This window comes from Oncorhynchus masou, chromosome 13 (genome assembly GCF_036934945.1).
Source record: "Oncorhynchus masou masou isolate Uvic2021 chromosome 13, UVic_Omas_1.1, whole genome shotgun sequence".
In the NCBI taxonomy this organism is placed as follows: Eukaryota; Metazoa; Chordata; class Actinopteri; order Salmoniformes; family Salmonidae; genus Oncorhynchus; species Oncorhynchus masou.
The window spans coordinates 67,236,751-67,465,420 of record NC_088224.1 but is presented as its reverse complement, the minus strand read 5'-3'; the positions used below and the strand labels follow the sequence as shown (position 1 = coordinate 67,465,420).

The window sequence follows — 228,670 nt, the reverse complement described above, 5'->3', positions numbered from 1 at the left end:
CTAAAGTGCAATGCAGTCAGGTGGGTCATCAGCTGTTGCAGCAACAGCTGTAGGTTCTACGCACAAAACCAAGTGAATTGATGATAATGGTGTGATGTAAGATACCGCTCTTAAAAAATGTGTCAATTGTCAACATCACGGCTCCTTTGATCTGTTGAGACGCTGTTGATGGTTTGCTCTTTCTTTTTGACAAATGTTTTGACATTTGACTTTTTTTTTTTTTTACAAATACTTTGTTCATTTCTGAGTCAAATTATTGTGAAGGAAAACATTCAGTGAATACAGAACACTGATAGCTCCCAAAGCGTGTTTCTGGGTTTCATAATTTTATTTTTAATTTCACCTTTATTTAACCAGGTAGGCAAGTTGAGAACAAGTTCTCATTTACAATTGCGACCTGGCCGAGATAAAGCAGTTCGACAAAAAACAACAACAACAGAGTTACACATGGAGTAAAACAAACATACAGTCAATAATACAGTAGAATCAAGTCTATATACGATGTCAGCAAGTGAGGTGAGATGAGGGAGGTAAACGCAAAAAAAGGCCATGGAGACAAAGTAAATACAATATAGCAAGTAAAACACTGGAATGGTAGATTTGCAGTGGAAGAATGTGCAAAGTAGAAATAAAAATAATGGGGTGCAAAGGAGCAAAATAAATAAATAAAAAATAAATACAGTAGGGAAAGAGGTAGTTGTTTGGGCTAAATTATAGATGGGCTATGTACAGGTGCAGTAATCTGTGAGCTGCTCTGACAGCTGGTGCTTAAAGCTAAGTGAGGGAGATAAGTGTTTCCAGTTTCATAGATTTTTGTAGTTCGTTCCAGTCATTGGCAGCAGAGAACTGGAAGGAGAGGCGGCCAAAGAAATAATTGGTTTTGGGGGTGACCAGAGAGATATACCTGCTGGAGCACATGCTACAGGTGGGTGATGCTATGGTGACCAGCGAGCTGAGATAAGGGGGGACTTTACCTAGCAGGGTCTTGTAGATAACATGGAGCCAGTGGGTTTGGCGACGAGTATGAAGCGAGGGCCAGCCAACGAGAGTGTACAGGTCGCAATGGTGGGTAGTATATGGGGCTTTGTTGACAAAACGGATGGCACTGTGATAGACTGCATCCAATTTGTTGAGTAGGGTATTGGAGGCTATTTTGTAAATGACATCGCCAAAGTCGAGGATTGGTAGGATGGTCAGTTTTACAAGGGTATGTTTGGCAGCATGAGTGAAGGATGCTTTGTTGCGAAATAGGAAGCCAATTCTAGATTTAACTTTGGATTGGAGATGTTTGATGTGGGTCTGGAAGGAGAGTTTACAGTCTAACAAGACACCTAGGTATTTGTAGTTGAGGTGTTGAAAGGGGTTGCATTGTATGCCACATTGCCTTCTCCCAAACCCTGATCTCAGAAGAATCTCTAGCTGTGCAAAAGCCATGGCCACTAGGCTGTGTCATAATAAGTACTTTCCCATATCAAGTAGGTCCCAATTGTCTGTCCCATGGTGGTGAAAATAGGGCAACTTTTACATGTTCCACTCAGTTACCTCCCTCTGCCCAGCTAATGGAAATCATTTTTATAGTTTGTCACTGCGCTGCGACCAGCTCCTCTAAGAACTAGGATATACACTGAAATTGACACAATCCTCAGAAATGCAGGCATTTCTAGACACTTCAGTAACTTTAGGTATGGTGGATAGTTGGATATAACTGTAACCATGAGTGTAAAAATGTAAAATAATCCACTTATGTGCTCTCCATTTTAGCTATTAGGAAACTATCCGAACCATCAGCCCTATCTAGCCATGGTTATATTAACCATGAGCAGCGCCTAATATTTTAATGCTGTACTCTCAATATAGTGATTCTGCAAATATAAACAGTGCATCACAGTGCAGCACACACAAGCTCCAAATAATGCCTGCATTAACCTGGCATAAACTCAAAATATATTAATAATTCCTGAATATTTTCTTCCAAAGAGCGAAAATTGAGGTTGGCTATTATATCAGCGCATGCAGCATGGCATAAATGTTGATGAATGTGTCTGTGTTGGAAATCCCTGGAGTTTGTCCTCTCTAAATGCCCAGACACAGGTTGATTAGAGTGGGAGTGGTAATGCACTATAAACTCGGGTTTATAGTCAACCTTGACATCTGCACAACAATAATGTAATTCCTAAAGGGGACTATTTTCTTAACTCCTAAACTGTATGGAGGATTCCTCAGTTCCAAATCCATAAATTTACTCTGTCCCTTGACACAATAGCTTCCGCCTTAGATCCATACATTTACTCTGTGGCTTGATGCTATGACTAAACACAATTGAAATATCTTTGCAGGTAACCTTGGCTCTCACTGATTGGCCGAACGATCCATTTCAACAGTGTTGCCATCAGACCTGATGATGCAGCCTGCCTGGCACCGTGTCCGATGGCCAATATCTCATTGTGCCGTTGGATTGGCAAGAAGATCTTGTGTCGGCATCTCTAAATAATCTCTGGAATAACATATCTCCTCAGCTGTTGTCAGGTGTTTTGGGAGGGATCCACAGCTCCTGCCTCCTTGACATGATAATGGCTGACCCTGGCTGTGACCTCACTTTCGGGGGGTGTCTCAGGGGGAATGGGATATTTAAAAAAACAAACATTGTATTTCCAATTCACACATGCGTATAATACACACTTGTACGTGTGAAACAGGACAAATATAAATACACAACAAATGATTGTATTATTATGCACACAAACACACTCAGCACACATGAGATGAGCCTTCTGAGTCAGCTGGTGGAGAGATTGAGCTGAGAGCTAACAGAAGGTGTGAGAAGTATGGTGGATTTTCATTAACACATGTGTGTGTGTGTGTGTGGATGAGGAGAGCAGGTGATCACAGCTTCCCCATAGCAGGAGGTGAAGAAGCGAAGTTCAAGGAGAGAAGCAGATGTTGAACTGACTGAGCTGTAATAATTGCTGAGAGAGTGAATGATGGGAGGAGCACCGGAGTCAGTGTGTGTCTGTAAATCCTAAACCCAGGACACAGCGTTGGATCAAAGTGTGTGACAAACAGTTACAAATGTAACTTATCAGGCCGAAGCATGCTCCCGGTTTTGAAATGAGAGGGGTGTGGGGTTTTTTGAGAGGGGAAGGAGGGCCCCTCCCATTCTGACAGCCTTGTTTAGAGTTTACAGGAGATATAGTGGCCTATCTTGCATAACTTCCTCTTCACATCGTCCTCCTCTCCTCCAGGGGAGGTGAGTCTAAAGGAGAAGATGCGATAAAGAGCAGGAGAAAGGAGCCATCGTATTGTACCTTTAGCATCAGACAAATACTGTACTGCCAAAGGAAGAGATTAGGTAATAGAATATAATAGACTAGAAATTATGCTTCAATGTTGGTGGTATAAATGTCTTATAGCACATTGATGAGAAAATTACCTGTGTGCTTTTCTTTGCTTTGAGGATGTTTCATTTTGGAGTTTAAAGCCTAACAGCACAGCTGTGAGAAGTAAATATGAGGAGATTTTACAGGTTCAACAGTTTACCCCCAAGTTCCTGAGTCTATTGAACTAAACTGCATCATGCCTCACGGATATTGCAGTGAATTGCAGTTGTATGATGTTGTTAAGCATCCCATTCAAGGGATGAATGGAAACACCCAGAAAATATCAATGGGAAAATATCAATGATCGCATCTAGAAGACCAACTGAAAAAGGCATACAGAGGGCCTCCCGAGTGGCGCAGCGGTCTAAGGCACTGCATCGCGTTCGATGGGTAAGGGGAGGGTTTGGCCGGCTTGGATGTCTTTGTCTCATCGGGCTCTAACGACTCCATGTGCCGGCCGGGCACATGCACATTGACTTTGGTCGCCAGCTGTACAGTGTTTCTTCCGACACATTGGTGTGGCTGGCTTCTGGGTTAAGTGGGCAGTGTGTCAAGAAGCAGTGCGGCTTGGTGGTTGTGTTTCAGAGCATGCATGGCTCTCTTCGCCTCTGAGACCCTCCGGGAGTTGCAGCGATGGGACAAGACTAACTACCAATTGGATATCACGAAATTGGGGAGAAAGGGGTAAAAAGAAATACCCTAAAAAAATCTAAAAATGCATGAAGAAGACAAACCAACTATCCAAACCACATGCTGGCCAGACAAGGCTGCTCAAAAAAAAACAATTCAATGTAACCTTTATTTAAACTAGGCAAGTCAGTTAAGAACAAATTCTTATTTACAATTACAGCTTACAGGTGAACAGTGGGTTAACTGCCTTGTTCAGGGGCAGAACGACAGATTAACACCTTGTCAGCTCGGGGATTTGATCCAGCAACCTTTCGGTTACGGCACAACGCTCTGACCACTAGGCAACCTGTGGCCTCAAGAGTCCGGGTTCTTACATGGGTTCATTTTTAGTTCACTTCAAATCAAGGCGACCTTTGTCTAGCTTTCAGTCTTTTCCTTCAAGTCTCTACGCTTAGGTCACTGAGACAATGGCAATCTCCACAGCACTACAAAGAACAAAGCTTAAGCTTGCAATATGTAACTTTTTGGGGGACATGACAAAATGTACATAGAAATGCGAGTTATAGATCTGTGATTGTCATTGAAAGCAAGTCTAAGAAGTGTTAGATCTGTTCAATGTGCGCTATTTCTATGCTTCCCATTCTTAAGTTTTGTATCTTTTGAGGTTTTGTAGACCAGCTTCAAACAGCTGAAAATACTATATTTTTGTTTACTGAAAGGATATTTCACAGCGGTTTATATTCTGCAATGATTCTCTACACTATACATTGCCTAATTTCTTGTTTGTGACAAACAAGCAAACTATTAGAATTTTAGCAACCAGGAAATGGCGTAGCGATCTCCTTTAAGAGTATTGAATTAAATAACAGCAGGGGCCCCAGACCAGCGTGTGTCACTATGACAACTGCAGATGGATCAAATGATGATGGTGGTGCAACAAGGGAACGGCTCAGCCTTCCTCCTCCCATCACATTAATACTTTATCAGCCTAATTACTACGCCAGGGTCAATGTACTGTACTGTAGTGAGTCTTCAGATGAATTACACACACACTGTATGTGTCCCAATTGGAACCCTATTCCCTATATAGTGAACTAAGGCACCTGAACCAAAACATTAGGCCCTACAATATAAAGGGAATAGGGTGCCACTTGGGATACATGTGGTGGGAGATCACTCAACAATGACTAATGGTACAGCGTTTGGCGTGCGGCGAGATTAATCTGGGATGTCATGAAAAAGCCATCAGATCGGACTCAGTTGTTCAGATAATTCCCTTTTTATATTATACATCAGCCATTTTCTCTTAGCACTTCAGTTCTTATGAAGGACATATCTAAACAGGGCCAGCTGCCCGTTATCAGAGGAGGATAAACCCCGTCACTAAATTGAGTCGGAAGAAGACGTGCAGCAAAAAAATGCAGATAATTAGGTATGACATGCTCAGACTTCATTAAACCTGTATTCATTGGGAGTTTCGCCATTACATTGTCATTAAATATTCTTTATTGTCATACTGCAGGGAATATAAGGGGGAGCTGTATTGTATTTCTGAGGTATTTAACCATATGTTGTGTGTTTTCTATGCCCCCTATATGAGTTAATTTGCAGTAGAGTCAGTCAGTGATTGGTTTGCTTTCACACAAACATCGTAATGAGGAGAGCAAATGTAAGTCTGGTCATTAAGTGGTTCTACGCCCTATATACATAACATAGCACTGTCAGAGAGAGGAAGAGGGGGAAAGAGAAAGACAAACAAGGCAAATGAGGCGAGGATAGAGCCAAAGAGGGTTTTCCAATAAATGACTTGACTGCACTCCACAAGGAGCTCTGAATTCTAGATATTGTTGTTTTTATAGCTCCTGCCATGGAACAAGAATGAGGATGGAGGAATGGAGGGGGCAGAGATGGATTGGATGGAAGAGTCACCACCTACCTCGACCTCAATGAAGTCAAGTTGTCCCAGCGAGCTCTGAGTAGGCCTTCAGTTTGTCTACAGTCCACGTCTTCACCAGAGTCAGTTTGTACACTATCCTCTGTCGAGAGACTTCCTAACCTCCTGCCAAATATATGAACATAGAGACACATATTTCCCTCAGATTACACAGACCCACAAAGAATTTGAAAATAAACCCAATTTTGATAAACTCCCATATATATTGGGTGAAATACCAGTGTGCCATCACAGCAGCAAGATGTGTGACCTATTGCCACAAGAAAAGGGCAACCAGCGTAAAACAAACACATTTGTAAATACAACCCATATTTATTTGACTTCCCTTTTGTACTTTAACTATTTGCACATAATATGACATTTGAAATGTCTTTATTATTTTGGAACTTGTGAGTGTACATTGTTTATTTCACTTTTGTTTATTATCTACTTCACTTGCTTTGGCAATGTTAACATATGTTTTCCATGCCAATAAAGCCCTTAAATTGAATTGAAACAATTGAGAGAGAGAGAGAGAGAGAGAGAGAGAGAGAGAGAGAGAGAGAGAGAAAGAGGGTGGGGGGAGGAGAGGGAGAGAGGGAGTTGCACAACTGAATGCATTCAACTAAAATGTGTCTTCTGCATTTTACCCTACCCCTCTGACTCAGTGGGGGGCTGCCTTAATCAACATCCACGTCATCATCACCCGGGGAGTAGTTGTTGTTGGAGGTTAACTGCCTTGCTCAGAGGCAGAACAACAGATTTTTACCTTGTTGGCTCATGGATTCGATCCAACACCCTTTCAGTTACTGGTCCAACACTCCTACCCACCAGGCTACCTGCCGCCCCATAGCCGATTGACCTTTAGAATGTAATCACCGTTAATTATAAACACAGCACAGTAAAATACATGCTCAATTGAGAGTGCCAGAATTGGGACGTATAAAATAATTAATAAATGTATTAATGTCACTCGTCTCTATCCAGATTGTGATGATGCTTCATGCCTCACCCCCATCTGTCTGTCGTGATCGAGGGAGAGTGAGACATGATGCATCCACAAGCTGCACATTTAGAATGTCATTTTGTCGTAAATGCTGTGCAGAGTTTTTTTGAATTGTTACGTTTTTCGAAAGATCTCCACGATTTTGTACACTGCTAAGGTGTTTCCCGAGCTGTTATCCCATATCTGTAGGGTATAATGACATGAAAAACCACCCATGGAACTGTCTGTAAGAGGCCCCTCTATCATTCTCATTCCTGTCGTTTTACGGCTGTCAAACAGGTCAACCCACAGGTGAACCTTCATCACGGTCATCGCCCATAACACCTGTCATCCAGGGGCGAGATACCACCTGCTGAGGTCCCCTGGCAATCTGTTAACCTGTGACGGTCAGGAACACACCAACAGGAAATGGAATAGGGGTCAAAATAAATAGGCTAACCCCCATTCCCTGACAAAGGAATGGTTCTCCCCGGATTAACTGCCTCATATTTCACATCTATACTAAGCACACTATACTTCACACTGCCTTTTTTCTCAAAGTAAATAGGTGAGGGGAGAAAAGGTTGGAGCTAGCAGAAAGACTAAGTAAATGGCGATGGGAGAGAAGAAAAGAATGGGAACTGGGTACACACTCCTCCCCTGTTACTATACTTCTCTCTCTCTCTCTCTCACTCCATTTCTCTCTCGCTACCCTTATCCTCTTCTCAGAGAGAGGGAGAAGTGGTGGCTCTGGCCCTTTTCAGCTCAGTGGGGTATGGATAATTGGGCCATGGTGCCAGGGAGGAAGGCAGGGAGGTGAGATATTTGCAGCCACTTCCCCTCCAAAGCCAACAGAGCAGCCACAGCACAGCTCCATCAGTCCCTCAGCACAGGGATCAGGCCAGGTTGGAAAGCAGAGCAGAGAGAAAGAGGGAACAGTCAGAATGAGAGAAGAGAATATCAGGGGAGAGGAGAGCTTAGCAACCAGGGATGGGGGTGGAGCCCACCATGAGAGGAAGCTATGAGCCACACAGAGATGGGATCACTATGGCCTAACTCACTACCTCTGTTAGTGTCTCTGCCTGTTCCCTAGAGAGGCTGTTCAAGACTGACAGGCAGGCACACCTGTTTTTTGGTAATATTTTGAGTCTGGTCGGCAGACAGGTGCTTTGTCTATTACTGATAGTTTGTATATATATATATATATATATATATATATATATCGTATATTATGTAGATATACTGTATATAGAATCGTAGGAATGCAGACAAAAAATATGTCTGCAACTACCTTGTTCTTCAGAAGCAACCTTCTTGTAAGCATCCCATACCTATACACCATGTAAAAGGATACATTGACAACCCCTTCTTCAGCCATCCTTTACTGTATATACCATGTATATCCACCAATATTGCACCATCCATCACCAGAATGTACAGATCTACATCACAAGTCACTGGGCCAGGGAAGGTGAGAAGGAGAGCTAGAGAAAGAAAGAGAGACAGAGACAGATTGAGACCTCACTACTCCTAGACAAGAAACTTGGCTGGTCTATCCTACTAGCTGTAGAAAACGAACCAGGCAGAACCGAATAAAAACCACTGTGTACAGGTACTAACGCTAAGTGATAATAAGTAAACAACAGCTTATACAGTCTACCAGTAATTTGTTCACTTGACAATAAAAAAAAACGCTAACCACGACTATTCCTGGTGCATAGTGAATGTTTTTCTGCCATGAAATTTGTTTTATTAAGTGTTAAAAACATTCATAGGTAGTGGATAACGATGAGTTACTCGAATGCAGAGTAAATCACTTCGATAACTGGTGAAACGCCTGACACAGACGGCAATTACAGCAATCCATTTGGCTGCATTTACCACCAGATTTACAGTGAAAAGGGGTTCACACATGAAGCTGTAATAACCTGTCCATTGTCTAGAGTAGACTGTGCCTCAGAGGGGGGGAAGCTGGCAGGTTGATTGTAGCCAGGAAGTGAAGACATTTTACAGCCCACATCTATGTTCAAGGTTGTTATGCTACGAGGCCACTGAGTGCAGTTCTTCTTCCACTGCTTTCTAGAAAAGGGCTAATGAAGGAGATTGAAATTAGATACGCTGTTAGAGGGAGTGTGTGTGTGTGTGTGCATTCACACTGTTAGAAGCTTTGAAAGATACACAGATGCATTGGGTATTCTTATAATACTGGGTAAATCAGGCTACCCTGAAAGGATAGGAGGGGAGAGTTGGGGAGGAGACTCATTTTCTAGTTACCACCTTCACCGTAGCAACTTCATGTTGTCATATAAATTCTCCAAAGAAAGAACACATCCACAGTGTCTGAAAAGACTTATAGGAGTGGTACTCTACATTTCCTATTATTCCTCACGTCACTTCTTGGAATTCATTCATTGGGTGACTCAGTCAGAGAAACACAAAAATATGGGGGGAATGAGTGTCTATGTGTACGTGTGTGCGTGTGTATGTGTGTGGAGAAGGAGAGAATGTTGTGTTGAATGGCTGTGTCTGTCAGACAGTGAGCAAGTCTGTAATAAAAGGCATGATTAAATATAAATAGTTCTTCTACGGAACGTCACCATTGATGAAAGCATTGGAGTTCCAACTATTCTATTCAGATGGAAAACATGTGCTGCAAGCAGACTCAAGGTCCTCTTCTTAGAAGTTAGAACAAAAATTCCCCCTCTTCTACTTCTCCAGTGCATCGCAGGGCAGAGTGAACTTCGTGAACTGTTTTCAATCAGGATGGCAGACAATGTTTCTCTTCCACTCTGATATGGCAGCAAATGATAGCGGACAGAACTTTCTCAAAATATTAAGTCTCTCTCTTTGAAACATTTCACAGGGAATATAAGTCTTGGGAGAATAAGAGAGGGTTACTGTAAAACTCAACTCATAAAACAGCCTACATCTGTAGTTCCTTGCATTTTCCAGAGGGTACAATGAAATGAAGACGGTTTCAATTCCAGACTTTGCCAGTGACTTGCATTTGCAGAGATTCGTTTGGGGGTCACTGTTCATTAAATCAGTCCCAGAGTTGAGTTGAGGTTCCTCAAGAAGCTGAGAAGCTATCTGGCAACAACAAACCATAAAAACCGTCTTGGAATGGATTACAAAGAAACACAGAGATTCCCATTCCACTGATGTGTCGTTGACCATCTAAAAAAGCTGGAGTAGAAAGCTGCAGAGACAACTGTCATTATTTGTCACTCAAAGTTCCCCAATGAGGTAAACAGACCTTTCCTACTTTCGTATTGATATTTCTCTAATTTCAAGCACAGGGAAATATATGACAATGAATGGAACCACATTACACTTCAGTGCTCCTGGTACTGTATACCATTATATTCAGGAGGAAATAGACATTTCCACTAACCTCAGCCACAATAAAGGATCAGCATACTGATGTATGAACGTATATTATCATCACACTGTACCATACCTCTCCAACCATCCAGCAAAGTGACATTGCGATGTCTGTGAATGTGAATTTCAGAATTGACATATACACTGACAAAAATATAAACGCAATATGTAAAGTGTTGGTCCTATGTTTCATGACCTGAAATAAAACATCCCAGAAATGTTCCATGTGCACAAAAAGTTTATTTATCTCAAATTTTGGGTACAAATATGTATATACAAATATATATATCTGTTAGTGAGCATTTCTACTTAGCCAAGATAATCCATCCATCTGACAGGTCTGGCATTTCAAGAAGCTGATTAAACAGAATGATAATTACACAGGTTCAATAAAAGGCCACTCTAAAATGTGCAGTTTTGTCACACAACACAATGCCGGGCAATTTTCATGCAGACTGCATGTCCACCAGAGCTGTTGCCAGACAATTGAATGTTCATTTCTCTACCACAAGCTGCCTTCAACATAGTTTTTAGAGAATTTGGCATTATGTCCAACCGACCTCACAACAGCAAACCTAGTGTAACCATGCCAGCCCAGGACCTCCACATCTGGCTTCTTCACCTGCGGGATCGTCTGAAGGGCATGGAGAGTTTCTGAGAAGTATTTCTGTCTGTAATCAAGCCCTTGTGGGGAAAACCCCATTCTGATTTGCTGGGTCTGGCTCCCCAGTGGTTGGGCATGGCTGCCAAGTGACGGGGCCCACCCACCCACCCCTGCCCAGTCATGTGGAATCCATAGATTAGGACCAAATGTAATTATTTCAATTGACTGATTTCCTTATATAAACTGTAACTCAGTAAAATCTTTGAAATTGTTGCATGTTGCGTTTATATTTTTGTTGAATAGAAATCACAGTATAGCATATTCATGTTATGCCAGCCAGTATGTAAAGCTAGTGATACTTCTCATAGAGGGGACAGGGAGAGTGCTACTGTATTCCCTCTCTGCTTTGATTGGTAAAAGAAAACTCCCAGGATGCACTGCTCTCCTTGAGAGTGAAAATATAAGGCATCAGAAGGTGTCCATCATCGCCAACCACTCTTATCTGTTTGGAGTTTATTTTTTAACTCTCCTGGCTTTTAATTTTGAATTGTGGAGATGAGAATTCTCTATTTGCCTCAACAAATTAGGATACTTTCCATGGATAATGAGAATGATCATGCTATTGGACAGATTTTAATTTTCAACCAAACTCCTATAGTCATTGGCATGCATTGGCAAGACAGCAAACAGATCTGGAACCAGGCTAGTCACAGTATAAAACAGCAACATGACTCACATGCAAGGGAAAAAACGGCAACTTACCTACGCATCAAATTAGTCTTTGTTCCCCAATGAACATCGGTTGTATTACAATGTTATAAAGGTGGAAAATTGCCATTCATTGATATCTGCTAGTGGTGTGAAGCCAATTACCGTATAATTGAAGCGCAACAGGCAGATAATGAACGAGGCTCAATGCTACAATTCATTTGGATAATAAACAGGCTATAATATTGAATCCCTGATGTGAGGACACAATAGCAGTCACTCAGCTAATAGAAACAGTACTTATCAGGGCTTTTCTATAACAATGATGTTGATGTTTGGATGAACATTCAGTAAAAATTAAGGGGAGGGTGTGGTTGACTTAACACCAACTTAGTCAATTAGTTTTGAGGGGCTGGGGTTGGAGCACTGAGCCTGTCCAAACTGGCTACTAGTATTTATAAAATGAACAAGTTGCTTTCCATTCCCATTCCCAGCATGGTTCCAACAACTGTTGTGGTGTTGTATCCAGGCCAGCACAGTGTAGTACAGCTTACCTTGGCTCGGTTTATCTTAGTAGTGTTAGAACGAAGGGTACTAGAGGTACTCACCTTTTCACCCAGAGCCTTGAGGCTGTCTAGAAACCTCGGCCAGAAGTCGTTGAAGAGCAGCCGGTCGATCTTTTTCAGACTGCCCTTGGTGCCGGCACCCACACTCACATACAGCTTGGTCACCGGTACCAGACTCTTGGAGGGGAAGAGGTCAGAGAGGAATAGGATACGGTGATGAGAGCGAGAGAGGGGGAGGGAATGGGGAGACAGGGAGAGAAAGAGAACAAGGGGATAGTGAGAGAGATCACAGTGAGAGAGAGCGAGAGAGAAACCAGTGTGGGACACAGCAGGCGAGAAACATTTTGGTTTGCACCGCCTCGCTCTTCCTCTCTTCCTTGAGTTTGGCAGAATGCCAAGACGATTTTGCACCGCAACATGTTAACCGGTGAATGTTACTGGAGACTCCAATAATGCCACAGGATTGGGTTCTCTCTCCAGAGAGATCAATTAAATGTATTTATAATGCCCTTTTTACACCAGTAGTTATCACGAAATGCTTATACAGAAACCGAACCTAAAAACCCCAGAGAGCAAGCAATGCAGATGTATAAACACGGTGGCTAAGGAAATCTCTCGAAAGGCAGGAACCTAGGAAGAAACTTCGAGTGGAACCAGGCTGAGGGGTGACCAGTCTGCTTCTGGCTCTGCCAGTTGGAGATTATAAGAGTACATGGCCATTAAGGCCAGATCATTCTTCAAGATGTTCAAACATTCATAGATGACCAGCAGGGTCAAATAATAATCACAGTGGTTATATAAGGTGCAGCAGGTTAACACCTCAGGAGGAAATGTCAGTTGGCTTTACATAGCCAAACATTCCAAGGTAAAAACAGCAGGTCCAGGACAAGGCAGAACAGCAGAAACTGGAACAGCAGCACAACAAGGTAGCAAGTCTGGTGAGCAGGTCAGTAGCCCCATCCAAAGTTACTCCCGGACAGGGCTGAGTATAGCCCACAAAGATATATAGCCCACCACCGTACGAGCCCGAGGACAGAAAGGATGGGAGAGCGGGAGCAAGCCAATGACTCAGTCCCCGTAATAGGGTCAGAGGTAGAGTATTGCAGTGGAGAGAGGTGAGCCGGCCAGGCAGAGACAGCAAGGGTGGTTCCGTCACTCCAGTGCCTTGCCGTTCACCTTCGCACCCCTGGTCAAGACTACACTCAATCATAGGGCCTACTGAAGAGATGAGTCTTCAGTAAAGACTTAAAGGTTTAGACCGAGTCTACATCTCACATAGATTGGCAGACCATTCCATACATATTTTACTCTACAGGAGAAAGCCCTGCCTCCAGCTGTTTGCTTAGAAATTCTAGGAACAATAAGGAGGCCTGCGTCTTGTGACTGTAGTGTGCGTGTAGGTATGTATGGAAGGACCAAAAGCATGGATTAGCTTTACTGCATAAATCTTGGACAAAAAGTTTCAGATTTTTGCAATGTTACGAAGATGGAAAAAGGCTACTCTTTAAATATTTTTGATATGTTCCTCAAAAGAGAGATCAGGGTCCAGAGTAACAACAAGGTCCTTCACAGTTTTATTTGAAACTACTGTACATCCATCGAGATTCCGAATGACATCACCAAGAGGTAGTATATATAGTGAAAACAATGGAACCTTGAGGATCACCAAAACTTACCATTGATTTGTCAGAGGACAAACCATCCACAGAGACGAACTGATATATTTCCGACAGATAAGACCTAAACCAGGCAAGAACTTGACCGCGTAGACCAGGCTTGGACAATTATTTTCCATGAGGGCCACATTAGAATATATTTTTCCATCGCGGGCCAGAATTATATATCATGTGTATGACTGTGTTGACAGATATATCTACTGTAAATCACGTCCAAATACGCTAATTATTTTACTTTTTTAACATGCACAGAAATAATGTTCCCTCCATGTGTCACACCCTGACCGTAGTTCCTTTTTTATGTCTCTATTTTGGTTTGGTCGGGGCGTGAGTTGGGGTGGGCATTCTGTTGTTTTTCTGTTTTCTTTTCTATGCGTTTGGCCTGGTATGGTTCCCAATCAGAGGCAGCTGTCTAGCGTTGTCTCTGATTGAGAACCATACTTAGGTAGCCTTTTCCCACCTGGTGTTTGTGGGTAGTTGTTTCCTGTTTTCACCTTTCAGGACTGTTTCGGTTTTAATTTCTTACATTCACTTGGTTATTTTGTATGTTCGTGTTCTGTTCTAATAAATAATCATGGACACTTACCACGCTGCATTTTGGTCCGATCCTTCCTACTCCTCATCCGATGAAGACAAAGATTGTTACACCATGTTCTCCTTTTGATAGGTATTTTCATTATTAAACATGCAATGACCTCAGAGGGAAAAGTACACTTTGCATTCAGCACCACGGACAGAACTCTTGTTAACGGGTATGCACAAAAACACAAAGAGAGAGCTCAACATTACATTTAAACTACTCAATCAGTGTGAGGAGTGAAGTCTCTAATGGGCATTGACTAGAGCAGTGAAGTCAGGTAATTGTTTCTGACATCGCTATGCACAGGATTGCTGAAAGGTGAGTCAGTAAGAGATGATCTGTTCCTTGACTTGTTTTATTTCTCTATCACTGAAAATGTCTTCACATACATTGGTTGACCCAAACAGTACAAACATCTTCTGAGCATGACTCCTAATCTTTGGAAAGTTTTGTTCATCGAGAGATGCATAGAACATCGTCAGTGACATTGGAGAACTATTCAAAACAACCACTGCATCAGACTGAAGACCGATAAGCTCAAGTTGCAGGTCAGTGGGAGCGTTATCCACATTGAAGGTGAAAGGAGAGGAAACCAACAGCATGTCATTTTGCAAAACAATGGAAACAACTCACCGTTCAAAGCACGCAGCAGCGTATACTTCTCCTGCTGGTCATCTGCTAGGGAACAGACTAGTAGTATCGGAAGGTGGGTGAGATTGTTGACTTCTACTTGGCGGGTCAGGAGGAGTAATATTTCCTTCAAGGCTTTGACAAGGCTGTACATCTGATGTGCAAAAAGGCTTTTGCCTTGTAGGTTGGAATTCAGTTCATTCATGAGGGCCATGATGCCATGACCTGTCCTGATTTGTCATAGAGGCGAGCTAAAAAACTTTAATGAGCAAGCCGTCCTTCATAAATTTGCCTCTGTAAAATGGTATAGAATCAACTTGATTCCCTCTGTCGAAGACACTTGGACCTATTTTTATTTATATTTTCAGGGATATTGTTAACACACCCCCATGAAGGAAATTAGAATTAAAAACAGGTTCAGCCCCCGTGACCTTACAGAGTTACTCCACCTCAAGAAATCGCATTTGGCGAAAGGCTCGGCACACGCATATTCAGGCTGACTGGCTCTCGGTCAGGCAAATGAGAAATAAGTGCACTCAGGCTATCCAGAAGGCCAAAGTTAGTTACTTAAAGGAGCAGTTCTCTCTCTGTGGGTCTAACACCAAGAAATTCTGGAAAACAGTTAAAGACCTGGAGAATAAACCCTCCTCCTCACAGCTGCCCATGTCCCTTAAAGTTGATGATGTGGTTGTTACTGACAATAAGCACATGGCTGAGCTCTTTAAATTCCTATTTGACTCAGCCTTGCCTCCTTGCCCGTCCAACATTTCCTCATCTCCCACCCCTTTTAATGTGACTATCCCCGATGCTTCTCCCTCTTTTTCCCCTGCTCTGCTATAAAGTTTCTCCCTGCAGGCAGTCACTGAGTCTGAGGTGCTGGAGGAGCTCCTGAAACTTGACCCCAAAAAAACATCTGTGTTAGATGTTTTAGACCTTTTCTTCTTTTAAGGTTGCTGCCCCTATCACCGCCAAGCCTCTCTCTCCTTTCTGGGGAGGTTCCCATTGCTTGGAAGGCAGCCACGGTTCATCCTTTATTTAAAGGGGGAGATCAAGCTGATCCTAACTGTTATAGGCCTATTTCTATGTTGCCCTGTTTATCAAAAGTGTTGGAAAAACTTGTCAATAATCAACTGACTGGCTTTCTTGATGTCTATAGTATTCTCTCTGGTATAGATGCAGAGCCTTGGTCTGACGCCATTTAAAGATAATTTACCACCTTCGCCGAGTGCGGTATCAGTTCTATGATGGGGTCTAAAACCAGACGGGAGGGTTTTGTATACATTATTCGTCTTCAGGAAGGCAGTGAGTTGCTGAGCAACAGCTTTTTCATTTTTTTTTAAAGGAATGAGAGATTCAATATAGGCCGATAGTTTTTTTATTTTCCGGGACAAGGTTTGGCTTTTTCAAGAGGCTTTATTACTGCCCCTTTTTAGTGAGTTTGGTACACGTCCGGAGGATAAGGAGACGTTTATTATGTTCAACATAAGAGAGCCAAGCAAAGGAAGTAGTTCTTTCAGCAGTGATTGAAAACACTTTGCTGGACACTGATATCTCTGCCATTTCAGGAGTGAGTGAGTGAGTGAGTGAGTGAGTGAGTGAGTGAGTGAGTGAGTGAGTGAGTGAGTGAGTGAGTGAGTGAGTGAGTGAGTGAGTGAGTGAGTGAGTGAGTGAGTGAGTGAGAATAAGAAGGATATAAAAAAGGAGAGAGCGCACCGTCGTTACTAGTATTCAGGTCTTTTTTGAGAGGGGAGGCTTGATTGCAATTGGCTGTAAACTGCCAGTAGAGCAGCAGGAGGAGGATGTAGCTACATGAGAAACAAAGGAAACAGACAATGTCAAAGAGGTTTAGTAGAGGTTGTAACCACTCAAACAACACTTTTCACTCCAAAAAATATCCCACAGTACAACCATAGTAATTACCCAGAGTGGCAAGGACACAGGCAATGGCAGAGTTCAATTAGCCAAATAAGCAACTGTTGGAAGATTTCACACACACTCACACACAACCTCCCCTTCCCTAAGTGAACACTTGCGTTTTCCAAACAAAGTCATGTCTGGGCATCTGGCTCGATAAATTCAGACAGCTTGTCTGTGGCTGTGGGTATTGTCGTGTGGTGCCATCACCCACTCTGACAGACCAGGGAGCAGGGACTATACTGTAAGTCAGGTCTCTGACAGACAAGGCAGGGCCACAACTATTGACACGATAGGATGACCTGGAAGGAACAAGCTGTCTGGTTGGGCATCTGCCTGGGAGGAATAATCTGTTTGGATGTGGTTCAAAGGTCAGAGGTTGCTTTGAAATCAAGGACCACAAAGGTAAATATGTGGGCATGAGTGTCAATGTTTACCTCTAAAACTGATACGTGACTTGAGGTCAACGCTTTGGCAATAACTTGGCAACTGAGGGACCTTAGTATTGTATTGGTAAGAAGTTACAAAAATCCCAATGCCATCAAAATAAAATGTCCTTAGTCTTGAGCCTCTGTGCCTGGGTGTCAATGTCACTTTAGATGACAACATTAACATAACACAAACGTGAGCAGAGTGTTACAGCACTGTAGGTAGCCGTAGCAAATAAAAATGCACTTACAATGCTGTGAAGTCTGCTTTTAACATGTTCAATCAAATGCCATTTCAGCTTTCTCATAAGAACGGAAGAGAAATGTTGTACAAACATTGGGGGGGGGGGGGGGGGGGGACGTTGTAGAAAAGTTATGGGGACGTTGTAGGAACATTGGGAGGTTGTTGAGTCAGAGACACAGGCAAGCAGAGCAGTCAGCGCCTCTCCAAGACTTCTCTAATCTGTTCAGCAGTCAGTTCCAAAGAGGTTTTAATTGTGTGTTGCCAAAGTGTTCTGTTCTGTCCTCAGAATGCTTAGCAGAGAAAAACAGTGTCTTCTACAGGGGAGAGAGACATTCTGGCACATGACAGCCCGCTTGGAGTTTGCCAAAAAGCACCTAAAGGACTCTTAGACCATGAGAAACAAGATTCTCTGGTATGATGAAACCAAGATTGAACTCTTTGGCCTGAATGCCAAACGTCAAGTCTGCAGAAAACCTGGCACCATCCCTATGGTAAAGCATGGTGATGGCGGCATCAAGCTGTGGGGAAGCTTTTCAACGACAGGGACTGAGAGACTGGTCAGGATCAAGGGAAAGATGAACGGAGCAAAGTACAGAAAGATCCTTGATGAAAACTTGCTCCAGAGTGCTCAGGACCTCAGACTGGGAAGACAGTTCACCTTCCAGTGGGACAACGACCCTAAGCACACAGCCAAGACAACACAGGAGTGGCTTTGGGACAAGTCTCTGAATGTCCTTGAGTGGCCTAGCCAGAGCCCGGACTTGAACCCGATCGAACATCTCTGGATAGACCAGAAAATATCTGTGCAGTGACACTCCCCATCCAACATGACAGAGCTTGAGAGGATCTACAGAGAAGAATGGGAGAGACTCCCCAAATACAGGTGTGCCAAGCTTGTAGTGTCATACCAAAGAAGACTCGAGGCTGTAATCTCTGCCAAAGGTGCTTCAACAAAGTACTGAGTAAAAGGTCTGAATACTTATGTAAATGTGATATTTATTTTATTCCATTTTTATACATTTGCAAACATTTCTTAAAACCCTGCTTTTGCTTTGTCATTATGGGGTATTTTGTGTAGATTGATGAGATTTGTTATTTATTTTTTATCCATTTAAGAACAATGTAACATAACCAAATGTGAAAAGGTCAAGGGGTCTGAATACTTTCCGAATTCACTGCACACTGCAGAACAGCACCAACTTGTCTGGGCAAGGAATCTGCAAGGTGACGAAAGCATTCCTCAGGGATGCCGGCCCATGTTGACTCCAAAGCGTTCCACAGTTGTGTCAAGTTGGCTGGATGTCCTTTGGGTGGTGGACAATTGTTGATACACAAGGGAAACTGTTGAGTGTGAAAACCCCAGCATCGTTGCATTTCTTGACACAAACTGGTGCGCCTGGCACCTACTACCATACCCTGTTCAAAGTTACTTACATATTTTGTCTTTCCCATTCACCCTCTCAATGGCTCACATACACAATCCAAGTCTCAATTGACTCCAGGCTTAAAAATCCTTCTTTAACCTGTTCCTCCCCTTCATCTTCACTTTGAAGTGGATTTAACATGTGACATCAATAAGGGATCATAGCTTTCACCTGGTCAGTCTAGGTCATGGAAAGAGCTGGTGTTCTTAATGTTTTGTACACTCAGTGTATAATGACTGTGTGTACTCAAGGACATGCAAGGTGAAGATGTATTGTTTTTACCTAAGGCACCATGCTGGTAAAAAGAGCGAGACGGAGATGATGCTAGGCTGACAGACAGTTGAAACTGTGATTTGCAATTCTGTTCAAGATTAAGGCTTTTCTATGACCTGGCTCGGCCCTGCCTTAGTCAGAAGCCTCAATGTGCTTCTGTGTTTGTATAGACTTCAAAAGAGAGAAGAGGTGACGATCAGAGCGAAAGAGCGCCGCCCAAACACACCCTAGAGAAAGGAACGGTTACAGTAAGAAAAGAAAGAAACGGATTATGTTTTTGTCAGGCCAAATTGCATTAGGACTGAAAGGGAGACATAAAGAAAGAAAGAGACAAAGCTGGAGAAGCCATCTCTCCTCTCCCTTAGGGTTGGGCCAACACAACTTCTCTTCACCTCCAACACCTTCAGTGGCACCCCCACCTGATCTCCTGGGGGAACTGTGCCTTGGTGGGGACCATGAAGCTAGAGAAGCCATCTCTCCTCTCCCTTAGGGTTGGGCCAACACAACTTCTCTTCACCTCCAACACCTTCAGTGGCACCCCCACCTGATCTCCTGGGGGAACTGTGCCTTGGGGACCATGAAGCTGGAGAAGCCATCTCTCCTCTCCCTTAGGGTTGGGCCAACACAACTTCTCTTCACCTCCAACACCTTCAGTGGCACCCCCACCTGATCTCCTGGGGGAACTGTGCCTTGGGGACCATGAAGCTAGAGAAGCCATCTCTCCTCTCCCTTAAGGTTGGGCCAACACAACTTCTCTTCACCTCCAACACCTTCAGTGGCACCCCCACCTGATCTCCTGGGGGAACTGTGCCTTGGTGGGGACCATGAAGCTAGAGAAGCCATCTCTCCTCTCCCTTAGGGTTGGGCCAACACAACTTCTCTTCACCTCCAACACCTTCAGTGGCACCCCCACCTGATCTCCTGGGGGAACTGTGCCTTGGGGACCATGAAGCTGGAGAAGCCATCTCTCCTCTCCCTTAGGGTTGGGCCAACACAACTTCTCTTCACCTCCAACACCTTCAGTGGCACCCCCACCTGATCTCCTGGGGGAACTGTGCCTTGGGGACCATGAAGCTGGAGAAGCCATCTCTCCTCTCCCTTAGGGTTGGGCCAACACAACTTCTCTTCACCTCCAACACCTTCAGTGGCACCCCCACCTGATCTCCTGGGGGAACTGTGCCTTGGTGGGGACCATGAAGCTAGAGAAGCCATCTCTCCTCTCCCTTAGGGTTGGGCCAACACAACTTCTCTTCACCTCCAACACCTTCAGTGGCACCCCCACCTGATCTCCTGGGGGAACTGTGCCTTGGGGACCATGAAGCTAGAGAAGCCATCTCTCCTCTCCCTTAAGGTTGGGCCAACACAACTTCTCTTCACCTCCAACACCTTCAGTGGCACCCCCACCTGATCTCCTGGGGGAACTGTGCCTTGGGGACCATGAAGCTAGAGAAGCCATCTCTCCTCTCCCTTAGGGTTGGGCCAACACAACTTCTCTTCACCTCCAACACCTTCAGTGGCACCCCCACCTGATCTCCTGGGGGAACTGTGCCTTGGGGACCATGAAGCTGGAGAAGCCATCTCTCCTCTCCCTTAGGGTTGGGCCAACACAACTTCTCTTCACCTCCAACACCTTCAGTGGCACCCCCACCTGATCTCCTGGGGGAACTGTGCCTTGGGGACCATGAAGCTAGAGAAGCCATCTCTCCTCTCCCTTAGGGTTGGGCCAACACAACTTCTCTTCACCTCCAACACCTTCAGTGGCACCCCCACCTGATCTCCTGGGGGAACTGTGCCTTGGGGACCATGAAGCTAGAGAAGCCATCTCTCCTCTCCCTTAGGGTTGGGCCAACACAACTTCTCTTCACCTCCAACACCTTCAGTGGCACCCCCACCTGATCTCCTGGGGGAACTGTGCCTTGGTGGGGACCATGAAGCTAGAGAAGCCATCTCTCCTCTCCCTTAAGGTTGGGCCAACACAACTTCTCTTCACCTCCAACACCTTCAGTGGCACCCCCACCTGATCTCCTGGGGGAACTGTGCCTTGGGGACCATGAAGCTAGAGAAGCCATCTCTCCTCTCCCTTAGGGTTGGGCCAACACAACTTCTCTTCACCTCCAACACCTTCAGTGGCACCCCCACCTGATCTCCTGGGGGAACTGTGCCTTGGGGACCATGAAGCTGGAGAAGCCATCTCTCCTCTCCCTTAGGGTTGGGCCAACACAACTTCTCTTCACCTCCAACACCTTCAGTGGCACCCCCACCTGATCTCCTGGGGGAACGGTGCCTTGGTGACCATGAAGCTGGAGAGCCTAATGACTACGGAAACCTTCCTCTGCCTGTGATGTACACTTGTTCACTCCCCCTCAACGATTTAAAGGGGAACATTATGTCTTATTATGAATAATAAAAGCAAGAAAGGGGTTATTTAGGGTTGTGTTCCCATTCCCCTTTAAAAGGAATGGACTGGTAGGAAGAAAATGGTGTGGGAAAATCAGAGAACAGTCAGGGAGAGAGATATACAAGAGAGAGAGAGAGGGGGGGGGAGAGATATACAAGAGAGAGAGAGAGAGAGAGAGAGGGAGAGAGATATACAAGTGAGAGAGAGAGAGAGAGAGGGGGGGGAGAGAGATATACGAGAGAGAGAGAGAGAGAGAGAGAGAGAGAGAGAGGGGAGAGAGATATACAAGAGAGAGAGAGAGTACATTGGAGCCATGCCAAGTCCCTCTCCTCTTCCAACTGGGAGGTCTCAGTCTCTTCAGCTACCACTGATCACTATGGATCTCCTGGCAGTGCCTAGACGTTGCTCACCTTGCCTAGAATCAACACACGCCACACTCAGTCAGTATATTTCTCCTTGCATGCACACACAAACACACCGATGCGCACACATACAGATGCACATGCCAAGCACTCTCACACAAGCCCGAAAAACTAACCAAAATTGATTTGAAAAGTAAACAGTAAAGTTTTCAAAATATTGATTTCATGCACTAATTGCATGACCCCCCAAAAAGTTATATGCTGTGGATCAATGCAGTACGAAACAACATCAACCTGAATAATGGCAGCAAGCGACAACAAATCCATATAATTATTTCCATTGATGAAGCCAGGTAAACGGATGCTGCCTCTGATACATTTGAAGGGTAAATCACATCACAGAACAGCTTCACACAGAGACATCAAACTGAAAAAGATAATTGTACATTCCCCCGGCCCTCATACAGGGCCCTTGGAGAAATCACACTTCAATTCAGTCATATCACCAGCCCAGGCTGACACACACACATTCCCCCCACAGGTCCCTCAGGCCTCATTATGTGTCTATTTTATTTATATTATGTGATGTGGAATCACATTACACTCCCACATGGGTCGCTGGCTGTCCTCTGGAAGGGCACTCATTCACTCTAAAGTGGATTGTTCATACAGTACTGTATCAATGCTGACATGGTGCTCCATTAAAAGTATCTATTCTAACGAGAACGATGGATAGCGGGACGGAGGAAGGGAAATGGTTATGAATCTGAGTATTAGTGTCTTGCAGGAATACATCCACATCATTGTCCTCTAAAGCTCTCTACAATAGAAATGTTTATACTCCAAGACCATTATCCCAAGGGGTTTAGTGATCAGATCCGACTATCCGGATTACATTTCCATCAGGAGTCCTCAGAGAGCCCCTAAGATTGACTTGACCTAATGTCAATCATTAACCCTGAACGTCTAATTGAAAAAAAACATCAAAAACCAAAACGGACTCCAAATGGCTTTATTCTGTGCCGACATCAAATTAAAACAGATCACCACCACTGATGAACGTGACAAGCAGCACTGAGCAAATCAGGAACTTTAGAGAGGAGTCACACACACACACACCTGCCAACAGCAACCCCCTGGTTCAACCACAAGCTCACTAATCAGCAATGCAACTCGGTTGGGTTCATTACAGTCCCAGTAGACATGTCGCTAACTACTCCAATCCAGATGTCCATCAAAGGGCTGAGTATGGGAAACAAATTGGAATGACATGTTCCTTTGACTGGATGGAATTGGCACTTCACGAAGAGAGAAACAGGGACACTTGAGTCATTCCTGGCTAAACTGACTGAATCAGTGCAGTCGACAGAGGGCAGGGAGAGAGAGCTCCGTTGATCCCAATGGGGAGGCATTTATATTGTTTTGTGATGGTCATGTGTGACACGTTTGGGTTATCCTAGAATAAATCATCAACTGCTATAGTCAAAGGCCATCTAATAAACCACTGAATAATGTAGTGAGAGGATGCTTTTTCAAATCAAATGATTTGTCACATGCGCAAAGTACAACAGTGAAATGCCTACTTACAAGCCCTTAACCAACAATGCAGTTTCAAGAAAATACCTATAGTACACTTGTTTTTTTTAAGAGATAAGCAGTAAATAACAATAGACGGGCTATATACAGGGGGTACCAGTACAGAGTCAATGTGCGGAGGCACCGGTGTATTGGTAATTGAGGTATAATATGTACATATAGGTAGAGTTATTAAAGTGACTATGCATAGATAATAACAGAGTAGCAGCAGAGTAAAAGAGGAAGGGAGGGGGCATGCAAATAGTCCGGGTTGCCATTGATCAGCTGTTCAGGAGTCGTATAACTTGGGGGTAGAAGCTGCTGTTGCAGTCAAGCCGAGTGTGCACATCATCCATTGATTACCTGTTCAGGAGTCTTATAACTTGGGGGTAGAAGCTGCTGTTGCAGTCAAGCCGAGTGTGCACATCATCCATTGATTACCTGTTCAGGAGTCTTATAACTTGGGGGTAGAAGCTGCTGTTGCAGTCAAGCCGAGTGTGCACATCATCCATTGATTACCTGTTCAGGAGTCTTATAACTTGGGGGTAGAAGCTGCTGTTGCAGTCAAGCCAAGTGTGCACATCATCCATTGATTACCTGTTCAGGAGTCTTATAACTTGGGGGTAGAAGCTGCTGTTGCAGTTAAGCCGAGTGTGCACATCATCCATTGATTACAAACTAAGATAGATGCCATGTTTTTCTCTTTACTAACTGCTGGAACTGTCATGGCCAACTGAGCTGTTGCTTTACAAAGCATAGACAGGTCAGAGACAGGCCCAGTGACAAGTGCGTCACACTCTGGGCCCGGTGAGGAGAGGTGTGACAGCGGCTGGACAGACAGGGTGCTGATGACTGAATCAGCCCAGAGCCTCACTGCACTTTTTGTGTCCGAAATTGTACCCTATTTCTTTATAGTGCACTACTTTTGACCAGGGCACTGTGTAGGAAATAGGGTACCATTTGGGACTCAACAACTATGATGACACTGCACTGTGGGGACCGAAGTGTCAGCCAAATATCCCCCAGGCCCAGCGTCTGTCTGTTAGCCTGACCAGGTCTGTGACACAGTTCTAGCGCTCATACAGCTCTGCTTCATTGAAGCATGTGTCGTGACTCTCAACTTGATGGTGAAGTATAGTCTCTTGAATCTAGATTAGGTATTGTGATGAGCTGTTAGGCCAACCTATTCCAGAATTGGTTGCAATTTTGTTTTCTGTTATAAGTGTAAACAAAGCCAAAGTGTTATTAAGGTTACCTGTCTACTGTCGGATCATCTTTTTTAGTGTGTGTGTGTGTGTTACTCAGCTCAACTGTCGGAACATGTTCTGGTGGTTCTCCACAGCCTCCAGTAGTATCTTCTCAGCATGTCCATCTTCCAGCGCCACTCTGTGCCCACCGGGTTAGTGTGGTGTCTGTCGGGACAGATAGACAAGATCAGAAAGGACAGCTCTGTCTGTTCACACACACACACTGCCCCAGACCTGGGCTCTCTGTCCCCAGTGGGCCAGGCTAAGTAACCAGACTGGTCTGGTGACCTCTTACATCGGCCTGCCATGACCATTTTAGTCCCTCTCAGATCACCTAAAGGGCACAAGCTAACAGAAGTTTACACAAATTCTTTTTAGACACTAGAGTTAAATAAAAGTACAGTAGGCACAAATGCAACAGGTGACAGTAAATATGGAAAACTATAATGTGAGGAAATCCACACACATCAGGAGCTCTGTATTCCACCTCACAGTTCACTAGACTAGAGAACATTCAGTCTACCCATCAGTTCTGGTGCCCCCTGCTGCTGAAGGACAGTAAGACAATACCTATGTGTCTGACAAGGTTCTGCTGTTGCCAATTGTCCCAGATAGGGACCTCAACTCAGACGGGACTATCACTACTGACAGCACCCCATTCGCCAGAGGCTTGAACTGGCAGAAACATTTTCACAAAGGAGTTTTATTATCTTCATATTTTCAAAGGTTAGCCTGGTTCCAGATCTATTTGTGTAGTCTTACATTAGGAGTTGTCTTCCGACAGCACACACAGATCAAGGACCAGGCTATTTTGAAGGTAACTTGAGGAGAAATATCTGCCCCCTCCAGCCACATCCAATGTCACGTCACGTAATTCAGCTTCTAACCTCTGTCCCTTTAATTAGCATGATCATTAATCACCCGCACGTTAATCATTAGCTGCCTCGTTAGCTTTTGGTTAGCTAAGCGATAGCATGGCCATCAGTCAATGACGGGGTGAAGAGGGATACGAATATCTGGGGTTCTTTACTAAGTTCTGTATTCAGTCTGCCTATGACAATATTGTAAAATGGTTCATTTTAAAATGATAGGAGGGTAAGGTCATGGGTCATATGCTCTTCCAGACTGTCAGCAATGAACAAAAAGGGTCTAGGTGTGCTTAGCCATATTGTGAAATGCAGCACTGGTTATTGGGTTAAGATGAGAATACAACTGCACTGGGCATATGAGAATAATGTAATTATTGCAATAAACTGGTGCATGAATTATTCCAAAACCTCTAAATCAATCACATTGACAATGATAGCTCAGCTGCACCCACCTCCAGCAGAAGTCACATTTGTTGGCACAGACGAGGCTAAGGGTGGACTCCATACATCTGTGGGACTCAACACCATAAAAGGAGTGCTTGTAACAACCTCCTCTTCCTCTTAGCATGGACTGGTGGAAAGAATAATACCTGTTAGTTATTCGAAGGTACATGCTTATGAATGTTAGATTACTCATATAAGAAAGAAATAATTTTATCCACTTTACCTTGTTCCAACGACAACGCTTGTCTCCTGAGTGACTTCCTATGACTTTGTATCCTGTAGAAGAGAAAATATAGAAAATGGTCATGTCACACCCTGATCTGTTTCACCTGTTGTTGTTATTGTCTCCACCCCCCTCCAGGTGTCGCCCATCTACTCCATTATCCACTGTATATTTATACCTGTGTTCTGTTTGTCTGTTACTAGTTTTTCAAGTGAACAAGTGTTTTTTGTGTCAGCTCCTGCTTTTCCCGTCTCTCTTTTTTTCGCCCTCCTGATTTTGACCCTTGCCTGTCTTGTCTCTGAGCTTGCCTGCCCCTGACCCTGAGCCTGCCTGCCATCCTGTACCTTTGCCCCACCTCTGGATTCCCGAGCTCTGCCTGACCTGACCCTGAGCCTCCCTGGTGTCCTGTACCTTTCCCCCACTACTCTGGTTATTGACCCCTGCCTGCTTGATCTGTCATTTGCCTGCCCTGTTGCTGCAATAAACATTGTTACTCCGACACAGTCTGCATCTGGGTCTTACCTTCAAACCTGATTGTACGAACTGGCCATGACTGACCCAGCAGACCCGGGCCAGATGCGCAATGCCATCTCCTCCCAAGGAGCCACCATCGTTAGGCACGAGGAACTGCTTCGTGGCCTTATGGAGGGGATCCAAACGTTGGCTGGGAGGCAGGCTACCACGGTGCTAACCCCACAGCCCCTCAGTAACCCAGCTGAGGGGCGGTGGCCTCTATCTTCTCGGGTGGAGAGGCCACATCGTATGGCCTCTCCACATCGTATGGACCAACCACAAAAATATGGAGTATCTCCACACCGCCAAACGCCTCAACTCCAGGCAAGCTAGATGGGCCCTGCTGTTCACACGGTTCAACTTCTCCCTCTCATATCGTCCGGGATCCAAGAATGTCAAGCCGGATTCACTGCCTCGCCGTTATAGCCCCACGGCTATTACCCCGGAGTCCAAGACCATCCTTCCCACCTCGTGCCTGGCCACGGCACTCAGCTGGGGTATAGGGAAACAGGTCCGGGAGGCATAGCGTTCCCAGACGAACCCCGGGGGGGTACAGATAACTGGATGTTTGTGCCTGACGCGGTCCTCTCCATGGTCCTGGAGTAGGCCCACTCCTTCAGACTGGCTTGTCAACTGGGCTCCCGCCGGACCCTGGCTTTTGTGCGACAACGCTTTTGGTGGCCCACCATGGTCCCTGACATCTCAGCATTCATCGCCGCTTGCACGGTGTGTGCACAAAACAAGACTCCTTGACAAGCTCCGGCTGGTCTCCTCCAACCTCTGCCTGTCCCTCACCGTCCCTGGTCCCACTTCCAACATCTCATGGAAACATGGTGCAGCACGTCTTCCGGGTCCATGGACTCCCAGTGGACATGGTCTCTGACCAGGGCCCTCAGTTCTCGTCTCCGTTCTGGAAGGCATTCCATCATAACCTGTTTACACGAGCATAATTCATTATGAATGAATAAATCTCTGTCGGAGAAAAACAAATCACAAAGGAAGCTTATTACATATGCTGTGATCCTGTGAGAAACTGACACCATTTTGGGAAAATGTACAGTACCTGTCAAAAGTTTGAACACACCTACTCATTCAAGGGTTTTTCTTTATTTTGACTATTTTCTACATTGTAGAATAATAAAGACATCAAAACTATGAAATAACACATATGGAATCATGTAGAAACCAAGTGTTTCTTCAAAGTAGCCCCCCTTTGCGTTGATGACAGCTTTGTACACTCTTGGCATTCTCTCAACCAGCTTCATGAGTGATGTTTTTCCGACAGTCTTGAAGGAGTTCCCACATTTGCTGAGCACTTGTTGGTTGCTTTTCCTTCACTCTGCAGTCCAACTCATCCCAAACCATCTCAATTGGGTTGAGGTCGGGTGATTGTGGAGGCCAGGTCATCTGATGCAGCACTCCATCACTCACTTTTTTGGTCAAATAGCCCTTAGACAGGCTGGAGAGGTGTTTTGGGTCATTGTCCAGTTGAAAAACAAATGATAGTCCCACTAAGCGCAAACCAGATGGGATGGCGTATCACTGCAGAATGTTGTGGTAGCCATGCTGGTTAAGTGTGCCTTGAATTTCAAATAAATCACAGACAGCATCACCAGCAAAGCACACATTTACATTTAAGTCATTTAGCAGACGCTCTTATCCAGAGCGACTTACAAATTGGTGAATTCACCTTCTGACATCCAGTGGAACAGCCACTTTACAATAGTGCATCTAAATCATTAAGGGGGGGGTGGTGAGAAGGATTACTTATCCTATCCTAGGTATTCCTTGAAGAGGTGGGGTTTCAGGTGTCTCCGGAAGGTGGTGATTGACTCCGCTGTCCTGGCGTCGTGAGGGAGTTTGTTCCACCATTGGGGGGCCAGAGCAGCGAACAGTTTTGACTGGGCTGAGCGGGAACTGTACTTCCTCAATGGTAGGGAGGCGAGCAGGCCAGAGGTGGATGAACGCAGTGTCCTTGTTTGGGTGTAGGGCCTGATCAGAGCCTGGAGGTACTGCGGTGCCGTTCCCCTCACAGCTCCGTAGGCAAGCACCATGGTCTTGTAGCGGATGCGAGCTTCAACTGGAAGCCAGTGGAGAGAGCGGAGGAGCGGGGTGACGTGAGAGAACTTGGGAAGGTTGAACACCAGACGGGCTGCGGCGTTCTGGATGAGTTGTAGGGGTTTAATGGCACAGGCAGGGAGCCCAGCCAACAGCGAGTTGCAGTAATCCAGACGGGAGATGACAAGTGCCTGGATTAGGACCTGCGCCGCTTCCTGTGTGAGGCAGGGTCGTACTCTGCGGATGTTGTAGAGCATGAACCTACAGGAACGGGCCACCGCCATGATGTTGGTTGAGAACGACAGGGTGTTGTCCAGGATCACGCCAAGGTTCTTAGCGCTCTGGGAGGAGGACACAATGGAGTTGTCAACCGTGATGGCGAGATCATGGAACGGGCAGTCCTTCCCCGGGAGGAAGAGCAGCTCCGTCTTGCCGAGGTTCAGCTTGAGGTGGTGATCCGTCATCCACACTGATATATCTGCCAGACATGCAGAGATGCGATTCGCCACCTGGTCATCAGAAGGGGGAAAGGAGAAGATTAATTGTGTGTCGTCTGCATAGCAATGATAGGAGAGACCATGTGAGGTTATGACAGAGCCAAGTGACTTGGTGTATAGCGAGAATAGGAGAGGGCCTAGAACAGAGCCCTGGGGGACACCAGTGGTGAGAGCGCGTGGCGAGGAGACAGATTCTCGCCACGCCACCTGGTAGGAGCGACCTGTCAGGTAGGACGCAATCCAAGCGTGGGCCGCGCCGGAGATGCCCAACTCGGAGAGGGTGGAGAGGAGGATCTGATGGTTCACAGTATCGAAGGCAGCCGATAGGTCTAGAAGGATGAGAGCAGAGGAGAGAGAGTTAGCTTTAGCAGTGCGGAGCGCCTCCGTGATGCAGAGAAGAGCAGTCTCAGTTGAATGACTAGTCTTGAAACCTGACTGATTTGGATCAAGAAGGTCATTCTGAGAGAGATAGCGGGAGAGCTGGCCAAGGACGGCACGTTCAAGAGTTTTGGAGAGAAAAGAAAGAAGGGATACTGGTCTGTAGTTGTTGACATCGGAGGGATCGAGTGTAGGTTTTTTCAGAAGGGGTGCAACTCTCGCTCTCTTGAAGACGGAAGGGACGTAGCCAGCGGTCAGGGATGAGTTGATGAGCGAGGTGAGGTAAGGGAGAAGGTCCCCGGAAATGGTCTGGAGGAGAGAGGAGGGGATAGGGTCGAGCGGGCAGGTTGTTGGGCGGCCGGCCGTCACAAGAAGCGAGATTTCATCTGGAGAGAGAGGGGAGAAAGAGGTCAGAGCACAGGGTAGGGCAGTGTGAGCAGAACCAGCGGTGTCGTTTGACTTAGCAAACGAGGATCGGATGTCGTCGACTTTCTTTTCAAAATGGTTGACGAAGTCATCTGCAGAGAGGGAGGAGGGGGGGGAGGGGGAGGAGGATTCAGGAGGGAGGAGAAGGTGGCAAAGAGCTTCCTAGGGTTAGAGGCAGATGCTTGGAATTTAGAGTGGTAGAAAGTGGCTTTAGCAGCAGAGACAGAGGAGGAAAATGTAGAGAGGAGGGAGTGAAAGGATGCCAGGTCCGCAGGGAGGCGAGTTTTCCTCCATTTCCGCTCGGCTGCCCGGAGCTCTGTTCTGTGAGCTCGCAATGAGTCATCGAGCCACGGAGCGGGAGGAGGACCGAGCCGGCCTGGAGGATAGGGGACATAGAGAGTCAAAGGATGCAGAAAGGGAAGAGAGGAGGGTTGAGGAGGCAGAGTCAGGAGAAAGGTTGGAGAAGGTATGAGCAGAGGGAAGAGATGATAGGATGGAAGAGGAAAGAGTAGCGGGGGAGAGAGAGCGAAGGTTGGGACGGCGCGATACCATCCGAGTAGGGGCAGTGTGGGAAGTGTTGGATGAGAGCGAGAGGGAAAAGGATACAAGGTAGTGGTCGGAGACTTGGAGGGGAGTTGCAGTGAGGTTAGTGGAAGAACAGCATCTAGTAAAGATGAGGTCGAGCGTATTGCCTGCCTTGTGAGTAGGGGGGGAAGGTGAGAGGGTGAGGTCAAAAGAGGAGAGGAGTGGAAAGAAGGAGGCAGAGAGGAATGAGTCAAAGGTAGACGTGGGGAGGTTAAAGTCGCCCAGGACTGTGAGAGGTGAGCCGTCCTCAGGAAAGGAGCTTATCAAGGCCCACCGTGAAGCTCCTCCAAGCTTCACGGTGGGAACTACACATACAGTGATCATCTGTTCACCTACTCTGCGTCTCTCAAATCACGGCGGTTGTTACCAAAAATCTCAAATTTGAACTCATCAGACCAAAAGGACAGATTTCCACCGATCTAATGTCAATTGCGCGTGTTTCTTGGCCCAAGCAAGTGTCTTCTTATTGGTGTCCTTTAGTAAATGGTTTCTTTGCAGCAATTCGACCATGAAGGCCTGATTCACACAGTCTCCTCTGAACAGTTGATGTTGAGATGAGTCTGTTACTTGAACTCTGTGAACCATTTATTTGGGCTGCAATTTCTTAGGCTTGTAACTCTAATGAACGTATCCTCTGCAGCAGAGGTAACTCTGGGTCTTCCTTTCCTGTTGCGATCCTCATGAGAGCCAGTTTCATCATAAAGCTTGATGGTTTTTGCGACTGCACTTGAAGAAACTTTCAAAAATCTTCAAATGTTCCATATTGACTGACCTTCATGTCTTAAAATAATGACGGACTGTTGTTTCTCTTTGCTTATTTGAGCTTTTCTTGCCACAATATTTGTTTTTTACCAAATAGGGCTATCTTCTGTATACCCACCCTGCCTTGTCACAACTGATCAAACACATTAAGAAGGAAAGGAATTCCACAAATTAACTTCTAACAAGGCAGACCTGTTAATTGAAATGCATTCCAGGTGACTACCTCATGAAGCTGGTTAAGAGAATGTCAAGAGTGTGCAAAGCTGCCATCAAGTAAAAGGGTGGCTACTTCGAAGCATCTCAAATGTAAAACATATTTTGATTTGTTTAACACATTTTTGGTTACTACATGATTCCAAATGTGTTATTTCATAGTTTGGATGTCTTCACTATTATTCTACACTATTATTCTACAAAGTAGAAAATAGTTTTTTTTAAATAAGAAAAACCCTTGAATGAGTAGGTGTATCCAACCTTTTGACTGGTACTGTACATCATCCTCAGAGTATGCAGTCATTTTGCGAAACGTTGTACACTCAGAAAAAAAGGTTCCAAAAGGGTTCTTCGACTGTTCCCATAAGAGAACCCTTTTTGGTTCCAGGCAGAACCCTTTTTTGGTTCCAGGTAAAACTCTTTTGAGTTCCATGTAGGTGACAACCTTATGAAGCTGGATGAGAGAATGCCATGAGTGTGCAAAGTTGTCATTAAGGCAAAGGGTGGCCAATCTCAAATATAAAATATATTTTTATATGTTTAACACTTTTTTGGTTACTATATGATTCCATATGTGTTATTTTATAGTTTTGATGTCTTCACTATTATTCTACAATGTAGAAAATAGTAAAAATAAAGAAAAACCCTTGAATGAGTAGGTGTGTCCAAACCTTTGACTGGTACTGCATGTGCTTTCATTTCATTGTGTCTCGGAATTTATAGCCATCCATCTCCACGATCATGTCTGTTGAGAAATGTAAATATTAGTGATCAATATCAGAGAACGTTTTGTAATCTAGGTCTAATTGCTAAAGAAAATGTATAGCATTCAATTGGAAAGCCTCATATCCACCCGCAATAACTAACTGGAGGACTAAACTACAGTACACATCCCATTAGACTGTATATTATAACATCAAACATAAACTAGACATATTTGATCAAATGTGGAATCTTAGGGTGTTTTCACATATAGTCCTCTTTAATATAACCAATCTCAGTCCTCTGGGCTAAAAAAGAAGAAGAAAAATACTCTGTTCTTTTTGTATTCACACTGCCCTTGCCTTTGAATGAGGACTCAACTCATTTGCCAGTTCACTTCACCTTTGAGGTCCAAGTCCTCTTTGCATTCACATTGCTATGTTAAGAAAGTTACCAAGATATTTTCACAACATTCACTCAATGCACTCTGGGTAAAAATACAGGACAAGCCATTCCATCAGAATGTGCTATCAGACAGCTACTGTAGATATACCGACTTGTACTTTGGAAGCTATTAGATTGCATTTTCTTTAAAGATGAGACTTAATCATTGTAATGTGAAGATAATATTAACATGTAAATATTATTATTTATTAAATACCAGTAGAATAACTGCAGAATAAATCGTGTAGGCCTAATTGAAAATGGTATAGGCTACTGCCCCTTTAAGAGCTAGATCAGATTTTGTACATATGTTGTGATTCTCACCAAATATGTTGTCTTCTCACACTATTTAAACCCCACAATCGAATAAACAGTTTATGAAGCTCTCTTAGCCTATTGATCAACATAATGCAAACAAATAATCTGGACCTCATGTCAGTACAAAACTCCACACATATTTTGGCATTTCTGTGCATCCTTGACAATCGCTAATCAATATCCAAAAACAGCACACGGTTTTTTCGGCGAACAGGCACATCATCAACTTCTCTCTCCAATGTGAAGGGGTTAAGGCAGTGGAAACGGTGTTGCAGTAGTCTAGTGTGTGGTGTGGGAATAATGACAGGCCAACTGTGGAGCTTTGTGTCACAAAAATTGTCTGAAAGGGACCAAGTCTGAAAACACCCTTAGAGAACATGCTGTATAGTGGGTGTCTTGTTTTGGAGTTGTTTCTATTCGTGAATGTCAGTTGGTTTTGGATTGATTTTTTTGCCTTCGTGTTTTTCTTTGCGTATCCCTCTGTGAGAACGAATGTATGTGGATTTGTGTGTGAGGGGAGAAGGGAGGGAGATGTATATTGACACTGTGTGAGATTCCATTTGACTGAGTTCTGTAGAAAAACAATTAAAAACAAATTGTCCTAACAACAAAATGTGTAGATAGATTGCAACTTTTGTAATGTTACATGGTAACAACATAGTAATACTGATTGCATAACACGTGAGAAGGCACTAGACCATTTGCCAATAGCATTAAAAAAAGTATGATGTGTGATTTCCCAAGAGCAAAGCCCACACATTAAAATTTGCAAAATAACTTCAAAAGGTGTTGAGGCTGAGTGTGATATAAGTATACATGATGATGAAGGGTTGTCTATACCAGCTGTGGATTGGACTACTCATTTACAGCGTTTCAAGCTCTGACAGCCATTCTCTGAAGTCAGCCCCATCAAACATAATACTTTTATTTGTCTCTTTTAAATCATCGTGATACATGCCAGTGCTTTTATATCAAGGGTTCTTCATAGGAATTCAAGGGGGGCCTTCCCATGTATGCATTTCAAAAGACACAGTATTTATGAGAAGTTCTATTTCAGTCCTGTGTGTGAGGTAAAACAGCATGATATAGACGCCATGAGAGAGAAAAGAACGCATGACATTTCAGGTGTTGAAATGTTGAGTGCTCATAATGGCTGCATTGACAGGTCATCTTTCATCCTAGTAGGACACCCGATGTGCTTTGGTTACTGTGCAGCTAACTATAGCCTTGCCCACCTTGGAAACAAAAGTCAGCCATCTTGTGTCAGATTTATGTTCTTCAAAAGTGAGTAATTATTGATCTCACTGTTCTCAGGACTGGTGTCCTCCTGTTATTGGATAGGTTAAAGCCTGGTGTAATTGAGCTCTGCTGTAAAATAAAGGAAATCTAATGTAACTCAGTCTATTGCAATTCTAGCAAAGGCCCAACGATATGATGCACGGTGGGGGATTAAGATGCATTTACCATTTACCCAAACACGGGGGGGCTGGCTATCGATCCAGGACACTTCCTTTACACCCACAGGAAATCCATTGAACCACGCACACAGTCAGAAACACACACACACACACTAAATCATGTTCTTACCCACAATCCCCCTGAGCACAGGCTAACTACTGTTTATTACTTGTTTGTCGACCCACGTGGGGCAAATTCGGAGGTGTCGGGAGCTGGGGCTGTTGTTCCAACTCAGATATATTACAATTCTGCTGAAGACTGGCTGGTGCTGGATGCAGCACAGAGAAGAGAACAAGGCCTAGTGGGAGTTAGTGTTGAGTCTAATCTGAGGGCCCTTTCCCTTCCGGTGTTCATTAGGTAAAAACCTACACTTCAAACGCCTCAACTGCCTTTTATGTCTGTCTGCACAGAGAGAGAAGGAGCGAGGGGGAGGTAGACGGGAGGTAGGCTTTGCTCCTCTCCCTCTCAGTGGATCTGATTAACTGTACCCATCTATTTGGAGAAGCTCATGTGAACACCAGGCCAGCCACAGAGAGAGATGACCTCCAAACCTGCGCTGTTGTACGGCTTATAGCCACCCACTCCAGCTGCAGTCATCCCCCTTTCACACTGTATTAATCTCCCACGGCTATATGAAAGTAATCAGACAGTCACCAGTCTACCCGTAAAACAAGAGTAACCCATATCCTTACAATTGAGATGTGAAGGTACACTATATATTGTCCATTTTGTTGGGTTCTAGTTTTAAATAACTGCTATGCTAGAAGTTAATGGTTACATGTATGAGGAATGTATGTGGTGGGGTCAATGGAGGCTGGATAAGAAGTATGGGTCTAGAAAGTTACTAAGTAAGGGAAGAGGCAATCACTTGGTTGCGGTCACTGATAAGGTTAGAAAGCTGTGGATTAAATCAAATCAAACTTTATTTGTCACATGCGCCGAATACAACAAGTGTAGACTTTACCGTGAAATGCTTACTTACAAGCCCTTAACCAACAGTGCAGTTCAAGAAGAGTTAAGAAAATATTTACCAAGTAGACTAAAATAAAAAGTAACTCGATAAGAATAACGAGGCTATATACAGGAGGCACCTAGTTGTGCGGGGAATGTGGGCCGAGGTCAGGTCAGATGAAGGGAGGTGGAACAGATATTGCACACATTACATAACTTCCTGCCTAGCAACAAAGATGCAGTGTTTAGAGGTGCAAGGAGGAGATTCCACCTAAAGGAGGGTATAAATACTTGTGCTGGTGGAAACATGTCTTTGTCCTTTCAGCTGATCGACCCAGTGGGTGAACGAACTTGATTTGAGATTTGACTAGTTGTTCGTTAGGTTCTAAATAAACAGAGTAAAAGAATAACCGTTTCAACAAAATAAAATGTTTTCACTTTCCACAGAAATCAAAGAGACACTGAGATCTACCTCCCTTATCAATAATGCTGAGTTCTCTAGGAAATCCAGTAGGCCAGCGCTACACTTGAGTTTCTGAATCTCTTTCCCCTACTCAGTCCTGTCCGAGAGCTCCTCTACAGATCTGAAATGAATAATACATTTTACATCGACAAATACCAAACTTTTCACTCATTAAGGCTCAAGTTTTAGGCTAATACTGATGAAATATTGACAAAATCTGTAGAGAAAAAAGCTCAAATAAAAATGTTGGCTCTGTTGATACAGACACATTAAGCCTTCACAACATTATGTTCTTAATTAGAGCCAGAGAAGTCTCCTTTCCAAATGAGGTAGGACTCTTTAGCTAACATCCAGAGTGTACAACATGAGGAACACCTTCCTAATATTGAATTGTGCCCCCTTTTGCCCTCAGAACAGCCTCAAATCGTTGGGGCATGGACTACAAGGTGTGGAAAGCATTCCACATGGATGCTGGCCCATGTTCTCCAATGCTTCCCACAGTTGTGTCAAGTTGGCTGAATATTTTGGGTGGTGGACGATTGTTGATACACACAGGAAACAGCGTTGCAGTTCTTGACACACTCCAACCTGTGCGCCTGGCACCTACAATCATATACCGGTCAAAGGCACTTCAATCTTTTGTCTTTCCCATTCACCCTCTGAATGGCACACATACACAATCCATGTCTCGGTTGTCTCAAGGCTGAAAAATCCTTCTATAATCCTCTACACTGATTGAAGTGGATTTAACAAGTGACAATTAGGGATCATAGTTGGTCAGTCTGTCATGGAAAGAGCAGGTGTTCTGTACACAGTGTATGTACAGTATATATACAATATATACAGTATCAGTCAAAAGTATGGACACACCTACTCATTCAAGGGTTTTAATTTATTTTTACTATTTTCTACATTGCAGAATAATAGTGAAGACATGAAATAACACATATGGAATCATATAGTAAGCAAAAGTGTAAAACAAATCTACATATATTTTAGATTCTTCAAAGTAGCCACCCTTTGCCTTTATGACAGCTTTGCACATTCTTGGCATTCTCTCAACCAGCTTCACGAGGAATGCTTTCCCAAAGTGCTTGAAGGGATCCCACATTTGCTGAGCACTTGTTGGCTGCTTTTCCTTCACTCTGCAGTCCAACTCATCCCAAACCATCTCAATTGGGTTGAGGTCGGGTGATTGTGGAGGCCAGGTAGTACTCCATCACTCTCCTTCTTGGTCAAATAGCCCTTAAAAAAAAATGATAGTCCCACTAAGCGCAAACCAGATGGGATGGCGGATCACTCCAGAATGCTGTGGTAGCCATGCTGGTTAAGTGTTCCTTGAATTCTAAATAAATCACAGACAGTGTCACCAGTAATGCACCCTCACAAGATCATACCTCGTCCTCCATGCTTCACAGTGGGAACCACACATGCGGAGATCATCCGTTCACCTACTCTGCATCTCACAAAGAGCCAGCGGTTGGAACCAAAAATCTCAAATTTCGACTCATCAGACAAAAGGACAGATTTCCACTGGTCTATTATCCATTGCTCGTGTTTCTTGGCCCAAGCAAGTCTCTTCTTATTATTGGTGTCCTTTAGCACTGGTTCCTTTAGCAATTCCACCATGAACGCCTGATTCACACAGTCTCCTCTGAAAAGTTGATGTTGTGATGTGTCTGTTACTTGAACACCGTGAAGCATTTATTTGGGCTACAATCTGAGGTGCAGTTAACTCAAATGAACTTATCCTCTGCAACAGCGGTAACTCTGGGTCTTTCTTTCCCCTGGCGGTGAGAGCCAGTTTCATCATAGCGCTTGATCGTTTTTACAACTGCACTTGATTAAACTTTTAAAAAGTTCTTAATATTTTTGATTGACTGACCTTTATGTCTTAAAATAATGATGGATTGTCGTTTCTCTTCGCTTATTTGAGGTCTTCTTGCCATAATATGGAGTTGGTCTTTTACCAAATAGGGCTATCTTCTGCATACCACCCTTACCTTATCACAACACAACTGATTGGCTAAAAAACATTTTGAAGGAAAGAAAATCCACAAATTAACAAGGCACACCTGTAAATTGAAATGCATTCCAGGTGACTACCCAATGAAGCTGATTGAGAGAATGTCAAGTGTGCAAAGCTGTCATCAAGGCAAAGAGTGGCTACTTTAATTAACGAATTTCAAATATAAAATGTATTTTGATTTGTTTAACACCTTTTTGGTTACTACCTGATTCCATATGTGTTATTTCATAGTTTGGATGCCTTCAGTATTAGTCTACAATGTAGAATAGTAAAAATAAAGAAAACATTTTGAATAAGTAGGTGTCCCCAACACACAATACCCCATAAAGACAAAGCAAAAACATTTTTTTTTATATAAAAAAAATAAAAAACTGAAATACCACATTTACATAAGTATTCAGACCCTTTACTCAGTACTTTGTCGAAGCACCTTGGGCAGAGATTACAGCCTTGAGTCTTCTTGTGTATGACGCTACAAGCTTGGGACACCTGTATTTAGGAAGATTCTCCCATTCTTCTCTGCAGATCCCCTCAAGCTCTGACACGTTGGATGTTGGAGCGTCAAACATTTTAGAAAAAGGCTCAGTGCCGTTATCCTCGCAAGGTATTGAACGGTATTGAAAACAGATATTGAACGGTACTGAAAACAGGGGTGTCCAGAATTATGACCCCTACTTTGAGGAAAAAAGTATTACTTTTTAAACAAAATCTCTTTCTATGAGCAATTGAATTCGTAAAAAATTATAATTTCCCAATTTTTTAAGAATACAATATAGCTCAATATTTCATTATTTATTTTATACAACGATTTTTTTTACAATAATTTATCAAGGGTGTCAATAATTTCAGCCACCACTGTATGTGAATATATGTACAGTTGAAGTCAGAACTTTACATACACTTAGGTTGGAGTCATTAAAACTCATTTTCAACCACTCCACAAATGTCTTGTGAACAAACTAAAGTTTTGGAAGTTGGTTAAGACATCTACTTTGTGCATGACACAAGTCATTTTTCCAACAATTGTTTACAGACAGATTATTTAACTTATAATTCACTATATCACAATTCCAGTGGGTCAGAAGATTACATACACTGTGACTTTAAACAGCTTGGAAAATTCCAGAAATTGATGTCATGGCTTTAGAAGCTTCAGGCTAATTGACATCATTTGAGTCAACTGGAAGTGTACCTCGTGGATGTATTTCAAGGCCTACCTTCAAACCCAGTGCCTCTTTGCTTGACATCATGGGAAAATCACAAGAAATCAGCCAAGACCTCAGAAAATAAATTGTAGACCTCCACAAGTCTGGTTCATCCTTGGGAGCAATTTCCAAATGCCTGAAAGTACCACGTTCATCTGTACAAACAATAGTGTGCAAGTATAAACACCATGGGACCAAGCAGCCATTATACAGCTCAGGAAGGAGACGTGTTCTGTCTCCTAGAAATGAACGTACAGTACTGTGGTGCAAAAAGTGCAAGTCAATTCCAAAACACAACAGCAAAGGACCTTGTGAAGGTGGTGGAGGAAACAAGTACAAAAGTATCTATATCCACAGTAAAACCAGTCCTATATCGACATAACCTGAAAGGACACTCAGCAAGGAAGAAGCCACTGCTCCAAAACTGCCATAAAAAAATCCAGACTACTGTTTGCAACTGCACATGGGGAAAAAATATCGTATTTTTTGGAGAGATGTCCTCTGGTCTGATGAAACCAAAATAGAACTGTTTGGCCATAATGACCATTGTTATGTTTGGAGGAAAAAAGGGGAGGCTTGCAAGTCGAAGAACATCATCCCAACCATGAAGACGGGGGTGGCAGCATCATGTTGTGGGGGTGCATTGCTGCAGGAGGGACCGGTACACTTCACAAAATAGATGGCATCATAAGGTAGGAAAATTATATGGATATATTGAAGCAACATCTCAAGACATCAGTCAGGAAGTTAAAGCTTGGTCGCAAATGGGTCTTCCAAATGGACAATGACCCCAAGCATATTTACAAAGTTGTGGCAAAATGGCTTAAGGACAACAAAGTCAAGGTATTGGAGTGGCCATCACAAAGCCCTGAACTCAATCCTATTGAAAATGTGTGGGCAGAACTGAAAAAGCATGTGCGAGCAAGGTGGCCTAAAAACCTGACTCAGTTACACCAGCTCTTTCAGGAGGAATGCGCCAAAATTCACCCAACTTATTGTGGGAAGCTTGTGGAAGGCTACCCGAAACGTTTGACCAAAGTTAAACAATTTAAAGGCAATGCTACCAAATAATTATTGAGTGTATGTAAACTTCTGATCCACGGGGAATGTGATGAAAGAAATAAAAGCTGAAATAAATCATTCTCTACTATTATTCTGACATTTCACATTCTTAAAATAAAGTGGCGATCCTAACTGACCTAAGACAGGGAATTTTTACTAGGATTAAATGTCAGGAATTGTGAGAAACAGAGTTTAAATGTAATTGGCTAAGATGTACGTAAACTTCCGACTTCAACTGTATGTCTATGGGTTAAATAGTAGTGTTCATTACTCATGCTCGGGCAGCATGTTGACACATTGTAAGAGGGGATGAACTACTGTAACAGGTATGTCAGTCTACAATACCTTACTACCATATTCTACATGACCATAGAATGATATTGCTCAATGCAATCCCAAATGCTGTACTGCAAACCAAATGCAGGTGAAAAAGGAAGTCTTCCAAACTAAGAATTCTGAAAGCACAAAAGTATTTTTCTGCTGAGCAGAGGCAATCAACCAGTGGATTGATTAGCATGTTCTAGGCATTAGAGCTCTTTTACAAAAGCAGGAAGGAAATCTATAAATCTATTACACCTGCCATATTGATGCTCACCACTATGTTGAGGACCACGAGTCAAGGCTATAGCAGTGGGTAGAGGAGAAGAGAGTGAAGTCTCCGGAGACGGCGCCAGCAGGAGCAGCAGTGGAGAGAAGGAAGAGAGGGTAATTGGAACGGGCTGCATCATTAAATCGCATTAGGCAACACACACTCAAGGCACTAGCCCACTCCTCTCTGCATAGCAACACACACACACTCCCCCTACACACACTCCATCCTGGCCCGTTCCTCATCCCGTTAGACAACACACACACAGTACCTCCCCACCCTATGACCCCTTTATTATTCTTCAAGTGAATTATCACTTTTTTCCCTCAGTGTCTCCGTAGACACAAAGATTAAGGACATGCTGCTCTGATGCATCTGGTGCTGTGGGTCTGTTTCAGAGCAGATTATCGAATCTGGATAATTTATCCACCGAAGTGGCAGCTATTAAGGGAACTATAGGACCAACGATGGTACATCAGTTGCTGATGCCATCTGTCCTAAAGAGAATGTTTTATAAAACATGGCTAGAAGTAATGTTCCACCATGTAAATTATAAGTGCATGCATACCTGGGCACTTCAGTACGGTAAAAAGAAATGCAATCACAATTCCATTATATTTCTCTAATGCTTCCAGTGTTACAGTACCTTGACTATATTTCTGTAGTGATTATGAAGTGCACTGAAGGTCTGCTCCTCACCTTGCTTAGTCAGTGTCACGTTCTGACCTTAGTTACTTTGTTTTGTTTTAGTTTTAGTATGGTCAGGGCGTGAGTTGGGGTGGGCAGTCTGTTTTTCTATGTTGTATTTTGTGTTTGGCCTGGTATGGTTCTCAATCAGAGGCAGGTGTCGTTAGTTGTCTCTGATTGAGAATCATACTTAGGTAGCCTTTTCCCACCAGTGTTTCGTGGGTGATTATTTTCTGTGTCTTTCTATTTGTTATTTTGTAATTTCGTGTTCAGTGATTTTGTTCATTAAAACATGACGAACACGTACCACGCTGCATATTGGTCTGATCTCTCATACTCCTCGTCAGAGGAGGACGAATCCCGTTACAGTCAGGGCCTCCCTCAGGGTAGCAGTGATCAACTATCTCCTCTCCTCTTTTTCCTCAGTCTTCATCATTCTGTTCAGCCTGGACCGCTTCACAATCTGTCCATCCTCCTGGCTCTGCTCTCTCTTCTTTGCAGCAAAACACACACAACTCTGGGTTAGTTTATGTTTGCCCTCAAAGTCTGGGTTAGTTTTTGTTTGACCAAACAAAACTCTGGGTTAGTTTGTTTGTCCCATAGCAGGGCATTAAAAAGGTGCTTCATTGAGATAAACGTAAATACTCACACTGACCTTCAAACCTCACCAATTTCGAACGTGCTATCTGAGCAGCTAACCGATCGCTGCAGCTGTACATAGTCTATTTGTAAATAGCCCACCCATTTTCACCTACCTCATCCCCATACTGTTTTTATTTATTTACTTTTCTGCTCTTTTGCACACCAATGTCTCTACCTGTACATGACCATCTGATCATTTATCACTCCAGTGCTAATCTGAAAAATTGTAATTATTCGCCTACCTCCTCATGCCTTTTGCACACAATGTATATAGACTCCCCTTTTTTTGTACTGTGTTATTGACTTGTTAATTGTTTACTCCGTGTGTAACTCTGTGTTGTCTGTTCACACTGCTAAGCTTTATCTTGGCCAGGTCGCAGTTGCAAATGAGAACTTGTTCTCAACTAGCCTACCTGGTTAAATAAAGGTGAAATAAAAAAATAAAAAAATAAAAATAACAATTGGATAAGAATATATTTTCTTTCACCCATGACAGTGATTTGATAAGGGCTTGTAAAAACAACACTCTTGGATCATTAAAGAATAGTTCAAGTTCACCCAAATTACTAAATTACTACAAACCCTGTAAGCAGTCAATGGACAAGTTATGACAGGAATCTATGGTTTGGTTTTATTTCCCTGTCACTGTTTTCAAATTGCTTACATTTTGGATTTTGTGGCACCAATTCCATTCAAGTCATGGACGGTACCGATAATAGCATTTTTTGCACATTATGTCCAAATCATCTGAAAGTATAAAAAAAGTATTGGGAAGAGCTCAACAAAGTCACTTAACGATGATTTGAACATGATGTGCAGAAAATGCTAATATCGGTACCATGACTTCAATGGGATTTTTGCCAAAAATGCTAAACGTTAGTATTTAGAATCAGTGCCAGTCTAAACCAAAACTAACAAACTAAACCAAACCATGGATTACTGTCAAACCTTCTCCATATACTGCTTACATGGTAAGGAAACCAATATGTAACTTTGTAATTTGGGTGAACTTTACCTTTAAACACTACAACTCTGATCATGACAAGCAAATTTCAATACCAGACACGAGTGAGACATGTATTCCATTATGTCAATTGTCTCAGGTCAAACCACAGACAGCAGTGGGAACATGATGTCTTTTAAACCAGTATTTACAAATATTACACAAGACATATTATTTATAGACCAAATGACGTGTGATGTCACGTTACTGTGTGTGGCCATATGGGTGTCATCTCTGAATAGGCTAGGATTAGAATGGTCCCTGATCTGTTTGTGCATGACAACGAACCATAGACATTGACTATGCGGCACTAAACAGAACTAGGCCCAGGATGGGGTGAGATAAGTTTGGCAAATGTGATGATGCCCAATCTGAGGCATCATCAACCGTCTTGGCCTTGATAATTGCTCTATGCCCGACAGGGTTGTGCATGAGGCTATGAGTCATTGAGCACCACTGATATTACAGCTGTAAATCTCACCCCCTGAACAATGCTGACAAAAGGGGGCCTGCTTTAGGACATTGCTCTACCAATCACACAGACATGAATCATGCCCCTCAGTAATACACTGCAATGCTGACAGTGGCGATACTGATTCAATTAATGTACAGTACAGAATAGAAGTTCTTCGGGGCTGTTACCTTGTCTGCTGCTACAGAGAAAAATCAATAGAACAAAATGTACCACAATGGCAAAACAAAAGGGTAGATTGATTCCAAACAACAGTAGGCAGACAATTACTTCAAACACCTGTTGAATTTTTGTGATGTGATGCAATATGTCTCCAACAGATGGATAACTCTTCAAAGGGGAGGGAACAGAGTTCTGGCCCAGCAAATTAAGAAATGTGATAATTGCTAGGGTATTTCAAGCAAATTTGAAAGCACTTCATCTCAAATAAAATAACTCCCAAATTCAGTCTTTGATTTTTGACTGGACTATGAAAATCAAGCCTTAAGTGATTTTATCTGAAGCGGCAGCGTAGCCTAGTGGTTAGAGCGTTGGACTAGTAATCATAAGGTTGCGAGTTCAAACCCCCGAGCTGACAAGGTACAAATCTGTCATGACATTTGCCCTGAACAGGCAGTTAACCCACTGTTCCTAGGCCATCATTGAAAATAAGAATTTGTTCTTAACTGACCTGCCTGGTTAAATAAAGGTAAAATGACAATGGACACTCACAGAGTCATATACTGTAGATCCCTATATGACTGGATGCCCATGGAGCAGTGACTGTTCCCCAGCCTCACCTTGCAGCTACTAAGCAGTTCCTGACATTTACATTTAAGTCATTTAGCAGACGCTCTTATCCAGAGCGACTTACAAATTGGTGAATTCACCTTCTGACATCCAGTGGAACAGCCACTTTACAATAGTGCATCTAAATCATTAAGGGGGAGGGGGGGGTGAGAAGGATTACTTATCCTATCCTAGGTATTCCTTGAAGAGGTGGGGTTTCAGGTGTCTCCGGAAGGTGGTGATTGACTCCGCTGTCCTGGCGTCGTGAGGGAGTTTGTTCCACCATTGGGGGGCCAGAGCAGCGAACAGTTTTGACTGGGCTGAGCGGGAACTGTACTTCCTCAGTGGTAGGGAGGCGAGCAGGCCAGAGGTGGATGAACGCAGTGCCCTTGTTTGGGTGTAGGGCCTGACAGACAGGAAGACAGATTCACACCTTGATCAACCAAGCTGATGTTGACACTCATCTTGTTGATTGACAGATTAGCTACTCGCTACTGTAGCCAAGACATATGAGAAGGTCTAGCTTTCAAAGGGAAATATACCTGCAGTCAATCAATCAATAAAGCAGAGCTTATCAATCAAAACCTAACTGTTAAATATCCATCAAGCACAACCACACCACTGTTGGGCCCCAGTGACCAGGGGTAGAAGGCCTCTCCAGTACCTGACTCAATGCTACCGCTCTGGGCTCTTTAAGACAGGTACAGCTCCCTCCCCCCAGTCAATCTGCCAGACTGGTGAAGTAAATTACACTGCATGGGAGAAAGGCATACCAGTACACCATACAGTACACCATGTAAATACACCACGCTTCCAGGGACTCGCTGTTTAACAACACCGACGCAAGATTAATGAAGTCCTGGTAGAAAGTTTCCCTGAATGTATGAATAGGTATTACAGAGTCATGTTCTCAAACGCCATGATGATCGACAACTGGCCTTGGAGAGTAGCCATGTTTATCGGTCCAACCAAATTACTTGTATTGGGTACTGCTGCCACTGCCCAGACCTGATTACAGGGAACTATATCTCATCGTCTCAGAGTAGCAGAGTAACAGGGCTCTTCAAGGGCTAGTTATCGCCGGGCTGATATAGTCTGTCAGCAGTTGTGGACGTGTTCGTGTGTGAAAGTGGGGAGAGTGGATAGTGTGTGTTTGCATTCAAGCGTGCATACATTGGGCTCAGGGCTAATTCTGTTCTCAGACAGGTGACGTCTCACACCAGGGACTGTCTGCCTGCAGCAGGTTCACAGCACTGCTCCAACCACTGGTCCTGATTATTAGCTGAACTTCAAGTTTTTTTAAACTTTGTAAAAGCACAGCTGTACGTACAAAAGAGCAAGCTGTACACAAATCTGATATGAATTAAGATTATACCCGACCAGACTGTACACAAATTATGAATAAAATAAGGACAAACAAAGCTGATTTACTCTTTAAGGGATTTCATTGTGGTGCGCAAGCAAATTAAAATATGATAAAATACAACAAAAAATACTAAACAACTACGTAGTACAAAACCTAGTGACGTTTCCAAGAGATGTTTGTCTGTTTGTATAATGTTTTAGCAATGACAGTCACAAGGACCACAGGGTTTCCAGAAATCCTGGTTGGAAGGCCCAGATTTCCTGCAATTCTTCAACCAGGATTTCTGGAAAACTTGTGAATTTTGGGAAAATAAATCAACTTTGTTAGGCCTAACAACACAAAAATATGAGAGAAAAAATCATTCTAACCAGAAAAATGTCCATATCTTAATAATCGTATTATCAAGCATGACATCTGTTTTAATCACAGTACCATAGTATTATGATTTAAAGAATGCCTATAATTCTACATTTTTCAGAACCGGGGCCTGGAAGATTCTGTATACTATATACACCAATAACAAAACTCAAGCCTTTCTCTGCACTTCTTTGCAATTCATGCGACTGGATTTGTTCTTATCAGTCTCTCTCTAAATGCAGACCAAGTCCATGTTCTCTCTGTAGCGAGGGCCAACAAAACAGCACAACAGCCTGGTTCAGCACAGCCTCAGTGGTGTTGAGTCTCAAAACAATGCTGGCTGGCATCTGTCTGGGTTCGAGGGGCTGTACAGAGAACACTGTCCGTCGCTGTCTGCTTATCGCCTCCTAGGCTGTGCAGTACTTTAGCTTACTGCTGGGGTAGCTGACTAAAGTTTGAGGCTCTGAGCCCAGGCAGCAGCTATCTGTCAGCTTTATCTGCTCTCTACAGCTGGGTTTATGCTGCAGAGAGAGGGGTGGCAATGCATGTGTTTGTGTGTGGGTGAATGCGAAGCATGTCCTCAGTCAGACAAGCCATGTTCAGCCCTGCTTAGCGAGGAACTCCATCCCTGGTAGAGGGGGGCTTTTGTCGTAGGATAGAATGAATAAGTAACCCCTCACACGTGTCAGACAGTCCTCCCACATCCTCCTCCACCATGTAAAGGGATTACTGTACTTTGCCTTGTGTCGTGTAAAAATAGCTCAATGTAAAACAGTTGTTTATACTTTGGCTAAAACCTAGCTTTAAAATTAGTTTATTTAGCTATACAAACAAGGTTAAACTGCTCACCTCTGAGAAAAAGCCATCTTGACCAGCTAACAACTAATTATGCTAGCTAGCTAAATCAAGGGCAAGAGAAGGTGTGAGAGAGACATCCACATGAGTTCAGCCTTCCCAGTGCAATTACTGAACTGGAAACATTTTCATGCTGTGAGGAAATGTTACAACATGAGGTCATAATCGGAACACAATCAGAATGATTGGGAATTATTTCACGCTGGGAAGAATTTTTCCTCTGGCAAATACTTTGTAGCAAGTTTAGGATACTGCTCTTCCACACCTCATCCCTTGACTTATTAGACCATGTCTAGGCCTGTCAGTATGGCGTAGGAGATGGTCGCCCTCTTGCTAGCTCCCAGCCAACTTTGCAGTCTTTTGTTAATTTTAGTGTTTTACTTTATTTACTCAGAAAGTTTGCTGTATTATATCCTATGACCGACAAGCACTTCTGGACATCAGATTGGAGGTGACAACTGTCATAGTTCTGTTTGGGTTGTTAATTAGATCTGTTCCAATGTTTCTTGATTTGTTATTGTCATTTGTTTTGCATTGTTAGGAGCAACTTACATTAGCATTTCGCTGCAACTGCTATAACATCTGCTAAACTGTGTATGCGACCAATAAACTGGGATTCGACTTTACAAAAGATATGCAACATCAATCTATGAGTGCTGTAATCCGGAGTGTCAGTGTGAGTACTATATACTGTAGCTCTGTAGTTCTGTATGGTCCAAACATGTGCCCACTGCCCTGCATGTCCCTGTGTGATGCTCACAGACACAGAGTGTAACTGTTCCTGTCCCTCAGACCTGGTCCAGATGCTTGTTGAGGGGAATCAACAATGAAACAGGACACTAAGGACAGTGGTCCTCACACAACACAACAGACCCAACACAGCAAACAGCCTAGCAGCAAGGCCAAAGATCCATTTAACACTCACTGTCTGGCATTGTTCCCAGATAGAGCCCAGCGAACACCATAAATGTTTAATGCACTGCCAGTCTTCGAAAAGCTCACTGGACTTAATGTGGCAGTAAAGTTATGAATAGCTATTGACCAAGCTATTCTCCAAGGTGATTAGTCAAAGAGAATCGATAGGAGGAACAATAGTGAAGCATCACACTGTATTTCCTACTGGCAGAGTCAACAACAGAGTCAAGAGCCAGAGAGGGGTCGGTACACAAAACAGCGTTTGACAGCTACAGTCCATAGTCTGACTTAGTTTCTGATGTCAAATGGTCAAATGTGTACAATGACGAAGAGACAAAATCAGCCCTCCTGCATATTGGGACAAAGATATACCAGAGCACTGCCTGTGTCACAATAATATGACATTGAATTACATTTATTTATATACTGTACATTATCAAGAGACAGGCATTTAAGGCATTTATTATAATTACTGTATTTACTGCCAGTAGGGTGTCCAATCAAAAACGCATCTTTTGATCAATGTCAATTGTGAAGATACTGCTCTAAGAAAACCAATGGTCCAAACCTCATGTTGCGATCATAATCTGTTGAAAAGTTATTGGAGTTTTTACTCCTTGTAGGATGGACAAAATTAGAGTGACTAAATTGATGGAGGACAGAGAAAAAAAGTCGTCAAAAATCTGGTAAATAGGATTGCATCACCTCGGCTGGATGCTGTGTGAGAATTAAGGCTAACCTGAAAGAATCACTGTTTAACTCGTCATCTTTCATAAAACAATATAGAGGTAAGATATATATGGATTTTGAGAATTGACTTAGTATTTTCACATGTATGTATACACTTTCATATTAATGCGAAATTACTGTTTTTCAAATATTTATCACATAAACTAGAATATTTCTGTGAAATGTCAACGGAGCACTGAGCGTACCGCAAGCTTTTTATTTTCAAATCTTTTAATGTTTAATTCTGCTCGTTTCATTTAGCTTTTTGCGACTCTTGGAAACAACTTTGCAGATTACCACCACAACATGTAAAATCCTCAAAAGTTGTCACGCCCTGGCCTAACCAAAATAAAGAATAAAAGCCTCTCTATGGCCAGGACTAGGGTGGCAATTCTATATTCAGTTTCTATGTTTTGTATTTCTTTGTTGTTTGGCCATGTGGTTCTCAATCAGAGGCAGCTGTCTATCATTGTTTATTTTATTTTATTTATTTCACCTTTATTTAACCAGGTAGGCAGGTTGAGAACAAGTTCTCATTTACAATTGCGACCTGGCCAAGATAAAGCAAAGCAGTTCGACACATACAACGACACAGTTACATATGGAATAAACAAACATACAGTCAATAATACAGTATAAACAAGTCTATATACGATGTGAGCAAATGAGGTGAGATAAGGGAGGTAAAGGCAAAAAAAGGCCATGGTGGCCAAGTAAATACAATATAGCAAGTAAAACACTGGAATGTTTTGCAATGGAAGAATGTGCAAAGTAGAAATAAAAATAATGGGGTGCAAAGGAGCAAAATAAATAAATTAATTAAATACAGTAGGGAAAGAGGTAGTTGTTTGGGCTAAATTATAGGTGGGCTATGTACAGGTGCAGTAATCTGTGAGCTGCTCTGACAGTTGGTGCTTAAAGCTAGTGAGGGAGATAAGTGTTTCCAGTTTCAGAGATTTTTGTAGTTCGTTCCAGTCATTGGCAGCAGAGAACTGGAAGGAGAGGCGGCCAAAGAAAGAATTGGTTTTGGGCGTAACTAGAGAGATATACCTGCTGGAGCGTGTGCTACAGGTGGGAGATGCTATGGTGACCAGCGAGCTGAGATAAGGGGGGACTTTACCTAGCAGGGTCTTGTAGATGACATGGAGCCAGTGGGTTTGGCGACGAGTATGAAGCGAGGGCCAGCCAACGAGAGCATACAGGTAGCAGTGGTGGGTAGTATATGGGACTTTGGTGACAAAATGGATTGCACTGTGATAGACTGCATCCAATTTGTTGAGTAGGGTATTGGAGGCTATTTTCGAGGATTGGTAGGATGGTCAGTTTTATAAGGGTATGTTTGGCAGCATGAGTGAAGGATGCTTTGTTGCGAAATAGGAAGCCAATTCTAGATTTAACTTTGGATTGGAGATGTTTGATATGGGTCTGGAAGGAGAGTTTACAGTCGAAGCAGACACCTAAGTATTTGTAGTTGTCCACGTATTCTAAGTCAGAGCCGTCCAGAGTAGTGATGTTGGACAGGCGGGCAGGTGCAGGTAGCGATCGGTTGAAGAGGATGCATTTAGTTTTACTTGTATTTAGGAGCAATTGGAGGCCACGGAAGGAGAGATGTATGGCATTGAAGCTTGCCTGGAGGGTTGTTAACACAGTGTCCAAAGAAAGGCCAGAAGTATACAGAATGGTGTCGTCTGCGTAGAGGTGGATCAGAGACTCACCAGCAGCAAGAGCGACCTCATTGATGTATACAGAGAAGAGAGTCAGTCCAAGAATTGAACCCTGTCTCTGATTGAGAACCATACTTTGGTAGCTTTTTCCCACATGGGTTTTGAGGGTAGTTGTTTTCTGTTGTGTGTCTACACCAGATAGAGCCGTTTAGTTTCTGCCGCTTTGATAATTTTTGTTCTAGTGTTCGGTTATAATAAAATCATGGACACGTACCATGCTGCACCTTGGTCCTCACCTTCCACCAACAGCCTTTACAAAAGTTCCTGCGAGAAAGAGGCACCACTCTCAATAGAGCTCGGTGCTTATTATCGGATGTATTAGGTTAAGAAATCTGACTTTTTGGATATAATGTTAGATATTTTTGAGAAATACTTAATGTATCTTATAGCATAAGGAAGTGACATTTCCTCACTAAAGCATGTTTTCACCCACTCTACAGAGTGGGTGGACACCCTACTGTCAGTGAATTCAATATAAGCTGAGCACAGCAATTGATGACCAGCCATCTCAATGGTGTTTTGAGAGGGAATATGATGTATGGAGGTACAGTAAGTACTAGACTACCTGAAAACCCCTGTCTTTGACTTCCCTTAAAGGTAGAGCCATAATGCCATTTAAGCCAATCAGAAACAAGTATTCAACAATGCCATGGTATAATCCTCGTGTAATGTCAATGGAGTGCTAACATGGATGCCATAGAATGTTCTAGTGTCATGTAAACACATCATAATGTTCTTTTTTCTTATGCACACATACAAAAAAACAGAAATATACAAACAAGAGTACATAAACCTGAAAGACAGGGGTATTACATAAAGATTAATTTTAAATTTGTTAAATACTTTTATGGTGTGTATTGCTTTTTTGTTTTTACATTTACGGATCATTTCAAAACAGTATTTCAATTCTATCTTAAATAACGTGAAAAGGGGTTCTCTATAATGCTCATTCTTCACATTCAGTTTTATAGTATTTAAAACAAATATTCCACTTGTAATGTTAATACTTATGGAGCGCTAACATGTTTAAGTAAATAAATCACAATGCAGAAACTGCATATGCTCAACTCTATAAATACATGTCTCTGGGTAGAACCATCCAATCTGGCTAATGCGGTTTCTGTCTGAATGCTCCAGGAGCGCCACCTTCTCCTACATTGCCGTTGTTAAGCGATAATTGACGCTTCACCATTGTGCAGTTTATTTCTGATAGTTTTCAAAACCTATGAAGATGTCCAGTGAAAGCAGATATGCAATTTGTTGACACCAAAACAGAATTGGATACACATTATCCCGAATGTTAGTCAATAAAAACGCGTGTTAAATTTGCTCTGCTTTGCTTGTTACAGTGGATCATTTCATAGGGAATTGTCAGAGGATCTCTCGTATTTTTACATCATCAAGATTTTGAGATTAAAGGGCGATAACATGCAGCCGTTCTAAATCCTGGCTGAACTCACTCCCTCCCTCCCTCTAAGACAGGATTGTGTTAAAGCACAGATCTGGAGAAGGGTACAAAATAAATGTCTGCAGCATTTAAGGTCCCCAAGATCAAAGTGGCCTCCATCATTCTTAAAAGGAAGAAGTTTGGAACCACCAATAATCTTACTAGAGCTGGCCGCCCGGCCAAACTGAGCAATTGTGGAAGAAGGGCCTTGGTCAGGGAGGTGACCAAGAACCTGATTGTCACTCTGACACAGCTCCAGAGTTCCCATGTGGAGATGGTTGACCTTCTGGAAGGTTCTACCATCTCTGCAGAACTCCACCAATCAGGCCTTTTTGGTAGTGGCCAGTTTTATTCCGTAGTAAATAAGAACCCAGCAAAGCTCCCCCACACCATCACACCTCCTCCTCTATGCTGGTAACTCTAATGAATTTATCCTCTGCAGCAGAGGTAATTCTGAACAAAGAGAGTATGTCCAAATTCTTAAAGTTCAACCTAAAGTGAAAGAAGGAAAGGATAAAATATGTGCATACTCAAGTCATTGCCTTTACTACCCTTCAGCCATCCCAAGATGCTAAAAAACACACAAAACAACACACTCTTTCCCCTGTGGGCAAACACGAAGACTGACAGTTGGGACAGAGGTGCTCCTTCCTGGTTATAAGAGGAAGGATGGAGTCAGAGTGGGGTCAGAGCAGGAAGGTGACACTGGAGGAAAGTGACATTGCGGAGACCAGAACAGAGCAGAAAACTCTGCTTGAGTGACAGCTGTCCCAAATAGAGCTGACAATTACATTAATTTCCTCTCCTTTGCTGTCCAACAACATCAGTCTGGATCAGGGGAGATATCAATCCCATGGTGCCTAAACAAAAATGATGTCAAAAAACTGTCTGGCACTAAACACTGCTGTGCTGACCCTTAAGATTTTTTCTGTAGGAAAGATACTACATTTTCAACACACACACACACACACCATTAGCAGCAAAGTCTTGTTAAACAAGTTCATTCTGTATGCACTGCACAACGTGCAAAACAAACCAGTATCAGTTCCAGATGGCCAAAATGCCTCAAAGCCTATATAATTTACAGCATGCAGGTTTCACCTCATAATCACACAATACAAAAACACCTTTAAAACATGTTGCACTACATTGCACTACATTATTTTATATACATAAATAATTATCTGTAGTCAACTTTGAAGAATCCAACCTAAGTATTATTTCCCTCCTGGTTAGGCAAATGTTTTGTATCATGATATGATTCATATGTTTAATATTGGCCTGCTTGATATGTTTTTATCATTGAACAACACAATTATTTGCTAGTTGTGGGCGTTGAAAATGTTCCCATTCTGGTTCAGATGTAAAGGACATGTGTATTTATATTTATTATGGATCCCCATTAGTTCCTGCCAAGGCAGCAGCTACTCTTCCTGGGGTCCAGCAACATTAAGGCACTTACATCAAACATAAAACAAAAGATCATATAACATTATTACACATCTACAATACAAAATGTATAATACCACCATATTACAATGGATGTGTGTGCATATGCATGTCTGTACCTGTGTGTGTGTGTGTGTGTGTGTGTGTGTGTGTGTGTGTGTGTGTGTGTGTGTGTGTGTGTGTGTGTGTGTGTGTGTGTGTGTGTGTGTGTGTGTGTGTGTGTGTGTGTGTGTGTGTGTGTGTGTGTGTGTGTGTGTGTGTGTGCGTGTGTGTGTGTGTCTCTTCACAGTCCCACTGTTCCATAAGGTGTATTTTAATCTGTTTTTGAAAATCTGATTCTACTGCTTGCATCAGTTACCTGATGTGCAATAGAGTTCCATGTAGCCATGTGTCTATGCAGTACTGTGCACCTCCAATAGTGTGTTCTGGACTTGGGGATTGTGAAGAGACCTCTGGTGGCATGTCATGTGGGGTATGCATGGGTGTCAGAGCTGTGTGCTAGTAGTATAAACAGACAGCTCAGTGCATTCAGCTTGTCAACACTTCTTACAAAAACAAGTAGTGATGAAGTCAATCACTCCTCCACTTTGAGCCATGAGAGATTTACATGCATATTATTAATGTTAGCTCTTCATGTACATTTAAGGGCCAGCCGTGTTGCCCTGTTCTGAGCCAATTGTCCCTCTTTGTAGCACCTGACCACACGACTGAACAGCAGTCAAGGTGCGACAAATCTAGGACCTGCCTTGTTGATAGTGTTGTTAAGGCAGAGCAGCACTTTATTATGGACAGACTTCTCCCCACATCAACATGTCAATCAAATGGAAAGGTAGACGGAGGGGATGGATATTTGCAGCTTTACTGCTTCTCTCCATCCCTTCATTCTTCAGTAGTGAGTGTGACTAAAACGAGATGAGGAGTACTGTAAATGTCGCCTCTCCCTCTTCTCATCTTGAGTCACTCATCCCCAGAAGTCTGGGGAGTGGGCGTCCAGAGCACGTTCACAGCTCACTCTTATGCAAGTCCCCACTTTTCCTGCCCAGGCTGGTGTCTACCAAACCATCTGCCGCTCGCTCTGCTTTTCCTTCAATGAAACCACGTTTACTCCACAGTCACATGTTCAGCTTATGTGTTAGCTGCTAAAGCAAGGCAATGAGGCCTTCCATGGGGACCCCACTCACCTGGTGTCCCCATGGAGCCTGAGTTCACAGAAGCCAAATAGAGTATGTGCTTGTCGGCAAATCAGAGGATAGGTGGCCTTTGACTGGTGTAGTACAATGCCATGTCAAAAACAGCCAGGAGAAGTTGTAAAGCAGTTGTAAAAAAAATCATCATAATGGCTTATGGAGCAATAGTACGAAGTTATAAAATGCTATGGTGACCCTTCAGCCTCACAGATACAGTACCATGAAATACTGTATGTCGAAACTGAAATTGAAACCATGGCTATGTTCCAATCAAGTATACATACTAGCAAACCTTGTATAATGCATGCCCATTACATTGCTTAATTTCTAGGTAGTAGACTGACCTTGGCTTTCTTGATGCCGTTCAAGATGTTTCCTAGATCCTCCACATCAATGACTGAGCCTGGGCTATTCTCCTCTGACCCAGCTGTCTCTGTCACTACTGGACTCTACCAGCTCCTCCTGCAGATAGAAAGAGAGCGAATGAGAGGAGGACGGGAGACAGCAGGTGAGAGGGAGAGGAGTAGATAGGGAAAGGCGATGGCAGAACGAGAGAGAGATGAACAGAATATGACAGGTACAGTTGAAGTCTGAAGTTTACATACACTAAGGTTGGAGTCATGGAAACTCGTTATTCAACCACTCCACAAATGTCTTGTTAAAAAACTAGTTTTAGCAAGTTGGTTAGGACATCTACTTTGTGCATGACAAGTAATGTTTCCAACAAATTATTTACAGACAGATTATTTAACTTATAATTCATTGTTTCACAATTCCAGTGGGTCAGAAGATTGCATACAAAAAGTTGAATTTTCCAAGCTGTTTAAAGGCACAGTCCAGAAATTGATGTCATGGCTTTAGAAGAAATTTCTGGTAGGCTAATTGACATCATTTGAGTCAATTGGAGGTGTACCTGTGGATGTATTTCAAGGTCTACCTCAAACTCAGTGCCTCTTTGCTTGACATTATGGGAAAAATCACAAGAAATCAGCCAAGATCTCAAAAAATTGTAGACCTCCACAAGTCTGGTTCATCCTTGGGAGCAATTTCCAAACGCATGAAGGTACCAAGTTCATCTAGTACGCAAGTATAAACACCATGGGACCACGCAGCCGTCATACCGCTCAGGAAGGAGAAATGTACAAGAAGAGCTAACATAAAAGCTGAAATAAATCATTCTCTCTACTATTATTCTAACCTTTCGCATTCTTAAAATAAAGTAGTGATCCTAACTGACCTAAGACAGGGAATTTTTACTAGGATTAAATGTCAGGAATTGTGAAACTGAGTTTAAATGTATTTGGCTAGGGTGTATGTAAACTTCCGACTTCAACTGTAGGTGAGAACAGAGAGAGCAAGTGGCTGAAAAATACGGAGAGATCACTCACACCTAGTACACGAGAGACCTGCCTCTCTCACTTCAAGCATTTCCTAAAGGGTCCAAACCTGCTTCTGATTTATTAAGGCATAAATCCACAACTAATCTTAAATACATTCATGATTAAACACATCCAGGATCCCATACGGGATACATTTTATTACAAGTCATTACCTTTTGTTGGAGCTGCTTGATTAAATAAAGAAAAACATATGCATATTTATGGAGTTTAGGAACTCCTCAGGGTACGTGGCTGATTAAAATGATGTTGCCCACCACAAGTTTGTCGGCATTGGCAGGATTAAATGAAAGCTAAATGGATGCATGGTAGATAAATCATAATGATTAGCCTTCATACTGGAGTTTCTTTCTTCACTCTCCTCTACTCGCTCAACATCACCCCTGCTGCGTACAGCACTGGAGACAGCAGGAAGAGAAAGTAGCACCGCTAACTCACGTTACCATGACAATATGAGAAAGAGGGTATGTGCATGCATGCGTGTTTAGTAATAGCAGTAGTGTCAAGGAATCTACTCCAGATAAAAGTGTAATAAGAAATACCTTATTGTGGACAGCATAACCCTGCATGGATTTACATGAACTATGAATCAGCTCTATGAGATAGCATTAGTAATGGGAGGTATGCATGTTAAGAGTAGTTACGTTTAGTCTTACCTCAGAGCTGAGCTGTTCTGGAAATGCCTGATAGGAGAAGACTGAGGACTGTGGTTTCTTCCTGTTCCTGGTCTTACATGAGCAGCCCATCTTACAGTTTCCACTACAGGCCTTCTTCTGCCCTGCAACCAGGGCCTGCAGGCAGCTCAGGAACTTGGTCTTCCAGACCAGAAAGTCAGTATGCACGCTGCCATTGTGGCTCTTTGCTACGTTGCAGTTGCCATCTCCTCTGGACAGAACCCGGATGCCGCTCAGCATTCACAGCCACTTGTCCACATTCTTACTCACCTAAGGGAGAGGGCAGAAGGGGTTGAATGATGTGTTTTCAGTGAGTCTAGAGAAAGTGGATGGTTAGCTATAGGACAGGAGAGAACAGTAATAGTGGTAATGATAATCGATTGAATGAGCTTAGTATTCTAGTGTGTACAAAAGAGGAATGTATAATATGCAAAAAATATCCATGAAAGTATCAGATAAGCAAAGAAATGGATTGCAAGTGTAAGTAGCAGCACCACACATGGTGGAAACATATCGATAGGAGACACACAGTATTTTGTCAGATCTCTTACCATATTGTAATGGCAGCCATACACAGACTTGCCCAGGCCAAACACTGCATATCTCAGTCCTTTCAGGTAGGCTTTCCCATATCTGAAGTCAGTGGTTGCCTCCTCCAGACACTTACAGAACCATTCAGCATTTTCTATGGGCTGTCCGTCAGTGTACACAGCCAATAGGAACATACAGACCAACTTGTTGGAGCACTATAGAGAGAGATGTCATCAAAAATCCGGAAAGTGGCACAAGATAAACAAATGCAGAATATGTAACATATACATATAGAATAAGGATCTCTCCGGCACTTTATACAGGAATGGCCCCATTTCTGGATGCAAAAACAGGATGCAGCTATGGACAACTTATTGCATTACATGCATCCAGAGTGAAAGTAGGAATCAATAACAACAGGTGCATAGGGAGCACAATGATGAGGTATGAGGACAACAATTTGAACGCAGAACAAATCTCCAAAGCAGAGCAACATTGTAAATGATTTAAGCCCTACAGGGCAGCCAGTGTAAGGTGCCCCTTTCCCTATGGTTTCCTACAGCAAAGAGCTGCCTGCAACACTCTATGCTGCTCGAGGAAGAGAGGATCATGATTGAACACTGGGCACAGTCAATGCACTGAGCATCTGAAACTAGATCTCTGGGCCGGAGGCCGGGCCGAGCACCCTTGGTAATTTCTCTTTGGAGATAAAAAATCCCTCTCCCCGAACTGTAAAGTATCTCTGTTGAATAAATGGCAATTTCCTGCTGTGTCTGCTGTGCCAGGCGACAAATCTCCTATTCATTTCTCAGATGGTGAAGTATTGCCCAACAGAATGGAATACTGATGAAAATAATCAATCTTTCCTGGTTGAACGGGATTCATTTAAAATATTTATACCTGTGCCAGCCATTGGTTTAAATAAGAAAAATAAATAAGAATAATAAAAAGAGGCAAACTTGGGGTTGACAGATGGAAGCCAGATGGAAACCACATGACAGCCCGCTTGGAGTTTGCCAAAACGCACCTAAAAGACTCTCAGACCATAAGAAACAAGTTTCCCTGGTCTCATAAAACCAAGATTTAACTACTTGGCCTGAATGCCAAGCATCCCGTCTGGATGAAACCTGGCACCATCCCTACGGGTCAAGCATGGTGGTGGCAGCATCACGCTGTGGGGATGTTTTTCAGCGGCAGAGACTGGGAGACTAGTCAGGATTAAGGGAAAGATGAATGGAGCAAAGTACAGAGACATCCTTAATGAAGTCCTGAGTGCTCTGGAGCAGGTTCTCAGACTGGGGTGAAGGTTCACCTTCAAACAGGACAACAAACCTAAGCACACAGCCAAGACAACGCATGAGTGGCTTTGGGACAAGACTCTGAATGTCCTTGAGTCGCCCAGCCACAGCCCAGACTTGAATCCGATCGAACATCTCTAGAGAGACCTGGAAATAGCTATGCAGGGACGCTCCCCATCTAACCTGACAGAGCTTGACAGGATCTGCAGAGAATGGGAGAAACTCCCCGAATACAGGTGTACCAAGCTTGTAGTGTCATACCCAAGAAGACTCAAGGCTGTAATCGCTGCCAAAAGGTGCTTCAACAAAGTTTTGAATAAAGGGTCTGAATATTTATGCAAATATAATATTTATTTTTCTTTATTTTTTTTGCAAACATTTCTAAAAACCTGTTTTTGCTTTGTCCTTATGGGGTATTGTGTGTAAAATGAGGGCGGAAAAAAATATTACATTTATTTTAGATAAGGCTGTAACATAACAAAATGTGGTAAAGGTAAAGGGGTTTAAATACTTTCCAAATGCACTGTATATGAAAATTAGGCCGAAAGGTTTTCGAAAACCGTATCGCAAGGGAAGACTATTAACATTTGTAATCGTTAAAAAAAGAGAGTTGGGACTGTAGTAAACATTGGCCGTGCTCCATAAGTTTCGAATAAGAAACCTATGGCTGGGTATGGCCCCTTGGGTTCTCGAGAGTTAATAAAAACCATGCATCCCTAAAACTATTATTTTCTCTTAAACCTAAAAAAATACCCCTGTATTACAAAAAAAGTCCATGGTTGCAGAATCACCCTCTTACCTTTGCAGTTCCAGTCTGTGATCCATAGAATATCTGTGCTTTAGATACATCAACTACTTTCTCAACACTGCAACCATCCTACTCCACAGCTTTGTAGAGCCAGAGGGTCACTGGATTGGTAAGAGTATTCTAATGGGGTACAGAGAAAAATAATGTGTAACATTTGGAGAGCTTGGGACTACAAAGTTCTATCTGCAAAAAGATGATTCTGAGATAATTGGTTTTAAAGTTCCAAATCCTCATTGGTTTGAATGATGTCAGCAATTTTTTTTTATTGTATTCTTTTGAACTTAACATGAATTGGGGTATTTAGAGAACTATATACAGTTGAAGTCAGAAGTTTGCATACACCTTAGCCAAATACATCTAAGCTCAGTTTTCACAAATCCTGACATTTTTCCAATTAAAAATTCCCTGTCTTAGGTCAGTTAGGATCACCACTTTATTTTAAGAATGTGAAAGGTCAGAATAGTAGTAGAAAGAATGATTTATTTCAGTTTTTATTTATTTCATCCCATTCCCAGAAGTTTACATACACTCAATTAGTATTTGGTAGCATTGCCTCCAAATTGTTTAACTTGGGTCACCAGACAGAGCTGGGGCCTGTTGCACAAAACTAGGATAAGGGATTAAGCCAGGATATCTTGGTGATCCTGGCTCAATTGATCCGTAATCCGGTTGCACTAAAGATGGATAGGAGGCAGGAGGATATGTTATGGTATAAATTACCATGGAGATTTATTCTGTGGAGCTAGCCTGCTCCAGACCAGGCTAAATTCCAGGATCTATTTAATCTCATCCCTAATGTCAGTCAGCAGTCACCACAAATGGAAACCAATAGTTATTTCACTGCTCACTATACATTGTTATCACATATAACTAGACCCACTGTTATTATTTAAACGTTTGTGATCATTAATTTCAATGATTTTGGATAAAAAATGATTTTTAGATGTTGCTATCATTAGATAATTTACAGTTTCCCATAGACTATAAGGCTATATATAAAATGATAGAATATTAGGGCCACAGAGGGGAAAAAAACACAAGTCATAATATTGTAACCAGTTGTTTTAAAGGAGGACAGTTGTTAAAATGACAGATGTGGGGCATTTCGTGATATTGTACTTCAGTATGGTTTCATAAACAAAGACATGCTGATGTGCCAGAATATTAAGTATCACATTGTCATAAGTATCAAAACTGTAAAAACAATATGTAGCTTTTCTGCAGAAAGAACCAGCCTCATAAATGTATGACTTTATCCTTTTTCTTCAGTGTGGCCCTAGTACTCTGTCATATAAACAAATACACATTCCATATGAATATAAAAACACAATGTGTAACATTATGTTCCTTTATTGAATAAGGACAAAACAAAGCAGGTAAACCATCAGCTCCTTTCGAAACTGAAGTCACAGTGACTCTACAAGATGGAAAGCACAGAATCCAAGCATATTATACAAAATGATACATACACATTCAAAGGTCTGTATATAACACACCCTGCATGTCTGCACACTAAAATAAATGCAGGACAAATCCATACACATCAACTGAACAGACAAATGAATGGATGCAGTAGCCTCCCTGCAGCCTTGTATTACACACAGTATACCGCACAAACATCATAAGAGGCCAAATTCGTCAAAAACGAACCCCAAAAAACCCAAATTCCTCTGCCACCGCAGGACATATTTAACCAAAATTGAAAGCACACATATTAACTAAAATAATTCAACACATATTGGTCCCTCAGCAGCCGACCACTGTCGTCATCAGGGAAGATTGCCGGATTGTCCCAGTCCATGGCTGGTGGCACTCTGGGGGCCCTCTCCTTCCTCAGGCAGGCCACATTGTGGAGGACAGCACAAGCCACAGTAATATCACATGCCCTAACAGGGCTGACCCTTAATTTGTGAAGGCAGTGAAAGCGTGCCTTCAGGAGGCCAAAGGTCATTTCAACTCTGGCCCTGGTCCTGGCATGGGCATGGTTGTAGGCCTGCTGTGCTTCCTGGGGGTCTGTGAAAGGTGTCAGGAGAAAAGGCTGGCAGCCATACCCCCTGTCTCCCTGCAACACACCAGAGAATTCACCTGTCAACACAAAATCTCATCATTACTACCTCATAAACACAGTGATATTCTTGACACAGCCATGATGGTTATAAATAGGGGTTGTGTGGCTTACCTTGTGATAGATTTCAGAGGCCCGAAAGATTCTGGAGTCATGGACTGAGCCAGGCCATTTTGCCACAACATTGCTGATCACACAGTCAGCATTGCAGACCATCTGAAATCATAAGATGAGGAATATTACACCAATCAATGCACATCACTGGCAATGCAGAGTGTTCGTCAATGGACAATATCAAAAAGTTATGTTCACCTGAACATTAATGCTGTGAAAGGATTTCCTATTCACAAAATCGGCCTCATGGGCACCTGAGGGGGCTTTTATCCTTATGTGTGTGCAGTCCACTGCACCAATGACATTGGGGAAACCTGTCACACAAAGTAATGAGTATCCTACTATGTGTTAACAGTTGTCCTGTAATTTGTAGATCCTCTTACCTGCAATCCTATAGAACTCCTCTTTGATGTCACAGAATCTTCTGTGGCCAGGGAAGGAGATGAAGACATCTGCTAATGCTTTGATAGCCACACACACTCCTTATTGTGCGGCAAATTGTGGCCTTGTTCAGCTGTTCTGCATCCCCCACTGAGTACAGGAAGGCTCCACTAGCAAAAAAGCGCAAGGCCACACAAACCATTTGCTCCACACTCAGTGCATGGCTCCGTGCAGTGCGGTGCTTAATCCTGGGACCCAGTAGTCTGCATAGATACCTGATGCCATCTGCAGAAAACCTGTATCTTTCATATAGATGGTCATCAGGGAAGGCCAGTGGGTCCAACCGGTCCCTGAAGACCCTTTCTCGCCTGAAGGCTCTCCTCAGCACAAATGCTTCTTCATCCACCACATCTCGCACGAATGGGCATGCCATTGTCAGAGCAGAAAGGAACACACAATTTTGGGCCTTCATATAGGCTAATGGCCACACCTGGTGCTGGGGGGGTGGGCAAAAGAGGGCGATGCCTTATAACGATGACTTGGTTGTACTGATTGCTGGGAAAATAAAAAAACCTTAGAAAGATGCCACCGTCCTGTGTGCTCACAATAAGAGCTCATATGTCATGGCTCACTTGACTTTACGAGAATATACCTAATTTTTATTTTGAGCTGTGTCATCTTCTTGGAGCTGGGGGAGGAAAGAAAAATAATGATTAATACATTTGTGTTACAGTTAGCATACAGTGTACATTGAAGGCATATCTCACCTCCCTCAAGTTTTTTTATTTCAAGGTCCAGTTTCCTAATTGTCCTCTTTTTATTTCGGACTCCAGTGCAAGATTTTCCATCTTTTTCTTCTTGTACTGAATGTCTATGTCTGCCAGTTCTATTTGGCGCCGGAGGTGGTTGCCATACAACTTTCTGATAGCTTGTGAGCTCTGTGAACACAATACAATTAGCGCAGCTGGAATTTGGCAGGATGTGGTGTCCTTTTATTAATACGCACTATGTTGCCAGGCTGGTTTTCCCACTGTATAGCATCTGGGTCCTGTAAAATAAATTAGATTTTTTGATTTTGATGAGGACTCCTCACCATTGTAGAGTAAATAGTACTTTCACAGTCTTAACATGATACCTCATGCCTTCTGGAATCCAGAGAGATGGTCTCCTCCTCATCATCGTCTCCATCATGTGCTGTTGCTGCTGCACTGGGGCCTTCACCCTATCACATTTAATCGGATTCATATTGAAGCTAGTAGACAAGACATGCCAGGCCTACAGTATGCCTTTGATGGAGTACTCACTGGATCAGCATCGTCTGGTGCTTGTGCTGGTGGCTCTAACAGGAACACAGTGCTGCCAGACACTGCAAGGCAATAGGTAAACCAAAGTCAGACAGTCCAAATTGATTCAATATGAATGTGGTTGTATCCCATGTAGAGATGGAAGGACATACCTTGAATGAAGCGGGTGGCATCTTGGGAGGAACCTATGCTCGTCTCTTTCCCCCAGGGATCCCCTCTAAGACGGGCCTGCCTTTATTTAGCTCCAAGGCCATGTCCTCTGCTGGGGTAAGGTCAGCCTTTGGTGACCCACCACCCGTGCCTTGTCTGTGGGTATTCTTTTTCACTGCTAAAACAGTACAGACAATGTGTGAGCAGGCACCTTCTGGGTACAATATATGCTTGTGCTTTGTTAAATATTAGTCAGGGACCATACCATTCTGCAGAATGTTCTTGTATTTGATTTTGACCTGCTGCCATGTCCGTTTTGGCCCGTTCATGTTTAATCTACACACACACACACATTTAATGGAGTCACACTGCAAAAAATTACTTGGTATTTTTGTCTTGTTTTCAGTAAAAATATCAAAAAATGTATCATAGCTTTATACAGTGTGATGGAGTTACTTTACACAATTTCACTCATATCTGCAGTGCATTTCAATTAAAAATTTAACCGTTTCATAATTACAGTACAACTGCATTTTTGGAGATGTGAATTAAATATTTGAATTGTAATTGTGATGTTTCAGCGGAGCGGTGAGTGTGTAATTGTGCACTACTTACGCATTCAGGCGGTCTGCAATACTTTGCCACGCTTTTTCTCTTTGCTTTATCACTGTGGCGGTGTTGCCTTTCTTCTTAATTATATCTTTTACCTCCTCGTATGCCTCCATGAGGATTTGTGCTTCCGACGGGGAAAAGTACGCGGCTCTAGTTGCCATGGTAAATCAGTTAATCTGTGATCTGTGGCGGGGTCTATTTGAGTGAGCCGTGAGCGCGCACCTATCCAGGATTGGTTTCACCTGGCTTAATGAATCCGTGTCTGCTCATCCTGGCTTGGTCTTTGTGCAACCAATTAAGCCTGGACGCACATGTTTTGGCTTCATTGAGCTCAGCTGAGTCATTTATCCCGGATGTCTTAATTCTACTTTTGTGCAACAGGCCCCTGGTGTAACGGAGTAAATTAGCCTATCAGAAGCTTCTAAAGCCATGACATCATATTCTGGAAAGTTTAAAGGTACAGTCAATTTAGTAACTTAGTGTATGTCAACTTCTGACCCACTGGAATTGTGATACAGTGAATTATAAGTGAAATAATATGTCTGTAAACAATTGTTGGAAGAATTACTTGTGTCATGCACAAAGGAGATGTCCTAACAGACTTGGAAAAACTATAGTTTTTTAACAAGAAGTGGTTGTGGTTGAAAAACAAGATTTAATGACCCCAACATAAATGTATGTAAACTTTCGACTTCAACTGTAGGTAGATAACATTGTACAGATTAATGTCAACAACTCAATTTGACATAAATGCAGATATAACCTTATAGTCCCAAGCTCTCAATTTGACTCTCATTTACCAGTAGACAAATAAATAATTAGAATTAATAGAAATGTAAACAGAACTGCTCTTTGAGCAAATAATAAGGGAAGAGTTAAATTACCTTTTTCAATGCCATTTTCAGTGAGAACCAAATTCCAACCAAAACATCGGCAGCTGTGTGCAAGTATATCCTGTTCTGCCATACTGACCAAAAAATACTCTTGAAGGTGCTGCGGACTGTCTTCCTTGTTCCTGCAAAGACATTATGTTCTGGATTAGCCCAAAGACCGGCAAATGGTGATATTGAGTCGTTTCATCTTACAGTCCAAAGGGAATCTATGTAGCTGGCTATACATTCATATCTCCTGTGGGCCGGTTCGTGCATAGAACATTCTCCATTCAGGCTGCAAAGACGTCAATTTGTTCCTTAATTTAATGGTGAAAAGGTGATAAAAACTGGGAAAGTATGCATACTTTTCTTTATGAAACATCATTTTCCACCACGCTAAAGTAGCTAATGCTAATCCTGGATGTTGTATATCACCAGTTTTAGAGGAATGATTCCATACATTTTTTCAAATTAACTGCCAATATGCCAACATTCCATTCAAGCAATGCAGTCAATCCACAGCCATAGACTGGCTCAAATCAGTTGATAGGACTTAGACAAGTTGTAAATGCAACAAGAATTAATATTGTATCGTATAATAGCACTCACAGCTTTCCAAGAAAACAACAAATTAAACATTTATGGTCTGTTACACATAAAAGGTTATTTATACAGAACATTGGTATGAAACCCTTATAAACTGTATTTTTAATTCTGACTATTTTAGGTTGCCAATCATTTTATTACACAATATTTCATTCTATCACATGCCTTACTTTTATTTTCATGCATAAGTCAAATCAGGATTATGCCTCTACTGCCGTTCATTCCAATCAGAATTTCTCCTGACCAATATGGCTACCAATTACAACCCATTCTGGAACTTTTAGGGTTTATGACCTTCCCTTCTAGTAATTTAATAGTATCTCTAAACATACGCGAAATATGATCTCTATACTATACATACACACATCAACTAAATATCTCAGAAACGGCACAAAGTTATTTTTTAAATAGAATCTAGCAGCTGCTACCTGGCTCGAGGACATTCTTTCACTGATATAAAAAATGCGCCGACTGACCTTCTCTGCACCATCCTCATCTCACCTTTCACAGATACCCAGTTCTCTCCGCGACACTCTCACTCACATATCAATATCAGCATCAAAAACATGGGTTATCAAATCCAAAAGCAGTAAAGTTGAGCCCCGCAACATTGTTTATTTCTCCTGTGCAATGTTTTGTATCATCAATGTAAATATTGACAAACGTTTTCGGAACATCAAAGTTCAACAGCTGGGAGCAGCCATAATTGTTATCATGATGAAACGAAATACACTTTGGGAATTGGAGGTTTAATTATATTACATATATACAAATATTTGATGATATCCCATAGGCATAGCCATATGTTTACACCCCTTTATTCCATTACTTTGCAACAGAGTTTTTAAGCATTCAATTATATTATCTGGATGAAATACACCGGTACAGGAACAACTTCATTTACACGTGATATTTTATGCAACGTATCTAGTTTGTCAACTACATAAAAAGTAAACATATTTGTATTTATTCGTAGCAGTCGTTATGGTACCGTACAAAATGTAAATGTTTAAAAAAAAATACTAAACAATTCCATCAGAGACCAACCTAAAATAGGACCGTTTGCACATAGTATGTTTCAGTCCGGCGGAATTTTTGTGAAACACATAGCACACCAGCGCCGCTAAAAAAAATAGTGTTATTGACAGATTCATCTGTCTTGTAAAGCAGAAATATGTCCATATTTACACCAACAAACCAGATCCGACTCACAAATGTGGCGGTGGTGAGGATGAAAAAGGGAGGAAAACGATTTGAAATCGCCTGCTACAAAAATAAAGTGATGAGCTGGAGATCTGGAGCGTGAGTATTTTAGGAATTTAGCTAGCTGCGTAGCTATGATAGCTAACGTTAGCTAGTTGGATCTTTTTGATAACCACCGAGGCATATAGCAAACACCAGTAGTATTACGACTAATGGTAGTATGCTTTCAGCTTTGATGTATTTATAATTAGCTACGAATCTAAATAATATGTAAATAATACAATCGAATGTGCTGTTTCAGAGTAGCAAGTCATGACTCATGTCATCATCATGGCTCACTTGTCTTGTATCGTGCATTATATTCTTACCCAGAGTCGAGAGGCTGTGGAATAATGAGGATATGAGGAACAGTCTAGGTGCCATGTGTTTTGCATCACTGATTCTTTGGACTTTGAGTCATCTACACTTGGCATCTTTTGAATTTCGAAAGGGGACACCCCCTCGACCTCCCCAGAACCAAATACAATAGCTGGTCTGAGTTCACATAATATTTGTTTTTAGGTTGTCGAGATTAGCCTATCAATACCTATAGATATTGAAAGCATCATCTAGCACAGTGTTTCTGTCTTGGGGAACCAAAGGGGTGCACATTGTTGTTTTTGCCCTGGCACTATTCACCTGATTCCACTATCTGCCCTGGCACTATTCACCTGATTCCACTATCTGCCCTGACACTATTCACCTGATTCCACTATCTGCCCTGGCACTATTCACCTGATTCCACTATCTGCCCTGACACTATTCACCTGATTCCACTATCTGCCCTGGCACTATTCACCTGATTCCACTATCTGCCCTGACACTATTCACCTGATTCCACTATCTGTCCTGGCACTATTCACCTGATTCCACTATCTGCCCTGGCACTATTCACCTGATTCCACTATCTAACTCATTGTCAAACCTTTGATTAGTGGAATCGGGTGTGTAGTGCTAGGGCATAAATGTGCACCCCAGGACTAGGATTAGGAAACTGAGATAGCAAAGCCCCATGTAAACACTTAATAAATCGCCATGCCATTTTCATTTGCCAATTACACAGAGAGAAGGACCTGGATGAAGTGCTGCAGACCAGCTCTGTTTTCAATAATGTTTCAAAGGGTCAGGTTGCCAAGAAAGATGATCTGTCAAAAGCCTTTGGAACAGATGACCTGACAGAGATATGTAAACAAGTAAATACATTGACAGATAAACAGAACACCAGTAATCAATATTACTCACATTCATTCAATGTTATGTTATTGTTGTGAGATTTGCCTGTTCAGTATGTCTTTTCTTTCTCAGATTTTAGCTAAAGGAGAACTCCAGGTTTCAGACAAGGAGAGGCAGAGCCAGTTGGAGACGAGTTTCAGAGACATTGCGACCATCGTGGCAGAGAAGTGTGTGAACCCAGAGACCAAGCGACCATACACAGTCAACCTCATAGAGAGGGCCATGAAGGATATCCACTACTCTGTCAAGGCCAACAAAAGCACCAAGCAGCAGGTATGGCTGGGACAAAAGGTTGTTGCTACAGTACACTCTGGAGTCTACACATTTGCCATATTTTAATATAATCGTCATGGATGAACGGCTGAACATGAATGAACGGCTTTGTTTTAAATGCTCACTCACTGTGCATACTGTGTGTACAAGCAGTGGCTAGATTTAGCCATAAATGTTTTCCTTTCAGTGAGGAGTTTAGTCTGTCATATTAAACACTGAACCTGTTTGTTGTTTAGCTACATAAACCAGAATACTTACTGGGTTTCAGTACATACCAACTAATGACAGTCTTTGTCATGTTAATGCTAATGCCCCATGAATCTAACTGCTGTTTGTTCCAAGGCTCTGGAGGTGATTAGGCAGCTAAAAGAGTCCATAGAGATCCAGAGGGCCCACATGAGGCTGAGGCTGGTCCTGCCGGCCAAGGAGGGCAAGAGGCTGAAGGAGAAACTCAAACCCCTCCTCAAGGTGGTGGAAAGTGAAGACTTTGACGACCAGCTGGAGATGGTGAGAGACAGATCCCTCTGGTTTATACTAGGCTACACTGTAGGGCTCTAAAGCACATGTGTCAAACTCATTTCACAAAGGTCCGAGTGTCTGCGAATTTTCACTCCTCCCTTGTACTTGATTGATGAATTAAGGTCACTAATTAGTAAAGAGCTCCCCTTACCTGGTTGTTTAGGTCTTAATTGAAAGGAAAAACCAAAATCCTGCATAAAACTAGGCCCTCCATTGAATGAGTGTGACACCCCTGCTCTAAACTAAAATAGTTATCTAGACTTGATAACAAAAGGAATATGTAATACACTGTATACACTTGTAGTAAATAATTCAAGAAATGCAACAACACTGCTTTCCCTCCCTCTTTCTCTCTCTCTCTCTATATATATATAAATATATATATATCTATATATATCTATATCTCCCTCCATCTATCCTCCAGGTGTGTCTGGTGGACCCAGGCTGCTTCAGGGAGATAGATGAGTTGATCCGCTGTGAGACGAAAGGTAAAGGTTCCCTGGAGGTGCTCAGTCTGAAGGATGTGGAAGAGGGAGACGAGAGGCTGGAATAGCCTGCACACAGAGCCCTATAGGACTACATACATACACTATCTTACCACCACCGCTGCCACACAAACTGCAAACCCCTCATTAAAGAGGCCACTATTTCTAATACCAATGGAGCCCTTCTTATTTCCAGTGTCTGTTCTAATATTAGTTTTGGTTGAAGATCTGATAACATTCAATATTTTTGCTGTGAGCATGCACCACTCGAATGTTTGCTTGTAAACAAAAAATTACTATAATTTAATGAGGTTTATTTTGTGAGTCAACTTCTAGGGTAATTCATATGGCTTTGACCCTGCCTTTCATTTGACCCAGTTTACCATTTCGCCATGTTTGAAAAGGCATATTTTGTTATGAATATTTTATTTAACCCCTTAATTTATATATGTTTCTTCATATTTAAATATGAGTCTTATTAACAATTGCAAATAAAAACTTAATCTATTTCATTGTTTTTATTCATTATTTTGTGATTACTACGGCATAATCTCTCCAATAATGGTATCAATAGCTCTATGCCAATACAGTAGAAATTACACTTTATCCCAAGTTTAAACCATTATTGTAAGATACAGTGCCTTCAAAAACTATTCATACTTTGACTTATTCCACATTTTGTCCCAGACAAAAATCTTCTCACCCATCTACACACAATACCCCATAATGCCATGTTTTTAGAAATGTTTGCAAATGTATTAAATATTTTATTTAACTAGGCAAGGCAGTTAAGAACAAATTCTTATTGACAATGACGGCCTAGGAACAGTGAGTTAACTGCCTTGTTCAGGGGCAGAACGACAGATTTGTACCTTGTCAGCTCGGGGATTTGATGTAGCAATCTTTCGGTTACTGGCCCAAGACTACCTGCTGCCCCAAATACCGAATTATCTCAATATCAATACATGTTAGAATCATCTTTGGTAGCGATTACAGCTGTGAGTGTTTCTGGGTAAGTCTCTTTGCACACCTGGATTGTACAATATTTTCACATGATTCTTTTTTAAATTCTTCAAGCTCTGGCAAGTTGGTTGTTGCTCGAGCTATTTTCAAGTCTTGTGTATACTTGGCCTTGTTTTAGGTTATTATCCTGCTGAAAGGTGAATTTGTCTTCCAGTGTATTTTGTGAAGCAGACTGAACCAGGTTTTCCTCAAGGATTTTGCCTGTGCTTACAGTATCTCTATTCCATTTCTTTTTATATTTAAAAAAAACTCCCTACTCCTTGCCGATGACAAATATACCCATTACATGATGCAGCCACCTCCACGTTTGAAAATATGAAGAGGGGTAATCAGTGATGTGTTGTGCTGGATTTGCCCCAAACATAATGCTTTGTATTCAGGACATAAAGTCAATTTCTTTGCTCATTTTTCGCAGGTTTACTTTAGTGCCTTATTACAGTCAGGATGCATGTTTTGGAATAGTTTTATTCTTTATTATTGAAGCTTCCTTCTTTTCCCTTGGTCATTTAGGTTAGTATTGTGGAGTAACTACAATGTTGTTGATCCATCCTCAGTTTTCTGTTATTACAGCCATTAAACACTGTAACTTAAAGTTACCATTGGCCTCAGTGAAATTCCTGAGCGGTTTCCTTCCTCTCGAGCAACTGAGTTAGGAAGGACGCCTGTATCTTTGTAGTGACTGGGTGTATTGATACAACATCCAATGTGTAGTAAATAACTTCACCATGCTTAAAGGGATATTCAATATATGTTTGTTTATACCCATTTACCAATCGGTGCCTTTCTTTGCAAGGCAGTGGAAAACCTCCTTGATCTTTGTGTTTGAATCTGTGTTTGAAGGTCACTGCTCGACTGAGGGACCTTACAGATAATTGTATGTGTGGGGTGCAGAGATGGGGTAGTCATTCAAAAGTAATGTTAAACACTATTATTGCACACAGTAACACTTTAATGGTAAACCTTCACCACCAATACATAAATTAAGCAAATTGACAACATTTCAGACCCAATTATTACAGTTGAAAGTGCAATTTACTCCATGGTTAGTGCTACTCTACCTCTATCCTAAATTCTTCAACATCTTTCAAAGTGCTTCATTGCAGTGGAAGCATGATTTCTAATATTGACTATAGTACCTAGAGGTCTATTCATACCTAATCATACCTGATTGCATCTTCTCATGGTTGTGTTGTTGCCCGAGCATACTGGCTGTGTCTAAATTCAGTCCTGTGGATAGTATCCAGGGGGCTGGTTGGCCCCTGCTCTGCCACAGGATAACCTGGAGTATAACCCCCTCTTTCTGACCCCTCCTGCTGCTGGAACGTGGGGAATCTAGTACTGAGAAACCCTCCCCTACTACCATTAGAGAGGAGGAGATCCATCCTATGTACAGGGCAGCTCCCCAGTCTCTCCTCAGCACCACAGCGCCCTCCAGTGGCTTGTTAGTTTGGTGGCAGGTCCAGGCTACATGGACAAACACAGCACAAACACCACACCGGAGGCAACTTTCACATGATTCCTCTTCGGAAACCACACCTCTCCAATGATACTGATGACCACAGCACCTATACAAGCCATGATCAGGCCTCTCTATGTTCAGAAGTTTCCAGCGAGAGATAACAAAGACTGGTAGAAGGAGCAGTGGAGGCTACCGTCATGGTTGAGGTCCCAGTAATCCCATTCCAGCCACACCCCATCTCAGTATGCCGACAGCGTGGCTGTGGAGTCGTCCAGAGTACCGCTGACTTTCCATAGGGGCAGGCAGCGGGTGAGGATGGCGCACAGCCAGCCTGTAATGCCCAGGCCCAACACTGCTAGCTCCAACTGCCTCTTCATGACTGAGCTGAGCTCCTAACAGAAAGCAGGGCTTGACCAGCTGAAGGCACAGTCTGTGTGCCTGTGTGTGGGCATGCGTGCCTGTGTGTGAGTCTAGCCTGTGTGATGTGAAACCGGTCCTCACAGATTCCTGAAAAGAAAAGGGCGTGGGGCAGCAGTCCTGCTCTACAGCTGGGGAATAAAGGGGATTCCTTCTGCTTACTGTGACATGGTTTCACAACAATCCCTCTTTTGCAGTTTTGCCACTCAGTCGCTAAAACAAAGATGACACTGTGTGCTTTGTTGACTTCAGCCTCTGACTCTGGTATTATAGGAACATGTAATTGTTAAATAAGCCTTGTGTGCCTCTCAAAGTACAGCATGTTTCATACTTCATTCTGAATGTTCAATGTTCTCCCTTCTAATGAGTTTTGATACACTTTTTCAATAAGATAAATAAAAGAGATGCAACAAAAGTAATTTCTAACCAAAATGTTTATTTTTATTAAGTTCAAATCGCAAATCATTCAACGAACATGATTTGTTGCCCGCTAAAGTACTGCCTCTATTCTCTTAGCATGCAGATTCTGATCACAAAATTAACTGTGATAAACATCGTTACAAAAACACATTATAAGTAGTAACCACAGTTGAATAGGATGGGGAAAAATGAAAATATGTGAATTACAATACAGGGATATAAAAACAATCAGGTTCATTCAGTTGACGTAGTTGTACTGTCAATATTAGTAACCTATTGATTTTCAGTGATTATATTTCAATAACAGATAATTCCTCAATAAACATATTTCATGGTGATAGAGTGAACATTTTAATAGCTACAATTACCTAAGTCAGACTTATTTTGTAACAAGAATCAATTAACATGATCTTATTTTTAAAAACTTCCACCAAGCTATCAAATAGTTCCAGGGCAATTCTAAATCTATGAAAGTCAGACAATACAATACAATGTACAAAATAACAATGTTGTCATGGAAAAACTTGCTGTGACATCTCTTCATAGTGCCAACACCTGCCAACACTATTTGCCTGAAGTTAACAGGCAAATAAAGCACTTCCCTCTCACACATAGTTCTTTATGGCGTAGCTGCTGTGAGTGTGAATGGGCATCCTAGCCAGGGTGTACCTACTGCTGGAACCATGCCTACCCTCTCTCCCCCCTGGAGGACAGCTGGTACACAGCACCCCTCCTCCACAGAACAGGAACCCAGAGGTCACCCAGCCCACATAGATGGCCGCCCCCATCTCTTTCTTGAGCACCTCAGGGACCCGCGGGTTATAGAAGTCCCTAATGATTGACTGGGCCGTCCAGGACACAGCCACTATGATGCTTAACCCAGCCAGGGCGAAGGTGACCCCTGCGGCCTGCACCATGCTGGCTTTGAACTTGGGATGGCTCAGGCAGTTGGTACACCTAGCCCCCAGAAGGAAGACGAGGAACGCCAGGCAGCCCAGTACCATGCTGATGACGATGAGGCCCCTGGCCGCCTGGAGGTCAGGGGACAGGTCTAGAAGAGCGTCGTAGATCTTACACTGCATCTGTCCCGTGGTTTCAGACACACAGGTCATCCACAGGCCCTCCCAGAACACCTGCATGACCACCAGGTGGGTGCCGATGAACGCTGTAACCTTCCACATGGGCAGGGCACAGATCAGGATGGTACCTGCCAGGCCCACCATGGACAGGGTGATGCCCAGCTCCTCCACAGCCATGGGGGGGCGCTACAGCGTGTGTAGAACTGGGGATGAAACAAAGAAAAAATACGTTTTAACAATATGCTCAAAATGTCTGTTGGCTCTTTTATCCTAGCAATTTCCACACATTTTTTTCTTCCATTTATACTTTTTTATTTTCCATTTACAAAGACAACAACACAGTGAGATGTTTTTTTACATTGTGTGTCATACTTATCCAGAGCGACTTACAGTAGTGAGTGCATACATTTTCGTACTTGTCCCCCGTGGGAATTGAACCCACAACCCTGGTATTGCAAGTGCAACTGAGCTACAAGGGACAGACAACCAACATCCAAACATGACAATAAACAATAGAAGGGGGAGGACACCCATTGATCCCTGCCACAACAAGCTAGGCATCCTCTGGGACCTGGCAATAAGGGGGTATAGTTCATAAACAAATACACAATTTATATACTAGGCTATGCTCTATGGTTTACACGTTATTCTAGTGTTCCAGAGGCCCTCTGGGTCATTGTCATGGTCTTGGAGGGCAGAAGCCGCTCGTTCCATAGTCAATAAGTCAATGAATTCCCTTAACCAAATGTCCATGCTGAAGCACTGCGGTTTACGCACCTTAAAAGGTATGGCCGTTTTACTGATAGGAAGGCCTATGCAAGAATCCTTTTGGAACCCTTTTTTCTAAGAGTGAAGTGTTTCTCTGGCTAATCAATCAAAAAGTTAAGTGCATATTTTCCTTCATAGTACAGTTTTTTTTGCATACAACATTTTTCCACGGGTACCTTTTCCTTTATATTCCAATGTCCGTCCAGGTACCTTCTTATACCACCAATACCTTTTGAAAACATGGAGAAACAACATTTTCATGCAGACCAGTTTGTCCCATGAACCTTCATATTAAATGTCGGTCTTTGTTGGGGTGGAGGAACTTGCCACAGAACCTGCCGGTTTTCTTTAACTTCCTGACGACTTGGCCAGTATATATTTCACAGAGGGGGCTTTGTCGTCCTCCTTGGGGTGGCAGTTACCACAGAGGAGTCCCCCTCCCAGGGGTAGCAGGATCCCAGCCACCCAGCTCTCTCCGCTGAGCATCCACCAGGAGTCGATTGTAAAAGTCATGGATGATGAGACTGGCTGTCGAGGATACAGGGATGAGACACAGGATCCCACTGATGATGAGCACCACCCCTACCGCCACCGTCGCCCGTGCCTTGGCCACCTCCTCCAACAGAAAGTTGGTGCACTTCCCCCCGACAAACGCCATGAAGAGGCCAGCAATTCCCACCACGATGTCCCCCATGACCAGCGCTCTAGCAACCTGCAGGTCGGAGCTGAGGGACATCATGGAGTCACATACCTTAAACTGCATCTGGACCGTGCTCTGGGCCACACAGCTCATCCAGATGCCCTGTGACATTGTTTTTTCAGATGAAGTCTAGGACCTTCCACATGGGCACGCCGCCGACAATGGTCGTTCCCTACACAGGCGATCAAGGCCAGGGCACTGCCCAGCATCTGAATGCCCATGGAACACATTCTGAATGCAGTGTCTCTCTGTCTCTCTCTACTCATTGACTAACTCTTTGTGTCTCCAAGTTAATATTGGAAGGCAATCAGGTGTTTTGGTGCATTTGAAAACGAGAAAGAAGAGTGTTACTGGCTGGTCCAGCTTTAAGAAACTGAGAGCCAGCCAAATAATACCAGCCTTACAGGATACATTGTTCTGTGTGGATAATAAAGGTGGGAGTTTCATTTTATTCTCCTTTTTGGATATGGTAGATCAGTTTACTAAGCTTTTATTGTTCAAACATCCTATGAGGAATGAGGAAGTAGACATGTGCTTGAAAACTCACCAGCTTGAAAGCTCAGCAAAATGAACTTTCAATGGGATTCATTTGACTTTGTCAGCAATAGATGGCAAATAGTGCTGAAATAAGTTTATAAATAGTCATGGGAGGACAGAAAAGAAAACCGAGGAGGGGAGCACTAAGCCCTATAAAGTACCCTTCTCGCCCTCTGTGTTTATGTGAACTCATCATACCTTCTTAGTTTACACATTCTCAACTAAAAATCAACAGTGATTTGTTTTGCTTTCCTGACACACCTATGCCAAGCTTCACTTTCACTGAGTTAGAGAGGTCACCAGATTCCAGAGCATGCAGTATGCCCTAACCAATTTGCAGACATTCACATTGCATTGGCACACCAATGGACAGAAAAGAGAGAGGTGGGGCTGGGGGCGAGAGATAATCTGATCTGTTTAAACTCATACAACATATTTTTATAATGTGCACTGTTCACTTAAGCAATATGTAATGTATGTAAACAGCGTCTCACTGTCACAAGAAGAAGATGTAACGAGACATGTTTTGGTATACTTGGCACAAGGAATTACGATGTAGTTTAAGGGGTGGTAAGGTGATACTGTTCTTAATGCTTCTTGTTCGAGAAAGTAGTGACAATTGTCTATTCAACAATGAATGGACAATGAAAACAAACCAGGTTCTACCATTTTGTTCAATTTAAATAACAATAAATGAAAATATCCAGTAGGCCTATACATTTTGGCCAATCTCTGCACATCATCTCTACATAACTAGTTCTGAGAGGAAGCCAGTTTAAATAGCAGAGCTTGTTTCACAGACAATAGTTTTTATCTAACCCAGCTTAAGTTGTGTAACTGGTTCATCTGTGCATTCTTGCCCCTCAAAGATTTTGTCAATCGTCACTGCCAGTCTTTAAAGTAAATGTATCAGTGAGTATTTCTAATAATGGGGGAAATCTATTTCAAATCCTTAGAAGAAATCAGTGTTCTCAGGATTGTGTGACAGGGTTAAATACTTTTCTCACTTTCTTACTCAAATCAATGCGATGTAAAGTCCGTATTTTGGTGTCATTCAAACAGAAGACAGTGAGGGAGGATTGTCAGTAGGTCATTTCACCTAAAACTATGCTATTAGACATTTTCAGCTAAGATTTCAGCAGAGAAAAAGGAAATCACAGTAACTTGGAGTCAATTTCTTAAAAAAGACAGTTAACACCAATGTATAAACTTTGTTGGAAATGTTTTATACAAAAAAATAAGGTTTGCAATTGATTAAATTCTTTAGACATAATCAATCAACATATATTGGCTGTTTGCAAAACATACTGTGATCTACTGTACAAAGTTATGACAAGTCAATTATACATATATAATGTACATATAGTCCATGTTCTTACATCAATACTATCATTCTGGCACAGTGTCCTTATACGGTAAAAGAGAAGTTAGGGTTATGGGAATGGCTTCAATTCACTTCAGCCATCACCCCATGACCCATGAGATGATCCCTCTACACTGCGTATAGACTAGTACTACTTCTCTGTAACGTCATTTCTTATAGGCAACAGTTCTGTCTTGTCTTTTTCTTGCAAAGTTCTGAAGAGCTCAGTTAATTTGTTTTCACATATTCACTCTGTTCGGATTTCACATCACTTTCAAAATGGAAAATGGAAAAGAACAAGACTGGATAATACCAGTAACTTGCATGGTATTTTCATTTCACAGAAGATTGCCAAAGATAATCAAATAATTTACAGTCTTTCTTTCAACAGTTTTCAGCTCAAACGTAAGCTCTGCTGGTAGCTGTGGATCTTGCCTGTGAGTACTTCACTGGGTAGTCGTCACGCTCCTCCTTGGGTGGGCAGGAGCTGCAGAGGAGCCCCCCTCCCAGGATCAGGAGCCCTGCGGTGCCCCAGCCGATGTACAGCGAGGCCCCCAGCTCCCTCCTCTGGGCCTCGACCAGCAAGGGGTTGTAGAAATCCCTGATGATGGTGTTGGCGGACCAGCAGACAGGGACGAGGATGAGGACGCCAGCCACGATGAAGATGATCCCGCTGGCAATGGCTACTTTAGCTTTGGAAGCCTCGTCCTCCACAAAGTTGGTGCACTTTCCTCCAGCAATTCCCAAGAGGATGCCGAAGCATGACGCGATGATGGCGATGACGCTCAGAGCTCTGGCAGCCTGCAGGTCCTGGGGTAAGGCCAGGAGGGAGTCATAGATCTTGCACTGCATCTGTCCCGTGCTCTGGGTCACACAGTTCATCCACAAGCCCTCCCAGATGACCTGAGCAGTCACGATGTTGGCTCCAATGAAGGCTGTGACTTTCCACATAGGCAGGGCACACACAATAATGGTCCCCAGGAACCCGATGATAGCCAGGACGAAGCCCAGCATCTGTCTTCCCATCGACACCATTTTGAAGAATTCTTGTTTTTTGTTGTAAAATCAATGAAGCTCAGGCAGAGGTTGTAGAGGAGAGTCAACGCAGGTCCGCTCAGCTTGGTTGTAATCGTTGTTAACTAATGACTAAGTCACGTCCCCTGAAGTTATATGGACCTCTCTGCTCCTGAAAGGGTGGAGTCAACATCCTCCCCCCTTACCTGAAACCAGTTGACATGGTAATTTTCAAGCCGGGCCAGATTCTTTCACCTCACCTGTCGGTATGCGTGAATGACAATGGGTTTCGATGAGATGCGCCTCAAGACCTGTGAAGAAGAGATAGCAATTGGTCCATTCAAAAAATGCCTCTGTAGTGAATGCCGTTTGGGTAGAGAGATAAACCGTAAAGAATGCCACCTAAATTCTCATTAGTCATGGCCGGACGTTCGAAGCTACTGTTGTTCCCTGTTTTCATGATGACTGTTGTTCCCTGTTTTCATGATTTTTTATTGCAATTATTGTTTTCTGTAATCAGGTTGCTAATACCACCAGAATTCTGATTTGTCATAGCCAAAAGTAAGTTAAGGCCTATATTCAGTCTCTGTTTTCTTGGTTTTGATCCTGAACCCATTTCTTTCATGAAATAAACCAATACATGAAATAAACATATTACAGAACATTGCCTTTAAGCCCGGGTACAGATCTAAGAAATCTTGATTTTAAAGAAAGCTGTTGGCAATCTAATTAAACAACCTATTTGAGTTACAGTCTAGACTCTCAAAACTATCCCACTGAGCACGGACGTCAATTCAACATCTATTTCACGTTCATTCAACGAACGTAATTTGAGTGAAATGATGTGGAAACGATGTAGATTCAACCATTGTGTGCCCAGTGGGATGTTTGTATATTTGGAGAGAGGGGATATGAGGGAGCTTTTGAGCAACCATGCAACCATTCATTACCAAAATGAAAGGAGATTCACAGATACACGTAATCATGTAACTGAAAGATATTGATCCCTTAACACCCTTAAGAGTCTATTGACACACCCTATCAAAATCTGTCAGTTTAAGCTAGAGATATATGCATGGGCTGTGTCTCAGTACGCCACATCCTCCTATGTCGGCTTTCCGCATCTGCGGTGGAAAGTGGCCGAGCTACGGCGGTGTTTGTCAAACCATGAGAAAAAAAATGGTCCACTCACGTCAACGTCTGTAGCGTCTGAACAGTTTGGCCTACAAACTACTATAGAAAGATGAGAGTTTTGCTCTACGACCCCAGAAGCCCCACGGGACTTGTCTGATTTCGGAAAAGCTGCTGTGCCAACTTCTGTCTAGCGTCAAAACCGTTTTGGCTACAAACTAAGTGTCACAGAATCGCATCTGAAGGTAACCCATACAAATGAATGGAAGTATAGAGGTAGTTTTGTGTCAACAAAAATAAGGGGTTGAATATGTGTAAATATATATATATATATATATTCCCTGAGCTTTCTTATATCTCCTAGATATAAGACATACACTTCAAAACCTTATTCCTTGTGTATTTTGCCATTTATGAATGTGTTATTCATGGCGCTACTATGCGCTATAGTAGTAAAGGCCTTTTTTTTACGTCTATTTTTTTAATACCTGAAAGGGTCCTGAAACTCAAAATCAAATAGCTAAATGATCTATGGTATGACCATCTTAAACCAACTCCATATGTTAGCTTAGTACCCCCTCCCCCAACGACTTAGATGTTTAGATTCATGATTTAAAGCAGAATTGAATTCAACTTTTAAAACATGAATCGTAAGTTAGAAAATGCATAGGCTTTGATTATTGGTATGATTATTGCTCACAGTTCATGAACATTTGAAATCGCAGTTATTGTTTCCCAACTTTTCCACAAAGACACATTAAGCCTACACATGATTTTATATAATAACGTGTGTGTTTATATTTGTTAAATATAGGCACTACATATTTACAGAAAAAAATGGGTTGTTTTCTGTTTACAGATACATCACAAGTCATAGACCAGCCAGCTATTTACAGGTTGCACAATGGGAGGACACAGGTTGCTGCTAAAATAGAAATTTACGCTACATCCATTCTCATTATCAAACCATTTGTTGTAATGTTTGCATACTAGTATAGTAGTTAAGACCTAAGGATTTACATTGTCAACATTTGAAAGAACAGATTCTTCCTCTTGTGTGAAAGTGCAAACACTCATAAACATAATGAATGTCATTCACACAATCATTTTCATGTCTATAAATTGCATGTTATTCTCATCAGTAACAATATCTACATATCAATGTGGACAAAAGTACATGATATAAGTACATTTTGGTGATGCAATTAAACTCAGAGGCAAAGCTAACCAAAACAATAGCTTGAAAACATCAAGGTCCAGAATACCAGTCAATATTCAGGGAGACGTTCCGGCTTTCCATTTTACTTTGTTACAGATACTGTCCAGGCCCTCCAGGTACAGCGTATCCTATTGGTGCTGCATATGGCTTGCTTGGTGCATACGAACCTGTCCCTGAGTAGGGTCTGCTGGCTGGGGTGTAAACTCTTCCATAGGGCCCTGCCTGGACCATTGGTTGGCCTGGATAGGGGTACATGGGTGCTCCTTGAGGATAGCCTGGGTACCCATACATCTTCTGGGGCGGGCAGGAGGTGCAGAGGATGATCCCTCCGATGAGGAGCAGCGCTGTGGAGCCCCAGCCGATGTAGATGGAGGCTCCTATCTCCCTCCTCTGGGTTTCGACGGTCAGAGGGTTATTAAAGTCTGAGATGGTGAACGCTGCCGACCAGCAGACGGGGATGAGGACCAGAAGAGCACCAATGAGCAGCAGGATGCCTCCAAGGATTGTCACTTTACTCTTGGAGGATTCAGACTTCAGGGTGCTGGTGCACTGGCCCCCGATGAAGGTGACAATCAGGCCGACAAATATGAAGATGATGGAGATGATGACCAGGGCCCTCGCTGCCTGAAGGTCTGTCGCTAGCCTCATCACTGAGTCGTTTATCTTGCACTGCATCTGTCCCGTGCTCTGCATCACGCAATTCATCCACAGTCCGTCCCACACAATCTGTCCTGTTACGATGTTGGCACCGATGTAAGTGGTTACCCTCCACATGGGGATACCCGTGGTCACTGCCACCCCCACGAAGCCGATGAAGCCAAGCACCTGGCCAAACACCTCCTTTCCGATCCTTCCCATGACCAAATGTTGTGTCCGGAGTGGGAGAAAGAGAAGTCTGGCTGCCTAGGTCTGGATCTCTGGAGCTATGTGAGAGGTCTGATTGACGATCAGAAACAACTGGAGCCCGCTGAGGAGGAAGAATGTGCAGGAGGAGTGGTTTCCTGCCACCAGGTGAGTTGTTCCGGACAGACCAGTTTCCTCAGGCTATCACACTGTAGATACTTTGTGACACACAGACAGAGCTGACAAAGTGTTGACAATACTTCACTCAATACTATCATCTTCAAAAAGCTCTCTTTCATATGCGACAGGTTCAAAACAACCTGGACTTCATTGGGATTACACTTCTTCCAACTTGATACCATCTACACTGAAACTAGCACTTCCATGATGGCATTACCCATCTATCAATATGCTAAATCCCTGACCTTCATTGTGACTTTGAAAATGTAAATAAATACACATATGCAGGCCTATTTATTTTATAAAAATTTGGTTTTTCCGTCACTGTATTTATCCACATTTGGATTTTATATTTATATTTCAAAAGATGTAGGGTTAGGACATGTTATGAAAGTGACATTCCACTACCAGTTACTCAATGTGCCATTTGTTTCCACAAGTGACTCACTGTGGTCTGATCATTTAACATTTCATCATCTGCAGGTTACAAGAAACTGTCAACAACTTGCAATTTAGGGAAAAGGGTAATGGTGACACTTCCTAACCACATCAGAACCTATCTTCATCCCAAAAGCCCTCACCTAACCACAAGAGCCACTTTGATTATGTTTAAGATACATTGATAACATTGTGTTGGGGAAATGGTTCTAACATGGTGACCCCAAACCACTAGCCTCGTATGAGTCTACCAAACCACTAGCCTCGTATGAGTCTACCAAACCACTAGCCTCGTATGAGTCTACCAAACCACTAGCCTCGTATGAGTCTACCAAACCACTAGCCTCGTATGAGGCTACCAAACCACTAGCCTCGTATGAGTCTACCAAACCACTAGCCTCGTATGAGGCTACCAAACCACTAGCCTCGTATGAGTCTACCAAACCACTTACCTCGTATGAGTCTACCAAACCACTAGCCTCGTATGAGGCTACCAAACCACTAGCCTCGTATGAGTCTACCAAACCACTAGCCTCGTATGAGGCTACCAAACCACTAGCCTCGTATGAGTCTACCAAACCACTAGCCTCGTATGAGTCTACCAAACCACTAGCCTCGTATGAGTCTACCAAACCACTAGCCTCGTATGAGGCTACCAAACCACTAGCCTCGTATGAGTCTACCAAACCACTAGCCTCGTATGAGTCTACCAAACCACTAGCCTCGTATGAGTCTACCAAACCACTAGCCTCGTATGAGTCTACCAAACCACTAGCCTCGTATGAGGCTACCAAACCACTAGCCTCGTATGAGGCTACCAAACCACTAGCCTCGTATGAGGCTACCAAACCACTAGCCTCGTATGAGTCTACCAAACCACTAGCCTCGTATGAGTCTACCAAACCACTAGCCTCGTATGAGGCTACCAAACCACTAGCCTCGTATGAGGCTACCAAACCACTAGCCTCGTATGAGGCTACCAAACCACGACAGTATTTAGAAATATCTATATCGAGCTTTGACATACCCTAACAAGGAGGGGTAAAGGAGAGGGAGGGTGCGTGTGTGAGATGGATGATATAATTAAGTGGACCCTGGAGGAGACTTAAAGAGTTATTGGTATTTGGTTTAATCTACTTCGTGGACAATCTTACACACTGCCTCAAAATAAATGTCCAGACTATGGAGTAGCCCATCCCACACAAGCCCTTTATCTTACAACAGTCCAACCACTCCACACCCATCACTAATTCTTCAGCTGAAAATTTTACAGCAATGTGCAAGGGATCACTCATTTAAAAGGTGGAATGAAATACATTTGTCAATTTAAAAACTTGTTTTAGTTAGTTCAAAAGCCCCAAAGCAACATTGTTAGGCTAGTCAATGTTCAAAGCAAATATTGATATGTGCTCACACATAGGCCGCTCTTGCCGAATAGGATTTGACATATCTTGCCACATTCTATTTGGAGGAGTGTCCCCGATCCTGGCTTAGTGGACACTGGCTACAGAGAATCCCTCCACCCAGAAGCATGAGTCCCGTGGACCCCCAGACTATGAAAATCCTCCCGATGCTATGGAGACTGTGAACCGCGTGTCCTCGGTGCAGTTGGTGAATTTCCCCCCAACGATAGACAGCAGGATGGCTTTGAGAGCGACCAGATGACCATTAGGGCATGGGCCGCCTGTAGATCCTGAGGTAGTGCCAGCATGGAGTTGTAGACTTTACACTGCATTTGCCCCGTAGTCTGTACCATGCATGCATGTTCATCAACCACAGGCCTTTCCACATTATCTGTGCTGTGACAATGTTGTTGCCAATGAACGTGGTCACTTTCCACATGGGAAGCGCAAATTATAATGTCTCCAAACCATCCGATCACGCCGAGGCTAATGCCCAGAATTTGCAAACAAGCTGAATGCATGGTACAGTAGGCTACTTCTAGATGGTGTTAAAATGACAACCGTGGTTAAGTTTATAAAAGAAGAATGCTTATCTGCACCTATGGGGTCTAGATGAATCACACCTGATAACAATTGTCTGGTGCTGTGCGGATTGGCCTGTTGGTGTGATAGACGAATCAGTAGGTCTAACTGAAACCTAATGTAGGAGGCCTAACAATGACAGTAGGCTACAGATGTTTTTGAGGCTGCATTTACAAAGACAGAGCAATTCTGATATTTTTTCCACTAATTGCTCTTTTGACAAATCTTTTCAGCTCTGTAAAAGATCTGATGTGATTTGTCAAAAGACCAATTAGTGGAAAATATATCAGAATTGTGCTGCCTGTATACAGACAAATTCTTATTTTCCTCATCTCTTATTGTTTTTCTATTTTATGATCAAGTCAACATGAATCTGATCGTTATCAAGCATCTGAATAGTTATTCTACATAGGTCAAGGTTTACACACCAAACAGAGCAGAGCATAGGGGTGTTTGTACTGATACTGGATAAAATGTTTTACCGCAACAGAAAGACAATTCACCTCACTAATAACCCAGTGAAAGCACATTTGAGTGATTCATTGTTGAGCTTTCATAAATAAATGGATAATACAGACGTATTACATTGATATTGTACAGTTTATTTACAATGATGACACACTTGTTTTAATCACAGGAACAATGTTAAGACAGTGCCAAAATGGAGACATAACTTGATATACAGTATTCCTAACCTCATGGATTTAATCTGACATTAAAGGATATTAACAGGGTACTTCAGTAGTAGAGAATATCAGCTGTTAAAAAAAAACTAAAATACTTATATTATAATTATTACATAACTCGTAACATTATTTTAACTCAACAAACCCATTCAAGTTCTTTGTGATTTAAAACTCTCACAGTTTTTGTTATGAGAACTGTCTTTAGTGTCCTCATTTAAATTCAATTTGATTAAGTAGATCTTAACATGGCACTGACATGAACATCTCAGACATATTGCATGGGTCCGGAGGAGGTGGATCTGACCTGAGAGAACTTGGCCGGATAGTGGTGGTCCTGCTTGGGGGGACAGTTCCAGCACAGCAGCCCCCCTCCCATCAGCAGCAGTGCTGCAGCACCCCAGCCTATATACAGAGACGCCCCCAGCTCCCTCCTCTGGGCCTCGATCAGCATGGGGTTGTAGAAATCCCTGATGATGGTGTTGGCTGACCAGGTCACTGGGATGAGGCAGAGGATGCCTGAGATGATGTAGAGGACTCCAGCCACAATACAGGCTCTAGCCTTGGATCCCTCCTCTGCTATGCAGTTGGTGCATTTCCCTCCTGCAATCGACAGGAAGATGCCGAAGATACCTGTCAGGATGGAGATGATGATCATTGCTCTGGCGGCCTGGAGGTCCTGGGGTAGTGCCAGCATGGAGTCGTAGACCTTACACTGCATCTGGCCAGTACTCTGCACAACACAGTTCATCCACATTCCCTCCCAGATGGTTTGGGCCGTGACGATGTTGGCTCCGATGAAGGCTGTGACCTTCCACATAGGCAGGGCACACACAATGATGACCATCAACCAGCCGATCAACGACATGATGATGCCCATGATCTGGATCCCCTGGGAAACCATCTTGACTGAATAGTTCCTCACACACACACTGTCCACTGATTGTTCCTGACCTCACACACGTCAACCGGAGTATCACACACTCCAACCTGAGTACAGACAGGTCCCGAGGAGTCCAGCTATTCCCAAAGAGTTCAGAGATGGTTCACACAAAAGGGACCAGTATTTATAGAGTTGTGTTGTAGGAGGTGGTGTTTGTAATGTGTTAAAAACAGAGATATGATGCAGGTATATGATACTACAAGTCCCTGCTCTGCTCCCATTTGCTGAGAAATGTTTATACACAAACAGACAGAGGCACGGTGACCTCTAGCAGTGCTGACCTAAGAGAGAAGAGCAGCTTCAAGGTCATGTAGCCACTTGACACGGAAACAAAACAGCTATTCCTTTTGACTCACTACTATGGGACTCATATCAAAGAATGACTTGGAAACTGACTATGGAGTTTTAAAAATAGGGATTTGAAAAAATAGTTGGGTTATTAGGAAATGTGTTATTTGGAGGTGTTTAAACTATATATTTTTTTATGACTGCACACTAATATTTGATTGACACTTTATTCAGGACACAATGTTTTCACTAAGACTACCAAAATACAAGATGAAGTGGGGTGTAACAGAATGTGTGGTGCAACAGAATGTGGGGTGTAACAGAATGTGGGGTGTAACAGAATGTGTGGTGTAACAGAATGTGTGGTGTAACAGAATGTGTGGTGTAACAGAATGTGGGGTGTAACAGAATGTGGGCTGTAACAGAATGTGGGCTGTAACAGAATGTGGGCTGTAACAGAATGTGGGCTGTAACAGAATGTGTGGTGTAACAGAATGTGGCTGTAACAGAATGTGGGGTGTAACAGAATGTGTGGTGTAACAGAATGTGGGCTGTAACAGAATGTGGGCTGTAACAGAATGTGGGCTGTAACAGAATTATGATGTTTTATGTTTTTATTCCTGTAGGGGACACCATTGGACAACGAAGGATGCTCAAGAGGTGAGTGTCATCTTGCTCAAGAGGTGAGTGTCATCTTACTTGAAATCCAAGTGTAGACTAAAGTAGAAGTCACATTCCAGTGGCAAAGCCGTTTCTCAACCTCCAGTCTTCTCAAGCCATCAATCAGTTATCCATTTTCTCTTATGTTAAATTTACCTCGGCTACTGTAGCAAACAAAACTTTAGGCCTACATTTCAGCTTGGCTAGCCTGGTATATAAAGTATCTAAAATGGAATTGGGATGTTATTTTAGGGTGAAACTGTCAACTAAACAGTAATCTAATATATCTAGTCTGTGATTTCTCAACAAAAATGTATGTTTGACGGTTGGTGTGAGGTGTTGCTGAAGAGCAAAGAATAACCAGTGCCATGCTGAGGGATATTATGATATTATTATCAAAGGCCGTTGCTCATGTACGGTCAAAGAAAACATGAGACAGTGAATTTGAAGTTGAAAAAATATTTACCATTTTATCACCATTGAAATGTCTATTTTCAGAATCACACATATATTAAAAATATACGTTTAGTCGAAATTATGAATGAAATATGGACTTTCAATGCAATGTTATGGGGCGGCAGGTAGCATAGTGGTTAGAGCGTTGGACTAATAACCGAAAAGTTGCAAGATCAAATCCCTGAGCTGACAAGGTAAAAAGCAGGCCCAAACCATGATGTTTCATTTACATTACATTTACATTTACATTTAAGTCATTTGGCAGACGCTCTTATCCAGAGCGACTTACAAATTGGTGAATTCACCTTATGACATCCAGTGGAACAGCCACTTTACAATAGTGCATCTAAATCATTTAAGGGGGGGTGAGAAGGATTACTTTATCCTATCCTAGGTATTCCTTAAAGAGGTGGGGTTTCAGGTGTCTCCGGAAGGTGGTGATTGACTCCGCTGTCCTGGCGTCGTGAGGGAGTTTGTTCCACCATTGGGGGGCCAGAGCAGCGAACAGTTTTGACTGGGCTGAGCGGGAACTGTACTTCCTCAGTGGTAGGGAGGCGAGCAGGCCAGAGGTGGATGAACGCAGTGCCCTTGTTTGGGTGTAGGGCCTGATCAGAGCCTGGAGGTACTGCGGTGCCGTTCCCCTCACAGCTCCGTAGGCAAGCACCATGGTCTTGTAGCGGATGCGAGCTTCAACTGGAAGCCAGTGGAGAGAGCGGAGGAGCGGGGTGACGTGAGAGAACTTGGGAAGGTTGAACACCAGACGGGCTGCGGCGTTCTGGATGAGTTGTAGGGGTTTAATGGCACAGGCAGGGAGCCCAGCCAACAGCGAGTTGCAGTAATCCAGACCACCATGTTTGACAGTGGGGATGGTGTGTTCATTGTGATGAGCTGTGTTGCTTTTACGCCAAACATAACGTTTTGCATTGTTGCCAAAAAGTTCAAATTTGGTTTCATCTGACCAGAGCACCTTCTTCCACATTTTTGGTGTGTCTCCCAGGTGGCTTGTGGCAAACTTTAAACAACACTTTTTATGGATATCTTTAAGAAATGGCTTTCTTCTTGCCACTCTTCCATAAAGGCCAGATTTGTGCAATATACGACTGATTGTTGTCCTATGGACAGTCTCCCACCTCAGCTGTAGATCTCTGCAGTTCATCCAGAGTGATCATGGGCCTCTTGGCTGCATCTCTGATCAGTCTTCTCCTTGTATGGGCTGAAAGTTTAGAGGGACGGCCAGGTCTTGGTAGATTTGCAGTGGTCTGATACTCCTTCCATTTCAATATTATTGCTTGCACAGTGCTCCGTGGGATGTTTAAAGCTTGGGAAATCTTTTGTATCCAAATCCGGCTTTAAACTTCTTCACAACAGTATCTCGGACCTGCCTGGTGTGTTCCTTGTTCTTCATGATGCTCTCTGCGCTTTTAACGGACCTCTGAGACTATCACAGTGCAGGTGCATTTATACGGAGACTTGATTACACACAGGTGGATTGTATTTATCATCATTAGTCATTTAGGTCAACATTGGATCATTCAGAGGTCCTCACTGAACTTCTGGAGAGAGTTTGCTGCACTGAAAGTAAAAGGGCTGAATAATTTTGCACGCCCAATTTTTCAGTTTTTGATTTGTTAAAAAAGTTTGAAATATACAATAAATGTCGTTCCACTTCATGATTGTGTCCCACTTGTTGTTGATTCTTCACAAAAAAATATCTTTATGTTTGAAGTCTGAAATGTGGCAAAAGGTCGCAAAGTTTAAGGGGGCCGAATACTTTCCCAAGGCACTGTATATATAGAGACATCCCTTTCATTTGATAAATGAAAGGGCTCTGTTCATATTAAGAGGAAAGGGGTTGGGAAGTATCTCATTCGAATGTTCTAATTGTCAGATTATAATACTTTTACCTGTCTAGCATTGATATTTGAGGTTTATTTAAAATATTTGAAAAAATCCTTATTCACAGATATTCTCTAACATGACCAGATGTTTTTCTATTAGTTCCATTCCACATAATGTAGTGTGAAGATAAGCATGAAACTTGCAAAAGAGAGGAGAAAATACTGAAACCCTGACACTGAGTTTATACTTTAAGTGTGTTGGCACACACGGTTCCTCTTTAGCTTGGCTAAAACTATTTGAACACTGGTGAGTCACAATGAGGCTGTTCCACCTATTCCATTTAATAGAGAAGACAAAAAACAGCCAGCATGACGGCACATGCCCTGGGGAGGAAAAGTCATGTCAAAGCTGTGTTTGAGCATGTGTGTGTGTGTGCCAAGCCTCTCCCAAGTCAGGTGTATAAAAGCACCTGCTCCCAAATTGGCTTAAACATGGACACTTGGATATCTTTCAAGCAAGACATACCAAGCAACTTATTTCTAAGAAAATACTCATTTTTGGCTGATTTCCTTCATCGACTCCTCTAGGACTTAAAGAAGAAGAAAATATGGTATCTGCTGTGTTTCAGATGCTGGGCGCAGCACGGGGCATCATTGGCTGGATCGGGGTCATCAATGTCTGTGTCCTGCCTCAATGGAAGGTCACAGCCTTCATCAGCGAGAACATCATGACACAAAACTTATTGGAGGGAATGTGGAAGGTCTGTGTGGTCCAGAGTAGAGGTCAGATACAGTGTAAGGAGTCTACGACTCCATGCTGGATCCACCCCAGCTCCTCCATGCCGCTCATGCTCCCATCATCATCTCTATCATGATGGACCTGGTGGGCATTCTGCTCGCCGTGATCGGGGGCAAGTGCCTGGAGGATTAGAGGACCAAATCCGGAATTGGCGTTGGCAAGGGTCTAGTCTTCATCATCGCTGTCGTCCTGTGCCTCATCCCCGTTTGCTGGTCGGCCAACACCATCATCAGGGACCCCTTGCAGACAAGGTCTCAGAAGATGGAGCTGGGGGCGACGCTCTACATTGGTTGGGGGGCCGCGCCCCTCATGATCATGGGAGGCAGCTTCCTCTGGGGGATGGGTGGTAGGGTTAGGGCAGGGTTGGTAGGGTTAGGGGAGGGGGGATTGGGGGAGGGGTGGTAGAGTTAGGGTAGAGTTGGTAGGTTTAGGGGAGGGGTGGGAGGGAGGGTTGGGGAGGGGTGGGAGGATTGCGGGAGGGGTGGTAGGGTTAGGGGAGGGTTGGTAGGGTTAGGGGAGGGTTGGTAGGGTTGGTAGCTTGGTTCAACTGCTAAATGACAAAATTGAATCCAATCGAGAATCTGTGGAAAGAACTGAAAACTGCTGTTCACAAATGCTCTCCATCCAACCTCACTGAGCTCGAGCTGTTTTGCAAGGAGGAATGGGAAAAAATTTCAGTCTCTCGATGTGCAAAACTGATAGAGACATACCCCAAGCGACTTACAGCTGTAATCGCAGCAAAAGGTGGCGCTACAAAGTATTAACTTAAGGGGGCTGAATAATTTTGCACGCCCAATTTTTCAGTTTTTGATTTGTTAAAAAAGTTTGAAATATCCAATAAATGTCGTTCCACTTCATGATTGTGTCCCACTTGTTGTTGATTCTTCACAAAAAAATACACTTTTATATCTTTATGTTTGAAGCCTGAAATGTGGCAAAAGGTCACAAAGTTCAAGGGGGCCGAATACTTTCGCAAGGCACTGTAGTTTTCGATGAGAGAGTTTTAACAAAATGTTATTCCACTTCGGCTACCTACATTACCTGACATTCACTCTTCACCTTTGACCCCATGGCTGACCTTTGCAGCTCTGGGACTCCCAGCAGATAATGTTGACTTGAAACAATGCCAGAATATACACATGCTTTTATAACTCTAATGGCAGAGTTTAACCAGAATATCCACTTATTTAATTATTTCAAATACCAGTATGTCATCCTACAGATCCCCTTGAATACATAGGCCTACTGTAACTTATTATTTTCCTGCTTGAGTTTACAGTCCCTTGCATAGAATATGTTACAAGACTGCAACAAGAGTTCATATGTAAGGTGCTCTTTGGTTTCCCAGGCTTGTGAAATTGCCAAAATAATGTAGACATGTTGCCTTTCTATGAGATAATCCCTTACAAAAACAGTACAAATATTTAAACTAAAGTTACATTTCATCAGGGGATAGTGCTGCAGGAGCGCAAGGAAGCAACGCTCCCTCACCTTTTTCAATTTGAGAATACATGGAGCTGGTAAAAATATTATTTCTGAAGCTGAATCAATTATTGCAAGATCACATAATGATTAATTAGTATTTTACATAACAGAACCAAATATAATTGCATAGCATAGTAGGCCTATAACGTTACTGTTAGACCTACACCAAAAACACCTCCTCATTTGTAACGAGATTTTAAGATGGTTAGCTGAAGCTGAATAGTTGCATTTTTTTTCTCATACGGCCAAAACTCAACAGAGCACACCATTTGCTATAATTTGCTCAAGAAAAGAGAATTTCAAGAAGATCTAAATGCATATTCTCATGAAACTGATTGAGATCAAATGATTGGCATGCAGATGCAGTTTGGACATTTCAGCAGTAAAACGTGAAGAATTATCATTTACTATTGACAGTGATGGCCTATTTTGAAATCAGGTATGCCTAACTTGATGTTCGAGGGTATTCAAAATATAACATTTTCTTGAGACAATATGTGCGTCGACATAGGCAGACGTTGCATTTGGAGGATGCATTTTACATATATTCTGTAATAATATTTAATAGGCTACATCTGTCAGTACAAACTTTGATTAAGAAATTATGACGTACTTAAAAAAAAATATTTGCACTACACCACACCATTTCATTAAAACATTACAATTGGACATACATGTGAAATCTGATAAAGACCACCGTTTTGAGTGAGTTTTGTCCTGTTACTCTACTCTACTCAGAGAGAAAAAGTAAACTCCCCTCCAGAGATATCTGTTAAAGTATCAATCAACCAACCAATCAACCAAATCTTTCTTTATGTCACCTGAGCAGTTGATAGATGCACATCAGACACGTCATTCAGTTCATCCACCATTTTGTAGAGGCAAGAGCAAAAAGGAATACTTGAAAGCTGACCTTGCAAGGAGATGTCAGTCCTTAGGGGTTGGAGGGCTGTAGCCTGTTGTTCTTCCGTTCGCCTGGAGGACGTGTCTGCTTTGATGGACAAGGGGTCTGGCTGGTTAGTTCTGTGGACGGGTCTGTCTTCGACTAGCCACAAACACAACCGAAGGTGATCGCAGTTGTCAGACTGTAGAGAGAAAAGGAAGGGGGGGGGGCGATACAGATTGTTTCCATATATGAAAGAGGCCACTGTTAGAGAGCTTAAATTACCTCTAGGAACAATGCCCCTATTTTACCCTGGCATGGAGAAACTCAAGAAGATTGAGTTCCACACTCTGGTACTACGCATTGAGGAGGAGAGATTGTTTTGGAGCGTATCACCTTATAACTGAGATTATACTCAGATCGGCCTCAGAAGGTCCACTGTTTTAGGATCAGGAGTCCTACACCAGATCACGTAGTAAACATGTAATCAAACACTCAAACACCCGCAGTGCTGCTACCCAGGAATGCCGTAAACAACATAGACACCTAGAAAGGAATGCCGTAAACAACATAGACACCTAGAGAGGAATGCCGTAAACAACAGACACCTAGAGAGGAATGCCGTAAACAACATAGACACCTAGAAAGGAATGCTGTAAACAACATAGACACCTAGAAAGGAATGCTGTAAACAACATAGACACCTAGAAAGGAATGCCGTAAACAACATAGATACCTAGAGAGGAATGCTGAAAACAACATAGACACCTAGAATGGAATGCCGTAAACAACATAGACACCTAGAATGGAATGCCGTAAACAACATAGACACCTAGAATGGAATGCCGTAAACAACATAGACACCTAGAATGGAATGCCGTAAACAACATAGATACCTAGAAAGGAATGCTGAAAACAACATAGACACCTAGAATGGAATGCCGTAAACAACATAGACACCTAGAAAGGAATGCCGTAAACAACATAGATACCTAGAAAGGAATGCTGAAAACAACATAGACACCTAGAATGGAATGCCGTAAACAACATAGACACCTAGAAAGGAATGCCGTAAACAACATAGATACCTAGAAAGGAATGCTGAAAACAACATAGACACCTAGAATGGAATGCCGTAAACAACATAGACACCTAGAAAGGAATGCCGTAAACAACATAGATACCTAGAAAGGAATGCTGAAAACAACATAGACACCTAGAAAGGAATGCCGTAAACAACATAGACACCTAGAATGGAATGCCATAAACAACATAGACACCTAGAATGGAATGCCGTAAACAACATAGACACCTAGAAAGGAATGCCGTAAACAACATAGACACCTAGAATGGAATGCCGTAAACAACATAGACACCTAGACTGGAATGCCGTAAACAACATAGACACCTAGAAAGGAATGCCGTAAACAACATAGACACCTAGAATGGAATGCCGTAAACAACATAGACACCTACAAAGCAGAACCTTCTCACAACATAGCTGTTTTTCTTATTTTGGTAACACTTTTCATTACTTCTTCTCGTCCAGTGTTCTCTTATACAGCTGTAGTAACACTGTAATTACTCTAGTAACGTGGTAACATGTTGTTAGATTGTTTCTAGTTTTTAGGTCAAACAGCATACATCTGGTTCTATGGTGTAATGTTGATCACGTTGTGGAACTCCTAATAAAGAGGCAGTTGAAACTGAATGATAGTATTTCCAGATATTGGTATTGTTGTTCTGGGTGTAAGAAATAAAAGGCTTGTTGAGATACATGCAGTTTCAATAAAAGGCACACACTACTCCCAGGATCACATGACGTTGGTCACAAAGAGACAAAAACACCTGCCACTGTCTAAACCAGGGCTGTTCAAGGTCGGCCCTGGAGGGCTGAAACACTTCTGGTTTGTATCCTCTCCTTCAATTAAGGGACTCATTTAGACATGGGACACCAGGTGAGTGAAATTAACTAGCAGAAACAAAAAACAGAACTATTTAGGCCCTGCAGAAGTGGAATTGAACAGCCCTGGTCTAAACTGTACCTTTAGTGCTTTTCACACCACAGAAAGTATAAACACAGCCTATGTGTAGTGCTAATTGAATTATAACTTCTGGGGTTGAATAGTCATAGCATTTTTATATAATACTAGGTGGTATAACCCAACCACACATTTGATCGTTCTTGGAAGTGTGAATTAGATTCTGTAGAGGTAGTGGTATTTTCAGACATTGTTATTGTTGCGGGTGTGAACTATTTATTTATTGAATTTTATTGAACCTTTATTTAACTAGGCAAGTCAGTTAAGAACACATTCTTATTTACAATGACGGCCTAACGAAAGTCTAGAAGGCATGTTGCACTCCCGTGATGCTATTACGGGAGAATTTGTATTTGGTTTCAGTATAATGGTTGATGAAAATAAGGATGTGTGGTTTTCTCCTACGAATACGGATATCCGTGTGTGTATCTGTGTGAGTGGTTGGGCAGGAGTCAGTTGAAGGTTGTTGAGTGTGATCTGTGATGTAATTATTCTGTGCCTCGGGATCATGATGAAGGGGATAGAGTCACAGTTTCAGTGGGTTATCCAAGCACGCAACAAAGATCTCACGTTAACTAGCAACCATTAGAAGCACAGGAAATTCAATGACTCATGTGGTTCTGGATTGACAGAGCATCACATGCATCATGACATGTAAACTAAATCAAAGGGGTCATCAGGTGTAATAAGAGTTGTTATAATACGTTATTTATTGTCATGAGAATCTTTATAATTCTCAGAAGATTTAGGTGACTATCCTCCAGACACAGTCGACTCACAAGTTCCTTTAAATCTACATGTTGAATGTATCACACTGTAATTTCATGTTTTCTAATGAAGGGATGAATTTAGAGGCAGGTATCACTTTTTTCTATTATTTTGTCCGATCGTATTTTCTCAGGGGATAATGCTGAGTAATGTGCCATAGTGTGTTGTGGCATCAGAGACACCAAGAGTTACAGACTGGATTGTGTAATAGTGAGTGACAAAAAGTCACAGGGAGAGAAAGCAATTCTGCCTCCAGGGATTTTCTGTTATTCATTTGCTGGAACCTGGCATTAACTCTGAATGTACTACAGTACAGGAATGTCAGAGGAAAACATTTCTCCAAAAGTTATCTCTCTGTCTACTTTTGGTTACTAAAAGTTTTTCATCTATATTTTGTTTAATTATTTCAGATACTGGAAGAAAAAGAGTCACCAAAAAAGGTTTAAAATTAAAGAATTTAGAGAAGGTAGAGAATCTATCAACAAGGTACTCTCTCTCTCTCTCTCTCTCTCTCTCCCCTACACTCTTAGAAAAAAAGGTGCTATCTAGGACCTGAAATGTTTCTACGGCTGTCCACATAGGAAAACCCTTTGAAGAACCCTTTTTGGTTCTAGGTAGAACCCTTCTGGGTTCCATGTAAAACCCTTTCCACAGAGGGTTCTACATGGAAGCCAAAATAGTTCTACCTGTTACCAAAACGAGTTGTACCTACCTCATGCCATGTATATATACATGGCAGGAGGTAGTGACAAGCTAGCCAGGCACCTGTAACCCTGGAAACTGGTCTAACCTGCTCCCGTTCCAACGGCAGGTCAACAACCGGGGAGTGTTTGTGCTTGTTCCCTTTCCAGAGAGAACTCTTACCAAATACCTGCTTCAAACCTGATGACTCCCTAAATTATACCAATAGTAAACATTTAATTTCCACAGATATTAATGTGTTTGTCAGTCACATCTAAATGGTGAGAAAATGTCTTGCATCATAGAGTACAGTCGTTCAGAGTCAGCAGTTACCCTTCACCACCACATGGTGTCTCCTTGAGTTGCAGTCTGTTAGAATTAAATTTAGGATGATGTACCAAACTACCAATCAGCTCCCCTGTTGTGATTCAAACCTTATCCTGTAGGTATTCTGTCTGTGGGTAGCCTTCTCTAGGTGTTCCTGGACACGTGTGTTTGTATTGTGATATGAGTCTAGGATTATAGCCAGTCTCCCCAGAGTTATCATAGACTGCTGCTACCAACTGTAAGGCAAATTAGTCTTTTGCAGAAACTGAACTATGCATTTCTGATTCATTTTGAGTCACAAAGCTGCTCATACATATTTTGGTTGGGAATATTATAGTAACTACAGTAATGGGAGCCAACATATACAATATAATTATGTGGAACTTAATAATCGTGGCTTCTGTTTTCATGATGAGGCTTGTGTTATCGATGATGCTTGTCCTCACACATCTCTGAAGTAACTTCATTTTATTTCTAGATAAAAAAATTGACATCTTCTGTAAACAGAGATCATTTTTGTCTTTTTACTCCTCAGTTCCCCTTCGTATTAGGAAGTAACCACCAAGATCGTTGAATGTTTAGTTGACACTTTAAGTATTTTTGTAGTTTGCATTTAACACCACATTTAATGAGCTTTATACAACTTGCTGTAGGCAAAACAGCAATAGGGTCAACCTGAGATCAGGTGTAAACCAGATCCTCGTTGGACCATTTCTCCAGACAGACAGACAGACAGACAGACAGACAGACAGACAGACAGACAGACAGACAGACATGGCTCCCTCTGGCTGCACAACCATTATACACACCCATAAACAACTCTGGCTGCAATATCCCTGTTCTGATCTGATAAGGACATTCTGTATCTCAAAAAAAGAAGATATTTCATAAGGTATTTGGTCATTCAGGGACTTTCAGTGATGATTCAGTGATAATACGTTTTTGGCCTTCCAACAACCTGTAGTAGAGATCCGCCAAGTGAGACGGCATGTGTTGTTAGGTGTTGTTTAACTATCTGGTGGGAGGTATGAGACAGCAGTGACCCCTGTTTTGACCTATGACTCCAGTGATGACCCCTGTTAGTGAGACAAGTGCCTATAATGGACTATAAACCACATAGAGCTGGCCAGCCAACCCTAACAACTCTACCAGGACAGGACAGTTGTTTGTCTGATAGCCACCCTTCATCATTTTATTTACGTCCAGATAACATCCATTACAACTTTTTTCCTGTTCAGTTCACATGTTTTTTTCATGGTATAAGACTTAGAGAACTTAGTTGAACAAAATAGGCAGAGTAAGACACATGTTCAGTGCTAGGCCTGTTCTGAGCAGAGCGGTTTCTCCCAAGAGGTATATTGTATCTGTCTAACTGACTGAACAAAGCCTGTCATTGTGTGTCTTGACCTCATATGCAGAGACAGTGATTCAGTTACTGGAACTACCCGATTTAGCTGTGAAGCGAAAATATCAATGTTACCCTAAAATATTTGGTGTTATTTGAATGTAAACTGACTCCACTTTACAATCTTCTTAGCAGTATAAAGAATGGTAGAATATGTTTATCCCACTCTCCTTCTCTTTCCCCCTTTCTCCCTAACTGACTAAAGTCTTATCCAGGGCGTTCTGAGCCAAGGAGATCTGATATCATCTTTAGAGGGCTGTGCTCTGAGACACAGAGCGCCTTCTATCCAGACCAAACCTGAGAGACCCAGGGATAGGGAGTGACTACTGCAGCCCAACCCCAGCCCAGAGGACACAGGAACAGAGACAGACAACAGCCCAGTGCCAGGGGACAAAGGGAGACTACAACAGCTCTGCACAAGGGACAGACCATAGCCCAAGATCACATCACCAAGAACAGAGAAAGACGACAGCCACAGACCAGGACCAGAGCACCCAGGGACAGGGAGAGACTAGTTCCAGAGATGGCCTCGGCCGGCCTGGAGATCCTGGGTATGATCCTTTGTGTGTCAGGCTGGCTAGGGGTCATGGTAGCCTGTGGCCTGCCAATGTGGAGAGTAGCCGCCTACATTGGCCAGAACATTGTCATATCTCAAGTGATCTGGGAGGGCCTTTGGATGAACTGTTCTGTCCAGAGCACGGGCCAGATGCACTGCAAAGTCCACGACTCCATGCTTGGACTCCCTGTGGACCTACAGGCGGCCCGAGCCCTGGTCATCGTCTCTATGGTGCTGTGCATCATGGGCATCGGCCTGTCTGTAGCCGGGGCCAAGTGCACCAACTGCAGCTCGGACACGGGCAGCAAGCCTCGCATGGTGCTGGGGGCCGGGGTGACCTTCATCATGGCGGGGCTGTTGCTGCTGACGGCCGTATCGTGGACGGCTAACACCATCGTCTTGGATTTCTACGACCCGATGCTGGAGGAAACGGGGAAGAGGGAGTTTGGGAACTCACTGTATTTTGGATGGACTGCCTCATGTCTGCTTCTCCTAGGGGGAGCTCTACTCTGCTGCTCCTGCCCCCCGAAAGCACCCCAGGGTGGGAACAGGGCTGGGTCTGGGCACCACAAGGTGGTGAACTACTCTGCGGTCAAGTCTCCTATGTCTGACAATGGATATATGAGGAGGGACTATGTGTGAGAGAGTGTATGTTCAATGGCTTTAGTATAGAGACAGCCCCTTGAGACTGATGGGACTGATGGGATAACTAGTGTTAGCGACCCCCCTTTCCTGATTGCACACTATAGGGGTAGTGCAGAACAAATGCAGCCATGTGGGATATTTGATTCAGATATAAAGTATAAATGATTGCCGATTAATGCTGGATTGTGTTTTACATATATGATTTCTGTAAAGCTGGAAACATGCATTTATAGAGTCAAATAAATTAGAGAAATATCTTATTCATGTTTTACCTGTTCAAAAATGTGTACTAAATTTCAAATGAATGTTACTCAATGATGAAAATTTAGATCATGAAAATGTTAATGTTGTTTAAAATAATTAAAATAACTTTCCCATTTAACCCGAAGTAAGTTGCGTCTACTCAGAATCTTCTAGCACAACTGACAATGATGATACAAAAATGAAGATAAGTTCACTCTTTACCGGGAAAATTACAGCATTTTGCATTATTACCCAGCAGTATGATATCATAATGTGAGTACATCATGCACTGTGCCAGTTAATGTGTGTATACAATAGTATACATCATACTGACAAGCAACTCCTTTTTTGTTAAATTGGCTTATAGCAGGGACATTCCCTTCTGAAGGTAATTTCTTATCGCAGATGATATAACCACAGGAATGCTATGAATGTGCGGAGGGGTAACCGTGCCTATGCTTAAGGATGAAACTGGCTTAATAAGGTCAGGCTACCAACGGAACACTGAGACAGGACATCCCATTGAAGACACAGGATCTGAAGAAATATACCAAAATATAGGGAAGGAATGCCTGCAGGTCCATATCACCTGAAATCTAGACAACTCAGCCCATCTACCGCGCACAAATACGGTTTTTGATTTCAATGCTAATGTGAGCAGCAACAATGTCATTTTTGTTTCTGAAGAGTGCCTTCTGCTGCCTTCCATTGTGCCCCCTGTTCCATTTGGGAGAGTGAAACTGAGCCTGACAAAAAGCAGCCATTTTCATAGGGAGGAGAGGTAGGTAAACCACACTGTAATCAGAAGGTGAACTAGCTTCTTTCACAATGCTCCCATTGATGAAAAATAGGACAATGGCTTTATTTACATTATAGTCTAAGAATAAGATAAGGGGAAAACACTTTTAAGACAGTCTTATAGCATAGACTTAAAGTACTGCCTAGGGATGTTTGAGCATCGTACAAACATAGCCTCCAATAGCTCTATTGTGTTACTCAGTCTATTCACCTGTGGAGTGTAAGTACCCATCTATAACCATGCAGAGTCCAGTGTCTGTGTGTGGGACTTCCTGTGCTGCAGACAGTTGAGACAGTTCAAATAAAGGTGAAACCCTTTGGCAAGGACACTGTCTGATAACACTGACCCACTCATCACATCAACTCCCAAGCCACTATGACCACGATCCCACTCACTCACTGGGAGATGTTTGTCCACTGGACTGACAGCCAAATAGAAACTTGTCTAACTGTGATCTCTAAACCTGTTAGCCAAACAAAGACAAAAGATAACGGAGTCTCACATTTTGTCAGAAATCTTCAATGGCAGTCAGAAAGAAGATACAATTTACTATGAAATTCAGGCTTGTCTGTTGTCTGAATCATGGCAGTTGAAAACAATGATCAAATGCAGCTTTGCATTTATTCATTGTGCAACGTCATCTCCCAAAATAATGTTATCAGGTACCAGAGGGAGCAGTCATTGGCACCTGACCCAGGTCATGTCATTTTGAAAGAAAGTGATCCAAGAAAGAGCCCTACTGCTGGGGTTGGAAACCAGATGAAAAGATATTCAGCAACAATGGAAGTTTGTTTAAAAAATATTTATTATTAAACCCAATGCAATTCAGCTTATGCCTTCATTAGGGTATTTGGGTTGGAAACTAGCCAATAGTGCTTGTACACAGTAGGCCAACACAGATTCTCCCAGGCAGCTCTCTCTAAGGGTTAGCAGTAATACACTGAGGTAAACACTCCATAGAGAGCTAAATATGTATCTTGAACTGAACATAATTGTACAATGGTAGACATCTGTTGAACGAACACATGAGTTTATGTTATTCCCAATTCCTCCACTTGTAATTATTACCTTGTCCATTCTTAACCTGTTCGTTATCCTTTAACTATTTCGCTTTGGCCATTTATTGACCTTCCCCTCAGCCCAAACAGTTGAGGATCAATCATGGCCCAACCTTTCAATCATTAATCTGTGCAGCCAAGCCATTCTCATGCCAAAGCTTGTTCTGGGGGTCGTTGAGAAGAAAGAAAAGAAAAAACATTTGAAAACCTCCTTGGCCAATCGCCATGAGACTCTACCTTCTGTTGGTGGAGTGCTATAAAGATAACTGGGAGTATACAGGTGGTGAGAATTCCAGAGCAGAACCCAGACAGTGAAACCGTTCTGTGCGTGAAGTTGAGACAGTGAAGTGAAGAGAGTGAAGACACCTGTAGACTTGCTTGCAGAGGAAGGTAAAACAAGAAAATGGCTGTGTTGGGACTAGAGATCCTGGGGATGATCCTGGCTGTCCTGGGTTGGATATTGAGCATCGTGTCCTGCGCCCTGCCCATGTGGAGGGTATCCGCTTTCATTGGGGTCAACATCATCACGGCTCAGACCATCTGGGAGGGTATCTGGATGACCTGTGTGGTCCAAAGTACGGGCCAGATGCAGTGTAAGGTATATGACTCCATGCTGGCCCTCAGCTCTGACCTGCAGGCAGCCCGAGCCCTCACAGTCATCTCCATAGTTGTGGGAATCATGGGGGTGCTGGTGGCCGTGGTGGGGGCTAAGTGTACCAACTGTGTGAAGGACGAGACGGCCAAGGCCCGGGTGATGATCGCAGCGGGGGTAGCCTTCATTGTAGCATCGTTGACGCAGCTGATCCCGGTGTCCTGGTCAGCCAACACCATCATCATGGAGTTCTATAGTCCCATCACTCCCGAGGCTCACAAGAGGGAGATTGGAGGGGCTCTCTACCTGGGCTGGGCTGCAGCCGCTTTTCTCCTCATTGGGGGGTGCATCCTGTGCTGTAGTTGCCCCCCACAACCTGAGAAGAGGTATGCAGGGCCGCCCTCGCGGATGGTGTACTCCCTGACCAGGTCTGTGGCCCCTAGCGGCTATGACAAAAGAGACTATGTTTGAACTGACCTGGATATCTGGCAGCAGCTGCTTTCTGCTTTCTGCTCAGCGGATGAAGGACATTTGATACCAACCTTGAATTCCAGAACAGATAAAATGGTGGTGATTTCTACCAATACAATAAAATACTGCTTTTTACTGGATCATTTTTGATGGTGCTCTGTTGAAGGGGAACACAACAAACTGGACTTTATGTACTTTTATTTCGTACTGTATGCCTGTTTAAAATAAACAAAGGTGTTGTAAGTATTGTATTGTAATCTTACTATTTGAAAGAAGTTGAATTGAAACCATCTGCATTGTTACATTTTATATTCTATAGACTGAATGAATATCAGCTTATGTTGTGTGTATGTTGGATAACAATATGCCAAACACAATATGCCAAGACCGTTTAACAGCTTTTGTTAAGTGTGAAAATATCAACTATTTTGATGTTCGATGTCTGTCAATTTCACAATAAAAACTGTTTCATAAAACTTCATTTTTTCTTCTAATATTTTTTAATACAATGACAGAAAAATATAACTTGTTGCTATATGTTACTTTATGCAGGACATTTCATTCACATTATTAAGTGATTTGCTACATGGGAAGTGCCACTAGGTGCTGTGCTACTCGCTATACAGTTTCTAAGAAAAGTTTGTTTGAATCTCTCAGCTTATATCAGAGAACTGCCTCTGTGTCATTCATTCTACCCAGATCAGGAAATAACAGGCATTTTCCTTCACTGATCCTTGGGTATCCATGGTAATGATGTGTTGAGTTGGATTCTCTTTCATAGCTGCTAGCTACCTGTCTGACTACCATATCTGTTGGGCTTAGATAACAAGGAGCTTGCTTTGTCAGCCCCCCACTTTCAGCCATTCCAAAATGGTCCCCAAAACAATGGGTCTGTTTCATAGCAAGATGGGGATCGGAGAGAGTTATCAACACCGGGTCATGAAAGTCTATTATCCCAGTTTCTGGGGCATAACTAGGGGAGACCCTCCCGGTTGTTAGGAATTCAAGGGCACTGGAGTCAGTGACAGACAGACATGACTGTTAGACCACGTCAAATAGAGTGAACAAGACAGCTTGTTGCCGATGAATTGAGATCAGGCATTCTTATTTTACAAGCTGCTTCAGCTAATGCAGTGAGAGAATGATTGCTCTGAGGAGACAAGATTAGGGCTAATCTATTAATGAGTAAAAGGAAATTCCCCCACTTTTCAACCTCATTTTTAATTTAGGTTTAAAATATATATATATTTAGGTTTAAAATATATATATATATATATATATATATATATATATATATATATATATATATATATATATATATATAGAGTTAAAAAGTTCTAATCGATGTCAAAAGCTAAAACATTTTAAAAAGAGTGATTTTCAAACACTATGAGATTCGTGGTGAAGTAAAGAGCAAGATAATACCCTCCCTCTGGCTAGTAAACTCCTTGCAGGTTTTGAAAACCACCATTTTTTTTAACAACTTTTAATCCTACCCTGTGATGTCACAGAGAAGCATTTTTTTGGACCTTCCAGGGCTCCTCCCTTCAGCTGAAATGGGATATAAAGGATACTTGTCTTCCCGGCTGCACCAGAACATCACACATCACAAACTCACAGGTGCTAGGGGCTAAATTAAGTCAATTGGTGTTAGTGTCTCTGACTCTGGCTGGTCTCTTTCTTTCTCACAGATCATCTGTCAGATCCTCTCAGGTATCTCAGGTGTGACGGAACACGGCGCACTGAAAGGAACACAAAAGGAGCTCCAGCAACAACAGAACTACCACCATGTCTGCAGGGTTGGAGTTAGTGGGGATCGCTCTATGCGTATTAGGATGGATCATTGCCATCGTGTCCTGCACCCTGCCCATGTGGCGAGTAACAGCCTTCATCGGCAGCAACATCGTCACGGCTCAGATCATCTGGGAGGGCCTGTGGATGACCTGTGTTGTCCAGAGCACAGGCCAGATGCAGTGTAAGGTCTATGACTCTATGCTGGCCCTCTCCCAGGACCTCCAGGCCGCCAGGGCCCTCACGGTCATCTCCATCCTCCTGGCCATACTGGCCGTGCTCATCGCCATCGCCGGGGCCAAGTGCACCAATTGTATCGAGGACGAGGCATCCAAAGCCAAAGTCATGATCATCTCTGGGGTGTTCTTCATCGTGTCGGGAGTCATGCAGCTGATACCAGTGTCCTGGTCAGCCAACACTATCATCCGGGACTTCTACAACCCGCTGCTGACTGATGCTCAGCGCAGGGAGTTAGGGGCAGCGCTCTACATTGGCTGGGGGGCTTCAGCCCTCATGATCCTCGGGGGAAGCCTCCTCTGCTGTTCCTGTCCCCCTCGGGAGAAGAGGTACAACCCCTCACGGATGGCATACTCTGTCTCACGCTCTGCCCCAGGTGGGCCCGGGTTCGAGAGAAAAGACTATGTGTGATGGGACGATGGATGGGACAAGGACTATTTATGTAGCAACCAAAAACGTTATTCTACACGTGTTTCTAATGGGGCTTCATGAATCCCAAGGAGACTCCGCAATGAAGGGATGTGTTTGTTTTTGCTTATTTCACCATTGTTTTGTTGGATTTGTCTACGTGTGTACAGTACTTGTCTCTGTAACATCTACTCTGAAGGAAAAGCATAGAAGTTCCAGGGCCGGATTGTGTAAGAAAGAAGGATCATATGCTTTCCATTTGGGTTTAGTGAGAACAAAGGAAATTAAAAATAAGATCAGTAGTTTCTACATTTCTTAATTTAATTACAAGGTTTTAAGCGTTGGATTATTAGTGAGCCATGCATATCCATTGAAAATATATCAAGCTCATTTAAAAACATTCACAAGCCTAATTGAATTAATGACATAGCGTTTGTACTTTTATGATTATTCCTGTCTAAGATGTTAGTCAGTGAGTCCATTCATATTTTAAATCACTAACATTTCATTATTTCCGTAGCTTCAGGCATCTACGCTACATCAAATGATATAGAATGTAGAATATTCAATCATTATCTTCTCATTGACATTTCTCTGTTATTGCCTCATATAAATGACGCATTGCTTGGGTTTCAGAAACTAAGGAAGGCTGTTAAAAATACTACATTTGACTGATACCTTAATAAAAAGACAGAGGTGGAACAAAACAAAAATTCACTGCAAGAATACAGTGGATTGAACAAAATCAGTATGTTCACAAATACTTTTTTAAGGAACTGTGTTTATTTTTTATGTAGGATTTGAATTTTGTGTTGGAATATTTTTGCATTTTGTTTTGTAAAAGACTTTGTGAAAGAGATGCATTTGTTTGATGGTGATGTTCTATCATCAGTGTTAAGGGTGTGATTGTGTGATGTAATCATCTGTTTGGATGCCAGGAAGAGTAACGACTGCCTTGGCAGCAGCTAATGGGGATCCTAATAAGATACGAAATACTACTAACATACAGAGTACTGTAACTGTACTGAATGCTGTCACCTACACTCCAGATAGATGACAGATGAATTCAACACAGTGTGGATAGTGGTGCACAGAGGGAAGGGAGAACAGGTTGGGAGCAGACGAACTGAAGGCCTCAGTGTTTTAGGGCAATGAGGAGAAATGGGGGCATTGTGCACCTGTGTCCAGCCAGAACAGTGCTACAGTGTGTGTTAGTCCTGCAGTGTTAACTGCACATCACCTGCTTTTTAATAAAGACAGTTATTTTATGAAGGTTTGCATCTCTATTGGTTTCATTCCGAAAGCAATAATCAATAATGTATATATTTTCCTCTTGTTTTATTTAGTTACCATCTGCACACAGAGGTTCATACACGACCAACAATATATTTGTTGTACTTCAGCAATTTTGTAATGTTTTTTTTAATCCAATGAGAAGTTGATGGATGCTGGGATAAGGATCAGTACATGTGCCAGTGTAAAGGTATCCTCAAATGCAATCCAAGAGGCCATGTTACCGCCACCAATCAGTAACTTTACCACAACAGCAATAAACAATTACCAACAAGAGATCACCTCACAAGTGCAGGTGGCAAATGTTATGTCAGCAGAGTAGGAAAAGAAGACTGAAAGAAATGATAAAAAGGTAGAATTATAATCAGTAGTAGCAGCAACTCATCCAGAACGCCGCAGCCCGTCTGGTGTTCAACCTTCCCAAGTTCTCTCACGTCACCCCGCTCCTCCGCTCTCTCCACTGGCTTCCAGTTGAAGCTCGCATCCGTTACAAGACCATGGTGCTTGCCTACGGAGCTGTGAGGGGAACGGCACCGCAGTACCTCCAGGCTCTGATCAGGCCCTACACCCAAGCAAGGGCACTGCGTTCATCCACCTCTGGCCTGCTCGCCTCCCTACCATTGAGGAAGTACAGTTCCCGCTCAGCCCAGTCAAAACTGTTCGCTGCTCTGGCCCCCCAATGGTGGAACAAACTCCCTCACGACGCCAGGACAGCGGAGTCAATCACCACCTTCCGGAGACACCTGAAACCCCACCTCTTCAAGGAATACCTAGGATAAGATAAGTAATCCTTCTCACCACCCCCCCCCTTAATGATTTAGATGCACTATTGTAAAGTGGCTGTTCCACTGGATGTCAGAAGGTGAATTCACCAATTTGTAAGTCGCTCTGGATAAGAGCGTCTGCTAAATGACTTAAATGTAAATGTAAATTAAGGACGTAGATGAATCCAAGAAATACACAGGAACCAAATGTCTAATTGTTTCTAAAAACCAATTTGAAGTCTGTTTCCTGCATGCTGGCTGTGACTTTAAGACGTCCAGGCTCATGTTTAAAACACATCCTGTAGCACCTTACAAATGCTGAAATATGAATTGGGCTCTCATAGTAAATATGGGAGAGAAAAGTCCCTGGAGACTGGAGTCTCACCTTACCAGCACCTTACCAGCCAACTGTTGTCTATTCCTCCACATATCAATGTCACTTCAAACTAAATATCTATTTAATCACCATGACTGGATCCAGTGATGTTAACTACTGTACAGTTTCAACTTGGCTATAGTCCATTGTTATTTCCTCCAAAAAGGGGGATAAAATGTACATTAAAAAGCTAAGATATGCATATGAATAGAATAAGCAGCTCTGTAGTTATTGAAGCATGGTGTTCCTACATTTTTCCGTTGATTATTCAAATGACTTTTCAACTAATTTGCGTTGTTGTTGTTGGCTGACTGATAGTCCTACTAAATGAAAGTGAGGATAATGGGATCTCTTTCTAAGATGTTTGGAAATCTTGGAAGTGTGATGTCCAAAAGCTTCAGTTTCAAAAGATGTAGCACTGGTGAGAGACTTATTAAACTGATCACGTTAAGTGGTACCTGCTACATATGCAGTTCAGATGGCTTTTCCTATACAACACTGGGGCAATATAGGGTGTTTGAAGGGTGTTAATCATTGATCCCACCTCAGGGTTATTTCAGCAGTATTACCATGGTGGGCTGGAGATCTCTATGCCTCATAAAGTATATTTGGTTTGGGGGGTTATACAGCAGTCATTGCAAAATGTTAAATTGAAAGGACTAAGGAAAGTCATGTTTACACAGTAAACAAAGCATTCTCTCTCTGACATGAGTCATAAAACTGGAGTTCAGAGACAGTGAGAGACTATTATTAGACTGATCACATTTAGTGGTACCTGCTGTGTTACATATGCAGTTCAGATGTCTCTCTCTCTCTCAGCTCTACTCTGCTGGCTCTGGACAGCGAAACCCTGACTGATCACATGACCGATACTGAGCTACATGAAGGGACAGAACAGACAGAGAAGTTGCTAGGCACCTGGAGTCCCGAGGGAAAAGGCCTTCCTTTATTCATCCACCATGAAAGGAAAAACACAGCCCCTTTGTGTGTCCTGTCCTGTCTACTCTGTAGGAACAAAACCTTAGAAACTACATATTTAGTGTAATGATCAGAGTAGCTAACAAAGGACTGATCTGTGGAAGCTACCTCCAACCATTTCTAAATGTGTTGTTCTGTCTTCCTTTATCTTCTTAAATAAACTGAAAACAAACTAAAGTTAACAGATAATAGTATAATGAAGCAGGTGAGAATAACATCTGTATCTAGGTCCGTCCACACACAGCTAATCATTATAGTTAAAAATATATATTTTTATAGATCGCTTTTGGGGTGGTTTACAAACTGTCTTAAAGGGCCAACAGCAGATGAAACAATACCAAAGAGTCCCTGCCACCAGGGTCTGCTGAGCACAGACTTGAAACTTGTGAAAATTCTGTGCAACTTCCAGTTTGAGTTTACAGTAGTAAACTGAGGTTGTACCCACTTTAAGTTACAGTTTTAACAGTGGCCAAGTAGGCTATTTGGTGGCTACAGGGAAAACTCTAGAACAGCAGTCACCAACCTTTTCTGAGTCAAGATCACTTTCTGAGTCAAAATGCAAGCCGAGATCTACCGCTCAGACATGACAGTACTGTAGCAATGAGGTTTTTGTGCAGTTAGCTATAGGCCAAATGCAATATCATCATATATTGGTTTTGTTTGAATTGCCCTGTTTGAATTGCCCTGCTGTTTAGGCCATTTTTAATTTGAGGTAGGCTATATGATCACACCGGTAATAGATCCATTGTTGGGTTACTTGTGAGGCACAGCTGAGTGAGCATACATTTAAATCTTTTTTCTTTTTAACTGGGCTGATGGTGCTTGCATCTGATGGTCAATTGCAGCAGAGGGAAGAGAGGAGAATGAGCGTCCCCCTCTCAACATCCCTTCACTCTCCCTTTCCTCCACTGACACTGTCCAAAACGGGACACAATCTTCCAGCTGATAGCGAAACTCGAGTCACACCGCATTATTTCTGCCTCATGCACAAATTCATGTTGCTACTCCTATGAACAGAGAAAGTGAAATATTATTTGATATTAGAAATGACCCAAGCCGCTAATAATAACAACAACGCAAGGCTATAGATACACTTTCCTACTCATTCATTACTGCTGCACTGCTTGTTGTAGCGCTGTGGAACAGTGGAGGCTTCTCAGAGGAGGAAGGGGAGGCCCATCCTCCTCACTGAATTTCATACAAATACAAATTGTAAAACACTTAAAAAGTTATCCTTTTTCGATAAAACTATACTAAATATAATCACGACACCAAATAAGTGATTAAAACACACTATTTTGCAAAGAAGGTCTACAGTAGCCTCAACAGCACACAGTAGGGTATCACCATGGTGTAGCCGGAGGACAGTTAGCTTCCGTCCTCCTCTGGGTGCATTGACTTCAATACAAAACCTAGGAGGCTCATGGTTCTCACCCACTTGCAGACTTACACAATAATTATGACAACTTCAAGGGGACTCCATCAGCCTATCAGAGCTTTTCCAGCATGAGCGGACATGTTGTCCACCCAATCAAAGGATCAGAGAATTAATCTAGCACTGAAAACATAAGCTACAGCTAGCTAGCACTGCAATGCATAAAATGTGGTGAGTGGTGGTGAGTAGTTGACTCTCTTTGAAAGACAATAGTTGTACAGTTTTGAGAAAATGTATTTATTCCAAAATGGAGGAGAAGCAAGAGAGAAATAGAGAGATTTTGTTCGTTTTTGAGAGATTTTTTTAGTTTCACTTCCAGTTTCACTTACTTAGCTAGGAAATGCAGCTAGCTAGTTTAGCCTACTGAAACATCCTGCTCAGAGGTAGTACTATGACTTTCCAACACAGCAACACTGTAACTCTTCCAAGTCAAGGTAAGCTTTTGGTATTACTAATTTATTGCCACCGGTGTAGCTGCTTACTGACTGTACACTAAAGTTACTGCCAGATTTTTGCGGGTTTACTAACGTGTTAGTTCTATTAGCGATGCTGACTATGACGTTACTTTAGCTAATATGGTGACAACGATGTAGGCTGTTTGTAGAGGTTTGGCTTGGAATGGTTTTTTCACCTGTTAAGGTACAGCTGATTTGCTGTGGATTGAAGTCCACAAGTGAAGGCAATAGAAGTAATACATCGTGGCTGTTATGAGAGTGAACTCTGTTTACACTGATCAGGAGTGTATTCATTCTGCTGATTCTGTTAAAAACGTTTCTTAAATGGAAGCAAACAGAACAAGGATAAACATTCCTGAATTTGGCCAATAGAAACTCTTGTTTGCTAGATGCAGGCCAGAGTGTGCAAGGCGGTATTGTCCGCCCTGTCTCCCCGTAGCGCTGTCTTAGGCGTCTCACAGTTTATCAATCAGTAGAAAGGCCTCTTTTGTGTCCTAAGTTTTCATAACTGTGACCTTAATTGCCTAACATCTGTAAGCTGTTAGTGTCTTAACGACCATTCCACAGGTGCATGTTCATTAATTGTTTATGGTTCATTGAACAAGCATGGGAAACAGTGTTTAAACCCTTCACAATGAAGATCTGTGAAGTTATTTGGATTTTTACAAATTATCTTTGAAAGACAGGGTCCTGAAAAGGGGACGTTTCTTTTATTGATGAGTTTAGTTGGGTTTTTTACAGAAATGCTTGGCAATCGACTAGGAATGCCTTGGAGATCGAACCAGTTGATTGCGATCGATCGGTTGGTGACCACTGCTCTAGAAAGTTGAGTGAAGTTCAAATCTTGTGCTTCTCTCCGTGGGCTGATATTTCTTACATTTACATTACATTTAAGTCATTTAGCAGACGCTCTTATCCAGAGCGACTTACAAAATTCTTCTGCGCAGCATTCCTGCTTCTATATGGAGTAAATGTGGATAACCAGAATTAACCATTTTTATTTTTGCTCGAGCACTACCAACCTGATTCAAATCATCAAAGCCTCATGATGAGTTGATCATTTGAATTTGCTGTGTAGTGCAAGGGCAAAAACAAAAATGTGCAGCCCTTCGGGTCCCCAGGACCAGGATGGAGAACTAGTGCTGCAGGCAACACAGTATTGTATGCAGTCCAAGCGAACTATCAAAGGCCATAGGATATCAAGTATGAAACATGACTTTATTTTCAGTGTAAAGGACATTGTGTTCACTAATACATAAATGCCATCTACATATAGAATACAAACTACATACATCATGATACACAACATCATGCATGCAGTTTGATAACATTCATATATTACAACAATTAGTACTATGAATCAAAATGTTTGCATTATATCTTCTGCAATAAACTAGATGTTTTCAGTCATTCAATCAGCATTGTTCTGTTTTTCACTGAATCAAATAGTCTGAGGACATACTGATTTTGTCAATTAAAACCTAAATGTAAATAAACAAATAGCAAATGTCAGAACAGAACAGGCCTTACTTCATGTGTTGACAACATATTGCATGCATTCTGTCCATTAGATTCAAAAAAATAAAATAAAAGATTGTTCTAGCACTGTGAACAAAATAAGTATGACCTTATATGGCCAACCTAGTTAGAGTTTATCTATATTGCACCCTTCCCCCAAAATGTCCCCTTCAGTTATGTGGCAAAAAGACCCATAAGGTAAGAATACAATGCATGAAATGCATTTTGGACATAAATCATATTGTATCTAGTTCACATAACATTTCACATGAGAACCCATGCAATACTGTATACCATGGGTTTATTTATTAGCACCTATTGTATATTTGGTTATTTTCTACTAAAGGCTGTTTTCTCTGGATACATAATGGAAACCATTTTGCATAGACAGCAGGCAACATGTAATATTGTTACATCTTTTGAACAGACTGTAGTGAGTGGAATACCACTTAGATCGGATATCATCTTACTGTGTTTCTAAATAGCTAAATATTTACAACAGGATTATAGGTGAATACTAACTTCATTATGTCTTATTATCAGAGTCCAGTCAATCTATCAACTCATTTCCTCCAGTCTGTCTGTACATTGCCTAAATAAAGGTCGGATGAAATAAATAGCCTGAGCAAATACTGTCAGTATTCTTACAAACATTGACATTATCACATACATTTACAATCTCAGGCATCAATGACTTCACAATTAAAAAAAACATAATTATAAGGCAGAAGAAGGCACAACTTATAACTATCTTTCCTTGCCAGGACTCTCACCATAATAGTGTGTGACTCCCTGGTCATGCTAGTCGTTACCATGCTAGTCTTTAACCGCTCTAACATGCGTTTTATGTGCTTAGGTTCTCAGTGACAGTGGGGAAACTACTTATTGATAGCTCTTTGCCCATTAGGGCTCTTATCTGGTCCTTGTTTCCAAAACACTATGGTCTTGAATTCTAATACTCTACTGAAGTCTCCTACATAACTGAGTGTTCGGCCTGTCCTGTTCTGCTTGGTACTCTATCTACCAAAAGACTGATAGTTCCACTCAGTAGTGTACCACCAGCTTGTTCCTGCCTTGACGACTCGACTTCTTCAACGGACAGCTGGTCACAACAGTTCTGTGCTATGTGCCAGTCCTCCACGGTGAGGCAACAGACATACCAGCTCACTATTTGCCAGGCTGTGCCACCTTGCCTGGTCGGAGCCAATCTCTCCAGGGGGACTGGGGCTTCTCTTGCCCAGCTTCAGAAGTCCAGGAGGCAGGGGAGGAGGAGGGCCGGTGGGGCCTGGTGGAGGAAGCTGTGCTGGTTCTCCTCCAGAAGGACATGGGGTTGGAGACAGGCTTCCTTTGGACCTGCTCCGACTGCTGCTGGGTCCTCAGCTGCTGGTTGATGATGATCTGAATGTCGTCCTGAAGAAAATAAATAAAAACATTACACCTCTGTTGATAATGAGCCTCATTAGACTTCACATACATTTTAAATGCAAGAGCTGGATATAACAAGAGCTTAAATACACTTCAAGAGCTTAATTACAGTTCAAATACCATGATGTTGAAATTGTAGGAACGTTTCAAATCATCTCTATTGAACTGGTCAGTTACAGTGAATGTTGCCATGCCTTCATATGACCACTAGATGGAAGTAGTCACCCAGCAGATGGCCTCGCACGAGCACCATGACTCAGCAGTAGACTAGATTAGCAGAAAGATTCTTCTAGCCTTGGCCACCTGTCAATCTGTTCAGGTCCCTTCAGTCCAAATTTAGGGGGCTGTTTAAAGGTTACCGTGTCCCTAACCCCAGTGGGGACACTACAGCTAAAGAGCAGTCTATGTAAAACTAGAATTCTGACTCTGTGACCAAGGATTACGGTACATTTTCACTATTGGAGGTGCCCTAAAGACAATAGGCTTAATTAAACCAATGTTAATATTTACTCAGAGCTTATGAAAGTGCCCTAATATGTTACTGGAGTGTGAAAGAGGGGCAGAGGAAGGGAGAGAAATAGAGATAGATAAAGTGAGACACAGAGACAGAAAGAGAGCAAAAGACAGACAGAGAGAGAAGGGGGTTGATAGAAACAGAGATGGACAAAGAGACCGTGGAGACCCACCTGCCAAGCCTCTAGTTCCTGAGACAGCTCCAGCTTGCGTTGGATAGCCTCCAGCAGCTGGTTGTTCAGACACATCATGTCGTTCTTACTCCTCACCAGCTCCGCCTCCATCAGGTTCTTCCTGACATGATGAAACAGGGGATCAAACACATGTTAAGTCACAGTGACATGATCATAGATTCATAGCCCATGGCAATCTTCCAACGACAACCCAGCACAGGAACATATGTTACATTTACAGTACACATAAAATGGCAAGAACTATATATAAGAACTATATAAATGAAAACTGTCACATGAATGCTAAATGCTGTTTGAAAATAACATTGAAGGAAATTACAAAGAGTGAAAATTATTAAACGATAAAGGCAGAAAATAACTAAATGATAAAGGCAAAACCACTTACTTAGCTATGGCCTCATCTCTGTCTCTGATGGCCTGTTGGGCCACCTCTTCTTCATCCTGTCTGTTCCCGAGCCTCAGCCTCAGCTCAGCATTCTCTTCCTGCAGCTGGGAGATCTAAAAGAGGGGAGAGGTCAAGAGAGAAAATAGTGAACTGAAACCCTGGTCTGAGTCCAATACTAGCAACGCCAATGTATTGGGTTCAACTTCTGCTGTATCAAGAACTCATAACCAACATGACCACAAGGTAGAGCACAAACCCCACACACTAAGATGAGCCAACGTAACCACGACTAAAGCTGAGTATTCTGTTTCTGTGGTGCTTAGTTATGTACACTGTCAAATTAGGTTAAAATTACATTAGAGGGCATTGTTTCTAGCCTGGGGTGTTCTATTGACCTGCTACTCTATGAGTCAACACACAGGATCGGTGGGTGTTGTGTTATAAAACAGTAGCTCATGGTATTTACTGGAAATTCAGAGCTGTAACCTGACTATCACTGTACTGAAAAACCCCTCTCACTCTCTCTCCAGCCCAGCAACACAGAAACTCCTTTTATTGTGTCTAAATCTAAATCTCCATGGAACGCAGGCCTGACTGACACCTGATCTCTGTGTTATTGTCTCTGTCTCCTAGGGGATGAATCCAGCCTTTGTTGTTAGGGCCGGCAATTCATGTGGGAACCCGGACACTGTACTGAGGACTCAGGTAACTGAACAATGAGGCCTCTTACAGTCAGCTCAGCCCAGCACACAAGGTGCAAGGTGATTTAATATTGTCTATGTATCAGTGTTGACCTTGCTCCTTTACCTGTTGTCCATCTAATATTCAGGTCGGTTCTCCAGTAGACAATGTTCATTTTCATCTTCTGTTAGTGCCTCTTGTTTCATCCTTTGGTTAAATTCCAGTTTTGTCTGATTGCATCATGATTTCACCAGTCTAGTTTCCCCTTTTCTCTCTATGACCAGTGTAGGCACTAAATCTAGGGGAGAGACTGCATTGTTTTGACAGGCACTTTCCCGGGAAGGTGGGTTTCCCAGTGGGAATAATAGACTGTGCCTGCTGTGATCTATGAAGTATTCAACATTACCAACCTGTCCTCTCCCAGATCCCCGCCACAGGCTCCTAACAACAACACCTCAACAGAGATCCAAACCAAAAACCACAGCACTGACATAACTCCAAAGTCATCTGTCGTTATACCGGTACATGGTATTGTATGACACAAGCACAAAAGCACCTTACAGGTAAGGTAGACTGTTTTTTCTTTCTTTCTCCCAACAGAGCATACAGTATATTATCTATGGGGGAATTGAATAAAGGCTTTGGATTTAGGCCAGAAAGTATATTCCTTTTTCTGTGTTTTTTGTTCTTCAGTATTACTTTAGTGCCTTGTTGCATACAGGATGCATTTTTTTTGTTGTTGAATATTTGTATTCTGTACATTTGTATTCTTCTTTTCACGCTGTCATTTAGGTCACTATTGTGGAGTCACTACAATGTTGTTGATCCATCCATATGGATAATTTTGTGTAGATCAACAACAACAAAAATCACAATTAAATCTATTTCAATACCACTTTGTCATGCAGCAAAATGTGAAACAATCCAAGGGGGGTGAATACATATAATACCTACTATAGCTAACCTTTCCTCTTTTTCACCAAAGGTTCACAATAACTATACATAGTTTCCACAATTACATTAGCTTGTACTCTCATCATAAGGCTTCCCTGAAACGCTAACTCCCCCCCCCCCCTCCCAGTAAGGTCCTTCAAAATCTCACGGTTACCGTAGCATTGTGCATGGTGACTTGTTGTTTTTGCTGCTCATTTAACGGCATATCAATTCGTGTGTCCCCCAATTTTTTGAGGGTGATCTAGTGTTGGATGTGCAATTCCGATTTTTCGTGTTCGATGAGGGTATTGTTTATGTTGTTAAGGTCGCAGTAGCAGCCTTCCACCAATTATACATTTTTAAACACTTATTGTATCCCCAACCCAATAAATGCACTGTAATTTAAGCTTTTAAATTTTAAAGTTCTCTCTGCCTCATGAAAAAATTTATGGATTTGAATGGATGGGGATGGTAGGCACAGATCGACAAGCGCTTGTAACGCAGTTTTAGCACATTTTGGGATTTTAAGCATGAAAACCTTTTGACAACAGCTTTATTTAAGCTACCTTGCCTACCCTGTCTGCACATCACTGGCCTATTGTTAGAGTTAGTTAGCTTTCCCTGGTTGGTGGCTTGGTTTCCCGGATGACTCCTCACCTGAGGGATATGGGTGTGGTTGGCCAGTTTCTGAGCCACACCATGTAACTGGAGCAGCATGGCCTGTAGGTCTCCTTCCTCCTGACCTATAAACTCTGATCTCTCTGGAGTCTTCACTACCTGGATCAGGGGTCGCAGCAGCTCCAGGATGGACAGAACCTCCTGGGTCATCTATTGGAGAGAGAGAGCAGAAAGAACAGAGAAAGAGAGAGAGATGAGATTAAATCAAATTGTATTGGATAGTGTTTATAAAAAAAAACATTTGAACACAGGTAAACCTAAATTCAGCCACATATAACAAGCAGTAGCACTGTGGTAAAAAACTCATTGGAAAGACACTAACACTAATAACACTATGGTGCGACTATGGTGTGTTAGGTCAATGAGTTCTGTATTATTTTAACACTACAATGTGTGAATGTGTAGCTCAGCCTACATTATGACTACTCGTTTCCTCAGGTTTCAAAAGTGTCAAACTCATTACTGAGGAAGAAAGGGAAAATAACAATAAAAGTGGGTTAACGTTATTAAAAAGTTGGTGATCCCATTTTCTTGAACTTGACACTTCCTAGGCCTAGATGACATCAGAGGAAGGAACTTTGTAGAGTGCTGTGTTCGTTATTTATAGCTCTCAATGATTGAGTTTTATACCTCATCTCACTACCTTAAGTCTTTCCCTAGAGCTTTTAAGAGTCAAATATCACTGTTTTTTTCTTTGAGACTTCCATAGATATAACTACTTTAACACAAAACTTGAATGACTGTGTGTGCTCTCTGACATTTAGAGGTAGAAAGATCCATCTAGCTTAGGTGATTCAACCAAGAAGCTTGATGTAGGCTAGCAAATGACTCATGGGTGCACTAAAAGATCACAGTTTCCAGGTATGGAAGAAAACAAAGCAAAATAATGACAGAATCAGACAGTCAAAACTTAGCAAAATATGTCTCTTTCTTTCTCACCTTTTATGCTTGGTTTCAAGCATTCATTATCACTATGTTTTCTACAAATTGTAGGAGCTGTAATGCATTCACACCTCAGTAGCTAATGGCAAAGCTCTCGCAAATAATGTTCCCCTTGTTGTTTCTTTCTCTTTGAAGTCAGGACACAGTTAAGAAGTGTTCCTTTACAGAGGTACCATCACCAATAACATACCTCGAACGTTCTGTTGCTATGTATCATTCTTCCATTACAGTGTCATGGGAATATTTCAGCTCCATGTTTAACATATTTGGAGTTTCTGTAATACACATCATTGCCAGTGTTCAATTTCTGACACTCAAGGTGCAGGTTGATGTCACTAGACTTGTTGCTGAATGTTATGGATTATTCTCATATCTGTAGATAGTGATGGACGCCAGACTGGAGGACAGAGGAAAAACTGATTATTCACAGTTTTATTGTATTGATGACATTCTATGGACACTATGTGATTCTGTAGAAGCTGACAAAGTCACTGCCTTTTTGCGTTAACTTCCTACAAGGCTAATGTTTACAGAACATTTGGTGCTGTGTGATTAGGATATAAAAGGGCCTGTCTCCAAGAGGCCAGTTATTTTCTCTGCTTCTGTGCTGGGTGGTGTCTCCCTGTTGCAACTTGTAATAAACCAGAAAAGACTGCTCTCCTTTTTATTCACCTGGAAATGTCTATTACATACAGGTAGTGGACTTTGATTGCATGGCTGTGTATCTCTCGGTATCTTTCTAACACCTCATACTTTATATACTCTTAGAAAAAAGGGTTCTATATGGAACCTAAAAGTGTTCTACCTGATATACAGTACCAGTCAAAAGTGTGGACACACCTGTTCAAGGGTTTTTCTTTATTTTTTACTATTTTCCTCAATTGTAGAATAATAGTGAAGACATCAAAACTAAGAAATAACACATATGGAATCACGTAGTAACCAAAAAAAAAGTGTTAAACAAATCAAATATATATATATATATATATATATATTATATGAGATTCTTCAAAGTAGTCACCCTTTGCCTTGATGACAGCTTTGCACACTCTTGGCATTCTCACAACCAGGTTCATGCGGAATTTTTTTCCAACTGTCTTGAAGGAGTTCCCACATATGCTGAGCACTTGTTAGCTGCTTTTCCTTCACTCTGCAGTCCAACTCATCCCAAACCATCTCAATTGGTTTAAGGTCGGGTGATCGGGGAGGCAAGATCATCTGATGCAGCTCTCAATCACTCTCCTTCTTGGTCAAATAGCCCTTACACAGCCTGGAAAAACAAACAAATGATAGTCCTACTAAGTACAAACCAGATGGGATGGTGTATCGCTGCAGAATGCTGTGGTAGCCATGCTGGTTAAGTGTGCCTTTAATTTTAAATAAATCACTGACAGTGTTACCAGCAAAGCATCCCCACACCTCCTCCATGCGTCATGGTGGGAAGCACACATACGGAGATCATCCGTTCACCTACTCTGCGTCTCAAAGACACAGCGGTTGGAACCAAAAATCTCAAATTTGGACTCATCAGACCAAAGGACAGATTTCCACTGGTCTAATGTCCATTACTCAGGTGTTTTGCCCCAAGCAAGTTTTTTCTTCTTATTGGTGTCCTTTAGTGGTTTATTTGCAGCAAAATCGACCATGAAGGCCTGATTCACACAGTCTTCTCTGAACAGTTGATGTTGAGATGTGTCTGTTACTTAAACTCTGTAAAGCCTTTATTTGGGCTGCAATCTGAGGTGCAGTTAACTTTAATGAACGTATCCTCTACAGCAGAGGTAACTCTTTGGTCTTCCTTTCCTGTGGTGGTCCTCATGAGATCCAGTTTCATCATAGTGCATGATGGTTTTTGCCACAATATGGACTTGGACTTTTACCAAATAGGGCTATCTTCTGTATATCACCTTTACCATGTCACAACACAACTGATTGGCTCAAACACATTAAGAAGGAAAGAAATTCCACAAATGTACTTTTAACAAGGGACACATGTTAATTGAAATGCATTTCAGGTGACTACCTCATGAAGCTGGTTGAAAGAAAGAGTGTGCAAAGCTGTCACCAAGGCAAAGGGTGGCCACTTTGAAGAATCTCAAATATAAAATATATTTTGACACTTTTTTTGTTACTTCATGATGCCATATGTGTTATTTAATAGTTTGTCTTCACCATTATTCTACAATGTAGAAAAATAGTTCAAAAAAATTAAAAAAAAACCTGGAATGAGTAGGTGTGTTCAAACTTTTGACTGGTACTGTATGTACTAAGACTATGTATGTATCAAGGGTATTAACCCAGGATATGTGCACTAACCTTTCGTCTCTTATTTCTGAAGAACTCTTTAGGTTCTAGATAGCACCTTTTCTAAGAGTATAAAGATAGAGATCATAACAATCTTGGCCACTAACTCTGACCATAATGTATGTACCAACGGTATTAACCCAGGATAAGTGTGCTAACCCTTGCCTTTGTCCTGGGTTCCCTGTCTCTTATGTCCCATGTCTTCTAATTTCTATAGTGTTACCTGTTCTCTGTCATGGCCCAGGCCCATGGTGTCTAGACTGGTCTCCAGCTCAGACAGTAGGGATGTGTTTCCATGGTTACTCCTGTCCTGCAGGTAGACCTCCTCCTGCAGCTCCTCCACCTGGACCTGAAGCTGCTGGGAACGCCCCCTCGCCGCCGCAGCCTCCTGCCATGCCTCCGCCAGCTACACACAGAGAGAGGGGCACACACACACAAAAACATAGAGGGAAACGCACACAGAGAGATACATAAGGTCTGGTCAACGTCATCTAAAATCAACCACATTATGAGTAAACAAGGAGGAACAAAACTAAAAATTGTGTATGTTTACCTGTTGGCTCTGCTGCTGGTTGTGTTGGTCCTGTAGAGCTAAGCGTGTGTGTAGGGAGGCCAGTCTGTCGCGTAGGTCTGCGTTCTCCTGACACACACTCGCCAGCTGCTCCTCTAGAGCCTGCTCCTTCTGGGACAGACGCACCACCTGGTGACACACAAAGGGTGAGATAAAGTAAGTAAGTGTGTGTGTGTGTGTGTGTGTGTGTGTGTGTGTGTGTGTGTGTGTGTGTGTGTTTAACAATCCTTGTGGGTATCAGTCCTTACAAGGTTAGTAAAACATGTGGCCAGTCGCCAAGAGGAGAAACGCTATTTTAGGCTTACGGATTAGGTTTAGGTTTAGGCTTACAAATAGGATTAGAATTAAGGTTAGGAGTTAGGGTTAGGTATTGTTTTAGGGTTTGTGGTTAAGGTTAGGCTTAGGGTTAAGGTTAGGTTAAGAGTTAAGGTTAGGTTAAGAGTTAAGGTTAGGGTTAAGGTTAGGTTAAGAGTTAAGGTTAGGGTTAGGTTAAGAGTTAAAGTTAGGATTAAGGGGTTAAAGAAAATAGGATTTTGGATGGGAATAAATTATTTGGTCCCCACAAGGATAGCAATACAAAACTGTGTGTGTGTGCATAGCCTACCTGCTCCCTCATGGCACTAAGCAGCTCCTCCTCCTGTGGTCTGTTGTGTTGGCCTTTCTGTTGAAGCTCCTGTTTCAGGGTCTGCAGCTCACTGGTCATCGCCCTCTCCACCTCCATTGCCTAGACCGCAACACAGACAGACACCAAGGGCAGGAGAGAGGTATTAGATGTACATACAGAGAAACAGGGCAGACCAGAGAAAAGGGCACCAGGTTCAGGAGACGAAAATATCTGAGACGAAGTTACTAGATATTAGATCCAGAGATAAATATCTAAAAAAGGTATATAGGTAAATAGGTATAGATATATGAGGAAGTGTAATATAAAATCATCATCATCAGATACTACAGTCAGAGGAATGGTTCTTGCCTCCAGCACATGTGCAAATATTTTCGTTATAACAAAACAACTCAAAACCTCTCTCCATGGGACAGTTGTTCCATTAACTACAAGATGGCACAGTAAGCAATTATTGACATATGCCTAAACTCTTAGGGGGAAAAAGTGTTATCTAGAACCTGAAAGGGTTATGGTTAGAGTCTTTGACTGTCCCCATAGGATAACCCTTTTTGGTTCCAGGTAGAACCCATTACACAGAGGGTTCTACAGGAATCCAAAAGAGCTCTACCTGAAACCAAAAAATGGTTTGCCTATTGGAACAGCCGAAGAACCCTTTCGGATCCCTTTTTTCTAAGAGTTTACCGAAACTTTTGAGGAAAGTTTTTTCCCTTACTAAAAAGGTTATCTGCCATAGGTTCCAATGTAGAACTCATTGGAACAAAACAAAAACATTTCCAAATACAAAAGTGAGAGAGACAGGAATGTATTGGCACTGTGCCAGTTCTTTGGCCCCCTAACCCTAACCCCCACCCCCAAACACACACACACATCCTGGGCCCCCCTGACTCAGCAGTATGGCAGGCCCATGTCAGCTCCCATCACACACACAGACGCACACACAATACAGGATGAAAGGGCCACAGCAGATGGAGCAACTGGGGAATCTTGGTCTTGGCAGTGACATCCCCATGCCACGTTAGGCACAGAACATTGGGGATGTTACTGGGGGGGGGGGGCATGGAGGCTGGGGTAGTTGAATGAGCATTGACAGACAGAAACAAAAACAGAGGGCATGTAGCCACACACTGTAGGGGGAGTGGCAAGGATGCACGTTTGCGTCAATCTACCCCAGAGTCCCGTCCATGGCTTATCTTGGCCCGACTATGGTAAATGGAGTGAGCGGTCCATTAGGAATCCACAGAGAGACACTCCACTTGTTAGGGACACAAAATCAAATAAAACAACCCCCCCAGCTCCAAGACTACATTGTGATGCACATAGCAGCTGACTTCTACCGCAGTAGTAGAATCCAAGGGTCTTCTCAGAGTGGTGGGACAAAGTATAGCATTCCCCTGGGGTGGGAGGAGTCATAGATAGCAGTAGCACAAACATCATATGATGAATCTTCCTAGCGCTTCTCTCTCTTCCTTGTGGTGTGACGCTGTCTGAGTCGAAGGTGAAACAAGGGTGTCTAATTCTTCATAAACATAAAATCAGGTGTGAGGGATATAACAGGTGTCATCACCATGGAAATCATCATGTTGGTTGGTGTCTAAATCTAAAGTTGAAACCTTAGCTAAACCCTTAGTGGTTGAATGTATTTTTCACCTGTAGAATGGCATGATTCATCACACCAGTGACCTAAAGCAATCTTTTTCACTTCCTTGGTTGAGACATGTGCACTGGTTTCTTTCCTTATGTTGGAAAAATAAATGACTTCCTTGGAGACCTTTTCCTGTAACTTAGATTGGACAATAATGTCATTTCTGAAAAGGTACTACCAAACAGAGAGATAGGCTACACATTTAATCAACCAAGAGTTGTTCTCAATTCTCAATTCCAGAAAACTGCTGATGGGATAGAGAATCAAACAATAACAATGACACTGCCAGAGAGTCATAGATTGTCAAAATACTACTCTCACACTCAACTGTTTGAATAACATTCATAGATACAGCAAAACCTGATAACGAACCAGTCACTGACTGGCGAAGATCAACATAGTTTTCACACTTCCTTCACAACCAAGGTGAACAGCAACAGTAAGCATTTCTAGTGGTCTCTAGAAATACACTACATGTCCAAAAGTATGTGGACACCTGCTTGTCTTACTTCTCATTCCAGAAATGGGCATTAATATGGAGTTGGTCCACCCTCCACTCTTCTGGGAAGGCTTTGCACTAGATGTTGGAACATTGCTGCAGGGACTTGCTTCCATTCAGCCACAAGAGCATTAGTGAGGTAGGGCACTGATGTTGGGCGATTAGGCCTGACACGCAGTCGGCGTTCCAATTAATCTCAATGGTGTTCAATGGAGTTGAGGTCAGGGCTCTGTGCAGGCCAATCAAGTTCTTCTACACCGATCTCGACAAACCATTTCTGTACGGACCTCGCCTTGTATGGACCTCGCTTTATGGGGCATTGTCATGTTGAAACAGGAAAGGGCCTTCCCTGAACTGTTCCCACAAAGTTGGAAGCACAGAATCATCTAGAATGTCATTGTATGCTGTAGCCTTAAAATATTCCTTCGCTGGAACTAAGGGGCCTAACCCGAACCATGAAAAACAACTCCAGACCATTATTCCTTATCCACCAAACTTTACAGTTGGCATTATGCATTGGGGCTGGTAGCATTCTCCTGGCATCTGCCAAACCCTGATACAATTTGATGAACCAACTTGTTGGAAAGGTAGGCACCCTATGACGGTGCCATGTTGAAAGTCACTGAGCTCTTGAGTAAGGACATTCTGTTTCCAATGTTTGTCTATGGATATTGCATGGCTGTGTGCTCAATTTTATACAACTGTCAGAAACGGATGTGGATGAAATAGCCGAAACCACTAATTTGAAGGAGTGTCCACATACTTTTGTATATATAGTGTATGCATTAGCTGAAATGGATATCCGTTTTCCTGGCTGTGTGACCATAGGTCAAGGTGATATATTGGAGTGATCACACTCCGAGGCTGACTGTCTGGTAACCTCTCACCCCCAGAATACGGTCATGCTCTGGCTAAGCTCACACAGTTAGGCCCATAAGACCCTGGTACTATAGAACCACTTCAACCAAACATACAGTCCCACCCAGTCACTGCTGTACACCGACTATTGATACAGTGCCTTGCGAAAGTATTCGGCCCCCTTGAACTTTGCGACCTTTTGCCACATTTCAGGCTTCAAACATAAAGATATAAAACTGTATTTTTTTATATTTTTTTGACTTGGCCATTCTAACACCTGGATATGTTTATTTTTGAACCATTCCATTGTAGAATTTGCTTTATGTTTTGGATCATTGTCTTGTTGGAAGACAAATCTCCGTCCCAGTCTCAGGTCTTTTGCAGACTCCATCAGGTTTTCTTACAGAATGGTCCTGTATTTGGCTCCATCCATCTTCCCATCAATTTTAACCATCTTCCCTGTCCCTGCTGAAGAAAATCAGGCCCAAGCCATGATGCTGCCACCACCATGTTTGACAGTGGGTATGGTGTGTTCAGGGTGATGAGCTGTGTTGCTTTTACGCCAAACATAACGTTTTGCATTGTTGCCAAAAAGTTCAATTTTGGTTTCATCTGACCAGAGCACCTTCTTCCACATGTTTGGTGTGTCTCCCAGGTGGCTTGTGGCAAACGTTAAACGACACTTTTTATGGATATCTTTAAGAAATGGCTTTCTTCTTGCCACTCTTCCATAAAGGCCAGATTTGTGCAATATATGACTGATTGTTGTCCTATGGACAGAGTCTCCCACCTCAGCTGTAGATCTCTGCAGTTCATCCAGAGTGATCATGGGCCTCTTGGTTGCATCTCTGACCAGTCTTCTCCTTGTATGAGCTGAAAGTTTAGAGGGACGGCCAGGTCTTGGTAGATTTGCAGTGGTCTGATACTCCTTCCATTTCAATATTATCGCTTGCACAGTGCTCCTTGGGATGTTTAAAGCTTGGGAAATCTTTTTGTATTCAAATCCGGCTTTAAACTTCTTCACAACAGTATCTCGGACCTGCCTGGTGTCTTCCTTGTTCTTCATGATGCTCTCTGCGCTTTTAACGGACCTCTGAGACTATCACAGTGCAGGTGCATTTATACGGAGACTTGATTACACACAGGTGGATTGTATTTATCATCATTAGTCATTTAGGTCAACATTGGATCATTCAGAGATCCTCACTGAACTTCTGGAGAGAGTTTGCTGCACTGAAAGTAAAGGGGCTGAATAATTTTGCACGCCCAATTTTTCAGTTTTTGATTTGTTAAAAATGTTTGAAATATCCAATAAATGTTGTTCCACTTCATGATCGTGTCCCACAGTTTTATATCTTTATGTTTGAAGCCTAAAATGTGGCAAAAGGTCGCAAAGTTCAAGGGGGCCGAATACTTTCGCAAGGCACTGTATCTCTTTTTAGGTTCACTGATTGTATCGTTATATACACCCCCCCACCACCACCACCACCACCACCACTCTCTCTCTCTCACACACTCACCATGCCAGGCACTGCTGCACACCTGGAGAGAGGGGTACCACCACCGTTCACTACCGCGTCCGGTAAGAGGATGTCAGCGAGAAACACTCTTTAAACCTTTCCTCTCCGCAAGAACAGCGTCTGAAGTACTACTCTCTCGCTGTTCTTTTACGTTTACATTTCCAGAGAACTCAGTCACCCACGGTGGAAGCCAGCCAGCAGAAAGAACCCACTTCTCGCCACTTCCTCCTCCTCCAGAACTCAGATTGAGAGATAGCTCCTGTAAATAGACCTTTTCCTGCCCGTTTTGGGGGACTGTGAGTGATAAATAGACAAGATTTCCTCTACACAGGGTGGAGTGACAATTATGGTTCCTCTATCTGAACTGAAGACTACTGAGGAGTCAAAAGGAGGCTGTTCTTTTTTCCATTGCCTTATGTCTGTGCACTGGACTAGAGTTAGATATTCAACTTCCATGCTTACTACAGCCAAGTGGTTAGTCATGTGTTTCATTAACTGTAAGTTTACGTCACGATCATAACATTCGGCAATACAAAACAACACCCTTGTTGTAAGTTTGTAAAGCACTAGTCTAGCGGCCCACTCAAGGTTGCTAGCCTAGTACACAAGAGACTGTTACTTTAGCCAATAAGCTCAACTGTACCTACAAAACTGATAAGAGACTGTAAAATACCTTGTTAATCGCAACGGCAAGCTTCCAGTCTTAGGTACAGCATTTATAGGGATAACCCAGGACCTCACCATTACAAACAGGTGTCATAGTGTTAATATTAAGTATCATTGTGGATATAGTTCAAATAAAGTAAACATGAGTCACATTGAAGCATGGACATGACTGCATACTGAGTACAAGACATTGACAGCTGTGGTTTTCCCATCACGTGGTCTAGGGGTTTTCTACATGTCATAGCCACATGGCTCAGTATATAATTAACTCACCGACTTATTCCAGTGATGATTGATACAATTCAAAGACCAATTCCAGATATGAGCCTTTTTCAACCTTCCACTGATGTCTCCCTGCTTTGAAGACTTATCGAGTCTAAAAACAAATTATTTCAGATCCTTCTCCATATTATTCTTTACAAAATGTTGGCATCCATTCCTATAGCCACCCAGCTGGATGTTTTGCCTTTAGGCAAAGTACCTTAATGACTTATTAATGTAATAACAACCTGACCTGAACTGATCCTGAACTGCTGAGGTGGGTTCTCTTAATCTTTGGTTAATCTAGATTTTTATCTACATATTAATGCTTATATGTACTGTCTGTGTATTACTTACTAGCTACTATTATTATGTATTACCTAATATCTGTGGCCTTGCTTTATACAGCGTTGGTCTTTGTACATGACATTTATTTTCAGTAGGTAGATTGGGTAACACCCCACCTTATCTGATGTTGGCTCTAACCCCAGGCATAGCTTGAGTGGTTAGGTTACAATGGCTATCTTTTCTTTACCTCTGCCTTAATAGAGAAATATTTTAATGTGTCACTTTATATGGTCAAAAAAAGGTTTTATGTACAGCATTCCTAAAAGGCTAGCGTCAAAACATTAGCCTTCCTTGCCGGGCTTATTGCTAGTGAATTAAATACATTTAGTTTTCTTCCATTTGGTGCTTAATGAACATGGCCCAGGTGTGAAGTGGTGGTATGTACTCACTGTGCTGAGCTGTTCTCTGAGGCACTGGGTGTGTTCTGCGTGTTCCTCCTGGGCCCTGGTCTTGTCCCTGTCTGCGTCGGTCAGGGCCTGGGTCAGCCTGTCCACCTGGCCACTCAGATCCCTCACGTCTTTCTCCAGGTCCACAACCTGGCTCACCCACCCAGACTGGCACCCCTCCAGCTTCACCTGCAGATCGTGCCTGCCCTGCTCCAGCTCCTGCGGGCAAAACATAACAGATGGGCACAATTAATGCGTGCCAATGGGGGTCTCTTCGGTCTGTGATTAGGAGACTGATACCACTGCTCGATCATTTTAATCCATGAAATTAATAAATTAGAAAATCTAAGAGTATTTGTGCAGTAGCTGTTACTGTGTACTTATTGAATCTAGGTGATGCATACTTGGTATTTCACCAGTCTGCCAGTCTAGTACACCCCTGCTATCTTTTTATTGTATCTATAAACTCTTTAGAGCACACAGCATCAAAGTCCAGACATGGTAGATTAGACTATGACATAACCACAGGCCTGTATTATAATTCATGTAAGGTAATAGAAACTATCATTATTTCATAATAGTACACCAATAAAACAGCTTGGCAACTGGCTTATATCAATATCCATGTTCTTGCGCCTCCGAGGCCTAGACAGCCCTACATTAAATCTATCCATCCACAGACAGCAGTAAAACGGTCTCTGAAACATCTGTCTCCTAATGTGGAACCATCCCTGGCTGCTACAGACACTTATTGGATCTACATGTAGAAGAGCTACAGCCATCTCTGGGAAGCTTATTCAATTCCATACAGCGTAGCAGTAAGAGAAACAGTGTAAATCTGAGAGACTGGGTGATAACCGCATCTACATTACTTCATGGTGGCCAGTTAATTTCAATGCTGAGCTGGGGAAATATTCCTGAAGACGAGAGTAATGGTCTAACATACTTATATGGCTCTTCTTTTTGTGGCCAATATTCGACACTGAGCAAGCCAGGGATACTTATAGACTGTATCTGGAGAGGATTCACATACCCGACTGGGCATATTAGGCTTAATGTTTTTGCTACATATTCAGACCTTGTGAGAGTGAAAGGGATACGAACTGCAGATGCTGCATGTGACATCCCTCAGAGCTTAAAGATAAACACCCTCACACAGTGGCGATTTTAGCATGTAAATCTTGGTGGGGCAAACTCCCCCCAAATGTTTTTAGATGCATGCCAGCAAAGCCACTACACAACACTAAGCAATGCATTAACTGGACTACATTGGTGACAAACAGTGTCCACAAACTGTTAGGGCCTACATAAAGCTGTCCCAACAGCAGTCCTAATACATTACCACTGGTACACCTGGCTATCAGCAGAGCCTTGTCTGGCAGAGAAAATGTTCATTCAGCCTCATCCACTGCCTTTTAAAAAACATAGCGGATATGGCTGACTTGCTTAAACAAACGTGGGTTCTACTGACAATTGAGATATACGAACTATGGCATAAAGGGACAACAGCTTCATTAAATAGTACCTGGCAAAACATGAGTCTCAACGTCAACAGTGAAGAGGCGACTCCGGGATGCTGGCCTTATGGGCAGAGTTGCAAAGAAAAAGCCATATCTCAGACTGGCCAATAAAAAGAAAAGATTAAGATAGGCAAAAGAACACAGAGGAACTCTGCTTAGAAGGCTAGCATCCCGGAGTAGTCTCTTCACTGTTGATGTTGAGACTGGTGTTTTGCGGGTACCATTTAATGAAGCTGCCAGTTGAGGACTTGTGAGGCGTCTCTAATGTACTTGTGCTCTTGCTCAGTTGTGCACCGGGGCCTCACACTCCTCTTTCTATTCTGGTTAGACACAGTTTGCACTGTTCTGTGAAGGGAGTAGTACACAGCGTTGTACGAGATCTTCAGTTTCTTGCCAATTTCTCACATGGAATAGCCTTCATTTCTCAGAACAAGACTCGACTGACAAGTTTCGGAAGAAAGTTCTTTGTTTCTGGCCATTTTGAGCCTGTAATCAAACCCACAAATGCTGATGCTCCAGATACTCAACTAGTTTAAAAGAGGCCAGTTTTATTGCTTCTTTAATCAGATCAAGAGTTTTCAGCTGTGCTTACATAATTGGGTTTTCTAATGATCAATTAGCCTTTTAAAAGGATCAACTTGGATTAGCTAACACGAAGTGCCATTGGAACACAGGAGTGATGGTTGCTGATAATGGGCCTCTGTACGCCTATGTAGATATTCCATAAGAAAACCTGCCGTTTCCAGCTACAATAGTCATTTACAAAATTAACAATGTCTACACTGTATTTCTGATCAATTTGATGTTTTTTTAATGGACAAAAAAAATGTGTTTTTCTTTCAAAAACAAGGACATTTCTAAGTGGCCCCAAACTTTTGAATGGTAGTGTATGTACAGACAAGATTAAATCAAGAAAAGTCTGATGGGTGACAATATTAGCCTATCACTTGTGAATTATATATTATTGCTTGTGAATGATGCCCAGCATAAGAGACAATGCCTTTATCAAATCACAGTCATACACCTCATGTAGCCAATCCCATAGGCCTATATGATTCAATAAGTTTTGTATCACAACTAAAGTGGCCAAATAACTTCTGAAAATTAAGTACATTAATTCACTTTACAAGGGGTGTAGATCTAACTGGCATACATAAGCAGCGTGTGAGTTTCAAGTTTGTTGAAGATCATTTTCACCATAAAATGCACCTTTATAATAAAAGCATTAGATGCATAATCACAATTGCGGTCACTTTGATAATGGTGTTGCCTGATAATGGAACATTCGCGCTTATAGCCTACTACCATGTGCACATTGCTGTGCTTATAATGTGAAGAAATAGCCTAATAGTTTATCAACATTTTAAGCTAAACGTTATGATCTGTTGCGTCAGTCACATTGCGTAAAAACGTTTTTTTGATGCTACTGGTTGTACAACAGTCCCAGACTATGTTTGGAAAATGTATTTTTTTGCACAGAATAAGTTGACCTTTGTACTATGGTGATAGTAGATTGACATAGGCTAGTGCTTTTGCTGTTCGTTAGGCCTACTCATCTTGTTGGCTGACGAAAAGTAAATGTGGACAGTTCTTCCAATATCTTCAATATGCACCTCGGAATTTGATAAGGACATGCACCTTTACTTGTAGCCTGTGAGAAAGAACCGATCACGTGACATATTTTTTATTCTGTACAGGCTTCCTTCTGTTCACTCTGTCAATTAGGTTGGTATTGTGGAGTAATTACAATGTTGATCCTCAGTTTTCTCCTATCAGTGCCATTAAACTCTGTAACTGTTTTAAAGTCACCATTGGCCTTATGGTAAAATCCCTGAGCGGTTTCCTTCCTCTCCAACAACTGAGTTAGGAAGGAGGCCTGTATATTTGTAATGACTGGGTGTATTAATACACCATCCAAATTGTAATTCACAACTTCACCATGCTCAAAGGGATATTCAATGTCTGCTTTTTTCCCCCATTACTCATATACCAATAGGTGCCCTTCTTTGCGAGTCATTGGAATACCTCCCTGGCCCTTGTGATAGAATTTCTGTTTGAAATTCACTGCTCGACTGAGGGACATTACAGATAATTGTATGTGTGGGATACAGAGATGAGGTAGTCATTCAAAAATCATAAATCACTATTAATTAAACACTATTATTGCACACATAGTGAGTCCCTGCAATTCATTATGTGACTTGTTAAGCACATTTTTACTCCTTAACTTAAAGTATTTAGGCTTGCCATAAAAGATATTGAATAGTTATTGCCTCATTATAGTTACATTTCAGCTTTTCATTAAATGTGTAAATAATTCCACTTTGGTATTATGAGGTATTGTGTATAGGCCAGTGACCAAATGATTAATTTAACCCATTATAAATTCAGGCGCTAATGCAACAAAATGTGGAAAAAGTCAAGGGTGTGAATATTTTCTGAAGGCACTGTATATATTTTCCTCTCATGGTGGGTGCCATTTACTGAATAAATCTCTGTGCTGTTCTAATGAGATGTCCATATTAATTGGCAAACCTGTGAGGGAAAGGGAGGGGAGCGGGTTCGTGGAACTCAGGCTTATCACAAAAACACAAAAGAGCTTTTCAGAGAGCAGAGAAAGAGTGCATTGTGTGTAATAAAATTGGTCTTTGTTTTCCGAGGAAGCTCAGACTCAGTACATTCTTATGACATCTCCTTTGAAGAGGGAAGAGCTAGCCTCCTTAGATCATTATCATATGGTGGTAGCCAACTAAGAATACTAGATCCATCCATCCACCTATGATATCTTAGTGAATATTATCAAAGGTGAACCTGAAGTATGGTATTTTGGGTTAAATTGTGCTGCTTTATAATGTACTATTTATACAGTATATTCTATTATAAAGACTTGCATGATGTAAAGACTTGTTTGTTGTTATTTCCCTTGTTTGATATGCCAACACCTAGCAAATAAAATAGCATTGGTCGTGCACACGTTGTGCAAATGTAATTGCAGGTGCAGCTAAATGCACCGTATATCAATGGCTGTTAACATAGTCAAAACGTTGGTTGATACTGTGACCTGCTCTGTCTGGAATGATTATCAGCATGCCAGAGTAGAATCCAGTAACCTACTTAACTATAATGTTATAATTCTCTCAGTTATTAAGTTAATTGTCACACATTTACTGATGCTTAGTCAGCACAGAAATGTAAAGAAAAATAGAAAAGCCTACCATAAATAAATAAAAATTATAAACTCTTTCGAAAGAATCTTGAACAATATTTTACAAATTGACTCATTGCGTAGGCCTACTTCTCAAGATCCAAATTGGATGCGCTTGTGAATCATGTTTTAATTTATATGAAGATAGGAACAAGCGCGCATATGACACATTCACAAACTTCATCATAATCGTACAACACAATAGGTTTCTTTTGACTCTTCTCTCTTACCTCAAGTTTGTCTGCATACTGTTCATGAAGTTTGTCGCTCTGATCCTTCAACTGACGATTTTCCAAAAGCAATGTATTTCCCAGCTGGGCCGCCAAAATGACGTCTTTCTCCTTGTGTTTCAAAGCAGCTAAAAGTTCATTGGGGTCTTGATAATCAGATATTTCTAACGCATCATAATCAAAATAAAAATCATCCTCCAATTCCACTTCCATCTTCTTCGGTTTGAAACTCCATTTACCAAGTCGATCCATAGCTCCTGATTTTATGGAAATAGCCTAATAATACTATTTGATATTTATTGTGGGTGGCATATTTGTCATTCAGTTTCATTTCAATAACTATTTAGCGGTTGCCGAAACCCCGGTGTATGCTTTACCACAGCCTAAGTGCGAATGAACCTGTAGTTTGACAAGCCGGTCTCTCCAGTATGATGCGAGTGAAAGTAGGCTGGTCCCCAGGGAATCCACAGCACCTTAAACCTGCGCGTCCAACGCAGCGCTGTGCAACAATTGCTTTAAAATCAATTACTGACCACTCCAATAAAAATGTGCGAGCTTAACATCTTCATCCAAATAAGAAAATGGTTTATTATTGTCCAATAACTATCCAAATAAGAAAATGGTTTATTATTGTCCAATAACTGACTAAATCAGATTAATATTCAATTGACCTAACTGGAAGAGTAGCCTATAGGTTGCAGTCTAAACACGTAAAAAACACCCTTTCCCCTCACCCCTCAAATTAAGTGGACACTTCTGATGACGTTTCATGACGTCTGACGAGTATACACTTGCAAGGCAAAGGGCAAAGGAGGAAGGAATTAATTTCGCCTTACTTCTTCCTGCTTCCAACCAAACTTCTTACAAGTTTTGTTAAATCCAGCTATATAAAAAGGGATCTCTATTGCTGACAAAGATATTATCATGTCAGCTTGCAGATGATGCCAACATCTTTTTGAAAGATGCTGACCAGATTCATAGAGCAGTTCATGTGATAAATATTTTTTCCAAAGCATCTGGACTGTGTGATAACAGGAATATTGCATAAAGAGGATAAGTAACATACTTTGGGATTACCATATCTAAGGATCAACAGGAAAGAGGCTCAATACATTTCATACCTTTTGTTGGAAAAAAAAACAAAAGAAGTTGAACCATTGGTTGCAGAGGGATTTATCCCTGAAAGGTCAAGTATTGCTTTGTAAAGCTGAAGGTGTCTCCAGATGTACTTACGCAAAGATTTCAACTTCAATTTGGAAATTCATCCCTTCTTATATCTTCTCCTGTTTTGGTTGCTTTAATTTGATGTTACTTTGTAACTGTAAAATTGATAAGATTCCTAACAAAATAATCTGCTTTTCATGGACAAGTATTCTTAGCGTGGTTGTTAATATATAACAGGTGGGCAAACTTTTTGGCTTGAGGGCCATATCAGGATTTTCAAATTCAACGGAGGGACGCATTTTTTGGGGGACCAATTGTTTGTTTAAAATCAATTTGCAGGGCCTCTCGTGTGGCGCATCTGTCTAAGGCACTGCATCGCTTGAGGCGTCACTACAGACCCAAGTTCGATCCCAGTCCGTGTCACAGCTGGCCGTGATTGGGAGACCCATGAGGTGGCGCACAGTTGGCCCAGCGTTGTCCGGGTCAGGAGAAATGGCGCCAGGGCAGAAGGCAGACATTTTACGTGCCCCCAAACTATTGTGTTTTTTTTTGTTCGTTTATCTGCGTTGTTTGTAACTTATTTTTTTACATAATGTTGCCCCGACCGTCTCTTATGACCGAAAATAACTTCTAGACATCAGGACTGAGATTACTCACCACGGACTAGCAGAATCCTTTTTCTTCTTTCACACCTCTGACGAGCCAAAGATGGAGGATATACGACTCCCTCCGGAACAGGCCCCGACGCCAGTGATCGAAGTGAAGAGGCAGCGGATAAAGAGGGCGGGCTTTCGTCTGAGGAGTAGGCAGCGATTGAATAAACCTCCACTTCCCCCAATTCTGCTCGCAAACATGCAATATTTGGACAATAAAATGGCAGAGTTATTCGGAAGATTAAACTACCAACGAGACATTAAAAACTGTAACATCTTATGCTTCACAGAGTCGTGGCTGAACGACGACAATATCAACATACAGCTGGCGGTCTATGTATTTTGGTGCACGATATCTAAGAAGTCTCAGGCCATTGCTCGCCTGAGGTAGAGTTTCTCATGATAAGCTGCAGACCACATTACCTACCAAGAGAGATCTCATCTATATTCTTTGCAGCTGTTTACATACCACCACAGTCAGAGGCTGGCACCAAGATACAGTGGGGCAAAAAAGTATTTAGTCAGCCACCAATTGTGCAAGTTCTCCCACTTAAAAAGATGAGAGAGGCCTGTAATTTTCTTCATAGGTACAGACAAAATGAGGAAAAAAAAATCCAGAACATCACATTGTAGGATTTTTAATGAATTTATTTGCAAATTATGGTGGAAAATAAGTATTTGGTCAATAATAAAAGTTTATCAATACTTTGTTATATACCCTTTGTTGGCAATGACAGAGGTCAAACGTTTTCTGTAAGTCTTCACAAGGTTTTCACACACTGTTGCTGGTATTTTGGCCCATTCCTCCATGCAGATCTCCTCTAGAGCAGTGATGTTTTGGGGCTGTTGCTGTGCAACATGGACTTTCAACTCCCTCCAAAGATTTTATATGGGTTTGAGATCTGGAGACTGGCTAGGCCACTCCAGGACCTTGAAATGCTTCTTACGAAATCACTCCTTTGTTGCCCGGGTGGTGTGTTTGGGATCATTGTCATGCTGAAAGACCTTGCCACGTTTCATCTTCAATGCCCTTGCTGATGGAAGGAGTTTTTCACTCAATCTCACGATACATGGCCCCATTCATTCTTTCCTTTACACGGATCAGTCGTCCTGGTCCCTTTGCAGAAAAACAGCCCCAAAGCATGATGTTTCCATCCCCATGCTTCACAGTAGGTATGGTGTTCTTTGGATGCAACTCAGCATTCTTTGTCCTCCAAACACGACGAGTTGAGTTTTTACCAAAAAGTTATATTTTGGTTTCATCTGACCATATGACATTCTCCCAATCTTCTTCTGGATTATCCAAATGCTCTCTAGCAAACTTCAGACGGGCCTGGACAGGTACTGGCTTAAGCAGGGGGACACGTCTGGCACTGCAGGATTTGAGTCCCTGGCGGCGTAGTGTGTTACTGATGGTAGGTTTTGTTACTTTGGTCCCAGCTCTCTGCAGGTCATTCACGAGGTCCCCCGTGTGGTTCTGGGATTTTTGCTCACCGTTCTTGTGATCATTTTGACCCCACGGGGTGAGATCTAGCGTGGAGCCCCAGATCGAGGGAGATTATCAGTGGTCTTGTATGTCTTCCATTTCCTAATAATTGATTCCACAGTTGATTTCTTCAAACCAAGCTGCTTACCTATTGCAGATTTAGTCTTCCCAGCCTGTTGCAGGTCTACAATTCTGTTTCTGGTGTCCTTTGACAGCTCTTTGGTCTTGGCCATAGTGGAGTGTGGAGTGTGACTGTTTGAGGTTGTGGACAGGTTTCTTTTATACTGATAACAAGTTCAAACAGGTTCCATTAATACAGGTAACGAGTGGAGGATAGAGGAGCCTCTTAAGGAAGAAGTTACAGGTCTGTGAGAGCCAGAAATCTTGCTTGTTTGTAGGTGACCAAATACTTAATTTCCACCATAATTTGCAAATAAATCCATAAAAAATCCTACAATGTGATTTTCTGGATTGTTTTTCTTCTCATTTTGTCTGTCATAGTTGAAGTGTACCTGTGATGAAAATTACAGGCCTCTCATCTTTTTAAGTGGGAGAACTTGCACAGTTGGTGGCTGACTAAATACCCTTTTGCCCCACTGTAGCATTAAATGAGCTGTATTCCGCCATAAGCAAACAAGAAAACGACCACACAGAGGCAGCTGGGAACTTTAATTTAGGGAAACTTACATCTGTTTTACCTAATTTTTATCAACATGTTAAATGTGCAAACAGAGGGAAAATAACTCTGGACCACCTATACTCCACACACAGAGATGTATACAAAGCTCTCCCTCGCCCTCCATTTGGCAAATCTGACCATAATTATATCCTCCTGATTCCTGCTTACAAGCAAAAATTAAAGCAGGAAGCACCAGTAACTACATCAATTCAATAGTGGTCAAATGAAGCAGATGCTAAGCTACAGGACTGTTTTGCTAGCACAGACTGGAATATGTTCCGAGATTCCTCCAATGGCATTGAGGAGTACACCACATATGTCATTGGCTTCATCAATAAGGTCATCAATGACGTAATCCCCACAGTGACCGTACGTACATACGCCAACCAGAAACCATGGATTAGAGGCAGTATCCGCAATGAGCTAAAGGCTAGAGCTGCCGCTTTCAAGGAGTGGGACTCTAACCCGGAAGCTTAAAAGAAATCCTGCTATGCCCTCCAACGAACCATCAAACAGGCAAAGCGTAAATACAGGACAAAGATTGAGTCTTACTACAACGGCTCTGACGCTTGTCGGATGTGGCAAGGCCTGCAAATCATTACAGACTATAAAGGAAAACACAGCCAAGAGCTGCACAGTGACACGAGCCTATCGGATGAGCTAAACTACTTCTATGCTCGCTTCGAGGCAAATAACACAAACATACATGAGAGCACCAGCTGTACCGGAAGACAGTGTGACCACACTCTCCGCAGCCAATGTGAGTATGACCATTAGACAAGGCCGCAGGGCCAGACGGATTACCAGGACATGTACTGTGAGCATGTGCTGACCTACTAGCAAGTGTCTTCATTGACATTTTCAACCTCTCCCTGTCGGAGTCTGTAATACCAAGATGTTTCAAGCAGACCACCATAGTCCCTGTGCCCAAGAACACAAAGGTAACCTGCCTAAATGACTACCGACCCATAGCACTCACGTCTGTAGCCATGAAGTACCTTGAAAGGCTGGTCATGGCTCACATCAACACCATTATCCCAGAAAACCTAGACCCACTCCAATTTGCATTTCGCCCCAACAGATCCACAGATGATGCAGTCTCTATTGCACTCCACACTGCCCTTTCCCACCTGGACAGAAGGAACACCTATGTTAGAATGCTGTTCATTGACTACAGCTCAGCGTTCAACACTATAGTGCCCTCAAAGCTCATCAATAAGCTAAGGACCCTGGGACAAAACACCTCCCTCTGCAACTGGATCCTGGACTTCCGGACGGACCGCCCCCCGGTGGGAAGGGTAGGTAACAACACATCCGCCATGCTGATCCTCAACACAGGGCCCTCTCAGGGGTTTTTGCTCTGCCCCCTGCTGTACTCCCTGTTCACTCATGACTGCACGGCCAGGCACCACTCCAACACCATCATTATATTTGCCAATGACACAACAGTGGTAGTCCTGATCAGCGACTGTGGACTCCAGGAAAAAGAGGACCGAGCACGCCCCCATTCTCATCGACGGGGCTGCAGTGGAGCAGGTTGAGAGCTTCAAGTTCCTTGGTGTCCACATCACCAACAAATGAACATGGTCCAAGCACACCATGACAGTCGTGAAGCGGGCATGACAAAACCTATTCCCCCTCGGGAGACTGAAAAGGTTTGGTATGGGTCCTCAGATCCGCAAAAGGTTCTACAACTGCACCATCGAGAGCATCCTGACTGGTTGCATCACTGTCTGGTATGGCAACTGCTCGGCCTCCGATCGCAAGGCACTACAGAGGGTAGTGTGAACGGCCCAGTACATCACTGGAGCCAAGCTTCCTGCCATCCAGGACCTCTATACCAGGCTGTGTCAGAGGAAGGACCTGAAAATTGTCAAAGACTCCAGCCACCCTAGTCCACAACCTCAAACAGTCACACTCCAAACTCCACTATGGCCAAGACCAAAGAGCTGTCAAAGGACACCAGAAACAAAATTGTAGACCTGCAACAGGCTGGGAAGACTGAATCTGCAATAGGTAAGCAGCTTGGTGAGCAAAAATCCCAGAACCACACGGGGGGACCTAGTGAATGACCTGCAGAGAGCTGGGACCAAAGTAACAAAGCCTACCATCAGTAACCCACTATGCCGCCAGGGACTCAAATCCTGCAGTGCCAGACATGTCCCCCTGCTTAAGCCAGTACATGTCCAGGCCCGTCTGAAGTTTGCTAGAGAGCAGTTGGATGATCCAGAAGAAGATTGGGAGAATGTCATATGGTGATATGGTGAGTTGCATCCAAAGAACACCATACCTACTGTGAAGCATGGGGGTGGAAACATCATGCTTTGGGGCTGTTTTTCTGCAAAGGGACCAGGACGACTGATCCGTGTAAAGGAAAGAATGAATGGGGCCATGTATCATGAGATTTTGAGTGAAAACCTCCTTCCATCAGCAAGGGCATTGAAGATGAAACGTGGCTGGGTTTTTCAGCATGACAATGATCTCAAACACACCACCCGGGCAACGAAGAAGTGATTTCGTAAGAAGCATTTCAAGGTCCTGGAGTGGCCTAGCCAGTCTCCAGATCTCAACCACATAGAAAATCTTTGGAGGGAATTGAAAGTCTGTGTTGCCCAGCAACAGCCCCAAAACATCACTGCTCTAGAGGAGATCTGCATGGAGGAATGGGCCAAAATACCAGCAACAGTGTGTGGAAACCTTGTGAAGACTTACAGAAAACGTTTGACCTCTGTCATTGCCAACAAAGGGTATATAACTAAGTATTGATACACTTTTGTTATTGACCAAATACTTATTTTCCACCATGATTTGCAAATAAATTCATAAAAAATCCTACAATGTGATTTTCTGGATTTTTTTCATCATTTTGTCTGTCATAGTTGAAGTGTACCTATGATGAAAATTACAGGCCTCTCTCATCTGTTTAAGTGGGAGAACTTGCACAATTGGTGGCTGACTAAATACTTTTTTGCCCCACTGTACATACCATACGAAACGTAACATATCATAGTAATTTCAGTCCATCTGATTTTCATTTACTATGTTACGTCCAGGTTGCTCCACCACCAACTCCTCCACCACCATTAGGGTGCAATGTTTTATTTAATTGACTTAAAAACAAATCTTGTCCTATGTAGGGTAGAATGAATTAATTCCACTTTTAAACAAAAGCCCTTCAGAGGTATACAGATTTTAATATGCAAACTACTACTTTTTCCATTTCAAGTTAATTACATTGAAAATACAAATGCACTGTTACCTCCCCCCAAAAAAATATTGAATGTTTTTCACACTTACAGAAACTGAATTTCAAAATCCAAGGGGAATATCTAGTGGAAAAAGATAAAAACATTTCCATTACTTCACTGGGCACTGGAGTGTAGATTTTTTTAGCACTCGAAAACTTGATATGCTAAAACAAACAAAACATACACTACATATACAAAAGTATGTGGACACATCTTCAATTTAGTGGATTTGGCTATTTCAGCCATACCCATTGATGGCAGGTGTATAAAATCGAGCACACAGCCATGCAAGAATGGCCTTACTGAAGAGCTCAGGGGCGTTCAACGTGGTACCGTCATAGGATGCCACCTTTCCAGTCAGTTTGTCAAATTCCTACCCTGGTCAACTGTAAGTGCTGTTATTGTGAAGTGGAAACGTCTAGGAACGGCTCAGCCGCGAAGTGTTAGGCCACACAAGCTCACAGAACAAGACCGCTGAGTACTGAAGCTCGTAAAAATCGTCTGTCCTCGGTTGCAACACTCACTATCGAGTTCCAAACCGCCTCTGGAAGCAACATCGACACAAGAACTGTTCGTCAAGACCTTCATGAAATGGGTTTCCATGACCAAGCAGCTGCACACAAGCCTAAGCTCACCATGCAAAATGCCAAATGTCTACTGGAGTGGTGTAAATTTAGCCGCCATTGGACTCTGGAGCAGTGGAAACACGTTCTCTGGAGTGATGAATCATGCTTCACCATCTGGCAGTCCAAAGGATGAATCTGGGTTTGACAGATGTCAGAAGAACACTACATGCCCGAATGCAGTGCCAACTGTAACATTTGGTGGACGAGGAATAATGGTCTGGGGCTGTTTTTCAAGGTTCGGGCTCCTTAGTTCCAGTGAAGGGAAATCTTAACACTACAGCATACAATTTACATTCTAGACAATTCTGTGCTTCCAACTTTGTGGCAACAGCACAAAGCCAGGTCCATACAGAAATGGTTTGTGGAGATCAGTGCCGACCTCACTAATGCTCTTGTGGCTGAATGGAAGCAAGTCCCTGCAGCAATGTTCCAACAGCTAATGAAAAAACTTCCTATAAAAGCAGAGGCTGTTATAGAAGCAAATGGGTGACCAACTCCATATTAATGCCCCCGATTTTGGAATTAGATGTTCGACGAGCATACTTTTGGTCATGTAGTGTATATCAGAGGATACTTAACTAGCTTTACATACCGTAACATTTTTTGGCATGGAGTCAAGATTATAAAACGTTACATATGACAACAGATTTCAAAATATTCAAAGCGAGTCGTCATCTCACCGGAAGTTACACGCACAAAATATGTGACACGGTAGTTAGTTCTGGAACACCAGTCTTTTTTTATTCCTACGAAGGTCGATTAGACACGGACACATTAGCTAATGTACTGAGTCGTTTCTTCAAACACGAAGGAATTTTCTTGTTATATTTCACTAGCTAGCTTTAACAATTGAAAATGCCAAGAGGAAGCAGAAGCCGGACGTCAAGAATGGCCACTCCAGCCAGGTATGCAAATAGGAAAAATAATGATATTAATAACGCATTGTCAGCTAGCTAACTTAGCATCAAGCAAGCTGCCTGACATTACTTGCTCGCAAGGCTTGCATCCTTTCCCTGTGTTGCCCAGTTTATATTTTAATACGTGATAAACGGTATCTATTTCAAAGTTATGATAGTTAACTAGATAACAAATAACGTTATGTAGCTAGCTAGTTTGCTAGACACCTGCTAATGATGTTAAGTGAAAGGTGAAACTAATAATTAATTAAGGAACTAAATGCACTGAATCTGGTGGGTTAATCTTTACACTACCCTAATTATATGTTACTGAATTGGCCGAGAGTAATTTACTGAAATCGATGCTGCTAATGGACCTAATTCAAGTTCTTCAGTGAGCATGATTGAATTGATACTTGATTGCTCATCTCTCTCTTTCTCTCAAACCAGGGTAGCCCCACCGCCACCTCCCATGGCCAGGGCTGCACCCCCACCACCCTACGCGCCAGTGCCTGCCCGTGTCCCTCCGTCCGCCATGGCTGCCCCAGCCACTGCTGCCCCCCAGCAGCCAGGCATGTTTGCGCAGATGGCCACCACAGCCGCTGGGGTAGCCGTTGGCTCAGCTGCAGGGCACATGATCGGCCACGCAATGACTGGAGGAATGGGTGGAGGCGGGGGAAGCCAGGAGGCTGCCAAGCCTGATGTCACCTACCAGGTAGGTGATCACTGCTTAATCACAATGAGTGACTGGGCCATGATATTGAAGTGGCTTTGTGTCATGTAGCCTAGTTAGTGATGAGTATGAGCGAGACAGAGAGGATAAACCATGGAGGATTATACCCTGTGCCAGTCCTTAAAGAATGGGCATCTAAACAGTTAAGAATAAAATCAACACTAACCTCAAATGCTTTATGTTTCTCAGGAGCAGCCCCAGCAGTACCAACAGCCACCTCCCATGTACCAGCCAGCACAGTATCAGCCCCAGTCCATGTTCCAGCAGGAGTCTGCAGCACAGCAGGGAACCTGCTCCTATGAGTTCAAGCAATTTATTGAGTGTGCTCAGACCCAGAGTGACCTGAAACTCTGTGAAGGCTTCAGCGAGGTGCTCAAGCAGTGCAAGTTGTCCAATGGTGAGTTTAAGTGTGTGTATGTGTGAATACAATCTTACCTGTTACTGGAAATTTTTGTGTAAAAGAGGGTGCTTTGTGTCCCTGAAAATGTTAAATAGTTGTCATGACTTGTATGCATACATTAGATGCTATCAGTTGACTTGTTGCCTATCCCTTGCCTTCCCTGGTGTCACCTTTTGGAATAGGATTAAGATGAGGTTTTATGGCAGCTAGTGTTCTTCAGTCTGGTTCCTGGATGGTGTTCTGTAGGTGTCTGGTATTCATTCAATTAAGTCTGACTCTTGAGTCAACTGAGCAGATTTGTTGAAAGCCCCACAAAATATAGCTAGGCCCACTTTTTAAAGGGGAACTGACAGAGTTTTAGCAACATCAAATCTGTTCATATACATTAGATTGTTTTGACAAGCGAGCACTTGAGTCGTTTTCACACTTGCATAGAATGTTAGGGAATGACAGAGTAAGGCATGTGTGTGAAAGTGGCTGTGCGTTTGGCCAATTAATAGACATTGCACTAAATAAAACCGAAAAAAATAAATATATATTGCCCAGGACTGGACTCTACACAGACTGGTGTTTCATAGCCAATCAGAGCTACAATAGGCCTATATACAAATAAGCCATTTGCCACACTGGACTGTGTTTACAAGCAGTAGCAACAGCGTGACTTTAGATCATTAGAAAGCATTCGCCAAAAGCTACTAAATACACCTGAATGGATTTCTGCAAATATGTAAATACAACAGGAGTCCTCTTACATTTGGGAAATGTACAGTCCTATTGATCAAACAACCATGAAAAAGGTAGGCTCGCTCTCCCTCCATTGCCTACAACAAGATCAACAACTGTTAGTCAGAGCGAGATGAAGGAACAGTAGAAAAACCCTCTCAAACTTTATCAGCTTGTAGTTGGCTGTCAAAAATTCCAATGATAAACGATGGGGAATAGTAGCCTCCTAGCCCTTCTGCAGCTTGCCTGCCAATGCATGCTTGTCCCAACCCACGTTTTGACAACTGAATGGGAACTTGCCCATTTGATCGATGCCAAATACATTTGATTGACAACTAAGAGATATGGTAACTGTGGATTACAGTCGTTCCAAGTTTAGCATAGCTAGCTAGCAAGTGATTAATGTCATGCTAGCTAACCAAATGAGACCTGCATTTCTAGCTGTAGCCACAGAAAAATTATATGTTGGGTAAAAAGTTGTCCACTCGTCCAATGACATAACATCCTCCTCGCAGCTAGCCAGATAACGTTAGGCTGTGTTTTTAGCTTGATAAATAAATGGCTGCATAAATAAATAAATAAATAAGCTAGCCAATTAGCCACATTATAACTGATTTGTGAACATTGCACTTGCTAGTTTCATTCTAACATTCCCAGCCTTAGTTACATTTGTCAGTTTTTGTCCAAACTATTGAGTATAAAAACTGAAACCGTGCATCCCTAATGGCTGGAGGAAGCAAACAATGTACCAGGCCAGCTGTGATTTACAATCTGATAGCAGTATTGGTTGGACTAACAAGAAATGTATTGGTGAATTATATTAAACATGAATTTAACTGCATCCACCTATTCTGCAAACAATGCTTTCTCTATGTCATGGAATTGAGTTAAATATAACCTATTTTTCAAACCTAAACTGGAAATGTTATATTTGACTGCTATGATTGCTTGTTTCATATCTGCAAAGTAGTTAAAACGGCTGCCAGTTCCACTTTAATGTATTTCGTCATATGTTCATAATAGTTACAGGGTTGCACTCAATATTCTTGGTCCCCAAGATATTTAACTACAAATGTATGCAATACATTTATGAAATGTGTAGGAGCTCATGCCAGGTGCTCACACTTGATTTCACTGTAAGGACTGCCCTCCCCTCCCATTTCCAGTGAGGGCATTGCTGGTTAAAAAATATTTCCCTAATGTTGTGCTGGGGTCTGGTCTACTGGTCTGCTACCACACATGCTCCCTGGACTCCCTCTCCTCTCTTTTCATGTCAATGACTTCACTAAATCAATCGAAGTAAAAACTACAAAATGTCAAATATTCCCTAATGTAAATTTGTATTTTTTTTTCTCCACAGGGATGTCCTGAGCGGGAGACGAACAACCCCATCAACGCTGAACACACACAATACTACTAAACAAGTCATTTGTTTTGGCAGTTGATCAAATAACTTAATCATATGGACAATAAAAGCATTTCTCAGGTTGATGCTGTGAAGCTTGTAATAAGTTATGTATATGTTTATTTTTTTGGTTTGTTGCAAGTTTTAATTTTTTCCCTTGGTCCACCCATTTCCATCATATCTGGATTAGTTGTACAATCACAATTTGCTTGTAACAAGCATAGGATCTAATAAACTGATGTGAATCACATTAAATAATCTTGGTGTCTCTTGTTCTCTCAACCCTGATGGCTCTTTTGCACACAGTGATCATGTGATTAAGTATTACATCAATCAGAGCATCCTTGTGGAACATTTGAGGGACACTAGACGAGAGCAAGAAGAACATGCAGTTATTTGTATGCAGTTTCTTTATTATTGAAGTATTACTACTACAGTACATTTGTGCCACCTGTTATGCCCATTCATTTATCCGAGACCTGTTGCATGCGAACTATTAGCGGGGATGTCACTGATTAGAATGTAAACCGGGGTGTTATTTCATGAATAGGAAGAAGATATGTGTACACGCGTTAAGGCCCTGTGCTCTTCAACTAGCACGGATTTATTTTTGGCATCTGACATTAGAATTCGCCCTTTTCATATGCTAGCACAGTCCACCATGAAGACTTACCAACTGTGTTGATATCGTTAGTGAGCCAGTTGCTCGTTTGTTCCTTATTTTTATGAAGTGTTTGAATTATGATGGATTTAACTGCATTGTAAGGACTAAACACGCATTGATTGATACGGTGAGTGTTGATCGTGGGAATTTCGTGTTTGTTCAACTTGACAAGACCGCGATTTAAAAGGTCAAATAGTGATGAGTGAAATGTACGACAGTTGATGGCTGATTTATAAGATTTGTTTCCAAAATGGCTTGCGATTCAATCTGTTAATTTGTAAAAATGCTGGAAATTGTGTAATAGTGTATGGAACAGGCTGTTGATGCTCGACCCACTCAGAACAGAACAATAGTGTATCTTGTGTATTCCTCAAAATTCAATGCTCGCATGCATTGTGGTAGATTAATTATATATAGGAATGGTTACATATTAGTCCATAAAATATTTCTAGAATACTTAACAAAAATGTAATCATTATATAATGTCGCGTTCATTCACGTGCCAGTCGGAACTAGGAAACTCAGAAATACCCGATTTGCAAACTGGTTGAAGCGGCACGTGTATAACTACAACCAGTTAGTAAGTCGCACATTTCCTAGTTCCGATTAGTACCTGAACGCAGCATAATGCGTAGGCAAAATCAATATTCTTTTAAAATATATATATTTTCACGGGTTTATGAATAACCTAGTGTAATGAGAAATAGCCTAGCTATATCTATTATATTCTGTCACGCGTTGTTCTTTCCCTCTGATCATGGCCACCTACGGTGGGGGCCGGGGGCGGAGCTTCGAAATGTCATTATATAGGTCGTATTTAAACCAGTTCAACATGGCATCTGCAGCTATATACCGGGTCTACCTGTTCTGTTTACACATACATACAGTTGAAGTCGGACGTTTACATACACCTTAGCCAAATTCATTTAAACTCAGTTTCTCACAATTCCTGACATTTAATCACAGTAAAACTTCCCTGTTTTAGGTCCGTTAGGATCACCACTTTAATTTAAGAATGTGACGTCAGAATGGTAGAGAATTATTTCAGCTTTTATTTCGTTCATCACATTCCCAGTGGGTCAGAATTTTACATACACTCAATTAGTATTTTGTAGCATTGCCTTTCAATTGTTTAACTTGGGTCAAACGTTTCAGTTAGCCTTCCACAAGCTTCCCACAATAAGTTGGGTGAGTTTGGTCCCATTCCTCCTGACAGAGCTGGTGTAACTGAGTCATGTTTGTAGGCCTCCTTGCTTGCACACGTTTTTTCAGGTCTGCCCACAAACTGTCTATGGGATTGAGGTCAGGGCTTTGTGATGGCCACTCCAATACCTTGACTTTGTTGTCCTTAAGCCATTTTGCCACAACTTTGAAAGTATGCTTAGGGTCATTGTCCATTTGGAAGACCCATTTGCGACCAAGCTTTAACTTCCTGACTGATGTCGTGAGATGTTGCTTCAATATATCCCCATAATTTTCCTACCTCATGACGCAATCTATTTTGTGAAGTGCACCAGTCCCTCCTGCAGCAAAGCACCCCCACAACATGATGCTGCCACCCCCGTGCTTCACGGTTGGGATGGTGTTCTTCGACTTGCAAGCCTCCCCCTTTTTCCTCCAAAAATAACGATGGTCATTATGGCCAAACAGTTCTATTTTTGTTTCATCAGGCCAGAGGACATTTCTCCAAAAAGTGCGATCTTTGTCCCCATGTGCAGTTGCAAACAGTAGTCTGGATTTTTTTATGGCTGTTTTGGAGCAGTGGCTTCTTACTTGCTGAGCAGCCTTTCAGGTTATGTACCTGTTTCCTCCAGCATCTTCACAAGGTCCTTTGCTGTTGTTCTGGGATTGATTTGCACTTTTCACACCAAAGTACGTTCATCTCTAGGAGACAGAACGCATCTCCTTTCTGAGTGGTATGACGGCTGAGGGGTCCCAAGGTGTTTATTCTTGCGTACTATTGTTTGTATAGATGAACGTGGTAGCTTCAGGTGTTTGTAAATTGCTCCCAATGATGAACCAGACTTGTGGAGGTGTATTTCTCTTGATTTTCCCATGATGTCAAGCAACGAGGCACTGAGTTTGAAGGTAGGCCTTGAAATACATCCAGAGGTACACCTCCAATTGACTCAAATTATGTCAGTTAGCCTATCAGAAGCTTCTAAAGCAAGACATCAATTTATGGAATTTTCCAAGCTGTTTAAAGGCACAGTCAACTTAGTGTATGTAAACTTCTGACCCACTGGAATTGTGATACAGTGAATTATAAGTGAAATAATCTGTCTGTAAACATTTGTTGGAAAAATTACTTGTGTCATGTACAAAGTACATGTCCTAACCGACTTGCCAAAACTATAGTTTGTTAACAAGAAATTTGTGGAGTGGTTAAAAAACAAGTTTTAATGACTCCAACCTCTGTGTATGTAAACTTCCGACTTCAACTGTACATACATACACAACCATTGTCAAACAATTGGGCTACTGTCACCAAAACCCTACATCAATTGTCTCCTATGTGCTTGCCTATATTGCTGTTAGGAGTTTATTAGGAGTAAATTTCAAACTATTAAATTTTTTGTTAAAAGGTCAATCAACTTCACAAATACAGCTCAGTTTAATGAGAAAGTGAGTTTGCCCTGAATATGACCTGTGTTTTCTTGTTCCCAGCTTGTTATCAGCAGCAGCAGTACAATAGTCTAGTTTCCTTGGATAACCAGTCACGCCAACATGACCAAAGAGGACGAGATCCCGGATTGGGTGGGAGCTCAGGAGTTCTATGGCAAATATGACCCCAAGGAGATCCTGGGAAGGTATGGTATCATTTCTATGTCATATGGAATCGTTTTCATGTACATGAGGTAAAAAGAACATGAAGGTATTTTCTATTAATTCACTGCATAGAAATAGCCTGGCCCTAGGTCTGTTTGTGCTGTACACCTGTAACAAACTCAAATGTCACCTCAACAATGTTTGGCAATGCATCACAATGACCATATGAGTTGGCTATACAGCCCAAAACGATCTGGGACCAGAGGAGAACAGAAATAATAATAAACAGAAACTCTAAACACACACCAACCACCCCTCAGTCGAGACTGCTTATGGAAGGGAATTGGGGTTCTGGGAAATCACTATTAAACCCTGTCATCAGGGACGTCCTTTGTGTTGTATCACTGTGTGTTGTTTGTTAATCAAGAGAGGTATGCCATTACGTAACTAAACTATGTATTATTGAGCCGGGTGGCATTCATTTGAGCGTGTTTTAGGACAAAGGTTTTGGCACCGAACAGTACTAGTGATTGGTCAGCTAGTAGAGTCATTGTGTCATCCCACTCGGATTCACACAGGGGGTCACTTGTGTGATAAAGAAATTGCGTTATTTTCAAATCCAATTTTATTTGTCACATGCGGCGAATACAACAGGTGTAGGTAGACCTTACCGTGAAATGCTTACTTACAAGCCCTTCACCAATAATACAGTTTTAAAAAATAGTTAAGAAAATATTTACTAAATAAACGAAAGTTTAAAAAATAAAATAAAATAAAAGTAACACAATAAAATAACAATAGAGAGGCTATATACAGGGGATACCAGTTCCGAGTCAATGTTGGGGGGTACAGGTTGGTCATTTGTTCCTTTAGGTAGGGGTAACGTTTCTATGCATAGATGATAAATAGCGAGTTGCAGCTGTGTAAAATCAAAGGGGGATGACAATGTAAATAGTCCAGGTGGCCATTTGATTAATTGTTCAACAGCCTTATAGCTTGGGGGTAGAAGCTGTTAAGGAGCCTTTGGACCTAGACTTGGTGCTCCGGTATCGCTTGCCGTGCGGTAGCAGAGAGAACAGTCTATGACTTGGGCCTTCCCAAGAGAACAGTCTTTGACAATTTTTTGGGCCTTCCTCTGACACCGCCTAGTATATAGGTCCTGGATGGCAGGATGCTTGGCCCCAGTGACGCACTACCCTCTGTAGCGTCTCACGGTCGGATGCAGAGCAGTTGCCATACCAGGCGGTGATGCAACTGGTCAGGATGCTCTCGATGGTGCAGCTGTAGAACCTTTTGAGGATCTGGGGACCCATGCCAAATCAGTCTCCTGAAGGGTAAAATGTTTTGTTGTGCCCTCTTCACGACTGTCTTGGGGTGTTTTGACCATGATAGTTTGTTGGTGATGTGGAGACCAAGGAACTTGAAACTCTTGACCTGTTCCACTACAGTCTATCGATGTGAATGGAGGCGTGTTTGGCCCCCCTTTTCATGTAGTCCACAATCATCTCCTTTGTCTTGCTCACGTTGAGGGAGAGGTTGTTGTCCTGGCACCACACTGCCAGGTCTCTGACCTCCTACCTATAGGCTGTTTTATCGTTGTTGGTGATCAGGCCTACCACTGTTGTGTCGTCAGAAAACTTAATGATGGTGTTGGAGTCGTGCTTGGCCACGCAGTTGTGGGTGAACAGGGAATACAGGAGGGGACTGAGCATGCACCCCTGAGGGGCCCCCGTGTTGAGGATCAGCGTGGCAGATGTGTTGTTGCCTACCCTTACCACCTGGGAGCGGCCCGTCAGGAAGTCCAGGATCCAGTTGCAGAGGGAGGTGTTTAGTCCCAGGGTCCTTAGCTTAGTGATGAGCTTTGTGGGCACTATGGTGTTGAACACTGAGCTGTAGTCAATTAACATTCTCACATAGGTGTTCCTTTTGTCTAGGTGGGAAAGGGAACTGTGGAATCCTATTGAGATTGCGTCATTTGTGGATCTGTTGGGGCAGTATGTGAATTGGAGTGGGGTTTCTGGGATGATGTTGTTGATGTGAGCCATGACCAGCCTTTTAAAGCACTTCATAGCTACTGACGTGAGTGCTACGGGGCGGTAGTCATTTAGGCAGGTTACCTTAATGTTCTTGGGCACAGGCATTATGGTGGTCTGCTTGAAACATGTAGGTATTACAGACTCGTCAGGGAGAGGTTGAAAATGTCAGTGAAGACACTTGTCAGTTGGTCCTCGCATGCTCTGAGTACACGTCCTGGTAATCCATCTGACCCTGCGGCCTTGTGAATGTTGACCTGTTTAAAGGTCTTGCTCACATCGGCTACGGAGAGCATGATCACACAGTCATCTGGAACAGCTGGTGCTCTCATGCATGCTTCAGTGTTGCTTGCCTCGAAGCAAGCATAAAAGGCATTTAGCTTGTCTGGTAGGCTCGCGTCACTGGGCCGCACGCGGCTGGATTTCCCTTTTTAGTCCGTAATAGTTTGCAAGCCCGGCCACATCTGACAAGCGTCAGAGCTGGGTGTAGTAGCATTCAATCTTAGTCCTGTATTTATGCTTTGCCTGTTTATTTTAGATTTTTGCCATTGTTTCTCACAAGTATCACAGAACGTTAACAAAGACAGGCCAGATCGAAGACGAGATAATTCATCATCGTTTTTTGTACAGAAAAAAACACATTTAGTATGTGGGCCACATGAGAATAAAACCCACCACAACCCTGTTGTTGCCAGCATCATACATCATGCAACTAACAGAGCCATTCTACCCTTGTCAGCACAAGTTAGCCATTTACCTTAAATAAAACCTTGACCACTGTTCTTATTGGGCTGGTGGGCTCTGTGACATGTCACATAAACAACAGTGCACTGTATAGTATGGCATAACACACACATCACCTGTATTATCGTATCAGTTTCCTGCACATGTAGAGAGCGACAACATGCTTTTAGAGAGAACACCTGTATTTTAATATACTGAGGGGTATGTACTTGTTTTTGTGGCCTAATGCAGCTTAATGTCATTATATGGAGTATAGGCCTACTTGCAAAGTGCAGAAGGTTCTCAAAAAGAAAATGGTAAGGATGAACATGTTTTTGAGGCTGCCTTAATATATAAAGCTGTGCTTCAGATATTTTAAATATTTTATCTGATAGGGATAGCCAATCATTCTCAGCCTTGTGAGATTGTTTTAGCTCTAGTATATGTTCTGCATTAGATACACATTGTGTCCTGTATTGGTTTATTTGGAGTTGTATTACATCCTATATAATCTCTCGTGGACAGATGCACGTAACATAGATGGTAGTAGCATCTGTCGACAGACTGGAACGCGACGACCAACAAGGAACTTTGTTCTGGTACGCAGATTTTTCTGTCACTTATCGTTTGAACAAATCACGATTTGGTTTCTTTTGAATTTGGGTAGGAGAGGGGACATTTTGCCCATAGATTTGCACGAAACTCGCTAAATGTCCATTTAGAGAGATTGAGATTTCGCTAGTCCCGTTAGTACATTTTCTAACACGTCTCCCTTGTAATTATAGTACATCTAAACTCCCCACAGAATTTAATCTTAAATATTTGACGCAATTCCACAAGATTTTAGTTCTGGGTGTCCGGATTACATCCTAAAGAGTGATGATCAGAGGGTTGTGGATTCAAATCCCTGGTGGGGCACATTGCCGTTGTTTTTGGCTATGGAACAAAATAAGTTTCACTTCAGTATTCAGCTGTACAAATAAAAACTTTAAATGTGTATGATGTAATTTACTACCTTTAGATATGACGCTGTTTGTTTTTCTGTCCTTGTGCTTCAGGGGGGTGAGTAGTGTGGTGCGACGTTGTATTCATAAACAAACCCAACAGGACTATGCTGTCAAAATCATTGACGTCACTCCTTCTGACAAAATCTCGGCTGCCGAGATCGAGGAGATCAAAGAGGCCACAGTGAAGGAGATTGATATTCTCAAGAAAGTCTATGGAATGGACAACATCAGTAAGCAAAATAACACCACAATGTGTACATTATTGACACTTTAATGCAACTTAATGTATATAATAACAAAACTACTTGAAAAAACTTGAGGAAGAAACTCACACATCCATCTAGCCTATTCCTGGAGTAGGCTTAATCTGAATTTGGAAAATGGGCCCTGTAAAATCATTATTCCCTCATCTGGTCAAATATGGAGTGTGGAGCACATTGACATGGATCTCTAAAGTTATTTTACAATAACTTTGTTCAAAGGTTATGTCTATGCATCCTAGAGGGTTGGACAACTTTAGCTTTTGCTCTCCTCTACTGCTTCATAACCATATTAACTGCGCATCACTTGTTTGGCTAGAAAAGGTCAAATTGATATTATAACATCTGTGAAACTCTATGGTGTTTACACAGGCAGCCAAATTCTGATATTTTTTTCCCCCACTAATTGATCTTTTGACCAATCACATCAGATCATTTCATAGCAGAGCTTTTCAGAGCTGATCTGATTGGTCAAAAGACCAATTTGTGAAACAAATATCAGAATTGGGCTATCTGTTCTACTGGTTGTAGACATACATCATAACAGGCCTATTATCTCTCCACAGTCCAGCTGAAGGACTGCTATGAGTCAAAAGCCTTCTTCTTCCTGGTGTTTGACCTGTAAGTATCCAGACAGACTCTGCAGCATACAATCACATAATCTGTCAATTTCCTAACAAGGAATCTTATAAATATTTATACAACATTTAAAAAACACTATCCCAATCAAGATACAAGGAAGAGTGACATTTTTAGTGCACTGGTGATTTTTTTCAGTGATTATACAGAGTACATTTGACTCAACACTTTCTGGCCCTCAGGATGTATGCATACCAATATAATCTGTCTCTCTCCCAGGATGAAGAGAGGAGAGCTGTTTGACTACCTCACAGAAAAAGTAACTCTGAGTGAGAAGGAGACCAGGTCAGAAACTCTACCTCACACACATTCATTCACTATCTTATTGCGTACATCTGGGTTCGGTCCCTTCAAAAATGTATATCTGGACAAGACTGTTTGTGGTTCAAGGGTTCATTAAGACATTTGAGGGACATTGAGAGATTTGCTGTGTGAGTGCTGTAGAATTTGAGTGATTTGAGACTAGTTAGTTTGGCCCTAATGGGAAGAGTCTTGCATGTTTAGGGAGTGTGAGAGATATAGATCAGAAGGACAACATTTCCCTATTTTCCTGTAGGAAGATCATGCGTGCCCTGCTAGAGGTGGTTAAATTCCTCCACGACCAGAACATCATCCACAGAGACCTCAAGCCTGAGAATATCCTGCTGGATGACAACATGGACATCAAGCTCACTGACTTCGGCTTCTCCCTGCAGATTGAGCCCGGACAGACACTCAACGGTTAGTAGTTTCTATCAACAGATGTGGGGTCTACGACTGGCAAAGAAAATCTAGTTAATTACTGTCCCACTCAATCTCATTCTGACTGAATTAGCAGTGAAATCATTGTAGAAAGTTGTCAGGATACCCCATGTCCATAATTGCATACCACATAGAATTAAGCATTATAGCGGAAGGTAATGAGCGCTTCATACTGGCTGCTCAGTCAGTGGAAGGAAGCCTCATGTTTTGAACGCTGTGGCACTAAGTTAGAACACTAGCTGTCAGTGCTATGTAGAGGAACCCTTTCTAGCTAGTCAACGCTCCTAAATCCTCATCCACAACCCACTCCCCTTCTGTCCTGTCCCTGTCGTTTGCTCAAGCAAAGGTTAAGATGCAACAGGACACTTGCTGAGCTATTTGCTGTTCCCAAATCATTAGGAGCATGTGTTGACCTTTTAAAAGGCGATGCTGTGACTTCTTAGCATGCACAGAACTTCAGACTAGGAACTTCAGTCAATTTTTTTGTGGTAAAATACAATCCACACTTATACGTTTGTCAACAAATACTATATATAGGTTCAGGCTGAATTATAAACATGCAAAGAACAGTCAATTACTGTAGTAGACTATGATGTGTTTCCTGTATCAGCTTAAGACTTTCATATACATTTATTGTACTCATAATTATGAGAATATTAATTATTACTAATATTCACCTAGCAATGCCCCCTCTATCTGTTTTCTACACCAGAGGTGTGTGGGACCCCTGGCTATCTGGCTCCTGAGATCATTGAGTGCTCCATGGACCCCAACCACAAGGGATACGGGACTGCAGTTGACATGTGAGTACTCCGATTACACACAACTACCCATTCACCTTTCCATCTACCCGCTGGATACCAGATCTTGGTTAAATACTGTACATAAAACTTCTCTGTCGTCCCACTGCTCCAGCACTTAATTTATTTTAATGGAAATATTTTCACTAATCACAATTTAAGTGCAACATTTATTTCTAAAAGTATCCGTTTAGTTAAGCTTGTTCCATAGTATTTATTTAGTTTAATATTACTTGGTACCTAACAGCTAACTGCCAAAATAAAGGAAACACCAACATAAAGTGTCATAATAGGGCGTTGTGCCACCACGAGCCGCCAGAACAGGTTCAATGCACCTTGACATAGATTCTACAAGTGTCTGGAACTCTATTGGAGGGATGCGACAACATTCTTCAATGAGAAATGCAAAAATGTTGTGTTTTTTTGATAGTGGTGTAAAACGTTGTCTCAGGCTCAAGATCCGGTCATGGCATATAGTTACCTCGTTTTCATGCAAATCAAACCATTCAGTGACCACTCGTGCCCTGTGGATGGGGGCATTGTCATCCTATGGAGGCATAGCCATGGTATTTATTTATTATTTTACCTTTATTTAACTAGCCAAGTCCGTTAAGAACAAATTCTTATTTACAATGACGGCCTAGGAACAGTGTTTCCACTATTTTGGCAGTTACCTTTATATTATATGGTGAAATAAAGTCCTAGAAAAAGTATCACTATAATCCTGATGATGATTTATTGTGATTCCAGATGGAGTTCTGGGGTGATCTTGTACACTCTACTGGCTGGATCCCCTCCCTTCTGGCACAGAAAACAGATGATGATGCTTCGTATGATCCTAGCTGGGAACTACGACTTATCTTCTCCTGAATGGGACGACCGGTCTGACACTATCAAAGACCTAGTGGGTTTGGAAGGATTAACACTGTAGCTTCAAAACATGGTTAAAACTATACTTCTGATCTCAAGGATAGTCAGCTGCATTCATAGCTCTGTCAATGAATCCACTTTATTGGTCCATTTGCATGGATACTGTTTATTTTTTGCTATCACAGTACCCAATCTAACACACATCACAGGCTGGGAGCAGTGCCCATGGGGTACAAGGGGTAGTGCCTTGCTCAATGGCAGAACGGCGGCAGGTTGTATACGGGATATTGAAGAAGGCTCACTCCCTGCAGATTTCCTCGCTGGCAGCTCAGGGGTTCCAACCCTCCGGTTACCGGCCCACCCCTCTAACCTCGAGGCTAACTCCTCCCCCTAATTTGAGAGTGCCTACACTTCTCCAGCCACATCCTTTAGCTGTTTGTCAGAATGGACACGTTTTTTGAGGGGGGAAATCCTTGATTGCCCCTTAAATGTTGCCTCATGTCTCTGTTTTCAGATCTCCAGGATGTTGATGGTAAACCCAGATCAGCGTTATACAGCCCAAGACTGCCTGAACCACCCCTTCTTCCAGCAGTATGTGGTGGCTGAAGTAAGACACTTCACCCCCAAGAGGAGGTTCAAGGTAAGAGTAGCAACACTATACAAAGATTCCCATGTGATGTGGAATCAACACCACGGTTGGGGATTTATGTTTGAGTTCAGAAATCCTCATGGAAAATGAGTTTAATAAATGTCAATATCGGAACTGACTGGGATCGATGGCAATATGACAATGTAATATCAGTCATAGGTAAAATAAATCCTAACATGCAGTCTGATGTACAGTCGTGGCCAAAAGTTTTGAGAATTACACAAATATTAATTTTCAAAATCTACTGCCTCAGTTTGTATGATGGCAATTTGCATATACTCCAGAATGTTATGAAGAGTCATCAGATGAATTGCAATTAATTGCAAAATCCCTCTTTGCCATGCAAATGAACTGAATCGCAAAAAAAAACATTTCCACTGCATTTCAGCCCTGCCACAAAAGGACCAGCTGACATCATGTCAGTGATTCTCTTGTTAACACAGGTGTGAGTGTTGACGAGGCCAAGGCCGGAGATCACTCTGTCATGCTGATTGTGTTCTAATAACAGACTGGAAGCTTCAAAAGGAGGGTGGTGCTTGGAATCATTGTTCTTCCTCTGTCAAACATGGTTACCTACAAGTAAACATGTGCCGTCACATTGCTTTGCACAAAAAGGGCTTCACAGGCAAGGATATTGCTGCCAGTAAGATTGCACCTAAATCAACCATTTATCGGATCATCAAGAACTTCAAGGAGAGCGGTTCAATTGTTGTGAAGAAGGCTTCAGGGCACCCTAGAAAGTCTAGCAAGTTCCAGGACCGTCTCCTAAAGTTCTCGCAACCACCAGTACAGAGCTTGCCCAGGAATGGCAGCAGGCAGGTGTGAGTGCATCTGCATGCACAGTGAGGGGAAGACTTTTGGAGGATGGCCTGGTGTCAAGAAGGGCAGCAAAGAAGCCACTTCTCTCCAGGAAAATCATCGGGGACAGACTGACATTCTGCAAAGGGTACAGGGATTGGACTGGGGTTAAGTCATTTTCTCTGATGAATCCCCGTTCCGATTGTTTAGGGCATCTGTAAAAAAAAGCTTGTCCAAAGAAGATAAGGTGAGCGATACCATTAGTCCTGTGTCATGCCAACAGAAAAGCATCCTGAGACCATTCATGTGTGGGGTTGCTTCTCAGCCAAGGGTGCAACTTCTCCCAACCATCCAGGAACAGTTTGGTGACGGACAATGCCTTTTCCAGCATAATGGAGCACCTTTCCATAAGGCAAAAGTGATAACAAAGTGGCTCGGGGAACAAAACATCGATATTTTGGGTCCATGGCCAGGACACTCCCTAGACCTTAATCCCATTGAGAACTTGTGGTCAATTCTCAAGAGGTGGGTGGACAAACAAAAACCCACCAATTCTGACAAACTCAAAGCATTGATTATGCAAGAATGGGCTGCCATCAGTCAGGATGTGGCCCAGAAGTTAATTGACAGAATGCTAGGTCAGATTGCAGAGGGCTTGAAAAAAGAAGGGTCAACACTGCAAATATTGACTCTTTGCATCAACCTCATGTAATTGTCAATGAAAGCCTTTGACACTTATGAAATGCTTGTATTTATACTTCAGTATTCCATAGTAACATGTGACAATATCTGAAGACCGAGGCAGCAGACTTCGGGAAAATTAATGTCATTCTCAAAACTTTTGGTCACGACTGTATATAGAACCAACACATTCTCACCCCCATCATCATGTCACCAGGTCGTCTGCATGACAGTGCTGGCCGTGATGCGCATCTACTGTAATTACCGCCGCGCCAAGCCGATCACCAAGGAGGTGATCAAGAGTGACCCGTACGCCATCAAGCCCATCCGCAAGCTAATCGACGCCTGTGCCTTCAAGATCTATGGCCACTGGGTCAAGAAGGGCCAGACCCAGAACAGAGCCGCCCTGTTCGAGAACACTCCCAAGGCCATCTTGCTGTCCATGGCTGCAGAGGCCGAGGACTCCTCCATGCACTCCTGGTAATGATGCTGTTTCTCAGTCCAGGTCCTAAGAGGGAGGTGGGACTCTACATTAGCTTGCCATCTGTCTCAATTCTCTATCCTTTTAACATCCAATGGTTTTAAATGTGTACGGCTGCACACATCTGGAGAAAGGACAGAATTGGGCTGGTATGTCATTAGGCTCAGCTCAGGATTTGACTCCGTCTTAAATTGGGCTCATTAATGCATTGGTGTGACGCAATAACAAAAAAAACTTTGGGTTGGACACTTTAGAGATGTAGCATGAGATATAGCTTGTTCTTTGTATCAAAAAGGAGGGTTGGTGAAAATCCATGCTAATGGATTGCAGCTATTTGTCGCTTGACTGGTATGTCTTTTAAACCAGTGGTTCTCAAACCTCTCCTCAGGGACCCCCAGCCGTTCCATGTATTTGATCAACTCGTCACTAATCAGGCCTTTGAATAGGTGAGCTAGTTTAGTGATACAACAAAATTGTGATACGTCTGGGGGTCCCAGAGGTTTAGGAACCACTGTTTTAAATTGTGGATTGATCAAGACTTGGGAAATATCCTAGACCTATACCCTCCAACACCTGCACTGAGGAATATTGGTCTGTGTTTAGTACATAATGGAACAAATAGCTAGACATCCACAGTGAAATGTAATCACTATTCTATGGTTTATACAGTATTGCAGGTGTCAGAATTCAGAGATGGAAATAGTGCACATCCAGGCTCTATTCTTTTCCAACATGAGTATGGTGTCTAGTATATAGATGTATTCTGAAATGTTTCTCCCTTCTGAAATATTCCTAGATAGTGTTAAAGGTAATTTCAACCATATAATGAACCTCAAATTCCATATGCATAGTTATGTAAAAGACAATTGCTCTGCATGCAAAGCTTCTTAGTGCTAGTGATTCTCCCTTCGCTCAGTATGTGCAATGAGTCCGGCATGTACATTTTTATTTTGACATACTTTGTGGATTGTATTGTAAACTGTTTAAGGGAGCATGAGAACACTTATTGTATGCTAACATTGATTCATTTTATTTATTAAATCTCAACCTGATTGTATGTGATTGGTGCAAAACGTATAACTTATGATTGATTATAATGAGCTGCAAACTCAAAGCCAAGCTACAGATTTATTACATACTAAGAGTGCGGTTTATACATTCTTGGTATGAGCCATAACAAAAAAAGGAACACATGTGGGATGAAAGTGTCCATCCATGTATAATACGACATTACAGACATGTCAACAAGCAGGGGAACAAGAATTCTCCAATCACCACCTCGGATGAGAACCTAATACTGGTCCATTTATTCCCCTAGTTATTCTACGAGGCTGCTCTCATAACTAGTATCTGAAGTGGTAGTCATCCACAAGAGCTCATCTCAGTCATCAGTTCTGACCTAGCCCTTCAGGGATGACATGCCTGCTCTCATGATCTCATCCACCAACAGGATGTTGCTGGCTATTACCGTGCTGTGGACAGAAAACAAATCAATAACAGTTTAATCCAAAGGGTCATTGAATCTTAAATATGAAGGGTCATACTGAATTGAGATTTAAAGGGTGTGTTCTTACCATGAGTGAAGGAGTTGTTTCTTAACACTGTAGTTATCCCAAACCCCAGCTTCTGAAGCGACCATTGGTTCACCTAAAGAAAAAGGTACATTTAAGGTGATTTTAATATTTTTGTTTTGACATAGGAATGTGAAATAGATCCATATCCTCAGTTTGAGGTTAAATTCCATACCAGAGCTCAGGTCAACTCCAACCAGCTGACCACTCTCTTTGTACTCAGTCTGGAGTTTGACCAGGGTCTCCATGGGATCATACCCAGAGTTCTGGGCTAGTACCTGGAGAGAAAGAAACAGTCAGTAGTACTTAGATCTATTGCCAAGACTTAACTAAAAGCTGATGTCCTTCACTGTCAGAGTTAAATAGATGTTATATCAATAGAATGCCAAAGCACTGAAGGCATTGACAAAAATAAATAACTTCAAGGCTCATTACATACCTTAGGGATGATGAGGAGGGCATCAGCAAAAGCCTGCACACCCAGCTGAGCCCGGCCCTTCACTGAGGGTTTGTGCTTTATCAGAGCATCATGCACAGCCACCTCGAAGGCCCCAGCCCCCGACACCACGCAGCCTGCAAAGTCAACACTGGGATCAGACTCTGAACAACAGCTGACTGATAAGCAATACAGAAGAGCTCAGTCATTGATATGGGTAGGCACACATTGAAAAACAAAAGGATTTCTAAAAGGTATTATACAGACAAAATTAAGTGATTTGCGGCAGAGTGGTATTTGAAAATGTGAATGAATGCCATCTGACCACAGACTTCTCAACATTCCATAGGGAATGACTTTACAGTGGGCTGTTCCTGAAGAGTTTTAGTATGCATTTAAACTAGCTACTTGTATTCACTTCTCCAAGGAGTAGGTGAGGCACAGGTCAGCACTAACCTTCAGTAAAGAAGTAGTGAAAGAATGTTTTTGCATGGTGTCTGATTGCGTCTACTACTGACAGAGTAACACATAATTCGTCCATGCCTACAAATCTATTCCAGCATCGTTACAGAATCAGTCCCATCTTGATAAAACTCTCCCCCACTCAATATCATCTGATAGTAGAGCTGGATTCAAATAGTTGCTGAGTTTGATTAATCCTCCCTAGTGTCAGATGAACTTCCATTGCAGCAGCACGTACCATCCTCGATGGCGTTCTTGACGGCCCTGAGCCCATCCCTGACTGCATCTTTGATCTGGGTTAGGGTGTGTTTGTTGGGTCCCTTCACAAGCAAGGTCACTGACAGGGGGTTTCCACACTTCTCTATGAATGTGTACTTCTCCTCACCCTGTATTGGGGGGGGGGAGAGAAACCATTACATTACATATTTAACTTCATGATAAACCACAATATTACATGTTTGACCATGATATCATACACATTTTTTACCAAATCATAGATTTTCATAGTATTGGAAAGAAGAGGCATGGCAAGCTGATAGGCCCCTTTTGTATCCTCAGTGGGGTGAATGTGGCCAGTGATTCCTCCCACCCACACCAGGAGGAATTCCGTACCAAATGTTTTGGAAACTGGTACAGACCATTTGACGGTTTGTCCTGGTCTAGAGGTAAAGACCCAGCATGTTAACTCACCAGGGTGTGTTCATAGACCAGACCAGCCTGGCCCAGGCATTCTGGGGTGAGGTCTTCAAAAGAGTTCATGGCAATACCTCCACAGGCCAGGGTGAGTCTGGGGGGGGTAAAATGGTCAACAAGACACTCAAATATTACAATTAGTCACACACACACACACACACACACACACACACTTGTAATCACGCCACTGAATAGGTGAGGCACAGGACAGCACTCACATTTAGTAAAGTTGGAGTGAAAATATGCTTTTGCATGGTGTCTGACTGATTTTACTACTGACAAGAGTAACACAGAATTCATCCATGCACAAGAGTACCTCTCCAAGATGCACTGTTCAAGCTTGTAAACAAAGATTGAGGCAGTTTGTACCTTTCCATGTTCCTCCTCTTGGTCCTACGCAGAGCTACAATGCCCTCTTTGGCAAGAGCATCCAGGGAATATGGGTCAATGCCCTGTAAGGAGTAATTTAAAAAATATATATTTAATGAACCCAAATGTAATTCAAATCACTTTTAATATGCTGCAATACTGAATGTACTGGTCTGCTGAATACATGTGGAGGAGAATGTAGCTCCTCCAATGCAGAGGTTACAGACCACACTTTACTGTAGCACAGAGTAAAATCCAGGGGAGCTACAAAAGCACACAAGGGTGTTCACTGTGCTGTCAGACACTTCTGCTTAATAAGTTAGTATTGCCTGAGAGTCTTCAAAAAATGTTCTTTGAAAGATTGATTATAGATCACATTCCCAAAATACGTTTTTCGCCAGTGAATAAATTAAATTCCTAGTCATACCTTCTGGTTGAGGACCACAAAGCCCTTGCTGTTATCAGCACAAACTGCGTTCTTGAGCTCGATGATCTTCTTCACACGCTCCTCGATGAACTTCCTCTCAGCAGCCACCAGCTTCTCTCTCTCGCCAGCACTCTTGTAGAAGAAGCCAGAGTTCACCTCACTGAAAGTAAAGCAGGGGTTTGAACTGACAGTTTGGAAATCCATGCTCTTTTCACAGGACACTATTGGGAAAGTATACAACATAGGCGGTCACACTACAATCCCCTTTACTGTAGTAGTTACGTCCTATAATATTGACTTTCCAGTGACCAAAAAAAATCATTCCTGCTTAAAAAGAGCTTTGCCACATCTCTGAAATTAACTAAACTGCAGGACTGTATTCACTTCTCCATAGAGTAGATGAGGCACAGGTCAGCACTCACATTTAGTAAAGAAATAGTGAAAGGATGCTTTTGCATGGTATCTGACTGAATCTACTACAGACTGTAACACAGAATTCATCCATGCCTACACATTTAGTCCACCTAGTAAAAGCCAAAGATAGCTGTGCTAACATTATACTGACGTTTTCTCATATTCCAAAGAGGCATTGCAAGTGAGAACAAAGGCGTCCTCTACCCGCTTCTTCATGTCTGGATGGCGAGCGCCGTGGTCCAACACCAGGCCTCGGATCAGCCTAGGGAGGGGACAGAAAAGGTCACAATGTTGGACACAATTCAAATGTACACATTGTCAGTGACTGTTTATGAGGGAGAGTGATATGTACACTCACTGTGTGTCGCTGTCAGTCTTATGCTTCATCTCCATGATCTCTACCATGAACAGGTCAATAGGCTCATTGGGTCTGTGGATAGCCAGCACAGCATCCACCACAGCCTGAAGAATATCCCCCAAGTAAAGGGAGGGAAGTTAGATGTCATTTGATTGTATGATCAGCACAAGTACAGTATTGGTTGATTAAGCTTGTCTGGTACATGGAAGAGCCCCCCCCCCAAAAAAGTCCCACACCAGCCAGGCTCAAGTAAATGCTCTTATGTCAGGGATGCGTAACTCCAGTCCTCGAGGGCCTGATAGGCATGTTAGCTGGGGCAAAAGTGTGTCACCAGACTCCAATAGACCAACTAATCATGATATTCAGTTTAAAATGCAATTGACTTAAAAAAAATATTTAAAAAAATAAGTTTTTTAAAAGGCTGTTTGCTCTAGAGATGGGGAAAAGGGTGACCAGTCCGGCCCAGAGGACTACTTTAGCCCATCCCTGCGCCACACGGCCAAAAGTATGTGGACACCTGCTCGTTGATCATCTCATTCCAAAATCCTGGGCATTAATATAGAGTTGGTCCCCCTTTTGCCATTACAGCCTCTACTCTTCTAGGAAGGCTTTCCAATAGATGTTGGACCATTGGCGCAGAGACTTGCTTCCATTCTGCCACAAGAGCATTAGTGAGGTTGGGCACTGATGTTGGACAATTAGGCTTGGCTCCCAGTCAGCGGTCCAATTAATCCCAAAGATGTTAGATGGGGGTTGAGGTCAGGGCTATGTTCTTCCACACCGATCTCAAAACAAACCATTTCTGTATGGACCTCGCTTTGTGCACTGCAATGCTGAAACTGTCATTGTACGCTGTAGTGTTATGATTTCCTTTCACTGGAACTAAGGGTCCTAGCCTGTACCATGAAAGCCCAAAGCATTATTCCTCCTACAAACTTCACAGTTGGCACTATGCATTGGGGTAGGTAGCGTTCTCCTGGCATCCGCCAAACCCAGTTTCGACTGTCGGACTGCCAGATGGTGAAGCGGGATTCATCACTCCAGAGAACGTGTTTCCATTGCTCCAGAGTCCAATTGCGGCGAGCTTTACACATGCTTGGCATTGTGATCTTAAGCTTGTGTGCAGCCGCTTGGCCATGGATAGCCATTTTATGAAACTCCCGACGAACAGTTATTGTACGGACGTTGCTTCCAGAGGCAGTTTGGAACTTGGTTGAGAGTGTTGCAACAGAGGACATAATGATTTTACACGCTATGCATTTCAGCACTCGATGGTCCCATTCGGTGACCTCCCACTTCGCAGCTAAGCAGTTGTTGCTCGTAGATGTTTCCACTTCACTATAACAGTACTTACAGTTGACCGGGGCAGCTCTAGCAGGGCAGAAATGACAAACTTTTATATATATAGTGCAAGTATATATATTTTTTAAATGCAACATGGAAGTGTTGGTCTCACGTTTCATGAGCTGAACTAACGTCCCAGAAATTGTCCATTCGCACAAAAAGCTTATTTCTCTCAATTTGTTCACATCCCTGTTAGTGACCATTTTTCCTTTGCCATGAGAATCCATCTACCTGACAGTTGTGGCATATCAAGAAGCTGATTACACAGGTATACCTTGTGCTCGGGACAATAAGTCCATTAAAAATGTACAGTTTTGTCACAACAAAATGCTACAGATGTCTGAAGTTGAGGGAGCATGCAATTGGCATGCAGACTACAGGAATGTCTGCCAGAGCTGTCGCCAGAAAATTTAAATGTTAATTTCTCTACCATAAGCAACTTCCAACGATGTTTTAGAGAATTTGGCAGTACATCTAACCGGCCTCAACAGTAGACCACGTGTAACCACGGCAGCCCGGGATCTCCACATCCAGCCTTTTGATCTGTGGGATCTTGAGACCAGCCACCCGGGCAGCTGATCAAACTGTGGGTTTACACAACCTAAGAATTTCTGCACAAACTGTGAGAAACCATCTCAGGGAAGCTCATCTGCATGCTTGTTGTCTGCATGCTCCTCACGAGGGTCTTGACCTGACTGCAGTTCAGTGTCATAATCGACTTCAGCGGGCAAATGCTCACCGTCGATGTCGACTGGTTCTGTGCTCTTCACGGTTAAATCCTGGTTTCAACTGAACCGGGCAGATGGCAGACAGCATGTTTGCCGTCGTGTGGGCGAGCGGTTTGCTGATGTCAACGTTGTGAACAGAGTGACCCATAGTGGCGGTGGGGTTGTGGTATGGACAGGCATAAGCTACAGAAAACAAACCAAATTCCATTTTATGGACGGCAATTTGAATGCAGAGACACAGAGCCCCATATACTACCCACCACTCCGACCTGTATGCTCTCGTTGGCTTCATATCCGTCGCCAAACCCACTGGCTCCGGGTCATCTATAAGTCGTTGCTAGGTAAAGCCCCGCCTTATCTCAGCTCACTGGTCACCATAGCAGCACCCACCCGCAGCACGCGCTCCAGTAGGTATATTTCACTGGTCACCCCCAAAGCCAATTCCTCATTTGGCCACCTTTCCTTACAGTTCTCTGCTGCCAATGACTGGAATTGCAAAAATCACTGAAGCTGGAGACCCATATCTCCCTCACTAGCTTTAAGCACCCGCTGTCAGAGCAGCTCACAGATCACTGCACATAGCCAATCTGTAAATAGCCCATCCAACTACCTTAACACCATATTGTTATTTACTTGCAAACCCATCTTCTGCACATCTATCACCCCAGTGTTTAATTTGCCATATTGTAATAATTTCACCACTATGGCACATTTATTGCCTCACCCCTTATCCTACCTCATTTGCACACACTGTATACAGACCGTCTCTATTGTTTTATTAAAAATAGAGATCTGTACACAATTCCTGGAAGCTAAAAATGTTCCTGTTCTTCCATGGCCTGCATACACACCAGACATGTCATGAATTGAGCATGTTTGGGTTGCTCTGGATCGACATGTACAACAGCGTGTTCCAGTTCATGCCAACATCCATCAACTTCGCACAGCCATTGAAGTGGGACAACATTCCAAAGGCCACAATCAACAGCTTGATCAACTCTCTGTGAATGAGATGGTGGTCACACCAGATAGTGACTGGTTTTCTGATCCACGCCCCTACTTTGTTTTAACTGTATCTGAAGAACAGATACATATCTGTATTCCCGTCACAAACACACACCTCTGTGAGGAGATCAGCCAGCTCGGCGTGGACCTTGGTCCTGAGGGAGGTGCGGGCCACGTGGATGAGGGTCTCTCTGTCCATCTCTCTGGTCACCTTCATCTCCTCAAGCACCTTCAGAGCCTTATCCTTGGCTGCCTCAAAACCTTCTGCTATTATCCGTGGGTGGAGACCCTTTTTTGGAGGCAAAGACAGAAAATACAGGTTGGGACAAAACACAGAAATAGGGGGTTAACGAATGGTACTGGGATGCAGATTATGCAACCTGCTTTATTGGCACCGATTCTACATGTATCAATTAAATAATTTTAAGTCATCACACAACCTTACTAAAATAAAGCATTTAATTTCACCAAAATCCCTTCCCTTATCTAGGAAACTATTTCAATTACATGTTGGGGGCTTCCCCCAAGCCCCATCTCACCTCTGACACGTAGAGGTCTGCTTGTTTCAAGAGCTCTCCAATGATGAGCACATTGGATGTTGTACCGTCCCCTGTGATGTCATCCTGTGCTGTAGCTACTTTGGCAATCAAGGATGCTGTCGGATGCTGGATTTGCTGATTGAAGACAATACTTTAGTGTCAAAGCAAGGATAAGGCAACACATCTCACAATCAGTAAGGTTACAGATGTTAGATGAAGATGTACTGGTCTACTGAATACATGTGGAGGACAATGCAACTCCTACAATGCAGAGGTTACAGACAACACTTTACTATATTACAGAGTAAAATCCATGGGAGCTACAAAAAAAAAAAAGAAAGCACACATGGGTGTTAACCGGACATCAAACTCATGGGATATTTGTCTTACCATTTCGTGCAACAAGACATTACCATCTTTGGTCAGCTTTATGTCCCCAGCCCCTGATACAAGCCTGCAAACAAGCACACAAAACATAATTTGTTAGAGGCTCAACAAATGGATATTTAAAACATGACTAGATGCATTGTACATGTATGTCTCTAATCACGAGTATAGCTAGAAAACAAAATGAGACTAGTTGTATATAAACTGATAGTAAGCTTTTCAGTTATAGTAGTCTCCAAATGATCTAGGTATCTGCTGATTATCCTTTTTAGCTAATACCATTGATTGGTCAAATAATCCAGTGCCCATTGTAAAACCACTCCCTGATGATAAATCAGATAGCTACCATTAGCTAGCTATAATTTAGCTACGTATTTTGGAGGTGGCTAGGAAATCCACTATCAAGCAAGCTAACATTCTTAGAGAAACTACTGCGTACAATGGATCTGACAAAATAAAACATATCTAATACCATAAATGGTCTACTGGCTGCCAGGATACCACGATGTTAGCAAAACTAGCAGCAGTAGCATGCTAACTGCTAGCGAGCATGGCCAGTTGCACTCACATTTTCATTGTTCCTTTTGGTCCCAAATTACTTTTGAGCACATCCTGAAGACCCCGAGCAGCACTGATATTTACTGCCAGAGCGGCTTGGGCACGTGCTACCTCAGCTTTCGGGTTTAATGCCTTTATAGCAGTCATGGTGTAAACATTTGCTATTCAGTTTCTCCACGCTGTAGAATTTACTGTAAAGGCTAACGCTAAATCAAGAAAGGCCGGTTTCTGGAACTCTCTGGGCTTCACGTGCGGAAATTGACATTGAACCCTCCTACTGTCGTCTTATTGGCCAGATGTTAGGCGGAAATCCAAATTACCCTGTGTGATTGGTGAAACAATAGGTAACTCAAATATAGAAAAGGCGGAGTCAACCTTTTTGTTCACGAGGTTCAATTTGGCAGTGAGTGTCGCAAATTCACATATCTTTATAATACAAATCTGTTCAAGCTCAGCTGTTTAGAAGAGGATGTGATTTATAAGTCATATTTAAAAAATGCCCTACTCATTTTTAAAATCTACCATCATGAGAAACCACTTTGTATGAAATTAAATATTAATATGGACATAAATAGCTAATGTATATGTAAAAATAGATGTCATTTGTCTCACTGTCAAAAAGGCAATGCAGTTGGGGGCGGAATATAGCCATCTCGAGACAACACCGATATAGTATTTTTTCTGAAAGTTGCCGGGATGTCACGTTTCCTACTTATCTCAGTACACTCGTAACAATTTAATCATTACGAAATGTATATTAGATCAAATAAACCTCACGTAGCAAATAAACCACCAAATTCGACACTCACTGATCTCCACACAAAACTCATTGCTTGGTGGGCGAAGCAACGAAAAAAACGCCACCTGCTGGACATTTCTTCTGCCGAGTTGGGCATCTCACCTCTTCGCCTTTTGGGTTAAGTAAAATCAGAGATATTAGAGAAAGGAGGAGATAAGAATCAAAGGTCAGTTAATGTAACGCCCCACCCAGCACCCTGTCGAAGTAAATCGTCTCAAAGTCAGGGTATGAGTCGATAAACGTGCATATTTGTGTTTTGTGTTTTTGAGCTGGCGCCCAACTGACTCCATTTCATTCCTCTACTTGTCCCAAAATCACAGAGTGCACCACGCGGCTCATTGAAGTAGCATGGGCATCGTACACAATGACCGATAATAAACTGTCAATTGAGTTTTCCATCTCCTTGAAAGTGTCTTTGGTAAAAAGCACACGGTAGTGGGCGGTCTCACGTGCCGGCTTTCTTTTGATTCGCTCGGCTTTCTCTTCCTCACTGAACCTATTGAAAGCATCAGGAAAGTCGGCCAATGCTGAAACCGTGGACAGTACCATATCAACGCTTTAGGAACCAGTAAGTAAGAACATTTTGCACAAACTTGTTTTCTTATTGAAGAAAGTAGACTTAGTTTGCAGGACAAGCACATGCCAAAAAATACATATGAAGAGTAACATTTAACACCATCAAGGACACTTTGCACAGGTAATACAGACGTATATATTGTCCTTGAATTGATATATTATGTAACGCATTGTATGATTTCAAATTAACTCTATTGTTTTGCTCTGTGATGCCGACCGTGCACAAATGTATCGTAGTGGAAGATCAAGTTGGCAATGGTATTCATCAACTTTTGCGCGCATGCCGGGTACTCTTTCGCGAGGAGAGGGTGACGCAACAGTTCAGTTGCACGATAGTCTTCTCCAAGGCCGTTGTTGTAGTCTGTTGCTACTGCCAGCAACTAGAAGAAAACGTTGCACTGACCGACTAAGTTAATTCGGTGTAATTTTTAACAATATAATTTATATTTTAAAGTTTTGTCTCGTTAAATATTGTTTTGCACTGCATCAGTCGATTAATTATGTACGGTAGACTGTTTCTATCGCATGCTTGAGCTGATCACTGTCATGTAATCAAACTTGTCTGTACGTGAGTAAAATAACTACTAACAGTATATATTTTCTGAAGGCAAATGTATTGCTAGCTTCACATTTACAAGCCACATGAGAGAGAGTGATGCATTCCTCACGAACCCTACGTTCCCCAAGATGCATTAGCATATGACCAATCAGGATGCAATATGCAAATAACACCATCTCCCTTTTCAGAGGATAAATGGTACACTGCCTTTGTCTCAAAAAACCTCAAGGTATTATTCTGTCTTTATGTCGGTAGGTCTAAGGGATTATTCTGTCTTTTATGTCGGTAGGTCTGTTCCTGGAACATTTCAACATAGTCATGATTGTAAAATATTTTCTGTAAACTTTAACCCAAAATGCATCTGTCATTTATTTTAACACAAATGTACCCCACAGATAAGTTAGAACTTAGCAACTTAACAGCTGTTGTCTTGTTTTGTTTTTTTACTTTGAGCTCAGTCTTTTGTTGTTGCTCTGATTTAAAACTCCAGCCTTTGAGGTTTAACTATTGCTCACCCAGACCTTGTTCTGGATGTAGCAGGTACATCCAGGATTACCTTGGGTGTTGGTGTGTCGGAGTGGTGAAGACACTTGAATCTTCGCCTGTGTAGCGTTGTTGTTCTCAGGTCCATCCATAGGGATGAGGTGATATCTGTTCCTGTGGACAGAACCGTGGGGAACGTCCACTATGTAGGATTGTGGTATTGCATGTTCCCTCAGCACTGTTCCTGTGATTTGAGTCCGTCATCAACACCTGTTTTCCAGGTGGGTGTCTGCTGAGGTTGCTGACTCTGTGACGCTTGTTGAAGCGTTGCTGATCCTTCTCTCCTTTTCCTTTGAGCTGACCACACCTGTGTTTGGGATTGATGGGTCTAGCAGCGATGGGAGTTTTGGCACTGTGGTACGAATCTGTCTTCCCATCAGCAGTTGTGCCGGGCTGAAGCTATTCTGGAGTGGGGTTGACCAATAGGCCAGCAAAGCAAGGTAAGGGTCAGCTGCTCTCTTGAGGAGGTTCTTCACCGTCTGAACGGCGCGTTCCACCCTATATTGCTTTGCGGGAATTTTGGACTATTGGTGACATGGCAAAATTCATACTCTGCAGCGAAGTCGGAAAGGGGTCTTCCAGAGAACTGAGGCCCATTGTCCGTAACCAGGATCTCAGGTACCCCATGGTGGGCGAAGATGGACTTCAGATGAACTACGACGTCTGCAGACTTCGTTTGTGACAGGTTTGCAATTTCCACCTTGAGGAGTAGTCCACCACTAGCAGGTAGGTGGTGCATTTCAGAGTGAACAAGTCTGCTCCCAGTCTTTGCCAAGGTCTCTCAGGAGTAGGTGAGGCACAGGTCAGCACTAACCTTCAGTAAAGAAGTAGTGAAAGAATGTTTTTGCATGGTGTCTGATTGCGTCTACTACTGACAGAGTAACACATAATTCGTCCATGCCTACAAATCTATTCCAGCATCGTTACAGAATCAGTCCCATCTTGATAAAACTCTCCCCCACTCAATATCATCTGATAGTAGAGCTGGATTCAAATAGTTGCTGAGTTTGATTAATCCTCCCTAGTGTCAGATGAACTTCCATTGCAGCAGCACGTACCATCCTCGATGGCGTTCTTGACGGCCCTGAGCCCATCCCTGACTGCATCTTTGATCTGGGTTAGGGTGTGTTTGTTGGGTCCCTTCACAAGCAAGGTCACTGACAGGGGGTTTCCACACTTCTCTATGAATGTGTACTTCTCCTCACCCTGTATTGGGGGGAGAGAAACCATTACATTACATATTTAACTTCATGATAAACCACAATATTACATGTTTGACCATGATATCATACACATTTTTTACCAAATCATAGATTTTCATAGTATTGGAAAGAAGAGGCATGGCAAGCTGATAGGCCCCTTTTGTATCCTCAGTGGGGTGAATGTGGCCAGTGATTCCTCCCACCCACACCAGGAGGAATTCCGTACCAAATGTTTTGGAAACTGGTACAGACCATTTGACGGTTTGTCCTGGTCTAGAGGTAAAGACCCAGCATGTTAACTCACCAGGGTGTGTTCATAGACCAGACCAGCCTGGCCCAGGCATTCTGGGGTGAGGTCTTCAAAAGAGTTCATGGCAATACCTCCACAGGCCAGGGTGAGTCTGGGGGGGGTAAAATGGTCAACAAGACACTCAAATATTACAATTAGTCACACACACACACACACACACACACACACACTTGTAATCACGCCACTGAATAGGTGAGGCACAGGACAGCACTCACATTTAGTAAAGTTGGAGTGAAAATATGCTTTTGCATGGTGTCTGACTGATTTTACTACTGACAAGAGTAACACAGAATTCATCCATGCACAAGAGTACCTCTCCAAGATGCACTGTTCAAGCTTGTAAACAAAGATTGAGGCAGTTTGTACCTTTCCATGTTCCTCCTCTTGGTCCTACGCAGAGCTACAATGCCCTCTTTGGCAAGAGCATCCAGGGAATATGGGTCAATGCCCTGTAAGGAGTAATTTAAAAAATATATATTTAATGAACCCAAATGTAATTCAAATCACTTTTAATATGCTGCAATACTGAATGTACTGGTCTGCTGAATACATGTGGAGGAGAATGTAGCTCCTCCAATGCAGAGGTTACAGACCACACTTTACTGTAGCACAGAGTAAAATCCAGGGGAGCTACAAAAGCACACAAGGGTGTTCACTGTGCTGTCAGACACTTCTGCTTAATAAGTTAGTATTGCCTGAGAGTCTTCAAAAATGTTCTTTGAAAGATTGATTATAGATCACATTCCCAAAATACGTTTTTCGCCAGTGAATAAATTAAATTCCTAGTCATACCTTCTGGTTGAGGACCACAAAGCCCTTGCTGTTATCAGCACAAACTGCGTTCTTGAGCTCGATGATCTTCTTCACACGCTCCTCGATGAACTTCCTCTCAGCAGCCACCAGCTTCTCTCTCTCGCCAGCACTCTTGTAGAAGAAGCCAGAGTTCACCTCACTGAAAGTAAAGCAGGGGTTTGAACTGACAGTTTGGAAATCCATGCTCTTTTCACAGGACACTATTGGGAAAGTATACAACATAGGCGGTCACACTACAATCCCTTTACTGTAGTAGTTACGTCCTATAATATTGACTTTCCAGTGACCAAAAAAATCATTCCTGCTTAAAAAGAGCTTTGCCACATCTCTGAAATTAACTAAACTGCAGGACTGTATTCACTTCTCCATAGAGTAGATGAGGCACAGGTCAGCACTCACATTTAGTAAAGAAATAGTGAAAGGATGCTTTTGCATGGTATCTGACTGAATCTACTACAGACTGTAACACAGAATTCATCCATGCCTACACATTTAGTCCACCTAGTAAAAGCCAAAGATAGCTGTGCTAACATTATACTGACGTTTTCTCATATTCCAAAGAGGCATTGCAAGTGAGAACAAAGGCGTCCTCTACCCGCTTCTTCATGTCTGGATGGCGAGCGCCGTGGTCCAACACCAGGCCTCGGATCAGCCTAGGGAGGGGACAGAAAAGGTCACAATGTTGGACACAATTCAAATGTACACATTGTCAGTGACTGTTTATGAGGGAGAGTGATATGTACACTCACTGTGTGTCGCTGTCAGTCTTATGCTTCATCTCCATGATCTCTACCATGAACAGGTCAATAGGCTCATTGGGTCTGTGGATAGCCAGCACAGCATCCACCACAGCCTGAAGAATATCCCCCAAGTAAAGGGAGGGAAGTTAGATGTCATTTGATTGTATGATCAGCACAAGTACAGTATTGGTTGATTAAGCTTGTCTGGTACATGGAAGAGCCCCCCCCCCAAAAAAGTCCCACACCAGCCAGGCTCAAGTAAATGCTCTTATGTCAGGGATGCGTAACTCCAGTCCTCGAGGGCCTGATAGGCATGTTAGCTGGGGCAAAAGTGTGTCACCAGACTCCAATAGACCAACTAATCATGATATTCAGTTTAAAATGCAATTGACTTAAAAAAAAATATTTAAAAAAATAAGTTTTTTAAAAGGCTGTTTGCTCTAGAGATGGGGAAAAGGGTGACCAGTCCGGCCCAGAGGACTACTTTAGCCCATCCCTGCGCCACACGGCCAAAAGTATGTGGACACCTGCTCGTTGATCATCTCATTCCAAAATCCTGGGCATTAATATAGAGTTGGTCCCCCTTTTGCCATTACAGCCTCTACTCTTCTAGGAAGGCTTTCCAATAGATGTTGGACCATTGGCGCAGAGACTTGCTTCCATTCTGCCACAAGAGCATTAGTGAGGTTGGGCACTGATGTTGGACAATTAGGCTTGGCTCCCAGTCAGCGGTCCAATTAATCCCAAAGATGTTAGATGGGGGTTGAGGTCAGGGCTATGTTCTTCCACACCGATCTCAAAACAAACCATTTCTGTATGGACCTCGCTTTGTGCACTGCAATGCTGAAACTGTCATTGTACGCTGTAGTGTTATGATTTCCTTTCACTGGAACTAAGGGTCCTAGCCTGTACCATGAAAGCCCAAAGCATTATTCCTCCTACAAACTTCACAGTTGGCACTATGCATTGGGGTAGGTAGCGTTCTCCTGGCATCCGCCAAACCCAGTTTCGACTGTCGGACTGCCAGATGGTGAAGCGGGATTCATCACTCCAGAGAACGTGTTTCCATTGCTCCAGAGTCCAATTGCGGCGAGCTTTACACATGCTTGGCATTGTGATCTTAAGCTTGTGTGCAGCCGCTTGGCCATGGATAGCCATTTTATGAAACTCCCGACGAACAGTTATTGTACGGACGTTGCTTCCAGAGGCAGTTTGGAACTTGGTTGAGAGTGTTGCAACAGAGGACATAATGATTTTACACGCTATGCATTTCAGCACTCGATGGTCCCATTCGGTGACCTCCCACTTCGCAGCTAAGCAGTTGTTGCTCGTAGATGTTTCCACTTCACTATAACAGTACTTACAGTTGACCGGGGCAGCTCTAGCAGGGCAGAAATGACAAACTTTTATATATATAGTGCAAGTATATATATTTTTTAAATGCAACATGGAAGTGTTGGTCTCACGTTTCATGAGCTGAACTAACGTCCCAGAAATTGTCCATTCGCACAAAAAGCTTATTTCTCTCAATTTGTTCACATCCCTGTTAGTGACCATTTTTCCTTTGCCATGAGAATCCATCTACCTGACAGTTGTGGCATATCAAGAAGCTGATTACACAGGTATACCTTGTGCTCGGGACAATAAGTCCATTAAAAATGTACAGTTTTGTCACAACAAAATGCTACAGATGTCTGAAGTTGAGGGAGCATGCAATTGGCATGCAGACTACAGGAATGTCTGCCAGAGCTGTCGCCAGAAAATTTAAATGTTAATTTCTCTACCATAAGCAACTTCCAACGATGTTTTAGAGAATTTGGCAGTACATCTAACCGGCCTCAACAGTAGACCACGTGTAACCACGGCAGCCCGGGATCTCCACATCCAGCCTTTTGATCTGTGGGATCTTGAGACCAGCCACCCGGGCAGCTGATCAAACTGTGGGTTTACACAACCTAAGAATTTCTGCACAAACTGTGAGAAACCATCTCAGGGAAGCTCATCTGCATGCTTGTTGTCTGCATGCTCCTCACGAGGGTCTTGACCTGACTGCAGTTCAGTGTCATAATCGACTTCAGCGGGCAAATGCTCACCGTCGATGTCGACTGGTTCTGTGCTCTTCACGGTTAAATCCTGGTTTCAACTGAACCGGGCAGATGGCAGACAGCATGTTTGCCGTCGTGTGGGCGAGCGGTTTGCTGATGTCAACGTTGTGAACAGAGTGACCCATAGTGGCGGTGGGGTTGTGGTATGGACAGGCATAAGCTACAGAAAACAAACCAAATTCCATTTTATGGACGGCAATTTGAATGCAGAGACACAGAGCCCCATATACTACCCACCACTCCGACCTGTATGCTCTCGTTGGCTTCATATCCGTCGCCAAACCCACTGGCTCCGGGTCATCTATAAGTCGTTGCTAGGTAAAGCCCCGCCTTATCTCAGCTCACTGGTCACCATAGCAGCACCCACCCGCAGCACGCGCTCCAGTAGGTATATTTCACTGGTCACCCCCAAAGCCAATTCCTCATTTGGCCACCTTTCCTTACAGTTCTCTGCTGCCAATGACTGGAATTGCAAAAATCACTGAAGCTGGAGACCCATATCTCCCTCACTAGCTTTAAGCACCCGCTGTCAGAGCAGCTCACAGATCACTGCACATAGCCAATCTGTAAATAGCCCATCCAACTACCTTAACACCATATTGTTATTTACTTGCAAACCCATCTTCTGCACATCTATCACCCCAGTGTTTAATTTGCCATATTGTAATAATTTCACCACTATGGCACATTTATTGCCTCACCCCCTTATCCTACCTCATTTGCACACACTGTATACAGACCGTCTCTATTGTTTTATTAAAAATAGAGATCTGTACACAATTCCTGGAAGCTAAAAATGTTCCTGTTCTTCCATGGCCTGCATACACACCAGACATGTCATGAATTGAGCATGTTTGGGTTGCTCTGGATCGACATGTACAACAGCGTGTTCCAGTTCATGCCAACATCCATCAACTTCGCACAGCCATTGAAGTGGGACAACATTCCAAAGGCCACAATCAACAGCTTGATCAACTCTCTGTGAATGAGATGGTGGTCACACCAGATAGTGACTGGTTTTCTGATCCACGCCCCTACTTTGTTTTAACTGTATCTGAAGAACAGATACATATCTGTATTCCCGTCACAAACACACACCTCTGTGAGGAGATCAGCCAGCTCGGCGTGGACCTTGGTCCTGAGGGAGGTGCGGGCCACGTGGATGAGGGTCTCTCTGTCCATCTCTCTGGTCACCTTCATCTCCTCAAGCACCTTCAGAGCCTTATCCTTGGCTGCCTCAAAACCTTCTGCTATTATCCGTGGGTGGAGACCCTTTTTGGAGGCAAAGACAGAAAATACAGGTTGGGACAAAACACAGAAATAGGGGGTTAACGAATGGTACTGGGATGCAGATTATGCAACCTGCTTTATTGGCACCGATTCTACATGTATCAATTAAATAATTTTAAGTCATCACACAACCTTACTAAAATAAAGCATTTAATTTCACCAAAATCCCTTCCCTTATCTAGGAAACTATTTCAATTACATGTTGGGGGCTTCCCCCAAGCCCCATCTCACCTCTGACACGTAGAGGTCTGCTTGTTTCAAGAGCTCTCCAATGATGAGCACATTGGATGTTGTACCGTCCCCTGTGATGTCATCCTGTGCTGTAGCTACTTTGGCAATCAAGGATGCTGTCGGATGCTGGATTTGCTGATTGAAGACAATACTTTAGTGTCAAAGCAAGGATAAGGCAACACATCTCACAATCAGTAAGGTTACAGATGTTAGATGAAGATGTACTGGTCTACTGAATACATGTGGAGGACAATGCAACTCCTACAATGCAGAGGTTACAGACAACACTTTACTATATTACAGAGTAAAATCCATGGGAGCTACAAAAAAAAAAAGAAAGCACACATGGGTGTTAACCGGACATCAAACTCATGGGATATTTGTCTTACCATTTCGTGCAACAAGACATTACCATCTTTGGTCAGCTTTATGTCCCCAGCCCCTGATACAAGCCTGCAAACAAGCACACAAAACATAATTTGTTAGAGGCTCAACAAATGGATATTTAAAACATGACTAGATGCATTGTACATGTATGTCTCTAATCACGAGTATAGCTAGAAAACAAAATGAGACTAGTTGTATATAAACTGATAGTAAGCTTTTCAGTTATAGTAGTCTCCAAATGATCTAGGTATCTGCTGATTATCCTTTTTAGCTAATACCATTGATTGGTCAAATAATCCAGTGCCCATTGTAAAACCACTCCCTGATGATAAATCAGATAGCTACCATTAGCTAGCTATAATTTAGCTACGTATTTTGGAGGTGGCTAGGAAATCCACTATCAAGCAAGCTAACATTCTTAGAGAAACTACTGCGTACAATGGATCTGACAAAATAAAACATATCTAATACCATAAATGGTCTACTGGCTGCCAGGATACCACGATGTTAGCAAAACTAGCAGCAGTAGCATGCTAACTGCTAGCGAGCATGGCCAGTTGCACTCACATTTTCATTGTTCCTTTTGGTCCCAAATTACTTTTGAGCACATCCTGAAGACCCCGAGCAGCACTGATATTTACTGCCAGAGCGGCTTGGGCACGTGCTACCTCAGCTTTCGGGTTTAATGCCTTTATAGCAGTCATGGTGTAAACATTTGCTATTCAGTTTCTCCACGCTGTAGAATTTACTGTAAAGGCTAACGCTAAATCAAGAAAGGCCGGTTTCTGGAACTCTCTGGGCTTCACGTGCGGAAATTGACATTGAACCCTCCTACTGTCGTCTTATTGGCCAGATGTTAGGCGGAAATCCAAATTACCCTGTGTGATTGGTGAAACAATAGGTAACTCAAATATAGAAAAGGCGGAGTCAACCTTTTTGTTCACGAGGTTCAATTTGGCAGTGAGTGTCGCAAATTCACATATCTTTATAATACAAATCTGTTCAAGCTCAGCTGTTTAGAAGAGGATGTGATTTATAAGTCATATTTAAAAAATGCCCTACTCATTTTTAAAATCTACCATCATGAGAAACCACTTTGTATGAAATTAAATATTAATATGGACATAAATAGCTAATGTATATGTAAAAATAGATGTCATTTGTCTCACTGTCAAAAAGGCAATGCAGTTGGGGGCGGAATATAGCCATCTCGAGACAACACCGATATAGTATTTTTTCTGAAAGTTGCCGGGATGTCACGTTTCCTACTTATCTCAGTACACTCGTAACAATTTAATCATTACGAAATGTATATTAGATCAAATAAACCTCACGTAGCAAATAAACCACCAAATTCGACACTCACTGATCTCCACACAAAACTCATTGCTTGGTGGGCGAAGCAACGAAAAAAACGCCACCTGCTGGACATTTCTTCTGCCGAGTTGGGCATCTCACCTCTTCGCCTTTTGGGTTAAGTAAAATCAGAGATATTAGAGAAAGGAGGAGATAAGAATCAAAGGTCAGTTAATGTAACGCCCCACCCAGCACCCTGTCGAAGTAAATCGTCTCAAAGTCAGGGTATGAGTCGATAAACGTGCATATTTGTGTTTTGTGTTTTTGAGCTGGCGCCCAACTGACTCCATTTCATTCCTCTACTTGTCCCAAAATCACAGAGTGCACCACGCGGCTCATTGAAGTAGCATGGGCATCGTACACAATGACCGATAATAAACTGTCAATTGAGTTTTCCATCTCCTTGAAAGTGTCTTTGGTAAAAAGCACACGGTAGTGGGCGGTCTCACGTGCCGGCTTTCTTTTGATTCGCTCGGCTTTCTCTTCCTCACTGAACCTATTGAAAGCATCAGGAAAGTCGGCCAATGCTGAAACCGTGGACAGTACCATATCAACGCTTTAGGAACCAGTAAGTAAGAACATTTTGCACAAACTTGTTTTCTTATTGAAGAAAGTAGACTTAGTTTGCAGGACAAGCACATGCCAAAAAATACATATGAAGAGTAACATTTAACACCATCAAGGACACTTTGCACAGGTAATACAGACGTATATATTGTCCTTGAATTGATATATTATGTAACGCATTGTATGATTTCAAATTAACTCTATTGTTTTGCTCTGTGATGCCGACCGTGCACAAATGTATCGTAGTGGAAGATCAAGTTGGCAATGGTATTCATCAACTTTTGCGCGCATGCCGGGTACTCTTTCGCGAGGAGAGGGTGACGCAACAGTTCAGTTGCACGATAGTCTTCTCCAAGGCCGTTGTTGTAGTCTGTTGCTACTGCCAGCAACTAGAAGAAAACGTTGCACTGACCGACTAAGTTAATTCGGTGTAATTTTTAACAATATAATTTATATTTTAAAGTTTTGTCTCGTTAAATATTGTTTTGCACTGCATCAGTCGATTAATTATGTACGGTAGACTGTTTCTATCGCATGCTTGAGCTGATCACTGTCATGTAATCAAACTTGTCTGTACGTGAGTAAAATAACTACTAACAGTATATATTTTCTGAAGGCAAATGTATTGCTAGCTTCACATTTACAAGCCACATGAGAGAGAGTGATGCATTCCTCACGAACCCTACGTTCCCCAAGATGCATTAGCATATGACCAATCAGGATGCAATATGCAAATAACACCATCTCCCTTTTCAGAGGATAAATGGTACACTGCCTTTGTCTCAAAAAACCTCAAGGTATTATTCTGTCTTTATGTCGGTAGGTCTAAGGGATTATTCTGTCTTTTATGTCGGTAGGTCTGTTCCTGGAACATTTCAACATAGTCATGATTGTAAAATATTTTCTGTAAACTTTAACCCAAAATGCATCTGTCATTTATTTTAACACAAATGTACCCCACAGATAAGTTAGAACTTAGCAACTTAACAGCTGTTGTCTTGTTTTGTTTTTTTACTTTGAGCTCAGTCTTTTGTTGTTGCTCTGATTTAAAACTCCAGCCTTTGAGGTTTAACTATTGCTCACCCAGACCTTGTTCTGGATGTAGCAGGTACATCCAGGATTACCTTGGGTGTTGGTGTGTCGGAGTGGTGAAGACACTTGAATCTTCGCCTGTGTAGCGTTGTTGTTCTCAGGTCCATCCATAGGGATGAGGTGATATCTGTTCCTGTGGACAGAACCGTGGGGAACGTCCACTATGTAGGATTGTGGTATTGCATGTTCCCTCAGCACTGTTCCTGTGATTTGAGTCCGTCATCAACACCTGTTTTCCAGGTGGGTGTCTGCTGAGGTTGCTGACTCTGTGACGCTTGTTGAAGCGTTGCTGATCCTTCTCTCCTTTTCCTTTGAGCTGACCACACCTGTGTTTGGGATTGATGGGTCTAGCAGCGATGGGAGTTTTGGCACTGTGGTACGAATCTGTCTTCCCATCAGCAGTTGTGCCGGGCTGAAGCTATTCTGGAGTGGGGTTGACCAATAGGCCAGCAAAGCAAGGTAAGGGTCAGCTGCTCTCTTGAGGAGGTTCTTCACCGTCTGAACGGCGCGTTCCACCCTATATTGCTTTGCGGGAATTTTGGACTATTGGTGACATGGCAAAATTCATACTCTGCAGCGAAGTCGGAAAGGGGTCTTCCAGAGAACTGAGGCCCATTGTCCGTAACCAGGATCTCAGGTACCCCATGGTGGGCGAAGATGGACTTCAGATGAACTACGACGTCTGCAGACTTCGTTTGTGACAGGTTTGCAATTTCCACCTTGAGGAGTAGTCCACCACTAGCAGGTAGGTGGTGCATTTCAGAGTGAACAAGTCTGCTCCCAGTCTTTGCCAAGGTCTCTCAGGAAGTTATGATGGTATATGTGGTTTGTGCCCTCTGATCTGTGTCCTGCAGTTAAGCACAAGTTCGTTCAGACCTTCGCATCCGCTGAACTCCGACCATCCTTTCTGACACATTGTCATGACTTTTGAGCACACACTGTTGGCTTTGAGTTGTTCTCTCAGATTGTCTATGTAGGAAACACTCGCTGGAAGCTGTTCCATCATGGCATTTACATATGTATTTGTTCTCTCCATGAGCTCCTTTTTTGCAGCAGTAGCTTTGGCTTTGACTGGCGCACGTGACAATGTGTCTGCATTCCACAGCCTATTTCCAGGGACATGAGCAATCATATAAGAGTATGTCATAAGTCTCATCCTGAAGCGTTGCATTTGTGGGGGAAGGTTGTCCCAATATTGGTTCCCCAGAAGGCTTTGGAGCAGTTTGTGGTCAGTTTCTAGCTGAAAGTGTTGACCAATGAGAAAGTCTCTGAATCTTTCACATGCCCATATCAGCCCCAGAGCTTATTTTTCCACTTGAGCGTGTCTCTGCTCGATCGGTGTGAGAGACCTGGAAGCGTAAGCAACGGGTTTCCATTCCTTGATCTTCTTCAGTAGTAGCACTCCTCCTAGTCCGTAGGAAGATTCATCGGCTGACACCTTGGTCTCTTTGTTTGGGTCAAACAGGGCTAGCACGGGTGTTGATTTCAGCTCCTCCTTCAGCTCTTTGAAGGCTCTGACTTGGTCGGCCCCTCAGTACCAGTGGCTTTTCTTTGAGAGTAGGTCACTGAGTGGTTTGTCCTTCTGCTAACTGAAGGATGAACTTTCCCAGTTGGTTCACCATTCCTAGAAAATCCGTAGCTTGCTGACTTTGGATGGCTCTGCCATCTCCTCGACAGACTCTGTCTTTGTCGGATCAGGCTGTACTCCTTTGTCTGAGATACTGTGGCCCAGGAACTTCACTTCCTCCTTTTGACAGGATACATTTCAAATCAAATTTTGTTTGTCACGTGTCCCAAATACAACAGTGAAATGCTTACTTACAAGCCCTTAACCAACAATGCAGTTTTAAGAAAATCCCCCCAAAAGTAAGCATAACATATATAATTAAAGAGCAGCAGTAAGTAACAATAGAAGGGCAATGTACAGGGGGTACCGGTACAGTGTCTATGTGCAGGGGGCACCAGTGTTGAGGTAATTATGTACATGTAGGTAGAGTTATTAAAGTGGCTATGCATAGATAATAACAGAGAGTAGCAGCAGTGGGGGGGGCAGCGACGCAAATAGTCTGGGTAGCCATTTGATTAGCTGTTCAGGAGTCTTATGCAATGCTGGGAGAGGATTTAACAAAAGCGCATTTGTGAAAAAAGCACAATCGTTGGACAACTGTACTTAACCATAAACACCAATGCCTTTCTTAAAATCAATACACAGAAGTATACATTTTTTAAACCTGCATATTTAGCTAAAATAAATCCAGGTTAGCAGGCAATATTAACCAGGTGAAATTGTGTCACTCCTCTTGCGTTCATTGCACGCAGGGTCAGGGTATATGCAACAGTTTGGGCCGCCTGGCTCATTGTGAACTAATTTGCCAGAATTTTATGTAATTATGACATAACATTGAAGGTTGTGCAATGTAACAAGAATATTTAGACTTAGGGATGCCACCCGTTAGATAAAATACCGACCGGTTCCGTATTTCACTGAAATAATAAACATTTTGTTTTCAAATTGATCGTTTCCGAATTCGACCATATTAATGACCAAAGGTTCGTATTTCTGTGTGTTATTATGTTATAATTAAGTCTATGATTTGATAGAGCAGTCTGACTGAGCAATGGTAGGCAGCAGCAGGCTCGTAAGCATTAATTCAAACAACACTTTTGTGCGTTTTGCCAGCAGCTCTTCGCAAGCACAGTGCTGTTTATGACTTCAAGCCTATCAGAATAATGGCTGGTGTAACCGATGTGAAATGGCTAGCTAGTTAGCTGGATGTGCGCTAATAGCGTTTCAAATGTCAATCACTCTGAGACTTGGAGTAGTTATTCCCCTTGCTCTGCAAGGGCTGTGGCTTTTGTGGAGCGATGGGTAACACTGCTTCGAGTGTGGCTGTTGTCGATGTGTTCCTGGTTCGAGCCCAGGTCGGGGTGAGGAGAGGGACGGAAGCTATACTGTTACACTGGCAATACTATAGTGCCTATAAGAACATCCAATAGTCAAAGTGTCACGTTCTGACCACAGTTCTGTTATTTTATTCTTTGTTTTAGTATGGTCAGGGCGTGAGTTGGGGTGGGCAGTCTGTTTGTTTTTCTATGTTGGTTTTTGTGTTCGGCCTAGTATGGTTCTCAATCAAAGGCAGGTGTCGTTAGTTGTCTCTGATTGAGAATCATACTTAGGTAGCCTGGGTTTCACTTTTGGTGGGTGTTTGTTTCCATGTGAGTGTTTGGGTCACACGGTACTGTTTCGTTTTGTTCACATCGTTTATTGTTTTGTTCCAGTGTTCAGTTTGTTTATTAAAAAATACATGAACACTTACCACGCTGCACCTTGGTCCTCCTCTCTATCCCCAGGCGACATCCGTTACACAAAGGTATATGAAATACAAATGGTATAGAGAGAAATAGTCCTATAAATACTATATTAACTACAACCTAAAACCTCTTACCTTGGAATATTGAAGTCTCATGTTAATCTTGAAACTCCCCATCCCGGATCCGGGATCGTGACTAAAGCCTCAGGCTCATTAGCATAACGCAACGTTAACGATTTCTGAAAATCGCAAATAAAATGAAAATAATGTGCCTGCTCTCAAGCTTAGCCTTTTCTTAACAACACTGTCATCTCAGATTTTCAAAATATGCTTTTGAACCATAGCAATTCACTAATTTGTGTAAGAGTATGCAAAGCTAGCTTAGCATTTTGAGTAGCATTTAGCACGCAACATTTTCACAAAAACCAGATAACCAAATAAATAAAATCATTTACCTTTGAAGAGCTTCAGATGTTTTCAATGAGGAGACTCTCAGTTACATACCAAATGCGCAGTTTTTCCTGAAAGCGTCTGTGTGTAGGAGAAATCGCTCCGTTTTGTACATCACATTTGGCTACCGAAACGAACCGAAAATTCAGTCACCTACAACGTCAAACTTTTTCCGAATTAACTCCATAATATCGACCGAAACATGGCAAACGTTGTTTGGAATCAATCCTCAAGGTGTTTTTTCACATATCTCTTCGTTGATATATCGTTCGTGGAAGCCTGCATTCTTCTCTGAATTCTGTGGAAAAATACTTGCAGCTGACTTTTGCGCACCAATTTCGGCGCAGGACACCGGGCGGACACCTGGTAAATGTGGTCTCTTATGGTCAATCTTCCAATGATATGCCTACAAATACGTCACAATGCTGCAGACACCTTGGGGAAACGACAGAAAGGGCAGACTTACTCCTCTCGCATTCACAGCCATATAAGGAGACAATGGAAAACAGAGCCTCAAAAATCCTGCTCATTTCCTGGATGCCGTCTCATCTTGGTTTTGCCTGAAGCTCACGTTCTAGGGCACGCACAGAAAATATCTTTGCAGTTCTGGAAACGTCAGTGTTTTCTTTCGAAAGCTACCAATTATATGCATAGTCGAGCATCTTTTTGTGACAAAATATTGTGCTTAAAACGGGCACGTCTTTTTTATCCAAAAATGATATAGCGCCCCTAGAGTTTCAAGAGGTTAAAGGGAACCACCAACTTTCACATGTTTCACAGGAACTCAAACATTAGCTTTTTTACATGGCACATATTGCACTTTTACTTCACTTTGTTTTTGCATTATTTAAACCAAATTGAAAATTTTTCATTATTTATTTGAGGCAAAATAGATTTTTATTGATGTATTTTATCAAGTTAAAATAAGTGTTCATTCAGTATTGTTGTAATTGTCATTATTACAAATACATTTTTAATAATTGGCTTTTTTTGGTCCTCCAATAATCGGTATCGGCGTTGAAAAATCATAATCGGCCGACCTCTAGTTAGGATGCTCTCTATGGTGCAGCTGTCCTTTTGAGGATCTGAGGACCCATGCCAAATCTTCAGTCTCCTGTGGGGGAAAAGGTGTTGTCGTGCTCTCTTCACAACTACCTTGGTTTGCTTGAACCATGTTAGTTTGGTGATGTGGACGCCAAGGAACTTGAAGCTCTCAACCTGTGCCACTACAGCCCCGTCGATGAGAATGGGGGCATGCTCGGTCCTCCTTCTCCTGTAGTCGATAATCATCTCTTTTGTCTTGATTACATTGAGGGAGAGGTTGTTGTCCTGGCACCACACAGCCTGTTCTCTGACCTCCTCCCTATAGGCAGTCTCGTCAGTGATCAGGCCTACCATTGTTGTGTCATCAGTAAACTTATTGATGGTGTTGGAGTCGTGCCTGGCCGTGCAGTCATGAGTGAACCGGGAGTACAGGAGGGACGGAGCACGCACTCCTGAGGGGGCCCCCGTGTTGAGGATCAGCGTGGCAGATGTGTTGTTACCTACCCTTACCACCTGGGGGCGGCTCGTCAGGAAGTCCAGGATCCAGTTGCAGATGGAGGTGTTTAGTCACAGGGTCCTTAGCTTAGTGATGAGCTTTGTGGGCACTGCATCCTGGTAATCTGTCTGGCCCTGTGGCCTTGTGAATGTTGACCTGTTTAAAGGTCTTATTCACATCTGCTACATGAGAGCGTGATCACACAGTCATCCGGAACCGTTACCTGCCCGAAGCGAGCATGGTAGGCTGGTAGGCTTGTGTCAACGGGCAACTCTCGGCCGTGCTTCCCCTTTGTAGTCGGTAATAGTTTGCAAGCCCTGCCACACCCGACGAGCATCGGAGCCAGTGTGGTACGATTCGATCTTAGTATTGTATTAACGCTTTGCTAGTTTGATGGTTTGTTGGAGGGCATATCGGGATTTCTTATACGCTTCCGGCTTTGAGTCCCGCTCCTTGAAAGCGACAGCTCTCCCCTTTAGCTCACTGCAAATGTTGCCTGTAATCCATGGCTTCTGGTTGGCATATGTGCAAACAGTCACTGTGTGTACGACGCACTCGGTGCCCTTATTGATAAAGCCAGTGACTGATGTTTTGTACTCCTCAATGCCATCGGAAGAGTCCCGGAACATATTCCAGTCTGCGCTAGCAAAACAGTCCTGTAGCTTAGCATCTGCTTCATTTGACCACTTTTTTTATAGACCGAATCACTGGTGCTTCCTGCTTTAAATTTAGCTTGTAAGCTGGAATCAGGAGGATAGAGTAATGGTCAGATTTGCCAAATGGAATGCAAGGGAGAGTTTCTTTTTTTTTCTTTTTTTTTCATCCTTTTCTTTGAACCTTGTTTACGGCTCTTAATGACAAGTTGGTAATGTCCTTTTTTCCCACAGGAGTGACGCACTACTTCATTAGCTGCACACTGTGCTCTTGGATGGGCAAGGATTTTGGCACAGTGTCAAAACTGACAGCTTTTTGACATTAGTGTTTTCATGGCTAGCTTTATCATGCTGGAATTTCTGTTTCCACTGGCTGCCTTTCTGCATAACTCTATCCACTGGGCACAATAAAGACTGCAAGAAATCCATCTCTTATTTGTCCATACTGTTTTTGCTCGAGGTTGTTTAGGTTTAGACCCCTCAAAACGTCATCTGCTTCGTCGCCCGCCCGTACAGTACATACAGTAGAGTGTTTACCTGGTTTTTCTCGGTAGATGTGTGAAGATTATTCGCCTGACAAAGCGCTTGAACCTCCTAAGCAATTTGGTTCATTCTTGAGGTTTAGAAAAATCTAACGTCTCCGGCGGTTATATGCTAAATGTAAGGCTTGGGCCTGTATGCGCGAGTATCTGTGACCCTCCCGCTGCACATTGCATGGGTGGCTGGCCTCTTCCCACTACTGCCGGTGGCTACTGTGCTTACCTGCCACGTCTTCCATGCCTAATAGCCTCCTCGATTTTCTTCCCAAAACTTTTCAACCAGGTACTGTAAGCTAAACTCTGTTAGTAAATACACTCGTTCTAGTCCACTTCTGACACCATGTTGTGTAATCAAACTTGTCTGTACGTTAGTAAAATAACTACTAATGGTGTATCTTTATGAAGGCACATTTATTGATAACTTCACATTACAAGCCACATGAGAGAGAGTGATGCATTCCTTGTGAACCCCTACATTCCCCAGGTCCTCATTAGCATATGGCCAATCAGGATGCAATATGCAAATAGCACCCCAATTACATTATCCTACTTTTCAACTCATTTGACCAAATTTTCAGCCTGGTTTCAGACTAGATGTAACATAGTAAATTAAAATCCTGGACACTCAAATTAGTATGGAATGTTACATTTGGTATGGTTACATAAGACAAAAAAGGCAAAAAAACAAAAGGAGGGTGATTGGTCAGAATGGGTGGGCATATAAGGTAAATGTCTAGCAACCCAACATTTCAACTACTTAGTACTTTTTTCGCAAATTTGTAGCTACATATCATGTTAGTTAACCCTTCTCCTAACCAATGTTCCCTCAAAAAAAAAATTGCTTAGTAGATTTCAGGTCTGCTGAGCGCAAAACTTGAACGTTGTGAATAGCTCTTCACCTGATTTGCTTTTCAAAGATGTCTAAAAATGCACACATTTTGTGCACTTGTAGGAAGCAATCACTCCTCCATTGCTGACTACAAATTATAACTGGGCAAAAAACTCACTAACTAGGAAAGGATATGTACAAATGTGCACACATACAGTTGAAGTCGGAAGTTTACATACTTAGGTTAGAGTCAATAAACCCGTTTTTCAACCACTCCACAAATGTCTTGATAACAAGCTATAGTTTTGACAAGTCGGTTAGGACATCTACTTTGTGCATGACACAAGTCATTTTCCAACAATTGTTTACAGACAGATTATTTCACTTATATTTCACTGTATCACAATTCCAGTGGGTCATAAGTTTACATACACTATGTTGACTGCCTTTAAACAGCTTGGAAAATTCCAGAAATTGATGTCATGGCTTTAGAAGCTTCTGATAGGCTAATTGACATCATTTGAGTCAATTGGAGATGTGTATGTATTTTAAGGCCTACCTTCACACTCAGTGCCTCTTTGCTTGACATCATGGAAAAATCTAAAGAAATCAGTCTCAGAAAAGACCTCAGGAAAAAAATGTAGACCTCCACAAGTCTGGTTAATCCTTGGGAGCAATTTCCAAACGCCCGAAGGTACCACATTCATCTGTACAAACAATAGTACGCAAGTATAAACACCATGGGACCACGCAACCGTCATACTGCTCAGGAAGGAGATGCATTCTGTCTCCTAGAGATGAACGTACTCTGGTGCGAAAAGTGCAAATCAATCCCAGAACAACAGCAAAGGACCTTGTGAAGATGCTGGAGAAAACAGTACAGAAGTATCTATATCCACAGTAAAACAAGTCTTATATTGACATAACCTAAAAGGCCGCTCAGCAAGGAAGAAGCCACTGCTCCAAAGCCGCCATAAAAAAGCCAGACTACGGTTTTCAACTGAACATGAGGACAAATATCATACTTTTTGGAGAAATGTACTCTGGTCTGATGAAACAAAAATGGAACTTTTTGGCCATAATGACCATAGTTATGTTTGGAGGAAAAAGGGGGAGGCTTGCAAGCCGAAGAACACCATCCCAACCATGAAGCACTTCACAAAATAGATGGCACCATGAGGCAGGGAAATTATGTGGATATATTGATGCAACTTCTCAAGACATCAGTCAGGAAGTTAAGGCTTGGTTGCAAATGGGTCTTCCAAATGGACAAGGACTCCAAGCACACTTCCAAAGTCGTGGCAAAATGGCTTAAGAACAACAAAGTCAAGGTATTGGAGTGGCCATCACAAAGCCCTGACCTCAATCCTATAGAACATTTGTGGGCAAAACAGAAAAAGCGTGTGCAAGCAAGGAGGCCTTACAAACCTGACTCAGTTACACCAGCTCTGTCAGGAGGAATGGGACAAAATTCACCCAACTTATTGTGGGAAGCTTGTGGAAGGCTACCTGAAACGTTTGACCGAAGTTAAACAATTGAAAGACAATGCTTCCAAATACTAATTGAGTGTATATAAACTTCAGACCCACTGGGAATGTGATGAAATAAATAAAAGCTGAAATAAATATTATTCTGACATTTCACATTCCTAAAATAAACTGGTTATCCTAACTGACCAAAGACAGGGAATTTTTACAAGGATTAAATGTCAGGAATTGTGAAAAACTTGAGTTTTTAAATGTATTTGGCTAAACTTCCGACTTCAACTGTCGCTACATGTAGCTTTCGCCTTGATCTCAAAACAAGCGCATCTACTCACGACCCCTTTAAAAACTGTCCAGTTCGAAGTGAATTTCACAGATCCATATATGGCAATGGTCTATTTGCATACATGTCTACTGCACATCTGATTGGTAATGGCACACCGGTCTGTGTAGAGTACATGCCTGAGTCGTGCCTGTCATTGCAATAGACTTCTACTCCGATGTGTCTGCCTGCAACAAAATCTATCGTATAGTTAGTTTTGCATACTAAGTCTTGCATAGTTCATTTTGTTTCGGTATGTTACATTGAAAGTGGCTTATATTGTGTTGATTCGATCACAATTCCCACAGTACAGTGAAACGTTGATAGTGTTAATAACTAAGGGGGAAAATTCTAGAAAGTTGAGTGAAGTTCAGTCTTGTGCTTTCCTGTCTACTATTAACACATGTAATTACTTGTCCTCTTATGCACTCATCACTTTCAAATGCACTCGTCCTGTCCAAATAGAAATTACCACGGTCAGTTAAACAATCAATTATGTTTTTGTCTCTCCTGGGTGCTTTTGCTTCAGCATAATGACAACTTTATCACAGACAAAGGAAATCTTCCGGAGAGCAGACGCTGTGTGCTTCGACGTGGACAGCACTGTTATCAGAGAAGAAGGCATTGATGAGCTAGCCAAATTCTGCGGGGTTGGAGATGCTGTCACAGAAATGTATGTTGTGTAGCAATTCGTAATGATTTTAAGTGCGCTGAAATGCATGTTTCTTTCTTCTCTCCTTTCTTTATCTAGGCCCATCTACATTCCCCTGTACATTTCCCCGTGCCATAATTTTCTATGTGTTTCTTTCTAAATGTTAAATTTGCAACATATTTGTTGAGTACATTGAGTTTTTCTCATTTCAGGACTCGCAAGGCCATGGGGGGGTCAGTGACTTTTAAAACTGCTCTGACGGAGCGCCTGTCCATCATCCGATGCTCGAGGGAACAAGTGAACAAACTGATAACTGACCACCCTCCTCAGTTGACGGCAGGTATTAAGTAAGTGTTTGTTGATTTCAATTTGTCAGTCTTTTTTTCCCACTCAACACTATTTGATTATTAGCAGAGGCTATGGTAATTTGATCATAATACTCACATAAAATGGTTGAACTAGTAGTCTCTTCAAGCTGGGCGTCGAACCTCAAGTTACACAATCGCTTATGAAACCTGTACTAATTTCTGCATGTTGTAGAATAAATGTACACATTTCTGTACATTGTCCAGGGAGCTTGTTGATACTCTGCACCAGCGCAACGTGAAGGTGTTCCTGGTCTCTGGCGGTTTCCGCTGTATCGTGGAGCATGTCTCCACTCAACTCAACATTCCCCTCCATCACGTGTATGCCAACCGCCTCAAGTTCTACTTCAATGGTAACATCAGAGCAGTATCAGAATCACCTCTCACGCTGTGGAAGGGATGAAGTGTGGATGATGACAGTATGATCATTCATGTTTTAATATTATTGGTTATTTTGGTTTGATGGCTAGAAGCAAAAACGGGTGGCCATCTTGTTACTCTGGTATCCCTGTACATTTGATATTGGCACTCACTCTGTATATAGCTTCCTCTCTTGTTTCTTAATTCTTGTTTGCTTTATTATATATATTTTTTATTTGTTTTAGTTATACTATTTTGATATTGATTACTGCACTGGTGGGTAGAGCTTGCAAGTGAAGCATTTTACTGTACTTGTGACAAACTCGAACTGGACTTCAGAGGGCTGGTTTCAATCAAGCAAGCGGTAGACTAGCCTCTACAGGGAGGAATTCTTTACTAATTTGTTGTTCTATTTTCCCCCTAGGTGAGTTTGCTGGCTTTGACGAGACCCAGCCCACATCTGAGAGTAATGGGAAGGGGAAGGTGATCAGCATGCTCAAGGAGAAGCACGGCTTCAAGAATGTGGTGATGATCGGTGATGGAGCCACAGACCTGGAGGCCTGTCCCCCTGCAGTAAGTGTTGTCTTGTCAATACATTGAAAGACCGGTGGCAAGCTAGTATTTATAGCTGTTATGTCATCTCCAGTTTTCTGTCATGGAATACTTTGTTGTCCATTTTGTGGAGGAAATTTTGTCTCTGTTCCCAACACCCCTAGATACCACAGAAACACGCACACAACACATTTTAGGTGGAACACAGAGTCAACAGCAGTGCAGTGCCTCTGGAGGAGTTAAGGGGGTTTAAGCACCTTTTTTAAAGACTCAGTTGCAGGGGTGTATTCACTAGGAACCAAACAGAAGCAACTGGATTGAACCGGGGAGGAATTTACCTGAATTTGTCGAATAGAAACTCGTTTCCATTGCAAAACATTTTGCTACGGTCAGCGACTAATGAATACATCCCAATACTAGATTGTCAGGTGTTAAAGGCAGCTATAATGTAAAGTAACACTGGAATAATGGACACTGGATGTCTTTTAATCTTTTAACCTCTACGGGATCGGTCCCCCCTGGCATGGCGGTTGAGCAAACATACGCTAATGTGATTCGCATGAGGTTGTAAGTAACAAAATAAAATCCCAGGACATAGACATATCTGATATGGGCAGAAAGCTTTGTTAATCTAACTACATGGTCCAAATTACAGTAGCTATTACAGTGAAATAATATCATGGTATTGTTTGAGGAAAGTGCACAATTATGAACTTAAATGTATTAATAAACCAATTAGGCACATTTGGGCAGTCTTGATACAACATTTTGAACAGATATGCAATGGTTCATTGGATCAGTCTAAAACGTTGCACATACACTGCTGCTATCTAGTGGCCAAAATCTAAATGTAAATAATACATTATGGCCTTTCAAAGATGATGGTAAAAAGGAAAATGTGTTTTTTTCTATGTGTTATCTTTTACCAAATCTAATGTGTTATATTCTCCTACATTAATTTCACATTTCCACAAACTTCGAAGTGTTTCCTTTCAAATGGTATCAATAATATGCATATCCTTGCCTCAGGTCCTGAGCTACAGCCAGTTAGATTTGGTTATATAATTTTAGGCGAAAATTGGGGGGGAAAGGGTCGGATCCATTAATTAAACAATTATCCTCACCACATTGATTTGTTTTTCAGAATGCATTCATTGGATTTGGTGGAAACGTGGTTAGGCAGCAAGTAAAGGAGAGAAGTGTGTGGTACGTCACATGTTTTAGAGAGCTGCTCAAAGAACTGGAGAAGATTTAACAACAAGGAAATACCATAACCTGAACCCTCTTACAACTATTGTTACTAATGCTAACATCAGTGGTTTATTTTCACCTAATGGTGTGCCTTTTATGGTTTTATCTCGTGCACAATATTTTTTTCATTTCCAGTCAATAGTTTTTTTTTTTATTAATAAATGTTTACACTACAATAGTGTCTTCTTGGGTTTGACCCTTGTTGATTTTTATACTAGATAATAATAAAAAATAAATAAAGTTAACTAAATGTTATCCTTTTTGTGGAGGGTTTTGAGCAGGGTTGGAGTCCATTCGATTTCATTTCAGTATGTTCGTTTAATTCCTGAATTCAATTAATTGAATTGGAATTGAACCCAACCCTGGATTTGTGTTTTTTTTAACTGCACTTTTGTGGTTTTGTCCTTACGTCAAACTTTTGTGGGAAGGATAATAAAACTACTGCATTTTACAATGTATGCCATTAAATGCCTTTATAGATGTTTTGCAATTGACACTAATTAATAGTAAAAGTGTAAAATGCAGTTCTGAGTATGTGGTCATTTACTTGTTTGTTTTGTTTGTGTCAACAGCACAACTGCCTCTGATAGTATCATCCACTAAACAATGGCATAACTACACAGTGAGCTCAAAGTATCGGGACAGGGACACATTTTTTGTTGCACTTTGGATTTGAAATTATACAATGACTAAAGTACAGACTGATCGCTTTAAATTGAAGGTATTTTCATCCATATCGAGTTAACCGTTTAGAAATTAAAGCATTTTTTTGTACATTGTCCATTTTTAAGGGACCAAAAGTATTGGGACAAATTGACTTGTGTATTAAGTTGTCAAGAATTTAATATTTGGTCCCATATTCCTAGCACATGAAGTGTTTTCTAAACACTTGTACATTAATATGAATGCTACCATGATTACAGATAGTCCTGAATAAATTGTGAATAATGATGAATGAGAAAGTTAGAGGCACAAATATCATACCCCCAAGACATGCTAACCCAACGGTTCCCAAACTAGGGGTCGCCTGATATTAAAATCGGGTCGCAAGAGAATTTCCAAAACTCTGAAAAAAAAAATATATACAGTATGTATATTATATTGTCTTTGTATCTCAAAATCATTGTAATGTGGTTAACTTTAAAAATTAAAATTATTCAAATCTAAAAGATGAAATTCAAGCAGTGAGCGCCCTTCGATCATGACAATTCCCACGGGGAATGACTAGGCCCTCAATGCTATGAAACCACACACTATTGCAGAGACTTATTACCGGCCGCAATTGATATGGTGAAAACAATGTGTTGGGAGTCAGAGGCACAGAAACTCACATCAATACCTTTGTCAGATAACACTGTTAAACAAATCATTTATGCTATTGCTATCAATCAAGAGGAAAGTCCGACTGAATGACTCAACTCCCTAATTTATGCTCTCCAAATTGACATTAGCTGTGAGGGCCAAGATGCCCATGCATTGACTTTTGTTTGCTATACATGGTGGGGGATGCTATTCAGGAGGACATTGTTCTGTCTAATTTTTCAAAAGCATGAAATGGCATATGGGATGTTCAGTTTGCTGCGTGGCTATATTGACGAAAAACAGATTCCATATGGCTATTTGGGGCTCAGTCTATCACCGGACGGTGGGCCTCTGCACTCTAGTTGTATGTCTCCCTCTGCCAAATGGATGTATAGTATGATATACTGAGAGCAACTGGCAGCAAGAGAGCTGAGCACAACTCAGAGATATACTGCAGCAGGTAACTTCCATTGTAAACTACATCAACTACGCCTGTTTGCAAAACTGGAGATATGGGATCAGAGCATGACAATGCTCTATTTCACACCGAGGTTTGGTGGTTATCGAGGGGGAGTGTTAAAAAGATTTTTGAGAGAGGAACTGTTGTCACTCACAATGGTTGTAAAAAATAAGACTTTCAGTTGACTTTCTGTGTAATGAAAAGAAAATAACAGAAAACAGCACGATTGCTGTAATCCCCACATTTTAAGATGACCACAAGCATCCCTGTTCCTAAGAACTCTAATGCCACAATTACTACCAACCTGTAGCACTCACTTCTGTAATCATGAAGTGCTTTGAGAGGCTGGTTATGGCACACATTAACTTTGCCACCCTAGACCCACTCCAATTTGCATACCACCCCAACAGATCCATAAATGACTTGGATCTTAATTGCTCTCCACACTGCCCTCACCCACCTAGATAAGAGGAATACCTATGTGAGAATGCTCTTCATTGACTACAGCTCAGCGTTCAACACCATTATCCCCTCCAAGCTCTTCACCAAGCTTAGGACTCTGGGTATGAACACCTCCCTCTGCAACTGGATTCTGAACTTTCTGAAGGGCAGACCCCAGGTGGTGAGGATAGGCAACATCACCTCCACCACGCTGACCCTTAACACAGGGGCCCCACAGGGGTGTGTGCTTAGTCCCCTCCTGTACTCCCTGTTCATCCACAACTGTGTGGCCATGCACAACTGCAACACCATGATCAAGTTCGCTGTCGACACAACGGTGGTAGGCCTGATCACCGGTGACGATGAGTCAGCCTACAGGAAGGAGGTCAGTGACCGGACATTGTGGTGCCGGGGCAACAACCTCTCCCTCAACGTCAGCAAGACCAAGGAGCTGATCATGGACTACAGGAAATGGGGAGGGCAAGCACACCCAGCAGTGGAGCAGGTAGACAGCTTCAAGTTCCTGTGTCCAAATAACTAAGGACTTAAAATGGTCCAAACACACATTCACAGTCGTGAAGAAGGCGTGACAGTGCCTCTTTCCTCTCAGGATGTTGAAAAAGTTTTGCATATACATTTCCTGTACATAGTATGTTTACTTAAGTGTATTTTTTTCTTCTAGTAATACATTGTTATTGGTTATTGCATTGCTGGGCTTTGAGTTTGCAAGAGAGGCATTTCACTGTACTTGTGCATGTGACATTAAAACTTAACTTGAATTCGGGAACTTTGACCTCGTATTTTTCCCAGTTGTCTTGAAAACACCTTAAAACGCATGGTAGGCTACCTTTTGCCAGCTCATATCTGTGTGAAGCTGGATTCAGTGCTCTCTTCTGCATTAAAACTAAATAACGATCCAGGTTGGATGTGACAGCAGAGATGAGATGGCACTGTCGACCACGCCCCATGACTTTGAGAAGCTCTGACGCAACATGCATCAAGCACACATCTCATTAGTGGTGGTGAGATGAGACATGTCAGACTAATATGCAATTGACTACCCCACATAAAAAATATGTGATGGTGAGTTGAAGACAATCATAAATACTGTTAGAATGTTCTTCAATTGACTGCCATAGCCCCAAATTAAAATGTAAACTTTGGCCGTTAATTATAAACTTTTTTCACATGGGTGGAGTCACAAGAACCTTCAGATATCAAAATAGGGTCTTGGGCCAAAAAGGTATGGTATTCTAACCTCTCACCATTACAATCGGGGCGGCAGGTAGCCTAGTGGTTAGAGCGTTGGGCCAGTAACCGAAAGTTTGGTTGATCGAATCCCCGAGCTGACAAGGTAAAAATTTGTAGTTCTGAACAAGGCAGTTAACCCACTGTTCCTAGGCCGTCATTGTAAATTATAATTTATTCTTAACTGACTTACCTAGTTCAAAAAATGTTAAATATGTATTTATTTTTATAAATAATAAGGGGGGGTATAATTTCATCTAAATTTCATTGTTTATGATTAAATCAGGATTATCTGTATTCATGTTAACATCCACACTAATGTAGAAGTGTTTAGACACATATTCTATTCTTATTTACAATAAAGTGACTCCAAAATGACAATACAGTATATACCATTCAATTCTATTGGGCACAAAATAATCTGTAACACAACCAAAGCAAACAGCAAATGTGTGAAAAAACGAGTTTGTAGAGTCACACGCTTTATGTAATCATTGCGTGCTAAGAATATGGGACCAAATACTAAACTTTTGATAACTTTAATACACTTAAGTGAATTTGTCCAAATACTTTTGGTCCCCTATAATGGGGAGGGACATTGTAGAAAAAGTGCTGTAATTTGTATATGCTTCACTCGATATGGATGAAAATACCCTCAAATTAGTCTGCACTTTAATCTTATATCCATATAATTTCAAATCCAAAGCACTGGAGTACAGAGCCAAAACAATCAAACTGTGTCACTATCCCAATACTTTTGGAGCTCACTGTAACTCTCACACACTGTACTGGTTAGCACATAATCCGGCAACAAAGAGCAGCATTACCACAGTTTCTCTTTGAATAACTTTATTTATGTGCTGACATTCTTGCCACCTTTGCCATAAATACCCTGTAAATCAGGGAATAAAACTAGGATGAGGCATGCTACTACCAACACTGAAACATCTTTAAATTCATAATGAGTAGCAGCATGACTCCACAATTACAGCTTTTCATTTCAGTACATTGGTAGTTGTACCTGGGCACATAAATGTTCCATGACAGTATTAGATCAAATGTTTATGGAATAGGCTATTCATTATGCCCAACCGGAAACACGTTAAATCTGATAAAACATGTCTTGAAAAACTGGACATGCAGATAATACAAGCCATGTTCACTAAACAGGTACAACAAAAACACAAGCTTAATGCAGATGATGGGTAAGAAATGGGGAGAGAATGCCCACAATTGCAATCAATACATTTACTTTAAAAATTCTGAGAGGATATTTAGGGTTAAAATAGGCATGGCTTTAGCTCTGTATTCATACCAGTTCTCAAATAAATCAAAGTTTGTCACATACAGAGATCAGCAGATGTTAAAGCAGGTGCAGCAAAATGCTTGTGTTTCTAGCTCCAACAGTGCAGTAAATGTCTAACAGTACAATACTAATACACAAATGATTCCAATAAATAATGTTCACGCTCAATGCCTTCACTTCAATTAAGTTTCAATATTTGACTATTTAGTAGATATTCTCTCCGCTGACAAAATACAGTTAACAATTCACTTATACCATTTTACCAGTCTTTCTAGCGCTCTGTTTGAGTCAGTAACATTTTAAAATCAGATTTCACCCAAAAGCTTGATTTAGCAATTTAACAATATGATTTATATATTTATTCAATATTTACATTAAATAAACGAAATAACCACAAAATCACACATTGTGCATCTATCGTGATTTTTTGTCAAGTCATGCCATAGTTGCCCAAAGCTCAATTCTTATTCACTGCAAACAGAACACACTGCTAGGCTAGCTCTCTTTCAAAACAGCACTTTGGTTGTAAAAATAGACTAGATCCGCTGTGGCAATGTGACCAGTGTTAATATGACCCAGTATGTTGGACATCAGTTCTCCACCCAACCACTATCAGGAGGTTTCAATATTCTGATTTTTCCCATCCTGTCTCCCAAAAACAAAAAAGCAGCTGTGAGCTCTTGTGCCATTGCCTTACAGATCTTCCAATAATGGAAAGAGTGTTTTAGCCCACAGACTCAATATGTGATACGATGATACTTTAACCTCCTGTGTCTCAGTGATGTTTTTAAAGTACCAAATATTTGTTGCTGGTACAAAGTCAGAAATGGGGCAAGTAAAAGACAAACCAAATCAGAGGGTAGTTAGTTGGCAACAATAATGAAGATGTTGAGGCCACGGCAGTAAGATTTTTGACTTTTTGTTACATTTAAAAACCGGCGAGGCTTGGCGTTCGACCTTCTGTGTTCTCTCATAGGTTACTGCAGTGGGGAAGCCTTCATTGGGATCATGATTCTAGAGTCCATGTGCTGAATGAGAGGAACTGCAACAGAGATAGAAGATCAGTGGAGAGTTCAAAGTATTTAATCTTTAAAAAATGTGCATGCTATGTGAAAGTACACTTCATAACAACTGATTTTGCGCACCTGTATAATACACAACCTCATCCCAACCCTCATGTTGCCAAGCTGCGTTCCTTGTGGCTTCTCTGGCTTCAAGGTCTTTGTAAGCTGAAATCAACAATGAAACACTATTATAAAATGAATGTTAGTCTTCTTTTAGAAAAAGAATAACAGCCCTGTCTATAAGATAAAAACCTAGTATGAGACGCTACATGAATGTTAGATCTGTGCGAATGAACGAGACTGGAGGAAAGGAGAGAAGAGCGATAGAGCTCATCTGCCTGGCCTCACCCCAAAGGTGGTGCACCATGTAGAGGTTTCCGATTTGGGAGAAGAACCCTCCCACAGCCTCACTGTTGTGCTGGCGGTAGCCAATAGCTCTGGCCCTTGGGAAAACAACAGGCCAATCAAAACAGTCACAACACTTTCCCACAACCAATGCTTCATCTTCTTCACATTGGCTGAAGGCCACCCCATGCAAATTATTTGTTATATCCATTTAACTTTTATTTATGCAATTATTCAATTAAGAACATATTATTTGTCACGATGTCCTGTCAAAGAGTCAAGCACAGCTGCCATATACAATTATAATGGGTTACTGTCCATGTGGTGTCTCAACCACTGATGATAATTTGACCAACAAATGTTATTATTCATACTGTTTGATTGAACTTGCTTTAAAACTATCATTCCAGTTTGGCAGAACTGGTTGGCTATACAGACAGTAGCTGCACAGTGCCAGGATGAGTTGGATTGGATGTACTCATGCATCGAGACTGCTAATTGTACAGTGTGGGGTTGGAGAAAAGTCATTATTGGCTCTGAATCAGTCCCATTAGTCATCATATATACAATCATATAAATTACAATCATGTACAGCTATTTTGATTAGCCAAATCATACTGACTTAATTCCCGTTGTCAGCATTTCATGTTGTTTTAACAATGTGGCATGACTTTTCCCACCCAATTAGAATGAGTAATTCTGATCAATTACTGAACCAAATAATCAGAGAGAGTATGCACAAATCACAAATTAAACTTATTTTGGCAGACAAGTTTGAAGAATTCAGAAAAATTAATTAATATTGAAATATTGAATATTTGTCATAAAGGAACAAAAATTATTTCAACATAAACCTGAGAGAATGGAATCATCCAGGCTCATAGGCTCCTGTTGAAAGTAAACAACTCAATTTAATCTGAAAATAGCAAGGACAGCAGTAGAATCTCCCTGTGCACTCTGGGATCTAACAACAGAGTATCAAAATAGCGTCTCTCAGTGGAATAGCTCTTACTAATGAGAAAATGGGGAAGGAAGTTTCAAGCGAAAAATAAACTATATGCTGTAAGTAAAGATGAGAAATTCAAATGTAATCAGGTTGCCTTACCAGTAATTACCCCACTCAATCATGGTGCCAGGCTGAAAAAAGAAAACATGAGAAAAAAAGTTGTATTTCACAGGAATATAAATGTGTGACAATTTCCTCCAAAATTAAAAATGAATCATAATGGCCCTTTCACAGGGATTGCAATATAGACCTACATTTTTGAGCATAATGTTTCCATAGAACCTACACAAACTCTCCAATGCCCATGTCAACAATTGCTCACCCTTTGTATCATCTGGCAGTGATTCATATTTATTCAGCAATGTAGCACCATCCTAAACTAAACCCCTAGTAGTGCTATGGTTAATGAGGTTCAGTCACTCAGTACTCACTCGGAGCTGGTAGGACCTGAGCTCGTAGATGTTGGGTCCCTTCCTGGGGATGGGCTCATTCCAGAAGCTGAACTCCAGGAGCAGTTGGTTCCTACGCGACAACAGCATCTTTCCTCTCTCCTCCCGGTACTTCATGAACTCCTGTGTCAACCTCACATCAATAAGCACATCTGATCCCTCACTGTCTATCTAGGGAAGGGTTCATTAGCTGTAGATTATAAGCCAGGGGTTATAGTAGGGCTGGAGCAAAAGCCAGCACACCCAGTAGATCTTCGGGAGGAAGCTTGGCCACCAGGTATATGAGTTAATGTGACAGGCGACCTCAGACAATACTAGCATATGAAGCTATATTCAAGACTACTATATTCAAAGTGAAGGCTTCTAGATGCTGCCGGGGAGGAAATGACAGTCATGGAACATTTTGGTTACCTTGTTCTGCCTGAGTTTGCTCATGACCTCGGTCAGAGCTGGGTAACCTCCTCTATACCGCCACATATGGACTGGAAAAACACACACACCAGCCATTATTTGCAAAGCAATAATACGCATATTCAGAGACATATCCATAATCCTTCTGAAGTGTAAGGGCATTGTTTCAGTAATGCAGTAATGCTAAACTAACAGCCAGGGAACTATTGGCAACATGTGTGAACATGACATGGGTAGGCTAGGGTTAGGCAACACAAATCACGGTTTTCAATTTTGGTTTCGATTAATTGCTGTAACACAGGATAAACAATTCATAAAAGTCCTATGATGGTAGAGGTGACTGTCCATTAATGCTTATCCCTTAATAAACATTTATTGACATGACTTTACTTGAATAAATTATTTCAGTTGTTGTGTATATAACATATGATTACTTTATTTCATTCCAAGTAAACATCTCATCTCTATAGCGCTGCTGCCTATGCTGTCTGCCAAAATCACTATTTTGTAGTTCTTCAAAGTAAACAAGGCATACTTTTATGACTGCTGAATATCAACTATTAATCCCGTAGTTCATGTATTTTTAGGGAGATACCTCGCGAAGCAACAGCCGCTCTCTATATCCCCTTATGATCACACATTCTCTCTTCTGTAGCAGGTGTAAAAGAAACAGAGACCAGCCAAGTATATGCACAATGGATTATGGTCATTGTAGTTAACTACCACATTTTAAGGACTAAACCATGTACAATATTGGCCTGTTGGAAACTACAACTCCCTACTACATTGCACAGTTTGGGCTGGATCTGATTGATCTCGAAAAACCTAACGAAATGGAATTCTTATAATTGAACCAACGTCGGTCAATTAGTTGTTTAAAAAACAAAAAATAACCAACATTTAGGTTAATTGCTCAGCACTAATGTTTGCAGGCTTTTGTTATTATTGCCAGGTAGGTGTAACACCAACTTAATTGAATCATCATCTCACGAGGAAAATTAGCAAAACTGGTTCAATGAAGCCCATATCTCCTAAACTAAGTTTTCCTATCCCTGCAGGTGTGTCAATTCAAAGTGAATGTGCATTTCAACTAGTAGAGGAGTGTGTGCTCTGCTGCCAGCATTCTTACCAGCCTGGTCCTGCTCTCCATACCAAGTGTTCCAGGTACCCACCAGCTCACAGGGATAGTACTTATCATTATGGATAGATGGCAGGGTCTCCTCACTGTCAAGGGAAAGCAATAACAAACACATATTCTACTAGGGAGCCCAGCGGTTAAGAGCGTTTGGCCAGTAACTGAAAGGTTGCTGGTTCGAATCCCCGAGCCGACAAGCAGGAAAAACCTGCCGTTCTGCCCTTGAATCTGATTCATAGGGGTTGGGTTAAATGCGGAAGACACATTTTGGTTGAATGTGTTCAGTTCTGCAACTGACTAGGTACCACCTTTTGCCTTCCCCTAATAATAATACTTGTATGATATATAATATGACCATTATTATAACTATAACAGATTAACTGTTATTGTTGATGCCTGGTTGCAATCATTTGATGTTAGCACTGACACCACTGCAGCTTTCTTGTCAGATTTCTCTTAGGATTTCAACATATACTTCCAAGCTAAATATAAATGTTCTATAACAATCCTCATCCCAAATGTTTAAAATAGGCATTTTGGCTGTGTGTTGTGTCTAAACCAGTTGTGCAGATTCTATGATAAGTAAAAGGTATTATGACTGAGTCATCTTAAGTATGAGCATAGATAAATTATTGTACACAGTGTTGTCATGCCAGTACATCAATTGCATCACAGGAATAAAACATTTTGTCTAAACTCTGCCCTTATGCAAAAAACACATGAATTTCACATGATCTGAATGTTCCAAAAACACATGTTTTCACATGCACAACCCACTGGTGACACCAGCCATAATATCACCACTACTACTTTTTACTTTATATCACACATACTCAACAACCAAATTAAACAATAATTTGGGATGGTACTACCCTCAGTACGTCTACTATTTAAAAAAAAGAAGTTTTTTTTTACCTTTATTTAACTAGGCAAGTCACTTAAGAACAAATTCTTATTTCAATGCGGCCTAGGAACAGTGGGTTAACTGCCTGTTCAGGGGCAGAATGACAGATGTGTACCTTGTCAGCTCGGGGGTTTGAACTTGCAACCTTCCGGTTACTAGTCCAACACTCTAAACACTAGGCTACCCTGCCGCCCGAACCATTCAAGCCAAGACATCCGACAATCATTTACGACCAAATAACTTGCCCACGATGTGGCAAAATCATGGCATAAGACGGCTAAAATTGTAGTCTGCAAAGTCCTTTAGGTATAAAGGACTAGACTGAACAAGGTCCATACTACTTACCAAAGCTGGTTGTAGGCATCCAGGCACTCTGGTTTCACATTATGGACTGTAACAGAACAAGCTCTATTAGACATAGTGCCCTCTGTGTTGGAAGGGGTTAAATTTGTTCAAACTTTACATTACAGTCAAGGTCCGTAAGTACAGTGAAACAAGTATTGTAATTACTAATTTCTACATTATACTTACTTCTTACACTATAGTTATTACACTGCACTCGATTCTAAAATATAAAAAGTCATTTGGAATTGAAGTAAACAAGTTACAGTAAAGAACAACTTACACTGGATTTTGTAGAGGTTGCTTTCCTCATTCTTGGTAAGCAAGTGGGAGTGGGCATCCTTTCTGGGATCAACTTTACGCACAAATAGTGACTTGAACCAGCTATCTTCACGATTCCTATGGTTTGATGCTGACAAGCCCCTGGAGAAAAAAAATACAGATGGTAGTGTTAATACATATGTGATCGGAGATATATATATCTTATGAAGTTAGTGACTCATCTATTCCTGCAGCAAAGGATTTCACTGCTGAGTAGTGAACTGAAGTCAGATCTGCCCATTCAGAATAATAACAGTAACACATGCACTGTATGATGTTGTTGCCTAAGTTCACACAATGTTGGAGAAAATGCACACTGGTCTCCTACATGCAGTACCAGTTCTTGCATGTACCTGGCTGTTTCCGAAGTAAACAATGAGCAGTGAGAGTTACAGCTAGCCACAGAACACCCCTGCTGCACAAGTATTAAAATACAAATGATATATCATTGGCTAATGTTGACGTTATAAGGTAAAGAAATGTCGATGTAGTAACATTCTAATGTCATGTAAAATACAGTAAGCTACACTACATATACAAAAGAATGTGGACACCCTTTCAAATGAGTGGATTCGGCTATTTCAGCCACACCCGTTGCTAACAGGTGTACAAAATCGAGCACACCTCCATGCAATCTCCATAGACAAACATTAGCAGCAGAATGGCCTTACTGAAGAGCTCAGTAACTTTCAACGTGGCATCATCAGAGTCAGTTCATCAAATTTCTTCCCTGCTAGAGCTGCCCCGGTCAACTGTAAGTGCTGTTATTGTGAAGTGAAAACATCTAGGAGCAACAACGCGAAGTGTTAGGCCACACAAGCTCAGAACAGGACAGTTGAATGCTGAAGAGAGTATAAATCGTCTGTCCTCATTGCAACACTCACTACCAAGTTCTAAACTGACTCTGGAAGCAACGTCAGCACAAGAACTGTACGTCGGGAGCTTCATGAAATGGGTTTCCATGGCCGAGCTGCCACACACAAGCCTAAGATCACCATGCGCAATGCAAAGCGTGTAAAGCTCGCCGCCATTGGACTCTGGAGCAGTGGAAACGCGTTCTCTGGAGTGATGAATCACACTTCACCATCTGGCAGTCCGACGGAAAAATCTGGGTTTGGCGGATGCCAGGAGAACGCTACCTGCCCCAATGCATAGTGCCAACTGTAAGGTTTGGTGGAGGGCCTTTTTTTTTTCATGGTTCGGGTTAGGCCCCTTAGTTCCACTTTAGGGAAATCTTAACGCTACAGCTTACAACAACATTCTAGACAATTCTATGCTTCCAACTTTGAGGCAACAATTTGGGGAAGGCTCTTTCCTGTTTCAGCATGACAATGTCCCAGTGCACAGAGCGAGGTTCATACAGAAATGGTTTGTCGAGATCGGTGTGGAAGAACTTGACTGGCCTGCACAGAGCCCTGACCTCAACTCCATCGAACACTTTTGGGATGAATTGGAACGCCGACTGTGAGCCAGGACTAATCGCCCAACATTAGTGCTCTTGTGGCTGAATGGAAGTCCCCACAGCAATTTTCCAACATCTAGTGAAAAAACTTCCCAGAAGAGTAGAGGCTGTTATAGCAGTAAAGGGGTGACAAACTCCATATTAATGGAACGAGATGTTCGAGCAGGTGTCCACAAACCTTTGGTCATGTAGTGTTTATGCACAACAGTCGCCCTAGCTTTATAATAATGACCTTGAGCAAGTGTAATAATAATTCCCTATTAGACAGACAAGTACACTAGTAACTGGATATGCTATGTATTAACTTCAACAGTTTAACCATTTTAGAACAGCTCAAATTAGAAGTTGCACTAATTTGTAGTTTATAAAATCGACTACATGCCAATAGTTGACTGGCTAGCTATTTATGCTAGCTTGCTAACAGTCACTTTTTCAGGTTCACTCCTGCACACTTGCAGCATGGACGAGTCAGTAGGAACCTCTATTCTCAAAAATCGTCAATGAAACAAAAGTCAGAACCCCAACGCTTTAAACGTGCAAATTAATAATAGTCACACCTGCTTAAAACGAAGATCTGTCCTGTCGACTGGGCCGTGTTTTTAGCCTGATTCAGGCCATTACCAAATCTCTGAAGGACTCGGGTCGCCATTTTCCATTGATAACACTGGAGCGTATTCATTACGCCGATTCGGTTGCAAAACGTTTCTTAAACGGAAGCAAACGGAGAGGGACGTACCCAAATTTGTTCAAAAGAAACTCTCGTTTTACTCTGTTTGCTTCCGTTTGGTTATTAAACGATAAACGGTTTCCATAATGAATACACCCCTGTCCTCCATGCAAAAACAAAGTGGAGTCTGTGAATCTATAATGTAGCCACCAGGCGGTAGTAAAACACCAACAAATTAATGGTGTGAACAGTGGAGGACCACTTGTCCTCGGTACTAGTTTTGTTAGTTTTCCATAGAACCATGAAATGGAGCATGTGTGTGTTCCTCTTCTTTGTAGACTTCACTTTGTTTTGTTTTTTTGCTTGACTGAATATTTCTACATTCTTTTCTATGATTGGGGATAAATTGAAGACTTTATTCATGCAATCTAACATCTTTGATGACATGCCTGTTCTAAATTCCCGTGCCTCTAAGACATTACACATCAGTTGACGGGAATGACGTTCTCTACATGTCAAACGCAAGGCAAGCAAACTGGATCCAGAACAACCTCTGGCTAAAACCAGAGATGAAGCTATGGAGCCAGATAGCTGCCAAAATGTTGAAGGTACGTAATCATTCGGATCGCAAGAAAAGCCATGCGTGAAACATAAACGTGAAATTTCATCTGTGAGCATACAAACACCATGTTATGATTACAGACTAACATTTTAGGCTTGAACAAACCTTGTGTTGCAATTCTGATGTACAATAATACCTTTCAGAGTTTTCATCTCACCAACAAAAAAAAACGGTACACCACACTGCCTGTGAGGAGTGCTACATGAACAAGCCTAACAGTATAAAACAAACTGAAGTCAGGGAAACCGGGAAGAGGTGTCCTGCACGTTTTCAAGTTATAAGTCTCAATTCTCTATTACTTCTCAATTGAGTTTACTTCACATTTAGGTAGCTAATGTAATGTATTTGTTTGCTAGTGCACGTCTAGACAGCACTAGCTGTATTATGCCTACAACAGGGACGTTTCAGTTTGCTAGGTGTACATCTTTGCTACTCAAAATGTTTTTGTAAAGAATATTTCACATTTATTGAATCACTCAAAATCTTGCCAAAGCATATTTTGGAGGAGGGGTTAATATGAATTTAAAATAATTTGACATGATTTATTTGAATCGGGTCATGAACATATGGACTTTGAAATGAACAAGGGAGAGGTTAAATGTAGTCTAAGTTTATTGCCACACTTTACAATAACTCTGCAAGCTGTGGTCTTAGGTCGTGTCCGTATGGGCTATTCCCTCCAGCATGACACTGCTGCCCAGTTGAAGAGCTTGTGATCTCCATGCAGCACCACAGCAGCATTCGTCTTCAGAAAAGCACCCCTCATCCTTAGAAGATCCCCTTCTGGAGGCATGCAGTCATAGTCATTATACCCTAATGTAGGCTTATTTGCTTACTAGCCAAATAAAGTGCAGAGCATGCATGATGTGTGCAACTCATCATTCAAACTTATTTGATAATTTAATTCACCCTTCATTCCGTTCAGTCAGTCAGTATGTCATCCATTCTGTAATTTGTCTGAGTTGAAATATGAACTAAATCAAAGAGAACCACCCTTAGCCTTGATGACAGCTTTGCACACTCTTGGCATTCTCTCCATCAGCTTTACCTGGAATGCTTTTCCAACCATCTTGAAGGAGTTCCCACATATGCTGAGCACTTGTTGGCTGATTTTCCTTCACTCTGCGGTCCAACTCATCCCAAACCATCTCAATTGGGTTGAGGTTGTGAAGACCAGGTCATCTGATGCAGCACTCCATCACTCTCCTTCTTGGTCGAATAGCCCTAACACAGCCTGGAGGTGTGTTGGGTCATTGTCTTGTTGAAAAGCAAATGATAGTCCCACTAAGCGCAAACCAGATGGGATGTCGTGTAGCTACAGAATGCTGTGGTAGCCATGCTGGTTAAGTGTGCCTTGAATTCAAAATAAATCACAGATCCTGTCACAAGAAAAGCACCATCACATCTCCTCCTCCATGCTTTACGGTGGGAACCGCACATGCAGAGATCATCCGTTCACCTACTCTGCGTCTCACAAAAGCACGGCGGTTGGAACCAAAAATCTCAAATTTGGACTTATCAGACCAAAGAACAGATTTCCACCAGTCTAATGTCCATTGATCAAGTTTCTTGGCTCAAGAAAGTCTCTTCTTATTATTGGTGTCCTTTAGTAATGGTTTATTTGCAGCAATTCGACCACGAAGGCCTGATTCACGCAGTCTCCTCTGAACAGCTGATGTTGAGATGTGTCTGTTACTTGAACTCTGTGAAGCATTTATTTGGGCTGCAATCCTCTGCAGCAGAGGTAACTCTGGGTCTTCCTTTCCTGTGGCGGTCCTCATGAGAGCCAGTTTCATCATAGCCCTTGATTGTTTTTGTGACTGCACTTGAATAAACTTTCAAAGTTCTTGAAATTTTTCCTATTGACTGACCTCCTTGTCTTAATTAATGATCAAACCCTTTTTTTCAATTTCTGCCCAAATCAAACTGCCTGTAGCTCAAGACCTGAAGCAAGGATATGCATATTCTTCATACCATTTGAAAGGAAACACTTTGAAGTTTGTGGAAATGTGAAATTAATGTAAGAGAATATAACACATTAGATCTGGTAAAATATTATACAAATAAAAAAACATGCTTTGAACATTTGTTTTTCTCAATCTTTGAAATACAAGAGAAGTGCCATGCATTGAGATAGGACTCAAGGTGTAATTTATATGTTGTCCACAAGATGGTGTGCAAAGTTTCATACTGATCCAAAGAAGAATTACATTACTACACAATATTTTGTATCAAGTCTGCCAGGAGTTTATGCTGAAATATGAGTTTATGCCCAAATATGCTGAATTGGTCCATTTCTACATTTTCATGTTTACACACTCCCAGGAATGTTATACATGCTGGATCATTAGCTTCCTTACAGAAAAGACACTAACCTTCACACATCTAGATGGCCGGGCGGGGTGGGTGTGGAGCCAAAGACCGCAATGAGGTCAAACTGTAGAACCGAGTTCCTATATTTGAATATAAAAAATGTTTTTTTTTCAAACAAACTACACTACATTTTCTATATTTTATCTCTGGGACCCTCAGGATGACAAATCAGAGCAATCAGAGTACGTACATTACTTACCTTCAGAGGTGAATGTATCAAACCAGTTGCTGTGCTAAAAGTGTTTTGTTGTTGTGCACTATCCTCAAACAATAGCATGGTATTTTCTTGCTGTAATAGCTACTGTAAATTGGACATTGAAGTTAGATTAACAAGAATTTAAGCTTTCTGCCCATATAGGACATGCCTATGTCCCGGAATTTGCTGATGTTTACAACATCATTCTAGTCACATTATCGCATATTGAGCAACAACTGTCCTGGTTTAGGGACACAGATCCCATTAAAGTAATGATGGACTTTCGTTTCTTATTGCTTATTTGAGCTGTTCTTGCCATAATATGGACTTGGTCTTTTACCAAATAGGGCTATATTCTGTATACCACCCCTACCTTTTCACAACACAACTCATTGGCTCAAACGCATTAAGATGGAAATAAATGTACTTTTAACAAGGCACACCTGTTAATTGAAATGCATTCCAGGTGACTACCTCATGAAGCTGGTTGAGAGAATGCCAAGCGTGTGCAAAGCTGTCATCAAGGAAAAGGGTGGCTACTTTGAAGAATCTCAAATATATTTTCATTTCTTTAACACTTTTTTATTTACATGATTCCATATGTGTTATTTCATAGTTTGATGCCTTCACTATTATTCCACAATGTAGAAAATAGTAAAAATAAAGAAAAACCCTTGAATGAGTAGGTGTGTCCAAACTATTGACTGGTACTGTATATATACTGCATAACCACACTGACAGTACACAGACAACTCTCCCTGCAAATCACAAGTTTGGGTAGGCGGGGCTTAAATTGAGAGCAACATGACAGAGAGGACACAATGCGGACGCAGATAGCTATACCCAAGACACTAGGCCCAAGATGATCTAGCTTCTTAAAGTATTTCTGGCTAGGATAATTAAACCACAGCTAGCCACAGCAGTTGAAAGCTTGTTACGCTAAAGTTAGCTGTCACGGTACATGCAAAATACACTCATTTAAAATATCCTTTCTGAGCTCCATTTAGCTAGATACCAATTTTGTGTCCGGTGAGGATGTTTATGCCAGGGAACAAATTAATAAGGCTCTGGATGTATTTCCTGTGCATCTATTTCCGCCTAACCCAACCCAAAGCTTTTACCAGACGTGTTTGCTGGAACACTGTTAATGTGGGAGGCAAGTTGTCTGCCTAGGGATACTATGTTTGTCCCAGTTGAATTTTTGGGAAACATGCATTAACTTCTTATCAATGCTACCTCAACTGTGTAGTGAACAGTTTTGACTCCTGAACATTAAAAAAACTATATTGTGGTTCTTTTGAACGAGTCTCAACCTTTTATGGTCACTTGGTGTGTGTAATTAACAGAAGAAATGGGAGGTGTTTGAGTCCAGGCATTCTAGTGGTTATAATTCTTGGCACATAGCACCAGTGGCCTCAATCATGGTCCTGACAGGGGCCAAAGGCAGCTCACAGTTGGGAATGAGGGCCCACATAGCCCTCCCAAAACATGGAGGCCTCTCCGCAAGCCTGGGAACAGTTAGGCCTAGGCTGCCTCTTTCTCCGAGTGGAATATGTTTTCAGTATTCAGTGACATGCTTTTCAATGCAATAAAAATAACACAAAAATAAACAAATATTTCATTTGGATAAAAATGAGTCCAGTTTATATGTCTTATACCATTCATGTTATGGTGGATAGTAATGATCTATTATCACCTTTTTAAATATCTATTGTTTTGCATGGAGCAGTGGGAGAAATGCAAAACAGACCCTGTAGTCTGACTGTGAATTGTTTTAGGAAACTGGATCACAAGTTGGCTTCTCCCACCTTGTGGTTGCTTTCAAGTTCACTCTAGCCTTGGTACTCACAGTAGATCTTAGCTGATGGTTGTGTTTTCAAATCTCATGACTGAATGCCACAAATGATGGAAAACTCTGTGTGATTCAACTTTACAATGCCAAGAGGAAATTAGCAATGGTTTGTCTGTTAAGGCTGTTTACATAACATGGAAAGTGAGATGGTGTCAAGGTCATGTAAACATTCAGTATACATTTGTTGTTTTTTTAAATTGTTGAGTATTTTACCTCCCCATAAAATAGAGCTTTATAGGGTGTTGGAAGCATGTCTGCCTGTGGTTTTATTTCTGTATGAGAGATTTGATCTGGATTCTAGAATTCCTGTCATTCTAATCTGTGATGGTTTTTGGAGTGTCTTGTGAGTAAGATCAGGGATCTTGGCCTTCACTTCCTGGATATAGGTTACAGTATTTCCTCTTTGTTGCATGTATTGCATTCAAATGTTGATTTGTATAGAATGGATTAATGACAGTACACTGCACAAATCCAAAGGGGAAAGTGCTGAGACACTGGCCAAATTGGTTTGATGATGATGCATGATGCATTTATAGGGCATGTGTAATTTTTCAAAATGTGTGAGTTAAAGTAGTTTACTCCTTTAGTTTTATGTTACATGTAGTCCTATGCTCGTTCAAAAATTAATTTGTGCAGCAATTTTCTCATTATGCCATTGTTTTGTTTTAGGAATATTTTTTTTATATCATTCTCATGATGTATAAAAACATCTGTGATGAATTACAATAATCAGTACAGTACATAAAAACATGCTGGTTTCTGTAAACTTCTGCCATCGTCTTTTTGGATGTGTTGCGAAATAAGTTGACCTAACCTCCTCTTGTTGATGGGGTCTTGTAGCAATACTGCATTTGAATATCACCACAGGAGATTTAGACTAGACAGGTGAATTAAAATGTTCCCAGACCCTATTGCTATACTGTATGTACTGAAGGCCTATCCCTATAGAGAATCCCAATGTTAGCAGCTCAAGATTATGTGCTTAAACTGAAACGCTGGAAGCCATGATGCTCTCTGAACATCCAAACGCTGCTTCGTCTTAATGCAAACAGAATTAACAAGGACTTTAATTGCTCAAAGCAGCCATTAGCTCCAATTCGAGTCTGCATTTGAAAACCTGTGACAGAACATTATGGAAAATTCATCTGACGGTGCCCAGGACAGCAATATAGCCAAAAATACTGGTTTGGAAGATGATCTTTATAAAAGCGATGCTGAAATCCAACCCACTTCCTCCCTTCTTCAAAATTGCTTTCACAAATTGCATAGACTTGTATATTGGTTAGGCATCAGCATTCAGCAGCACACAAAATTACATCCAAAACTGGTCATTCCACTGCATTACTGGATTATAACAGAGCGAAAAGCCCAGGCCCTGCAGCAGATACACATTCCAGTGGAGTTTCCTTTCCTCTGTGTGGAGATGCACAGATAACCTAACACTGAGGTATATTCAGTCAGACATGCTGCATTTTTGCTGTGAAGTCGTATTTTTGTTTGTTTGGTATCAGCTGCTTCAGTACACTACATTACATCCTTTTCTGGAGTTGTTGGTTGAACAGCCCTGTTTCAAATTTTGTAGATATGGGCAAGTGAAGGGGGAAAGAGTGGAGTGGGCATGGCATGGGTGGTGGAAAAGGATGTACGGATGAACCAGATTAATTCATCATGTGAAGAAAGACAGAAAAAAGGAGAAGATTTTGTGTTCTCAGCTTTAGAAGAATGCTTACCACTCCTGGAATTCAGCATGACTCTTAAGAGGGATTTGTTTTTAATCCCGAGATTTAAATCATGTGAATGAATCAAAGGCCAACATTTTTGTCCAGAGCTGCCTCGGGATGAGGCAAAATTTAGAAATGTCTGGACTAAGCAGAAGATTGGGCTGCTTGGCTAACATTTGCCTGAGATCTACAGTTGAAGTCGGAAGTTTACATACACTTAGGTTGGAGTCATTAACACTTGTTTTTCAACCACTCCACAAATTTCTTGTTAACAAACTATAGTTTTGGCAAGTCGGTTAGGACATCTACTTCGTGCATGACACAAGTAATTTTTCCAACAATTGTTTACAGACAGATTATTTCACTTATAATTCACTGTATCACAATTCCAGTGGGTCAGAAGTTTACGTAGAAAAAGTTGACTGTGCCTTTAAACAGCTTGGAAAATTCCAGAAAATGATGTCATGGCATTAGAAGCTTCTGATGGGCTAATTGACATCATTTGAGTCAATTGGAGGTGTACCTGTGGATGTATTTCAAGGCCTACCTTCAAACTCAGTGCCTATTTTCTTGACATCATGGGAAAATCACAAGAAATCAGCCAAGACCTCAGAAAAAAATGTAGACCTCCACAAGTCTGATTCATCCTTGGGAGCAATTTCCAAACGCCTGAAGGTACCACGTTCATCTGTACAAACAATAGTACGCAAGTATAAACACCATGGGAACTCACAGCCGTCATACCGCTCAGGAAGGAGACGCGTTCTGTCTCCTAGAGATGAACGTACTTTGGTGTGAAAAGTGCAAATCAATCCCAGAACAACAGCAAAGGACCTTGTGAAGATGCTGGAGGAAACCGGTACAAAAGTATCTAAATCCACAGTAAAACGAGTCCTATATCGACATAACCTAAAAGATCGCTCAGCAAGGAAGAAACCACTGCTCCGAAACCGCCATAAAAAAGCCAGACTACGGTTTGCAACTGGATAAATATCCTCTGGTCTGATGAAACTAAAATAGAACTGTTTGGACAAAATTACCATGTTTGGAGGAAAAAAGGGGAGGCTTGCAAGCCGAAGAACACTGTCGTGTCTTTGGCTATGCCGGATTAAGTGATATGACATGCTATTCTATAAAATAATTTATCCGTCATTAGTATTACCTGATTGACCTAATCATGTAAATGCAGTTAACTAGAGAGTCGGGCACCACAAAATAATATTTATAGAGCTGTTATCTTCCGAATAAACTCTTAAAGACCTAGTAATATTTTAAATCAATAGCAGTCAATATTAATCGTCATCTTAATTTCTTGGTTATCTGCATGAACCCTGGCTAACAAGTTGAATCAGCAATACAAAATTGGGTTTAATTATTTATTTACCTAACTAATCACACAGAATTACACATACACATATTTAAATCATAACTTGACTACAAATTACGTCATCAAGGAAAACATCCCGAGCGGGCGGAACAGATAGGACAGCTGGTTACACAAAAGAAAAGGGCTGGGTTTGAGTGAAAGAGCGGGAGACTGAGGAACAAAGGGCGACGCTGTGCTATCGTAAATACAGTATCTTATGCATTCTAAATTACCGCCCATTTGGAAAATGAAAATGCAATAAATATTTACTCTGAGCTGCGCTTCGGGAGGTTGGTGGAAGATGGAAGGCCGTGTTGCCCAACCGTGTCCTTTGTCCTTTGAAGAATGTCTCTGCTGGTAAATTGAATACGTTGTAGTAACGTCGTTGTGTGGTAGACGGGATACTCTGTTTGTTCCTTCCTAAACCTAGTTTGCAGCTGCTGTTGCTAACTCAACGGCTAGGAGGTATCACTTCTGTATTGAATAAGAGTTCAAAGTTCATACCATTCGCAACCAAAGCTCACGCTGATTTTGGCTTCATTCTGTAGTTATTATCTGAACCATTCTGACATCAGACCGTCGTCCTCACATCCTCGGAACAGATGGTTATATTGTTGTCAAGGCTTTATATAGGAAGGGAGAGGAGGGCGTGTTTGAAAAGTTTTATAGCCCATGTCCCTTCACAGGGGCGGGCCACTGATTGAGCAGAGCCCTACCTTATGAAAACCCAAATCTCACATTTTAGAAGCTAAAATCACATTTAATCCAATCACGAATAATTTCATATTCAAACATTTAAATTGAACAATAATTCCATGTGAGTCCGATAACTCTGATGTGTAGACTTTCCACTGTGGAGTTTGTCATCTTATCATTGATGAGAATGTCTCAGATGACAACCAAACTGACATCATATTCATTAAGTACCACAGCATATGTTCAATTGGTCGGATTATCAGAATATAGTTTATTTCCCCCCACCTTCTGATGTTCCCAGATTCTCTATGTTAACCAAGGGTTTTGCAAATGTAACATCAGTAGGGTAGAGAGAGGAAAAAGGGGGAAGAGGCATTTATGACTGTCATAAACCTACCCCCAGGCCAACGTCATGACAACACCATCCCAACCGTGAAGCACCGGGGTGGCAGCATCATGTTGTGGGGGTGCTTTGCTGCAGGAGGGACTAGTGCACTTCACAAAATAGATGGCATCATGAGGTAGAAAAATTATGTGGATATATTGAAGTAACATCTCAAGACATCAGTCAGGAAGTTGAAGCTTGGTCGCAAATGAGTCTTCCAAATGGACAAGCATACTTCCAAAGTTGTGGCTTAAAGACATCAAAGTCAAGGTATTGAAGTGGCCATCACAAAGCCCTGACCTCAATCCTATAGAAGATTTGTGGGCAGAACAGAAAAAGAGTGTGTGAGCACGGAGGCCTACAAACCTGACTCAGTTACACAAGCTGTGTCAGGAGGAATGAGCCAAAATTCACCCAACTTATTGTGGGAAGCTTGTGGAAGGCTACCCAAAATGTTTGACCCGAGTTAAACTATTAAAAGGCAATGCTACCAAATACTAATTGAGTGTATATAAACTTCTGACCCGCTGGGAATGTGATGAAAGAAATAAAAGAAATAAAAGACTAAATAAATCATTCTCTCTATTACTATTCTGACATTTCACATTCTTAAAATAAAGTGGTGATCCTAACTGACCTAAGGGAATTTTTACAAGGATTAAATGTCAGGAATTGCGAAGAAGTGAGTTTAAATGTAGTTGGCTTAGGTGTATGTAAACTTCCCACTTCAACTGTGCACGCTGTTTCGCATTAGTGGAAACCAAGACTATTTTCAGGGCAGGTTTGCCGGTTTTGACTAGCAGAAGGGACTTTTCATAGCATGTTAGGTGAACTTAAGTACCAGGTTAGGATCATTTAACTGGCAGGTTTGGAGAATTAGTTTAAGGTTAGGGTTAGTTAAAATGCTACAATTGTCCCTGACACATCTTGAACACATTTAGCTACAACCAGGCATGCCCTGAGAACAGTCTTGGTTTCCACTAATGCAATGCTGCCTTCTACACCCATGTGCATCTAGCGGATTTGCCGCTCTAGCATCAAACGACAGTTGGAAAGAGGAGATGTACAGTTTAATAAACATAGTTGGCAAAACAATTACTTAAGTAATCAGTCCAGCTATTAGGTAAAGTTTATCTACATTAAAAAATATATATGTTTTTCCAAAAATGTGTGTAGGTATATTTCAATGGCTTTGACGGTTATTTTATTTATTTTATTTTCATGATGGTCTTCATTAATAACCACCAGTTACACGGTTATTCAATGGCTAAGGAATTAAGATTTTACGTCATTGTTTTTATTACTACCCCACAGTTCATAAACTACTATGCAAAACATGATTTAATGTGCCTGTAAATCAGCACAACTTACTTTTTTGTTTTTTCAAATTGTTGCCATCTTGGAGCTAGAACTGGGATCAAGAATACTGCGCTAATGCCGATACATAAAAGAGTAATGGAGAGCAATGTACAATACTTCGAACTGAGCAAACAAGGCATTTGTGGTAAGCACATGGAGGCAGCCATTTTATGTAATTTCACCATTACCGTCGCACCCCTATCTAGAGGTTGCCATATTTTATGGCACAAATCCGCCTCAAATGACCACTTTGTGAGGTAGAATCTCCAGAATCAGCTTATCTGTGGCTTACTAACACCTATCTCCTATTAGAGGGACAATACCACCTCCAGAGTATTCTAAAATAAGGATTTTTTTCATGTCCCAGAAAGCCATAAATCCATAAATAAAGCCATAAATCCAAACACACTCTCAAAAGTAATTACACTGGGAAGGAAAAAGACCATCCAAGAGAGGAGCATGGGCATGGGCTGGGCTGGCTGTCCCATCACAACCCAGGGCGAGAGGGGTGAGGATGGGTGAGACCTAGACAACAAGGCACCAGCCAAATGTGGTAAACAAGTTGTAATTTATCTTAAAGCTGCAACATGTAACTTTTTCAGGCAACCTGACCAAATTCACATTGAAAGATCTATAACTAACATTTCTTTCTCTTTGAAAGCAAGTCAAAGAAGCGGTAGATCTGTTCTATGTGTCCTATTTCTATGTGTCCCATTCTTAAGTTTTGTTGTTGTGCCTTATACTTTCATTTTCTTACGCCAGCTTCAAACAGATGAAAATACAATATTTTTGATTATGGAACATATATTTCCCAGCGGTTTAGAGGGTACATAATTCTCTACAGTATACTATTTTTTTACCCCCCTTTTCTCCCCAATTTTGTGGTATCCAGTTGGTTGTTATGATCTTGTCTCATCTTTGCAACTCCCCAACGGATTCGGAGGAGGCGATGGTCGAGAACCATGCGTCCTCTGAAACCCGACCCTGCCAAGCCGCACTGCTTGCTTAACCTGGAAGCACCAATGTGTCGGAGGAAACACCGTCCAACAGACAAACAAAGTCAGCTTGCAGGCACCAGGCCCACCACAGGAGTCACTAGAGCACATTGAAACAAGGAAATCCTAGCTGGCCAAACCCTCCCCTAACCCAGACAACACTGGGCCAATTGTGCGCCGCCCAATGGGTCTCCCGGTCACAGCCGGCTGTGGCACAGCCCGGAATCAAACTCAAGGCTGGAGACGCTCCTCAGCACTGTGATGCAGTGCCTTTGACCTCTGCGCCACTTGGGAGCCCTATTCGCTACCGTACACTTGCTTGTTTTGTCACGCAAACTATTAGAATTTTAGCAACCAGGAAGTTTCATTATAATTCATCTGTATTTGGACTGTTTCAAAGATTCAAATTATATAATGGGTGGCCCTTTGCCAGACCCCTGCCAGAGTTTTAAATAACTTATCAAATGGTGTCTCTGTGGAATACATAAACACACAGACACAGAATAAAACCCTTTCTCATGAAGTACCCTATCACAGTAATAGGATTCAACACATTTATGCTGTTTAATTTAACAGATTCAAATAACTAGAGAGACAAAACCATACTTTGTATTGCAGCCACACACACACACGCGAATGACATGGTTTGTTCTAGAAATTAAAAGCTAAGCAATGTGATATTAACAGATAAAAAGTTTGTGGTCATAAGCACTTCCTTAAAAACATAGGTGCTAGGCTAATGAAGAATACCAGTAAAGAACAAGAAGGCCTGCACACTGTTAAAGCTCCCAAAACGGATATGATCACAAACATACACTCTTTGGCCGGTTTATTTGGTACATCACCCCGTTCATGAAAAATTAGTGACCTATGTTACATTCAGCTTGGTATGGTGCCAGGCCAGGCCTGCCGGATCCAGTATCTCTGAAACTTCTGTTCTCCTGGGCTTTTCAATCATGACAGTGTCTAGGGTTGACCAAGAATGGTGCAAAAAACAAAACATCCAGTCAGCGTCAGTCCAGTGGGTGAAAACGGCTCGTTGATGAGAAAGATTGAAGGAGAATGACAAGAATTGTGCAAGCTAACAGGCAGGCTAACAACAGACAAATAACTGCGCAGTACAACAGTGGTGTGCAGTACGACCTCTCGGAATGCACAACTTGTCAATCGTTGTTACGAGTGGGCTATTGCAACAGACAATCGTGTCCCACTCCTATCAGCTAAAAACAAGAAGAATCAGGCACACGATCACCAACATTGGACAACACTGGTGTGGGGAATTTCTTCCTGGCCCTTGTTAGGTCCCTTAATACCAATTGCGCAATGAACATTTCCGACGCCTTACAGAATCCCTTCCCCGAAGAATTGTGTCTGTTCTGGAAGCAAAGGGGGTACTAGATTGTGTGTACCTAATAAACCAACCACTGAGTGTATTTCATCAAGTAGCCTACTGATATTATATGTCCAAACTTTAGGTGGCCAGCCGGATCTGTCCTTTGCTGAACTTGTTTTTTCTTCATCACTCTTGTTGTTTACTTAGCAGCCGAAGAGATGCATCATTCTTTCCCTCATGTGGGGATCGTGTTTTGTAGTTGAAATGACTAAGCAGGCAAGGAGTAGAGGTAACCTTATGGGCGAGGCCGCTATGGAGAAAACTTTCCAGTGTTGAAAAAATATATTAGTGTAGCATTGGGTGAGTCATTGCAAGTATTAATTCATAAAAAATGTAATGAAGCCTAATGAATACTCCCTGAGGGATGTTGTCTGGATTTTATAGATGTTTGCAGAGATGTTATCATTCCTCTGAATAGCCTTTCCTGGTTTATTTTCTTAACCGATTTACATGGATTTGGCATCAATTTATTGAGGGGACGTGGTATAAATGGAGTGAATTAATTCAAATCAGAAATATTTACTGCACCAGGATTTACATGGAAGGATATAATTTGTAATATTCAAATCTCGTTTTCAATCTTTAAGTTTCTAAGTTCAACGGATGTCTCCAGATCTTGCCTCCAAACAGCGACAGCTGTGAAAACAGCTGATACAATAACTCCTCCAAAAGAGCACAGGAAAGTCTGGGCTGCTATCTATCAAGAGGTGCAAAAAAATGGTCATTGCTAATGTCTCTTGCTCCCCCCACACATGGGTCACTGGCTTACTCGTGCTCTTCCATGCTGTCCCTAGGAGGGGTGCGTCCCTTGAGTGGGTTGAGTCACTGACATGATCTTCCTGTCCGGATTGGCACGCCCTTGGGTTCGTGCCGTGAGGAAGATCTTTGTGGGCTTTACTCGGCCTTGTCTCAGGGTAGTAGGTTGGTGGTTGAAGATATGTCTCTAGTGGTGTGGTGGCTATGCCTTGGCAAAGTGGGTGGGGTTATATCCTGCCTGTTTGGCCCTGTCCGGAGGTATCGTCGGATGGGCCACAGTATCTCCCGACCCCTCCTGACTCAGCCTCCAGTATTTATGCTGCAATAGTTTGTGTGTCGGGGGCTAGTGTCAGTCTGTCATATCTGGAGTATTTCTCCTCTCTCTCGCTCTTTTTTTTTCTTTTTTTTCCTTTTGTCAGGGGACCTGAGCCGTAGGACCATGCCTCAGGACTACCTGGAATGTCCCCAATCCACCTGGTCATGCTGCTGCTCTAGTATCAACTGTTCTGCTTGCGGCTATGGAACCATGACCTGTTCACTGGATGTGCTACCTTGTCCCTGTCCTGTTTTGGACTCTCTCTCTACCTGCTGTCTCTAACTCTGAATGATCGGCTATGAAAAGCCAACTGACATTTACTCCATGACATTTGCACCCTCTACAACCACTGTGATTATTATTATCTGACCCTGCTGGTCATCTATGAACATTTCAACATCTTGGCCATGTTCTGTTATAATCTCCACCTGGCACAGCAGAAGAGGACTGGCCACCCCTCAGAGCCTGGTTCCTCTCTAGGTTTCATCCTTTCTAGGGAGTTTTTCCTAGCCACTGTGCTTCTACATCTGCATTGCTTGCTGTTTGGGCTTTTAGGCTGGGTTTCTATAAAACACTTTGTGACATTAGCTGATGTAAAAAGTGTTTTATAAATACATTTGATTGATTGATTGATGCCCTGGGTGGATCTTGGGCAAATTGGACAACTCCAAGTCCAATGTCTCATGACTGTCTTTATATTTTCCCTATCCTTTCTTTCTGTTTTCTTTGTTCCATGGATCGCATGATGACTGTTATCGCCTCCCCAGAAAATGTTTGTCAGAGTTGTGAGAGTGCTGGGGACAAAATATTTCAGGACTGTCTTTTTGTCTTCATCAGATAGGGAGACTAACTGCTGACATAGCCACACACAGTGCTTTTGAATGTTTTATTACATGATTGAAACCGGTTGAGATCGGCATCAAGATCTCAAAACAAGTTATATTTTACAGTTCCTACATGGATTATAAGGCTAAGAAAATGTGTTAATATTTATTGATACATTTCCGTTAGTCATATCCTAACCATCTTTAAACTGTCTCTTGGTTAGCTACCTGGTCTGCTGGTTTTTAGTTATTAATTGCTTTAAACGGGTGTGATTATTATTTATGAAAGTCCTCTCACCTACCATTTCTACTGTGGAGTTTGAAGAGCATAATTACAGGTGAGAATCATCTATTGAGAAGTAATTGCTCAATAGCCTGTGGTCGTCTGGTGATGCCTTGCAGCTGGGGTGCGGTGCAGAAAATAAGTATTCTACGCCTCATTACTGACTGGACTTCACGTTTGTCCAATGAATGTCACCTTGAAAATGATCTAACAAGGGGAGTACCTGTTAAGAAAAAGAACCATTGAGTTGTTTGATTCCAGTCATGTGAGATACCTAAGACAATTCATATGTATTATCTCATGGGACAAGTTTTAAAGTATAAAATTTGGTTGATGTTATGTAGTAACATATTGATAGTGAGAATTTGCTTTGAATTACATTATGCTTTAGTGTCTTCCCCCTTTAGATCAGATGCTCATACAGACACAGTCAAATTCAGATTTCTTCAACTCCAGAATGCACAGCACAAGTGTGCGGAAGAAAAACCATCTTAAGTGTCACGACTTCCGCCGAAGTCAGGTCCTCTCCTTGTACGGGCAGTGCTCGGCATCACCGGTCTTCTAGCCATCACCGATCCACTTTTAATTTTCCATGTGTTTTGTCTTGTTTTTCCTCACACCTGGTTTCAATTCCCTCAATCATTTGTTGTGTATTTAACCCTCTGTTCCCCCCATGTCTTTGCGTGGGATTGTTTATTGTAAGTGCTTGTGCACGTGTTGTTTGGTGCGCAACGGGTTTTTGTACCGAATTATTCTTGTTATTTTTTTTTGTTATCTTGTTTTGACACCCTGGTGAGAAGGTAACGGAAATGTCTTGGAGGTGTCTGACAGAACAGATGGGACAGGGTGTCAGCCATTTTGGCCTTTCTCACACACAGGAATTACTGAGGGGTTCCTCATCATCATCATCCTTTCTTCAGAAATCTTTCACCAGGAAACACTTTCACTCTACCTTTTCAAGGCCCAATAGTGTTGTTCCAAAAAGGCTGCTTTGCCTTTTCTGTACATTTCTTTGAATGCAATTTCAGAACAATGCCCTAACCTCATACAGTCTGTTGGAGTCTACTCTTATGGCATGTTTGCTTTTTCTCCACAGAGAGTGTTTGTGTAAGTCTCAATATTTTTGAATACCCTCAAGTTTTCATAAGGGGATTTGCCTCTCAAGTGCTCAAGCTGTTGGGATTGGAGGTGGGAAGCCCTCTCTCTATCCCTCCCCCTCTCTCTCCCTCCTCTGGTGGCAGTAAGTAACCTTCAGAAATTCCTGTTTCAGCTTTAATTACTTGTTTTAACAAAGAGCTCTGGAAGCAGACATCTTTACCTAATGGCAAATCTAGCAACCAGGAAAGCTGTGGAACTGGCAGTTAAAAAGTATCTCTGGTGGCCTGATCTGGCCTGCTCACTGTCGTTTAACAATACATATCAGATCTACTTGATAATAATCATAAATTATCAAATATATTATTTGCATAGTTATAACAAAACTTTTTAGTATAAACAATGTTTTCACTTGTCAGCCCTGTGGTGTTTATATGGTAATACACATCCATCATAGGACCCTTTCTGAAACTTCAAAGTAGCAACGTGTCCAGGATCAACCAGTCCAGGAGTAGGCTTTGTCTTTGTCAGCGTAACTGGCCCATAGTTCACAAAACCCTGTCAGATTTTGTGAGACCTAGCCTAGATATTCAAGTGCTTGATCATATCAATCTCAGAACATAGCCCTGTGACCTATTAATGTTATTACACAATCAAAAAAGTAATAAGAATCCATAAATATGTATTTGTGGTATACTGTACTGTATATCTGGGATATATCACCCTGTGTTGCATTGTGCCGTCTGCATCTCTTTAGCTCTATACAGTGGCGATTTTAGCATGTAAATCTTGGAGGGGCAAAACAATGTTTTTGGGATGCATGCCAAAAAAGCCACTACACTACACTAAACAATACATTAATTGCACTATAACCACAAACTGTTAGGGCGTACATAAAGCTGTCCAAACAGCAGTCCCAAAAGCTTGCCACTGCTACACCTGGCTATCAGCGGAGCCTTGTCTGTCAGCGAAAAACAGTTAATTCAGCCTCATTTACTGCCTTTTTAAAAAACATGGCTGACTTGCTCAAACAAATGTGGTTTCTAATGACATTTGAGATGTACAAACTATGGTGTAAGGGGACGAAAAGCTGATAAGAGGCAATCCGGAATTTCGATTAAGACATTAATGAGCGAGCTCGGACGGACATAGTCAATATAGCTATTGTTTAGCACTTTTGAAATGTACAGTGACAGAATTAAAAACATGGCCGTTCTTACAGTGTTTTCTCTGTACACCAAGTCAGAACCGTAGGATAAATGAAGGGGGCATATAAGTAGTCAATGAAAGCTCTTACAATATTCAATGATTACATTTCTCTAAAACAAGTTGTAGGCTACATGTGCACCACCAAGTCGGAGAAGTAGGCAAAATTAAGAGGGATAAATAGACCAAATGATTAGGGTGAGACACATTGGCTACTAACATCTTACGACACAACATACACTGAGTATTACTTTCTTATCTACAGTATACATTTCTCCCTGGCATATTAATAATTTATGCAGCAGAATACAATACATTTTTGGACTGACCTTGTTGTGCTGTACTCACTTAAACAGGAAGGTGGCACGGCGGTCCTTTGTGGGCAAATTTTATCATCAAAGTCTGACATTCTCTGGATTTATGGTGCTTTCAAAACAACTGGGAACTCGGGAAAAAAACAAGGTCGATGTAACGGTTTTCGACGTCGGATGAAAGCGCAACGTGGTAAGTGTTCATGTTTTTTTATTGAACTGAACACTAATACAAAATAACAAGAGAATAAATTAAACTGAAACAGTCCTGTAAGGTGCAAACACTAAACAGAAAATAACTTCCCACAAAAACAATGTGGGCAAAAGCTACCTAAGTATGGTTCCCAATCAGAGACAACGATAGACAGCTGTCCCTGATTGAGAACCATACCCGGCCAAAACAAAGAAATACAAAAACATAGAGAAAAGAACATGCCCACCCAAATCACACCCTGACCAAACCAGAATGGAATATAGAGACATAAAATGCTCTAAGGTCAGGGCGTGACAGTCGAATCATGATGACGTCATTGATCTTCAGGTCGTAGCTCCGAGTTGGATGTCCGTTCAAAATGTATTTCCCAGTTGTTTTGATCCCACTGAAGTCAACTTGGGAAAAAGTACCTTAATCCCAAATTTGGGACCACACATCCACTCCACTGAATAGCAGGCTATCGATTGCTTTGCAATGCTTGTAGTTAGCCACGGTCACTGATTCCTACCAAACCACTCATTGTTGAATTTGAGATTTCCAACTTGTTGTGTAATGTTTATGTAGCTACCCAGACTATTTACATTGCCCCCCCCTCCTCCTCTTTTACACCGCTGCTACTCTCTGTTGTTATCATCTATGCATAGCCACTTTAATAACTCTACCTACATGTACATATTACCTCAACTAACCGGTGCCCCAGCACATTGACTCTGTACCGGTACCCCCCCTGTATGTAGTCTTGCAATTGTTATTTTACTGCTGCTCTTTAATTACTTTTCACTTTTATTTCTTATTCTTATTTTTTTAACTGCATTGTTGTTTAGGAGGTCGTAAGTAAGGATTTCACTGTAAGGTCTACACCCGTTGTATTCGGCACATGTGACTAATACAATTTGATTTGACTTGGCGGTGACATAGTGTCCCCATGAGTGACAGAACACTGAGCCAATCACGGCGCAATGCTCTGTATTTTCTGCTGGCTTGCCCCACCACCACAGAAAGCACTGCGCAAGGCTGAAACATCTACATTTTGGAGCTGAAAGCTCAAGAAAACAAAAAAGAGACATATATATATATATATATATATATATATATATATTGCAAACTGATATGTGACACTATTAATGCCAAAATTAATGCCAAAATAACATGCAAAACATTTTGGGGTTTTTGTTTTGTTTTGAAAAAAATGTGGGGCTCAAAACAGGTGGGGCTCTGCCCTGAATGTCTGATGGCTCTATAGCTAATGACATCATGCCAACTTTGCAAGCCTTCTAGAAGCATAGGAGCATAAATAACTTGGTAATTACCATAGATTACATTTTGTCGCGGAGGATCAGGTTATTAGAAACACTCTGTAGTGAAGTATTAATGTAATGAATAGGCTACATCTTCATCACCACTCCCTAAAAGTAAGTATATTTGCCATAATGCCAGTTATAAATCAATCCGGGTCTAGCGTTGAACAAAGGCAGCATAGTTTGCCGTTGTACCAAGAGGCTCAGTGAAAAGCTTACATAAAACTTGTTTTAAGAATGGTGATTTATTTTCACAAGCATTATCTCTCGCTCCTCTGAGAGAATGCCGAATGACAGTATGACACAAGTCATACAATGATTTCAAAGTTCTTTGTAACTGCTGAGGAAATTTCATGGCATCCAAATCTACCCTCTCTGTCTGAGTTGCTGAAACGCTCCAACCATTTTCCATAACGCTCAAGACAACAGGTCAGATGTGCGAATGAAGAATTAACTGGTCAATGTCACTAGGCCAAAATAAGATTATGTGGAGGAATGAAAATGGGCCTCATACCCAGCTCCTGCTCAGGGTCTGTTTTGCCTGGGAGCAATCTCTCCTATTGATCATGTCTCGTGGCATGCTGACAGGTATCCAACAGATCGGCAGCGGAGTGCTTTTCTCTCAGAGCCAAGCATCACAGGCTGCCTGGCTGATGAGAATGTGGCTACGGCTACAGTGTTTTGATTCAATGAAATGGCGTAGCCCAAACTGGCTCTTGTCTTCCTCGTTACACTGGGTGGGTTTGACAGGGAACATGCTGTGGTTTGACATATGAATGGTACATAGGTTCTTTCTTTAGTTTCTCTTACTCTCACTTTTTTTGCTGTCATTTCAAGGGAGATATTTTCCCATTGATGCACATCTCAGTAGTGGATTGGATACGGACTCTTTGTATTGAGTGCTTACTCCCACCTTTTAACAAGTTCTGATTATCAGCAGATTGCATTCCCAGGGTAACAGTGACTGACATTGATCAATAAATGTTGTGCATTAGATGGTCTGCATTGCTTATATGGTACACATTCTTTTTAGATCTGTTTTTGCATTTAATTAAAGTTCTGGTTTGATACCTTTCATTCAGTTGAAGGTCAGTCTGGAACTCTGAGGTTCTACTTAGTGTGGACGTTTGGGTGGATTAAACTCTTGTTTGACCTCATTTTCCATGTTCTGTTGGGGTAAAGTATCCCCTAACATGCCCTCTCGAGTCTCGTAAATCTGTTCTGGAATTCTAGGGAATCGTTTCAGTCATTCTTGCGAAGGCTACAACGATGTGTGTAAAAGGCTGTTTTCCTCTCCAGAGAAGTTTTCACTGTTTCTCTGTGACACATTGGTCAAACTCATTGTCTCATCTGCATGTCGTGTCACTGCTTGGGTTTTAATATGAGGGTTATGAGGGTTGCTTGGTTATTCAATTGCAGACGAGAGCAATTGAATCAGGTTAGGTTGGTATAATTTTCTGGCACATAAGGTTATACAGTGCCTTGCAAAAGTATTCACCCCCCTTTGCGTTTTTACTATTTTTTTAAATTACAACGTGTAATTGTCATTTGGATTTCATGTAATGGACATTAACAAAATTGTCCAAATTGGTGAAGTGAAAAAATAAAATAAAAACTTGTTTAAAAAAATAAAAACTGAAAAGTGGTGGGTGTATATGTATTCACCCCCTTTGCTATGAAGCCCCGAAATAAGATCTGGTGCAACCAATCACCTTCAGAAGTCACATAATTAGTTAGTGTGCACAAAGATGAACTTTATCTAAGTGTCACATGATCTGTCACATGATCTCAGTATATATACACCTGTTCTGAAAGGCCCCACTAAGCAAGGGGCACCAACAAGCAAGCGGCACTATGAAGACCAAGGAGCGCTCCAAACTGGTCAGGGACAAAGTTGTGGAGAAGTACAGATCAGGGTTGGGTTATAAAACAATATCAGAAACGTTGACGATCCCACAGAGTACCGTTAAATCCTTTATTGAAAAATGGAAAGAATATGGCACCACAACAAATCTGCCAAGAGAGGGCCACTCATCAAAACTCACGGACCAGGCAAGGAGGACATTAATCTCAGAGGCAACACATAGACCACAGATAACCCTGAAGAAGCAGCAAAGCTCCACAGAGGAGATTGGTGTATCTGTCCATAGGACCACTTTAAGCCGTACACTCCACAGAGCTGGGCTTTACGGGAGAGTGGCCATTGCTTAAAGAAAACAAATAAGCAAACACATTTGCCAAAAGGCATGTGGGAGACTCCCCAAACATATGGAATGAGGTACTCTGGTCAGATGAGACTAAAATATAGTTTTTTGGCCATTAAGAAAAATGCTATGTCTGGCGCAAACCCAACACCTCTAATCACCCCGAGAACACCACAGTGAAGCATGGTGGTGGCAGCGTCATGCTGTGGGGATGTTTTTCATCAGCAGGGGCTGGGAAACTGGTCAGAATTGAAGGAACGATGGATGCCACAAAATACAGGGAAATTCTTGAAGGAAACCTGTTTCAGTCTTCCAGAGATTTGAGACTGGGACGGAGGTTCACCTTGCAGCAGGACAATGACCCTAAGCATACTGCTAAAGCAACTCGAGTGGTTTAAGGGGAAACATTTAAATGTCTTGGAATGGCCTAGTCAAAGCCCAGACCTCAATCCAATTGAGAATCTGTGATATGACTTAAAGATTGCTGTACACCAGCGGAACCCATCCAACTTGAAGGAGCTGGAGCAGTTTTGCCTTGAAGAATGGCAACAAATAGGAAAAATGCCAAGGGGGGTGAATACTTTTGCAAGCCATTGTATAGCCTGCTTGATTGAATCAAGCCAGTGGACACAAGATTGTCGAACCTTGGTCCACTGATCTACTTGGGTGTCGCAGGATGTGCTGTCATGATGCCGGTGTTGTCACCAGAAAAGCATGTCCCATGAATGTGTACCACACAGAGACTTAATGTGGTTTGAACGAGGTCATGTGTTGGTACATTAACATGTCTCTATGTTGGGGAATCGTCCTCCTCCCCATTCAATTTGTCCTTGTCTGGTTTCAGCCATGACTGTATATATGTCCCTAGCTCCAACATTCTCTAAGCAAAAAGGCAGACACTGATGTCACTGGTTGTTGTAGGAAATGAACCAAATCAGGCCATCCCAGTTCCCTTAGCCATGAGGGAAACATCTAAGTAAATCTTGCGAAAATGTTATTTTGCTTATGTGAAGGCAGAATGTCTCATTGTCTGCAGAGAATAATCTCTTATGTGGTTGGAGACATTGTTATTCCATTTTGTTAATAACAAGATTTCTATCAGTGCATGTTTCCTGGACCAGCAATTGATCTGGAAAACAAAGAAGCTTGGATCAAACAAGCCAATGGGTTGAGCCACAAATGTAATTATTTTCATTTGAATAGTCTTTTTGTCCTGAATAACAGTTGACATGGACAAAGCTTACCCTTTGAATCTGTGAACTGAGTGGGAATAGGAAGAATTTATATTTTAGCTGAGGGCTCAGATGACTATATACTCAGCTTTTTGTGTAAGGGTATCTGAGTTAAAAAAGATGAGAGCATTTGACAGTGTCATTATTCTGAGATTTCTGCTTTTAATCACTTAATAAACCACATAGACTGAGGCATTAAACAGTTACAAAAGTTAGGCAGCATTTGTGCCAGGATCTCTTCCTGGCTTTTATTTAAGAAGAGAAAAAAGCTTAAACAATGATGACATTAATGTTTTAATAATATCCTATCTACAAACAATTTTCAGGAATCTGCCCTGAATTTGGTTGATAAAAAAATATATACAGTACCAGTCAAAGGTTTGGACACACCTACTCATTCCAGGGTTTTTCTTTGTTTTTTGCTATTGTCTACATTGTAGAATAATAGTTAAGACATCAAAACTATCAAATAAAACATATGGAGTCATATTTGCATATAGGCCTACTGCATCACTGATTGTTTATGCCGCACAGGTCTGTGTAGGGTACAGGCTGAGTTGTGCATGTCAATGCAATAGAATCCTACTACAACAAAATCTTTTGCATAGTTTGCATAGTTGTTTCAGTATGTTGCATTGAAAGTGACTAATATTGTGTTGATTCGATCAAAATTGCCACAGTAAAGGGAAACATTGATAGTGTTATCAAGGAAATCTCTAGAACAGTGGTCACCAACCTTTTCTGAGTCAAGATCACTTTCTGAGTCAAAATGCAAGCCAAGATCTACTGCTCGGTTTTGTTTTAACATGACTTATAAAACGTAAGCCTATGCAACATAAACCAATTAAAAACAGTACTGTAGCAATGAGGTTTGTGCAGTAAACTATAGGCCCAATACATTATCACCACATATTGGCTTTGCTTGAATTGCCCTGCCAAAGTATTAATGTTCGGGCCGTTGTTTTACATTTGATTTCAACATTTGAGGTAAGCGATATGATTTCACCGGTAATAGATCCGTTGTTGTATTACTTGTGAGGCACAGCTGAGTGAGCATACATTTAAATAATTTGTTTTTTATTTTACTGGGCTGATGGTGCCTGCATCTGATGGTCAGTCTCAGTGGAGGGAAGAGAGGAGAATTTGGGTCCCCCTCTCAACATCCCTTTCCTCCACTGACACTGACCAAAAAGGGACACTGTCTTCCTGCTGATGGCGAGATGCGAGTCTCACAGCATTAGTTCTGCCTCATGCACACATTCATGTTGTTACTCTTATGAACAGAGAAAATGAAATAAATATTCCTCAATATTAAAAAAGACCCAAGTCACTAATAATAACAACGCAAGCCTATCAATACACTGTCCTACTCATTCATTACTGCTGCACTGCTTGTTGTAGCGCTAAGTGGAAATAGGAAGAATGCACATTTCATGGGTTATAAAAGTGTTGAATACAAAACCGTTGACAGTGCTGAGTAAGAACTTTAACTCAGTCATATAAACAGCAGCTCTTTGCTGTATTCATTGACAGTCTCTCTCTAATCATTGTTTTAAACGTTTTGAAATCTCATAGTATCAACTTTGATGTAGCTTTCTTTTATGCCTGATACGTTACTGCAGACAGGGTAATCTGAGCCATCCGATTGACCAACGGGAGGCCTATAGTGCACTTGTTTTGCCCTCCGGCCTGCCGGGAAGGCATAGTTTGTACCTGCAGACACATGAAATGGTTTAAAATGGCAACAGTTCACCTACCCAGCATGCAGGGCAGTTGAATCGGGTGCACCTACCGCCAACATCCCGAGACCCCAAAATAATAATAAGAACACAAGGCTTTATCGTTGGGTTTTTTACAGAAATGTTTGGTGATCAACTAGCAATCAACTACGATCAACTAGTTGATCGCGATCGATCGGTTGATGAACACTGCTCTAGAAAGTTGAGAGTAGTTCAATCTCGTGCTTCTCTCTGTGGGCTGATATTTATTCTGTGTGGCAGTCCCAGGGGAGATTCTCTGCAGTCTTGGGCTATTGCACTCTGGCGTGTGGCAGCATAGAGGGAACATTGCCCTGATTATGTGAAAGGAACTTTTTAACTGGAGAGTTCATGCATTAATATGATGGACTGACTTCAGCATCACCGTTCTCCACATAAATGATTAATCTAGTCATTACAACACACAATTTAGGCCTAGTTTGCGTGACTGTTGCATGACTGTTGCGTGTACACTTGTGGGAGTGAAATCACAACCATACTAACTTTGAATCATGAAGACGATCCTTATTATTTCTCAGAAGAAATGCAATCATTAGAACAATTGAGCAGGGCAGCTTGTCAACATGCATGCAGCATTCATTTCTCACAAACACTAATGCTGAATGTTGCTCGCTTTCTTACTGTTGCTTGGGGCATTCGTTTCTGCCAATGCAGCTTTGATCTGTCCAAAGGGATGTGAAGTATTCATTGAAACCACAGATGTAATCATGGTGTGTACTATGTGCCAACATGACCTTGAATTTATAGGAGGTTGATTCGTTCTCTGGGTTTATGAAATTATGCTACCCAGCTGTGAATCATTTTCATGTTCACAATGACATAGTCGTTTGGCAGATATCGCTGTTTGAAATTCCTGTGTTTGTCTTTTTTTTTTGTCGCCTAAACATGATCAGTGTTTGGTGA

General features: G+C 42.1%; 13 protein-coding genes, 2 long non-coding RNA genes, 7 other non-coding genes and 4 pseudogenes across 29 annotated transcripts; 7 read left to right on the top strand and 19 right to left on the bottom strand.

Moving 5' to 3' along the window:
• Nucleotides 1-3,911: 3,911 nt before the first annotated feature.
• Nucleotides 3,912-72,259, bottom strand: LOC135553404 (S-adenosyl-L-methionine-dependent tRNA 4-demethylwyosine synthase TYW1-like; annotated as a pseudogene).
• Nucleotides 61,104-62,808, bottom strand: LOC135552894 (uncharacterized). Of its 4 annotated transcripts, XR_010457522.1 has the most exons (6): nt 62,764-62,808; nt 62,649-62,684; nt 61,999-62,551; nt 61,814-61,929; nt 61,616-61,717; nt 61,104-61,521 (listed from the first exon to the last, which is right to left on the bottom strand). It is a non-coding gene; the product is annotated as an uncharacterized LOC135552894 (long non-coding RNA). The 4 variants fall into 4 exon arrangements; XR_010457520.1 differs by having other exon boundaries at nt 61,999-62,684; nt 62,764-62,799; XR_010457519.1 differs by lacking the exon at nt 62,764-62,808 and having other exon boundaries at nt 61,999-62,746.
• LOC135552895 (uncharacterized) lies at nt 62,856-63,361 on the bottom strand. Its single transcript, XR_010457523.1, has 4 exons — nt 63,301-63,361; nt 63,132-63,218; nt 63,003-63,044; nt 62,856-62,934 (listed from the first exon to the last, which is right to left on the bottom strand). It is a non-coding gene; the product is annotated as an uncharacterized LOC135552895 (long non-coding RNA).
• On the top strand, nt 66,628-69,804 carry LOC135552893 (ribosome maturation protein SBDS). The gene is made up of 5 exons (XM_064984828.1): nt 66,628-66,842; nt 67,846-67,975; nt 68,088-68,288; nt 68,631-68,795; nt 69,232-69,804. The coding sequence occupies exons 1-5, from the start codon at nt 66,715-66,717 to the stop codon at nt 69,358-69,360; spliced, it is 753 nt and encodes a 250-aa protein (XP_064840900.1). The 5' UTR covers nt 66,628-66,714; the 3' UTR covers nt 69,361-69,804.
• Nucleotides 72,260-72,610: 351 nt separating the features above from the next.
• On the bottom strand, nt 72,611-92,101 carry LOC135552889 (claudin-4-like). Its single transcript, XM_064984824.1, has 2 exons — nt 91,934-92,101; nt 72,611-73,893 (listed from the first exon to the last, which is right to left on the bottom strand). Exon 2 carries the CDS (start codon nt 73,865-73,867, stop codon nt 73,217-73,219), a length of 651 nt encoding a protein of 216 aa, XP_064840896.1. The 5' UTR covers nt 73,868-73,893; nt 91,934-92,101; the 3' UTR covers nt 72,611-73,216.
• LOC135551527 (claudin-like protein ZF-A89) lies at nt 74,743-75,480 on the bottom strand (annotated as a pseudogene).
• LOC135552890 (claudin-4-like) lies at nt 76,901-78,398 on the bottom strand. The gene has a single exon (XM_064984825.1). It carries the CDS (start codon nt 78,091-78,093, stop codon nt 77,458-77,460), a length of 636 nt encoding a protein of 211 aa, XP_064840897.1. The 5' UTR covers nt 78,094-78,398; the 3' UTR covers nt 76,901-77,457.
• LOC135552892 (claudin-14-like) lies at nt 79,974-85,642 on the bottom strand. The gene is made up of 2 exons (XM_064984827.1): nt 84,977-85,642; nt 79,974-81,287 (listed from the first exon to the last, which is right to left on the bottom strand). Exons 1-2 carry the CDS (start codon nt 85,453-85,455, stop codon nt 80,513-80,515), a joined length of 1,254 nt encoding a protein of 417 aa, XP_064840899.1. The 5' UTR covers nt 85,456-85,642; the 3' UTR covers nt 79,974-80,512.
• On the top strand, nt 89,145-96,279 carry LOC135553403 (claudin-like protein ZF-A89; annotated as a pseudogene).
• A 1,181-nt stretch (nt 96,280-97,460) lies between these two features.
• Nucleotides 97,461-98,697, top strand: LOC135552891 (claudin-4-like). The gene has a single exon (XM_064984826.1). It carries the CDS (start codon nt 97,650-97,652, stop codon nt 98,322-98,324), a length of 675 nt encoding a protein of 224 aa, XP_064840898.1. The 5' UTR covers nt 97,461-97,649; the 3' UTR covers nt 98,325-98,697.
• A 1,815-nt stretch (nt 98,698-100,512) lies between these two features.
• On the top strand, nt 100,513-105,198 carry LOC135552888 (claudin-3-like). The gene is made up of 3 exons (XM_064984823.1): nt 100,513-101,292; nt 102,550-102,566; nt 103,269-105,198. The coding sequence occupies exons 1-3, from the start codon at nt 100,831-100,833 to the stop codon at nt 103,927-103,929; spliced, it is 1,140 nt and encodes a 379-aa protein (XP_064840895.1). The 5' UTR covers nt 100,513-100,830; the 3' UTR covers nt 103,930-105,198.
• Nucleotides 105,199-110,426: 5,228 nt separating this feature from the next.
• LOC135552887 (BICD family-like cargo adapter 1) lies at nt 110,427-131,685 on the bottom strand. The gene is made up of 9 exons (XM_064984822.1): nt 131,132-131,685; nt 126,180-126,395; nt 119,976-120,095; nt 119,354-119,500; nt 119,024-119,206; nt 115,534-115,704; nt 113,263-113,375; nt 112,857-112,977; nt 110,427-112,155 (listed from the first exon to the last, which is right to left on the bottom strand). Exons 1-9 carry the CDS (start codon nt 131,381-131,383, stop codon nt 111,913-111,915), a joined length of 1,566 nt encoding a protein of 521 aa, XP_064840894.1. The 5' UTR covers nt 131,384-131,685; the 3' UTR covers nt 110,427-111,912.
• An 8,002-nt stretch (nt 131,686-139,687) lies between these two features.
• Nucleotides 139,688-143,403, top strand: LOC135552886 (coiled-coil-helix-coiled-coil-helix domain-containing protein 2-like). Its single transcript, XM_064984821.1, has 4 exons — nt 139,688-139,892; nt 140,334-140,598; nt 140,806-141,013; nt 143,100-143,403. The coding sequence occupies exons 1-4, from the start codon at nt 139,843-139,845 to the stop codon at nt 143,108-143,110; spliced, it is 534 nt and encodes a 177-aa protein (XP_064840893.1). The 5' UTR covers nt 139,688-139,842; the 3' UTR covers nt 143,111-143,403.
• Nucleotides 143,404-143,726: 323 nt separating this feature from the next.
• Nucleotides 143,727-157,316, top strand: phkg1a (phosphorylase kinase, gamma 1a (muscle)). Its single transcript, XM_064984816.1, has 10 exons — nt 143,727-143,935; nt 146,476-146,618; nt 150,392-150,570; nt 151,167-151,221; nt 151,459-151,524; nt 151,796-151,959; nt 152,693-152,783; nt 153,531-153,684; nt 154,165-154,290; nt 155,996-157,316. The coding sequence occupies exons 2-10, from the start codon at nt 146,536-146,538 to the stop codon at nt 156,260-156,262; spliced, it is 1,185 nt and encodes a 394-aa protein (XP_064840888.1). The 5' UTR covers nt 143,727-143,935; nt 146,476-146,535; the 3' UTR covers nt 156,263-157,316.
• Nucleotides 157,317-157,373: 57 nt separating this feature from the next.
• LOC135552881 (T-complex protein 1 subunit zeta) lies at nt 157,374-165,795 on the bottom strand. Its single transcript, XM_064984813.1, has 14 exons — nt 165,561-165,795; nt 164,996-165,059; nt 164,606-164,740; nt 164,182-164,355; nt 160,990-161,093; nt 160,783-160,893; nt 160,218-160,377; nt 159,791-159,873; nt 159,419-159,515; nt 158,967-159,114; nt 158,270-158,403; nt 158,006-158,108; nt 157,834-157,906; nt 157,374-157,731 (listed from the first exon to the last, which is right to left on the bottom strand). Exons 1-14 carry the CDS (start codon nt 165,695-165,697, stop codon nt 157,659-157,661), a joined length of 1,596 nt encoding a protein of 531 aa, XP_064840885.1. The 5' UTR covers nt 165,698-165,795; the 3' UTR covers nt 157,374-157,658.
• Nucleotides 158,673-158,809, bottom strand: LOC135553516 (small nucleolar RNA SNORA15). The gene has a single exon (XR_010457597.1). It is a non-coding gene; the product is annotated as a small nucleolar RNA SNORA15 (small nucleolar RNA).
• Nucleotides 159,593-159,727, bottom strand: LOC135553515 (small nucleolar RNA SNORA15). The gene has a single exon (XR_010457596.1). It is a non-coding gene; the product is annotated as a small nucleolar RNA SNORA15 (small nucleolar RNA).
• Nucleotides 159,952-160,087, bottom strand: LOC135553521 (small nucleolar RNA SNORA22). Its single transcript, XR_010457601.1, has one exon. It is a non-coding gene; the product is annotated as a small nucleolar RNA SNORA22 (small nucleolar RNA).
• Nucleotides 160,590-160,724, bottom strand: LOC135553519 (small nucleolar RNA SNORA15). Its single transcript, XR_010457599.1, has one exon. It is a non-coding gene; the product is annotated as a small nucleolar RNA SNORA15 (small nucleolar RNA).
• Nucleotides 165,796-166,827: 1,032 nt separating the features above from the next.
• LOC135552885 (phosphoserine phosphatase-like) lies at nt 166,828-190,953 on the top strand. Of its 4 annotated transcripts, none has more exons than XM_064984818.1 (6): nt 166,828-166,917; nt 187,779-187,922; nt 188,114-188,248; nt 188,474-188,619; nt 189,051-189,199; nt 190,323-190,953. In XM_064984818.1, the coding sequence occupies exons 1-6, from the start codon at nt 166,874-166,876 to the stop codon at nt 190,431-190,433; spliced, it is 729 nt and encodes a 242-aa protein (XP_064840890.1). In that variant the 5' UTR covers nt 166,828-166,873; the 3' UTR covers nt 190,434-190,953. The 4 variants fall into 4 exon arrangements, with proteins under 4 accessions (XP_064840890.1, XP_064840889.1, XP_064840891.1 ...); XM_064984817.1 differs by lacking the exon at nt 166,828-166,917 and adding an exon at nt 176,925-177,029; XM_064984819.1 differs by lacking the exon at nt 166,828-166,917 and adding an exon at nt 176,944-177,033.
• On the bottom strand, nt 167,836-175,909 carry LOC135552882 (T-complex protein 1 subunit zeta-like). Of its 2 annotated transcripts, XM_064984815.1 has the most exons (11): nt 175,673-175,909; nt 175,108-175,171; nt 174,719-174,853; nt 174,296-174,469; nt 171,102-171,205; nt 170,895-171,005; nt 170,332-170,491; nt 169,906-169,988; nt 169,534-169,630; nt 169,086-169,233; nt 167,836-168,841 (listed from the first exon to the last, which is right to left on the bottom strand). In XM_064984815.1, exons 1-11 carry the CDS (start codon nt 175,807-175,809, stop codon nt 168,837-168,839), a joined length of 1,218 nt encoding a protein of 405 aa, XP_064840887.1. In that variant the 5' UTR covers nt 175,810-175,909; the 3' UTR covers nt 167,836-168,836. The 2 variants fall into 2 exon arrangements, with proteins under 2 accessions (XP_064840887.1, XP_064840886.1); XM_064984814.1 differs by having other exon boundaries at nt 167,836-169,233.
• Nucleotides 168,830-168,928, bottom strand: LOC135553517 (small nucleolar RNA SNORA15; annotated as a pseudogene).
• On the bottom strand, nt 169,708-169,842 carry LOC135553514 (small nucleolar RNA SNORA15). The gene has a single exon (XR_010457595.1). It is a non-coding gene; the product is annotated as a small nucleolar RNA SNORA15 (small nucleolar RNA).
• LOC135553520 (small nucleolar RNA SNORA22) lies at nt 170,067-170,202 on the bottom strand. The gene has a single exon (XR_010457600.1). It is a non-coding gene; the product is annotated as a small nucleolar RNA SNORA22 (small nucleolar RNA).
• LOC135553518 (small nucleolar RNA SNORA15) lies at nt 170,702-170,836 on the bottom strand. Its single transcript, XR_010457598.1, has one exon. It is a non-coding gene; the product is annotated as a small nucleolar RNA SNORA15 (small nucleolar RNA).
• Nucleotides 190,954-194,712: 3,759 nt separating the features above from the next.
• LOC135552880 (protein NipSnap homolog 2-like) lies at nt 194,713-203,474 on the bottom strand. Its single transcript, XM_064984812.1, has 10 exons — nt 203,183-203,474; nt 201,126-201,265; nt 200,846-200,891; nt 199,591-199,685; nt 198,462-198,532; nt 198,033-198,173; nt 197,701-197,732; nt 196,599-196,693; nt 196,332-196,415; nt 194,713-196,228 (listed from the first exon to the last, which is right to left on the bottom strand). Exons 1-10 carry the CDS (start codon nt 203,302-203,304, stop codon nt 196,164-196,166), a joined length of 891 nt encoding a protein of 296 aa, XP_064840884.1. The 5' UTR covers nt 203,305-203,474; the 3' UTR covers nt 194,713-196,163.
• Between the last annotated feature and the right edge of the window lie 25,196 nt (nt 203,475-228,670).

Excerpts from the sequence above, each read along its gene's own strand:
- LOC135552893 (XM_064984828.1), top strand. The coding sequence starts at position 66,715 with ATGTCCATATTTACACCAACAAACCAGATCCGACTCACAAATGTGGCG. Across the intron at positions 66,843-67,845 it reads ATGAGCTGGAGATCTGGAGC|AGAGAAGGACCTGGATGAAG; the intron begins GTGAGTATTTTA and ends CCAATTACACAG. Across the intron at positions 68,796-69,231 it reads TTGACGACCAGCTGGAGATG|GTGTGTCTGGTGGACCCAGG; the intron begins GTGAGAGACAGA and ends TCTATCCTCCAG.
- LOC135552889 (XM_064984824.1), bottom strand. The coding sequence starts at position 73,867 with ATGGCTGTGGAGGAGCTGGGCATCACCCTGTCCATGGTGGGCCTGGCA.
- LOC135552890 (XM_064984825.1), bottom strand. The coding sequence starts at position 78,093 with ATGGTGTCGATGGGAAGACAGATGCTGGGCTTCGTCCTGGCTATCATC.
- LOC135552892 (XM_064984827.1), bottom strand. The coding sequence starts at position 85,455 with ATGGTTTCCCAGGGGATCCAGATCATGGGCATCATCATGTCGTTGATC. Across the intron at positions 81,288-84,976 it reads GAGGCCCAGAGGAGGGAGCT|TTTGGTCATGGGAAGGATCG; the intron begins GGGGGCGTCTCT and ends CCGGACACAACA.
- LOC135552891 (XM_064984826.1), top strand. The coding sequence starts at position 97,650 with ATGGCCTCGGCCGGCCTGGAGATCCTGGGTATGATCCTTTGTGTGTCA.
- LOC135552888 (XM_064984823.1), top strand. The coding sequence starts at position 100,831 with ATGGCTGTGTTGGGACTAGAGATCCTGGGGATGATCCTGGCTGTCCTG.
- LOC135552887 (XM_064984822.1), bottom strand. The coding sequence starts at position 131,383 with ATGGATCGACTTGGTAAATGGAGTTTCAAACCGAAGAAGATGGAAGTG. Across the intron at positions 126,396-131,131 it reads AGTATGCAGACAAACTTGAG|GAGCTGGAGCAGGGCAGGCA; the intron begins GTAAGAGAGAAG and ends TTTTGCCCGCAG. Across the intron at positions 115,705-119,023 it reads TGGGCCATGACAGAGAACAG|ATGACCCAGGAGGTTCTGTC; the intron begins GTAACACTATAG and ends TCTCTCCAATAG.
- LOC135552886 (XM_064984821.1), top strand. The coding sequence starts at position 139,843 with ATGCCAAGAGGAAGCAGAAGCCGGACGTCAAGAATGGCCACTCCAGCC. Across the intron at positions 139,893-140,333 it reads AGAATGGCCACTCCAGCCAG|GGTAGCCCCACCGCCACCTC; the intron begins GTATGCAAATAG and ends CTCTCAAACCAG. Across the intron at positions 140,599-140,805 it reads AGCCTGATGTCACCTACCAG|GAGCAGCCCCAGCAGTACCA; the intron begins GTAGGTGATCAC and ends TATGTTTCTCAG.
- phkg1a (XM_064984816.1), top strand. The coding sequence starts at position 146,536 with ATGACCAAAGAGGACGAGATCCCGGATTGGGTGGGAGCTCAGGAGTTC. Across the intron at positions 150,571-151,166 it reads CTATGGAATGGACAACATCA|TCCAGCTGAAGGACTGCTAT; the intron begins GTAAGCAAAATA and ends ATCTCTCCACAG. Across the intron at positions 153,685-154,164 it reads CTGACACTATCAAAGACCTA|ATCTCCAGGATGTTGATGGT; the intron begins GTGGGTTTGGAA and ends CTCTGTTTTCAG.
- LOC135552881 (XM_064984813.1), bottom strand. The coding sequence starts at position 165,697 with ATGACTGCTATAAAGGCATTAAACCCGAAAGCTGAGGTAGCACGTGCC. Across the intron at positions 160,894-160,989 it reads AAGACTGACAGCGACACACA|GCTGATCCGAGGCCTGGTGT; the intron begins GTGAGTGTACAT and ends TCCCCTCCCTAG. Across the intron at positions 158,109-158,269 it reads CCCTCCTCATCATCCCTAAG|GTACTAGCCCAGAACTCTGG; the intron begins GTATGTAATGAG and ends CTTTCTCTCCAG.
- LOC135552885 (XM_064984818.1), top strand. The coding sequence starts at position 166,874 with ATGCTGAAACCGTGGACAGTACCATATCAACGCTTTAGGAACCA. Across the intron at positions 187,923-188,113 it reads GGAGATGCTGTCACAGAAAT|GACTCGCAAGGCCATGGGGG; the intron begins GTATGTTGTGTA and ends TTCTCATTTCAG. Across the intron at positions 188,620-189,050 it reads CCTCAAGTTCTACTTCAATG|GTGAGTTTGCTGGCTTTGAC; the intron begins GTAACATCAGAG and ends TTTTCCCCCTAG.
- LOC135552882 (XM_064984814.1), bottom strand. The coding sequence starts at position 175,809 with ATGACTGCTATAAAGGCATTAAACCCGAAAGCTGAGGTAGCACGTGCC. Across the intron at positions 175,172-175,672 it reads CCAAAAGGAACAATGAAAAT|GCTTGTATCAGGGGCTGGGG; the intron begins GTGAGTGCAACT and ends GCTTGTTTGCAG. Across the intron at positions 171,006-171,101 it reads AAGACTGACAGCGACACACA|GCTGATCCGAGGCCTGGTGT; the intron begins GTGAGTGTACAT and ends TCCCCTCCCTAG.
- LOC135552880 (XM_064984812.1), bottom strand. The coding sequence starts at position 203,304 with ATGAATACGCTCCAGTGTTATCAATGGAAAATGGCGACCCGAGTCCTT. Across the intron at positions 196,694-197,700 it reads ATTGAGTGGGGTAATTACTG|GGCCAGAGCTATTGGCTACC; the intron begins GTAAGGCAACCT and ends TGTTTTCCCAAG. Across the intron at positions 196,416-196,598 it reads CATGGTGCACCACCTTTGGG|CTTACAAAGACCTTGAAGCC; the intron begins GTGAGGCCAGGC and ends TGTTGATTTCAG.